This window comes from Chanodichthys erythropterus, chromosome 15 (assembly GCF_024489055.1).
Source record: "Chanodichthys erythropterus isolate Z2021 chromosome 15, ASM2448905v1, whole genome shotgun sequence".
Lineage (NCBI taxonomy): Eukaryota > Metazoa > Chordata > Actinopteri > Cypriniformes > Xenocyprididae > Chanodichthys > Chanodichthys erythropterus.
In genome coordinates, this window is record NC_090235.1 from 15,430,080 (window position 1) to 15,715,437 (window position 285,358).

Consider the following 285,358-nt stretch of genomic DNA (forward strand, 5'->3'; position numbering starts at 1 on the left):
CTGGCCTGGCCTGGCCTGGCCTGAGCCTGGCCCTGGCCCTGGCCTGGCCTGAGCTGTGGCCTGGCCTGGCCCTGGCCCCGCCTGGCCTGGCCTGGCCCTGGCCTGGCCCTGGCCCTGGCCTGGCCTGAGCCCTGGCCTGGCCTGGCCTGGCCTGGCCTGGCCTGGCCCTGGCCTGCACAGCACTGGCCTGCACAGCTCTGCACAGCACTGCACAGCACTGCACAGCCTGGCCCTGGCCCTGCACAGCCCTGCACAGCACAGCACAGCACAGCACAGCACAGCACAGCACAGCACAACACAGCACAGCACAGCACCAGCACAGCACAGCACAGCACAGCACAGCACAGCACAGCACAGCACAGCACAGCACAGCACAGCACAACAGCACAGCCCTGGCCCTGCACAGCCTGGCCTGGCCCTGGCCTGGCACAGCACAGCACAGCACAGCACAGCACAGCACAGCACAGCACAGCACAGCACAGCACAGCACAGCACAGCACAGCACAGCACAGCACAGCACAGCACAGCACCAGCACAGCACAGCACAACTGCTTTGTACAGCACAGCACAGCACAACCTGGCCTGTCAGCCTGGCCTGGCCCTGCACAGCACTGCACAGCACTGCACAGCACTGCACAGCACTGCACAGCACTGCACAGCCTGGCCCGGCCTGGCCCTGGCCTGGCCTGGCCTGGCCCTGCACAGCACTGCACAGCACTGCACAGCACAACCTGGCCTGGCCTGGCACTGCACTGGCCCTGCACTGTACAGGCCTGGCCTGGCCTGGCCTGGCCTGGCCTGGCCCACGGCCTGGCCCTGGCCTGGCCTGGCCCTGGCCCCTGGCCTGGCCTGGCCCTGGCCTGGGAAAGCCCTGCCTGGCCCAGGCACTTGGCACAGCTGGCTGGCAGCACAGCCTGGCTGGCCCTGCACGCCTGGCCTGGCCTGGCCTGGCCTGGCCTGGCCTGGCCTGGCCTGGCCTGGCCCTGGCCTGGCCCTGGCCTGGCCTGGCCCTGGCCTGGCCCTGGCCTGGCCTGGCCTGGCCTGGCCTGGCCTGGCCTGGCCTGGCCCTGGCCCTGGCCTGGCCCTGGCCCTGGCCCTGGCCTGGCCTGGCCTGGCCTGCTGCCCTGGCCTGGCCTGGCCTGGCCTGGCCTGGCCTGGCCTGGCCTGGCTGGCCTGGCCTGGCCTGGCCTGGCCCTGGCCTGGCCTGGCCCCTGGCCCTGGCCTGGCCTGGCCTGGCCTGGCCTGGCCTGGCCTGGCCCTGGCCTGGCCTGGCCTGGCCTGGCCTGGCCTGGCCTGGCCTGGCCTGGCCTGGCCTGGCCTGGCCTGGCCTGGCCTGGCCTGGCCTGGCCTGACGCGGCCTGGCCTGGCCTGGCCTGGCCCTGGCCTGGCCTGGCCTGGCCTGGCCTGGGCCCGGCCCTGTGGCCTGGCCTGGCCCTGGCCTGGGCCCTGGCTGGCCTGGGCCCTGGCCTGGCCTGGCCCTGGCCTGGCCTGGCCCTGGCCTGGCCTGGCCTGGCCTGGCCTGGCCTGGCCCTGGCCTGGCCTGGCCTGGCCTGGCCTGGCCTGGCCTGGCCTGGCCTGGCCTGGCCTGGCCTGGCCCTGGCCTGGCCTGGCCTGGCCTGGCCTGGCCTGGCCTGGCCTGGCCTGGCCCTGGCCTGGCCTGGCCTGGCCCTGGCCTGGCCTGGCCTGGCCTGGCCTGGCCTGGCCTGGCCCTGGCCTGGCCTGGCCTGGCCTGGCCCTGGCCTGGCCTGGCCTGGCCCTGGCCTGGCCTGGCCTGGCCTGGCCTGGCCTGGCCTGGCCTGGCCTGGCCCTGGCCTGGCCTGGCCTGGCCTGGCCTGGCCTGGCCTGGCCTGGCCTGGCCTGGCCTGGCCTGGCCTGGCCTGGCCTGGCCTGGCCCTGGCCTGGCCTGGCCTGGCCTGGCCTGGCCTGGCCTGGCCTGGCCTGGCCTGGCCTGGCCCTGGCCTGGCCTGGCCTGGCCTGGCCTGGCCTGGCCCTGGCCTGGCCTGGCCTGGCCTGGCCTGGCCTGGCCTGGCCTGGCCCTGGCCTGGCCTGGCCTGGCCTGGCCTGGCCTGGCCTGGCCTGGCCTGGCCCTGGCCTGGCCTGGCCTGGCCTGGCCTGGCCTGGCCTGGCCTGGCCTGGCCCTGGCTGGCTGGCCTGGCCTGGCCTGGCCTGGCCCTGGCCTGGCCTGGCCTGGCCTGGCCCTGGCCTGGCCCTGGCCTGGGCCTGGCCTGGCCTGGCCCTGGCCTGGCCTGGCCTGGCCTGGCTGGCCTGGCTGGCCTGGCCTGGCCTGGCCTGGCCTGGCCTGGCACTGGCCTGGCCTGGCCTGGCCTGGCCTGGCCTGGCCCTGGCCTGGCCTCTGGCCTGGCTGCCTGGCCCTGGCCTGGCCTGGCCTGGCCTGGCCTGGCCTGGCCCTGGCCTGGCCTGGCCTGGCCTGGCCTGGCCCTGGCCTGGCCTGGCCTGGCCTGGCCTGGCCTGGCCTGGCCTGGCCTGGCCTGGCCAGCCTGGCCCCACTGGCCTGGCCTGGCCTGGCCTGGCCTGGCTGGCACACAGAGCTGGCTGGCCTGGCCTGGCCTGGCCCTGGCCTGGCCTGGCCTGGCCTGGCCTGGCCTGGCACCTGGCTGGCACTGGCTGGCTGGCCTGGCCTGGCCTGGCCTGGCCTGGCCTGGCCTGGCCTGGCCTGGCCTGGCCTGGCCTGGCCTGGCCTGGCCTGGCCTGGCCTGGCCTGGCCTGGCCTGGCCCTGGCCTGGCCTGGCCTGGCCTGGCCTGGCCTGGCCTGGCCCTGGCCTGGCTGGCCTGGCCCTGGCTGGCCTGGCCTGGCCTGGCCTGGCCTGGCCTGGCCTGGCCTGGCCTGGCCTGGCCTGGCCTGGCCTGGCCCTGGCCTGGCCTGGCCTGGCCTGGCCTGGCTGGCTGGCCTGGCCTGGCCCTGGCCTGGCCTGGCCTGGCCTGGCCTGGCCTGGCCTGGCCTGGCTGGCCTGGCCTGGCCTGGCCTGGCCTGGCCTGGCCTGGCCTGGCCTGGCCTGGCCTGGCCTGGCCTGGCCTGGCCTGGCCTGGCCTGGCCTGGCCTGGCCTGGCCTGGCCTGGCCTGGCCTGGCCTGGCCTGGCCTGGCCTGGCCTGGCCTGGCCTGGCCTGGCCTGGCCTGGCCTGGCCTGGCCTGGCCTGGCCTGGCCTGGCCTGGCCTGGCCTGGGCACAGCACAGCACAGCACAGCACAGCACAGCACAGCACAGCACAGCACAGCACAGCACAGCACAGCACAGCACAGCACAGCACAGCACAGCACAGCACAGCACAGCACAGCACAGCACAGCACAGCACAGCACAGCACAGCACAGCACTGGCACCAGCACAGCACAGCACAGCACAGCACAGCACAGCACAGCACAGCACAGCACAGCACAGCACAGCACAGCACAGCACAGCACAGCACAGCACAGCACAGCACAGCACAGCACAGCACAGCACAGCACAGCACCAGCACAGCACAGCACAGCACAGCACAGCACAGCACAGCACAGGCCTGGCACAGCACAGCACAGCACAGCACAGCACAGCACAGCACAGCACAGCACAGCACAGCACAGCACAGCACAGCACAGCACAGCACAGCACAGCACAGCACTGGCACAGCACTGCACAGCACAGCACAGCACAGCACAGCACAGCACAGCACAGCACAGCACAGCACAGCACAGCACAGCACAGCACAGCACAGCACAGCACTGGCCTGGCACAGCACAGCACAGCACAGCACAGCACAGCACAGCACAGCACAGCACAGCACAGCACAGCACAGCACAGCCTGGCCTGGCACAGCACAGCACAGCACAGCTGTACAGCACAGCACAGCACAGCACTGGCCTGGCACAGCACAGCACAGCACAGCACAGCACAGCACAGCACAGCACAGCACAGCACTGGCCTGGCCTGGCACAGCACAGCACAGCACAGCACAGCACAGCACGGCCCTGGCCTGGCCTGGCCTGGCCTGGCCTGGCCGCACTGTGGCCTGGCTGTGCAGCCCTGGCCTGGCCTGGCACAGGCACTGGCCTGGCCTGGCCTGGCTGGCCTGGCCTGGCCTGGCACAGCCTGGCCTGGCCCTGGCCTGGCCTGGCACAGCACAGCACAGCCTGGCACAGCACAGCACAGCCTGGCCTGGCCTGGCACAGCACAGCCTGGCAGCACAGCACAGCACAGCACAGCCTGGCACAGCACAGCACAGCACAGCACAGCACAGCACAGCACAGCACAGCACAGCTGGCCTGGCCTGGCCTGGCACTGCTGGCCTGGCCTGGCCTGGCCTGGCCTGGCCCAGCACAGCACAACTGGCCTGGCAGCACAGCACTGGCCTGGCCTGGCCTGGCAACACAGCACAGCACAGCACAGCACAGCACAGCACAGCACAGCACAGCACAGCACACGCTGGCCTAGCACAGCCTGGCCTTACAGCACAGCACAGCACAACTGGCCTGGCCTGGCAACCTGGCCTGGCTGGCCTGGCGCAGCCCAGCACAGCACTGGCACAGCCTGCACTGGCCTAGCGCACCAGCTGGCCTGGCGGCCTTCTTCTTCTGGCAGCCTGGCCTGGCCTGTGCCCTGGCCTTCCCTGGCCTGGCGCAGCCTGGCCTGGCCTGGCCTGGCCTGGCTTGGCCTGGCACAGCTGGCCGCCAGCTGGCCTGGCCCTGGCCTGGCTGGCACAGCACAGCACGGCACTGGCACTGGCACAGCTGGCCTGGCTGGCACCTGGCCTGGCACTGGCCTGGCACAGCACTGGCCCTGGCCCTGGCCTGGCCTGGCCTGGCCTGGCACTGGCCTGGCCTGGCCTGGCCTGGCCTGGCCTGAGCCTGGCCCTGGCCTGGCCTGGCACAGCTGGCCTGGCCTGGCCTGGCCTGGCCTGGCCTGGCCTGGCCTGGCCTGGCCTGGCCTGGCCTGGCCTGGCCTGGCCTGGCCTGGCTGGCCTGGCCTGGCCTGGCCTGGCCTGGCCTGGCCTGGCCTGGCCTGGCCTGGCCTGGCCTGGCCTGGCCTGGCCTGGCCTGGCCTGGCCTGGCCTGGCCTGGCCTGGCCTGGCCTGGCCTGGCCTGGCCTGGCCTGGCCCTGGCCTGGCCTGGCCTGGCCTGGCCTGGCCTGGCCTGGCCTGGCCTGGCCTGGCCTGGCCTGGCCTGGCCTGGCCTGGCCTGGCCTGGCCTGGCCTGGCCTGGCCTGGCCTGGCCTGGCCTGGCCTGGCCTGGCCTGGCCTGGCCTGGCCTGGCCTGGCCTGGCCTGGCCTGGCCTGGCCTGGCCTGGCCTGGCCTGGCCTGGCCTGGCCTGGCCTGGCCTGGCCTGGCCTGGCCTGGCCTGGCCTGGCCTGGCCTGGCCCTGGCCTGGCCTGGCCTGGCCTGGCCTGGCCTGGCCTGGCCTGGCCTGGCCTGGCCTGGCCTGGCCTGGCCTGGCCTGGCCTGGCCTGGCCTGGCCTGGCCTGGCCTGGCCTGGCCTGGCCCTGGCCTGGCCTGGCCTGGCCTGGCCTGGCCTGGCCTGGCCTGGCCTGGCCTGGCCTGGCCTGGCCTGGCCTGGCCTGGCCCTGGCCTGGCCTGGCCTGGCCTGGCCTGGCCTGGCCTGGCCTGGCCTGGCCTGGCCTGGCCCTGGCCTGGCCTGGCCTGGCCTGGCCTGGCCTGGCCTGGCCTGGCCTGGCCTGGCCTGGCCTGGCCTGGCCTGGCCTGGCCTGGCCTGGCCTGGCCTGGCCTGGCCCTGGCCTGGCCTGGCCTGGCCTGGCCTGGCCTGGCCTGGCCTGGCCTGGCCTGGCCTGGCCCTGGCCTGGCCTGGCCTGGCCTGGCCTGGCCTGGCCTGGCCTGGCCTGGCCTGGCCTGGCCTGGCCTGGCCTGGCCTGGCCTGGCCTGGCCTGGCCTGGCCTGGCCTGGCCTGGCCTGGCCTGGCCTGGCCTGGCCTGGCCCTGGCCTGGCCTGGCCTGGCCTGGCCTGGCCTGGCCTGGCCTGGCCTGGCCTGGCCTGGCCTGGCCTGGCCTGGCCTGGCCTGGCCTGGCCTGGCCTGGCCTGGCCCTGGCCTGGCCTGGCCTGGCCTGGCCTGGCCTGGCCTGGCCTGGCCCTGGCCTGGCCTGGCCTGGCCTGGCCTGGCCTGGCCTGGCCTGGCCTGGCCTGGCCTGGCCTGGCCTGGCCTGGCCTGGCCCTGGCCTGGCCTGGCCTGGCCTGGCCTGGCCTGGCCTGGCCTGGCCTGGCCTGGCCTGGCCTGGCCTGGCCTGGCCTGGCCTGGCCTGGCCTGGCCTGGCCTGGCCTGGCCTGGCCTGGCCTGGCCCTGGCCTGGCCTGGCCTGGCCTGGCCTGGCCTGGCCTGGCCTGGCCTGGCCTGGCCCTGGCCTGGCCTGGCCTGGCCTGGCCTGGCCCTGGCCTGGCCTGGCCTGGCCTGGCCTGGCCCTGGCCTGGCCTGGCCTGGCCTGGCCTGGCCTGGCCTGGCCCTGGCCTGGCCTGGCCTGGCCCTGGCCTGGCCTGGCCTGGCCTGGCCTGGCCTGGCCTGGCCCTGGCCTGGCCTGGCCTGGCCTGGCCTGGCCTGGCCTGGCCTGGCCTGGCCTGGCCTGGCCTGGCCTGGCCTGGCCTGGCCTGGCCTGGCCTGGCCCTGGCCTGGCCTGGCCTGGCCTGGCCCTGGCCTGGCCTGGCCTGGCCTGGCCTGGCCTGGCCTGGCCTGGCCTGGCCTGGCCTGGCCTGGCCTGGCCTGGCCTGGCCTGGCCTGGCCTGGCCTGGCCTGGCCTGGCCTGGCCTGGCCTGGCCTGGCCTGGCCCTGGCCTGGCCTGGCCTGGCCTGGCCTGGCCTGGCCTGGCCTGGCCTGGCCTGGCCTGGCCTGGCCTGGCCTGGCCTGGCCTGGCCCTGGCCTGGCCTGGCCTGGCCTGGCCTGGCCTGGCCTGGCCTGGCCTGGCCTGGCCTGGCCTGGCCTGGCCTGGCCTGGCCTGGCCTGGCCTGGCCTGGCCTGGCCTGGCCTGGCCTGGCCTGGCCTGGCCTGGCCTGGCCTGGCCTGGCCTGGCCTGGCCTGGCCTGGCCTGGCCTGGCCTGGCCTGGCCCTGGCCCTGGCCTGGCCTGGCCTGGCCTGGCCTGGCCTGGCCTGGCCTGGCCTGGCCTGGCCTGGCCTGGCCTGGCCTGGCCTGGCCTGGCCTGGCCTGGCCTGGCCTGGCCTGGCCTGGCCCTGGCCTGGCCTGGCCTGGCCTGGCCTGGCCTGGCCTGGCCTGGCCTGGCCTGGCCTGGCCTGGCCTGGCCTGGCCTGGCCTGGCCTGGCCTGGCCTGGCCTGGCCTGGCCCTGGCCTGGCCTGGCCTGGCCTGGCCTGGCCTGGCCTGGCCTGGCCTGGCCTGGCCTGGCCTGGCCTGGCCTGGCCTGGCCTGGCCTGGCCTGGCCTGGCCTGGCCTGGCCTGGCCTGGCCTGGCCTGGCCTGGCCTGGCCTGGCCTGGCCTGGCCTGGCCTGGCCTGGCCTGGCCTGGCCTGGCCTGGCCTGGCCTGGCCTGGCCTGGCCTGGCCTGGCCTGGCCTGGCCTGGCCTGGCCTGGCCTGGCCTGGCCTGGCCTGGCCTGGCCTGGCCTGGCCTGGCCTGGCCTGGCCTGGCCTGGCCTGGCCTGGCCTGGCCTGGCCTGGCCTGGCCTGGCCTGGCCTGGCCTGGCCTGGCCTGGCCTGGCCTGGCCTGGCCTGGCCTGGCCTGGCCTGGCCTGGCCTGGCCTGGCCTGGCCTGGCCTGGCCTGGCCCTGGCCTGGCCTGGCCTGGCCCTCTACCCTGGCCTCCGAGTCTATACCCCTCCGACTCTCTACCCCTCCGACTCTCTACCCCTCCGACTCTCTACCCCTCCGACTCTCTACCCCTCCGACTCTCTACCCCTCCGACTCTCTACCCCTCCGACTCTCTACCCCTCCGACTCTCTACCCCTCCGACTCTCTACCCCTCCGACTCTCTACCCCTCCGACTCTCTACCCCTCCGACTCTCTACCCCTCCGACTCTCTACCCCTCCGACTCTCTACCCCTCCGACTCTCTACCCCTCCGACTCTCTACCCCTCCGACTCTCTACCCCTCCGACTCTCTACCCCTCCGACTCTCTACCCCTCCGACTCTCTACCCCTCCGACTCTCTACCCCTCCGACTCTCTACCCCTCCGACTCTCTACCCCTCCGACTCTCTACCCCTCCGACTCTCTACCCCTCCGACTCTCTACCCCTCCGACTCTCTACCCCTCCGACTCTCTACCCCTCCGACTCTCTACCCCTCCGACTCTCTACCCCTCCGACTCTCTACCCCTCCGACTCTCTACCCCTCCGACTCTCTACCCCTCCGACTCTCTACCCCTCCGACTCTCTACCCCTCCGACTCTCTACCCCTCCGACTCTCTACCCCTCCGACTCTCTACCCCTCCGACTCTCTACCCCTCCGACTCTCTACCCCTCCGACTCTCTACCCCTCCGACTCTCTACCCCTCCGACTCTCTACCCCTCCGACTCTCTACCCCTCCGACTCTCTACCCCTCCGACTCTCTACCCCTCCGACTCTCTACCCCTCCGACTCTCTACCCCTCCGACTCTCTACCCCTCCGACTCTCTACCCCTCCGACTCTCTACCCCTCCGACTCTCTACCCCTCCGACTCTCTACCCCTCCGACTCTCTACCCCTCCGACTCTCTACCCCTCCGACTCTCTACCCCTCCGACTCTCTACCCCTCCGACTCTCTACCCCTCCGACTCTCTACCCCTCCGACTCTCTACCCCTCCGACTCTCTACCCCTCCGACTCTCTACCCCTCCGACTCTCTACCCCTCCGACTCTCTACCCCTCCGACTCTCTACCCCTCCGACTCTCTACCCCTCCGACTCTCTACCCCTCCGACTCTCTAGATAAAATAAAGAAGTTGAATCAAAGACAATATTTAAAGATTTTATTTGTTCTCAAAAACAACTCAAACATTTACAAGAGAACAATTACAAATGTTTACATAAACAAAAACATGAACATTCATCCTAAGAGGGAAGAAACCAAAGTGCATTGCATCACAAAAGACACAAAGTTAGATTACAAAAGAACTATGAACAAAAAAGCATGAATCAGGTAGAAAATGGCAGGAAACGATCACAGCAGGCCCACAATGGATTTGGAAGGTGGACAAGTTGTAGGTGAGGACCCATTCTGAGCCAAAATCCCAGGATGACACTGGCTATCAAGGTGGCAACAAATACTTTGCAACCCAAGATGGAGGGAGAAAGGACAACAATAGAGCCAAAGGGGTGAACAGACAAGGCAAGGACAGGAAGTCCATGTCGCAAGCAGGATGATGACTGGTCTCCCTTGTCCCTTTAGGTCTGCCTTGTGAAGCTTGAAGAATGACTGGTCACATTAGAATCGATAGACTCCAACTTAACCTAAGGCTCAAATCAAAGCCAGGGGATTGACACATTGGGCTTCCTGTATGCCAATTTTGCCTCAAAGTAGATCTAAAGTGCAGTTTGTAGCCAATAAAAGGATTAAACAAAGGGCTGAAAAGAGCCAGCTCAGACAATATGGTCTTTAGCAGGATCTAGTTGCAGCAGTAAAACTTAAATCAAAAGTAACAAATACTCAGGGAAAGAACTAAATTAAATAGATGTAAAAACATACAAATAAATAAATGGAGTAAATATATACAGACACAGAGTCAAAAAAGAACAGGTGGATACAATAGGTTGCCATGTTAACAACTTATCAAGATAAACATACAGGAAACTTCTCTTGATAACTAAACTAAGACAGGAAATTTACAGGAACTGGGACCAAAATTAAATAAAAAACAGACAATTACTTAAGTCATTTTGAAAATTTGAATTATTTATAATTTTACATAATATTACATAATACAAAAGGAGCCTATGGGCACAAGAATAAAGTAAATAAATTAAGAGGTTGGATGGGAAAAAAATAAAAAGGTTAATAGACTTTAAAAATTAACACTGCAACAAGACAGGGTTAAACCTTAATCAGTATAAAAGATACTTCAAAATGAAAGCATAAATACAAAAGGCCTAACAAAATACATACAAGTCAGTTCACAAATAGTCACTCTCATAGAAAGCTTTACAAATAGGAAGGAACATACACCGCAGACAAAGAAACAAGTGAAGGGTACATTTAAAAAAAAAAAAAAATGTTTAGTTTTTTTTTTTTTTTTTTTTTTGCTGCCCTTAAGTACAAAAACAATGCAAGGCATTAACACTAAAAAAAACAAAGTACAAAAGGGACAAAAAATTGAAAATGCATTACTAAATTTAACTGACAGACAAAGGCATATAAACAAGGGTATAAAAGAAAAAAAAAGGAATAGGTGCACAGAAGAATACAAAAGTGACAGGTGGATAAAGTCTCATGATTGCAAAAAAAAAAAAATCTGAAATAAAAAAAAAGAACGCAGGAAACTGGCATAAAGTACTAGTGCAAAAAGTCACAACATAATACAAAAACCACAGCTACAAAAGAGCACAGATTTAAAAAAATAAATAATGAATAAATAAAGGGGAAAAGGCATAGACAAACTAAAAGGCACACAAATATAAATTATGCAGACAGGTTTAACAGCATATTAGAGAGCAAATTACACCAACTATAACAGAAGTGATTCAAGACTGATTTGTCTTTTCAAGTGTCAGACACAAACAAGCACCACTGAAATCTAAAGCATTTGTACATACCAAAATATGCTTGGCTGAAAACTTAAAAATCTTGTTAATGTTGACAATGCACCAAAGATCAACTATCCCTGAAGCTTTTTAGTGTACCTTGCTAAAAGCATCTCTGTTGCCTAATTCTTGGAGTTCAGAGCACCTCTGTATATCTGAGCTTAAGTGGCTTTAAATATTAACTGGCAGTCAATTGACTAAAATTCTCAACCAGTAAACTGGTTCCAACAGTTTTATGGTAGAGCATATAAAATGAGCATTTGGGCACAGGTAGAATAAAAATAAAAATAAAGGAACAAATGAAACTGGTGTAAATACATAAAGTGGAAAAAAGGTAATTAAGTCACAGCATAATGCAAAAACCACTGCTACAAAACAGCAGATCTCCATCACAGAGAACAAAAAGCATAGGCTTAACCTAAAACGGCACAAATGCAAGTCATGCAGACAGGTTTAACATCAAATTACAGAGCAAATTATTCAAAACTGATTTTTTTCTTCAACATCTCAGACACAAGCACAGCTAAAATGTAGAGCTTTTGAAAACACAGAAAAATGCTTGACTGAAAACTTAATTATGTTGGTAATGTTAGAGAGAATCATTGAAGCTACAAGAGGATCTGCATACTGTAAGTGTTTTGCTGTCGTTTCTAGTTGATTTTAGTGCTGTATAGTTGCTTTACTGCTAGTTTACTGAGGTCACGTGGCAAATCGCGTTTGGTCTCGTTTGCTCTGAATCAGTAAGGCGTGGCCTGCTGAACTAACGTTGTAATAAGCTGGTATAAGTGCACAGTGTACCGCGGCAGCGGACGCGGCAGCCCTCATGTGAAGCCCTCCTCGTCTGAAGACCAGAGTGTAAAGACCAGCGACTCTACCTGTGCGACTCCACCGAGCAACTACACAGACAAGACACTTGAGTATTGCTCTTTTCTTTTCTTTTTTTATTCTTTCTTTCCTCTTTATACAGTGTGTTCTATTCTGTCTTTTGACTTGTTTTAGATATGTGCTTCCAAATTCCCACGATTACTAACCCTCGTAAATCGCATGCTACACGCTGTAAGCAGCGCAACCATAACAACCTGCGTTCTTTACCCATGTCACCTAGTACATTGTTTTCTATTTCGATTGGCCTCTGGAATTGTCAGTCTGCTGTCAACAAAGCAGACTTCATCACAGCTATTGCTACTTATTCAGATCTCCATCTCATGGCTCTGACTGAGACATGGATCAAACCAGAGGACACTGCCACACCAGCAGCCCTCTCCTCTAATTTCACTTTCTCTCACACCTCACGCCAGACTGGGAGGGGTGGTGGTACTGGTTTGCTTATGTCCAATGAATGGAAGTTCAATCCTTTACCATCTCTCTCTGAAAATGGCTCATTTGAATCCCATGCAATTACCATCACCTACCCTACCAAAATTCATGTTGTAGTTGTTTATCGTCCCCCAGGTCAGCTAGGTAACTTCTTGGAGGAGTTGGATGTGTTACTCTCATCCTTCCCTGAGGATGGCACTCCTCTGCTAGTACTTGGTGATTTCAACATCCATCTAGACAAACCTCAGGCTGCTGACTTCCACACGCTGCTTGCCTCATTTGATCTCAAGCGAGTGGCTACCTCAGCTACCCACAAATCAGGTAACCAATTGGACCTCATCTACACACGCTGTGGCTCCACCGACAATACACTGGTTACTCCACTACACACCTCAGACCACTTTCTCATTACTTTCACACTCAACCTGACCCCCAACTCATCACACACCCCACCACACGTCACTTTTCGGCGAAACCTACGCTCCCTCTCACCATCTCATCTATCCTCTTCGGTCTCATCCACACTTCCTCCCGCTAACCAATTCTCATCAATGGACACTAACACTGCTACTGACACTCTCTGCACCACTCTATCATCTTGCTTAGATGATTTCTGCCCCCTTTTAACCAGAATAGCCCGCGCCACCCCCTCTGCCCCCTGGCTCTCTGATGTTCTCCGTGAGCATCGGTCTAGACTCAGGGCTGCAGAGAAGTGGCACAAATCTAAAAATCCTACTGACCTTAGCTTATATCAGTCACTCCTTTCTTCTTTCTCTACTAATGTCTCCAATGCTAAAACCTCCTACTATCACACTAAAATTAACAACTCAAATGACTCCCGAACACTTTTCAAAACCTTCTCTTCTCTTCTTTGCCCTCCCCTCCCTCCCACATCAGTTCTTACAGCTGATGACTTTGCCACATTCTTCACACATAAAATAACAACCATCAGCGGCCAATTCTCCACACCACACACTGACAAGAACATCTTAATTGAAAACACACAACTCCTTCTCCATGCTTTCTGAGGCAGATGTTTCCAAACTCATTCATTCCAATCACCCTACTACCTGTCCGCTAGACCCTATCCCCACTCCTCTTCTTCAGGCCATCTCCTCCTCAATTCTACCTGCACTCACTCACATTATCAATTCTTCCCTTCACACCGGAACATTTCCCACAGCTTTTAAGCAGGCTAGGATTACCCCACTGCTTAAGAAACCCACTCTGAATCCAGCTCTTTTAGAAAACTACAGACCAGTATCCCTTCTTCCTTTCATTGCTAAGACACTTGAGAGAGTTGTATTCAACCAACTGTCTACTTATCTCACACAGAACAACCTCCTTGACGACCACCAGTCTGGTTTCAAGAGTGGCCACTCTACTGAGACTGCCCTGCTCTCAGTCACTGAAGGCTTGAGACTGGCATGAGCAACTTCAAAATCATCAGTACTCATCTTGCTGGACCTGTCTGCTGCCTTTGACACAGTGAACCACCAGATCCTCCTGTCTACACTCATGTCGAAGGGCATCACGGGAACCGCGCTCCAGTGGTTCGAGTCTTACCTCTCAGGTAGGTCCTTCAGGGTATCTTGGAGAGGTGAGGTGTCCAAGTCACATCATCTTGCTACTGGGGTACCTCAGGGCTCTGTGCTTGGTCCACTTCTCTTCTCCATCTACACGTCATCACTAGGATCGGTCATTCAGGATCATGGTTTCTCCCATCACTGTTATGCTGATGACACACAACGCTACCTCTCATTCCAACCAGATGATCCGACGGTTGCTGGTCGCATCACAGCCTGCCTGACAGCCATTTCTGCCTGGATGAAGGACCACCACCTCCAACTCAACCTTGCAAAAACGGAACTGCTTGTGATCGGTGCAAACCCAACACTTCATCACAACCTTTCAGTTCAACTTGGGTCTTCAACCATCACTCCTTCCAGGACAGCCAGAAACCTTGGAGTGGTGATGGATGATGGTCTAACCTTCACAGATCATGTTGCAGCAACGACCCGGTCCTGCAGATTTGCCTTGTACAACATCAGGAAGATTAGACCCTTCCTATCTGAACATTCCACACAAATTCTTGTCCAAGCTCTTGTTCTATCCAGACTGGACTACTGTAATGCTCTCTTGGCTGGCCTTCCAGCATGCACTATCAAGCCTCTGCAACTGATCCAGAATGCTGCAGCAAGACTGGTCTTCAACAAACCGAAGAGAGCGCACGTCACTCCTCTCTTCATCAGTCTGCACTGGCTGCCAGTAGCTGCTCGCATCCAATTCAAGGCTCTGATGTTTGCTTACAGAACGACAGCTGGCTCTGCACCGCTATACCTTAACTCACTACTTCAGACTTACGCACCCTCCAGAAACCTGCGTTCTGCAAGTGAACGGCGCCTTGTGGTGCCATCACATAGGGGCACAAAATCACTCTCACGGACCTTCTCCGGGACTGTTCCTGGCTGGTGGAATGACCTGCCACGCTCTATCCGAGCTGCTGAGTCTCAAGCCAATCTTCAAAAAAATGCTAAAGACGTATCTTTTTCGTCAGCACTTGACCCAGTAGTAGTAGCACTTACCTTGACTAATATTCTTCTCCTATCTGTGTATTTATTAAAAAAAAAAAAAAAAAAAAAAAAAAAAAAAAAAAAAAACGCTATGAGCACTTTACTGACATAACTGTGACTTCACTCAGCACTTACATACTGTTGTTCTCATGTTGATTTCATGTTTACTCTCATTTGTAAGTCGCTTTGGATAAAAGCGTCTGCTAAATGACTAAATGTAAATGTAAATGTTGACAATGAACCAATGATCAACTATCCTTGATGTCTGAACTTTGCGTACTTGGTATTCTGAAACGCCGAATGTTTGTGTGCAGCAAGCAAAGCTCGTCTTCTTGTGACAGACAGCCTAAAAAGGATACAGATCATGAGAGAGCAAGCTTAGGAGCATGAATATAAGAGGCAAATGCTTAAACTGAACAAATTAACAGATTAACTACAATAAGATACAAAAGAGCTTAAACTGGGCAAAACAGCATAAATACTATAACAGCAAAAAGGGAATACAAAGTGGTAAAAAAAAAAAAATTAAAAAAAAAAAAATTAAAAAAATGATAATGGTCTCCCCTTGATTTAGTTATACTCCGGATACCTCCTTCTATTCCTCCAGTGTTCTGCTAGTAAGAATCTCCTATTACCTATCCGTTTCTCCTCAACCCTTCCCCACCTATACTCACCTGTTCCAACCACCCAAATAGTATGTGCTCTCCAGTCTCCAGTCATAGTCCTTCCCTTTTACCAGGTATCTTGAGAAGAGACTTAGCCATTACTCACCCGTTTCATTCAATTCCATCTCTTCAGTAAATTCCTGTTTGGGTTTGAGGATAATTTGGTCTCTGAGTCTGGTATTCACTTACATTATACAGTGCAATACAAGTTACAATAACAGCTCCAAAATAAAAATAGGAAGGGGCAGAACATCGAGTCTATGGATAAAGGGCCATAAAACGGCATAATAACCAACTATGCAAGGAGTAGAAATAAAAGGGATAAATACAAGAGACATTAAACCATAAAAACAAAACAGGAAAAGTTATGGCTGAAATAAAGGGGATAAAAAACAAAACAAAAAAGGGACAGCCAGATAAAAATGGGAATAAAGAAACTAATGCATTAATGCATAAATAGCAATAGCCATTAAGACAAACACACACAAAACAAAAAAAAGTCTTGAAGGGGAACAAGAGCTGAAGGCATAAAAAAAAAAAAAAAAGTCAAATCAATTTCATGAGTATGGTATTAGGGTTAGTTACTTATACAGCATTTAAGTACAAATAGAAAAAGCAGCATTAAAGTTGTCAATATTTGTAGTTGTCACAACAGAAGAGGATAATGAGATGACATGCAAAAGACAGTCTTTACTTCTAAGCACTTCAAGACAGCTGAGATTCAAGCAGGTGAGTAGGCAATTCATATAACATAGAACTTAACTGAATGAGAAAGTCTTTATGTTTAGCAGGTTCTGGCTGTCGTGACTGAAGGACAGGTTGAAGACAGGCATGGCACAGGTGAGTAGATGGGCAAGTCCTTCTGTATGAAACAAAGTAGGTAAGCAGTTTTTAGCCAAAGCCATAACCCTTCCCTCACTTTTTGGTGTGCCTATTGTTAAATACATCTTTTCTGCCAAATTAGCTTATAACCATGTTTGGGGCAGCCCTCGGATATCTGAGCTTGTGGTTTGGATGTGCCTAACATTGTCTGATCAGAGGATCAGAATAGCCATATTTCTCCAAAGCTGTTCAGGAACATGGATCAACCCAATAAAGAGAGTAGGAACAAATTGAGAACAGGAGTCAATTTCAAAAATGAGGGAAAAAAAAAAAATAAAAAAAAACATTCCCAAAGTTCAAAAAGCAAATGAGGGTAGAAGAGCTTAATTATGTGAGCTTACCTATGTGAGTGCTGAAGTTGCAAATGACTGCAAGGAAGGCCAAAGAAGAGGCGAACAGCAGCACATCCAACTGAAAAGAAACTGTCTTCTAGATGAACTGGACATGGTACATGTGAAGTTTATGACATTCAAAGAAGATGTTGCATAGAGTACATTTACAGGTATTTTTGAAGGAAACCTGCTCAATCTCCCTTCCCAGTTTATGGTGAAGGGCCTGCAAGAAATTGAATTTCTAAGGGTCACTTTGTCCAGTTGTGAAATCAACAAACTCATGATGAATGGGTAACTCAAAACTGGAACTGCAAAATAGCTGTAAAAAAGGTGTAGGAAAAGATTTAAACAAAATGCATAATTTTACACATAAAAAAAAAAAAAAAAAAAAATGCATGTGACAAATGTGCTGGTGCGATTAAGAATAGATTAGATCAGAAAAAAGACGGAAATATGAAATGCCTTCTCTTCAGCCTTGGTCTGTGAACTTGCACAATTCATAAATCGTTCAAAACTAGACCACATAAGAGACTTCAAACAAATAAAATTCCAAATGTTTTGCAGTATAAATGCAGTTAATATAAAAAGGCAACACTACAACCAGGTAATAAAACAAGGAAACCATCTTGCATCAGTCTACAATAGAGACAAGCACAAAAGCTTCCTTTAATAAGAATCAAATAGAAGTGGCAAAAACATAGAAAGGAACAAAAATGAAAGGCATAGAAGCAAAAGTCATTATGCTTCTATTTAAATTCATTGAGGCACAAAGGCTTATATTCAAAAGGATCATAAGTCATAATGCAAAGGCATGAATACTAAGTGATACAAAAAGGAAAGCTTAAAAAGGAAATAAAAAGGTTGAAATAAGGGGCATTAGAAAAATAAAAGTGGTACAAAAGCACAAAAGGCTTAAATGGAAAGGGGCAAATTCTAAAACGAAAAGTGGTACAAAAGAAAAAGCACTAGTATACAATGGACTAAGCTGCTTTGAAACAATTGTGAAAAGTGCTGCTCCAATAAATTTGACTGACAAATACAAATGGGGTAAAAGGCATGAATAAGTGATATACAGCAAAATAAAGAGGTACGTGTATTAAAATGAATAAATGCAAAAGGGAATACAACTAATGTAAAGTCACCAGGCTCCCCGTTAAGCCCACACAGCGATCTCCCTCACCTGAATACTAATCATCTGCACCGGTTTCCAATCTGTCCCTGCAATCAGCTCAGTGTATACAATTTATTAAAAAAATCATGTCATGTTTATGGACTACACTGTTCTACTCACCTTGTCAAGCTCCTTGATACTCCGTGATTCTCCCTGTGTGCTTCAAAGATCTCATGAATCCTTTCAGACAATCCCCATTTAAGACTCCCTTGGAAATTTCTTGTGTCCCCTCCATTGTCCGTCTACCAACCTGGAATACTCACATGCAAAGGACAACGAGGTGTATGCTCAACACCATCTCTAACCTGATGAAGAACAAGAGACTCAGTTGTTCAAATATCCATCTCCTGCAAACTCTAAATAGTCTTCATTAACAAACCGGTCAAATCTGCTGTGATTCACGAACATCTGCCTTCTGAGTCTGGTATCCCTTGGCAGTAAATGGGCACTAATGCTGACAAACTAAATTTAACAGCAAATTAGTCAGACAAACAAACACTGCAGAAATATGGAGACCCTTTGTAAAAAACAGTCTCAAACAATATAACAGCTTCAATGTGTAAAGAGGACGCAGAGTCCGCAGTACAATCCATTCACAGAGGATTTACTGAGCAGCAGCAGAAACAAATACCATTAGACAGGCAATGGGTCAATACCAGAATATCAGTCCAATCCGTGAACATACACAAGGGATAATCCAAGGGCAGAGTGGCAGGCAATAGGTCCAAACACAGAAATCAGAAAGGCAATCATTGATGAACAGGCAGAATCATACACGTGGTTGGCAATCAAGAAAACAAGGAAACTGCTCAGTAAGACATTACAGCTGACAAAACTTCACAAAGCATGGATACAGCTTCTCTGGCTAAATAGTCACCAAACAGGAAGTCAATGTAGAAGCGGCAGAGGGAGCAGATCTCAGTCAGGATTCAGGAGATGGCTCCCTCTGCTGGTGTGGCATTACACAACGTTAATTAAATAAAACACCAATATCAACCACACGTTTTGCTTTTTAGTGTGCACTGTTGAATACACATCTAAAACAACTTCTCTTATCACCAATTTTTATAACCAAGTTTAGGAGCCCCCGTCTGATATCTGAGCGTATGGTTTTGGAAATGCACCTGCATTAAAAATTGGTTGGTCAGAGGATGCATTGAAGGAAGGCAACATTTTCTGATTATCCTCACTTACATAAATGAACTAAAGTGTCGTGCACCCAGTGAAGTGTTACCCACCAATTCCCTATGACAATAAAACATTTGAAAAAGCATAATTATGGATAAAACAAGTATCGGGTTCACTCAGAAATTCAGAATGTTACAATAACAGCAATGAAGACTACAGAAATATAAGAATGAAAAAAAAAACCCATATACATACATATTATTATATGCCAAAACAGTTTTTCTTGATGCAAACACTCACATCCATGTCACTACTCTCACTAAACAGAAACTTCAGAAACTTCTTCAAAAACTTCCAATTAACTGTCAAAGAATCTCCTCTTCCTCATTTATGGCTTGGATCAAATGGATGGAAATGCCATGGATCTGTTTGTGTGTATGGAAACCATCGTCTTGACATCGTGCGTGTACATCCACATCTCCAGAGGGAACAGCAGAGGAGGAATAAGGTAAGCTGGCGTGTTTAAGTGCAAGTGCTCCGTGGACCCACAGAGAGAAGTCATTCAGAAATGTAGATAGAAATTACACCCTCTCAATAAACAGACAAATATTCTAGTCTATTCTAATAGTCAACTCAAACAATCGAAAATCTTGAAAATTAAGATTGTTCTAACAGACATTATTTTCATAAATTAAAAGACATTTTCAAAAAAATGACTTTTTTTTTTTTACCTACTATGGAAGTCAATGGTGCTCCAGAGCAGCCTGGTTACAAACTTTCTTCAAAATATCTTTCTTTGGGTCATGAATGGGGGTCCCTTATTTTGCCACACTGAAGGTGGCAACCCTACCCATAACACCCAATGTAATAGTTACATAATAAAAAGAATGGCATCTATGCAAATATTAGTCCCTCGGTTTATCCCGAGGTGTACCAAAGTCAGCCGGAACAGGGCCATGTCCAGATCAGATGGAGAACCCGCAGATAGACATGACCACAACTCATCCCTGAGATTATCAACTGGACCATCCGCTGTGAAGGCCTCATCGACACAGATCCTCAACTAACCTGTCTCCATATCAGCATGATGAATCCGATCTTCAACCAGATGGAACTGGATTAAATATTTTGACTGTTCTGATCCCAGTCTAATTTTTGAACTGTAATGCTGCCTGAATCATAATCATGCACTGTTCGTTATAAGTACTATATAAAGTAGTTGTATTTTCTGCCAAAATATTTTGAAAAGCAAACTTTATGGCTGTATAATGAGTCCTTAAAACAATCTAGTTTAGATAACGTCAACATTATGGCTGTGACTCTTTACTTTCCTGTAAACAAACAGAATTACACATCAGGATGTGAGCAATAAAGACCACAGGCTAAAAATCATTGCATTGATGGTTTTTTATGGGCTTTATTTTGTTAAGATAAACTTTGCACTATAACCATATTATAGTAAAAACATATGCCAGACAGATACAGCAGTACTTCATCACACAATTGCAATTGATTATTAATACAATGATAATCAAAATATATCAAGTGACCTATTCTATCCTCCACCCAATGTCGTTGTGCACCATTTATTTACTGTATATAAAGAACGTTTAAAGTATTTTTGTAACTATAGAAGGTGCAAAAAACCCTTAATAACTGGCATAATAATGAACATCAATTAACCTTAGTCAGGGCAGATGCCATATTGAATTTAACAGATGAAAACGAGGCTGTGAGAGACTCTTTACAATGGTACATACTGTATAGGTAAAGGTACTACATAAATTGTTGCTTTTGTTCATAGATTCCAGTGTTAAGACCATTCCAGTGATGAATCACTTAGAGAAGTGTTACAAATGTGCAATCCCGTTCCCGCAGCTGCAAAAATCACAACGGACTTATAAGACTGTCAGTCAAAATGGATCCTGTCAGTGAGCATCAGCTGCGTGACCATTAAACCCTCAGATCTTACAAGAAGGTACAGGACCTCAAGCAGAGATTCCAGTGCTGTGGACATCAATAATGAAAAACCACAGAGAATGAAGGGCGGAGCCAGAAGTCTCTCTCTCTGACCTCCATTCAGATGCAAAGCCCAGCCTGAGCTTTCATTGGCTGCTGGTGCAGTGGGCGGAGCTCTGGCCAGCCTCCAGCACATCATCTTTGGGTGTCATCCTTCAAAAAGCAATTACAGTAGGTGTTAAACAGCAGAAGGAAAAATTAAACATCTGTAGAGATCTGACAAATGCAAGGAATATTGCAGGCTCAGCAAGTTCATCTATCGGTCTGGAAAGCTGTAGGAGACAAAAGAAATTCTGAAATGTGAAGCTTGTATTTTTGTTAAAGCACTAATAAAAATTTCTCCATATCCACCATAATCTGCAACGTGGAATTAAGATATTTCATGTGTATGTGTGAGACTTCTAGTTATTTACTTATAGTGGCTAATGAATCAGAAGAATAAAGTGCAGTAAACGGTAAAACTGTTTGAGCTACAAACCAGTGTTTTTATGATTATGACAATACACCAAGTGGCTTTCTGTCTTTTTTGTTGTTGGTGGTTTTTTATTTATTTATTTACTGTTTTCAGTTCAATTCCAGGGGCCTGTACCATGATGGTAGATGAACAAACTCAGGGTTATAGGATTAGTTTCGAGTTGACAAAACCAAACCACTCCAATTCGGCTTTGTTGGTACCATGATGCTGATCATCAACTTTCTCTGTCAACTCAGGCTTTGATCCTGAGTCTGTGAAGTGTGTGCACATGAATCTGTGACATCAGTGGTGAACAGCCAATCACATGCCTTGCAACAGAAATAAACTGTGATTCACTTCTCACGAGAGAGCCAGCGAGATTCAATTAACTGAAAATTAAGAATTTAAACGCATTTACACTAATGGAAAATACTTATCTTTGAAAGAGGACAAATAAAAGAAATGATCTTTCTCTATCAGTCCAAGTGAAGTTAGTTTATATGGTTAATAATATATAGCGATAGAGACTCAAACATACAAGCTCACATGTAGTCATATTTAAATAGTATATTTACACCTTATTTATATTAGCCTACATATGATCAATATTCATTGAAACTAAGTGCTTAATAACAACTGTTAAACTAAACTTGCATGTGTGTAATGGATTAATAAAAATATAGATCATATACAAATCATATATAAATTATATTATCATTAAAACCAGACAATTTCATCATTAAATATTTGTTTTTACTATATAATGACCTTTAATTTGGAGGAAGAGAAACTGGGGGAGTGACTTTATTGCGTTGGGTGTGTCAGTGTCACTTAGCTTACACCTGATTGGTCCAATTTCAGTTTGAGATCTCTAACCCTGAACATAACCTGCCCCGGAGCAGGTTAGCCGTGGAGCGCAAGTTACCATGGCGATGAACACCGCTAAAAGCCAAGTCACTTTCATGGTACCTAAAACCCAGGATTGGTGCAAACTAATCTGAAACTTACCTGGCTAGCCAGCTAATCCAGCTTCATGGTACAGGCCCCAGGAGTCCTTCTAGGTTTCCTCCCTTCACTTCTGGTCAAAAATCATCATCTGGTTGGTCTTCACTCCGTTGCTCTCTGATGGAATGAGCTGCCAAACTCCAACTGATCTGCTGAGGCCATCACATCATTCAATACCTAGCTGAAGACACACCATTTCTGCAAACACCTAAACTAATTCACAACCATAAACAAAGGCACTTACTATGACTCCTATGTATTTGTTTTAAAAAAGCTTTTGTAATAAAATCCATCTTAAACCTGGCATTGTGTACTATTGTTACGGTAGCTGGTACATAAAGCACACGACGAGGAGACAGAGTTAGAATAAGTCTTTTTTTTTTGGAGAGAAACAGGAATCAACAGGAACCTATACCAACGTTAACATGAACAATACCAGACAACACAAGACTGGGAACACAGGGCTTTTATACAAGGGATAACAAGGAGGGTGATTAGAAACAGCTGGGTGTGATGATGATGGTGATCAGTTGCCATGGTGACTAAGTCCAATACAGAGTGCACATTTAACAACTATGACTATTGTCGAATTTTATGACACATCACTTGTGATGTTTCACATTTGTGAGTTGCTTTGGATAGAAGCATATGCTCAATTAATAAATGTAATTAGTTCTAAATTAAACGTTTTACCTTAAGATTTTGCACTAGACACAATTTAGTTTTAGAATCAAATAATCTAAACCTTGATGACTTTCTTTCTTGAGTGCAACACAGTTACAGTTACAGAGAACAGTGAAGTGATCTTTAAAAAATAAAAATTTTCATTTGAGTGAATGACTGTGGAGACTTTTAGAGCAGACTTTTAGAGAATTAAAAAAATTCTTTAAAACCGTGTTAATGAGAATATGTAAAGAATATTGAAATTCTGTGATTAGTTTGATAAATTACTATTTAAATTTTGAAAGTTATATGTTGCAACCTGAAATGCTAAGATTTTCCCATAGAGGAAAACCCAAGTGTACGCTAAAACAAGTTTGTCTTATGATTTAGTCGTCTACATTAGGGAAGTGTGTAATGTAAATGTGTAAATTGTTTGAGCTGCTAATAAACATTCATGCAAAGAGAAACTTGGAGTTAGGTTTAGTAATTCACAGCTTCTTCAAGGTTGAAGTTGATCTGAGCTCTGCTCTGAGCAGGAAAAAAAAATTGGAGGTCACCTAAGCACCTTAAGACATATTTTTATATACAAATTTTTGCAACACGATCTATTTAAGAACAATGATATTCAAAAGTAATGGATTATTGTTGCTAAAACAATAAAATGATACAAATATATATACATTAAAATGAATATAGCACTTTTTTGCCTCTTTTTTTGTCTTTCATTAAATAATCAACTCAAAAATATTCTTTCACTTTTTTATTTACATGAGTGATTTCTTTATAAAGGTACAAACAACTAGCTTAATCATCTAACAATCAGCTCTATCATACATTTCATATCAAAACTATAAAAAAGACATTTTACAGATATATCTAAGACCTAATTTCACAAAATGGATAAGGATTTAAAAACTTTAAAAATGATTTATGTAATGACATATGCAATACACCAAAAATCTACCACTGTAGGTTGCTCATTTTATGCATTAAAATCATTTCAATACATTTAAAAAAGATTTAACAAAATTTGATAAACATTTAATAAAATTTGGAATTTGAACTGCTGTGGTTTGTATTTTGTTATTTGCTGAATTCTTAAAGTAATTTCTCTGCAGCTGCACATTAGCTGGTCTTCAGTCAGTGATAAAGTGCTGATATTTATTGATAAAACAGCAATATGTTAGTGTTTTTGTAATATGCATATGCTTCAGTAACAGTTTTCAGTAATGTCACAGTGTCGATGGTTCATCTGATGTCGGCGGGTCGGAGCTGTCGTTCTCCTTCAGCTAAGAAGATCTGCATCGCCCGATAAAGCAGGTGGACGCCTAACTCCCGTTTTCTCCGCACAGACCAAGTTGACACAACACCATAGTAGTCTCCTCTTTTCTGGTTTGTGAGCATCTTCAGCCCTAATAAAAGATAAACGTGAACAATTAACAATTAAGACATTAAAGATGCAAATTTGTTCTGCAAAAAACATTTAAAACTATCCAAACAGCCAAGTTCAGATCTCTTTACCAATGGCATCCACCATACAAGCCTCGCGTGTGTACGCTTCCACAGCAATGACGTTTTGGAAACAGTGCAGAGATATTACTCCATGCCCGGCGTTCCAGACCTGCAGGATGTGCTGCACTTTTGAGCAGAGTTTCTGGAGACACCAAGAGAAAAATACCATCATAGCATTTATTATTAACATTAAGAAGCATGAGCAAGAGCGGTACTAAGATGTGAAGGGAGATTTGCAGTTTTTTTGTTTTGTTTTTTATTCAATTTCAGAAAAATATGCAGTTCCTTATTATTTATAAGTGAAGAAAGAGCTGACAGCAATAACGATCAAATCAATCATTTGAGTAGATTATTTTCAGTGCACCAGTTCAAAAACTCCACTGAATGATTCTTTTGCAAATAGACTGATCTATTTTCAGCAGGTATCCAGTAAACCACTCTCTGAATTAATCAAGAAGTCAGGAAATAAGGGCTGCCCCCTAAAAGTTGACTGACACTTTAGTCGACCAAAATTTTTTTTAGTGGCAGGTAAAAAAAAATCCACAGGAAGTGGCGAAGCCATGCAGTCTGTGACGGACAGATCATTAACAGTTGGTCTATGTGGTAATTACAGTATGTCGGGCAGGACATCCAGAACGCTCGCCTAAAATATGGCTTATTATCTGAAAAATGTAGCCTAAGTAGTAGCAACTTTACATGGCCGCTCGCTTTAATGTTAATCTAGAAAAATGTGGGCTATTCAAGTGTATGTGAGGAGTATGAAAGCTGAATAGTAGCACGCTTACTGCATGACAGCTAACATGGAGGCACCGGTACGATCAATTGTACTTAAAATACTCTCATTTTTGGCCATACAGATAAGAGTAAGGCCGGGTTCACACCGCAAGCGGCAGCAGAGCGGAAGCAGCGCGGAAGCAGCGCGTTAGCAGCGCGTGAGCGTGAACTGCAGCTGCAGAGACGCGCGAGTGTTCACACTGGAAGCGTTTGTACAGCATCACAGCAGCGGCTCCAACCTACATATAAAGTGAGCATTTCATTACAAAGACAGCAATTTGTTTTTATAATTGGTCATTGTTAAACTTGATAGTCTTGAAAGTTTGTGAACATGCAAGGTGTAAAACATATAAACATAAAATAAATATAAAAATAAATGAATAAAAGCCTCGTGTCATCCATTGCTGCACAAAAATGAGGTAAGCTTTGTGTTTTACCTCATCTGACGCATGAACATGTTTACAAGACTGCAAACTCGGCGAAAAAGACAGCAAACTCGGGCTTGTTTTGGGTATGCAAGAGCCTATACTGCTGTCTGTGTAATAATTAAAATAATGTTTATATATCATATTTTCTGGCTAGTTTAGTTTTCTATAATATACCATACTTTAGCCCAAACTGAATAATTAAAAACAAGTTTAAATGAGTAAATCTTCTATAAATATTTTTTAATATTGATTTTCTTTCATGACATACTTCAGTTCTTGTTAAAAGACACTAGATATGCTTATTCTGTGCATTTTGAGCACTTTTTGTGTGAAATCATATTTATTTTGTCCATCAAAGGTGTACTTTCCCTTTAATTGAGCATTAGCAGTACAGCAAAAATAGACCCAGCGCCGAAACGATCGCAGCTCTGCTGCCGCGCAGCCTCTGCGTGTGGTGTGAACGCTCTCATCTGTTAACATGGGTGGTGAAGAAAAAATACGCGCTGCTTCCGCTCTGCTGCTGCTTGCGGTGTGAACCCGGCCTAATACATCTTTTGAATCTGCACACTCAGAACAACAACAAAACTTTGTGCTTTTGTAAGATAATGAAAGCAAACAGGGTTCAGGGTTCTCTCTCTGTGAACTTGAGTGTGCCAAAAAGAACCGAAACTCCATGTAAGCTTGCCTCACAGACATGAAAGAGAAATGTCTACTTTACAATTAACCAATTCAAATGGAAAACAACTATTCTCAGGTTATGTAATTCACATGAAACATGCATAGGCGCGTCCACTACTGCTGAGATTTCTGCCGAAAATACAGAAAAGAGTAGTTTATCAATTAATTATTAAAATGTTAAAGCAATTTCCTTGCCGTTTTTCCCCAACACATTCATAATCATTTCTTCTGCCGGTGCACTGTGGCAAGCATTATGTGTGCGCTTGAACACTGATTAGGTTATGTAAGCATTAAAGGCTCTTTATTATAATTTATATGGTTGTATTAATAAATGTGCGATTAGTCGACTAATCGCTTAAAATGAACGACTAATAGTTGACCAGAAAAATCTTTAGTCGAGAGCAGCCCTAGACTAAATATCTCACACAAAAATATCACATGTAATCAAATAAGGACACATCTGACCTTTGAGGTCTTGTCTCCTTTGAAATATTCCAGAGCTTCATAGAGGTGACTGTAAGGTCTAGAGCGCTTTCCCTTCCCCACATAGAAAACTGCATTGATGAACGTCTGAAAACATTCTTTAGGAATCATGGATTGACTTCGATATGGTAGATTCTTTGTCACTCTATAAAACAGCAGTGGGAGAAAATGTTAGTAAACAATAAAATAATTCATTGTCCAAATAAAGGCAACAAAATGTGAGGGAAATACATACCGTGGGTCAAGCAGCAGGTAGTTAAAGCTGGACTTAATGAAACCCTCACGCCATCTCTTATTCTGATCCGGCTTATCAAACTGCTCACACAGGGCGAGCTCATCTGCTTGACAATTAGGGAGCAGAAATCTGTGAAGCGCATTTTCGAGTTCTGGGCTGTAACCTGCAGCTGAGAAAGAAATAATTAATAAGGCATGACATGTATATGATTATCTACTCTTTATTTTTTGACGCCCAATTTACTTTTCAACTATTTATCATCAATTAAGTAACAAAATATTAAGCCAGATTCATTTTTATATGTATCTTTCATGCTGTCAATCAGAATGACAACTAGCCAATTAGCGTATTTTATGAGACACTAAATTAAAGTACGCTGCCTGATTAAATGTCAATTAAGGCCAATTATTAAAACAAAAACAAAAAAACACATAAAATCTCATGAGCCAGATGAACCTGTTGAGTACCTGGGCGTCATGTCGTTCATTTATTTTTGTGTACTTACCACTGTAATCAGTGGGGCTCAGAGGCACTGACTTCTGGCGGTGTGACATATTCTGAAGGGATCTTTTCAACTTGCGCACATACAGTGGGCGGGTTTGACTGTTTATGGGTCCTGGATCTTCTCCCATTTCAATTAACTTGTTTCTGAGTTCCCTGTCAGTTAGGCCACTTACTCTAACATCATCATCCTGTTTGGGACGACAGCTTTCTGCACTACAGTCTGGACTTGTAGACCCGAGCTGAAGGGAGCGCCAATCATAAAGAAGTGTGTCTTCAGAGATATTGGTGCTTATGCTAGAGCTGAAGGAGGTACTGGCCGTTGGGGGAACATGAGTCTCGATGAGCTTATGGCCCTCTTCAGTGTCAGTATAAAGGTATTCCACAGGTTCATCCGTATCAGTACTTACGGGCTGTCCCCCAGGTGTGCAAGAAAGGTTTGCCAATGTCTGTCGCGACGAATGGCCTGACAGTCGACTCATGCTATACCGAGGTGTACATCCAGAGCGCCCTGGATTCTTCTGTGCTTTTGGGGATTCGTACATCAAACTGGAAGGAGATTCTGAGTTATTTACCTGAAATGGCAAAGACCCTTGAGAAGTAACACAGGACTCTTTGTCTCCTACAGCAGTAGGGATGATCTGTGGTGTTCCTGTTGTGGTATTCTTCACTTCTGTCATATCAGTCAAATGTTCCACTGGATCTTTGTAACAAACAGAAGCAATTACCTTATTACCAGCCTCGCTGGCACTCGTTTCCAACTGTGATTCAACACTCCTTTCAGAAATTAAGACCGTGTCAGCCATGCTCTCGGATAACATTTGCGTGTCAGCTTGGCTTTGGCCATCTGAGCTCACAGATAACTTCAAACAGCTCAACTGCGAGTCAACATCCTCTATTTTGCTTTCTCTGTGGATTCCGTCTTCATCAAGACTGTGCTTTGACATTCCATATGGTGACTTAACCGTGTTGCGTCGCAAACGGGTAGCGGTGGGTAGTGTCTGTTCAAAGAGGCAAGAGCTGGTTTGTAAGGAGGGCAGTTTTTGGCTCATTCTCTCTGAATGACGACTCAGTCTGGACCTTGTTCTCCCAGTGACAAATGGACTTGGAATATCAGTTTCAGTATTGGCCACCTCGAACTTACCAGCATCTCGGCAAATTGCGGATAAACTCATTTGTTCAATATGACTCCTGACTCCTTCTGGCAGTTGTCTGTTTCCATCTCCAACAAAGGAAAGGTGTTCATTTCTAACACTGAAAACACTCTGCCCTACAGTCGATTCGGATTTGTGGGCACATGGTTTGGTCAAAGATGGATTTCCACTGTCTTTAGTACTAGGCAACCCATTTTCCACTGAACCTTCATCAGTTGGGCTCTGGTACGGGTCACTGCCACAGCTATTGTACTCACTAGATCCACTACTGATGAGGGGCTGAATGATGCTCTTAAATTCTTCATCATCATCATCATCATCAAGTTGCACAGGCCCCACAACAGTCTTATCAAATTCATCGTCCAATGTGTTGACTTCTTTGGAAAAAATGAATACATCGTCGGGATATGTGACATCGATTCCCTGATTCTGTAATACAGTAGCCATACGTTTAGTATCTAGGAAATCAGGGTACTGAGAAAGATCTAATGTAAGATCACTAGACTGATCGAGAGAGAACTGCTGATGATCATCTTGTCCAATAACAGGCAAATAATCAATAGTTCCTCTGAAGGTGACACTTTTCCGGTTATCCTGTTGAGAACGAACAGGGATATTCTGAGACAGCAAAACATCACAATCACTATCTGCGGCTTGATGCTGATGTTCAAATATTACCCCTGGATTGTTTTTATTGTCCACAGCAGAAAGACAAGTACTAGACAATATGGGTAACTCTTTACAAATTTCACCATTATTCCAAATATGAGAATCATGTGACTCAAGATCTGACATGTCTGAGAGCCAGAAAGCCTGACTTTCTCTGTTCAAAGGTTTTCCACTGTGCCTGCTGGAAAAAGAGGATAGACGTGTGCTGCTCAGTGGTTCTGCTCCAGGAGGAATCAGCATTGACGCTTCTGGACTAAATGAACTGTCACTCATGGACTGGCCAGAAAGGATAGCTGGAAAAAAAAAAGGACGATAGAATATTATGATAGTATAATTTTTTTCTCCATACACAAACAAAAGATAAAACCGTTCCAATTCTGGTCCTGACACACACCCTTACCATATTTTGTAAGGGTGCTCTGATCAGGATTTTGGGGCTAATCACCGATCATCACTGATAGCAGTATCGACCGATACCAATCACCAAAACTGATCACCTGAATAAAAACTAACTACTAAATGATTAGAAGACTTCAAAACAGACCCAAGGGGATTATTTATATATTCTTAATAATGCAGAACTATGTAAAGAATTAAAATGAAGAGATAAAGAATCATTAACTCATTATTTATAGGCAACATGTGTGACATATTCCGTTCACTCTCTTAGAGCTCATTAGGAACAGCTTAGAGGTTACATATAGCTTTCCTGTGAAATAAACAATAATAATAAAAAAACAAATGTGAAACAACTCCATAGTCTTCACTGTATAAACTAAAGAGTAATCCTACTAAATCTACTAAAGAGCAGAAACTTTCTTTGTCTTGTTGTTTGATTAACATTAATGACACACACTGCAGCAGGATTCTTGGGCTACTTTTATTAAATAAAAGTATGGTCGTTTTTCGTCTGTGTGACGTTACAGGTGTTCTGAACGAATGCATTTTGTCAAGTGAAGTGAACGTGCTCAGGAAACAGGGAGCAGTGAACACTGTGTAGGGACCTGTCAATCAGAACGCAGCTCAGTTCATGAATGTCTCTCCTGATGATCTGAATCAGGTGTGATACAGAGGCACTTACAGAGCGGAGGCCTTAATATAACAGTGTTACAACAAGGCCTGACGAATAACATAAATGATAACAACAAAAAATCTTACAATATTGAAATTTGGGTACATCGTGTTCCTCTTTGGATGTGTGTGATTCATACTCTTGAAGAAGACTAGCACATTTACTGTTCTCCTCCTGTTCAGCCAGATCAGATGGTCTATTCCCATCCTAGAAATAGAGCAGTAAACACTTTTTTTTAATTTTAGCTTCCACTTGATTTAAAATACAGGGTTAAATGTCTAGATCCATACAGCAGGCCTACATCTATGCAGGTCAATACTGGAGATGTTAATGCACTGAATGCTTTACTTGATCTTTGAGGTTTGGGTTTCCACCGTTCCTTAATAGTAATCTGAGATTCTGAAAACACCCCCAGGACGCAGCAATATGTAATGGAGTCAGATCATCACTAGTCCTGAAACAAACCAAAAAAACAACTTCATCTTCAACACAGCTATGTAGGAAAAACTGGTGTACCAGATGAATGTTCAGTTGTACTCCTTTGCCATGGGAATAATACTCTTATTACACTGAATGGCGTGAATGACCAATCATAGCCAAGCATTCCTAGAAAGCTGGCGTGTAACTGATATGATTACAGCTGTGGCAGCGAACCACTCGTGTCTAACGGTGTAACTGACCTGAGGTTTGGGTCGGCTCCATGCTGAAGGATGAGTTTAAGGCAACGCAGTCCTTTCTCAGACTCTTTTCCTGCAGCTAAATGAACCGCTGCCACACCATCCCGGACAATCCCATTCGGGTTTGCACCCCGACACAGCAGAGACTCTACACACCTTTATAACAATTACAAGATTATACTCATGTCTGCATGTGACAACATGCAACAGTCCAGTTGTGTTAAAGGTGATAAAGAGGATCTTTTTGTCGACTGAGAAAAAGTTTTTTTTTTTAAGTCAGCTGACTCTAACCAGTTTTTTTTTATTTCAAAAAAAAAAAAAAAGATAGTAAGATAAAGTTAGTGTTATAAATATATAAATTGCATGCTTAAATAACATAACGGTTAAAGCCCCGCCTATTTCAAGACAAGCCCCGCCTACTTCCGGGTTAGGCCCTACCCACTCCGAGTACAGATACAGATAATTCATATGATTAACAGATACAGATAATGCTGTACTCGTTCATCCCTATTAATATTATTCCTTTCAGTGCACCTAATAAATAGTCTTTTATCAGTTAGTAAAGTAATATTGCAAAAATGTATAAAACAAGACATCCTCTTTAGCACCTTTAATGATTTTGTTGAAGGTAATTAAATCAACAGATTTAACTAAAGAATATGTAAAAGGTATTTGGGTCTGAAACCACAATAATTCACATGATGATAAACAGCTGGCTGACTTTTACAATTGTTGACATGGTTGGATTCAGATGGTTATTATAATTAAGTTGGGTGTCCACTTTAGAGATAATCACCATGTTTATAATGCTTCATTTTTTGGCATTAATCATATAATACAATTAGTGTATAAAATAATTATGCTTACGATTATTATTTTAAGGTTACTTCTATGATTAATCCTTTCAAACATATTATTCTTAAATGTTAGCAAAGTTCCTCCATAGTTTTGCGTCCCACTCGTATCAAGAAGACACTTCTTCTGTCGTGGCAAGATTGTTTTACACAGAGATTCTTGTTACTTTGTTAATTACTATTAAAGGCTGATTAATACTTACAAATTCATTTAACCATTCATAGATTCATGGTTTTTATTATTAATTAACTTTATTTATTAATATTATTTTTATCTATCACTTCTTCATCTGACTAGATCTCACTGCATCAGTAATCATATCATATAATAGCTATCATGTTATTGTTAAATTAGATTATTTCTATTTAAAAATTAAAATACTTTAATGGGGTGTTTATTGAATAAAAATAAATGAATCTTATTTATGAAAATAAACAGAAAAGAGTACAAACTTTGATAAAATACTTGTTTTGACCAAGCATTAAGTTAGATATTACACAAAACATATTACTTTAGCTAAAGTATTTATGTCAATAATTTCAACAGGATCTCATTTCCTTCACCGCCTCATACACTTCTTTTCCCAAAATGTGTTTCTCCAGTGTTCAATAAAAGACATGTTCTGCAATCACACACTATTTTGGTAGTAAAGAAGCTTTCAGCCTATTTCTAATGTACGAACATCTATATCATGACTTAACGTAAATATTTAAGTTATTCATGAAACCTCGGAAACCGATTTCTGTTGTTTTGGCCATCAGAAATTGCAATTAATAATTTGTGTTCAGGTGGCAGCTTGATCCCAACATGTGATCATTGTGACAAACAGATTAACTCTATAAATCTATAAATAAATCTATATTTAAAGCTCATGTGAAGTTAGTGTTTACCTGGCGTCTGTTTGACTGACTGCATCGATCAGAAGAGCCTCCAGCCGCGCGCTGCGTCTCTCAGCCATCATCACTGAACGAGTCTCACTGCAGGAGAGTGAACCATGATTCCCAGGATAAACTCTCAGCGCCTTAAAAGGGTTCTTAGAAATGTGTTCTGCCTTTGTTTTGATGAAGTTTCATTCTGAGTAAGAACGTTTATCCCGACATCGCTGTCATCCACTACAAAATTCCCTCCATTCACAGTCTTTCCGCTTCTGCCAAACGACACGGCGCCACCTACCGTCACGGAGGCGCAGCGACTCACTGCGGCTCGATGTTTGGATGTTTCGGCCAACCTCAAAGATGTCCACGCGGTGGCGCAGTGGTGCAGCACAGCAAGAAGGCCCCGGTTTGAGTCCGGTGTTATGAAATATTCGGTGACACTGGGCGGAGCTTACATGAATATTCACGAGTTTCCTGTTTTGAGTTAAAGCGCCACTGAAAATGTTAGTGCACGCTCTTCGGCTTACATTAAACGTAATTAGCATATGTTTCAGCGTTAAACGAAGTCAAGCTTGTATTCTAAGTGTTACTGATGCACAAGATTTTATATATAAGCTGTATTGTTTTATGTCGTGTCATGTGTTAGCTATGTTTGATATGAACACAGCCAATGATTCACGGTGGATTCGCTAAACGAGCCAATAGCGTTTTAAGTATCCTATTTTTGTTGTTTCTGTATTACCTTGAGTCTTTTAAGCATGTAGTTTTGAAAGTTTGCAAAATGTATGCTAGCATAATAATATTAATTGTAAACTCCTGTGGTGAAGGCAGCAGTAAACTTTCCTAGTTTGCAGAACTTGAAGCACTTCTAATCTGGGTATTGAATTTCTATATGTAATATGTTTCAAAAATTGCACACATGCAAGAAAACATGTTAATGTACTTTATATTTAGTTTATTTATTATCCAAATAGGCCATGGTGAATTATGCATGTGATAACTAATATAATATCTATAGCCAATATTCTTTCATTCCCAAATATGACTTTTGCCAGTAAATATCCCTGTACACCAGACAAAGCAGACACTTTTATTTTTCACTTTATTTTGAACATGACAGTGTATTAAAAATTTTAATAATACATGTTTGTTGTATGTCATTTTATTATATATTTCAGATTGAATGTGTCAGTAGCAAAGGCTGGGATCACTGGGATCACAAGAGCAGACCCAACTTTCATTTGTCTGGGATCCCAAGTCCCTGTGTAAAGTGTGTTAATCTGCTTGCTATGAATAGAAACATGAGACAGTGATATTTGCTTCCCTGCAGCACGTTCACTATATGGAGAAGACAATTGGCAAAAGTATGAGGAATATTATTGTTATGTGGATAATCAGACATATATACATACTACTGTGATTGTTCTGTCATTTCTTAATTGCTTGCTCAGTTGGTAAATATTTTTAAAGAGACTTTATTAAATCCTAAAGTTGAGTTATTTTTTATATATTATTAGGAAACATTCTCAATGTTTTTTCCCACAAAATGATGCATTTCATTGACAAAAAAAAAAAAAAAAAAAAATGTGGAAAAAACATGAAGCACTGTGAATCAGGATTCAGTTTAACACATGGTGATATGAAACTATATGGAACTAAATTATCAAACCTGCAGTATATTCACAATGAAATATATTAGTTCTATTCTACAAGCTATCCATAACAATTACAATTTTATTTATGTTAAATAAGCTGCTAAAATAATAGACCATGTAGTAATTTGCATATCTGTAATATCAAAGATAAACGTAAATAATGAGAGTAGTTTCACTTTGAATAAAAAGAGCAACTGATTCTGTGTTGGAATTTTATTCACAACTGAGAAGAAGTCACGACATATGACATATTTAATTAGCAAAAACACTTGCATTTAAACACACTTTACACAGGGACTTGGGATCCCAGACAAATTAAAGTTTGGTCTGCTCTTGTGATCCCAGTGATACCAGCCTTTGCTACTGACACATTCAATCTGAAATATATAATAAAATGACATTACAACAAACATGTATTATTAAAATTTTTAATACACTGTCATGTTCAAAACAAAGTGAAAAATAAAAGTGTCTGCTTTGTCTGGTGTACAGGGATATTTACTGGCAAAAGTCATATTTGGGAATGAAAGAATATTGGATAGATATTATATTAGTTATCACATGTATAATTCACCATGGCCTATTTGGATAATAAATAAACTATATTTAAAGTACATTAACATGTTTTCTTGCATGTGTGCAATTTATTTTTGAAACATATTACATATAGAAATTCAAGTCGACCCAGATTAGAAGTGCTTCTGCAAACTAGGAAAGTTTACTGCTGCCTTCACCACAGGAGTTTACAATTAATATTATTATGCTAGCATACATTTTGGCAAACTTTCAAAATTATATGCTTAAGACTCAATAAAAATAGTCAACTTATCTATTGGCTCGTTTAGCGAATCCTAACGACACCCGTGAATCATTGGCTGTGTTCATATCAAACAGCTAACACATGACACGACATAAAACAATATAGCTTATAAAATCTTGTGCATCAGTAACAGTTAGAATATAAGCTTGACTTCGTTTAACGCTGAAACATATGCTAATTACGTTTAATGTAAGCCGAAGAGCGTGCACTAACATTTTCAGTGGCGCTTTAACTCAAAACAGGAAACTCGTGAATATTCATGTAAGCTCCGCCCAGTGTCACCGAATATTTCAGAACACCTGTTAAGGAAAACGGCTGGACGTTCACTGTTGTTTATTGATACTTGACATGACAGGTTTATTTTTCCATATAAAACTAAAGAGGATCTCATTGGTCGATGCAGAGAAGAGCAGAAATCTGAGTTAAATCTCTTCCAGCATCCAGCGAATGACACATGACAAACAAATGCTCATAAAATGCTCATTAAAGTTATGATAAAGCTATGAGTCAGCAGAGAGAAGTGAGGACATCGTGTAATTAATTTAATAACAAAGTCAAAATATTTTAATTTAAAAAAACCAAACAAACATAAAGGCATGAATGAATCGCAGTGAAACCAGTAACATGCATTACTGAAGTAAATAATGATTTAATGTGCACACACAGTTCGATTAGGAAGTTTTTGTTCAAGTAGTTACTGTTTATCATTTATGTAATCTTTGGGATTTATGAATAGTTCAATATACAGTTTAATGTTTACAGACAGTGCGTGCGTTGTGTCAGCAGGTGGCAGCACTTCATTTCGCGCTCGTCAGATCGACACGGAAATACAAACGAGAAAGAACACAAGCGCCCCATAATCCATTGCAACCCGTGAGAATTGCCAGTCATCTTCAGTGTTGGTGAATTCAAGCCTGCTTCTGATTTACACGCGTTACGAGATCAGACTGAGCGTCAAGATGAAAGAAGCGACGGCAAAGAGACGCGAGAAGCCCCGCGCGGATAAAGATGTGGAGGATGTGGAGATGAAGGAGGACGAGCAGCGCGCGCCCCGAGAGCAGGACCAGCTGACACTGGACGGTCAGAACCTTATTTACCATTAATGCCATGAGGATAAACGATTTTAGCAGTCAAAACAACACCGGCAGCTTCTGTAACCCTCTGTAATCTGTCGCTGTGGCGAGATTTCTTATGATTAAGGCGTGCAGAGCCAAAGATGAACACTCAGTTAGTTAGTAAACATGATCTCTGGTGTGACATCAGCAATGCACTAGAAAACAAGCAGGGCTGTGTGAGGACAAGAGTATAAAACTGAATGAGAAACAATATTAAAACGATGATCGCTCACAGTACAGTGGATCATATAAAACTAAAGGATCATGTCGAGTTCATCATGACTGCTGTGTCATACTAACCCTAACTAACCCATACTAACCCTAACTAACCCATACTAACCCTAACTAACCCATACTAACCCTAACTAACCCATACTAACCCTAACTAACCATACTAACATGCAGCGACTGACTGAACCTCCACTGACTTCATTACACAGTTAACAATAATTACAATGAAAATGTTGTTAAAATAAAAAACTAAAATATTTTTTAAAATGGCTATGCTTCAGCACGTTTTACACTTATTTTTCAAACTACTATGTGCTTACATCAAAATAATAATAATAATAGCTGTTAGGTTGAGTGTTCATATTGTGTTGATGTTGTATTGCGAAACACTGTCATTGAGGTGGACACTAAAGTTAGGGTAGGTTAAAGGGTGGGTGAAGGTGTAAAGGTCAACATTGTAATCAAGTTTACTTGAAATTAAAGCTGTAATTACATGCCTCTCCAACAGAAATGATTGTAATATATCGCCACAGTGATGAACCCTGATAAAACTTTCTACTAATCCTGAAGACACTGATTATCTGGTTCAGGTGTGTTTGATTAGTTCTCCAGGACTGAAACTGCCCATCACTGTGACACATTATGTGCAAAGATGTAAAAAAAAAAAAAAAAAAAAGCCTTATATTATATAAACAGCTTATTTTGAATTGAATTGAAAAGCAGTTGAAGTCAATTTAAGTCAGTATATTTATTTTAAAAAAAGAGTTTAGTGTTATATTTGACTAAAAATGTATTGCAGAAACGCACACATTAACTTCTCTGATCAAAGTAACTTGTTTTTGTTACCTGTAAATGCAAGAAACTAATTCAGTTCACATTTATTTGTATAGCGCTTTTCACAATTCGTGTAGTTTCAAGAGATTACTGTCCAGTGCCATAATTAAAGGCAGTTGACCACTAATCACTACAGTCTGCATGATGAAGGTACGGATGCTCTGTAGACATCTCTAATGTGTTTGATCACGGATGCAGATATCAAGGAGCACGTGAAGCAGATCGAGAAGGCTGTTCTGGGGAAGGAGCCGCGCTTCGTCCTCCGTGCGCTGAGAGCTCTGCCCTCCACCAGCCGTCGCCTCAATCCCAATGTCCTGCACAAGGCCGTGACGGGATTCTTCACCTCCAACGCCGCCAGCAAAGAGTTCCTGCTCAGCTTCCTGGAGCAGGTACCAAAACACTCGCATCTTTACCAGATGCTCAGGTGTCAAACTTGGGGAACTGCTTTTTGATTTCAGGGTTTGAACAGGCTTAACAATGAAAGTTGACATTTTTAGAACAAAGAAAACTTTTGAATGACTGTTCTTATTTTAAGCATCAGGTTTGGCTGTATCTAGTTCTGTGATGCATCCCTTTCCTTATGTTTAAAGGGTTAGCTCACCCAAAAATGCTAGTCATGTCATCATTTACTCACCCTCGTGTCATTCCTAACCCTTCTGTGGAACACAAAAGTATAAATTTTGATTGTTGGCAAAACAAACAGTGTTAGATCGTGCAGATATTCAAAATGTTAGATTGGATGGATCTCCACTTCAGAAAAATCAAATACATTAAATCCAACCTGGACGGCGAATCACAGATATGTCTTCTATCAGCCTGAGAGTTTGAATGAGAAACTTTATTGCATCGGATGTGTCGGTGTCACTTTGCTCACATCTGATTGGTCCCATTTTGGTTCGAGATCTCTTACCCAGAACAAAACCTGCCATGGAGCTTAAGTTACTATGGCGATGAACACTGCTAAAAGCCACTTTCATGGTACCTAAAACCCAGGATTGGCGCAAACTAATCTGAAATTTACCTGGCTAGCCAGCTAATCCGGCTTCACTGTACAGGCCTCGGGAGACGAAGGGAGTTCATTGAATAATCTTAGTTGTGTATGTGTTATTGCTCATACTTCGTCTGACCAGTACAAATCTAACCAGTGTTATTATAAAACTACAAAAACAATGAAAAATTACTGCTTCACAACATCGTCTTGTGACGATAAAAACATCCTCTTATCTCTAACTCTAAAACAAACATCCCTTGAAACCAATGGTCCCTCTAAGCTGCAGAGAACAGACATAAAAATTATTGTAGTAGTTTAAATGAGAAATAATTGCAGTGCCCTGGACAACCGCTGTAGAGTTGGAACCGGTGAATGCGGTTTACAGGTTTCGCAGAAAGAGAACGATTGAGCGCGTGTGAGCTGGCCTGAGCGGTAAGAATACTGTCATGTTTGCGGACTAAATACATCAATACGAGAGGCAACGCGAAACAAAAAGAAATGTGAAATAAAACCTCATGTTTTAATGAAAAGTTGTGGAATTACACTTGCAAACTCAAAATACCTCAGTACCTCACTTTAAATAGATTTTTGTGTGTGGTGGTTTCAGGGGTGTTTAGATAACTATAAACGAGTTAATGTTCACTTTTCTTAAAAATATTTAGCTATCAGTTTAAATGCTTCAGTTTGTTTTCACTATATAATAAAACAAATGGGAGCATTTAATCTGATATAATACTGTATATCAGTTTAAATACTTAAATATTATATTTTATTATATTATAATGTAAACCTAATAAAAAATTGATCTCACAAGGGGTTTAGGGCTCCTTGCCACGAAAAATCTTAACCTCCTGGTATATAAAATCTGGGAAATTCATAAGCAATAAACATGTAATTTTGATGGTTTAACACTGTCTGTTGCTAATAATTGACTGTACAAAAACACATTATGGTTGTCCCAAACCATCATTGTAACTGTAACATTTGTAACTCATATTATATTATTATAAAGAATTGAACTGCAGGAGGACAGAAAATATTTAATAGAATGTCTTGGTAAAGACTGGTACAGTTAATACAGCAATGTGAAAAAAGGTAACCTAAAATGTGCTTAATTTAGTGACTGAACTGCTTGTTTTCAAACATATTATTTAATAAATCACTGTTACATCAAGAGTCAAATAAAATAGAAACAGCACATTAAAGTTAAATGTTAGTTACATGATAAAACCATTTTTGTGTGTGTGTGTGTCTGTGTTTACGTTCATTGTACAGGTCTGATATAAAGTATTTTTTTGCTCAGGTGGCCAAAATGTGCGCTCAACAGAGAAAAGTTTTGCTCAGCGAGAAAAAAAATTAGAGGGAACATTGCTTGAAACCACACAATCATAGGATTGGAAACCACAGAAAGGAAATAAGTAATATAAAATATATAAAAACAAAAGAAAATGATAAATCAAATGACTGCATTAAAGACTAATATTTTTAAATGATTATTAAATTATATTAAAAAGAAAATAACACAACACATGTATGGTTGCTCTCTTAAGGTAACACACATTGAGAATCTATGGACAATTGCCTACTAGTAACCACACACTAATAAATCCATACGCTAGTAACATACACTCATCATTTTAGTGTTTTTGATACTCTGCAAACACTAAAATCTGAACATTCAAGTTACTATTAGGGATAAGATGCCAATTTTGTCCATTTTTTCCATCACCCATACATGCAAGAGCATGAGTTGAATATTTTTCTGCAGCATAAGCCTGCAGGCTGTTTTAGACAGCTAAATGGTTCTTTGAACAAACACAAATGACACACCCGAAGTAAAATATCTGCAGCTTAACAGGAACAATCCTGGACTCTTCAGTACTTCCTTGACACTTTTCTACTGCAAGGAACTGAATGTGGGCACTTCATCCCATTTTTCAAATAATGTCCAGTGGTTTAACTTGTCAAAAATGATCTGGAAATGCTTAACTTTGAACTCTGAAGTTTTTGCAGCCCTAAAATGAGACACAAGTTGCTGTGTTGATTTGTTACTGAAGTCTTTCTCCCTCAGCCGGTGGAGAATGAAGGGGACGTGCAGTTCAGGCCTCGCACGGGAAAAGCTGCTGCCACGCCGCTCCTCCCGGAGGTGGAGGCGTATCTTCAGCTGCTGATGGTGGTCTACCTCACCAACAATCAGCGCTACACTGAGGTGAACCATACGTCCGGTTATCAGTCATCTGTGGGAAATGTGAATGAAAATTCACAGGGTTTTATTGTGAATTATGTATATAAAACAGGAATGTCAACGTTAAAGCTATAAAAATCTGAAACATTTATCAAACAAAAATCTGCTGACAGAGCTATTCGATTTCACTGAAGTCCAGCACATTGGGTTTCATGTTGACACTTCAGCTAAACACAGAAAACAACATTGGGAGCTTTTTAAATTAAATCTGATCAATCAAAGAAATTGAAAGATTAATCAATTATCAAGATGTCCAAATGATCAGTAGTCGCAGGCCTAAAATCCTCTGATTTCATCTATAAACCCTGTCCTGCACAGGCTCAGAAAGTCTCGGATGACCTGCTACAGAAGATCGGCTCTCAGAACCGTCGTGCTTTGGATTTAGTGGCTGCCAAGTGTTACTACTACCATTCCCGTGTGTACGAGTTCCTGAACCAGCTCGACGTGGTCCGCAGGTGAGCCGTTTTTCCAAGGTTCAGCTTGGGAAGTTTCATGCAGTTGTGTTGAGATGGTCACTTCTGTTCTTTAATGACCCAGTTTCCTGCACACGCGCTTGAGGACAGCTACGTTACGCCGGGACGCTGATGGTCAGGCCACGCTGCTAAACCTGCTTCTGCGCAACTACTTGCAGTACAATTTATATGACCAGGCTGAGAAACTTGTGTCCAAATCGGTGTTCCCTGAGCTGGCCAATAACAATGAGTGGGCTCGCTATCTGTACTACACAGGTGAGTGAAGGAGTTATGAATTTATGGTCTGAATTCAATTTGACTAGAGCTTTTCACACTGCGTTTAACACCTGGTCATCGTCGTTCTAAACACCGCTTACACGCGCTCTTCTTATTGGCTGTGATTTGTGATTGATTTGTGATAACATCTGGTTAGAACACACATTTTTGGAGTACAATTGGTCATTTCTTTATTATGAAGCTTGGCTGTTTTTTTTTTTGTTGTTGTTGTTTTTTTGCATGTGTATTCAGACATCATGTTTAGGTTAGTTACTCTCAAATTATCATTTTAATGAGACAAAATATGTAATATTATTAGTAAATGGCAAAGTAATATTGTGACATTGTTATTATTATTAAATTGTTGGCTGGTTTCAGGACGGATCAAGGCCATCCAGCTGGAGTATTCAGAAGCGAGGAGGACTCTAACAAACGCCCTGCGTAAAGCGCCTCAGCACACCGCCGTGGGCTTCAAGCAGACGGTGAGTGTTCGCCTGTGTCTGTGCTCTCCGCTCTCCTCCTGCTGTTGCGAATCATGACTGTGTGTCCGTCAGGTTCATAAGCTGCTGATCGTGGTGGAGTTGCTGCTGGGTGAGATTCCAGACCGTCTGCAGTTCCGTCAGCCGTCTCTCAAGAGGTCTCTCATGCCCTACTTCCTGCTCACACAGGGTAACTCACCTCAGCCGCTCTCCTCCTGCTTAACATCGGCAGGCAAAGATTGTGTTATGATCGATATGAATCACCTGAACCGCATATAGAATTTAAATCACCATATCACAATCGTAGTTTTAATGAAGTCAGTTGTGCCTCCTTCATATCGACGTCTCAGAGGCCGAAGCGCTTTAGATGTAGTTCAAGAAAGGAGCGAATGCTGAATAAAGTGTATTAATTGTTAAATCTAAAATACCATACCTGACTTTTTTTTCAAAGTGTGTAATCAGTAACACTACTACTTTAAAATTATGATAATTGTATGTAATCAGTGTAGTTGTGTTTAGCAATCTCCTTCCTAAGATCGGTATCTCAGAATAACAGTGTGCCGTTTCTAAACTTCTGGCCCGTCTAGCGGTGAGAACAGGAAATCTTGCCAAATTTAACCAGGCGTTGGATCAGTTTGGAGAGAAGTTCCAGGCAGACGGCACCTACACGCTGATCATCCGTCTGAGACACAACGTCATCAAAACCGGTGAGTCGTGGAGCTCAGAGTTCTGCTTCTCTCTTTACTTTCCTCCTTTTATAATGAACTAGCGGCTCATTCAGCCTTCCTGCAGTACTGAGCACTGACACCATTCTCTACCGCAGCTTTCAGACACTGACCAATCTTTAATATTTCTTAATGACAAGGATTTTTAGTAATGCTAGAGAATCAATAAATGTGAATGAGAACGGATTCTGTGGAATAAATTTAGAATATGAATGGCTTCGTTTCATTGGTGTCTGTAAGAAGATACCCAAATACTAAATTCAGTCAAACTGACTCGACTGAAAATGCTCCAAGGATAATTCTGTGAAATATTTACTTTTTCAGATTTGTCACTTTTTCATATCAGTTAAAGGCTTCATTTAAAGGGGTTCAGTACTGTGGTATCAAAAATCGACAATCAGGAAACGTGTTATTTATTTCTAAATTAGCGAATGACATCAGCTCTTCTAATCAAGATGCAAGAAAGCGGAGCTTGTCTTTCACTGCAGGGCAAAAACAATCCCTCTGGCCGGGTGAGCAGTTCAGATCTGAGGTGATTTCCAGCTTCAGTCCAGCGTGGGTCAGGATGTTGCTTCCAGTGCGACTCTCAGGATAGATGTCAGTCTCTCACCGTGCTCGGCAGGGTCGTGTTTTCCTCAGACGAGGCCCGTGGGATTCAGTTGTGATCTGAAGGGAATATTTGAAGCCTCTCTCCTTGTGTTTGATGGGTCGTCCCTCTCGCAAAAGTCTTCCAGGCAATTTGTTGTTTGATTCTGGTTTGTTAGTGTGCAGCCCTACAGTCCCTCTGAGATATTCAGTACTATACACCTGTAAAGCTCACGTGTGCATGTCTCTCCACAGTGAAAGTGCTTCGGTTTCATTCTATACCGAAGCGTGCATTTAAACCTTCGCAGGAAAGCGTATCTAACCCTGCTCAGTTTGAGCGTGTGTTCGTTGGCACATTTGGCTGAATGCTAGCCTGTATTTAGGCGGCTGGACGCTTGACGCAGGTGTTTGATGTGTTTCCCGTGTAGGAGTGAGAATGATCAGTTTGTCGTACTCTCGGATCTCTCTGGCGGACATCGCTCAGAAGCTGCAGCTGGACAGTCCTGAAGATGCCGAGTTCATTGTGGCCAAGGTCAGTGTCCAGGTCATCTGACAGCATCACGTCCACACATACAGTGCCACGATCACACTAACTGACACTCTGTATCTCCAGGCGATCCGTGATGGTGTCATTGAGGCCAGCATAAACCACGAGAAAGGTTACGTTCAGTCTAAGGAGACCATGGACATTTACAGCACTCGAGAGCCTCAGCTCGCTTTCCACCAGCGCATCTCCTTCTGTCTGGATATCCACAACATGTCTGTCAAGGTAGGAGAAATGTTATCGTACGGATTGTTTTAAATAGTTGTGTATAAGTTTGTGAAGCCATTCGATTGAATTGCAGTAGTAGTCAAATGTGCGTGTGATCCGCTACGGTTCACTTGAGTGACGTTAACGTAATCCACCCCTTTCTGTGCAGGCCATGAGATTCCCGCCCAAGGCGTACAACAAGGATCTGGAGTCGGCTGAGGTGAGACGGACACACGGTCACTGTGCACAGAAGCTCCGCTGAAACAGCTTGTTGACAGATTGTCTGCATGTGTTGACAGGAGAGAAGAGAACGGGAGCAGCAGGATCTGGAGTTTGCCAAAGAGATGGCAGAAGATGATGATGATAGTTTCCCATGAGTCTGCAGAGCCTCACGTCCTTTTTTCCTCCAATCTTATTCTTTTTTGGTCCCTCATCTTTGCTAACTGCCCGTCTGTTCCTCACAAGAGCTTCAGCTGTGCTCTGATTATAATCCATGAACGTACTGTGTGATGTAACATTATAAACGCATCAGTTCTCCGGTTTTGTAAACTCATGGATGCTTTTTTTTTTTTCTTTTTTTTTTTCATCATTACATGCATCAGTTTTATACATGTGGTTTGCAGCAATAAATCTCAAGTAAACAATCGTGTCTTGTTAGAAAGTGTTGAAATGAAACGCATCCTCTTGTTTTACCAAGTGAACAAAATAGACATTCATTTCACTGGCTGAATATGAAGAGGTAGATGGCTGTTAACAGATTATTACAGGAGGAGGAAGCTTGTCTGTTACTGATATACATTTAATCCGGTTTTTTCTTCTGTTTAAATCAAAGGCTTCAGTTAAAAGTGAAATGAGCATTTAACAGATGTATGTTTAGAATGTCAGACAGTGATTTTTCCCATTGGGAAATGCATGTTTTCCACTGGCAAAGAACTATGAATTGTCCAAGGATTTGCGCTTATGTTGAGCGATTTTATTTATATAATTAATTAATGTCCTCCTGACTACCAGCTAATGAGTTTTGTCCTCTGTAGAGGACATTATATTTTTTATATATTTTTTTAAATGGGTCTGTCACGTGATTAAGGAACGACTCAACCCGAAAGACTCATGAAAAGAACTAATCAGTTCTCTTTCCGGCTCAGACTGCATTGACTGAGACGGGCACGTTCAAGTTCAAACCGGTGCGCAATATTTTGCTACGGTTGGGTTAGGGTTAGAGATAGGTTTTCTCTTGTTTTGTGGGTGTGTCAAAAATCTCAGCCCAATCAGCATCAACATGCATATAAACCACGTGGTATTAAAGAGACATCCTGCACACAATGGGTAGGACTGTAACATAAAAGTACTATACATATGTATATATATTGCTATTGTATTTTGGAGTTAAACTTTAATAAACCTTTCTATTCTCCTCTGATTATATAATGGTAAATATTACAATATCATAGCACAACAACAGTGATCAGAAATAATGATAAGCCTAATACTCACAATAAAAATAATGTCATATAGATCATTAGTCTCGGGCGTAAGAAGTGGGTTATCCTACACCTGAAATTCGTCTTTTCAGCCTGAAATGCGAGGCAAATGTTGGTTCACAATAATTAGAAGTTTCCACAAATCCCTTCCCTCCATTGGGATATTCTCTTTTATTCAGGACTGACGGACATGGCAGTGACTAACTAACATCGAGTGTATTTTGCAGTATTAAACACGCATTTATACCGATTTCATCAGGCTCCGAAAATTCTTCAAAAAGAACACAAAGAATGGCCTTCTCAGCTGCCATAGTTGCAACTCCTGCGTCATCAGAACGGGGTGTTCAACGCGCCACAGTTTCCGTTTAAAAAACGTTTTGCAACGTTTTGTCGGGGCTGAACGCAGCCCAGGTGAACTAACCCTAACCCTAACCCTTCTTTTACTGTCTATGACTACTACTAGCAGTACAGAACCTATAGAATATTGCGCATGCGCGACTGAACGAATCACCCACCCACCCCTTCTCGAGTCACAATAAAGATTCGTTCAAAATGAACGAATCGTTCAAGAACGACACATCAAATACGCACACTTGTGGTCTTTGCACTTGACCACTTGTCTACTTACATGACGTATTTCCTGTATTTGACTCGGGTGGGTTTGAAGACTTGCAAGTGTGTGTAGAACGTTTGATTACCCGGTTAGGCACACTTGTAGTCTTGCAAAAAATGCAAGCATTTACAGAGCTTTTTAAAAAAATATTATTTTCAATACTTTGCTATTGTAAAATAAACTTCTGAATGTCTGCTCAGTGGTCGCTATGTAAATAACAGAAGACACAAATTTAAAATTGTGGTGCTTCTTTAAGTCATAAAAGCAGTTGCAAATGATGTACAAAATACACGCACCCTACACATTTTTGCATCAATAAAATGTGTAACACTTTATATTTTACTACCAAATTATTTGTAATATATAATTAATTTAACAGTCAAATGTTTTCCTTGACATCTCGCAATTTCGGGGCATTCCCGAACATAATGCATGATGGGATACGCTTAGCCTCGAAATTGCGCTCAGAAGCGGTATTCAAGATATTGTGGGTTTAGTGTGCGTTCAGGGGACTTGGGCATTGTTACGACATGGGACAGTCTTGCGCACTTCCTGTCGCGATGATACACACACACACACACACACACACACACACACACACACACACACTTCATTATTAGTTTATTCACTATAGTTTAAAAAGGGTAATAGAACATGACAAGGTCTCAGAGTTAAACTGTCAGAAAAAAATAATCTTTATTATGTCAGATAACACTTAAGCAAAACAAACATGATCAGGTCAAAGTGTGAATAATTGTTGGTCCCTAATTTATGATCAATTTTACTGGTAGTCCACTGTATAAAGAATTTTGGGGTATAATATGTCACAGTTTACTTTATTTTGGGATCCTCACTTACATAAATGAACTATAGTGTCCTAAACCCACTAGTAAAAAAATAAAAAATTATATCTAGTGTCTGAATAATTTTTGGTTTGAATGTATATACTTTACACAGTGCTAGGTAGATTTTAGGTAATATAATATGACTTTTTTTGTTTACTTTTGACCAAAATTGTCACATAGATTTTAATAAGATTTTTGTATAATATTGATCTAAAAATACAAAAAGAAATAAAATAGCCTAGGCTATATTTAATTCTCTACACACAACATAAAGTGCATTAAACATTATTACATCAAGTTTAAACTGGGGTTAGTGAGTAAATGAAAAGCTAACAGTGAACTGGATCAAATACGGTGTTTGTTCACCGTAAACCTGATCTCTTTATTAACTATTAATTATTCAGTTCTTATTAACTATAAGAATTTAAGAAAGGTGAATCAATGACAAAAGCAACTGAATCAGAACACCAGATTTCTCTCATTATGAATAGAACTGAGGATTTATTATCATTATTGTTATTATTATTAAACAAAAGTCAAGTACAAACATTTAAGGCATATTTTAACAATCATAGATCTGTTTTTTTGTGTGTTGATACAGCATTTAAAGAAAGACAAAACATCAGGAGAACACAAAAAAGGGGGAGGGGGGGGGGGGGGGTCTTTTAATATTTAAACAAGTCCAAAAGCAGAAACATATTTTCATGTTGGTAATACTGTTTAGATAAAACATTTCTTATAAACTTATTCTTAAACTATTTGCTATTTAAACTAATACGTTCAATCCAGAGAGATTTCATTTCTGATGGAGAGATGGAGTTCATTACGAACTGTTGAATCATTGTTTTCAGGGGTGTTGGGATGGACTTTATCACGCTGTTGAATTCTCTAACTGGGCACTGGAAACTAAATGTATCACAGAAGTCTCTGTAGAACAACAAATTACCAAAATTATCCATCAAATGACTTACTGCCCATATACCCTAAAAAACAATTATTTCATATTCCTCAGAATATATGTCTGTTGCTCCACAGAAGTCGAGTCACCTTTATTTATATAGAGCGTTTTACAATGCAGATTGTGTCAAAGCAGCTTTACATTGATAACTGGTAATTTTGGCTGCACAGCAGCTCTTAAATAATAGTGTCAATGCAGGCAGATCAAAGCACTGTTGAATAAATGTCAAGAATACTGTTGAATATCAAATGTCCTGTGTCCCCAACTAAAGCAAGCCGAAGGCGACAGCGGCAAGGAACCCAAACTCCATCAGGTGGCAAACAAGTGGCAAATAGGTGTTAAAATGGAGAAGAAAAAAACCTTGGGAGAAACCAGGCTTAGTTCTCCTCTGGCGAACAGTGCTTTGTTACGATTCACTTTGCTATCATAAGTCTGATAGGATCACAACAATCAAAGTATTTATTTCAGTTCCATCCAGTTGAGGATCGTATTCATCACGCCGGTATGGACGGTCTGTTGAGGAACTGTGGCACTGGCTGTCGTGTCGATGAAGTGTGGAATTATGTTTAAACATCAGGTTCCAGAAGAACTTGCTGGTGGAAATCAGATCATTTTACAGTTTGTGTAAATCCATAGAACCGAGGATGAGTTTCAATAAACTGAGGGAGTAATGTAGAAAATGTTGATATATATATATATACAAAGTTATCCATTTTTGTTTGTTATTGTTTTGACACATTTATGAGAAATATTTCTGATCATTTGAGAAAAATGTATTCTACATGGTAATAAACAGGCACAATTAACCTCATCATAATAATTCAATTATGTTTTATAATTAAACGTGTGCTAAAAGTATTCCTCTGTTGTGTCACTGTTGAATTCCTCTCAGATTCATTCATTCATTCATTCATTCATTTCAAATTCAGTAGGGCAGAACGGGGCTAAAGGCGCCTTTGATTTTATTTTCCTCTTAACCACTAGATGGCACAAAAACTTGCCGCAGCACTTTCCAAAATGCATGTGAAAATTTGTCTGATCCATGACGCGATCTCGGGCAGCAACACAAAGTTGATTCTGAGGTAGTTTAAGTAGCAAATGAGAAACTATTAAATTAATGTTTGTATTTTCAGACAAAGGTCTTCTTAATGATTTTCAGTTTTGTTCAAGGTAATTCAAGCAACAGTTTTTCAATAACAAAAGAATATGTAGAGGTGTGGTATTTGGGGTAAAGAGCGCCCCTGCTGTTGGGGCAAAAGGCTCACTAACCCTAACCCTGACTGTTCCACATAGATTCAGATGGCAAATATTATATCAAATTGGGTTTCCATCTTAGAGATAATACCCATATTTAATGAAACAATCATATATATTTTTTTTTTAATTATCATTTCATAATAAAATATAATTTATTTTTACTACTGTAAATCTATATGGAATATTATGGGATCTCCTTCAATACTTTCAGAATCTTAACTTTTTTTTAAAAGTATTTCTTTATTTTTAAAATATATTTTTATATTAAAATAGGCCTATTTTAATGACAGTATAATTAGTGAATACAAATGAATTTTTATTTATCAGAATAAACAGAAAATAGTACAAACTTTGCTAAAGTGATTCTTTTGAACAAGTATTGACCTAGACATTATTAAAAAAAAACATTATTTGTATTAACACAGTGTGCCTTTTACCCCCTCACCACCTCATACATTTATAAGATTTTATACAAAATTAACCACTTTTATGATTTATTTTCACACAAAATCTATTGCTCCATCAATGTTCAATTTTTTCCCCCCTGCAATCATACACTTGTGAGAAGCACATTTTTTCTTAAGGTGGGCCTTTAGCCCTATTGTACCCTAACTTCCTGAGCAATTATTCTGATTATCTCATGCGACTTCCTGTTGAGCTGACAGAGATCAGAGTCATTAAAAAATGGCGTTTCCAAACCGAATGGGAAATAATGGATTGAGCAACTATCACTCTCGTCAGTCAAACAGTGACGCTCGAGAGGAGTGGTTTAGCTATGCTTGTGGTTTCTTTCTTCCTGCAGTGACAAAACTGAAAAATTCCCAGGAGCTGCTCGAGTAAATATCCGCGTAATTGATCCGTATTAGTGCGCTATTAAATGAGTGTGTCATATTCTACAGTACAACTGTACTCATATAATTAAATGTGCCTCAAACATAAAGGACATTTTTGCTGACGAACACTTACTTTGATTCACACGAGCAGAAATAAGTGCAAGAAAAAGAAATAAATCACTATCATCTTGTTCCCCCTTTCACTTTTCCTGCGTGACAGATGTAAATCCAAAGAACCGGAAACCTTTTCCCTTCTTTTCTGGTTTTCGCAACGCATCTCATACGGCAGGACACGCAATAATCCAGGATAACTCATGAAAGTTTCCCTAGTTGGACAATCTCAATGGGTTTAAATAGCCTAGAAATCTGCAGTAAAATATTATATACACCTTGAACCACAATGAAGTTCTACCTCAGTAAGTAGATCTTAACCATTTTTAAAAATATATATATACTTAAGTATGAATAATGATAAAAACCAAACAAAAATCAAATATTACAACTTCATCTGCCCTGTTTGCTGTGCACTGAATGTCTATAGCTTGTGTTTGCTTCAGTCATTGTTTGTGATAAAGACTGTTTTCCTCACTGATGCATTAAACACTGTTTTCCCCACGCAGCTCTTGCAGTGCACTGCTGTTTAGCGCTGGTTTATTCCGCGCCGCTCCGCGATCCAAAGATGACGCACGCGGTGGAGAGCGCCATGAGTTTAGCCCAGAAGATTCTGCGCGACATTCCCGGAGCGCACGAGGCGTGCGTCAAAACGACGGTGAGCATTTTTACCTCTTTACTTTCGACATATAAACAATTAAATTATATCAGATGTTACATTTTATGAACAAACGTCATACTAGCGCAAGTATTAATATATTGTACTTAATGTATTATACTAATAACTAATACATTCTTGTCAAATTGATCTTATTTGGTCTTCCACCTGATTACACGATCCATTTCAGTGGACAACAGTGACACAGAAGGGCATTATATTCTGCTAGAACTTAATGGAGACGGTGTTTGTTTGCAGGGTTTGACACTCTCCAGTGAAGCTAAAGACTTGGAGTATTTATTGAATGACATCGGCATCCCTGCGCCTCCAGTGCTCAAGTCAGAGGAGCTCACCATGGTAAATACTCTCTAACGTGGCAAACTGTGTGTAAGCATGGTAAATTAATCATTGTTAAAAGCAGACAATAGTGTTGAGGAAAATGATTGAGATGCATGTTGCTATTGATGATTTGAGAGCCAGAGCATTTTGAAACAGATGAAGCCGTGTCTGTCCTGCAGGATAGAAGCTCTTCTAATTTATGGATCTATTTATGAATCAAACCTGCACATGTTAGAAGTTTTGATCACTGCCATCAAATGTTTTGAATGAATGATTTAGTTTTTTATGATACTGAAGCTTGCATGTAAAAACATTTTCAAAGAGGTGTTTAACGACTCTTGACTGTTTGTTTTGTCCAGGAAATGAGTTTAAGCCGGATTGTGGAGGGTCTGGAGCTACACCACAAACTTCTGCAGGAAATCGGATCCGTCTTGAGCTCCACAGAAGAACTGAACCTCCTTCTTGCAGATGTCACAGATCTGTCTGCTCAGCTGCATGAGGTATTTGGCACGTTTCAGCCTCTTTAACATTACTTAAAGTCACCCTCAATTCAAAATGGACAGTTCCTGTTCTTTAATGGAATATTGCAGTGTTTATTCGAAATGATTTATCGTGCACATCAACATCATTTTAAATTCATGTTCCTTGTAATCTTGATTCAGAATAACTTCCCGACATCTTCTCTTCTCTGATGACGTTTACTGACCCGACTTCTGTTTCATGCTAACTTTAAAAACAAATAATGTTAGAGTAATTCAATTACATTTAAATAATGTTGCTTTATTATTATGTTTTGAATGAAAAAAGGTAGAAAACTTAGTTTAGGTCGGAAGATTATAGTCAAGCATCTGAAATTCACCGGTCTTTCACATTTTCTACAGTATGCAGTATTGCACACACACTTCCAGGTCAACACAGATGTGTCCCAATTCACTGAGCAACACTCAGCATTGTCTTTCTAAAATGACCTGATACAGATATTAGTTTAGATTATTAACGCTGCTCTCTCTTCTTGCTCAGATGCAGCGGCTGGCCCAGATTCCCAGTACAGAATCCAAGAAAGCGTTTACACTGCAGCTCAACGGCGATTATCAGGTGCGAGTGGCGGCTCATCTTTCCCTCAAGCAGCTGCGCAGCTTCACGCAGGATGTGTTTCGCAGTCTACGACACATCGCTCTGTCTAACTAGGCTGGCCCACAGTGACCTAACCAGGCCCACGACACAGTCCACTTGAACAAACTCTGTATTTTCTGTGTGAAACTATTTTTGTAATGCAAAAATTATAATGGGTCTCCTTGCTACAGTTGGATTCAACTTTGGAATAACCCTATTGTTTTAAATGGAAATATTATTATGTGACTTTTATATATTTATTTATTATAATTAGTATTATTTTTATGATGTTATTTATATTGACAGAAGTTGTACCCTATGGGTGCGCTGTAGGTTTCTATTTAACCAGATTTTTATTTATTACTGATTAAATATTATGTTTTACCAACATGTGAATAACTATTAAAATTTTTCTGAAAAAAAAAAAGCTTTTTTTAGATTTTGTCTCAGTCAAATATCCAAATTTTGACATATATATGCTATATGCTAGCCTGACGTGGTCATACTCAATTCTAGTTGGAATATGAGTCTGATACTGCTCCATTGGGCTTTGATTATGGGGGCGTATTTCAACCGATCCTGGATAGACCTACAACCAATCAGAGCTACAGAGTAAGTGACGTATGTTGAGCGACGCATAGTTGTCAACAGAACTCAACTGCACACATGCTGGAACTAGTAGAAGATGAGCGGAAACAATCTTTGCCGGTGTTGTAAAAAGAATAAGTACACACGGAGTACTTGCCAATGAATGCGCTGTCGATATCTTCTATAACGGATGCGATGGCGGAATCTACACATCTCAGTTCTTCAACAGCCATCATTGTTGTAAACTAATTCAACAAGCGCTCTTTGATGACGTGGCTGATTACGTTTCTGGTGATAATCTGTCAATCATCGCCCTGACAAATGTGATTGGTCCGAACAGTTTCTGTTCGGGCATAATTACTCCTCTACGGATCGAGTCCAGACCGAACTCCCCGACCTCAAAATGTTGTGGGCGGGGCTAAGTTCGGCTGGCATCCAGGCTAGCTATATGCCATCTTAGTGTGAATACCATACGTCAGAATGTTATGTCTATATTAATCTTAACTCTAGAGTCAGTAAATTCTGTGAACTGTTCCCTCATTTGAACCCTGTCTAAAGAAAGAGAATGACCACAATTTGAAATTTTAATGTTTGAAGTATGTTGGATCAGCATTGAAAGTTTTATGAAAACCAACAGCACACATGGATGTGATAGTAACATTGATCTAACAGTGATTTATAATTGAAGGTCAGACAATTTTATATCTCTGAAAAAAAAAAAAGTTAGTGGCTGCTCCACAATCAGTGCGACGTTTTCAATATGACTTGCTCAAATCCAATGCTGTAATCTTGAACACTGGTCAATTATACCCTCCATGTGAATTCTTCTCAAAAATGCGGCAAGTTGAAATGATTAGCTTTCAAGCCACGTCTGAACCCTATCTGACCTGCACTGAATTCTACATAGACTCAAATGGACATGGTTAGTGGCACTTGAAGACTAGATTGAGAGGCATAACTCCAACATTTGACAAGTAATTACATAGTGCAATAAAGAAAAAGAAAAAAAAGTCTGGACCCCACAATGAAGGTAGTGGATGCCCATCTGAAGGGGGTATTTCACAGAGTCTAGAACAGCTTTAAATCAATCATCACGAAGTGCAAGGAGAGAGATTTTCTGGGCGAGGTCAAGCTGGACGTGAGTCTCTGGCCCCGTTTATCTGGAAGACGCATTTTGGTCGATTGAATCAAGTGGACGACACTGAATACAGGTGCAAACGGGGTCTAAAATGTTTTGAGCTTTCCCACTTTCGACCACTTACAGAGGTAGTTGAAAACACATTGGACCGGACTGCAAATGAGCTCTAACTGAGACCACCAACTGACCTCATGCGTAAACATTATAAGAAGTTCTCTAACCAGACAGAGTTTAAACTTTGTCAGTGTAACACCCAGATCCTACTCTCCCCGCTCTGCGCAGGCCTCGAACCTGGATCTCCGGCATGGGAGTCGGACGCTCTAACGAGGAGGCTAAAGGCTGCACCCTCCAGCATCAGTCGCTACAGCATCTCTTGAGATCAGAGGAGGGAGGTTTACTCGCACAGCGACTATAGCTGGAGTCCCAAGTTTGGTTTGAAAATCTGTCAATTAATCTACCTATTATCACTGTGAAGCTGCTTTGAAACAATCTGTATTGTGGAAAGCGCTGTATAAATGAAGATGACTTGATGAGTTGAAGTCGAAAAACGTACCAAGAACAATGTTCTCTCACAGTTCACCAAAAACACACACACACACACACACACACGCAACTGCTCTCGGCAAAGCGTCACAAGAGACGGCGTTAAACTATCTCATGTCTCAAAGTACATAACATTACAACAATAATAAACGTGAACAGCTAAGAGAGCTTGTACCTGACCGTTGCAGATTAATTTCAGTGTTGACACTGTTCACACTGGATACCCATAATTCCGAGTCCGGCTGAATCGATACGAACAGCTCCGGTTAGAGAGCGTCACGGGTTGCCATCTCGTAGTTCGGTAGTTATGGCGTGAACGCAGCATAAGCTCGTTGTTTTGATTCGGTAGGAAGCGGTTTGCTCGCGACTGAGGTCTCCTATAAACTCTGCGTAGCGTAAAACGCGCTGATGACGTATGATGTCTGCGCGAGCGAGGGTTTGTAAAAACACGCTGAACGGCAGGTAGGACATCATTATTTCATTCGTACCGAATATAAAGATTGGATGAACATTTTATGGTCCTACGCCTTCCACAGACGATATATACTTATAAAAATACTACTACTTCATGTAGTTGAGAATTAACTTGACTATTACAAAACTTTATTGTAGCATCACAGATTTTCTGATAATGTTTAGTCACGATTATGCGTGCCAGATTTCATGCAAATCAGACCGACAGCCTATAGGTGACCAGAGAAACGTGTTGAGAAAACTGTGTATGTCCAATTTCACTTCTGTCTGCAATTTTCCCACAAGCAGTGACCTCACATTTAAAGCCGTTCTAAAGCTCATGTTTACAGTCCATTAACTGGCCTTAAGTTTTGCAAAGCCAATTCCATAATGTCAAGGTAATGATGCTCACCATGACACGGTAACACTTTCATATGGACACATCCAGCAGTCAATAAAGAAAGAAAACTACGCAGGAAAGCACCAGCATGAAACACCAAACTTTTAAGTGGCTCATTTATTTGCTTCAAAACGACTGATAAAAGCACCAGGTGGATTGAGGGTTCATGTGTATTTTGTGAACATTGCAAATGTGACATCCATCAACAAGTACACCGTTTCAAATCAGGTTCTTTATGAATCACAATGTTTCCAGTAAAGGCAGATCCTCCAGTTGAGTTGGCGAACAGCTCTTCAGCATCTACTAGTTTTTGGAAAGCTTCTCATTACACCCTCATTAGTTAAGTCTATAAAACTTAATGAAGCACATTTCAGAACAATGCTGAACATCAACATGACCCACATACGTGTGGAAAAAGGGGAAAGAGACATCCAGCAGGTTAACCCACAATACTGTCAGGTCATCTGATCCAGTGAAGATGGGAAATTAAGGCATTCTGTATAACGGTGCCACCTTGATGGAAATTTATCAGAAGTACAAACAGAAAGGTTTAATTTAACTTTATTTTCATATCAATGGAAAAATATAACCTCATACAAATGTCTGATTCTGTCCATTGTCTCTTTTTAAAAGCTTGGTGAATGACTCCAATTAAGTGCCGCAAGAAACTTAAAAAAAAAAAAAAACAATTACAACCAAAGCACATCAATGCAAATAAATTTGTGACATCGTTGACATGTTTATTTTGCATCTTCTACATGTTAACATATTAAGCTCAAGTCCATTGGTATCCGCATGGATTTGGCACTCATTTTCCTGCAAAACAAATGAAGGAGAATAAAGTAGGATGTGGAAGTGTCTAATTCCCGTACCCCTCGAACACGGAGCGCTCCGCTAGATCTCTCACCTCGAGTGGCAAAAGTCTTCCCTTTCTAGGGCAGGCGAAAGCTCTGCATGTCTGCACAATCCATACTAATAAGAGAACCATTTATTTTTATTTTATTTTATTTTTTTAAAAAAGGGAAGGGGAAAAAAAAAAAATATATACTGCAGCAATTGACTTCCAGAAAAGCAGGACGAACGCTCAGCGCCAGTTCACCCGAGTGCTGCCCGTCCCTGACTACCTGCCGCTCGCCTATGTTTACATAAGTGCTTCTCACTGAATTTGCAAACAAGATTTATCATGTTTATTTATTATTGGTTGAAATAGTAAGAGGGGATGTGGAAACAGCGCCCCCTCCGTTCATTCACACACTCACACTCCAGTCACGCCATTATAAACCCCAGCAGCAGCATTTCCTTCTTGTTTGCATCTTCTGACAAATGAATTGTGTAATAGGGAACAATCTGCAGTCGCAACACCTTAAACGTGCTTAAAGATGAATTCTGCAGATGCACAATGAACAAATCGGTCCTTTCTTTAGCCGGCAAGTTTGCACTAATATGATGCACTAGCTTTTCAAACACAAGTGTGTACAGAATGTAGATCATTTTTAATATTTTTTTTTGGGGTCAGAGACACATGTTCTGCACATGGAGAAGAGGTGAAGGTTGTGGGCCACTGAGTTTTTCTGCTGGCAACTGCTGGAATTGAACTCTGAAGGTGGTGTGATGTCTCTCGCACTCTTTCTCACTCGCTCACATTCTCAGACACTCATCTCAGCGCACACGTCACTTCTGCTTCGACTTCTATGTGTAAAAGACAGAAGAAACCTCAGTGGGTTTGATTTCCATTATTCTTGGTAGAATTTCCACAGCCAGTAATCTGAAAAACAACAAGAAAACAATGAAGTAAAACTGTGGCAAACGTTAGATGAACTTCACACGAACATGGCACATCTCTCTGCTGTTTTAAGCATCTAATTCTTAGGACCAACACAGGCCTGTTCAGACAGACAAATATTTGCATACTGTAACAGAACAGCTCTGTTTGGGCAGGGAAAAAAAAAAAAAAAACACTGAAGAAAACTGGCCAACCAATACATGCCCAGAGAAAGAAAAGGAAATGAGAAATATCAGAATTTAAGAGAATTAAACTTTTTCATCCAGGACATCTGATGTTTTTTCTGCATTGGTCTGAACAGAAAACATGTGAGGGGAAGAAGAAAAAAAAAACCTGACTTTTGTTGCTGGACATTCATGTTTGTGTGAACAGGCCTGAGGACTTCTGCATTGTGACATTCTCAGCTGTCATTAAATCAGATGAAATTCATCCAGAGCCACCTTCATTTGTGTACAGCTGAATTAAATCTGATTAGTGAGGGTCAGTCACGTACCAAGCTTGGCTCTTCAGCTTGCGTAGCTCCTTCGTGGCCCATGTGGCTAAAGTCTTGGTCTTCGTGATCTTGGACCTCCGGCCTTCAGTCAGCAGATCGTTGATCTGAGGTCGAACCTCCACCAGTTTCATCACATCTTTCCCAAAAGTTGTACACAGGTCACTTTGGGGGGGGAGAAAGTGTTAACTTAATTTACTAGTGCAACAGAAGAAACATGTAAGACCAATAAACAAGCTGCAGGTTTAAAAACAATTACCCAAAAAGAAAACTGCAATGTAATCGCCCATGTCCTTCTAAACCCAATGACTCACGAGAGGAGCGGAAAAAGGAGGAATTCAGTGTCTAACCTACACTAGATCCACATCAAGAACCTCCTGCTGGAGCTCAACACTGATCCATAAATGAGCCCAAAAGGCTGAAGACTGTAATAACGAACAAAAGACTGGCCAATACACAGATTACACCTAGTACTGTTTTAGTAGCTGAAATGAGTGGAACCGGTCCAGAGCTCAACAACACGGCTGACGGGACGGTCACTTTTTCAATTTCTCACCTCAATATCACTACTGTTAGACCGACCTGAAACTCTTAAACACACGGTCTATAGTTAATGAATGGGAAACACTGGCTTGTCATGCTTTGTGTTCTTATTTTATTACAGTTTATGAGTCACACGTTTGAACTTCATATTCGGATAGTACTTTTTGCTCTGGTATTAAAATTGGAATCGAAAACTGTGAAACTTCACGAGAACACAAGGTTATATTGGTCAACCTTGTATTTTTTGCGGGGCCAGTGAAAATCTGAAGCACTGGCCCGTCTGAGCCAGTAGAAAAAACCCTCTGGTTAAGCAACACTAAAACAGGACGTTCTTACCCTATGAGGCCTACGGCGTTGGCAACAACTCCGTCGGAACGGTCTTCATCCTCAGCAATGTGTTGAATGAAAGACAAGATAAACTCGACACGAGGTTGTACCAGCATTACATCGGCTGCACAGATTGAGGGGGAAACATGGTTTAAACATCAATCTATTTGACCGGCATCTTCAGTTACGAGAGGTCAAGGTAAACTTACGGTGTACATTCTCCTGGTCTCCTTTCAAGCCCTGGATGATCCCAGTGTAAGCTTCCAGACAGCCTTCTCTCAGCTCATTCAAATAGTCCACCATATCATAGTCTGTCTGTAACGACAGAAGCAGCTACTAGTTAATCTCCCAGTTAGCTTGGTTTAGCTTCAGTTTAAACTCGGTAAAAAAAAAAAAAAAAAAAAATTCATTTCTGCATTTCAGACACTGATAACACCTGTGTGATTTGATTTATAATTCTAACATGACCCCAGTGGATGAATCAATGTCCTCTGAAGCAAAATGAAAAACTTTACAAATTTAACTAGAAAGCACATATGGCCAGCTGTTGTACATGAGAAGGACACTGAACACGTGGAAGCCCAGAATCTTCACTTCTAACACGAGCGTCACAACAGTTAGCAAGTATCTTTTTCCACACACACCCCAAATGTTTCTCTTCAGTGCATATTGATTCATCTACAGGGGTTTTCCTGGGTCAGAAACATATATTGATTAATTTGTTGTGACAGTTCCTGTGTGAGAAAGGGCCGTTTGCAGGTGTTTTGGGCTGTGGCGGTACCTTGTCCACCTGTGCCTGCGAGGCCTGCTGCAGCGTGTCCAGCACAATGTCCAGGTACTTCTTGAATTCCCCTCCAATGGCAAGAGCAATATCGCCAAAGACAGACAGGATCTGGGGTTTCACAGACCTGTGCACATTCTCGTTCTGCAAGCACACGTTACAGCATTATTACACTGTAAGAGCAGTGGAAATTCTGCTCAATATTCTGCTTGAGGCGCAAATGAAACTCTACCGGGCTTTAGAAACTAAATAAAATTAAATTCAACTTCAGAATGAACCCTTTTTTGTTTTTCTTATTGCATGACACTGGCTTCAATTAAGTTTTAGTTTGTTCAAATTAACTACAATAACCTTGTCACACCACAGCTGTTATTTTTAAGGACATCTTTAATCTGGCCAATGGAATGAGAAAAAAAAAAAAAAAAAAAAAAGCAGGCCTACACAGTTGTCTGGGTTTCAGAAAACATGAATACTATAGTGATTAGGACAGTTTAATTACATTTCTTAATTACCATGTTTTCTGGAATATAAATTAAATTCTCATCTGAAACATCTGCAATTAACATCAAGCGGACGAAACACATTCAGCACGAGTGCTAATCTGTGCACGAGCTCAAGTTTATTTGTACATCATTTCCCACACACAAGTAGTTCAGTTTAGTTATAAATTTAGGCTTCGTGTTGTTTATAAATGTTTATAATGAATGCTGCTATAATTTGGTTTTATATTGATATTTATTTCTGTTCTGAATTCAATTAAATTTAAAGTATATTTTGTAAGTGAGGTCAGCTAAAATGTGTGACAATCTTTTCTCCCCCTCAATACAGCTGACTTCCACAGACAATATGGTGTCACATAGTATTATAGCAAGTGGTAGCGCTAACATTGTACAGACGTTTGATGTCATGGGATTAGGCATGTGACGGTATCAAATTTTCATGTTGCGATTAATTGATGGAGCTTTTATCACAGTATACGGTATTATCACGATATTAAAATAAGTTGCAAAACCATTTTTTGTCATAGTTTAACAGGTTTAAGAACTCTTTTTGTAATAAAACAAAAACAACTCTGACTGAAATTTTCAAACAGATTAAAATGCAAAAGAATTAGGCTATAAAGAACAACAGATAACACTTTATTTAATGCATTAACTAAGATTGAGCAACAGCTACATTTGTTACAGAACGTATTATTTTTTGTTAATGTTAGTTTAGAAACAACTGATAATTGATAGATTTATCTCAGGTCCATTAAATAAGTTATTTTGATTTTAGTAATGTTATTAAATAGTAACTAAGAAATTAACATTAATTAATAATAATTAATACTTGAAAAGTATTTTTATTGTCAGTTTAGTGATAATGAATTAACATGTTAACTAATGAAGCTGTATGTTTTCAAAGTTTTACTGAACAATAACAAATAATCAGAACATTTCTAATCATTAGGGCATGTTGTAGTCCAGATTAAAATATTAAAATGTTTAGGTTTGAAAATTAATATCCTTTTAAGTCTTTTTTAAGTATTCAGTATTTGGTGCTGTGATGAACAACACTGAGATTACAAAAAAATGAATGGCTGTTTGAAGCATTTTAAAAACTTCACTAGAGCAGTTACTTTGTTTGCACGGTTTCCGTGGTAACCGCTGCACGCTGCTGTTCCATCAGCGCCCTCTGCTGTCGGAGAGTGAACGCGCACTTTCATTCAGCTCGTCTCCTTCACTGGTTCCGTCATGTGCTTCTCGTGCACGTTGGGATTGTTTACATCTGAGCGCGTGTCTTTTTGACGCAGAATACAGCGGTGTTGTGCATTTTATACGATTGATGGGTAAAGTATTTTTAATTGCCTTACAAAAAATTAATAATTGGTGATAAATTATTATTTACGGTATTCTGAAGTGCCGACGATTACAATATCGTGCATATTCATTATCGCATTACCGAATATCGGCACAAGTCTACATGGGATGTTCTGTTGCAAAGACACACGCTCGCACAAAGGTGTTTAATGAAATGGCTATTACTTACACCCAGGTTTTCCAGCAGCAGCTGCATGATTTCATCACAGTAAGGCAGGATATTGGCCATCAGCGCTCGACACAGATCACACACCAGCCCCACCGCAGCCAGACACACCTGCATGGACAAAGGACAAGCAATGCATCACACACTTGAGCCCTGCATCTGTTAACTTAATGATTTTAACACCCTACCGTACCATATACAAAATGGAGCTATTTACATAATTAGCTGCTGGTGATTATGAAGCTCAAGGTTATATTTTAAAACAGATTGTTTGGGTTGTGTTTAATCCACAAAAGAGCCTCTCAGTGGAAGCAACTATATTGCCTTTAGATGAGCGTATGAGCTGTAGAGTCCTGCAATGTCCAGCGTGGCCACGAGAGACCGCTGGGTCGGCACACGCTGGGTGAAGTGAACTCGCTTTCTCTGTGATGATGCAAAATCCTGAGCTGCCTGAGCTCAGAGCAGCAGGAGGAACAATCATCAGCAAACTGTGGTGCTTCGACACAAGCAGTACCTGATATTCAGCGTAATTCTTCAGCCCGATGACCAGGAACGGCTTGAAGGCTTCCATGTATTTCAAGAAATCACTGCCCAAAACTGGAGTGGGAAGTAAAAGGGGAAAAAGTTCAGTATCATTCACTGCTATAACGAGAAACTGAATAAAGCCTGTCAACTGAACTACTTCATATCAAGGTTATTTCAGTCCTGAAGGATTCTCAAATGAGTTTCCCCATGACCACTTGTAGTCAGATTTTGGCTTATTTAATTACATCCTACATCACCTTATTGACACAAATATGAACAAACAGAAGAAGCCATGTTATATTCAGCTCAAGCGAACGGGAAAGAGCCAAACAAAAAGGATAAGAAAAGAATGGCAACTGCAATTATGGAGATGTTTGAATCCACCGTTCAGATGTACTTCCTTATAACAGATCAGATCAAAACCACCAGGTGGAAACAACGGCAGAGTTTATGCCGGTATTTAGCAGTGCGTTCACTTGTGATGGTTTCACCCATAATGCACCTTAATTCCAGCTGTAAACAGAGGCAATAGCTCCATGCAGGGATCGGGAATGTGAAGGCCCTCACCTTCCACCAAAGTGCTGACGGCCATGAGCGCGTCCTCCTGAACGCCTCCAGAGCCGGCGGTGCTCTGAAACATGCGCAGCAGAGACGCCATCACCACGTCTGAGATCTGCAGCGCATCCTGATGCTGCACCTTCCGCAAGACGTTCTGTTGAAGGACAAGAGAGCTGAGAACAAAAACATAACACAAAAAAACTCTAGGTCAGAAGTTCTGTGAGGGTCTGACCTGCAGGGTGGCGCACAGGAGCGACTGCAGGTCATTGAACTGGATCCTGTCTGACGTGCTCTGGATGTGAGACTGGACAAAACACAGATGCACTCGATTACATCAACTCAAAACAAGCACCATCCTCACACACAGCTTGATTTGTTCTTAAAATAAAGCAGCAGCATCTAGAAATCACACACACACACACAAAACAATTGGACTGGCTTGACAATACTGATTTCTTGATTTTAATTATTCTCAATATGGATTCTTAAATCCCAATAATCAACCTTTCAGCCTGTGCTGTTTTCAAACATCACATTTACCTCAGTAAAGCCATTCAATGACCATAAACTCGACAGCTGGCTAGAAAAATAACTCTAGTGAGGAGCATTTTGATATATGCACCATATTACATTCATTATATTATATTATATTAACCTGTTATTAGTCACCTTTAAATGTTCATATTTCAGAGACAAACTGGGGTAGAAACAATTGTAACAAATTAAATGTAATATATTTTTATCATATCTTTTGTGCAATTTAAGTGTTTGTATACAAATCAGTTGTTAATTAACATTTAATATTGTAGTAATGTAGCATTGTGTCATTTCTTCACCTCCATTTGCAGGACCTGCTGCAGTCGCTCCATAATGACCAGTGTGGTCTTCTGCACCGCTGGGTAACAGTCCTTTGCACTGTTCTTCACGATCTCCATCAAAGCCTCATACGCTGCACTGCGCAGGTTATTCTGATGCCCATCTGGCCTACCAACAAAGAAACAACACACTGAATCACTGAACTCTGTGTGGAGCGTCAGAACTGGACCTTAGTGAGCAGATAACAGAAGCAGAGCTCAGCTCATGTTCACCTGCCCTGGGTTTATGACTGTGGGTCATCTGGGACTAAAACTTAAAAGCCAAAAATAAGGAAACACTTTGGTGGAACATTACTTATGTAGAGAATATTAGTATAAATAGTATTAGTATGTAGACTATTTTATCTTAATTACGACACCAAGTAATAACATTACTGGGCTTTTTTACACCAGGCATTACGATGCGTTTTTGGTGATCAGATCACAAGAGGTCAGCGGGAAGCGAGGTCTGAAAAGTTTTATGATCAGATCTCTCAATCCACAAACAGAGGTATTTAAAGATACAGGTGAGCACATGTGTCCTGGACAGCAGTGACATGCAACCTACAGCAGCAAGTATTATTTAGACATTTTTAGAAAACAAGGTATAAGATTGTGTCTGAAGCTTGTGCACTTCCTTTCACTAATCATTTACTGAAAGAAAACGGACTTGACTATTTTGCACACTACATGCAGCAAGTTAATGAAAATGAAACATTTGGCAGCTGTTTGATACAATCATGGTTTACCTGTCTGTGGTCTCCAGCAGTTTCTGGACAATGAGCTCAAAGGAAGAGGACAGGCAGTATGTGCTGGGCTCTTCCTGATCGTCGGCAGCGTCTGTGGCCTCGTATGCAGCTTCAGCCAAACTAGAGAAAGCCTGAAAAAAAGCATCCATTAGCCTCAATTTACAGCACGACCAACACACTGATTAATCCCATGAGCACCTGCTATGGGTCAGAGGGCTTCGAACACACTATTGGGTGTCTTTAAAGGGTTAGTTCACCCAAAAATTAAAATTATGTCATTAATGACTCGCCCTCATGTCGTTCCACACCCGTAAGACCTTTGTTCATCTTCGGAACACAGTTTAAGATATTTTAGATTTAGTCCGAGAGCTTTCTGTCCCTCCATTGAAAGTGTATGTACGGTGCACTGTCCATGTCAAGAAAGGTAATAAAAACATCAAAGTAGTCCATGTGACATCAGTGGGTTAGTTAAATGTATTTTAGATCCTTCAAAAACTTCTTGGTCCAAAAATAACAAAAACTACGACTTCATTCAGCATTGTCTTCTCTTCCGGGTCTGTGTATATCCAGTGACGCTGCTTCTACGGCGGTTGGCATCCAGCTTATTGGTGCATTACCGCCCCCTTCTGCTCCGGACAGTGACGCTGATGACGTGTTATATAGTGCGCCGAGCTTCGTTTACAGTCTGAGGGAGACGCACGCTATTTTGGTATTGCTATATTTTTTTAAAACGGTGCGTAGGTGTGCATGTCGCAGATGTCCTAATCGCGTCACTCTCCGGAGCAGAAGGGGACGGTAATGCACCAATAAGCTGGATGCCAACCGCAATAGAAGAAGCAGTGTCACTGTGGATATACACAGACCCGGAAGAGAAGACAATGCTGAATAAAGTCGTATTTTTTTTGTTATTTTTGGACCAAAATGTATTTTAGATGCTTCAAAAACTTCTAACTGATGTCACATGGACTACTTTGATGTTTTTATTACCTTTCTGGACATGGACAGTGCACCGTACCTACACTTTCAATGGAGGGACAGAAAGCTCTGACTAAATCTAAAACATCTTAAACTGTGTTCTGAAGATGAACTGAGGTCTTACAGGTTTGGAACGACATGAGGATGAGTCATTAATGACAATTTTTGGGTGAACTAACCCTTTAATGACTACACACCAGTTAGAAAATAAAGCATTTGATTCTAAGGTACAGACTGTGTACAAGTTTTGCAAATCTGAGTGACTTTTGCTGCTATTGAGGATGTATACAGACAGGGTTCAGGCTCAGTTTAAGGTTAGCTTTAGCACAGACAGTCAACAGCATAATTATTACATATGCAACTACATGCAGATACTTTTCAATGCAAGTACACTGCAACATTTATAGTGTACCAATATTCATGCAAATACATAAAGGTTGTGTCAAAATATTTGTTGCGTTATATTCAGTGCCAAGCCATTTCAACTATTCAAACACCCCAAAACAATGAACACATTTACATGCACACTGATACACTAATAACTAGGGTTGGGAATCGTGAGAAATTTTCCAGTTCCGGTTCCGATTCTGCCTAACGATTCCGGTTCCATTAAAATAATTAAACAACTATTAAAAAATAGTAGTAGGGGAAAAATGCACAATACTCGACTCCTTTGTGTGTAAAATTAATTTAACAAACTGTTAAATCACAACAAATTCGCTAACACTTTACAGTAAGGTTCATTAACATTAGTTAACTACATTAACATGAACTAATAATGAACTGCATTTCTACAGCTTTTCTAATCTTTGTTAATGTTAATTTCAACATTTACATTATTAAAATCAAGAGTTGTATCGGTTAACATTAGTTAATGCACTGAAGTAACATGAACAAACTCTGAACGGCTGTATTTTTATTAACGTTAAAGATTTAAAAAATACAGTAACAAAAGGCATTACTGATGGTTAGTTCATAAATGAACCTTATAAAGTGTTACCACAAATTAGATAAGATGCTTGAACAAATTTGTAAGATTCAGACAGGTGAAACAATTTTTTTTTTAAGTTGGATTCATAAAGACTTGTTTCTGACAGAATGATTCATTGATAGACATTTTTAACAGTACATTTGTTGCCACCTAGTGGCATAATGCAATCGATAGTCGTCACTTTCAGAACAGAAGGTAATTTATTATACATAAACATCAGCGTTTCTATCTGAATAATAAACGTTTGTACACTTCTGTTATAATTGGAATAGGCCTATTTGTCACACAGAAATAATGATACTGTGCGTTTGAAAAGATTGTTTGTGAAGCTGTTTATATATACACACACATTACAACTCTCTTCAGATCAACGGCAGCGCGAACGCAGGTTTGAATGTCGCGATTTTACTTTTGTCAAAGGTTTAATATACAGGGGCGATCATGTGGGTGATGAAATCGAGAACGCGATCTTTTAAAGATTAATCGTGCAGGTTTGGGCACGTCTCTTTCTCTCTCTCTATTGAAATCTTGCGTTTATGAGTAGCGCCGCGCGAGGGCTTTCAGTGTATTCATTGCTATAATATTCATGATGTGAGACATCTCTATGAAAGGATACGCTCCCCACACTTCGACCACCCATCACACCAGAACCGTTTTCGGAACCGAAACTTAGAAATCTTGCACGGTTTCGGTTCTTTTCAAAAAACACTACCGGTTCCGAATGAGAACTGGTTCTCGGTTCCTAACCCTACGGATAACTCAAAAACCAGCTTTTTGAATTAATATGTCCCAGTTCACATGCCAACCAATAATTCGGCAAATAAATCCGGTTATTCCTTGGTGTGACGTCAAACCTAATCATTGGTGTATCTGACTGAGAATGCCTGTTCAACATCACATCTCGTGTGAAAAATGAATTGCTCTGAGTGAACTGCTTCTATTTCAGCTGCATGAGATCAGAACACATTTTATTATTTATTGGGTAAAGAAAGAGTCATAGTTTCCAATACATTTCCTACTGCCAAATGCTTGCTCTGTCTGCATGCACTTCAATCTGCCGTAAGGATGCTTTCTTGCCACACACACACACTCCAATAAGCCACAGAACACTGGTTAATGCGTTTATATGCCAGGAGAAATCTAGCTGTGTTGATTGGTCTATCAAATGTCAAACAGTTTTACCATGAAGGAAAACCTAGTAATGCATTTACATGCTCACATACATTGTCAGCATATTATGCATAATCAGGTTAAAGAATGTGCATGTAAAAGTGCTCACTTATCAATTTTGTCATCATGAAAGCAGCCATGTGACAGGACTTGCTCAGAAAGTAGAAGGCGTTGTGAACGGTCCTGTCTTACCCAGCAGACGTTGGAGGCCACGCGAGGTTCAGCCCCGAGACCCTCGATCAGGCACTGGAGCAGAGGGGCCAGATACACCTCATTGATGGCGGCCTCAGGGAGCAGATCACAGATGCGTCCCAACGTCCAGGCCGTCGTGTCTCTCACCACCACACTGGGGTCCTTCATCAGCTCAATGAGGGTGGGCATGGCCTGACAACACACCCGTGAGCGTCACATACATTTCCCATCACACGTCAATGGCTGCATCAGTCTGGCATCTGAGTGTAAACCGTTACCTGAATGACGAGTGGTTTGAGCTGGTTGAGTTCAGGACCCTCCAGAATGGAGCCGAAGGCCATGACGGAGGCGTCACGGTAGCGCCAGTCGGGGTGTTTGATGTGCTCTTTGATGAAGGGCAGCACGTGTGGCACCACATCGTCCTCACAACACGTTGCCAAAAGCATCAGACACACGCCAGCAGCCTTACACGGGTTCCAGTCGTCATCGTCGTCATTCTCATCCTTCAAAAGGCACATATGGACTCCTCAGTAACATTCCCAAAGTGTTCAGTAGCTTACTTCAGTTCAAATAGTTCATTTTGAAAAGTAATCTGAGATCAATAGACAGTATTCAAAGAAAAGCTGCTGCTGCTTAAAGCAGAAACACCCATCTGAGCTCAGTTCATACAATCAACTCAGACACTATAGCAGCCAAAACTTTCATTTCAAAGCAGCTCTTTGAGAAAAACGCTTCAGTGCATATGGCTGAAAGCTCCCAATTAGCCGTATGAGGACAGAGCTGGTCTTCTGTATATGAGCTGCTGCGCCAACAGGAAGCCATTACATGAGTGATATAAGTGATAATTTAGCACAATTAATTTTATTACAGGCTGCATTTTGACATGCCATTTTTATTTGATTTCTTACTCAGAAATAACTGATAGGCTGCGGTTATAGTCATGCTGTTAGAAATGGAATAACTTGGAAGGGGAAAAAAAAAAAAAAAACACTAATGACACCAGCTTTACCTGTTTGGTGAGCGTCTGTGTTAGGATCGGCACCAGGTACTGCAGAGCTCCTTTTGCGTAAAACTTGCTCGTGTGCTCTGGAGGACGACCCTGTTCAGAGGCCTGAGGACAAATATTAACATGAGCACATCAAAAACTGTCAAGCGTTTATTTGACAAGCAGATTGCGGAAGTAACGCCAGCATCATGCATCACCTCAGTGGCTTCAATGGCCAGATCCATTTCCTCGTCGCAGACGTTGGACCAGAACTCAATCCCCTGTAAGGCCACTTCATCAATGTCGCTCTTCATGGCCTCTATTGTGATCTGAACACAGAGCAGCTGGTGAGACACTGACAACATCGCTGGCATTCAACCATCACTGCAGCGCTGATGCACATCCTGCACTTTGAGTTCTGCCATCATTCGAGTTCAATTAATGATTTCAGCACTGTATGGTTTAATATTTTAAATCAACATTTAACCTATATTTATGTCATGTTTCAAACTACAACGGCTTCCTACAAAGGTTACATGTTTTTGTGCTGTTTTTCTAGTCTGATTTGGTTATAGATGTGCCTCTTTTCCATCTGTGGTGCAAGAAAAAGTCATTTGCACAAGACAAGTCTGTCTCTCTTTAGTCCTGCAGTGCACCTCCCAGAATGCTTTAGAAGTTTCCCCATTCAACACCCTAAGAAGCCGATGAGTTGAACCTGATGTTTTAATTAGAGGGACATCTAAATCATTCTGGGAAGTGAGTTTTATATAATATACATTACAGCGTTGCCAGATCCTTTTTTCTTTAAAAGAAATTGGTCTGATGAAACAAGGCCAAAATGAACCTAGAAATATATATGATATTCTAGAAATATTAAAATATCACAACATGTTATAATTTTATAATCCACTTTGCCAACTGAGGAGGAGGGAAGAAAAAAAAAAGTTTATAAGACGTGGAAACGGCAGCAGCTTTACACACATTACCAAAGATATGAAGCCACTGTCAACTTTGGTTTTGTTAAAATGGCTGCCGTAATAAACTGACCAAACTTTAACTATAGTTATCAATGCAAACATCACAATTTTGGGACCGTTTCATCTTTCATTCTCACATTGAGGTTGTCGAGATGGTCCTCACAGCAGAACATGAGATCCAGGGGGCAAGGTTTTCATCCAACCCGGCCCACTTCCAACTGTGACGTCAGAAGCCAGGCCAATACTGCCCTGCCGCCGATTCTTTATTGGTCATGTCAATCACAGTACTGATCCCTTAACCTACCCATCTGGATCTGGATCCAATCTCGCCCCCTGGATCTCGTGTACTGCAGTGAGGAGCCAAGTGAATCTTTGAAGTGTGTACATGACCTTTGTGTCATAATGAACCTTGTCTGTTGTTCTACATGGTATCAGAGCATGAATATCAGTTTTATTCAACGCCCTCATCTGCAAACTTACAGCAAACAACGCAGGGCCCATGTACGTCTCCATGTACTGATAATACAAGGACATGATCTTCACCAGGTTCTGTAACGCAGCCACTCTCACCTACAGCAACACAAAATTAGACACTTATAATGCTTCTAAAACATCTTATATCATGAAACATACTCTTTATGTACGCTTAAGTGTCAATCTCAATGTCTGTAGAGGAGATTTTTTGCTTGATGGACATGTTCTGCATGTTAAAACGAGAGGAACGCACCCTGGTGTCCGGACACTGTGTGGCTTCACAGACAACCTGCATGATGAAGTGTCTCTCAGTCTAGAGAAAGAGAAAGCATGAGATTTAATGCCCATCCACTGCTGAAGCCTTCTGAAAGCATCGTAACTGAAGTGGCAGTACCTCCTTATCAAAGTTGGCTTTTGTGAACTCCAGCGAGTTGAGGAGCGCATTAGTGGCAGCCAGTTTGACGTTGTTGCTGGGCTCCTCCTTCCTCATGCCCTGGATGATGGCCGTCAGGATCTGGTTGGCGTTGTCCTGAAGGTGCTCTGGGTCCTGACAAAGGGTTTGCAAGATAAATTAAACCGGCACCATGAGAAACAGCGCAGTAACCAAGCGTTTGGACTGAGGACTCACGATGTCCTGGCAAATGTATCCGATGGCCTCCAGCGTGGACTCCTTCATGTGCTCTGTGCTGCTGGGGTCTGTCACATTGGCCACCAGCTGAGGGATGAGCTCAGGCCACTGATTGACAGGGATCTCTGCGCACGCGATACCAGCCACACACTGAGACGCTGAGCTCGGCCGATAGGTCTCTGTGCCCAGAGTCTGCAACACCTACAGCAGACAGAACGAAAAACTGAGCAGCACTCGCAAAAACAGATTTAGACCGTACCGGTCATTAATGTCAGGTCAAGTCACCTTCATTCATATAGCGTTTTTTACAATGCAGATCGTGTCAAAGCAGCTTTACAGTGACAACTGGTAAATAACTTTGGCTGCACAGAAAATGTTGTCATTGTCCAGCTTAAGTAAATATTAAGGATTGATAAAGTATAAGTATAACTAAAACAAAAGTTATTAATGTTGTTCGCATACAATGGTGTTAATGCAGGCAGATCAAAAACCGTGTTGAATATCAAGTGTCAAGTAACGTGGAGACTAGTGCTGGGCGGTATACCGGTTCATAGCGAATACCGGTATTTTGTTTTTGTTATGATATGAATTTTGATGATACCGCAATACCGGTATGTGTCGCTTAACCAACGTTCTGAACGCGGCGCAGCGTCACTGTTTGAGGGGGGGCCTGTTTCACTGTAGTGAGAGCACAGCTGAGAACGCATCACAGTAAGTCCGAAATCACCCCCTAAAGCCTCATTCACTATTCCCTACGTTATCCACTTATATTGTTCACTTGAGTGAATGAAAACGAGTGAGTGAATTCGGACAGCCGTTGTGTGTGCATCGGCTGTACACTCGTTATTGCAGTGCATTGTGGGATTGAACAAGTGCACTCAATAATGTCCACTATGGTGTCGGGCACCACTACAAATGGCTGTCGCCTCAAATAATGCCCTATTTGAGGTTATAGGGGGCGATTTCGGATTCAGCCCTTGATTACACCGGAGAATTCTAGCTACACGCGGCGCACGAGAGAGAGCGGTTTCTGCGCGGAGCGCCGTGATGAGATGAACAACTTTCTCCACATGGATCATATGATATAGACCGGAGCGAGTGTGTTTATGGACCCATTTCATATACTCTAGTGCTCTAAAATGTACTGAAAATATCCTTAGTTTAAATGTTCTTCCGAGTTTCTCCCTCGTTTTGGCAATTTGTTGTTATACAGGGTTAGATTTTTAAAATGCTTAAGGTGCCCTTAACTTTTTTTTCCTATCTCCATGGTCATATTTTAATATTCATGTGTCTGTAATGAGTGTGTTTTATTAATTGTCTCCCCACAGCATCATTTTGTGGGGTTCTGTAAACATGTATTAACTCTAGTGTGGAATTTTTCTACAATATTCACTCATCATGACAGTAAAACAGGGCATTCTAGTCAATCTACTGCAGTATTTCCTCTCTCAATCAGTAGAAAATGTGGTTAACGCCCGGTCATGCATAGGGGAAAAAAATACCGTCATTTACCGTGAAACCGATATAATTTTGAAAAATACTGTGATATACATTTTTGGTCATACCGCCCAGCACTAGTGGAGACATGCTCAAAGTTCAGCTCCAACAAGTGCCTCATCAGGGCTGGAGCTCAACTGAGATTGCGCTGACCTTAACATTTCAACAAGACCAGCATTTTGACCAAGAAGCGCATCTGACACGGTTCTGCTCAGCAGCATGGACAGAGACACAAATGCTTTGATGGCACAACAGTTTTCAGTAGGGACATTGGTTAGCCTGTGGCTAATGTTATTTGGACAGCACTCTGTCCCGGCTCCATGAAGCAAGAGAAAGGATGACAGCCCACGATCAGAAGCACGTCTGATGCTAACGCTTGATCCTGCCAGCAACGCACCTCATCAAATCAAACCACGTAGGTGTAAATACGCATATAAAAGTAGGGACGCTTGAAATACTGATGTTGTATCAAGAGGCCTGAACGTCAAATAAAAATACTGATTTAATTTTGCCATATATTTAGCATGACAATTAATGTGCAAAATAATCTTTGAAGTCAAAGAGTAACGTCAGCTGTCATTCAAACATGCAGAGAGAAGAGCATTTCACACTAAATAAAGCCACATAGCGACATTTCTGATTATGTAATTAATGTAATTCATTAATTACATCATATAACGGTTAATAAGTGGCAAGTAAAAACAGTACATATTTAAAACGTTCTTAATTATTTTGCACAATTCAATGAATCCCTTCAGTCGGTAAGTACTTGCTCAATGACAAGTTTACAGTAAAAGCAGCTAGATTGTATTGATATAATGGTACATTTACCAGTTTTAATATATTTATGGTTAAAACTCTTTGCTCAGATCTTGAGGATGATTACTTTAGATTTCTGAACTGCAGAAACCTTGATATTTTGTATGCGTCACTGTACACCGAATTATTTACACTATGAATTTACCCACCAGATGAACTTCAACATCAACGCGACACAGAGCGAGCAGACGTGTACCAACCACACTGATGGAGGGGTGTCCTTACGTAGTTCTTGATCTCTCTGCGGGCGCTGGCGTCGATGGCCAGCCATCTCTGCTGGTACTGCGTCTTCACATCCGGATCCTTCGACGTCAGAGAGTTCTTCACCTGCAGACCGGCAGCGACTCGTGCCACCTGTGTGTTCCCGGGATTGGCCAACACCTTGGACAGCTCCACCAGGAAGGTCGGCTGAAACAAACCGAGACGGCGGATTTAGATGAGCCAAGAGCAACGGCAGAGACCGGCCCCCATAACTGGAGATAAAAGCTTGAAACGTCAGATGATCAAGAACAAACACTTAATTGAAGATTGAGGCGATCTCACGCTGACAAACAAATAGGTGCAGCGTGCAAAAAGGGCAGAAGATGCTTGACTTGCATTCAAATATGGCACTACTTGAGCTGATCAAACTCAGTACAGCGTCAAGCTCGAGCTCATTACTGTCACTGTAAAGGACACTGGGGTTAGTATTCTTTACCAGTTTCTGGCTGTGTTAAAGCAGAGGCACATTTATACAGAAACCGACTACACTCTTAAAACAAAGGGGACCCAAAATGGTTCTATGACCCCAAAATTTCTGTATTTCTGTAGTGCAGTGAGCTACAGCCAGGAAATAAAAGTGAAAGGTCGGGTTACACAGCATTAGGGCAGATGTAGTGTAATGTAGTGCTGATCATCACCAGGTTCTCGATGGCCGCCTGCTCCAGAAACTTCTGCGCCGCTTCCAGCTCATTCCGATCTGAAAATCAACCACAATCACGAAGAAACTCATGATCAATCACGAATGACATGCGTGAAGCATCACAGCTTTCCTCTCCCGCCAAACCCTCCGCAAACTCACGCATCCCCCGCTGCAGCGGCTAAACATGAAACTAAACATGCTGCGATCGGCTTCATTCCGCCTCACGCTGAACAGAACAGCCATTCGCTCGCTCGCCTCGCGCCGCTGCTATTAAAGAGCGAGAGAAATGGCGGACACTAAAACGAGCTTAAACTTAGAAACTTTTTGAAGCAGATGACTGAGTGCTAGCCGTGCTAACACCTAGCCACTTCCTGACTAGCATGCTAACCTGCTAATAACTTTACCAAGACTAGCCTGCGCGCGCGACAAACCTCACGACATCAGCACATGTGCGGGAATATGAGCAGGAGCTTTTCCTCATTACATTTACTCAAATAGTCAAATTATCTGCCCGCGTGCGCGTGAGAGACTCGAGTCGCCGCACAGGCCGGCAAACGCTCGTTTTCAAACGCAACGCGCGCGAGCTTTGACGGCTGACGCGCGCGTTTGCTGTTCGCGTCGACAGTCTTTAGATTAATGTGCAGCTTTGTGTGTTTCAACAGCTGTTCACACAACATGGACCAGCGTCGTGAGGCCTCCGCTGAATTAGCCGCCCGCTAACACACACACACACAAACCCTTCAATCTGTGATCGCACGCGTGAAAACTACACACATGTGTGAATCAAATGCGTGCGGGCGAGGCTCGTGTACCTGGAGACACGGTTTTCTCGAGGATTGTGATCAGCTCCATCCTGACGCGCGCAAACGCGACGAGATCTGCAGTGACGGGAACGAGTGGAATCGGTAGGGTAAAGTCAGAATCGCGTCCACGCCTAAAAACGAGGACGAGCAGTTCTCGCGGCTAACCGCTTCTTCTCGTCAGCCGCTGTCGCGAGGAAAAGGCCGCGCGGAACTCCCGCCTGCGGAACGATATCAGGCGCTGACGTCACAGTCTCCGCCCATGCGCAGCATCAGAACAGTTTCTCACAGTCTTCCTCTAAAACACCATCTTCTGGGCCATTTGTGGAATAAATCACTCTTTCTTCAAAACCTTAAACAGGTTCAGGCACTTAGAGACCGTCTGCAACTCTCACACATTCTCACTCACTAAAACACATTTGTCACGCTTGCAAAACAGTTAAACACAAGCAACAGAAGTTAAAGACCGTAGTCATGGTTTACACACAACTGTTCACACTTGTTTCTAATGATGTGATCAAACCAACTGTATGAAACATAAGCCAGTTCAGAGAGCACAGACGAACAATCTGAGAGGAAGAGCAGGGAGTGGAGGATGTTGTCAGGGTGGATCGGCACACCAAAGGGTTTTTCCCATCATTCCCTGTGATGTGGACCCAACATGAATCCCATTGACTGTAACATGCTTTTCATTTAGAGTTTTCTTTGACCTTTTGCACTTGGACTACTGTATTTTTACAGTATGCTGAATATACAGACATTCAATACTTTACAATATTCTATACTTGCGGTACGTACAGTACAATATACAATATTTTCACCTAAACGAATAGAGCTTAAAGTCTGGCTCGACTATGGCTCTGTCCTAAAGGGCCGTTCACACTGAATGTGCTTTTAAAAATACAAGATGCTGGGAAGAGGGATAGAAGAAAATAGTTCAAGGTCTTGAGCTGAGCTTCTTTGAACTTGACACGGCGTTCTGAAACGCGGCGCTCGTGTGCGAGACACAAAGAGCAGGGTTAAAGACGTCCATCCAATGCCACATAGAAAAATAATGGAAGAAGTGCACAGTGGAACACAAAAACATAATCTGTGTGAAACCTCCAGGACCACGAGAGTGTGGAGTGTGTGATTTAGCACAGGGCCCATGAATTATTAGGAGCACACTCGAGCTCCCGGGATCACGTTACTCCCAATTTCTGACTCGGACAAGAACTTCAGGGGTTCGACTCGATCCGTCTGGAATCGGATTAGTCAAAATCACAAATAAATAAATACAATTTGTGAACCGGTTTATTGTAAAGCAGCAGCACAAAATAATAATTCTTCATGAATCGACATCTGTCAGGTCTGGTGGCGGGTCATGATTTTTGCACTTAAAAAGAGTAAAAGGTTAGGTATTAAAAAGTAATTATTTCTCAAAGTGAAAAAACAAAAAAAAAGAAAACAACAGGCCAAGACACAATTATTTCGGCTGAAACATGAACCCAGAAAAGTGTGTCTTTCGATGTGATTTCTTCAAAACAACACTGATCAACCTTCCCTAAAGTACAATATGATGACCTTAAGAAATAAACATTTCATGAATCATTCAAATCAAACCAATGCATCAACAAACATGTTCTTTTTTAAATGTTAGGCTGTTTGTACATTAGCCTAAACAGATATCTACATAATTTATCTGTTTATCAGCCCGTGGAAGTGGAAACGGCATCAGTTTGTGTACAAATGTAGGTCTTTGAATAAATTCAACTTTTGGCTATATATTTTGTAGATTACTGGACTGAAATCAGTCTGAGAGTCATCGCCATCATCCTCCACCGCTCGAGTGACCCGGTCCTTCTCATCAACAGAGTTTGGTTTGATTTGTGTTCAGCATCTCAACCGTTCGACCTTGTAGTATCAGGCCTGATCTTTCATATTATATCGATGACAGCAGGAAGATTTCTAAAATGACGTGACAGGAGAGTCAGAAATCTTCTAGAAGTTTCCAGAAAATGACCCGGATATTGAAGAATTTGTTCAGTGTAGAGGAAATAGTTTTCTTAAATCTGATTTTGTTCCAAATGTAATCAAGGTAATTATTATTAATGTGTAAAACTGTTTGAGTTTAATAGGCCAAAGAAATCTTTCAACTGATGCTGACACAGCAAAACGAAGCTTTCAATTATCACATGTACATGTGTCCGAATTCATCCCATGTGAAAGTTAATAATCAGCACACCTGATGAGAATCCATAAAATTCATCTTGTTCTGACGATGCAACTGTCCTGATGCAGAGGCACTTTGGTCAGATAAAACATTTTATTGTCGCCGTTCTTGACGTTTTCTTTGAAAGACAATCTGCTGTTGTAGTTTACACTAATCTTAAAATGTAGGCATTCAAGTCAATATTTTATTTAACATAATTCATATTGCAGTCATCGTGAACAACTGGGATTTCAATATACACAACAGAATTGTAACATTTTACGCAACCATTCCTAACCCTACGTCATATCCCTCCTCAAGAAAATCCAATCCCACCCATTCCCAACCAGGAAAACTATAGCAAAACATCTTAAGGTCTCCCAAGCTCACAACAGCCCAATTTGCAGACGGATCCTGTCAATCTCGAGTTAACCAGTCTCTAGGTTCAACGGGTTATCAATTTGTCAATGCTATCAGAATTGGTCAGATGCGATGCTATACACGTCTTTTTTTTTCTTTTTTTTTTTTGCAAACATAAAAATTAGTGACTACTAAACACAGTTGAATATGTGCGACACAAGGCAGGTTCCCCGTTGCTGAAGCCCAAACGAAATCAGTCCTCAAGCCTTCATAATGGAATACGAGAGAGGTGAAATGATCTGAATATGTCTCTGTGGCGTCTGCCTGTCTCGCTCTCGGTTCATGTCTGTGAGTGGGAGGATAAGTTAGCATGTGAATCTCAGCAAAAATAAACAGTGGGTACCAGCATAGTGGCAAAATACGACTGAATTCTCTGAGCAACAATCACTGACCAGCCTTTCCCAGCCTATTCCTTAATAACCCACCCGCGCTGACCCGTCCCCCCCCGCTGCTCTCCGGTCAGTGTGTCGGTCAGTACATCTCAGCGCATGTAAACGATAAATGCATTCTCGGATGTGAGGGCCGCGGGCGCGGGACTATTTCAGACAGCGCTCGAAGTAGGTGGCGCCCACGTATCCGCCCCGCAGCGACCGCTGGACGTTCTGCTCGAAGAGCCGCCGGTTCGTCTGCAGGACCTCTGCTGCTTCTTTGTTCAGCGGATCTTCGGGATTTGGCTCCTGGAAGTGGGAAACACACGGGAACAATGAACACTTCTTCATAAACGGCCCAATGGCTCATTTAATGACATCCACGAATGAGCGGCACACAAGTTGTGGATTTTCATGTCTGTAAATGCACTGTTCACCAATTAAAGGTGGCATGAAACTGTAAGAAAATATAAGAATAAAAAATCATTTTATCTATGGTAAACTGACAGCTAGAATTAAACTATGACAGATATCATAACTGTAAAAAACAACAAAAAACAGTCAAAACCACAATAATTTACAGCTAAAGAGTAATTAATCACCGTGAACCTCACACGTCACGATGTTCGATCGCATCAAATGCGGTTTCGAGGTTCATGTCACTATATTTGATGTCGTCAGTACCATCTAATCAAAACGCTGATCAACACAACACAACAGCTGAACTTACGAGGAACAGATACTGTAGTCCGTATATGATGGAGTTAATCGTCAATACTGGCTTCCAGTCTTCTCTGAAATAGAAAGAGTCATTTGAATTTCAGGATTACTCTCTCATAATTCATGACTGAAGGAATATTTCAACACATTTCCAACCAACTTTCTACCATTTATACCCGTAATATCTGTACAGGATCATCAACAAAAAGCACTGCTCAATCCGAGGCCAATTTAAAAACATTTTTGAAATCGAAAAGAAAATGTTTGAGAAAATTATTAAAAGGAATCATCATGTCATTCCTGACCCATAAGACGTTATTCTTCAGTAAAACACAAAAGCAGATCAAGCAGCAGGAACATTCGTCAAAACCTCTCCGTTTGTGTAATGTAGAAGAAAATACGATTTTACAATATTTAGTTATTACATTTTAACAACCTAATGCTAAGATCTAATCAAAAGATGTTAGCGGTGCACACAATACCTCAAAATATTTAGACAGACGTTGCCTTCGAGGTCAATGTTGGGGTGATAAACCATCGTTTCACATTTGACCTTTGGCGGGTCATGAGGGTAACCCTGTCCTACCTGAAAGAGAGAAAACACCTGACCTTTAGTTACTGTTAAATCATCATTTAACAAGCTTTTAGAATTGACTTTAAAAGATCATTTGCAAGGACTAGTACTAGTTAGTTTCCAAATAAAGCCATAAAAACACTGAAGTGACTAAACATGTCATCTCATTTTAAATACACTTGTAAATGGCAAATTAAGAAATAAAGAAACTTACAAAACAAACTGTAAAGGATTAATAAGCTAGTTAAAGAAAAGACAGGAAAAGAAAATTTATACCGCTTGGATAAGTCATGGGTGAAAAATGATTACATTGATGACGGATCATTTAAGCTATGATAGCGTAACAGATTTATCTTTTAATGTGTCGCATCACGAGGATCAAACTGTCCGTGAGCTTTAGAAAGAGTTTCTGGAAACACTAATGATCAGAAAAGTTGCAAAAACAAACATTTATTGAAACTAAGCTGCAGAAATGGCTTGTTCCAAACTTTACAACTTTACATGTGTTTGCTCATGTTTTACTGTGTTTTCCAGCTGTTCTAGTGCTGATCTCTGACATCCGTTCAGATTTACCGTATTAAAACACAGTAGGCCTCACTGCAGCACCTCTCAGTACGGACACATTTTCCAAGATCTTCCTCAGCATGTTGGACAAACGTTTGTTAAATATGAAAGTAAATCCCTTTTTGCTGTGCTCTGTCTATCCTGCTTTTATGTCACGCTCTTTAATGAATTAGAATAGAACTACTGATCTGTAAAGTTTGGCAAAGTTATTATAAAGTTAATAAACAATTAGTTGGCACCAAGTGTCTAGTGTCACCAGTGGCGTGTTTTAATTACTCAAGTTGCTGTTTACCTTAAAACTGAAGACAAATTTCCCACCTTTATAGAAACCCTAAAAAAAAAAAGCAAAGAAAGTGAGAAATGTTCATGAAATTGATCAGGACAGTCAACAGAACAAAGACATGTGAAAAATGCTGTTATAATGAGTGTTTTTTGTTGGAAAGGGTTATAAACGCATTGCCATGGAGCGGTGCTTTGACAGCAGCGTTTGGTGCTCAGTTAATTAAATCACAGTTCATTGTTTGTGCTGCTCATGTTTTTACGAGCTTTGCTAGGCATTAGAACTTCACAAGCTGACAAACATCTGCCCATCATTTGAATCTCTTGAATATAATATGCATAAATCATTCTTGATATCACATGAGAGAGAGAATGAACGCAAACCTCGTCCGGCGAGATGATGAGTTTGAAGTTGAGCAGATCGTCTTGATCAGGGAAAACGATCTCACACGTCTTTGGGAGGTTCAGCTCATTGATGTCTGACACAGAAAGAGAAGAGCGTGACCTTCACATTCACACACACGTACTTACACAGTTAATGAGGGGTTCGAGTGTGAAGCGCCACAATCCCTGATGGCTCTGCTTTTTCTTCTTCTTTAAATGTGATCATAGAGACCGAACCTTCAGACTCGAGACACGAATCTGCTGAAACTCCTGAGGCGCGTGTCTGAAAGCGTATCTCCCAATAAACCTCATTAATGTTCATCAAACAAGAAAATACAGAGAAAATCACTTGACTGAATCCCTTCAGTAGCTTTAATAAGAACCAATGTATAGTTAATTAGTAATTTAATTATCACATATATATAGAGAAAATCATAATATTACAACTTTCATCTGTAAATGATGCGAAAGCACAAGTGAAGAGAGATCTTCACGGGACTCGAGTGAATGAAGCTCTGGCGGTGACAGTAAACTCAAATCACGCATCAGAACAACTGAATTATGAAGCGACACTGTCGATCAGCCATGAAAACCATTAAAGATTGGATCTGATGTTCAGCCAATCACAGCCGGTCACTGGTGTCCAGATCAGCTGCACTTTCATCACGGCACCTTTACATTTCATTCCCATATAAACTTTGATCAGCACACAAACATGAGCTCATCAAGAACAGAAGCTCAAACACCAGTGTGTGTGTGTGTGTGTGTGTGCTTTATATGTGAATTAAAGTCTAAATTATTCTGTTCAATCATATAAAACGATTGAGTCTTGGATTAAAACGCTTCATTATTTTCACAACATCTTTATGAACTTTTTGAAGTTTTGGAGGCATGAACCTTCCCTGGAGCGACGGAAATCTCTTAGGATTCATTAAGAATATCTTCATTTGTGTTTTGAAGATGAAGGAAAGGGTAAATGATGGCAACTTTCATTTTAGGTGTTTTATCCTTATAACCTTTAGTAATGTGATTGTTTGAGAGGTTTATGACCCTGTTCCAGAGCATCTCTTCGTGTGAGGGTCAGAGCTGAAGGTTCTGGTGTCCAGCAGCTGATCTGACCATCACACAACTCAGAGGTCAGAGCAGACCTGCTCTTCTTCATCACTCTGAGGGTAAATTCACATGTTCATGCATTCATTATCAGCCTTCAAGCAAAGGTTGGTACGAGAGAGACGAGAACTGTGTTTGTAGGCCTCAATATTATGAGTGAGATGGAAACTTATTAGTTTCCTCTCGCAGAAAACGCGTGTTTCTGTCATGAATCGTGACTTCAGACACGAGCTTCATTCCTGTGGCAGTCTGAACTTTAAAAACATCGAGTCTGTCGTAATAAACACAGTAAATAATGCGCGAGCTGTTAGCGCGGCGGCTAATGCTAGTTTCGCTCTTGACTTCATGATCAGAACAAAAACACTGGATTCAGAGCTCGACTGAGCGACACTGTGTGTGTGACGGAGTGTGTGATGATTCGTGCAGGGTTATTGTGGTAGTGCTGGTGTTGTTATGGTCCTCGTACCCTTCTGTATCCGCAGCTGGGCCGCGCTCGCCTTCTTTCCGCCGGCTCCGGCTCTCGTTCCTCCGGCGGACTCCTCGTCCTTCTTCTGCTGCTTCAGCGAGAAAAGCTTGATCATCTTCGCTCTGTTCTGCGCTAAAAACACGCCGGGGCGGATCTGACCCGATATCGCGGCGCTGGTGTGTGTTTGACGGGACTGTGCTCGAGTGCGACGCGTTTCACAGCAGCTGTAGAGGAGCCGGTGTGTGTGTGAGTGTGAGTGAGTGTGTGTGTGTGTGTGTTAGCTGCTAATGTTAGCCGCACATTGACTCAGACTTCTGACTCTATTCACACTTATTCAAAGTCGACTTCTGCTTCGAGACCAGCCTAAACCAGTCAAGACCAGCAAACCAGCTTAGTCTGGCTTAGTTTTTATTCTTAATATTATTAGTGTCAACATGGATTTTAAAACAGATATTCAGTGTTCATCTCAAGCATTGCGATATAAACCTGCTGCAGTAAATAACGCGGCTGTTTTTGGGCAGGGCGCTAATGGACTTCATTTCCCATGATGCCGCTCGGTTGTGACGAATAGACCTGGGAGGGGCTTTTGCATTTTTTTTTTTACTCTCCATATTTTTTATTTACCATATTTATTTATTTATTTGATTTTCGGGAGCAGGAACAGAATGTGATGGCGTCGGGATCATGTAAGAGCTGATCTGCTGCACATTAGATGCATCGCAATATTGATAAACACACACATATATAACTGCAGCAGAGGAACACAATAGGAAAGAGCGAACAAAAGACACGTTTATCCGTTTATGCTGTTTTCTCTTTCAGTTCCGCAGATCGTTCGGGAATTATAAGCGCCTGGAATATCGGCCATCGGGATCACAGAGGAGGATATTTATGGACACATCAGTGATCTGAAGAGCTCGTGAAATTTTAGTGTTTGGAGAGAGAAGAGCAGAAATCTGTCGCTCATAATAACTGATCATGATGGTGTCGGTGATTGGTGTTTAAAGCAGTCACTCATGTGAACCTGTGAAAGAGACTGAGAACAAACAGCAGAGAGTCGAGCGGAGGAACAAGGAAGCGATCTCTCTCTCTCTCTCTCTCTCTCTCTCTCTCTCTCTCTCTCTCTCTCTCTCTCTCATTGTGTCTGTCCATCTATCGCAAGAAAACATCAATCTGATGCTCGATCTGGGAGAATGCGACTCCACGCGAGCAGGTGAGTTCCGCTGCCGAGAGCTCGTGCTCGAGTATTGTGTGTGTCTGTGATCTGAGCGCGTGCGAGAGTCTGTGCGATTCAAACAAGATCATCGTGGCGAAATTCCTCCCAGATCGACATGTTCGTGAAGCCCATCTCAGTTCCTGGAGTCGAGCTTTAGCTGCTCGGGTCTGAGGACTGCTAACCCATGCTAGCCTCGACACAGTCGATCTGGACTGGTTCTGCTCGCTCATCTCGGCGTGTTTCTCTCTCTGTGGGTCAGCGAGCAGAAGCTGAGCTGCTTTTCTGTCAAGGCACGAGTGAATGTGTGTCTGAGGCCAGTATCGAGCTGTTAGCCGCTCGTGTTAGCTGTCGTGTGTCTCCAACGCGCCCAGTGAATCAGGAAAGTGTTTCTGTACACTGTCCTTCACCACAGTAATCATGGTAAATCCTGCAGCTTCTGCTCGTGTGTCATTTCTGAACGTCATTATTTCCTTCAGTCTGATTGTAGGCCCACATTTCACCTGACAGCATGTAGGATAGTGTAACTGAGGAAATACTATGATATACCATGGACTTTCCATCTAGTGATTGTCACTAACCCACTGTAATGAAAATCGACTCAATTACAAAATACTGTGAAATACCACACTGCTGGGAATACCATGATTTTGCTCTGGAAACTGATTTCAGTGGTGTGTTACCACAGTAAATGCTGCTGTTTTTCTACAGTAATTGTGCTGTCACTCAAGATGAACTAGTGTTGTTGTTTTCACTCTAATCATGGGCTGTGTGACGTTTAATGTGATTATTATTATCACATATTTGATTCTCGTGGCATTCAGTGGTTAAATATTTACCAAATGTATCAAAACTCAAATATACCATATCTAAACTTCAGAAGTTACAGATTACTAATTACTTTTACTTTACCTTCTAAAACTTCCTTTCTTTATTTTGTTCTCACGCCTGCCTAATAATAATTCTGTCTAGAAATAGGTTTGTCACCACACCAAAATGTTATAAAGTGAAACCAGAACCATACAGGTTTTATAATCCACAATATCACTTTTACCAGCTTACATTCTCTCACAATCTGAACCCGTACATCAGTGGTTCCTGGTCCATAACTGCCGGACGCTGCTGTCCTTTTACATCTCGAGTGATTTTTTCTAGAACCGTATAGTTATCGTCTGTGGTGTGAACGGGCCTTTAGTCAGGATAGACAGCATATTTAGTGTCTGACAGGGATGGAGACGATCAGTGCGATCGATAGAAGAAGCAGTTTTTTCCTGAACATCGGTTGAATCATAAACTCTCATATGATGCTATTTTTAAACGTTCATTATTTCGTGTATTGGGTTCAATAGAACATGCTTTAATGTTCAAAAACACAATATTTTTCACATACTGTACATTATTGCAGTGCCTCGTTACCCAGTCTGTCTGATTTCTGCAAAGCACAGTGCTCTGATTGGCCAGCTGAAGCAGTGCGTTGTGATTGGCCAAAAACCTTATGCGCGTGTCGTGAATGTAACGCCGTGGAAATGACCTTTGTCCAGTGTGTGTCAGTCTGTCGCTCGCAGCCTCGTTTTCTATCAGAAACATCTACAGTATGAACAGAGTTACTTTAGAAATGTTTTACAAATTACTTCTTAAAGAACGTATTCCAAAGTAACGTAATCCATCACCACAATATGAAAGTAATGTAATCTGATTACTAGGGCTGTAACGGGACGCTAACCTGACGGTTCGGGCCGTGCCGCGGTACTGAAGTCACGGTTCGGTACAGCAGGGGGAGAAAACTAAACAAAATTGCTTCTTTTTTTTCTTTTTCTTTATATTAAACAGCGGTTTATTGAACAAATCGTGTCTATGTTTCAATAAATTCAATTATAATTAACATTTTCTTAAGGATAAAAGAAATAATCTCTGCTAATGCTGTAAACTATATACAGGGAGATCTCCTGTGACTGACTGTATTCGCCGTCTAACTGCATGAACCGTACCGTGACGTCCGTACCGTACGGTTCGGGAGGAGTACGTGTACCGTTACACCCCTACTGATGACTTTTGGACGGTAAATACAGTCAAGTAAAACGCATTATTGAGAAGGATGATTGCGCATGTGATCCACGCATCACCACTGTCAATCATGTTAAAATAATAATTTTAGTTTTACGTGAAACCATTATATTCCTGATAGTATTACTGTTACGTTTATTCCGTTACTCCCCAAACCAAACAAAAGTATGAATGTCTGTAAAGCTGCTTTAAAACTGTGTGAAAAGTGCTGTACAAGTTGAGCTGACTTGACTTAAAGGGTTAGTTCACCCCAAAATGAAAATTGTCATCATTTACTCTCCCTCATGTTCTTCCAAACCTGTGAATCTCTCTGTTCTGCTGAACAGAAAAGATGTTTTGAATGATGGTAACCAGTTGATGGACCCCGCTGACATCCACAGTATTTTTTCCCGTGCTATAGAAGTGAATGGGGTCCATCAGCTGTCTTCAAAATATCTTCTTTTCTGTTCCTCTTAAAGGGTTAGTTCACCCATCTTTGCTCGCCCTCGTGTTCGTCTGAAGGCAGAAAGTCATGTTCATCTGGGAGTAAATGAGGAGAGCATTGTCATTTTGGGTGGACTGTCCCTTTAACTGAAGCACACGATATCAAGTCACATTACAGGAAGAGCAAGTTATGACATTTTTGTTAAGGACTACACGGTCCAAAAAATGCATGAATGAGTCGTTCATAATAAGATTGGTAACATGCATTATGAAAATAAATGCAGACAATTTTAATTTCATTCCGACTTTAATGTTAAGACTTTCATTGAAGTTTTGAATTCATTTCTAACAGCTAGGTCCTTACACTTTTGTTTATATTCATTATATCTGAACTTTGAATTAGCATTTTAAACCTCCAAAGTCATGCTGACAGTAATCTGATGATATTTCATGAGCCACTGTAATGCAGTAGTTTAATGTAAGTAAGGCACACACCTGCGAACCTTCAGCTGAGTCACTGTTCACTTTCACTGAACGGACGAAAGTCGTGGAAAGTGGATGATGACTGAGATTGAAATTTGTAGCATCTCATTTTGTTCCACAGAAGAGGGAAAGTCACACTAGTTCAAATTAAAATGATGCACCCTTACATATTTAACGCACATGAATCTGGCTGAGAAATGTCTGGATTCTTCTGCACTGGCCCGTATGAAAGGGCTTTACTGGCTCGTTGTTTTTGGTTTCTGTCTTTAAATAGAGACTCCTGAATCCTGATGCTCTAGTCCTCGATCAGAAGGGTTATTTCAGTAATGTGAGTCTCAAGATGGCGCCAAAAACCTCTTCAAAAAAGCATTCGTGATAAAGAGCGGAGGGGATGAGCAGAGTGACCCGCAGGGCGCCGGTCATTTTTATCATTCTAGAATAAAGATGATCAACTCCGGCGTAACTTCCTTCCGTTCCGCACCCGTCTGTATGGAATAAAGCAGTTTCACTCCAGCAAGAGTGTGTTTTATTCAATAGTCCAATTATTACCTGCTGACCTTTGATTCAGTTTTTCTGAGCAAAGTTTATTTTAGTGTTGAACTATTTTATTCATGCTGTTTTATTAAGCTGCTGAACTGAGCAGATCAGGATGTGACCAGCAGAATGAACCATTCCTTTCATGATTTGTTGTGCTTTTCCACATGGTGTTTGGTGTAAAATGACCTTAACGCATGAACAGACACACATCTGTACAGAATTACTGTTTGATTGATTAGGGTTAGGTTAGGGTGACACACTCATTGTTTTTGCCTGTTTATTAATTGGTTCAAAAACATAAAATGCCATTCATACATACAGTGATTTAAATGTCTCTTTTATGATGAGCATGTTTCTGATTTCTGAATCAAAATGTAATTGTATTTTTTGCTGAGCATTGATTGTCTTTACAGCAGAATTGAATTCTGTTGTTGTTTATTGCTGTGAAGCTGCTTCGAGACCGTCCGTGTTGAACACGGTAGAGTCAGAATCTCAGGCTGAAACGGTCCTGATATTGTATTGGACCAAAACAAGTTTTTAAAGCAGATTCTGGAAGAAAACCTCATGAGGCAGATTCTTTTATCATTGTTTAAGTATTTTTAAATAAAAACAGAATAGTTAACACTACATGATATTTTCCTTAAATTGACAACTTATTAAATGCCCAATTTCCTCTGATTAATCACATCACACACATTTAACTAAATTGAAATTCAGCTGTGGAAATGAATGTTATTTTTCCAGCCCTATTAATTCAAGTAAACCATCAGTGTTGAGAACATTATTGTCGAGAGACGCCTGGCATTCTGGGTAGTTGATTGGCAGCAGTTTGACTGCGGTGTCTGTGTTTCAGTTGAATGCAGAGGGGATGTCTGGCAGTAAGGCGCTGGGAGGCGCGCGGCGGCGGCGGACACGGTGCCGGCGCTGTCAGGCGTGTATGCGGACCGAGTGCGGCGAGTGCCACTTCTGCAAGGACATGAAGAAGTTTGGTGGACCAGGACGCATGAAGCAGTCGTGTCTGCTCAGGCAATGCACTGCAGTAAGTCAAGCCTGACCCACGTTTGGCTTCACAAGAAGCAGTTCCTTCCTGAGGGTCATATGATGCCATTTTAAAGTTCATTGTTTTGTTTATGGGGTGTAATAGAATATGTTAACATGCTTTAATGGTCACTCTTACCATAATCTCGAGGTTCAGCTGCTAAGCAGTCGTAAACACACAGTTAATCATTGTGTTTACCTGCATTCAGCATTGACCACTTTCAATCAGATCGAGCAAAATGCATCTCAGCACCAGGAGCAAACCGTCACACATCCGGGTTTGCGTGTATTTGTGTCTGTCTGCATGCGTTTGTTTTTACCCGTCTGTGTCTTCTCCAGCCGGTGTTGCCCCACACAGCCGTGTGTTTCGCGTGTGGTGAAGCGGGAAAGGAAGACACGGTGGAGTCGGAGGAGGAGAAGTTCAGCCTCTCTCTCATGGAGTGCACCATCTGCAACGAGATCATCCACCCCAGCTGCCTCAAGGTTTGAGCTGATGCTGCGCCAAACCGACCCAAACTCATTTTTTTCTCTTTAATGGCTGCCGATAACATGATAAACTGTCTCTCGCAGATGGGAAAATCTGAAGGCATCATTAATGATGAGATCCCAAATTGTTGGGAATGTCCAAAGTGCCACAAGGAAGGAAAAACCAGTAAGGTAAGATTCCACATGAAATATTCCACTGCTGAGATGAATAAGAATGAAGCGTCGCTCCGGCGAGTTTCGGGCCAGTCGACGCTACAGGACTTTTGATTCTTGATATAGTCTCAAGATGTAAGTGTATTATCATCCAGATCAAATCTGATAAATGCAGTTATAAGGCATGAAGATATTAAGATAAACATTGACATCATGATTTTCTGCAAAGCTGCTTTGAAATAGTGTATTGTGAAAAAGAGCTATAAAAATAAATATGGCTTACTTTGGCTACGTATTCTACATTTTTGTTGTAAATTCTGCTTTTATGTTTCAATTTTTTTTTTATGTTTAATAATGTTTTTGATGTTCCAGCAAAAGTGCATTTATGAATTTATGGAAATACATTATAGCTGTACAGTTTCCACCTTGTTGCATATTTACTTAATAATAATAATAAATTGTGAAGGGAACAACTGAAAAGAAAAATAACATTGGCTGACAGTGAAAGCGACGCAGACGTGTTCAGTCAGGCCTGGTTTTGTGTGATACTTCAGTAATCATACATGGCCCTTTTTCCTAACTTACAGCAGCAAATTATGAGCGTTTAGATTTCATGCCTCTAACAAACACTCGATAACATCTGATTTATAACTTGTGCATAGAGAATTGGTGGCAGAATTATATCACGTTATAATTTCAGAAGATTGATTTTGTTCTGGAGCCAGTCCTGTGTTCATGATGATGATGATGATGATACGAGTCTGTCTGCTCTGTAGGATCAAGGAGATGGGTTAGGAAAGAGACGCATGGACAACGGGGAAGTGAGTCGCTGGAAGCTAACAGATGATCCGCCACCGAGTAAGAAGAAGACCCTGTCTCTAGAAGACACGGCACGTCAAGACGGACCAAAGCGCAAGAAGGAGAAGGATGTGCCGCAGGAGGGCGGTTCAAAAAAGAAGGCAAGTGCAACAGAGCAGTTTACCTTCCAAAGAGATCCATGGATTGATGCAATCTAGCTTTAGATTCAACTCGCACTCCTTCCCATGATTCTACAAGAAACAACGACTGACGTAATATCAAACCAGGAGAGAGAAACCATTTTTATATATATAAAAATTATTAGTGATTATTATATATAGTGATTATAATATAAATTGTTATATAGTGATTATATATATTTAGTTACCGAAAAGGTCTCCAGTATTTCATAAAAGCCTACATTTAAAATGGGCAAAGAAATGTGTGGTGAAGGAGTGTGGTCGATCACACATAAGAGAGCCGAGGCGTGTCCGATGCACTCGTCAAAGTTTGGCCCTTGGGGTTTCAGATCAAAGTGGACCCGGGAAGACCAGTATTTGGTAGCCAAACCTGTCTTTCTGAACACTGTGTGTCTTTCTGTTTTTACCTGACAGATCAAAGGTGCCCGTGAGAAACATCTGAAAAAGGTACGACCGTTGAAATCTTTAGTCTCATTGTTGGAATGAAATGAAGTCAGTGTCCCTCATAAAAGGGCTACTCTTTCTTTAACATCTTCTGCAGAAAGCAAAACCCAACTCCTCAGACTCTTCTGAAGCGAACGGGCCGAACTCGTCCACGGCCGGCGGACACGGCTCCGGCGGCGGCTCCGCTGCGGCACCGCCCTCGTCTCTGACGGCCAGCCAGGATCAGCGCTCTCATCACCGCGAGAAACTGGAGCGCTTCAAGCGCATGTGTCTGCTGGAGCGAGTGCGGGACTCCAGTTCCTCGTCTTCATCCAGCTCTGAAACGGACTCCGAGTCAGATTCTGATTCCCCGTCTCCGATCGGCGCCTCAGAACCGTCCTCTCCAGCCGCCGTGTACGGCAACAGCAGCATGCGCGAGCGAGACCGGAACCGGCGTCTGGCCGAACTCGGCTTCAGCGCCAGTGAGGATTCTGAGGGAGAAAGCGTGGCGGCGGATCACGAGCAGGACGGCGTGGACGAGCCGCAGCCGCAGCGGCGCAGAGGAGACGCCAATTCCAGGGTACGAAAGGCAGTTATGGACACTGAAGCGGATGACGATGAAGACGGGTCAGCGGATCGGGGTCACAAGGCCACTGCGGTGGCCCCGCCGTCGCCACTGTCAGCTACGCAACCGCCAACCTTCGGACACGGACATTTACCGGAAGGCCTCTCCTCGTCCAAGCGCACGAACGGACAGGACGCGCGCAACGGCCGCACGCGGGTGGGCGGCAGAGAGGCGCAGGAGAAGGAGAACTCCAACAGCAGTACTGTAGCCAATCACCGGCACGGAAAGGCAGTTCGTGGTAGCAAAATTCGTGGCGGAAGCCGGCAAGGCCAGAACGCTGCCTCAAATAAGAGCGCAGGTTCAGCAGCGGTCAGTTCTGCTACTGCGAACGGCAACACTGCCACATCTAACCTGTCTAACCCCGCCGGCGTCTCGCTGGCGTCGCATCGCTCCCAGCAGTCCCGCCCGGTGCCGGCGCGCTCGCAGCTGGTGAAGAGGAGCGCTGTGGCCGTGCCCTCGCCGCCCCGGCCTCTGCAGATGGAGCGGCACCTGGTGCGTCCGCCGCCGGCCTGCCCCGAGCCTCACTGCCTGCCGCTGGACAGCGGCGCGTCGCACGTCTTGCCCAGAGAGGTCTGGCTCCGCGTCTTCCATCATCTCAACCAGCGGCAGCTCTGTGTCTGCATGCGAGTGTGTCGCACCTGGAGCCGGTGGTGAGATCACGCAATCACAGCTAGGCCACGTCACTATCACACTAACGCCAATGGCAGAAGCGCACGAATAAAACGTATCGATCAAATTAGATATACTATGAAAACATTCTGTAACTCCAGCCTTCCTGTTCAGTCCAAAAACTGCATTTATTGACGCCAAATTAAAAACTAGCGATTAAAAGCAGTGCAGCAGAAACGGTAATCGTCACAGATGGACGACAGTCAGCTTCACAGGCCACAGTAAAGAAATTCCACAATTCAGATGAAACTGTTTTATATTTATTAGATGCCCAGCACTGACGAGCGTAAGCTCCTGTTTTATCCATCAGTGTTGTTCTTATCGTTATCCTCCTCATTTCTTCTGCTCCTGTATGTAGAACCGTTATGAAGTTATAGATGGAACTCAGTCTGAACATTTACCATAGAATCTCGAACCCTCTAGCGCCACCAACAGCTCAAATTTGCATTTGTTTATACTAATATCTTTTGATCTGAAAGGCCTAGAAGCAAAATGGCTTTGGTCTGAGGCGGTTCATCAGATCGTCACCGAATGTTTCTCAGATCACCATAAAATCATGCTGCAAAAAAGTTAATAAGAGCTTTTTGATTGACCGAAACATTCTCGTATAACATTTCAACTAATGAGCCTGACAAACACCTGACGTATGGAGACGCAGCAGGGAATATGGCCGTCATTCTCTCAGGGTTCCTGTTCAGGACAGCGCCTCCTACTGATCAAGAGAAAGGAAAATTGTCAAGATTTGATTATAACGCTATAACAACAGCAGTTTGCTCAGAAAGCATTAGGCTGGTCTTTAACTTTTTTATCTTTTTTATGAAGTCAGATGATAAAACCAGTTTTCCCATGGTGTCATTGTAATGATCTCTGATAATGAACATATTCTGCTGATGAAATTAATGTGACGAACAACTATTTTTCCTTCAGCATGCTTGGCCCGTAAGTGGACTGAATGTTTTTGAAGGCACTAGGAGTTTTTTATACTTTGAATGATGAATTAACATTAGCTTTAACAAAACATTGAGCTGTGAAATACGTCTTGTGTGTTTCACCTCCACGATGATCTTTGTTCTCCAAACGAACGGCCGAATGATGTCATTTGAGTGCTTTTGAAATGTTCATGCTGTAAATAATCAGGGTTGATAAGGAATATCAGGACCATTACCAGTAATTCATTCCTTGTGTCCAAAACCGATATTGATGACCAATAACTTTATTTGTATTTGTGGTTATCCAGATAAATATAATGCTAAACCGTAGAATAACAAACTTCAAACATATCCATTTTCCAAAGCGCTTTTCCTCTGCTGGAGCCGATCACAGCTTCTCCTCATCCTTCAGAGTCACGATGGGAAATTTGTTCGCATTAGATGTAGGACTGAATACATTACAGATGTACAAATCAGCCGTATTGTTTGTCTGTCATATTCAGTTGCTTGTCGGTCTGTTTACTGCTCACTCATGTACCAGTACCAACACATGTACAGGTGCTGGTCATATAATTTGAATATCATCAAAAAGTTGATTTATTTCACTAATTCCATTCAGAAAGTGAAACTTTATTATTATATTCATTCATTACACATAGACTGATATATTTCAAATGTTTATTTCTTTTAATTTTGATGATTATAACTGACAACTAAGGAAAATCCCAAATTCAGTATCTCAGAAAATTATCTCTGGCTGTTCAGAGCTCTGTGTCCAATCACATTAATAGAGAGGTGAAGGGAAGGAAAAGATGTGGTAGAAAAAAAAGTGTTCAAGCAATAGGGATAACCGCACCCTGGAGAGGATTGTGAAACAAAACCCATTCAAAAATGTGGGGGAGATTCACAAAGAGTGGACTGCAGCTGGAGTCAGTGCTTCAAGAACCACCACGCACAGACGTATGCAAGACATGGGTTTCAGCTGTCGCATTCCTTGTGTCAAGCCACTCTTGAACAACAGACAGCGTCAGAAGCGGCTAAAGACAAAAAGGACTGGACTGCTGCTGAGTGGTCCAAAGTTATGTTCTCTGATGAAAGTAAATTTTGCAGGGTCCCAGAGTCTGGAGGAAGAGAGGAGAGGCACACAATCCACGTTGCTTGAGGTCCAGTGTAAAGTTTCCACAGTCAGTGATGGTTTGGGGTGCCATGTCATCTACTGGTGTTGGGCCATTGTGTTTTCTGAGGTCCAAGGTCAATGCAGCCGTACACCAGGAAGTTTTAGAGCACTTCATGCTTCCTGCTGCTGACCAACTTTATGGAGATGCAGATTTTATTTTCCAACAGGACTTGGCACCTGCACACAGTGCCTAATCTACCAGTACCTGGTTCAAGGACCATGGTATCCCTGTTCTTAATTGTCCAGCAAACTCACCTGACCTTAAGCCCATAGAGTTTGCTGTGAAGAGGAAGATGCGATATGCCAGACCCAACAATGCAGAAGAGCTGAAGGCCACTATCAGAGCAACCTGGGCTCTCATAACACCTGAGCAGTGCCACAGACTGATCGACTCCATGCCACGCCGCATTGCTGCAGTAATTCAGGCAAAAGTACTGAGTGCTGTACATGCTCATACTTTTCATGTTCATACTTTCAGTTGGCCAAGATTTCAAAAATCCTTTCTTTGTTTTGGTCTTAAGTAATATTCTAATTTTCTGAGATACTGAATTGGGGATTTTCCTTAGTTGTCAGTTATAATCATCAAAATGAAAAGAAATAAACATTTGAAATATATCAGTCTGTGTGTAATGAATGAATATAATATACAAGTTTCACTTTTTGAATGGAATCAGTGAAATAAATCAACTTTTTGATGATATTCTAATCATATGATCAGCACCTGTATGTTGATGGCATGACAGTCGTCACGTGTGCAGCCCGGCCCGTTCTTTAGGCTGATTTACTTCAGCAGAGAGTAAACAAGGTTGAAGACGACTCATTTATCTGTGAAAATGAGCTTCTCTGTCAGTCATGTGACACGTGTGCTGGTTTGCAGGTGCTGTGATAAGAGGTTATGGACTCAGATCGATTTGAGCCGGCAGCGCTCCATCACTCCTCCGATGCTGAGCAGTATAATCCGCCGACAGCCCGTGTCTCTCAACCTGGGCTACACCAACATCTCCAAGAAACAGCTCATGTGGCTGATCAACCGCTTGCAAGGTACGTCATCGTCTGGCCGGCGTTGCGGTGTCATGATGAGCTCGTCTGAGTCTGGAAACGTGTACAGGGACAGTAAGAACTGCAAGTGTGTTCATATAGGAAGTGTAGAAGTGTGTAAAACAGCAGGGAAGCGCCACAGATCAGTGTGGTTTCACACCGGTCACAGTTGGAAAGATCACGAGTCTACAGCGAGGAAGAATCGGTCCACGATATGGATATGGGCCGTTCAAACGACGACTACATCAAGTATAGTTTAACTGAGTTACACCAGACAGTGCCTGCAGAGAACATGAGGTCATGTCAAACAAACTCAAGCTTCCAAAATCAGAACCAAAATATGCAGGCAAATCCACAAAAGAAAAGATGAGAAGGGAAAAAGGGAGGATTTTGAAAAGTCCTGATGTATAAACTTTTTTTTGTCCCACACACATATCAGGATTTATGAAAAATAAATTTGTCTTAAATATATACATTCTTACTGGTCTGACTGAAATAATGAAGGAGACGATGATTTTAAACTCTTTTGATGGATGCACATATTTAGATGTAGAAGCTAGCAACTCCAAGGTCATTTTCCATGCTTGTTTTTATCACAATGGATGAAAACTCAAACTCAGTTCCCGAGGGTCACTGACCCTAACCCTTTCCAGTAAAAATACACCAAATGATGAATTGTGTAATGAATCCGAAACTATGCAAAAATCTGTGTTTTGTGCACTTAAATCTGGCTCCAGATCTCAGTCTAGTTGAAATGAGAGGATCTTCCAATATCCCACTGGAGCGGGAGTTTGCCGTTTGTCATGTCTCCGTCTCTCCCTCAGGTCTGCTGGAGCTGAACGTCGCCGGCTGCCCGTGGTCCTCCGTCTCGGCGCTCTGTCAGTCCGTGTGTCCGTGTCTGCGGCTCCTGGATCTCAGTCGCGTCGAGGATCTGAAAGACTCTCATCTGAAAGAGCTGCTGGCTCCGCCGTCCAATGACACGCGCTCAGGTCTCCAGCCGTCCCCTCGTATCCATCATCTGTTGATTTCACTGGGACTCTATTCTGAGAATATTTTAAAGGTTAAAAGGTTAAGGTGACAGATGACACAGTTTAATGATAGTTAAATTCATATTTGCATGGGTTAACAAAGTTGTCTGAAATAGTTTTCACGAGGGTCACACATAAAGTCCGGTCTGATGTCCGTTTATCTGTTAAAGGGATAGTTCACCCAAAAATGAAAATGTGATGTTTATCTGCTAACCCCCCAGCGCATTCAATATGTAGGTGACTTTGTTTCTTCAGTAGAACACAAATGATGATTTTCAACTCCAACCGTTGCCGTCTGTCAGTCAAATAATGCTAGTGGATGGGAACTTCTACTATAAGAGAATAGTAATTGCGTTCATCACTCGATTAGTTCGGTCTGACAGCGACAGTGATGTCTCGCGCATATACTTCAATGGGAGCGAGACATCACTGCCGCTGTCAGAGCGCGATCAGACCAAACGAATCGAGTGATGATTGCAGTTGGACATAGTGGTGTATTAGAGTTAAAAAATGATATAAATACTGTTCGGTTTCTCGCACAAACCGATCGTTTCGTGTCTTAGGACATCAATGTGTCGTCACGAGCCGCACGAGTTTAATTCGGATTTGTCTATGCAAGTTTTATTTACTCTTATAGTAGAAGTTCCCATCCACTAGCATTATTAGACTGACAGACTGCAACGGTTAGAGTTGAAAATCATCATTTGTGTTCTACTGAAGAAACAAAGTCACCAACATATTGGATGCGCTGGGGGTTAGCAGATAAACATCACATTTTCATTTTTGGGTGAACTATCCCTTTAAAGGCCCCGTTTATGAACCCAGCTTCAGTGTTTCGCCCGTCCATCGCTGGGTTTACTCGGGACGTTCGACTGAGGCCACGTTCACACTGCAGATGAATTCATTTTCAGTTCAGCTTTTAGTGCCTAACCCTGTTCTGTTCACACAGAGTTCAGTCATTCGCTGCATTTACAAAAACATGTACGCAGTGTGAACGAAACCAATCTGAACTAGTCGTTGTTTTTGGAAATGCTGCTTGGAGTCTCTACATGTGAAATCAAGTCAGAGCAATATTGAGAAAACTGAATGTTCATTAAATCAGGTTCTGACACTAGAGCTCTAGTAGCTCAGCGCTAACCGAGTGTTTTCCGCTACAGCTCACGGAGAGAACCGAGGCGGACGTTTCCAGAACGTGACAGAGCTCCGATTGGCTGGCCTGGAAGTGACTGACGCCGTGTCACGCCTGTTAGTGCGCTACCTTCCTCACCTGACCAAGCTGGACCTCAGTCAGTGCTGCCATATCACAGACCAGACCATCCACACGCTGACCTCGCCCATATCGCCGCTCCGCGAGAGCCTCACGCACGTCAACCTGGCAGGTAAAACCGCCACGCTTCAACTGAATAATGTTTTAAAGAGCAATAGCGCCTGTAAACCTGACGACTGTCACATGATACACAAGAGAGGCCACATTTACCTGCATAAAGAAACACCCACAAGAATTATGTTTGTAATGTATAACTAAGAATCCCTATTAGCAGAAGTCAACACCAGTCATGTTCTGTGTGATCCAGGCTGCGTGAAGGTGACGGATCAGTGTCTGCCGCTGCTGCGCCGCTGTGCCTCGCTGCAGACGGTGGATCTGCGCTCCTGCGGCCTGATCAACCCCGACGCCTGCCAGCTGCACTGCTTCCCCTGCGCAGACGACAGACTGCTGCTCAAGAACAGCTGAACTCACACTACAGCTACAGACTCGCAACGTCACACACTTGCTCGCTCTTTCTTTTGTGTTTTATTTCTGGATCCGCCGTTTGTGAATGGAGAAATCGCGTAGATATTCCGTACTTTGGTGAGCGTGTGAGCGGTTCGCCGTAAACGAGCCCGGCGTCTCCACCTCCTGCTGGCTTCATCCATGAATGTATGGCTTCAGACACGTGTGGGTGAACCTCAGGAGAAACCAGCAGGTTTACCCCAAAATCAAAAGAATGTTTATTTGCTTTTTGCATAAACAAAATAAAACCCATTTTGGGACCATGAAGATTTTTTTTTTTTTGGCGCTGACAGTATTTCATTACAAGTTGTCTTATAATCACACAAATGACTTTACTGCATCCAGTATTTGACTTTTACATCAACGGTTCCTGTCATTAGTTTCAGACGCTGTGATCTGAGAATCTGGAGGAAAAGTGAAATCTTCATGGTCCTGAAACTGGGCTTGATTTTGGGTTGACGTGTTTCTTGTGGTTCACTAATTGTGATGATCAGTTTCAGGAGGTGTGTGTGTGTGTGAGATCAGTGAACAGTGTTAATGTCTTCAGCGGTGGATCAGTGACGTTCTCTTCTCTTCATTGTATTCGTGCCACGCGTACAGAGCCCTTCCACTCTTTATTTCTCTCTTCCTTTCGTTATGACTGATCAGTGTTTTTACCGAAGCACGGCGCTGAAGGACACGGATCCCACGACCAACGGCAGGCTTCTGTAAGCCTTAAAGACTTCCCCATAGGCTTCAGTCGCTGCTCTGAGCTGCTGTACGCACCCGTGTTTCACGCTGTATCTTATATAATGTCGCACACTTCCACACAGGCCGAATGTTGCTGTAGATTCCTGCTAATCGGGAAAGGTTTTCACAGAACGAGGTTCAGCAAACACTGACGGACTGCCTTTAGTTCGTCCACGTCACATATGGATCGGTTCGGTCGGGTTCTGCTCCAGAATGATCCGAACTAAATTTTGCCTCCCATTAGCATTGGAGAAAAGTCTCTCTGTTAGTGCAAAAAAGCTTTGTGGCCAATCAACGACGTGGAATAACCTGCAAAATGCATTTGAGAATGAAACGTTTGGTGTTTCCAGCCTCATTGAGTGTTATCCACTCGCTCCCAGAAGAGCACGAGAAGGTCCTTTAGCTGCACACATCCATCCTGCCCGGTCCGAGCGGCTCTCTGAACGCGTGGCGAGCTGGTTTCAGCAGTCGGGTCTCGCTGGGCTCCTCGTGTGGACTAAACGACTCTGGTGATGTTTCCATCTGAACTGTTGGACACGCGGGGCTCTTCCCGGCGCTCCTTCTATCTATCGTGAGCTCTGCAACTACTTCCTTCCAGAATACGATGCATGTCGACACCGTTCACGGACTGTATTCCTTGCACACTTCTATTCAGTATTGGGTCCAATACATGGCAGTTTAATGTGTTTGATGGCAGTAGACAAACAGCATCCCTTAAAAGTGACCTCGACAATGTAGTTGCAATGTTTTTTGTTGTTGTTGTTTTTAGATTTCATGTTCAGTGCAGTTCGCGTTTAAAAGGCGTTCTTGCACATTCGGAGATACCTGTGTGCGGTTTATAGTGACATATCAAACACTGAGTTCTTTAGCATCAGGTTGTAGTTTTTCTGAAATCGGAATGAAGAATTCAAGTCGAATGAGTCGGATAGGTTTGGAATACGGTTCCTCTTTCATCCGAACGTGTTTTTTGCCCTCTAAACTCAATTGCCATGTTTGAACCAAACATTCGCCCTGTTAAAGACACAGGGCCTGAATCATATTCTTGTAATATCTTGCCAAAATTTCCTGTTTTAGGCATTCATATATATATATATATATATATATAAATATATATATATGTATATTCTTCCTTTGCATTGATCCAAGTGATAGAATATGTGAAACAATGAGGAAAAAGAAAAACAAGGCAGCTACTATAAAAGTGACTACTGTAAAATGTCTAACTAAATAAAGACAATGGGGTTGTTTTTATTTGCTTTGCTTTTCTTTCCTCGATGTGCAGCATACACTACTGAAACACTGAGTCCTGAACTCAAACAATCATGTGCTTTTCAGGGTTCGTCACTGAACTCAGTATATCCGTCTGAATAAAAACTCCCTAATGCCAATCATGATTGTAGTTTGAATATGTATAGACACAGACGAGTCGATCAGTGATCATCTGACCCGCACTGAGGCTCAGAGCTACTGTAACAACCGTACATGCGCTGATGAAGCTTTTATCATTTATTGATGTAATGTATTTTAAGTTAAAATTTGGGGAGAAATGTGCATTTTCATTAAATGTCATGACAATTTCCCTTGTGCCACTTCCACAAATATTCATATGTAATATTCATTTTTCACCAAGAATGCATTAAATTGAATCAAGACAAGTACAGCACAGGACATTGATAATATTACAGATGTGTGTATTGGGAATGAATGTGTGTTCAAGAGGACCGGATTATGATCCGTCTCTCCTGCTTTAGTGCACTTCTCATGGAAACTTACAATCAGACTGTTCCCATGAGACCTCAGACTCATCCGTCCATCATAATAATAGTTTACCATGAAATCTTTTCATTTTTGGCCCGTTCTGTCCTCCTCATGTGTCTGTGAATGATCTTCACTGTAAAGCTGCTGTTCAGTGACTGTGAAGAACATCTTCCTCTGGAGGAATCTAGTGCATCATGATCTCTCTCTCTCTCTCTCTCTCTGTAGACACACAGAATTACAGTTTTCTTGTCCAGAAAAACTTTTGCTAATCATATAAAGACTGGTTGTATATGATCAGTTCAAACATACATTATTGAAAGAGGCATCAAACTTTCAAACATGTTTTATTGATTCCAAACTTGTGAACAGTGTTTATGATTTCAGCATCTGTAACATCTGTGAGAGAGAGAGTAATTTATCTGCACTTAATTTAAACTTTGAGCTACAAATAATAAATCATAAAGTCTTTGTTTCCTATATTATTAAATTCTCGTAAAACACAAAGACGATCTGTCCAGGATCCGCTCGTTCTCACTCCGGGACGCTGAGGAACGGAGACATCAACACCAGCGGGATTTCCTTGTCGCCGGTGCCGAAGAGTGGGAACATCTTCTCTGAGATCTCTGCCGCGAACGAGTACAGCTCCGATCCGGTCTTGGCGTTGTAGAAGATCACCTGACCCTCCTCACAGTCCAGATAGACGCCTATGCGCCGTAAGTGACCGGTGACTTTGACCTTGGCCAGCGGCGGCGCGGTCAGAGCGCGCAAGTGGTTCCCGCTCCACCAGAGCGCGTAGTATCCGGCAGCGGGCGTCATGTCGAACAGACCCTTCCTCTGCGCAGATTCACGCACCACTCCCAACTTCCAGTCCTTATTTTCTCCAACCTTCACCTGGGAGTGAATGTGGCATTTAAAGCTTCAGTGCTAAAAATGTGAGTCAAATGTAGTGTTTTTCTGTGTGCTCTACATCATCTCACCTCCCAGTAGTGGCGTCCAGACTCGTAGCCCTCTTTGGCGAGCGCGCAGGACCACACGTCGAAGCGCTGCGGGCTGTTCCGGTAGAACTGCAGCTTCTCGCCGCGCTTCAGCTGCTTGCGGTCGTCAGAGAGGATGAGGAACGGGTAAGCTGAGGTTGGGTTCAGTGTCACGTCCTCTGAAACCAGACGGGGGTATTTCATCAGGCCTTGCCTTTCACAACTCATACAAATTTTTAAAAGAATTTAAAAAACAAATCATTGACAATATGAATGAATGTTTGTTTTGCACGAACAGAAAAAGAAGCCATGAAGGATATATAAAGAAAAGCAACTGGAGTCACTCACCAAGATAACCTTTAACCTTCTTGTGTCCTAAAAGACAAAATATTAAACCTCTGATCAAAACAGTATTTTATGCAAAACCTGCATATTTTAAACTCAACATATGTGAGCTTATCAAGACTGGAACTTATGAGGGAAGTGATAAATATTGATATATAAATCTTTTCCTGAAGAAAAACATAAATTGTCTTCTGTAGGGATATTTTTATGATTGTTTGACGTAAAGCAATCTAGCATGAGAATGTGAATTGTTGAGAGGATACGATCATATCTTGCATAAAAACACAAACTAGGTACATTTCATGAAGACAGAATGTGCAGATTTGTATGTTATATACCCAGAGGTTTGCTGTTCGTCGCAGGATTATACTTTTGGACAGGCTGTTTAATCACTGCAAATATAAATAAATATAAAGGGGGGTTTCTATCGAGGGCATCAGGGCTTCAGCTCATACATTCATCGAGTTAGTGTGGGTCATCTATCTGTAATCCAGTCCTCCGCTGCCCGGCACGGTTAATCTGTTAACTGTTTGTGTTACACTCCACCGGAGGGAAGAGAATAGAGATGACATTATCATCTCTGCAGAAACTGACTCTATCAGCATGCGGGTGAGATACAGAGACACACGGACATTTCTTTAACCTGTGAATGTACTGCAGAGTGTAAAAAGACGGAAAGTTTTACATTCTTTAAGACAAATAATATAATGAATGTTACTTAATATCTGCTGCTCTAACCTCTTTTGAGAAACAAACAAATGAATGGATGTCTTAAAACGCACGTGTACATACCCAATTTTAATTTCCGTAGATCTGTAGAAATGAAAGAATTTGCAAAAAGATCATTAGTATTTCTAGCAGAAGTGGTGCAGGTGTGTTTTCTGAGAGAGTTGTTCTTCACGTACCCTTCAGTGACCACTCCTTCCTCCTGAGAGACCGGACGCTCGTCATACTCTCACTCTCTGCTAACGAAGACACTGAAACACAGAAATCACTCTGCATGAGTCTCGTTCTGTTCCTAACACTGGGTTTGATGAGATGGCAGTTTCTCACCAGGGTGTCGGTAGTGCACTTCTCCGGCGCGGATGTCGTCCAGTCGCTCTCGGATCTCTCCTAAAGCCGCTTTCACGTCCCCGAGCGAGAAGCGTAGCGTCATTTCCTCCACCTCACGCAGATCCATGTCCGAGTCCTGCAAGGGGCTGTTGGCTTCCTCAAAACTCTGTCGTCATAAAAACATCATCATTATTCAGAAGAGTGGAAATGAGGTTGGCACGTGATCTCGGGCGTTAATGAGACTCTGTACCTGAAGGAAGCCGATGTGATCATCTGAAACCGCCTGCGCCTCCAGTCGACCCCTGCGCTCCTGCAGCTGCGCTAACTTTGACTCCAGCTGGGAGACGATGCCTTGTCCTCGGCCAATCACAGACTCTCTCCTCTCCTCGATCCCGCCCACCAGCTCGGCGCGGATGCGGTGGACGGAGTGCGTGACGTCAGACAGCAGCTGCTCCACCTCGGACAGCTCGGCCTGAGAGTAGCTCTGCCAAACACCACAAACAAAAAATACACACACTACAGATGAGATCTTTACAGGCGACTTCCTGTTCAACAGACATCAAATGAAAAAAGTAAGAGTGTGAAGCTTGACTGGAGTTTCAAACTGACCTGCAGGGCGTGTAGTTTGCTCTTTATCTCAGTCAGCTGAGCGTTTCTGTTGTCAATACATGTCTGAAGGTCCAGTTCTGTTCTTCCCAGGAGTCTCTAGAGGGGAGAAAAACATTGCATCTCTTAGATATAATATCCGTCACTCCATCATGATGCGGTGAAGCAGGATCTGTACCTGTTTGCTGGCGCGTTCGGTCTGCACCGAGACGGTGGTGTGTGTGCGATGCTCCTCCAGCACACAGATGGCACAGATGCACTTCTGATCCGTGCGACAGTAAACCTCCAGCAGTCGGCCGTGTTCCTGGCAGGTTCGGCCTCGCAGGGCCTCGTGCGGATCCAGCAGCCGATGGGACGCGTAGAACGACGTCTGCCGGTGCGGCAGAACGTGAATCTCGCAGTACGACGCGGTGCAGGTGAGGCAGGAGCTGACGGCCTTCCTCTTCGTGCCGCTGCAGACGTCACATAAGATCTGCTCGTCCTCAGAGAGCGACGCTCCGGTCATAGCGGCTTTCTGCCGCGGCTTGGCTTGAGGAGGCCCGCCGTACTGCATCTCCTTATACTTCTGGGCAATGTGTGCGAACACACGGTTTATGCTGAGCTCGGGACGCTCTTCAAACACTCGTTTACACAAAGGGCAGCTGCAGACGGAGCTGGACGCCCAGTAGCCGCCGATGCAGCCCTGGCAGAAGTTGTGGCCGCATGGCGTGGAAACCGGCTGGCTGAAGAGATCCAGACAGATGGAGCAGGTGAGCTCCTGCTCGGAGAAAAGATCGCTGTCCATCTGATGCTCCTGCAGCCTACAAGACATCAAACACAGATAGTTCGAGTGGGACCGGGCCTCACAGCAAAGCTGTTGTATATAATTCCTTACGTTTATAGCTTTTCTGGGCACTGAAAGCGCTTTACATATGGAGAGGGGAATCTCCTCAACCACCACCAATGTGCAGCACCTGCATGATGCGACGGCAGCCGTATTGCGCCAGTACGGCCACCACACAGAGTGATGAAGCCAATCAGTGTATGGGGATGATTAGGAGGCCATGATGGTCAGAGGCCGGTCGGCAAATTTGGCCAGGATGTTGCGGTCACACCCCTACTCTCTCGGAAGGACATCCTGAGTTTTTTAATGACCACAGAGAGTCAGGACCTCAGTTTAACGTCTCATCCGAAGGACTGTGCTTTTTGACAGTACAGTGTCCCCATCAATATACCGGGGCATCAGGACCCACACAGACCACACGGTGAGCGCCCCCTGCTGGCCTCACTAACACCTCTTCCAGCAGCAACCTAGTTTTCCCAGGAGGTCTCCCATCCAGGTACTGACCAGGCTAGCGTTTCCCAAAAGCACCTTAAGTTGCCACCAATGGAGCTACGATCAACTTAAGCTTACGATGCTTTTGGGAAACGCTGCCAGGCTCAGCCCTGCTTATCTTCAGAGGGCAACCGGTCTTGGGCTACAGGGTGATATGGTGCTGGCTTTAGGGAAGGGACAACACTTTTATTTATCCACCATCATCAGTTCAGTTTCTAACCCAATCAGCAAGAAACTTCCCATTGTGAACATACCATTTGAATGAACTCATTTGGACTGAGTTTATAGAATCTATATGTACACCAATGGCATGAATTAAAACAAGAACAAAAATCTGTCAATCTGTCTTGTTTTCTCTTTAAATTAAGCTTATTTTTCTGACTCCACTGACAGATATTTCTTCTTGCTTTAAAGGGTTAGTTCACACAAAAATGAAAATAATGTCATTAATTACTCTCCCTCGTGTCGTTCCACACCCGTAAGACCTTCGTTCATCTTCAGAACACAAATTAAGATATTTTTGATGAAATCTGAGAGATTTCTGGCCCTCCATTGACAGCAATGCAACTACCAATTTGACACTTCAAAGCGTTCATGAAGTGATTGTAAAACTATTACATACGAATCGAGCGGTTTATATGATGCACAGATTGAATTTAGGCTTTTATTCACACATTGATCAGCATATAAAAACAGAAGCTCGACTGAACCGGCTTGACGCACAAGATCAAACCTCTTGCTGAAGCTCAAACGTGACGCGTAACACGAGAATGAACCTCACTGCTTCAAGCAAACATGCTTTCTGTTTACCAGCACTGATGTGTGAGTGGATGAATGTTTATATGTGAATAAAAGCCTAAATCTGTTCATCATATAAAGCGATCGAGTGTCTTCAGAAAATTTGGACTAAACCACGTGATTCATATGGATTAGTTTTACGATCTCTTTATGAACTTTTTTGGGGGGGACAGAAATCTCTCGGATTTCATCAAAAATATCTTCCTTTGTGTTCTGAAGATGAACGAAGGTCTTACGCGTGTGGAACGACACGAGGGAGAGTAATTAATGACAGAAAGATACTAACTCATACACGTAATTTGCATCTTGTTTTTAGTGTTTGCTATGATCATAATATCAAGATGATGCTGAGTTCAGTCAGAAAAATGAAGGGCAGAGGTTTAAGGGCTGCAGGATAACTTACAAGTACTTAAATTAACAAATTATTTATAATATAGTAATATAATCTAACTCTAATCTAAATTAAAATGCTAAAAAGCACTAAAAAAATCTGATGTAAGCCTAAACTGAAATCTTTTCCCCTTCAGTAAGTACACCCTAAAAAATGCTGGGTTAAAAACAACCCAAGTTGGGTGGAAAATGGACAAACCCAGTGGTTGGGTTAAATGTTTGCCCAACCTGCTGGGTAGTTTTATTTAAACCAACTATTGTTTAAAAATTGCTATAAAATGAACCCAAAATAGTTGGGAAATTAAAAACCAGATGCAATTAGAGGCAACAATAATAGACAGAAGGTGAATGTTTATTAATAAGCTTTAATATTTTATTAATCTACATTTAATAGTTTATTAATATAAATTTATTAATAAGCAATTTAATAAATGTTTATTGTTTAATAATTATTAATTGAACATTAATAAATGTTCATTTCCAACATACTTTGGGTTAATTTTAATTAAGCAATACAGTAATTTTTATACAATAGTTGAGTTAAATAAAACTACCCAGCAGGTTGGGCAAACATTTAACCCAACCACTGGGTTAAAACAACCCAATCGCTGGGTTTGTCCATTTTCAACCCAACTTGGGTTGTTTTTAACCCAGCATTTTTTAGAGTGTATTGTTTTTATTTTATTGAAGAACTTTATTGCTGTCGCTCTGAGCAAGATGATGCATGATTTTTGACTCAATTTCTCCTAATTATCCCACACATATATATATATATATATATATGCTCCTGTTTAACATTTACTGTTGTGGTTGAGAAAACTGCTCGAACACTTTGGGTGGCTTCAGCTCCTGCTATAGTAGTTTGTAACTCCATGTGTAGATATCACAGTTTAAATACCCATAATTCACTCTGCGGCCCTGAACCACTGCCACGATTTTCTGACTAAACTCAGCATCATGAACCAGCAGGGAAACGTGTAAGCTGGTCTTTTCAGCGGGAGGCGTCTGCTTGTGAATGCACAGTCACAATGCATTAGATCTGCATATCTCAGAACAAAGGTCATGTGCACAAACATTTTGTAAAATGCTGAAAATCAGGTTTAACAACGTCTGGTCGAGTTCCTTTAATGAGGTTGCATAATTAATGTTTCAACATACAGCACAAAAACTGCATTTATTGTTATTTTATATACAATAGTTTGCAACCTCAAAGGTCCAGTTTGTTAAAGCATAAAGTCATTATATTTAGTATGCAGTGTCAGTTAGCAGGTGTTTTTTGTTTTAAAGACTCTTATGGTTACAGTCAGTGTCTCACATATATAAGTACAAAATGCTGGTAGTTCATGGATCAGATGAAATGAGATTAATCTTCAGTTTCAGCACGTCATACTCCAAACCAAACTGTGACCGCATGTTAGACTGACAGCAGACGGTCATTACAGTACAGCTGTATATCACATGCTTTATGAACTGATGCTTTAACAATGAAATGGATTTTGTTGAGAACTGTGATGATTTGATAAACTCTTGTAAGTAAAACACAACATTAATTTCTTCCTTCCTGTACTGAAGGCAATGCAATCTTCATGAATATGAGAATATTCACAGTCAAACATCTCTCACCTCTGCTGTATCTGATGTTCTGTTGAATGTGAAATGCCTCTTCTGCTGCTGCTGTCCAGTCAGTGTTGTTGTCAGGTGTCTCTGATCATGGTGTGTTGTGAGTCTGTCCCGTTGAGCGTGTTTCACACAGAGGGATTGGCCGAAAGCAGTCGAGTAAGTCTGACAGGCTGGACTAGTGTGTGTCAGAGACAGAGAAAACACACGAGAGAAAGAAGAGTGTGGAAAGATGTTTGAGCGCCTTCCAGCAGAGGCGGAGATTAACCCTTTCTACAAAAACAAGTGACATGAAGACACTAACTGGATGAAATATTCTGAATGATGTCAATCCACAATCTGATCCGTGATTCAGCCTGGAATTAAACCATGTTTGTTTGTTTGTTGGCCGGAGGAGAACTGAGCGACTGACCATGTTTTTTTCTCCATTCTGTCACCTGATGGAGTTTGGTTTCCTGCACGTCTTAGATGGGGTCACTGAATATCCAACAATATCACTGATCTGCTGCATTGACACTTTTGTTTGAGAACTGACCTGAGCTGGACGATGACATCACTGTTTAGCGGATAGAGAGTCAGATGGGTTTGATTCTCAATACCGGCAGGAAATGACTGAGGCACCGAACCCCCAATCGCTCCCGGGGGCTGTGTGTGTGTGTGTGTGTTCACTACTTCTAATGTGTGTATATGGATGGGTTAAATGTAGACAAAGAATATACACTAACAAGAAGCGAGACTCAACAGAAGGATCCACTGCAGCAGCTCTGTGTTTCTGACATTATGGGGTGAAAGTGAGTCGCAGTCCACTAGTTTCTATGGCAATATCAGCTGCTTTGTTAAAACAAACAAAAAAGTACATTAAAGCTAAAAAATCCAACCTGAATGATGACAACACAGAATAATAGTGATCATCAAATCCTTTTAACAGTTCATTTTACACACTTTGTGTTTAAGTCTTCCACTTTTTCCACAAAACCTTTGCTCTCTAGAAACCCAGTCAGTTTGGGTTACAATTCTTTAAATTTAAAAATTCACACTGAATTAATACCAACATATGAAATTAAATTAAGGACATGCATCATCAAAATTGGGAATGTTTGGACAATAATGAATATAAGAGATTGATTTTGCAGTGTTGTCTAATGTCCGTTAAAGCAAAAGTGTCCAAAAGTGGGTATTATGGGATAGCGGACACAGCAATGCATCATGTGTTATAAGATCTTTATGTTTGTGATCCATTAAAACGTACATATTTCAATTCAGATGGAGTGATACTATTATTACATTAGTGATCTATATGGTTCGCTGCAAACATGATGATCTTAAATGTATTAATTATTCATTTACTATTAATAAATGTGTAAAGTTGCAAAAAATGGAAATACTCAATAAAGTAGGCTAACTACGTTACCTCAGATGGTTGAATGGTTGGATTCCACAACTGGCAAAATAAAACATATTTAAGACAACAAAACATTTACTGTAGGATCATACAATTTACTGCTGACTTAATGTAAAAACTGTTCTATTGCGCTTCTGATTTGGCAGTGAAATTCACAGATTTTGGGTGTGTAAGATGTGAAGGATTCAGTGGTCCAGTTAGTATCTTCACCCCATAATGGCGGCCGCGCTACCGGAGCGCCATCTAGTGGCTGTTACCCAAAACACGTCAGAGTTTCGCCTCTTGGGTTCTGAGCTCTAGAGGACAAATTCCGAGTACAGGTTACCACGTGTCACTTTCACTTTCTCTATAGATGAACTGAACTCACCTTAAAACAAACTGAATCTACACTGATTTCAACTGAATAATGTCAAAGTTCACGATTGTATTTTCAGAGCTGCTTTACAGCTGAAGTGAATTCTGTTTGCATCGATTATTATTTTCCCGTTTATCACTGTGAAGCTGTTCTGAAACAATCTGTAATGAATAAAGCGATTCATAAATAAAACTGACTTCATGTCACCAACTCCAGTAAGTAAAAGTCTAAAAGCATCCGATTTTAACAGTACTTTAACAGGATTTAGCTCATGCTGAGCGTCGGCTAAGAGAAATGTTTATTTTCTCAAATAATATTGAACCCCTCAATATCGCAACAAACCGAGTCTCAGTAAAACTCTAAAACGGGCATTGGAAACCCAAGATCTTTAAAAAATAAATTATATCAGCTTCTTGTGAATGATGCAGCATGGTTTCAGAAAAATGAGAAGTTTTATTGAGTTCCAACAAAAGTTCTTGGCATTCACTGATCATTGAAAATGAGGCAGCAGATGGAGATAATCTTCACATCAAACACTCTTAAAGATCCAGAAGGGGTTTCACAGCGACCCGTACAGAAACACTCAGAAAGTGTGTTGTGACAGACGCAAATCTAAATGTAAGTGTCGTCATGGTTTGAGCGCAGAGGCTTACAGATAAAATAAAGCCAGTTTAATGTGGACTTTAAAGTTCACATGAGGGATTCATTCATACAACTAAAGCGGAGATCAGCTGAACATTAGCCCAAACGTAGCAAACGAACACTGGTTTGGAGATTCACTGCTCTTCAGAATATTAAAGTGACTCTTACAGCAAAAGAGATTCCATGTTTTATTCAAACAAGTGCTTCAGAAATGACAAACACTCTCCAGTCCACGACAGAAACTGCTCCAGCGAGAGGGTTAGAGATGGCGTGATGTTTATTCGTAGATCCAGTCCAGCGCGCAGCTCTTGAAGCACACCAGCTCCTCCGGCTTGAACCACAGGCTGATCTCTTTATTGGCGCTGTCCACGGAGTCGCTGCCGTGGATGATGTTCCTGAAACACAAAAACTCGTCTCATCTTCAGACACACGATTTAACAGATTCAACACTCGTGATCAGAAGCTCGCACGCACCTGCCCACTTCGATGCAGAAATCGCCCCGGATGGTTCCGGGTTTGGAGTCGGCGGGATTGGTCTCTCCGAGCATCACCCTTCCGGTCTTCACCACATTCAGACCCTCCCATACCTGAGAGGACAACATCTGTACGGTCAAACATCAGCCCGCATCAGAGCGGCACGTGAACCAGCGGACGGATCAGAACTCACCATGGCCAGAACCGGGCCGGAGCTCATGTACTTGACCAGTCCGGGGTAGAAGGGCCGGTCCTTCAGGTCGATGTAATGCTGCTTCAGCAGATCCTCAGACGCCTGTGGACCAGAACCACCAGAACCATCAGAACCACGTTAACATCTGCACAGATTCTCCTGTAGGGTCCAGATCAACAAACCTGAAGGAACTTCATGGCCACCAGTCTGAAGCCCTTCTGCTCGAAGCGCTTGATGATTTCTCCCATCAGGCCGCGCTGCACACCGTCGGGTTTGACGGCGATGAAGGTGCGCTCGGTTTTGGCAGCCATGACTCTGAGGAACGAGAGAACAGACGCTCGTGAGATGGATTAAACCAGCAGATGAGCAGCGGAGAGACGTCTGAAGAGGAGGTGATGAAAACATCCTTTGAATTGTCAAGAGTGATTAACATTAATATCTATTGCATTTAAAGTATGATGTAATCGTTCTACAAGTATCAAATCTAATCAGTGATATTTAGCAGCAGTTCATTACGGTCTTCAAGATGTCTGAAGATGCTGTCCTGAGCAGCTGCTCATAGTGAAAGCTAATATTTAGTGTATGTGGTCACGTGTGCCGAGAAGAGTTTTCTGCTGTCAAAGCAAATCACGTGACACACCCGGTCTTAACTTTAGACGCTTTGCATAGATGGCGAGCTCCAGATGTCGCGCATGCGCACAGCAGATGCCACTGAACGGAGGAATGGAAATGTTCAAACTTACAGTTTCTATTCAGACGTCATACAGTCGCGTGTGCGGAGAATATCCTACAGCTTTATAAAGACACGATCAAGTTCAAGCACAGATTGAAGCAGTCAGAAACAATGAGTCGCGCGGCCTGCTGTCTTCACACGCATGCGCAGTACCGCTCGTGCACGAGTGCTTCAGGCAGATAAAGCGCTTCTTGTCGCGATATTATTCATAAACCGTGTCCATTTCGACAACTAAACAGGATTATGTCGCACTGTTATGATCTAGGCCTGTGATATATGTGTGTGTGTGTGTGTGGATCACACAAACGGAGAATAACGACAGTACTAAAGCGACACACACGAAGAAAATAAATGTTCACTTATTAACAAACACAAGAGACACAAGAGAAAGATCACACACCTGACGGAGGACTGGAGACACTGACGCGATCCGGAGGACGGAAGGAGACAGACGGGCGCGAGCGGCTCATATATAAAGGGTGGGCGTGGGGGCGTGGCTGATGACGACCGCTGAAACATTATATATTCATCATATATCACACAATATATTTTAAGGCGCTTGATGACGTGTTAGCCCAGCTTCAGTTTCTGATCTCAAAGATAAATCATCACGCTTTTTCTTCATTCGAGATGGAAAGTTGACAGACATGAGCTGCAGTTTGTGGGTGTTTTTGAAAACTATGGGTTAGATAACAACAAATATGGACAAAATCAAGTTTCACTTGGATATATCTGACCTCAGTTTGATTAATGTGACTTAAATATCTTAAATGTAGTAGAGATGTGTCTTCAAGAGGACGATCACGAGGCATGAATTAAAAAAAATGATGTGCATGAATAAATCATTTATAAGAAATACTGAAATATTCCTTAATAAAACAAGAACTGATTTTGATTTTCGATTTTGATTTCATGGTGACTTTAACAGACTTCCGTCTTCCGGTCTGCGCTCCGCACTCCAGTCCAGCGGGGGCGCTAATGCGGTCATTCTCCAGCAGCGGAAGCAGAGCCACATGTACTGGAGATCATCTCAGAGCAGAATCTGGATTGTTTAATAACTGAAGCAGTGATTATCAGCGTTCGGTCGTGATGGAGTCGTCAGATGCTCCAGCAGATCCGCAGCAGAAGAAGAAACCATCAGCGTCTTTCTCTAGAAAAACAAAGAAACCGCAGAAGGCGAAGACGCTGACCGCGTCAGAGCAGTGCAGTAAACAGAAGAAGCACGCGGGGCTGTGCGCGACGCTCGGCAGGGAGAACGCGTCCGTCAGGCTGCTGGAGGAGCTGGTGTTCGGCGCGGAGGAGCGGCTGACCGAGCGACTGACGGAGGTGCATTATAAACATTATTATTGTCATGAGACAAAGAAAAGATATAATGACACTTCAAACACGTGACCGCTAAAAATTACATTCAGATACATTTTAAACCAAAATATTACTGTGCATGTGACTCTTCTGGAGCTCAAACAAGGTCATGGGTTCGATTCCCAGGGCATGAACTGATGTGTGTGTGTGTGTGTGTGTGTGTGTGTGTGTGTGTGTGTGTGTGTGTGTGTGTGACACATCAGGACACGAATGTGTATAATGACATGGGCATTACAAGAAGAAGGTGACTTATGAGGACATTACTCAATGTCTCCACTTTTCAAAAGTGTTATAAATCACACAGAATGAGTTTTTGTGAGAAAGTAAAAGTTTCCTATGATGGGTTAGTGTAGGGGAGAGAGAGAAAATATGGTTTGTACAGTATAAAAACCATTACGCCTATGGAATGACCCCACAATTCACAAAAACATTTGTGAATTGTGTGTGTGTGAGTGTGTGTGTGTGTGTGTGTGTGAACTGACCTTCATGTGTTGTGAATGAACAGGACAGCAGCACTTTGCTGGACGATGATGAGGTCTGCAGTGATTCTTCAGAGGACGGCGAGGCGCGTCCGATCCGCAGAAGAGCCGCATGGGAGGATGAGGATGATGAGCAGGAGGAAGAGTAAGGCCAGCATGTGCAGAAACATCTCCCAGCCTTCTAGTCGTGCTTGTGTGTCATTTTCAGGTGTAAATATCTGTGTGTTTTTGTAGGGTCGACATGACGCATCGGTTTCGCAGAGACTTTAAGAAGAGCGAAGCGGAAACTACGATGACGAAACAGAAGCTGCAGCAGCGCTTAAAAGAGCAGTAAGTCACGGCAAACCGAGGCGATGTCTGTGTGAACGACTCTTCTGAGCGTGGAAGAAAAATGCGTCTGGTTTGTTTCCCAGGTTTCAGAAGGCCATGGGCGGCACTCCCAGCTGGGCAGAAGAGACGGCGGCCAAACGACAGAAGAAAGGTGAAGTTTAACATGCAATATTTCAAGCCATCTATAACCTGTAGGTGTGTGTGCAGATCATTTACTGCAGTTATAAACGCTTGACCCTTTATTCAAAGCAGAAGTTGAGAGTGAAGATGAGGATGAGAGCGAAGATCTGCTGCGAAGGACGGGGAACTTCATCGGCTCGTCGGACAGTCTGCCCAAAGGAACTATTAAGGTAGAGGTTCATTACGTCTGCTGCACGATATCACAAACACACGCTGTCATCGCTTCTTAGAGCAACAATGGATAAAACATTTGTGGTCAGTTCAAGGTCTCCCACTGCAGCTCTGTAGAATAATAATTATCTTTAGAGTACGGTGGACTCTCGTTGTACGGGTCACAGGTCAAACCATCATGTGACACTGAAGCGGTCAGTTGTTCTGTAAATCCTTTTCTTTTGCTGTCAGATAAAGAGGTGCTTGAATGTGAACAGTGAGTGTCCAGGAGAAAGTCGGCTGACCACAGTCCAGTTCCATCCGTCGGCTCAGATCGTGATGACCGCCGGTCTGGATCACTCCATATCGCTCTTTCAGGTGACCCGTTTATAACCTGATCCTAACGGAGTAAGAATGACCTCCGCTACATAAAATAACCTTGAAATTCGTTCTTCTCAACAGGTTGATGGCAAGAGCAACCCGAAGATCCAGACCATCCATCTGGAGAAGTTCCCAGTGAAGAAGGCTTCGTTTAGCGCTGATGGGGAACACATTGTGGCGACTGGATTGAGGAACAAACTCTTCTACATCTACGATATGATGGAAGGCAAAATTATCCCCGTCACTAGCGTCCGAGGTGAGCTCGATGTGATTCCTTCATGTGTAACTTACTTTTTGTTGAATATGTTGCGCATCATATTACCGTAAGCGTGTTGACACGGAGGACTGCGATCTTGTTTTTCATCAGGTCTGAATGAGCAGAAGGTCTCAGACTTTCAGGTTTCTCCAGATGGAAAGCATCTGCTCCTCTCTGGTTCCTCAGGGTATCTCCATCTCATGACCACAAAGGTTCACATCACAGACGTCATTCAGTGACCCTCAATCAGGCATATTCTCATCTTAGCTGTGTTGATGTTCTGGCCTCAGATCATGAGCGTACGGCGATCTGTGTTTCAGTACTGATGCTGGTGTGTGTGTGTGTTTCTTCAGACCAGAGAAGTGATTCGCAGCATGAAGATGAACGGGAACGTGTGCGCGGCCGCTTTCACCGCAGACGGCAGCAAGATCTTCTCAAACTCCGGTGAGTCGCAGGAACCCTCTTCTCATGCGGTTTCATAAAGAATCGATCCAAACATTTCTTACTGACATCATTACTGTGATTGTGTTTCACTGCAAAATATGATGCTCTCCTCAGTGTTTCTGTCGTGTTTTCCAGCACAAATATCTTAAACATTTACTGGAGAAGAGAAATGAAGAGATTAACTGTTTACTGAAAAAATAATGATCAAGTTTGTGCTTAAAACAAGAACATATCTGTCAGTGATCAGATTTAACCAATGTTTAAGCAGTTCGACACTAACCCAAGATCAGCTCTATATTAGCAGTAAAAAGCTCTGAACAAACGGCTAGAAGACGCGCTCGGTTCTCCTCAGGTCGCACCGCTTTATTAAATCAAACACCTCTGATAATCTCCATTCAGGATGAGTATTGATGGCCGTGTGTTTCAGAGGAAGGCGAGGTGTTCGTCTGGGATGTTCGGAGCAGTAAATGTCTGAAGAGGTTTGAAGACGAGGGCTGCGTCAGAGGAACGTCACTGGCGCTGTCAGGAGACGGCTCGTATCTGGCCTGTGGGTGAGTTTGACCAACATCAGGAAAGAACTTCAACGAGTGTTTGTTCATAACTGTGGTGCAGAAGATTTCATGTCTCAGAAGGGCGTCTGAATCCTGTGGTTTGGTTTGCAGCTCTCAGTCTGGAGTCGTGAACATCTACTCACAGAAGGACTGTCTGCTCGAGGGCGAACCCAAACCTCTGAAGGCCGTCATGAACCTGCTGACGGCGGCGACGTCTCTGTGCTTCAACAACACCGCAGAGATCCTGGCCATCGCATCACGCGCCGACAACGAGGCGAACCGACTGGTGCGTTTGTGGATTATGATTACAAATCCATGATCTTATTGTGAAGTCGCAGTGATGTGGTCATAATCTCGTGACCAAACGAGCAGAGTAATATATTCACTCTATATTTAACACTTTGTTCCTGTAGCTCAAACGGTAGATTGCGGCGCTTGCGACACAGGGTCATGGGTTCGATTCCCAGTGAATGCCTGAACCGATGAAATGTTTACCTTCAATGCAACATTGGATAAAAGCAAGTCAAAGGTCAAACTAAAACATTATTACTTCTGTCATTCCCAAAATGACTCCAGAGCCGTTGACTTCTGTAGAATATTCTGAATAAAGTTTTTGTCCGCGCAATTAAAGTCACTGCGACTAACCCAGAACTGAACCCCATTCAGTTTCACAGGCATTTCTCAAAAAGCTCTTCTTTTCCATTGTTTGTGTGAGTAAAAGTGCGTGAGATTGTGACGTGAAGTCAAGGGAATCACATGGTCAGAAACGGTGCTTAAACACACCGTCGTTCAAGCGATGGTTGATCCGTTCTAACCGTCTGTCAGGAAGTTTCGTCACACCGTTAAACCGTCACCGGTCTGCAAACTGACCAATCAAAATCACTGAGATTCTGATGAACTGAAGCTGTAATCTTATGTGATGTATGATCATCACATGCGTAAGATTGTGTTCAGTTCATACTTTACCTGTTCATGAGCTGCAAGGATTATGTTTCAGCAGTTCTTGTTGTAATCTGGGATTGTTTTTGTCTATTTCCACATCATTCTCAGTAATGCATTGCTGGAGAAAAGAGGGTCGATGGTCTTTTGGGGCATTTTTAGTTGAAAATAATTTTGATGTTTTGCTCTTTTTTAGGTCCATCTTCCAAGTTTCACAGTGTTCTCCAATTTCCCCCAATTCAATAAGAAGGGTATCTGTCAAACCTGGAGTCTGGATTTCTCCCCGAGGAGCGGCTTCTACTCGGTGGCCAATAATTTAGGCAACGCGCTGCTCTTCAGGTCAGTGTGTGTGTGTGTGTGTGTGTGTGTGTGTGTGTGTGTCAGGGCGACTGAATCTGAGCTGTCTCTTGTTTTATATATTAACTCTCTATTCTCTGGTTCCGGTTCAGAAGCAATCGTTCCAAATTCAGAACAACTTCAGTGTAATTTAAGATGCATTTAGAGATTCTTTAAATGTTAGACAAGAAACGAAGACAAATTACTTCAGAATTAAAAGGAAACACATTGTGTACATGAAGACACAGGCTTCCTGTGATTCGCCAGACTGACGTTTGATCATGTGATCAGATGAGGGAAGATTGCTTCAGAAATGTAAAGCTGAATCAGTTTGTTGTCTTTTGGCAACAATATCAGCCACTATTTAAAAGACTTCTCTAGGTTTTTATTGAAGACATCTAAAGTGAGTTTTACTGTTTTTGTTGTCCAGATGTTTTGTAAGCATTTGTGTTGTCTCTTCTCTAGGCTTCTGCATTATAATGACTTCTAAAGATGGACCCCAGTGATCTGAATGCTGTCAGACTGAATACGTGACAATTTTTGCAATTTGTTTAATAAACTTTGACCATGAGAACCATTATACAGCTGTTCCAGTGTCCGTTTGTTCCGCGTCTCACAGTCCGTCTTCAGAAGTGAAGCTGCGGTAAAGCTTTTAAAGTGAACGTTCAGTTTTTATTCAGTTTAACTGAATACTTTTCATAATATTCTTCCATAGCAGCTTTATCAAAAACAAGATCTTTTTAAATCATTACAATGAACACTTGAAGATCACATGTTCACAACTGACCAGCAGCGCTGCGATTAAACCATCCTGTGACCGTCACTGTTTCTGAAAGTCTCTTCTGCTCACTAAAGCCGCATTTATTTGATCAAAAATACAGTAAAACAGTAAATATTATTCCAGTGTAAATCAGCAGTTTTCTATCTGAATATATAGTAAAGTGTAATTTATTCCTGTGATTTTCAGCATCATTACTCCAGCCTTCAGTGTCACATGATCCTTCAGAAATCATTCTAATATGATGATTTGATTATAATCAATGCTGAAAATAGTGAAATCACTTTTTTCAGGATTCTGTTCAAAAGAACAGTTTATTAGAGAGAATCTTTGGTAACATTATAAACGTCTTTACTGTCACTTCTTCATCCTCACTGACCACAAACTCTTGAACGGTAGTGAAAATATTCCTTGCAGTCTTTCATTAATACTAATGCAATAATTATGAAATCCTAATAGGTGAATTCTGTCTTTCCTGAAAGAAAAGAGAAGGGACAAAAAAAGTTTATTTTTTATTTTGTATAAAAATCTTTACAGAAAAAATACCAGCCTGATTCTTTTTTAGATGATTCTTCAGGCACACACACACACACACACACACACACACACACACACACACACACACAACCTGAGGAGCAAGAGTGTGAAACATCAGTTATTAATCAGAGTAAATGAGGCAGGAAGAGCTGCCGAGTCTGATCTCATTCGTCAACAAAAGTCCGTGTCAGAAGATGGTCAGATGTTAGGAAGCGTACCGCGGTCATTTCCGCATGGTGAGCATGGCATTGACGTCCCACAGGAGGTTCCTCATCTGGTCCATCAGCACCTTCATCTCCTGGTTCTTCTGCCTCACTTTCTGTTAAAAAAAAGAAATCAATACTTTTATTCATCAAGGACACATTAAACTGATCAAAAGTCACAAGTTGAGCAGCAAATCATCATATCAGAATGATTTCTGAAGGATCATGTGACACTGAAGACTGGAGTAATGATGCTGAAAATTCAGCTTTGATCACAGGAATAATTTACACTTTACTATATATTCACATAGAAATAGATATATATATATATATATATATATTCAGCATGATGTATTTCAGAGCATTCGTATGTTCAGAGACGGTGATGATCGTCTATGAAACAAACCTCTAGAACTTCCTGTCTCTCCTGGATCACCGCTGGGCTGCACGGCTCGACCCGCACCGCTGCCGTCTCCTCCGACACGTACGGAACCAGCTGGACGGAAGGAAGCACACGCATTATTGAAATATCATCTGTGATCATATCTGCGTTTCCAAACAGAGTTTGATTTAACTTGAGCGCAAAATAAGAATATGACACAAAACATCTGAGAATAAAGCAGTTTCCATCCCATGTGTTCAAGAGAACAAAATCATCACTTCCTGTGAAACTAACCCAAAATATCAGTAATAAAAATGGAAGCTGCTCTTTGTCCTCCATCATAAATGAGTTTGTACACAATAAACGCTGTCATGTGATCCGGCGTTCGGATGCTGGTGTTCGGGAACACAATCGTGTGAGACGCTCCTGGAGGAATTAAACCAAATCATCCTGATGACAGACTTTGACTTTCAGAACCACCAAACCAACATTTGAGATGCCGCGATGCCATTGGTCCGCTGGTTAGTGCAGTTATCCAATCACAGCCTTCAATTAAAATAAAATGTATTAAATGAATTCTGAGTCTAATCAGAACAAGTGCAACACACGTTTAAAGGGTTAGTTCACCCAAAAATGAAATTGAAAATCAGAACTCTGCTTCATGAATCTTTAGTTTCGAATCAGTGGTTCAGAGTGTGTATCAAACTACCAAAGTCACATGATTTCAGCAAATGAGGCTTCGTTACATCATAATAGTTTCAAAATTTCAATGGTTCACCACTGGGGGGCGCTCTGAACCACTGATTCAAAACTGGAGATTCGTAAAGCTTCGAAGCTTCATGAGCACTAGAGATTGTTGAATAAAGTGGTTATTTTTGTTTTGTTTTTGCGCACAAAAGTATTCTGGTCTCTTCATCACATTAAGGTTGATCCACTGCAGTCACATGACTGTTTTTAACGATGTCTTTAGTTCCTTTCTGGACCTTGAAAGTGTTGATTATATTGCTGTCTATGGACGAGTCTCTCAGATTTCATCAAAAATATCTTAATCTGTGTTGTGAAGATGAATGAAGGTCTGACGGGTGTGGAACGACATGAGGGAGAGTAATTAATGACAGAAATGATCATTTGTGGGTGAACTAACCCTTACAGCTAAGAACAAGTGTAGCAGACGTGTCTGTGTTGTGCATCAATCATCATCATCATCAGCCTGACCTCAGCCGGAGACTCCTGGAGGTCAGGGGTCATCTCCACACAGCGCTCATACAGCAGACGCAGCTTACGGAAGAGCAGGGTCAGCTGACGCAGGTGTTCCTGCAGCTTCCCGAAGCGGTCCTGATAGGCCGCCTGACTCTGCGTCACGCCGTTGGGAAGCTGGAGAGAGAGAACGCTCTTCATCAAACTCATGTCAACATAGAAAACAATATTAAAATATAGATTTTATTCCAAATGTTTGGCATCTTTTATTTTTAATGTTTGATCATTTTCATACATCTTTAACTGTCAATATAAAGTGAGAGATGTTCTCCTCATGATACGGTCATGTGACGTCTAACCTGACGTGATCGATCGATTATTGAGGAATTATATTCTGCAGAGCTGAAAGATCTCGATAACGACAGCAGTGCTTCTGAACTGATATAATAACAATATATTATTCCTTCAAACACACGTTTATTATTTTAGTTATTATGTTAGTTTGTGCTTTCAGACACTGCTCTGATTTTGGGGAATATTGATATTAAGACATTTCTATGACAAGAAAAACTTGCTTTGGTAAATCATAATTATGACAAATTTTGACATAAGTCTTAATTAAACTTAAAAAAAGAAAATTATGAATTTCTATCAATGACTTTTTAAATCAATTTCAATGTAGTTTGTCATAATTGTGACTTTTCTAAGTCAATTTTCACCTTTTTAATGTTATAATTACTATGTATGTCATAATTTTGCTTTTTTAATATCATCGACTTTTTGTCAGAATTTTTACTTTAAGTCATTTTGATTTCATAGGCTTGTCATAATTTCAACTTTTTGCCAATTTTGACGTTTTATCATTTTCGACATTCATTTTACAACTTTCGACTTGTTATAATGACTTTTAATATAATATTGTCATAATTTAGACTGTCATAATGTCGATTTAGTATGTCAATTCCGAGTTTGTCATAATTTAGACTTTTTAATGTTATATAACATTTTAATATATTATTTTTGTCACAATAAATTATAATAGTAATTTAGATTAAATGTCTTTTTTATTTTAATGTCATAATTATTACATTCAAAGTCATAATTTCGACTTTCTATATCAATTATGAAAGCATGATATTTTTTATGTGCCATTAAAGGGTTAGTTCAACCAAAAATGAATATCCTGTCATTAATCACTCTCCCTCATGCCGTTCCACACCCGTAAGACCTTCATTCATCTTCAGAACACAAATTAAGTGTTTTGAAATCGGCCATCACTATAAGTCGTTATTTTGTTTTTTTGGCGCACCAAAAATATTCTCGTGGCTTTATAATATTAATATTGAACCACTGTACTCACATGACCTGATTTAAATATGTTTTTAGTACATTAATGGATCTTGAGAGAGGAAATGTCATTGCTCAGGCCTCACTGAGCCATCGGATTTCATCAAAAATATCTCAATCTGTGTTCTGAAGATGAACAAAGGTCTTACGGGTGTGGAACGACATGAGGGAGAGTAATTAATGACATTATTTTCGTTCATGGATGAACTAACCCTTTAATAGTCTTGATATGATCAAAGTCAAATAAGGTACATGGATCATCATCATCATCATCATTTCACAATGAAGCAACTCTGAGTAAGTGTCGTGTGTGTGTGTGTGTGTGTATGAGTGAGTGTGTGTGTTCTGGAGCACAGGTGTGTGTGTGTGTGTGTGTGTGTGTGTGTGTGTGTGTGTATGAGTGAGTGTATGAGTGAGTGTGTTCTGGAGCACAGGTGTGTGTGTGTGTGTGTGTGTGTGTGTGTATGAGTGAGTGTGTGTGTGTGTGTGTGTGTGTGTGTGTATGAGTGAGTGTGTTCTGGAGCACAGGTGTGTGTCTCTCACCTGAGTGGCGCGCGTGATCTGGAAGATCTCCATGGTGCGCGTGACGATGTCCTGGACGGTCTCCTGCCCGATGCGGCACAGGTAGACGGGCGAGATTTCCCGCAGAGCGCCCTGTGGAGGCATCCCGGGCTGCTGCTGCTGCTGCTGCTGAGGGGCCATGACCGGCAGCCCCGGGCCCAGGCCCTTCTGAGGGAGCGAAGCAGACATCTGCACAGAGCACTACTGAGGGCACTAGCGCGCGCACCTCCTTATTTATGAATGGACGGAGCACAGAATTAATTCAGCGCTTCAGATTCGAAAAACGAACTTTGTGTAGAAACTCACTGATGTTTCGCGTGATCCTTCAGCTGTGTAATCTTTGAGGATAACAACAATACCTCCTAAAAATTAATGCAGGACTTCTTCACTAGATCGCACTCCGTTTCAAACAGACGAGCGTTAGCTATCGCTTACCGCGTCACTTCCTGTTTCATGTGTCACATGGAGAAAATCATATCTGTTTATTTTATTTTTAAGTCATTAATTTAATTTAATGTTTTATATTATGTGTACTATTACTATTATTATTTATAGTATATTAATGTTAATATTTGTATTATAAAATAACATAATAGTAATATTTGTTCTATAATTATGTGACTAATGTGCCTTGCTTTATTACTTTGCCATTATACAAGTAGGCTTTACATTATCAGTAAAATAAAAAAGTCTCTTATTTTCACAGTTTCGTATTTCATTTCAATGATACTGAGATTTTTCATTTTTAATGTTATTTGCAAAATCACGTGCACACTTTTTCGTTAACCATACTCTTATTTTGAAATCGAGCACACTCGTTGTGTCTCGCGAGGTTTTCCGTCTCCACGTAGCGTCGGCGCGTGTCCGATAATCTGCTGCTCCAGGTTTGTTCTGTTTGTGTTATAAATGTGACTTTTTGATTTGTTTTGCTCTAGTATGTATAATTTACTTCATATATGTTGAGATAATTTTGAAAAATGTTTAGTTTTGTGTTTTCTCGCTACTCAGTCAACTCCTAACGTATTAATTCTTTATAATACAATAATAAAAACATTAAGCAACCGTCACTGACCTTTACAGCTCTCTGATTTAACCTTTAACCTCTCACCGTGCTGATTTAGCCTTAAATAGAAATTATTATATGAGATAAAAGTCCAAAGTCAGACACACTAAGTGGTTGAGATAAAAGTCGAAATGAAGCGATAAAGTCGAAATTAAAATCTATTTACTAGATTAAAATATCGAAATTATGACTTTCCATCATAATGACATTTTTTAGTCATAATTTCCACTTTTTAATGTGATGATTATGACTTTTTCGGTCGTAATTTCAATTTAGTATGTCATATTTTTGAGCTCTCTGTCATAATTTCGACTTTTTGACGTCTTAGCCTGACCTGAACTCTTGACCTGTTAACCTTTTAACAGGTCAAGTCCTTTTTTCAGTCCTGAAGCATCATGGGACTGAAGTCGTCACTAACAGCGTATCTCCTGGTGGTGTTTACAGGTTGGTCCAGAGGATGGCAGAGAACGGGTGTCATCTCTCCCCCCCGCAGTGTCCGTCCGGCACGGATCCGGATGCAGCCGAAGGGTCCGGTGGCCTGTCTCCGTCTCAGAGAGAGGTTCTGGAGCGCTGTCTCCACGCTCTCACTCACGCCAAGAACGACAGCCACGTTTTAGCAGCGCTGCTCCTGGTAAACACCAGCTCATCCTCTTCATCCTCATCTTCATTAGTGATCGACGACATGTTTGATCTGAGAGAGCAGTGACCAGCGGCTGATTGTGACGTCACAGTATTTGATTTAAAGTCCCATGATTTCATTTATTTCACTGTTTATTCTACATGATTTATTACATCATCACTGTGTTAAATTCACGCTCATAATCTTGAGTCAGAATATCTGCAGCATCTCTTCTCTTCTCTGATGATGAGGGCGGGGCAACCTGTCACTCACATGAGATCCACCAATAGCAAACCACAACCATCCAATCAATTCCCCACAGACAAAATCAAGCCTTTGTTCTTGTTTCACTCTGATATACGACACAGTAATGCTGTAAGACGTGTTCATTCACTGCTCAATATTCTTCAGTTCTCAGTTCTTTAGACAAAACTGTTAAAGACGGTAATGAAGGCTCTCGCTCTGCGTTCTCAAATGAAAGGCAAAATAAAAGTCCACTTCTGACACGTATTGGCCAAACAGAGAAACTCGGCTGATGGCGATAATTCAAAAATACCAAATATCAGTCGTGCGCTAGAAAACATGAGTGCGTAACTGTGTTTCCATCCACATATTTTTATGTGCATTTAGGGATATCACATGAAAAACGGATGGAAATGCCAAGATGTGCATAAAACACATGTGACCACCTCAGCAGAGGCTGTGATTGGATAACTGCACTAACCAGCGGACCAATGGCATCGCGGCATCTCAAATGTTGGTTTGGTGGTTCTGAAAGTCAAAGTCTGTCATCAGGATGATTTGGTTTAATTCCTCCAGGAGCGTCTCACACGATTGTGTTCCCGAACACCAGCATCCGAACGCAAGATCACATGACAGCGTTTATTGTGTACAAACTCATTTATGATGGAGGACAAAGAGCAGCTTCCATTTTTATTACTGATATTTTGGGTTAGTTTCACAGGAAGTGATGATTTTGTTCTCTTGAACACATGGGATGGAAACTGCTTTATTCTCAGATGTTTTGTGTCATATTCTTATTTTGTGCTCAAGTTATTAAACACAGCTGTTGTTTCTCTTGCGTTTAGATCACGAGGTTGTGTCCAGCAGGACAGCTGGATTCCGGGACTCTCCATCGGATCTTTGAAGCGGTGGGCTTGAATCTGCCCGCACGCCTCCTGGTCACAGCGTTCCGGGGCGACGACAGCTCCGGTCTGCCGCCGGAGGACTTGATCTCTCTGGGCGCGGCTCTCCTGGCTGCTCTCAGCACGGACGCAGGCATGGTCGCTCATCCGCAGCTCCTCAGCACCGTCCCTCTGATCCTGAGCGTCCTGGAGAACGGCCCGACCCGGACACAGAAACGCACACAAGCGACGCATGAATCCGAGAGCATCTCTGGATCCCAAACTGGAAGTGCTGCGGATTCTCCGACCGCCCTGGACGAGGCTTTGGCCTGCGACTGCTACCAGGTGCTGAACGCTGTCTGCGCTTTACCGCACGGCCCCGAGCAGCTGCTGACCCGCGGGGCGGTTCTGGCTCTCAGCAGAGCCGTTCTCAAGAATCAGACTCTCAGCCGTGAGAAAGGGCTGCCGCTCCTGGGACACCTGTTGTCTTCCGGCGTAAGACTGCGGGCTTGGGAGAGACACTTGTCTGATCTTCTCTCGCTGTTGGGGACCGTCTCGCAGAACTTCTGCCAAGCTTCGGATCAGGCCCGACTGGAGATGTGCTCAAATATGCCACTGTTTCTCCCTCCGCCCGGGGTCGAGTCGGAAAGCCCGGTGCTGAAGGAGATTGTGGGTAATCTGTGGGCTTCGCTGCGGCCGTTGGTTCAGGGCAGAATCAGCCCAGAGCATTTAGGCCCGGTGTTGGTGCTGTCTGCGTGCCTCCTGGATCTGTGCGGATGGGAGTCCACGGGACCTCCTAAATTCTGTTGCTTGCTGGTGAACCGGGCGTGTGTGGAGGTGAGGATGGGTCTGGAAGAGCCGCCGGGCACGGAAATCTCCCCGCAGCTGCAGCACACGCTCACCGCCTGCTATCGCATCATGGAGGCGGCTATGGAGCAAGCCTGCAGCCAGGGGGCGCCGTCGAGCCCGGCCCTGCCACAGACTGCCATCGCCGGCCTGAGTCTGCAGCAGAGCCGACAGGTGCTGGGAGTCCTGGAGGAGGCCTTCTCCGCGGAGATATACCATCTGAAACAGGTGCGGAGGAAAGAAACACACGCGTCACTGTTCAGACGTTTGGCTTTATAATGTTTTTGAGTCATGAACCGTCAACCAAAGCTGCGTTTATCTGATCAAAAATACAGTAAAACTGTGAAATATTATTCCAGTGTAAAACAGCTGTTTTCTATGTGAATATATAGTAAAGTGTAATTTATTCCTGTGATCAAAGCTGAATTTTCAGCATCATTACTCCAGTCTCCAGTGTCACATGATCCTTCAGATTGTGCTGCTTCATTATATATTTGTTTTCAGGATTCTTTGATGAATTCATTTCAAAAGAACAGCATCAGAAATCTTTTGCAACATTATAAATCTTTACTGTCACTTTTGATCAATATAATGCATTTTTGCTGAATAAAATGATTAATTCCTTTCCAAAAAACTCAAACCTTTGGTCGGTTCTGTATATGATATTAGAATTCTCTTCAGTTTAACTGAATGTAAACTGAAATTATGCTTTCATGTTATAAAATGATAAACTTTTTCTCCATCAGGTGGAACAGACGGCCTACGACGACCCGTTTCTGTTCGCCACTTTCCGCTCGCTCTGCGCTTGGCTTGCTGAAGAAACCTCGTGTCTGAAGGATGATGTCATCGACCTCCTGCCTTTCCTCATTGGCTATGCTAAGAGTCACTTTAAGGGAGGGGCAGAAGGCAAGGGGCTTGCTGATTGGATGTCAAAGATGTCCCTCAGCAGTAGTTCACATGACGGGACGTGGAGCAGAGAAGCGGCGCTTAGGTAAGACGTGCCTTTTCTGAAAGAGGAGTCATGATGCTTTATTTCTTCAGTGTGTGACGTTTGAGCAGGAAAACGTTCCTCCAGCGGCAGTTCTTCTCTATATCTGTTCCTGAAACGCCTCCATCTTGAGTTTCTTCACAATATTCCTCATTTAAATAATTAATGCGCAGAATAAAGGGGCGGGGCCTGGTTGAGTTAGTTAGTAGTGTGTTGAAACTGGCGGTTATGGTAAGGGGCGGGACATTTCCCTAATGACCAATCACAACACACTGATCCAGCCGACCAATCAGAGCACATTGTGCTTTTCAGAAGGAGGGGCTTCATAGAGACAGGAACTAAACAGAGCGTTACTGACAGACTGGGAAGAGAGGAGCTGAACAATGGAGAATATGAGGAGAATAATCATCTGTTCTAGTAGAGACAAAAACAACATCAAGACTTTGAAAGACTATGTTCTGTTTCTTAGATATCTTCTGCCAGCTCTGTGTCATCTCTCCGCTGAAGACGGGCCGCGGCGGGTTCTTCTCTCTCTGGACACTCCAGCATTGCTTGTGGATTTTCTGAGCAAAGGTTGGGCGTCTTTGAGAGGTCAGAGCGGGAAGACGGTGACCCGAGACCCCAGTCTAGAAACGGCGTGTTCAGCTTTACTCAACTTCACCGTCACCGAGCCGGAGCGGGTCAGGTACACAGCAGAACTTCCTCACAGCAGAGGTTCATCCTGTGACCTCGACTTGATGCACTGTTTCCTTTCTCTCTCAGGACTGATCCTTGTTTCGTCGCTCTGGAGGACATGCTGAGCGAGGCACTTCCTGTTCTTCTGCATAAGCCACGCCTCTTGGTCTTCGCAGCAAACTGTTGCACTTTGGGTCTGATGATTGGCAGACTGAAGTCCGCCTCCACAGGTACTGTTGGTTCATCTGAACGGTTATGAATTTCATAAAGAGGTTTTAGTGAAAAGGTAAATAAGTGCTTGGCAGGATTACTAAAACCATTAAATGATAATAATTATTATTTGATTTTATTTCAGCCAAAGCAACATTTCTTATTTTTGTTTAGTTTAAGTATTAAAATAAGTAAAACTAAAAGTTTATAAAAATGATATAAACACATTTTAAAAAAATAATAATAAAAATTTCAAAACTGCACTACACAATTGTTAAAATATAAAAATATAATCTAATTCGAAATCTAGAATATATCCAAAATATAGGAAAAAAGGTTTTTTTTAGAGGGAGAGCAAGTTATTGCATTATGATGAAATGTTTTGAATATGATTGAAAAATATCTTAATAATGTCCACTGATGAAATATTTACAATACAAAAATGTGTAAGTTAATAAAGGAATTTTAAATGTTAATGAATGCATAAAAATATGAATTTGTAAAATATTACATATACATACTTATTAAATAATAATCATATTTTAAAAATGTATTTAGATTTTTCTTTTAAATGCTACAAAAAACCTTATTTTGTAGCATTTAAAAGAAAAATCTAAATACATTTAGATTTTTAAATGTAAATGTAAATACATTTACATTTATTTAATTTTTTGTTATATATTATATCTTAAATCTGCGTAATGTTTTGGCTTGTTGTTGCTGGTTAATAACTGTTTCTTGAATCCCTGCAGAACTTGGTCAGCGCCGTTTCTTCTCCTCGGCTCTGTCTTTCCTCCTGAGCGCTGTGGACAGGTCCGGACAGGCTTCGGAAGCGGCCCGGATCAGTGTCCCGTGGGAGGAGTGCTGGGAGGAGGCCGGAGAGCTCTGGAGGCTCGGTCTGCAGGCTCTGGCCGGCTGTGTTCGAGTCCAGCCCTGGATAACCGGCCTGATCCGGGAGGACGGATGGCTGAAGAACATCTTCGCTCTGCTGGGATCCAGCGGGCGTCTGCCGGACCGACCCTCGCAGGAGGCTCTAGAGGAGGTCCTGTGCGCCGTCGCCAAACAGTGTCCGGTGTGTCGCGCGGACATTAGAGAACTGGTCAAGAGCTCAAGCTGTGGATCTCTTCAGGAAATGCCGCAGCTGAGCAGAATCCTGCCGGAGTAAATGTGCGAATAAATACATTAAATAAGACTGTATAAGCACTTACTGTAATGCCATATTTGTCTGTTTATCATATTAAATACAAAAGGATTTGTAATACAAACACTCTGCGGCCAAAGCATATCCAGAATGTTGAATAAAAATATTTTTTCTTTTGGAGCTATTTATGTTATGTTGATCCAGTAGGTCAGCTTGTCGAGTACAGCGAGAGTTTGATTCCCAAGAAAGGAAATCCTGGTAGAAATGTGCCTGGAATTCACTGCAGGTCACTTCGACATTCATCACCTGACCGTGTTTCAGTGCTGTGTGTCGGTGTGTCCTGTAGGTGGCGTCATTACTGCAATCAAACAGACCAGGAATGATTTTAGTAACTGTCAATCAAAATTGCACAGCATTTTTATTATTATTTATCATGAATATTTTAGGGTAAAATCACCATTACGTTTATAATATATGTATACATTTTATTTATTTTTGCAGTTTTTTGGTCCTGTGGTGTGAAAGAATCCTGAAAAATAAAATGAATCATGTTTTCCACAAGAGTATTATGCAACAACATTGATAATAATCATAAATGTTTCTTGAGCAGCAAATCATCTCCTGGTTCTTCTGCCTCACTTTCTGTAAAAAAAAAAAAAAAAAGAAATCAATACTTTTATTCATCAAGGACACCTTAAATTGATCAAAAGTCACAAGTTGATCATCAAATCATCATATTAGAATGATTTCTGAAGGATCATGTGACACTGAAGACTGGAGTAATGATGCTGAAAATTCAGCTTTTGATCACAGGAATAAATTACACTTTACTATATATTCACATAGAAAACAGCTGATTTACATTGGAATAATATTTCACTGTTTTTACTGTATTTTTGATCAAATAAATGCAGCTTTGATGAGCAGAAGAGGTCTTAACTGCATCTGCAATAATTACACCAGATTTATGTTTCCAGTGTCACTGCTTTAAAAATCAATCACATGTCAATGTCACGTCATTTCAGCAAAACTGTGGTCACGTGATTTTGTTTTGGCTCTTCTTAACCACATAATGCTTAATGAATTAAAGGTAATAGACAAAAAAAAAAAACAGATAAATGAAGATCAACAGAGATCTGAATTAAGTGTCTCAAACACTGACCTGCCTAGAGAGCATTTTTGGGGAAAATGATCATTTGTATTTTATGAACTTGTTTGTATAATCGTAAATGTAGTTAAGAGAGAATGTGAAACATAACAGTTCATGAAACATGTGACCTAACGCTGACATACAAAGAAATATAATAATTAAATAATTTAATTGTCCAGAAAACATTTCAATCTTTCAGCTAAAATCATGGACTTTTGCTTAATTGTGTTCATTTGTTTATTCAACATTTAAAGAGCAAAATATGATGATGCTCCATTTTTACATTTGAAGGGTAAAATTAACAACAAAAAACAATCTAAAACTTTAGTTCAGTTGCTGTAAGTGTGTAATAAATGAATTAGCTGGTCATTTTTTTTTTAAATCTGATAGTATAAATTTAAAAATGAAGTTGAAATTGGTTAAATTTGATGAGTTAAATGGAAAACATGTTCGACTTATTGATCATATCATTTTACAGTATTTTGTCCTTCATCAAAAAATGCTAAAATGAAGAAATGCAGCCATTTTCTGCTCTTAAACCTTCAAACATCATGACTTTTGTCTCTCTGAAGTTTATCCTCCGCCCATCAGCCCCTCTCTCTCTCTCTCTCTCTCTCTCTCTCTCTTTTGTCAATAAAGCTCGTGTCTGTCGGAGTCTCTCGGTTCAGACTCTCTTCTCTCCGTCTTCAGTTCAACTTTATCCAGAATCATGTTGTGGAAATCCCGGACCAAGACAGAGCCGTACTGCTTACAGGTAGGCTGTTATTAGCCTCTCAGATTTACTACAGAAACCCGAAGATTTATTTATTTATTTTTTAACTGTGAAAACAAAGTTTTGATGGCTATATAGTAAACCTATTACTTTAGATAGTCACGTGATAAAATCACGTTTAGAAACAATATTCTCCGTTCAGAACCGGTTTATAAAAATCATATATATATATATATATATATTTAAAATCGAATAATAATCAGTAAAGTTTTGATGAAGCAACAAACCAGTAAAAAGCTTTTTTTCGAATCAGAATGAATTAATTTAGGGAATTAATTAATGTCCCTTTAAGGTGCCCCCCCTCCCCCTCAGTGTAGCGCTATAAGAGCTCGTGATGATGATGATGAACACAGTCTGATATAGAGCTTCATACATCACTGGGCTCGTGCATGGAGTGCGCGTGTCCGCCTGTGATCGCGCGCTGTTACTGATTTTACGCGTAAAATATATTTCTGATCTCGAGTGTGTCCAGATGTTAGTCCACACCTACTCCAGCATGGTGAGTGAAACTCTGACCTGATGGACTGAGTGTGTGTGTGTGTGTGTGTGTGTGTGTGTGTGTGTGTGTGTGTGTGTGTGTGTGTGTGATATGGCAGAAAAGTGTTGGATTGGAGATGTGTCACATGCTGCCACTGACTGAACCAAGATAACAAACTGTCTTTATCTGACTTGATCTTCAACAAAGACAATCATTAAACTCGTTTATTCTCATGATGAAAAACAACAATTAAGATTTCTTTCGCTCCGAAAAATCGAATAGACAGAAATAATACAGAAACAAATAAAAAGTAAAATAATAATATAATAATCATTAAAAAAAAAAAAAAAATAGATAAATGTGAACAGAAATAAAATGATTCTCTGTAAAATGACAGGGTTTCAATCGTAATATCCGAGAAACTGGAGAAATGAAAATGAACTGCGTGTTTTTCTGCGCCTCTAATCCTGTAAAGCGGTAAAGATATTAATTATTATTCTGTCAATCCTAATTGTTTAAAACAGACACTCTTATTTCTGGAGCATTTGTTAAGCCATCAGAATTTTTAATTAGTATGTTTATAATTAATAATAGGCTAGTATGATTAACGACCACTAATTTAATACACTGAAATACAGAATATATAATTCAAACAAATCAAATGAATATAGTTATCTTTCCAGGAACACCTGACATGAAAATGTAATAAATTATGCTAATTACAATAACTATTTACAAACAGCTCATAATTAACAAAGAGGCCTAATTAGGCTTCATATGTACTGTGTATAAAAATCAACTCATTTTCGAAACTTAAAAATAATCTGGTCAAACCGAACTGAATTTAATTACTGATTTAAACACTTTCCTTGACAACGTGATCTTCCTCTCAGCAGTTTATTAATTAGTCACTTTAATTATCAGTATGCTGCAGACCGTCAGTGTTGTGTTCTGACCCACAGGACCGCGCGGACGGACTGTCCAGCTCCTCTCCCAGCGGCCGGCTCTCGCAGCTCTCCTCGCTGAACCAGGCGGCCTATTCCTCGGCTCCGCCTCTCTGCCACACTCCGGCGTCCGACTTCCAGCCGCCCTACTTCCCACCTCCATACCCCCAGTCCTCGCTGTCTTATTCCCAGAGTCAAGACACCGGATACCCGCATTTACCGGACCCCTATCCGTCCATCAACTCCCTCCACCAGCACCAGCAGGCGGCGTGGCACTCCCAGCGCTCGCGCTCCGAGGACGCGGGGCTTCTGTCGCAGTCACACCGCGCTCTGAGCTTAGATCCGCGGCGGGAGTATCCGGGCGTCCCGCGGCTGCTCCATCATGGACTGGGAGAAGGAGCCGCGGCGCTGGGAGAAGGTCCTCTGGGGATGCACGCGATGGCTCACCACGGACTGGACGACATTCAGGTGAGTTTAAGCACTTTATCTTTAGTTTTTCTGTTTGAATTATGATCAATACAACAACAACAACAAAAAAAAAAAACAAAAAAATTATGAAATTTGTTGCCATTAAAAGGCCAAGAATGTTTTAAGAAATATTAATTATTTTACACATTTCCATAAAATGATGAAATAAACATTTCAGGCATAATTCTAGACATATTTGTCTATTTATTGGTTATTTGTTTTAGAATAGGAGACATTTTAGCGTGTTGAAAATTAATAATACAAATGTTTGTTTTCTTTTTTTGTTTTTTTACATGAAACGGAAATATAAATATCTCCTATATAACGATTTATTTTATAATGTTATTTGATGCATGAGTGCTTTAGTGTTTTTCTGCCGTGATGACTCTCGTTTGAAAATTCATTTTGTACTTTAAAATATTTAATAAAACATTGTTAACAGCTCCTCTATATTTAATAGTGTATGTCCTTGTCTAAAACGGATGAATATATTTACACATGTATAATTTAAAAAAGCTATTAAAAGGAAAACAGATTTACAGCTCCTGAAATACTCTTCGATTCCTGAAATCTTAAAAATAAGAATTTTAAATGTAAAATGTGCTGCAAAAGTGGATATAGCGACTGATGTTTTATATTTTAGATGTTTATGACATTTTTCATCTTTTGATAACAGTCAATTATATTTGCACGTAAAAATGAAATGATTCTCAATTAAAAGTTTCCGTACTGAATGATTTATGGCGCATAATAAAACAAATCATGATGCAAAAGTCTTACAATTAATTTCACTTCAGACTACTAATTCAAGAAGGGAAATTCTCTAAAAAATAGATATTAGTCATAAGAGATACAGTACAGTTTAAAGCCATCAGAATTTATTTATTTTAAAAGTAAAGTATTTTTTAAATTCCCTGTGAATTGTCAGTAACAGATTCAGTTCTTCAGAATCTGGTTTTGTTCTGTCAGTCTTTCATTAGTTGCAGGTGCAGAATGAGTTCAGTGTGTCCGTCTCTGACTCTCACAGCGAGTCCAATCGGTTTCTCGGTCAATTATCCAACAAACAACTGGACTGATGATGGCGCGTGTCCGAGAGCCGAGTCTGACGGGAACGAGCCTGATAGTTTAATTTACCATAAAGCGACAAATAAGCGTAAATGTTGTTTTGTTTTTTTTACTTAGTCCTGCGACAAATTGGTAAATATCAGAACGATCTATATCGTTTTATTCATGCATCGCTTTCAAATCACATACAATAGTTTAACGTGAGTAGCCTACAAATAAATAAAAATGTTTCCACTTTATTTCTTATTGATGCTGCACGTGACATCACGAGGCCTAAAAACATTTTTATTAATTTCTATGAATAAAGAGTATCTACTGAGTTTAAATAAAGGAACATAATGTAATAAAATAATTGTAAATCTTAGCAGCAGCATTTTTAGAATAATTAATTTCCAAATAAAAAATTTTTATGCACAACAGTGTGATCTAATCATAATTAGCATATTTTACAGATAAACATGTTTATAGTCAATGTTTTATCAGGAATATTGATAATGATAATAAGCTCTTGTCCCTGATCTAAAATAAATGTCAGGTGTAGTTTGGGGAGATTAAATTAAGTGCACTCAGTAGTGCTCTTGTGTTTCAGCAGGGTATGGAGGAGGCGTCAGCGCTGGGGATCCTGGACCATTCAGTCATCAAGAAAGGTGAGAGTCTGACACACACACACACACACACACACACACACAATAATTCAGCTCTGCAATTTCATTTGAAGTCAAGAAATCCTGTATTTCTGCCTCCTTCACCCTTCAGGCAGTGTCTGTTAATGAACTGTTCATGGTCATGTGAGAGAAAGAGGGGGATTAGAAACCGGCGAATGGAGGAAGAGAGCAGATAATAAAGTTGTGAAGAATTCAGAGCATCACTGTTCTCTTCCACTTACGAGACCGGAGAGTTAATAAGAATAGCTTCTGAACACTTTCACTCCAGCGTGTTTTCATTTGCATTTATTTCAGATTTATTGCATATGTTTCGTGTTTTATGAGATCTCGCATATTTACCGAGCAGCAGAATGGATGAATGGATGGATGTAGGGAGATTTGTGTGTGGAGAAGAAACCGAAGCCTACACGAATAAACGGATCTGCTCTCACGGCTCGGCCGCGCGCTCAGAGCTGGAGCGGAGACGCGCACACCGCCCACAGGAGCAGAAACCAACACTACAGTAGGGGATAGAGATCATATAACTGAAGCGTGAGTGTTTGTGCCAATCCACGGAGAGGAGGAGAGTGTCGCGTAGCAACTACTTCACAAACATTTGCATTCGGCTTGACTTTCTGCAAGAGAATCATTACTTTTGAATAGTGAGTGAATTATACAACGACTTTCAGCACAGTCAATATTAAAATAATTTCCGTCTGTCGTTTTCTAACAGTTTTAAACAAAATAGCCTACTAATTTTGTGTAGGCCTGGTCTACTTATATTTGTGCTAAATCTAGCCTATAATAAAGTCAAAATGACTGCATTTTTGATGACATCGCTAATGTAAAACGTGCAGTTATTTCCTCAGGCGTTTTTGGCCATTTTTAGCGCATGTTGAATTTTGTTGCTGAAATGTTTAAAAACGCTGTTTAAACGTATACATTTATGTCCTGTAGGGCCTAAAAATGCATACTTTTAATGTCTTTTAACACATTCTTCCTTCATTTTGTGCGTGTTCCTTTCCGTGCTATCGGAATTATCGTAAAAACGAGTTTCCTAGTTGGAATTTGGACATGAATGCCCTCTCAAGTCGTATTTATTCTGGGAAACCCAAAGATGATTTTGATACCCGAGTTTGTGATTTGGGTGGGACACTGTAAACATGGCGGAGGCGAGAACGAGTGCTGCTGTAACTGGTATTTTCCACAACAGCGACATCAGCTTGTGTTTTCATCGAGTATTTAGACTATATATGATTAATCATTTGAGGAATACTGTATGTTGTTTTATTCATAGCATATTGACCGAAATGACAGAATCTAGCGTAAAACAAATGCGAAATATCAAAATTAAATATATTCAATAGGTACATTTTGGCTTTAATAAGATTTTCTCAAGAAATAGCCAAGAATAAACCTGGTGTCCTCCATGATTCCTGTTCTTTCCAACAACAGAGCATTTCACGACTTCTAAAGTGGGAAGTAGGAAATTTCCGACATCAGGTGAAGGCCGAATCACTCCCATCTCAACAGAGCTGATGCTTGACCTGCTAAAGTGTCCAAAACCTCTCTAAATCCAGCCGTCAGACCAGTAAACCACCTTGGGCTGGTTTTCCTCATCCGGGTCGTGTCTCCCTCCACCTCTCCAGTTTCTGAATCATTCACAGACCAGCGGATTTTCCTAATACATGCGTTCTCTGCACCTTCTCCTATTGAAGCCACCCACACAGATGGAAACGCTCCATAAGCGTCCGCGAGGATAATCTAAACAAATGAAGGTTTTTAGGAATGATTTTACAAAGACTCAAATTAAAAACCAACAGAAGTCCGTTCTTCCCCGAACACTGATCATTATTAGAGTCTGAATGGAGGTTCATGTCTTCATTAGAGTACATAACAGCCTGTTTTTATTTTTGCCATTTGATTCAATGGTGTTATTTTCAACAGTATAATTGTTGGGTTAATTTTAAAGTCAGATGTGAAGGAGCCAGAAAACTTTAATTACACGTGTGTGCACAACAGATGGAGTAAGGTTTTCCCCCAATGGAGATGCAACACCCACTAGAAAATAAGAGTGAGAAACAGAAATTAAACACAGTGACACTGAGACAACAGATGCCAACCTGTGGGAGAGCGTCTTAAAAAGGGTTTCTTAACAGAAGGCCAAATCCAAAAGCACAAATTATCACATTTTGATACATCACTTACAGAAAAATAAGACTTGACTCTCCTGTGGTTTGGGATATTACTGGCACTAAACCTCTTTGTGTTTCCGTCTGCAGTGCCGGTCCCATCGAAGCTCAACGGATCGGCGGTCTCGGCCTTGTCCCTCACTAAAGAAGGCCTGGGTCTGGGCGGCGTGTCCAACCCCGCAGAGGTGTTCTGCTCCGTCCCGGGCCGGCTGTCCCTCCTCAGCTCCACCTCCAAGTACAAGGTGACGGTCGGAGAGGTTCAGAGACGCCTGGCCCCGCCGGAGTGCCTCAACGCCTCGCTGCTCGGAGGAGTCCTGCGCAGGTACGAGCAGGAGAAGACAGGCGATCCGCAGATGTGTAGGAAGAGTCTGTGAGGTGCTCATCCTTTCTGTCTGTTGTCCCTCAGAGCCAAGTCAAAAAACGGAGGCCGCTGTCTGCGAGAACGTCTGGAGAAGATCGGCCTCAACCTGCCGGCCGGCCGGAGAAAGGCGGCCAACGTCACGCTCCTCACAGCGCTGGTGGAAGGTACTGAAACATTTGATACAACCCAGACGCACACACACGATCACATCTACTGCACCGCCTCGTACTCGCTGCGGTAATTGTCTCCAACACAGCACACACACACGACATTATCAGTCACTTAGGTAAGCGAGCTTATGGCGAGAACGTAGATGTTAATGTCAACCTTCCAGGGAGTGTTAACTTAAAACTATAAGTGCCTAAGAAGTCATTTTTAAACGAGCCCATTATCACCTCCAGCTCTCAGTCAGCATGTTCCATTTTTCCATCTTCTCGCTCTCTCTCCTCAGGTGAGGCGGTTCACCTCGCACGGGACTTCGGGTACGTCTGCGAGACCGAGTTTCCCGCCCGGGCCACAGCGGAGTATCTGTGCCGACAGTCCGACCCGGATCAGCTGCCCACGCGACGCAGCATGCTGCTGGCCACCAAGTGAGTGGAGATGGTTTCATTTGATTTGATTTTGCTTATTATTATATTTATTTATATATGTAAATAAAGAAAAGTGATGAATAAAAAATACAAACATTATATAAAAAATAAAATATTTTACTAAAATATTTACTTAATATTCTTAAATAATTGAACTTAAACCAAAATCCACCATTAGATTATTGTTAGACAAATTAACTTGAAGAGAAACATAAACAGGATAAACAAAAGAATTGCAATTTTTCATGATTTCTGTCCAGTATTTAGAAAGAAATGGAAATAATGTCACATTTTTATCTTTTTTTTTTTCCACACACCCCCTAACCCCCTGATATGGATTTTTAATAAAATAACTACTTTCAGTTTTATTCATGAACACATTTTTTCCCCTCAGTCTGTTCTTGCTGTAACTATCATTAAACCACACATTTAATCACACGGCGTACTCTCACTCACGTCTTCAGGGAGATCTGCAAGGAGTTCGTGGACCTGATGTCGCAGGACAGGTCGCCGTTGGGTGGCAGTCGCCCCACGCCCTGCCTGGAGCCCGGGGTGCAGAGCAGCCTGACCCACTTCAGCCTCCTCACCCACGGCTTCGGCACGCCCGCCATCTGCGCCGCCCTGTCCGCCTTCCAGAGTTACTTGCTGGAGGCCCTAAAACTGCTGGATAAAGGGGAGGGAGGAGGAAAGGGCCACCATGACAAGGAGCTGAAGCACCGCAAATGAACATTCGGGCGAGAGACACTACCTCCCTCTCTTTTAGGAGCGTACGAGTGTATTTATGTGTACGAATGTGTGCGTTCACCCCGTTTCACGCCCGTACGGACCGGTTGCATTCGTTGGGTCTCCGGAGAAAACAAAAATGCCACGCGCTGCATGCGGACCACAAACTCCCTCTGGACTCACGGGAGATCGGGACCCTGAACCAGTCGAAAGACGGCACGGACAATAAGGGTTGGGGTGTAAAAAGTAATTAGGTATTGACAAATGAATTTGAAAATGTCATTTTGTACTTCATGTTGTATGTTTATTATCAATGTTACTGTTCTTCTTATTGCTGTATCGCAATGTAAATGTAATATATTATTAAACCAACAACTGAAATCAACCGTTTGACAGGGTTATCATCACTAAGACTATGAAATAATGCTGAATATAAAATATTAGCTGAAAAACAAAAACTAGAAATGTTGCATTGGCAATAAAAAGTTAAAGTTAAGTTGAAATTAAACCTAAATAGCAGTATTTAAAATAATAATTGAAAAAATGGCTAAAGCACATAACGAAATGACATGAAAACCATCAAAATAAAAGGAGTTTCCAGCAGGTTTTTGCCTGGCGTAAACGGACTTGTTGGTGTGGTTCAAATCTGCCATGATTACGAAATTAGCGTGATACAAATTGAACACCCACAGGGGATGTTTGAAATTTCGAGCCCCATTTGCTAAAGGCAGGGTGACATTAACCCAAGCCGAAACCTCAATGTGACACAGTGGCAAATCCTGCAGAATTACCTCTGAGATAAAACAGTCCTGACCGCGAGCCCCGAGGGGCCGGCGATCACCGCGGCCGCTGAACGCAGCTAAACAGTTGCTCGGCTCTTCTGCTGCTCTCACCCCATCTGTCACTCTACCTTTCTTCGTCTGCTCAGGGGCCCTCCGTCTCCATACCTGCCCCCCTGCCGGCTCTCACACACACACACACACACCCATCCCGAGTGTCAATCCCCCGCGCCGTGACCCCTCCCTCCTGCCTCTCGTCTCTCTGACACTCAGCAGGGCTGCTCTGCATTTCTCTCTGCCTGCAGGCGAACATATGCTGCTCGTCCCTTCAGATTCCGGTGTGTTCAGGAGAGAGGGATTGTTTAATGTTTATTAATCACCTGTCTGTGGAGGAGAGAGAGACGCGCAGACGAGTGCAAAAACACTTGTGTACAAAGCAGTGAGGAAACAAGCACACATCCAAAGGTGCACGCCGTTCCTCTTCTCCTCTGAAACAGAAACAGAGTTTGTGTGCGAGAAGATTTCGGTTTTACTCAACATCAGAACACAAGACCACATCGTTAACAGGCGGTCAATGTTTTATTAGAGCACAGAGGGTTACATTTGCAGTACAAAAGAGTGACTAGAGGGAATAACAGAAGCTGCTCATTTGGCGCCAACGGGAAGCTTCTCCATGTCGTGGATGCCGTCTTTGTCGATCAAACGGACGGTGAAAGAAGGCAGGTTCAGGATGAAGCGTTTGTTGAGCTGTTGGTGAAACCAAAACAGTTAGAAAAGCTCGCAAACGTGATCAAAATAGCTCAGAAGTGGTTAGCGTAACCCACCGAAGCAGAAGGGAAGGATTTATACGCTTTCTGAAGAACATGTGAGCGCTGCTCGACTACTGTACCAAATATCGGGGTCATAAATTAATACTTTTAGTGAGCAAGAATGCATTAAATTGATCAAAGGTGACTGAAGATATTTACAAAAGATTTATACTTCAAATAAATGCTGTTCTTTTGAACTTTTCTGCAGAAATGTGAAGCAGCACAACTGATTTCAGCACTGATAATAATCATGAATGTTTCTTGAGCATCAAATCATCATATCAGAATGATTTCTGAAGGATCATGTGACACTGAAGACTGGAGTAATGATGCTGAAAATTCAGCTTTGATCACAGGAATAAATTACTTTGTAAAATATATTCAAATAGAAAACAGTTATTTTAAATTGTAATAATTTTTCACAATATTACAGTTTTGACTGCATTTTTAATTAAATAAATTAAGTGATTTAATTAATTGGTGAACAGACAAAACTTCTTTTAAAAACATTAAAAATCTTACCGATCCCAAACTTTTGAGCGTTAGTGTATATTCACATAGAAAACTGATTTACACTGGAATAATATTTCACTGTTTTACTGTATTTTTGAGCAGAAGAGACTTTCAAAAAAACAAAAATACTGACCCTTAAAATTTTGAATGGTAGTTTAAGTAAATTTTCATGGGATAAATCAGTAATGATGAAATGACATGGATGAACAACGTACCTCCTCTAAACACTTCTTCAGCAGATCCACAGCCTCCTCACGAGTCAGATCTGGAGCGAGAAGAATAGAAAAACTGGTTTAGAGTTCGATAAATAAACTAATGATGATTACACAGCCATTAATAACAGTACAATCACCTGGTCTGTAGTATCGGTCCAGGATGGAGAGGGTGAGGAAGGCACCGTATCCGTGTGCGGCGAAGGGAGCTTTGGCGAGAGCTGACAGGTGATCCATATAATAAAGTCCTGGACCGTCGGCTTCATCGTATCCTGCCAGGAGCAGGTTCACATGGTACGGAGTCTAAGAGAGAGAGAGAATTTATTTTTATCACTATTGCAAAAATCCTAAATGCGGAACAAGAGTCAGTGAGGTGACGGGTCTTGTGACGTCCTGAAGGGGTTTATTTGTGATAAAGAGTGACTGTACATGAACCAGCTTATCACACGTCCAAACCAGACGCGACATTTTGGATCGATTCAGTTGCGCTGGAGAGAGACTCCGCCCACACACTTCTGATTGGCTGTGATTTTGGATTAGTTGCGAGTGCAGTGCGCTGGAGAGAGACTCCGCCCACACGCTCTTCTGATTGGCTGTGATTTGGGATCAGCTGCGAGTGCAGTGCGCTGGAGAGAGACTCCGCCCACACGCTCTTCTGATTGGCTGTGATTTGGGATTAGCTGCGAGTGCAGTGCGCTTGAGAGACTCCGCCCACACGCTCTTCTGATTGGCTGTGATTTGGGATCAGCTGCGAGTGCAGTGCGCTGGAGAGAGACTCCGCCCACACGCTCTTCTGATTGGCTGTGATTTGGGATCAGCTGCGAGTGCAGTGCGCTTGAGAGAGACTCCGCCCACACGCTCTTCTGATTGGCTGTGATTTGGGATCAGCTGCGAGTGCAGTGCGCTTGAGAGAGACTCCGCCCACACGCTCTTCTGATTGGCTGTGATTTGGGATCAGCTGCGAGTGCAGTGCGCTTGAGAGAGACTCCGCCCACACGCTCTTCTGATTGGCTGTGATTTGGGATCAGCTGCGAGTGCAGTGCGCTGGAGAGAGACTCCGCCCACACGCTCTTCTGATTGGCTGTGATTTGGGATCAGCTGCGAGTGCAGTGCGCTGGAGAGACTCCGCCCACACGCTCTTCTGATTGGCTGTGATTTGGGATCAGCTGCGAGTGCAGTGCGCTTGAGAGACTCCGCCCACACGCTCTTCTGATTGGCTGTGATTTGGGATCAGCTGCGAGTGCAGTGCGCTTGAGAGACTCCGCCCACACGCTCTTCTGATTGGCTGTGATTTGGGATCAGCTGCGAGTGCAGTGCGCTGGAGAGAGACTCCGCCCACACGCTCTTCTGATTGGCTGTGATTTGGGATTAGCTGCGAGTGCAGTGCGCTTGAGAGACTCCGCCCACACGCTCTTCTGATTGGCTGTGATTTGGGATCAGCTGCGAGTGCAGTGCGCTGGAGAGAGACTCCGCCCACACGCTCTTCTGATTGGCTGTGATTTGGGATCAGCTGCGAGTGCAGTGCGCTTGAGAGACTCCGCCCACACGCTCTTCTGATTGGCTGTGATTTGGGATCAGCTGCGAGTGCAGTGCGCTGGAGAGAGACTCCGCCCACACGCTCTTCTGATTGGCTGTGATTTGGGATCAGCTGCGAGTGCAGTGCGCTGGAGAGAGACTCCGCCCACACGCTCTTCTGATTGGCTGTGATTTGGGATCAGCTGCGAGTGCAGTGCGCTTGAGAGAGACTCCGCCCACACGCTCTTCTGATTGGCTGTGATTTGGGATCAGCTGCGAGTGCAGTGCGCTGGAGAGAGACTCCGCCCACACGCTCTTCTGATTGGCTGTGATTTGGGATCAGCTGCGAGTGCAGTGCGCTTGAGAGAGACTCCGCCCACACGCTCTTCTGATTGGCTGTGATTTGGGATCAGCTGCGAGTGCAGTGCGCTGGAGAGGTTGGGGTCGTTCACACAGAATGCGTTTCTCTTCCAAAGCGTTACTTTTCCATTGTTTTTCTATGTAAACACACACTAGACGGACGTACATGACTGTTGCGCTCACGTCTCGTGTCTCGTGTAGCGTCTCACACGAACGCCGCGTTTTTAAGAGGGTGTGTCAAGTTAAAAGAATTTCAACTTTTACACACAGCGCCGCTCATCAATGTCAGTTCCAAAACAGTGGACCAATCAGAAGAAGTCAGAGGCGGGGCAAGCGTTGTGTTTACAGTAGCAAGTTGGCATGGCAAATGTTTTATTTGTTCGTTATTGAATCACATCTCAAAAGCGCGTTCCTGAGCGCTGCGTCTCGTGTTTTTAGATGCAAAGACATGTTCTGTGTGAACGAGCCCAGACTCCGCCCACACGCTCTTCTGATTGGCTGAGATTTCGGATTGATTTGGTTGTGACTCACATCTCATGCCTGGTGTGGACGGACAAATAGTCGCTGGAATCTGATCGCGTCTGGTTAGGACAGTGTAATAATACTGATCTGAGTCTATTTTATTATGAGAGAAAAACAGACCAGCACAGATTTGTAGGGAATCGACTGGCTGGGAAATACTTGAAACCATTTGAAAATAAAATGAAACAAATCGAGCACAGAATCAAAGAATCTGATCGAAAACCCCAACAACAGCCAAACTTTAACTCCAACAGGAGAAGACGGAGGGAGAGAGAGAGCAGAGGGAGGGGTGTGAAACAGCCGAGAAAGGGGAGTGAAGTGGAGGGGGTGTGGAGCGGAGCGGAGCGGTCTGGGGGGGTCGTGGTGTCACCAGCAGTGTGACATCTGCAGGAAGACGGCACCCCTGCTGCCGCGAGCACTACCCACCTCCTCTCTCCGCCCTGGAGCAGTGCCAGCTCTCATTAAACTTCTCTTAGTCCTCTATCGCGCTCACGCTCGCTCCATCTCAAACCACATTCACTTTCCCCCGCGTTTCTCAGACAGGCAGATTTCAATCCACATTCGGCCAAAATTAGTGCCACCGGGTGGATTTAAAGGTGAAGCGTGTCATTTTTACAATGATAAGATTCATTTCATGTTAAAGCCCAAGAGATTCGTTCTCAAAGGCCTGACATGTCAACTTCACGCTCAACTAGTGACCGAAGTACACTTCAGTTTTGACAAGCACGCTTAAAGTCGGCAAGAAACGGAAGCGGCGATAGTGTTTTCTTCCCTACTGAGACACACATGAACGGATTCTGGAATAAGAACACATCAGGGATCTGGGTTATTATGATAACTAAAACCATAAAATAATATTTAACATTTAATAAAATAAATGTGATCTGAAATGAAAGCAACATTTCTCATTTTCTTTTGTGTAACTAAAATAAACTGAAATTTAAAAAAAATTATAAAAACTATATAGACATATAAAACTATTAAAACTGACAAAACAATTTCTTTAAATAAAATTAAAATAAAAGCAAAAAAAACTGATTCAAATTATTAATAAACATTAATTTAAAAAAACTATCACTGTTTCTGAAGAAAATGTATTTGTTGTTTTCGCAATTCTGTTTGGCGTAGCAAAAACGAAACACTAATCGATTTAATTCCAAGATTTTCATTTGTGTTCAGAACACGAAAAATAATCTACAGTACTAACATGAAGAACCTTTAATATCCACGGAAACCTTTACATTTCTTTACAGTAGAAAAGGCTCATTAAATCATTAAAATGTTCTTCACACACTCAAAAAACAGCCGGATCACTGAAAGGTTCTTCAGGGAACCCAAAATGGCTCTTCACGGGCATCGCTGTGAAAAACCCCTTTATTTATAAGAGTGTAGAAGTGATTCACAGCGTCCAGCTCCTCTCGGCGGGGATGAGACTACAGCAGCTCACCGGAGAGGCTTTAATCTGATCTGGGCCGTCCCCTGCTCTCGGCGGGCCGTTTGCGTAAGTAAACACCCCCTAGAGAAGCTCACCTGTGCAATATGCTTCACTCCCAGCAGGGAGGGTTTGGAGGAGCAAGACAAGATTTGAGTTGAAATTCCCCCGAGTGTCACCCACCCCTCCGCTCCAACTCAACACCTGTCTGCGCTCCAAACGCCACCGAGTCCCAAACAATCCGAGCGACACTGAACAAAAGCTCGGATCATTCGCTCGTCCCGGCTTCCGCTTTCATCTTCTGTGCGGTTCGCTCCCGCCGCCCCAGGACACGTTCTCCTCTTTGGCATCTCTGCCCAATCTGCCGTATTAATTGTTCATCTGTAGCGGAACAGGGGAATGCCTCGCAATATGGCACCAGTAATTATTTGTGCCAGTGTGTCGGGCGGCCAACAGTGTTTCATGTGTGCCAGCGATGGAAAACTGTTGCTGGACGAGTCTGCGGAGAGCTTGAGGGGATGCTGGACACATAAAATAAAAAGCTCAACACATAAAACGCGTTCAGAGTTCAGAACCGTACGCCGGACTCGATCTGAGCATCTGCCGCCTCTCTCTCTCCGTGAAGATCCGTCTGCGGAGCCACTCCAGGGAAGCCCCAAAGGCCCAGTTGTTTTTTTAGAAACCTGGTCCTTGACATCGCTCTCATTTAAACATCCCCAAGGGTTTGAGCATGGGTTAAATAATACACAAGGTTGTACTACTACCCATAATGCTTATTTTAAAGAAGAATCTGCGGAAGCAAAACCCTTGAGTGTTTTACACATGGAGGATTAAGGCAGTTTGTGAAGAACGTGCGTTAGTCAAACTCTCGTTCGAGGAACAATACTGAACCGGACTCGCTCTGGCGTTCGGATTTAGATTTATGAACTTGTAGCACTTCTTCACCCCTGAGACGCCCCCCTCACCCCCCTTTTGGCTCGCTCTAATTGTTTTTTGTAATCATTTTCTCCACTCTGTTATTGTGACAGGAGGCAGTTACACTCTTCCTAACAAATTAACACACACACTAGCAGACAAAAGAGGCAGGATGGCGACAAGCCCATTTTTACACAGATGGGTGCACTCTATGTTGCCCTGAGTTTAACACACACACACACACACACACACATTTGGGGAATGTATCTTATAAGCAGGATCACATTACAGAGGAGGCGCAGGTGTCGACGACCTCTGTCACCTTGATATCACATCCACACATTCAAAACACACTGGCATCTGTTTCTGAGCACACTTTACACCGGTTGCGTTCAGATCTACTCTCTCTGCTCTCTACAAAAGGACAGAGATGTGTGTGTATATTATATATATATATATATATATATATATATGATATATCAGGAGGATTTTAGTATAAAAACAAACATGCAGATTTTAGTTTTTCAAAGAAAGTGTATGTTTTACTTTATTTTTATGCAGATTTTCTGCTCACATATTAATAGTGATTTTTATAGTGACTTTTTTCAGGATTCTTTTATGAATAGAAAGTTCAAGATTTCATGCTGAATAAAATTATTTGCATGATTAAATTTAAATTGTAACAATTAAATCATTTAAATTTGAGTGGTAGTGAAGCAGCACAACTGTTTTCAACACTGATAATAATCATAAAAGTTTCTTGAGCATCAAATCATCATATCAGAATGATTTCTGAAGGATCATGTGACACTGAAGACTGGAGTAATGATGCTGAAAATTCAGCTTTGATCACAGGAATAAATGACATATTAATATAGTAACTTATTAATATAGTGTACTCTTAAACTGCAAAAGTTGCAGTAAATACATTTATAATGTTACAAAACATTTATATTTCAAATAAATGATGTTCGACTCATTAAAGAATCCGAAAAAAATGTAGTTTTTTTGTAGTAAAAAAAGTGTTTTCAGCATGATAAATGTTTCCTGAGCACCAAATCATCATATTGGAATGATTTCTGAAGGATCATGACTGGAATAAATGACTTTTTAAAATATATTAAATTAGAAAACAGTTACTGTAATAATATTTTACAATTCCTTTTTTCTTGACTAACGCTCCGATTAATGCATTTGTACGTTTGCACACGGCGGCTTTAAATACGGTGCTTCTGTGATGTTTGATCGTTTTACAAGTAACTGGAGGATTGATCCGTTCTTGACGTATCCCAGATTGGGAGTCGCTGATCTACATTATGTGCATCTACTGAAAGATCATGTATTGTTGTCCAATTGGAGCGGTTCTGTACGCACCCGACTCCGCAGGTAATCTGCGAGGTTCTTCCTGGTGAAGTTGGCAGCAGCAGCTGGACTGAGCTCATATCCTGAGGAAAGAGGAAGAACCACCAGGATTAATCCAGAAAACAACAGAAACACTATCAGAGATCTGAGACAAACAACATTAAGTGTTTGTTAAAAGAGAAAAACATGCCCAAGAAATCTTCAGAACTGGAGACTGAAATTAACTTTATTCCAGAAGTTCATGTCAATAACGTTCAGAAACTTCAAAATACTTTCCATCACAAAAATTAGAAAAATGAACGTTTACCATTTCTCATTTTGTAAAGCTGGACGTTCTTCTGGATGTATTCTGCGAACTGTACGGTGTCTCCGGCTTCTCCCACACACAGCAGCAGGATCTTCTCGCTCAGCTTGAACATCTTGTCATAATCTGGTCAGAAAACATCACAGGGAATCTTAATCTGGAGCGTGTTACTGGATCTCAGGTGCTGCTCTTCTCTTAAAGTCTCCTGTATCGACATATTATCATAATCCTGATGCGGCAGAATCAGCCAATAGCCTTTAGTTTACGATAAACATTATTTGATACTGCAGATGTTTGTCGGAAGTTGGTGACATTAGAGGGAGAGAAACGCTGTTCTTGGACAATAAACAAGCAGAAACAAGCTTTCGTAATATATGTGTGTGTGTGTGTGTGTGTGTGTGTGTGTGTTTGAGTGTGTGTTCGTGTAAGTGTGTGAGTGTGTGTGTTTGAGTGAGTGTGTGAGTGAGTGTGTATCTGTAAGTGTGTGTGTGTGTGTGTGTGTGTGTGTGTGTGTGTGTGTGTGTGTGTGTGTGTGTGTGTGTGTGTGTGTGTAAGTGTGTGTGTGTGTGTGTGTGTGTGTGTGTGTGTGTGTGTGTGTGTGTGTGTGTGTGTGTGTGTGTGTGTGTGTGTGTGTGTGTGTGTGTGTGTGTGTGTGTGTGTGTAAGTGTGTGTGTGTGTGTGTGTGTGTGTGTGTGTAAGTGTGTGTGTGTAAGTGTGTGTGTGTGTGTGTGTGTGTGTGTGTGTGTGTGTGTGTGTGTGTGTGTGTGTGTGTGTGTGTGTGTGTGTGTGTGTGTGTGTGTGTGTGTGTGTGTGTGTGTGTGTGTGTGTGTGTGTGTGTGTGTGTGTGTGTGTGTGTGTGTGTGTGTGTGTGTGTGTGTGTGTGTGTGTGTGTGTAAGTGTGTGTGTGTGTGTGTGTGTGTGTGTGTGTGTGTGTGTGTGTGTGTGTGTAAGTGTGTGTGTGTGTGTGTGTGTGTGTGTGTAAGTGTGTGTGTGAGTGTGTAAGTGTGTGTGTGAGTGTGAGTGTGTGTGTGTAAGTGTGTGTGAGTGTGTGAGTGTAAGTGTGTGTGTGAGTGTGAGTGTGTGTGTGTAAGTGTGTGTGTGAGTGTGTGTGTGTGTGTGTGTGTGTGTGTGTGGGGGTGTGTGTGTGTGTGTGTGTGTGTGTGTGTGTGTGTGTGTGTGTGTGTGAGTGTAAGTGTGTGTGTGTGTGTGAGTGTGTGTGTGTAAGTGTGTGTGTGAGTGTGTAAGTGTGTGTGTGAGTGTGTGTGTGTGTGTGAGTGTGTGAGTGTAAGTGTGTGTGTGAGTGTGAGTGTGTGTGTGTGTGTGTAAGTGTGTGTGTGAGTGTGTGTAAGTGTGTGTGTGAGTGTGTGTAAGTGTGTGTGTGAGTGTGAGTGTGTGTGTGTGTGTAAGTGTGTGTGTGTGTGTGTGTGTGTGTAAGTGTGTGTGTGAGTGTGTGTGTGTGTGTAAGTGTGTGTGTGTGTGTAAGTGTGTGTGTGTGTGTAAGTGTGTGTGTGTGTGTATAAGTGTGTGTGTGTGTGTGTGTGTGTGTAAGTGTGTGTGTGTGTGTGTGTGAACACACTCTTACTTTCACTTTCAGAAGTGAAGCGCAAACTCATCCTGACACTCGAGGACAATCACACAATAACTGAAGTGCTGCTCATGTTAGAGTGTAATAAAGTGTAATAAAGTTAGTAAAGTGTAGTAAAGTGAGTCTAAAGGAAGTGTAACACTCTGAGAACTCTGTTATATTTGAATATATTAATATGTAAATCAGTTCAGTGTTAGCACAGAAGCTACATCAGCTAAAGCTTCTAATCATTATTCAGAGGTGAAGAACATTCAGAGGAAATTAAAACAGAGATGATTAATCAGTGAAATGTGGTTATGGCTGTGTTCTGCAGCATCTGGCCGGTGAATAACTCTCGGTTGTGTCGGTCAGTGAGAAGCTAACTCGCTACTTCAGCTCAAACTCACCGTGTTTCATCTGGATGATGCTGCTCGCCGCCACATTATCCGCCGCCACCAGCACAAAGTCCGGCCCCTGGATCCCGATCAAGTACTCCATATTCAGACTGAGTCTATCAAACACTCTCCGTTCAGCAGCACTAGCACAGCAGCTCTGTCAGATATTACACAGCAAAAGCTCAATGGAGATCCTCAGCGGCGCGCTGTTCACACGTCATCAGAGAGCGCGAGCGTGCGCCCCCGTCACGTGTCGTCAACCTGTTCGTGGACAGTGACAGAAATTATCTGACAATATTACAGGATCACAAATATAAGGGAGTAATATAAGGAAATTAGTCAAATCTTAAATTATAAAGCTCTAAAATATGTAATCAAATTGCAATATATATATATATATATATTTAAATATCAAGATAGTTTATTATTAACTATTTTCATTAGAATCATTGCGTAGAATCAGCATAAATCTGTTCATTCTGAAAACAATTAAATTTATTCAGGTAAAAAATGAACTTTTTCTCTTGTTGTCAGGCAGAACTCCTTGAATGGCCAATCAGAGGAGCTATTTTAATTAAAGGTGCTAAAGAGGATGTTTTGTTTTATACATTTTTGTAAAATTACTTGAAACTGTCTTTACTAACTGATAAAAGACTATTTATTAGGTGCACTGAAAGTAATACTATTAATATACATAATATATGCACGAGGTAGGGCCTTAAAAACATCAGCCAATCGCGTAAACGATTGGCCCTCTGGCTTGTCAATCACTGCCGTGACGTTCCTTGTGAGAGACGTGCGCGCTCCAGTAACTTTCCACACTCCACAGGCGCAGCATGCAGTGTTTTTGTCAGGAGACAGGAGTAACAACTGCAGATTATGAGTTACCTGCGGCGAGTCCGACATAATGAATCCATGAACACGACACAGCGAATGCCGGCGGTAAACACTCGTGTTCCGATACTCGATACTGCACGAGTTTTGGGAGGCGTTCCCTCGAAATGAGCTGTGGGGGTGTTCTTACGCATGCGCTCATTTCAAAAACTCAGTAACAGTCTTTGGATTCTCAGTCGACGAAAAGATCCTCTTTATCACCTTTAATTCTGATTTTGAGTTCATAACACTTGAAATATTAAGTTTATGTATTTTGTAGGTAAATAAGTTAATAGCTTTTATTTTTGAGTTACTGGTCCCAAATGCAAATCTAATGTTTAGTCAAGATTACTTGATTATTTAAAGACAACATTAGGGTTTACAGAGCATATGTCCTACACACACACACACACACACACACACACACACACACACACACACACACACACACACACACACACACACACACTCAGTGAGAAAAATAATATCTTCTTTTGTCTGAGAGTGTGACACTATTCTAGGGTTCTTGAGATAACAAAAAGCTCATATAAGGAGAAATGTCTTTCATAACGTTCATGTCAGTTTTTCTACGGATAAAGTGTTACAATCTGCTTGATTCATAAAATTAAACTACTTGATCAAAACTAAATCCATATAACGAGCCGCTGATGGACTCACGGAACCCTTACGAGTTTTACTGTAACGTTTGACTTTTTTGGGCTGGAAAACTGTGAATCGCTCCATGTGATGAAAGTATTTCTCTCTTTCAGTAGTTGTCACTGGTTCAGCCTGACTGCTTCGTTAGGACTCATCATTTGCATTCAGATTAATTATCTAATTACCGACAAATGTCCGGCGGCCACCCCGCACTCCGGCTCGTCAGCTCTGCGCCTGTAATTATTTTAATCATTTACTTTCATCTGGAGTGTTCCTGCCATACTTCTGTGTTTAGAGGCCATTCTTAATTACCCTGCCAAGACACTCTTCCCCTCTTTTCATGTGAGGAAAAGGGGCAGAAAGAGAGAGAGAGAGAGAGAGAGAGAGAGAGAGAGAGAGAGAGAGAGAGAGAGAGAGAGAGAGAACCCGATGGGGACAAAATCCAGGAATCTTGACAGCATCATGAAGCTCGGAGCTCTGCTGGTTGTTCACTCTGTTTTCCCCCTTCAACTTCTCTCTGTCTCTGACTCCCCCCCCCCACCCCTCAGCCATCCTTCAGTTCATCTCTCTCTCTCTCTCTCTCTCGCTCCCCCACCCTCCCTCACTTCCTCCAGTTCCCCCTTTATCGCAGGCACACACAGGAATCGCCTCCGGGCCCCAGCGCTCTGACTAATACTCTCTCTCACACTGTGACATACATCATGCGCACGTTCCCGCATCTATTATCTGTTCTGTAAATCTGTACACCTCTCTGTCTTTATTTAGGCACCAGCAGCCCGGCTCTCGTCTGCATCTGGTTTGTGTCTGGTTGTTGTTGGCTCAATTCTCTGCCCTCTCAGCGACTGTGAGACACACGCTGCGCACTGCTGCACATATATAAGCTGTAATTGGGGCCCCCGGCTGTTTAAAGGATTATTCCGACTTTGGAATATCTGCCATTTCATTTTCATTTAGTTTGAACTCATTAACAAGTATCGAAAAATTTGTTTCCCATCATTTGAACATAAACTTGAGCACTGTAATACACATGGCATTTGGCAGGATTTCTGCTGCGTCCAGATAAAAGGATGGTTCACTTGCTCTCTTGTCCTAATTTGAGATCAATTCTTCAGCCGGAGAGTCGAGCGTTACCGGCTCCGGAGGGACTCGTCTGAGTTCGGGGATTATGGACTCGTAGCCCAAGGCTGGTTTGTTAAGAGCAGGACATGTTTTGAACTCAGATTAAGAATATATGTGCTGCATAAGGGAAGCAGAGCAAATTAATAGTATTCATGCTTTTTGTTCAATCGGTGCAGGAGAAATGTCAATCTACTGTGAGATAAAAGGTTCAGAACACTGTGTGTGTGTGTGTGTGTGTGTGTGTGTGTGTGTGTGTGTGTGTGATGGTTAAAAAGATGTTTTAACAGCTATACCTACAAAAAAACTTTGTACCTATTTTTATTTTACTATATTTTTAACCCCAACCAAGACTGGTATCTTTCTTCAATTTCACTACATCATTTTAAACTCTTTCCCCTCACTAAAGTGACAAGTTATCAAATTATGGCTTGAACTCTTTGATTTAGACAGACTTCTTTATATTTTTAGTTATTAAATCGATACTAATCTATTCAAGTTTTGTAGAAAACTCGGAAAGACCCATTTAGTGTGTATTCAAATTGTTACTACAATCTAAAACATGCTGGGTTAAAAACAACCCAAGTTGGGTTGAAAATGAACAAACCCAGCGATTGAGTTAAATGTTTGCTGGACAGTTTTATTGAACTCAAATAACGTTTAAAAATGACTATATGTCTGGCTTAAAATGAACCCAACATAGGTTGAAAAATAAAAATAAGACACATAATTACTAGAGGAAACAATAATAATGAGAAGGTGAACATTTATTAATAAGCAATTTGATATATGTTTATTGTTTAATTATTATTCTTTAAACTTATTAATAAATGTTCATTTCCAACATACTTTGGGTTCATTTTAAGCAAGAAATAGTCCCTTTTTTAAACATTTTTAAAGTTGAGTTAATAAAACTACCCAGCAGGTTGGATAAACATTTAACCCAACCGCTGGGTTAAAACAACCCACTGACAGGGCTTTTAAATAACCCAACTATTTTCTGGGGGTAGTAACATTCTTAGTAAGATTTTTATCAGCCATTCTGACTTTCATGACAAGTAAAAAAGCAATGCAATGTAAACTGAAATAATATTGTAACTGTCCCAAATATACTGTGTATTTCAGTTTAGTAAAAATGTTAAAACGACTTGCCACACTCACTGAAATATATTCATGTCTTCACGCTTTATCTAGTCAAAACTTTGATTCTGAACAAAGGTTGCATGAGGGAATATGGTCAGAGCGTGTTCAACATTGCAATTCCCACATTTGCATTCTTGAAGAAACTCAACGCCGGTGTCACCGGCACCGCTTTCTCGGTTTAATCTGCAATTTCACGGTGCTGAGAGCGGGCCAGGTTGAATTCATTGTTCGGTCCTGTCGTCGTTTAGCGGCGCTTTGCTTTTGTTAAGTGGCAGAGGGCGTCCACAGGACCTGGTCACGAGAGGGACCACTTCATCTGAAGGGGTGAAAAAGAGCAAGCTAAATGGAAGTGACAGCCTCTGAAAAAATTCCTACCGGCAGCTGGGAGGATTTGACATGGCGAGCTCCCCCACCACCGGCCGCCCTGTGACCCCCGTGCCAGGCACACGCACCTGCCGCTCTGAGGCGCGCCTTCCCCGGCAGAGAGATTATCGCGGGGCGTGGTGTGGTCGCGCCGCCCTCAATGAAGTCCTGTGAAAACCCCCTTATGCGTGAAAGAGCCCCCATTCAAGAGCCTTTGTTCAGCACATTTTTATGGGACAACATTGGCCATTATGAGGTGTCGAGATTTACATGGGACTCCATAGAGGGGTATAATCCTTTCAAGCAGCAAACGAATAAAAGTTTAAACCCTCTGTTTTCATATTTATTAGCTGGTTAATGCGGACGAGGCAGCTGATCCCAAACCAACAGGCTTCAGCTCTACAGCCTACTGTTAAACAACCAAAACTGAATAAAGTTGTGATGTTCAACAAACCATCTATCTATCTATCTATCTATCTATCTATCTATCTATCTATCTATCTATCTATCTATCTATCTATCTATCTATCTATCTATCTATCTATCTATCTATCTATCTATCATCTATCTATCTATCTATCATGCATGGAGCCCGAGGCGGTCAGCATCCCCCCGACTCTCTGTCCGAGCGGATTGTTTCCACGCCAGTTGAGAGCTGTGGGCATCTTCACTGTCACACTGCATCATGAGGAGGGAAGGGTGAGAGGAGAGAGGTAAGAAAGAGAGTTGAAAATCTTTCAGGGCACACATGAGAAGGGACATGGTCACACATGATTGTGACTGATATTGCCCCCTCGTGTTGAGGAATGTTTAATGCATCCATACAGATTTAACCTGATGTCATTTTAAACACCTTGAATAGATTTCTTGAGAATTTTATAGTTGCAAATAATTTTATTCTGGAATTGTGCTACAAAAGCAACTTCAAAAGCCTTAAACTGTTGCAGCAGCCTATTAAAACACACTAAAAAATGCTGGGTTAAAAACAACCCAAGTTGGGTTGAGAATGGATAAACCCAGCAGTTGGGTTAAATGTTTGCTGGGCAGTTTTATTTATTGATTAAGCATTACTGTATGTCTGGCTTAAAATGAACCCAAAATAGGTTGGAAATTAAAAATAATAGACACATAGGCTACTAGAGGCAACAAATCAAAAGGTGAACATTTAAGCAATTTAATAAATGTTTATTGTTTAATATTATTCATTAAACATTTTTAAAACACATTAATAAATGTTAATTTCCAACATACTTTGGGTTTATTTTAAGCAAGAAATACAGCAATTTTTAAACAATAGTTGAGTTAAATAAAACTACCCAGCAGGTTGAGTTAAAACAACCCAATCACTGGTTTCTCCATTTTCAACCCAGCATTTTTTTTTTTTTTTGAGTAAAATACCCTGCTTTCAAACAATTAGAAAGTTCGCGTTTCAACAAAATTGCCTACGTTTATGAAATATGTCACAATTACACAAATAAAAATTGAATTTCATTACTAGCCCAGTAGAATCTGGAATGAACAATAGAATAATAAAAGGCTAGTTGATATATATAAGTTGGTCCTTTAAAACAGTAGCTGTCGAAATGTTTGAATCTATCTCATGAGAGAAGCGCTGATGCATATATAAATACAGTTTTGTGTTTGTTGTCACAACGGTGGTAGTTTCTCACTAACTCAAGTTCGGCGTCATATTGCCCTTTATTTTGGGCGCACAGCAGCTCCGCACCGGGAGAAATGCGGCGTTTCATCCTGCAGCACACCCGCGCCTCACTTCATCTCCTCGGGTGGAGAATCTCACCGATGCCGTTATTCGCGCCCAGCGGGATCTTCTCACTCAGCAGTCTGTCCCGCTGCCTACATTATACAGTGTGGCTTTTGACTTGTTCTTATTTTTTTGGATGTTTTCTGGGTGAAGACACACCGAGTCACATCAAAAAACACTGCTATCAGGATCAACAACCAACCCATATTTTCACTCTCAGGCTCGTCCCTAAAATCAGGACAGTTTTAGTACCGCAACGATAAAGGACAGATGAGTTTAATGTTTTCTTCTTGAGTCTGTCCTCATTAAACCCCCAAATTAAAGTCAAAGCAAGAACATGGGGTCTTTAAGTATGTATAATTTTAAAATAGTTTCAATAGATTAAACTTGGATGAACAGACGCTACGAACAGCAAATGTTCACATGAAGAGGTTAATATGGCAATATGCCTCTCAAACGCTTCGTTATACCTGACAGTTAACCGATAAAACATAGCCAAGTACTGCAATTTTTCACTTTATTATAGATTTAAACAGCACAAAACATGTAGTGTTGTTTAAAACATTTAAAACGGTTGACGGTTGCGATTGGCGCCAAAAATTCCGTTGCGCGCGAATTACCTCAACAGACTTCGGCCGGAGAATCACTAAATGATATTCGCTTAAAACGTTAATGTATGATTAAACAATATCCTAAACTGGCATATTATTCCTCTACTTCTTCCACTGTGCTGAGATGAGCTGTAGTTAGCCTGTTTGTTAAACCAGAAATGTTATCCCTTGTAAAACACACGTTTTCTTTAGCATTTTGTGTCTGGTTAATTCTCGCAGAAGTGCTTCGAGACAAAAACGCTTCCAAAGACGTGTAATTCTCTTAGCTCGCACTTTTGCTGGTGTGACAAAGCCAAAGACGACAAACCAAATCATTAAACATGTTAATTCTTCAGTAAAGGGTGTGATAAGCGCACAAGGTTAGTCGCATCAGCTCCCGCATTGGGTGAGAAGAAACCCTCGGATTATCCCTCATTTCGCCCCGGGCTTTTGGCTGCCGAGTCGGACTGGACCTGCCGGGCCGGATTGGACCAGGTGCCCCGAGGCGCGCGATGTCCAAATCCCTCAGGGACACGAACCCGCGCAACTCTCGCCCTGCAGCTCTGCTTAGACTGTGGATTATGGGACAAACACTGGTATCTCCATAAACACTCAGGCACATGCATACACACAGAAGGCCAGACGCTCACAGCCCGGGGCAGCAGAGACTGAGCCGCTGTTCAGATCGACGCAGGACACTTCGATATAAAACTCTCACCAACACTTCTTCTGTGTGATAAGGAGGAACAATCGAACACTGTGTGGTTCTTAAAGAAAGCACTGTGATTAAAGGTCAAGCTGAGGGTCTTGAACACAACAATATCCAGCCTCAGAGCGCAAGAATCGCGTTATATTTTTACTGTCGGAGCTGAATTTGTCGTGCTGTTCTTACCTAATGAACCATTTCAACCTGACTGACTCTTAAACTTATTAACTGGTGCAACCCAATAAAGTCATTGATTTAGTCTCAACATAAATTATTTCATTTTAATTTAATAATGTAGATGTTACCATACACAACAAACAACCCAAGTTGGGTTAAAAATGGACAAAACCAGCGGTTGGGTTAAATGTTTGCTGGGTAGTTTTATTTAACTCAACTATTGTTAAACAATTTGTGCAATTCTTGCTTAAAATGAACCCAAATATATTGGAAATTAACATTTATTAATATGTTTAGTAAATGAAAATATATGAATGAATAATTAAACAATAAACATTTATAAACAAACAATAGTTGGGTTAAATAAAATTGTCCAGCAAACCTTTAACCCAACCGCTGGGTTTGTCCATTTTCAACCCAACTTAATAATCCATGCATTTTTAGGGTTATTTAACAAAGGTGCATTTCACAAAATAACACAATGTGCATTAATTGTTAAATATAATTTATTTTATAGCACACAAAAACATTATATATATATATATATATATATATATATATATATATAGGAGGAGACATCAGGAACCATGCGGACACAGCTGAAGGTGATGTTTCGGAGGATTTTAACCACATTTATGATAGTGATAATGAGGAACATTAGGGCAAAATAGTTCAGACACCCAGGAGGAAATTTGATTGTAAAGGAGGAGATGCACAAAGATCAGTTTTCACATGATAAGAGTCATCAGTTGGTCTCATGACTTTTCTTCGTTTGTCTCTGTTATTGGGCGGCGGCGGCAGCGCCCATGCGCAGAAGCTCTTTCCTGTGTGTGAGGATGATGTCGAAACTGGACTGGAGGCGGTTCTGCTGCTCCTGGACTCGGTTTTGTAAGGTGCGAACCCAGCGGATGAGAGCCAGGCGGCGGTACATGGTCAGCTGGACCTGATGCTTCTCCATCTCCTGTGCCTTAAACCTCTCCCGGTCCTGTAGTGTCCAAACAGCCTCCATAAGGTCCGGAAGCTCGGAACAGGGGTCGGTGTCCGAGTCCGACGAGCCGTCTTCAACTGCGTCAATGCCCTCCAGGCTCTCTCGCCGCCGCTCTGCCTTCTTATCCGCACGGTTCTGGTTCTTCAGGGCGTCTGCGGTCCCATTGTCCGCTGTCGGACGTTCACGGCAGATTTGGTCCCAGATGGAGTTGTGTGCTCCCGTGTCGCCACTCTCCATGCTAAATAGGGAAGAGCTTTCGGACCTGTAGCTGAATTCAAACTCTTCGTCACTAGCCCACTCTAACCCTCCATCCTCCTCTTCGTCATCATCATCCAGTAGTTCCTCTACTTTCTCTCTCTCTCCCAATGCCTGCTCCTTTTCATCATCCGTCACTCTCCTCATCTCTTCATCCATCTTGCCTTCCTCGGCTCCATCCGGAGGGACTCTGCCGCCCATATCGTCTCCGCTCTCAATCTCGGGCAGAGGCTCCAGAGGGCTCCAGCACGGCAGGCGGGACAAGGGCGAGAGCGGTCCAGATCCGTAGTGGTTGGCAGAAAAAGTCGGATCGCGACCCAAAGCTCTTGGACGCACCTGGTTGCGATTTTCATCTCCCGTCATGGGGTCATCATCCTGCCCCAGGAAGTTAAAGTTTCCATCTTTCTCACATTTCTTCTGACCGCTGTGCACCGGTCCGACCGGCGCTTGACCTCCAAAGACGGGGTTCACGGCCCGATCCTGCTGAAGCATTTTCAGTTTTGTTTGAGATTCACTTGCTCTTAGAAAAGGGGAGACAAAAAAGAGTTAGTGATATAGTCTTTATAGGATCCAAAAGCAAAGTGATGCATTAATATACATTTTGGACATGAATATAGTTTCAGACACACAGTAAATATTATCTGTGGCTAAAACCCCTCGCTAATAACAGTTAAAATAATGCATAAAATATTCAGTGGTGCAATTCCACGGCTTGTTCTCCATTTCGGTGACATGAAATATTCAGATGTCCTCTCACAGATATAGTCCACGTAATAACTTCAGGGGCCTGTCAATCACTCGGCGTGACAGCGCTGCGCGGCCATGTGGTGCTGAAGAACAGCATCAGGGTCGCGCGCCTCGGGCGCAAATAATAAAATGATTGAAGACATAAAATCTGCAAGTAGTCCAATTCCGCCCCAAGATCAGGAGCGAAAACGTGTGCTAACCTGAGCGGCTCGGTGCATTTCTGTGTTTAATACTCCAGCTGTAATTATTCACGCGATTCGGCTGGAATATCTCGAAGCGCCGCGTTCAAATAGGAAATTAATGGACATTAAACCTCCGATCAAACGCAGCCTAACGAGGGAAAACGATATCAAATTAAATGTCATCGCGGATTTAGATAATCAGCAACAGTCAATAGCAAAAGCCGAGAAAAACTATCGATAGATTGAGATGAATAAGGTTGGATTACATAAGAGGAGTCTCACCCCATCACGGCTCGACGGATCCACAGAGAGCTCGAACCGCGAAGCTGCGATTTTATTGCGCCGTTACATAAACCGCTGATTGTCAATAACATTCGAGAATCAATTATCAGAAGGATTGTCTTACGGTTAGTTGTCCGTGTTTCGTCCGCGAATAAGATACAGATCCTCCCTGTTTTCCCCTCCTCCGACGAGCCTCTCTGGCGATGCTTCTCTTCCTCCTCTCCCTCCTCCCATCCGCTCTCCTCCCGTGTACCGGACACTGGGCAGTGACTCACTTCCGAAACTGGGAAGGAACCGGTGAAATGAGTGGAAAACAGTGTGGGAAAACCATTTCAAGCGAGGCTTATATGAGTGAGGGAGGGGGCTGGTAAATTAAAGGGTTAGTTCACCCAAAAATGAAAATAATGTCATTAATTACTCACCCTCATGTCGTTCCACACCTGTAAGACCTTCGTTCATCTGTAGAACACAATTTGAGATATTTTTGATGAAATCCGATGGCTCAGTGAGGCCTGAGCAATGACATTTCCTCTCTCATGATCCATTAATGTACTAAAAACATATTTAAATCATGTGAGTACAGTGGTTCAATATTAATATTATAAAGCCACGAGAATATTTTTGGTGCGCCAAAAAAACAAAATAACGACTTATTTAGTGATGGCCGATTTCAAAACACTGCTTCAGGAAGCTTCGGAGTGTTATGAATCTTTTGTGTCGAATCATGATTCGGATCGCGTGTCAAACTGCTGTAATCATGTGACTTTGGCGCTCCGAACCGCTGATTCGACACAAAAGATTCATAACGCTCCAAAGCTTCCTGAAGCAGTGTTTTGAAATCAATCATCACTATAAGTCGTTATTTAGTTTTTTTGGCGCACCAAAAATATTCTCGTGGCTTTATAATATTAATATTGAACCACTGTACTCACATGATTTAAATATGTTTTTAGTACATTAATGGATCTTGAGAGAGGAAATGTCATTGCTCAGGCCTCACTGAGCCATCGGATTTCATCAAAAATATCTGAAGATGAATGAAGGTCTTACGGGTGTGGAACGACATGAGTAATAAATGACAGAATTTTTGGGTGAACTAACCCTTTAAGGTTTTATACCCCCAAAAGATGTCAAAACAAACAATGGAGGGTATTTTAAGCATAATTATATATATTAAAATTTTTTTATATTTATATTTATATATATATATATATATATATATATATATATATTGAAAACCAGGTTTCAAAGTGCACTAAACAAGCAAAATTCGTGATCACGAATTAATTACAATTAATACATCGACAAATCTATCATTATTTATCATTTTATTATGGAATTTAATCACAAATCTCTCACAGAAAAATTGTGTTTTATTTGAAACAACAGTTGACTGTTAGCCAACTGTGAGAGCCTGAGAGGGTCAACAAGCATAGGGTTGCCAGGTCTGCGCCACAAAACTATCCCAATGGCCCCAAACTAGACCCTACCCCAAACATTAAAACTCATGTCACTATTCCTCAAATATATATTTTACAGTCGCTAAAATCACTATAAAAGGAGCTTCCAGTGCCCTTTCTCACAAAACCCATCATCTAGAACAGTTAGTAAAATTTCAATAAGAATTTCAGTCAAATAACATTAGCTTTAACGGTTTAAAATCTGCCCAATTCTGCGGAAAAACCTCAGACTTGGCAACCCAGAGTTGCTTGAGATTGCAGATTTTGCCAGAAAAGTTAAGACACTTAGTTTTTAAAAACATTATATAATATCTCTTTCAGGAGATGTAGGCTAAATAAACCCTCGTCATCAGACAAGAGAAGAGCAACCATTTTACAAACAGGTTTATCTCCCTTAAAGGGATAGTTCACCCAAAAAGTTAAAATTCTGTTCATCTTTTGCTCACCCTGCTGGACACAAAATATGATATTTAGAAGAATATGGGTAACCAAAAAGTTGACGGACCACACTGACTTCCATATTATGGAAAAAAAAAAATTACTATGGAAGTCATCAACTGTTTGATTACCAACCTTCAAAATATATTTTGTGTGTTCAGCATCAAGAAATAAATTCCTACAGGTTTGGAACAACATGAGGGCGAGTAAATGATGATGTTCATTTTTGGGTTACACAGTAGCTATCCCTATAATGGGCCAGCAGTTGTTGTTGTAGGTCTGTGATGGCTCATCATGAGGCACTGTGTGACTGTTTTGGTTCTTGCACATCAGACAGACTCAGTAAGTACATTCCCTCCCTATCCCATGACAAGCAATTGCTGGAGACAGAAACGAGCTCTCGTCTCCCCCTCCTCGCTCCGTCCAACAACATCCCCATTCAAGTGTCGCACCTTCAGGCTGTCTCTAGTCTCACCCCCCTTCCATCTCTCAATAATAGCCTTAACACATGAAAAATACATCAAATAAAAAGCCTGCCTGCGGCTTCGTCACATGGAAAATCATCTACATCAAGCAAACAATCCGGGGAAGGAACGGGAATGAAGATGAGAGCAGGAGAAGCTTGAAGTCGCCTCAGAAAATCAAGAGCTTTAACACTTGCTGTACGAGTTCAAACGTTACAGGTCCGGAGCAAGAAAATACCACTAAATAACGAGAAGCCACACACATGATCACTTGCAGTAAAAGCACGCCGTTGCCAGAAAACAAGCAGTTGTTTGGATGCGAGCAGCCTGCAGTTATGACCCATTTCCCTCAGTTCAGCTGCACGTCTCCAGTCCCAGCGGTTTGAGCAGTGACAGAACCCTGAGGGACTCGCTCCGGCACTGCTGTCACACGCCAGCTCGCAGATCCAGTGTGGCAGCTACTGCACATTCAACCAGCTGCCCAGGAGCCACACACACACACACACACAGAATTAGTTTTCTAGTTTGACAAGGTCAATTATCTTCAAAAGAGCATGTTTTAGAGATCATGGGTTAAAATAAAATGGAGGCTCAACATGTTGCAGGAAGCAAAGCTTAGTTTAAATGCACGTCACAGATGAACACACAATTCTCCAGCAGATCTTAGTATTCTCTAGACAACAGCAGTGGATCTCAACCCCTCAGTGTCCGCAACAATATTACAATCTCAACCTCATATGTAGAGCTTGGCATGACTAGAAAGATGTACATCCATTATAAAATAACCAAATAAGTGGTCAAGTCATCTTGAATGTCTCTTAGAAGTGCGTTGAGGCCCTCTAGTGGGCCCCGGACCCCTGCGAGACAGCCTGAAGAAAGGTTGGAGAGAAAAAAAAAAGAAAGAACCCTTTGCTCCAAACCTAGAGGCTCGGAAATAGCTGATTAGAATCACTCACAAAACCCAGTCAGAATCACTGATAACACGACATTCGTCTGGTTAAACTTCATTTAAAGCAGGTTAAAGGAGAAATTCACAGCCTGAGGGAAAAAGCATGAAATGCAGTAAAAATGCATATAGCAGCGATGACTTAAAATTCACTTTAATTTACAATTTTATAAAAACAAATAAAATTCCATCACAAGAAATCACATTATGTACATGATACAAAGAGCCTAAAAGAAAGCAAGCTATAAACGTTTCCGGATCATCAGGGCATTTAGTATGGACAATGGGACAAATATAACTGTACTAATTGTTAGTAATACTGGGAAGGTTGGAAGAATCTTCAGTTCTCCAGAAAGCTGAAAATACTCCGTGGAGGTCCTGAAGGTTTGAGGGCGTTTGTGAGACACGGGCGTTTAGCAGCAGGTGCAGGAGAGTCCGTCTGTCCTCTCTTCTTCATCTGTGAAGACATGATTCACCATTATACAATAAAGCTTCATCTTTAGTGTTGAGACACCTTGAGTTTAGTGTCTTAAATGATCAACAATCATTCTAAGACTACAGCGCCATCCAGTGGCACAACTATTAACTACATTCAAGAATTACGCATTAAAGAAAACTCTCAAGATTTCCTTTTGCTAAAACAATAAATAAATAAATCCTGGCTCTGGTTTGTTTCCACAAATGTAAAATATTCTTGTAAAGTGTAAATGACATGTTCAAACGAGTCGTACCGGTTTCCTGGGTCCCTCTGATGCAGGGGGCTGTTTTTCCGGCGACAGGGTTTGGAAGAGGAAACCTCGAGAGTTACGAGGGGCCAGAGGGTTACTGTCAGAGATGGACGCCAACTTCTGCAACACGGCGCGAGGCTGACTGAGTAATGAGCCTCTCTTGACCTGGAGACAAGAAAAACACGCAATCAAGCATTGCTATAAGAAATACTTTAAAACGGCACTCAAATAGAGTGCAACAGTTTTCAGCGGCGCCGATTCCGGAAGTGGTTTTTCCATTCATTTCTCCCATTTGGATTTAAAAAAAATAAAAAATAAAAAATAAAGGGTAATAGTTTGTAGATGGTTGCCTTGATTCAAGGCCTGAGTATTTGAAAATCAGGACGAAAGACAAAAACAATACTGAAGTGAACAGCTTTAGTGACGGAACTACAACCCCATGAAGCATTGCACACAGATCAATCAAATTAAAAATGATGAAGATATATAAAACTACTTATTTAAAAATGTTCATTGTATACAGCTATATTTAAAGTTAAGTTCATATATATACAGTATATATACATATATAGCGGATGAACGATTGAACAGCCAATCAGAATCCATCCTGCTTTAAAGAGCTCAAGCATTTAAAGCGACAGAACAAAACTGCAGCGCTTATGATAAACAGTCCGCTGGTGTGAACGCTGATATAGTCATTGTTCTTGGTGTGAAATGGCATTTAAACATGACTTTAAAAAATAAGTTGAAATAAATCAGACTAACGACTTCAACAGAAGCAAATAATATTGATTTATAACCTCATGTCTTTAACTGTTAATAATTCATTATATAATTTCACTCATTTCCATATGGAGAAAATGAACAGAAGTTTTACTTCTGGACCCCGACTGTTGCACTCTATAAACTAAATTTACACAGGAAGTAGAGAACAGGAGAGTGCTGTGGTTACTGACCGCAGTGGGCTGAAACGGCTTTCTGAACTGGTTGGTATTGGGAGCCGCTTTCTCCTGCAGAGGAACAGCTGGAGCGTCTGTAACCCGGTGAAAAACAACAATTCAGTTTAAATATCTGACTTTTATTTGTCCAGCAGAATGTCCAAACAAATAAACCAGCTCTACAGTGGGTCAAACACGCCACAGAAAACCTGAAATAAGTGAATATTGATCCTGAAATGCAAGTTTCGCTAGTTCTTGTTAAGAGAAATGTCGGTGCATGTGGGCACCTCTCTTCTGAAGGGTCTTAGCCGTTAGCTTCTTGGCGAGCTTCATAAATTGACTGTCCTCTTCTCCGATCTTTTCTTCGTCGTCTGCATCCTCTCCCTTTTTGGCCTGAGCTTCAGTCTACAGGACAGAATCAGAGTCAGACCAGATCGACACGATCATGAACACAAAACAGATTTGCTTCAAACACACCTGTTCTCTCAACCACTGTTCCCTCTCCAGCCGCTCTTTACGTCTTTGTATTTCCATTTGATCTATTTGTTCATCTTCCTCTTCCTCATCTCCATCAGGACCCATTCCACCGAACTCAAAGTTATCATCTGGTCAAAACAGAAAACCTGAATGAAAGCAGCTGACTGGAGTAGACTGACGTGTTTAAGCGCTGTACACACAAGCTGAACTCACCGATGTTTTTCCAGCGGAAACGACGAGCTCGTCCAGGTCCGTCAGAATGCAGATCTCCATCAGCGAGGTAACGCTCCTGATAAAGCCGCAGTTTTCGCTTATCATCATCCAAGATCTGCTTCCTGTAGGGAGAACATAATGAGCCTCAAGCTCAGTACCTCTTTCACTAGGAACATGACTCCCCCATGTGGCACATTGATGTAACAACAATTTCTAGCAGCAGCACTTCATTCAACTGTACAAGGCTCGCCTGTTCCAGCACATACTCAAGAGCAACTCCAAGTCAGTGGAGGGTTAAGATCATTTCTTACATGTGAATTTTGTTAACTTGGTCCATCAGTTCCTCATCAGATGGCAACTCTTCCTGTATCTCCTCCTCCTCGTATTCATCACCACCATCATCATCCTCATCCTCACTGCCCACATCACTGCCGGACAGCTCTGCCTCGGATTCCACAAACTGTGCCATATGGCTGTTGGGACACAAATATACACATAAAATGTGTTTGTTAGCAATAATTCCCTCTAAAATGCGTTCAAATATTGCTTACATTATTCAGAAATCTCTCTGAAATCCAAAATAGACCTACATTTTCTTCTTGCCAGGGCGTCGCCCAAAAACTGCTTCCCGTTCCTCATCCTCTTCATTCTCAGTTTCCTCCTCTTCAGTATCTGATTTATTCTCATTTTCCTCCTTAAAATAAAAACAAATTGTTAACAGCACAAACTGATAGACATTCACACGTTTAGCTGCAGTATGTAGTAATAATAATAATAAAAAAAAAAAAGACCTAGACACGTTTTCTGCACAAACAGGAAGTCCCAGCACAACCTCACACCACAGGTTGAACTAATGTCGCCACACTGGGCAAAGAAAACTGAGTACTTTATATTTATGGAGCACCTTTTCACTGAGGCTGTCCACATCTGACAGGAGCCGGAACTCACAGTCGGCTTCCTCCTCCTCTTGTTCTTCAATTATGTTCTTGTTCCTGTCCATATGAGCGCAGTTATTAGCATTAGAAAGAACAAAACACAAATCTGAGGCTGAACCAGAATCCCAATTATAGCTTGGTACCTGTTTGTTTCAGAGGGCTTTTCAAAGGTAGGACTGGAGACCGATCGCAGTGAAGAAGCAGCTAAAGAGGTCATATAATATAGTTTGTTACCTACAAAACTTGAACATGTCTCCATTCACCTTCAGAATACACAACAAAGCAAGACTTACACGGGCTTCCAGTGAACTTGCCAGAGCAGAGAGCCAGCAGCTGGTCCATGTCTGCCTCAGAGCTGCCGTGACTCTCTCCTCTTTGCTCTTCTGGCTCCAAGGTCTTGCTCTTCTCCCTGGGCTTCTCGACTGTTTCCTCAGGCTGTGTGGTAAAAGCTCCAGAGCACAGTCCCAGCAGCTCGTCCTCTGCTCCAGGCTGGGTCCGCCCTGATCCGAAGGCCCCTGAGCACAGCCCCAGGAGCTCTCCCATGTTAGCGTCCATGGCGTTTTCATCGAGGCTGTCTAGTATAAGCTGCCGTTTGTGGGAACGGCTGGGCACACCGCGAGGGCCGACGTTTAGAAAGCCATCGGCATCCAGTAGCTGGGAGTGCGTGTCCTCCTCCAGTGAGAAACGACCCTGGGAATCTCCGGCCGGAGGGACGGCAGACTCGCTCGGGGAAGAGGGAGCATAAAGGTCTTGAGAATCCTCCACAGGGAGCGAGAGGGAAGGTTCGGACATCTTACCCGAGCTCTGAAGAAGAAGATTAGACATTAACACTCTGAGGTCTAAAAACGCACCGGCGCGTTTTGCAGGTTTTTTTTCACATTGCAGCAAAACAGACTTAAAATACTCCATCATTTTTTGTCATAGAGACATAAGTAATATATCAATTGAAACTATAAAATATCTTCTTTTATTTGTGTACACTCAGAGTAAAAACACAATGTTGTGCTTTTTGTAAAATAAAGAAAACTAACATGATGCGTGATCTCTCCTCTCCCTCTGAACGAACTCCAATCTGATAGTTCTCAGAAAATGAACTGTAACTTAGTGAATACTAATCACAGAAAAATTACACTTATGTCTAAAAAAACGTTAAGATGTCAGGTTTTAAATCATGGAAGTCAAATCGAAAACAAACCTTCTGTGTTTATGTAATCTGTATGAAAAGAGACACATGTCAGAAATCCGTGATTCAGCTCATTATCCGCTAATGCGGCCACGCCCACGGAGCCAGCGCTATTCAGACGCAAATTCAGTCAATACATGCATTCATGATCTCAATCGTGTATTTATTGTCTTGAAAAGTGTTTATCTGGATGTAAAAGTCATGGTTAGCGATCTCTAGAAGACATGCAGTTACTTCCTGTTTACTTTTCTTCTACAGATGAATTTTAAAAGAGTTTTTGTTTTTTTAGCGCCCTCCGGCTGCTGTATGTATTGGAAACTCCATTCATGGAATATCCTCTTCTTCTTTTAGATGAATTTGTGGACTAAAAATACACAGAGCGCCCTCCGACTTCAAGGATGAATTGAAAACACCAGCGCTCATAGTAATGACAGTGAATATTAAATAAAAATAACTCCTCTGTATAGAAAATTGACATAAGCATATGAGAATCCATTATTTCTCCAAATGTGCATGCTTTTAAACTAAAAGCCTATATTCAGACTCTTTGCATCACAGAAATACATTGTATTTTAAAGTATAATCTAAAACCATTACTTTATATTGTAATAATATTTTTCTGTATGTTTCATATATCATAATGAGCTTGAGACATCACAGAAGGAAATGCCTCATTAATATGCAAGTCATTTCAGCTCATTACTATCCAATTCTTTTGTCTTCTCAGGTGAGAATGGCCCATTTTCAGTGGTGATTCACGCCTCCTCGCATACTGTGTTTCTTGGCAAAAAGTGTCTTACAAAAACTAAATCAATATATTGTTTTATATGAAGGAGTAGGCAGCATAATTTTTACATAATTTTGAAGCAAAAACTCTAGTCTACAACCTCCAATACCCTAAAGTCTTGTGGACACAGATTTACTATATTTTTTTTGGCCTTATTTCAGTGACTGAAGTTTTGTTTTTTCAATAACCACGCATAAATGTTATTCCTTCAAAAACACAAACATGTACATACATGTTCCTCACATATTATTGTAGCCTAGTTTGTGCTGAATACAGTGTAATGACACTTTTGTCACTTATATGTTTATGAACAAATGAAAAAAGCACAAATATCAGGGCATGTCAAAACTTCTCCAAGCCCAAAATCAGCCTCAGACTCCAGAGGGTTAAGAACCTGTTAAATTATTCTGATTCAAGATTACAAGAAATGTGACTGCACCTTAATAAGTATTCACAATCATCCTAAAGATTGTGCAAATGAATTCAGAGAGAGTTTTCCTGATAAATTTCTCTCCTCCATGTCATCCAAGATGTTCATGTCTTTCTTTCTTCAGTCGAAAAGAAATTAAGGTTTTTGGGGAAAACATTTCAGGATTATTCTCCTTATAGTGGACTTCAATGGCCTCCAAACGGTTAAAGGTCATTGACGATCAAACGATTGGTCATTTTCGAAAAAATACATCTGTATATGCTTTATAAACACACATGATCGCCTTCTAAGTGCTTCCCCCAAAACCATATTTCCGTATTCCCCAAAAGGTTTACGCAGTATGTCCCTATTCTACTTACGGAACGAACGCAGCGCCAGTTACATTTTTTCCCGCAAGTAGAATAGGGAAGGTGTAGGACATACAGTGTAAACTTTTTGGGGAATACGAAAATGTGGTTTTGGCGGAAGCACTTAGAAGGCGATCATGTGTGTTTATAAAGCATGTACAGATGTATTTTTTCAAAAATGACCAATAGTTTAGCTAGATAAGACTCTTATTCCTCGTCTGGTATCATTTAAAGCCCTTTGAAGCTGCACTGAAACTAAACTGAAAACCTTCAACCCATTGAACCCCAGTGAAGTCCACTATATGGAGAAAAATCCTGGAATGTTTTCATCAAAAACCTTCATGACATGGGGGTGAGTAAATTATCAGGAAAATTGTATTTGAAAGTGAACTAATCCTTTAAGTCAAGTAAGAGCTCCTCACCTTCGAGGCAGAGCCGAGGAAGCTGGGTCTGAAGAGGCAGGGAGAGGGAGAGCGGAACACGCTGTTGGACAGGCCTCTTCCTGCAGCTCTGTTGACCGGCTGATACGATGGGATCATCGAGCCCATCAGCTCAAAACTACTGTTATGACTGCTGTCCTTCGCCAAAGAAAGGGTGTCATCTTCCTCTGTGAAGAGAACTGAATCTCAGTCTGATGACATATTTGATACTACAGGTGTGACCAGAACAAGTAAAATAATACTATAATTAATAAGAAATACTGATAATAATAAAAAATAGGGTTGGACATTGAAAATTTCATGATTCGATTCCATTGCAAGACTAGAGTTTACAGTACGTCGGGCGTTTAATATCATACACACTCACCCATTTTATTGTCTGCTTCATTGGCAGCAGCTTCTGACCTTCTTACACCATCCCTGGACAGAACAACACATTCAGTTAGTATGGACTACAGAGAGCGTGTTGCAGCCGGATTATGAAACGAAGACGTACCCGGTGCGGGAACAGGAGTTGCCAGCAAACAGCATCAATGTTCCATCAGTGTCTGCTGGAGATGGAGAGGGACTCTTGAATCCTGGGGAGGGGCATGTTTTCACCGAAACTTCATCTTCACCTTCCTCCTTGTCCAATGCCTCCTCTCCATCCTCCTCCTCTTCATCATCACCACCATCCCCTAACAATTCATCAACACCCTGAAAAGGAATGAAACAAACTTTAATATATATGTGACTATGAATTAAGAGAAGTCACAACCAGTAATGCCCATTTCTAGTACCTCTTCATCCTCTGACTCCGTCATCTCTGCTTCCTCTTCCTCGTCACAATCCTCATTGTCAAGGCGATGCAGAGCAGCTCTGCGCTCCCTCTCCTCCTTCCTGCGGATGGCCATGGCTTGTTGCAAGCGAGACTTCAACAACACCAGTTTCTCACCAAAAAAAAAAAAAAAAAAAAAAAAAAAAAGTAAAGAAAGAAGACATTACAAAAGCGTCTATACCTGCAAATCAAAGCATTCTGGCAAGTTGAAAAATTTAGGAGTGCATAAAATAACTTTTAGGGAAGCAATGAAAAGCCCTGTGTGGAAAACGTAGTGATTGTACCTGGTTTGACTTTTGCAGGCTCGTCCTCTCCCTCGTTGACAGTGATCGTGATTGATTCAGAGAGTAGCTCTTCCTGTCCTGAGGGGGCGCTGTCTTTCCTCACCACATTCAGCTGCAATGTGCGCTCCCGTTTAGGGCGAGGAGCAGGCAGGATGTGCTTCATGAAGCGTTCCTGTAGTGCTTTCAGAGCTGCATCACACACACACACACACACACACACATTAAATCGTCAAATGAAAGGGTGAAGCAAATTAAAACAATCATCATATCCAAAATCTCACCTGGGTTCTCTTGAGGCGGCTCCAACTGGACAAAAGCACCATCATCTGCACACAACTTTGCCACAGGAGGAGGATCTAGACCAAGCTCTCTTAGTCGGGCTAGTTTATCCTTTCGAGGTTTGATCACATGAGGGGAAGTCTGAGCCTGATCGACTGAGACCTGTTGCTTTTCTTGTTCCTTGTCTGAATGTTTAGCTCCCTCGGATTCTTGCTCGACGGGAGCATCTTTCTCTTGACCCACAGGTTTGGGTTCGTCAGTGCTCATTTCATGTTCTACTTGTGCTTCGTTGGAGGTCTGTGGTTTGCCATCGTTACCAGGATCATCCTGGCGAGTGCTGGTGTCCGTGTCTTCTGGAGGCAGTGATGTGGCGGACGACTGGTTATCCAGAGATGACTCTGCTGGAGGGCTGAAGTCCTGCTGAGGTGTTGTGGGTTGGTCTGGAGGTAGATGTGCAGTAGTCTCTAAAATACAAGCCTGGTACTTGGCAGACCTTGAGGACGGGTGAGAAAGTGATTATATTGGTTATTTATACTGTAATAATGTATTCGAGATAAACGAGTTCAGAACTGATAAGACTTTAAATCTCATACTTGAGCAAAGCCATGGCAGGACCCTCTGGACGAGGTCTTCTCTTGAAGAACTGGTCGATACTTTTGGGCTCAGGCATGTGATACGGCAGATTGAGCATGGACTCTGCAAATGTGTAAGAGAATCTCAGAAATTAATTATTTTATTATTATTATGATGAGGTGATATTTGGCCCATCTACACCTCCATTTAAGTTTGGAGTAAGATTTGTTTGTTTGTTTTTTGGAAGAAGCGTCTCAGAAGGCTGCATTTATTTGATAAAAAAAAAAAAAAAAAAAAAAAAAAAAAGGTAAAATACTATTACAATGTAAAATATTTGTTTCTTATGTGAACATATAGTAAAGTGTAAATTATTCCTGTGATCAAAGCTGAATGATGATTTGCTGCTCAAGAAACATTTATGATTATTATCAATGTTGTAAACATTCAGCTCCATATTTGTTTTCATGATTCTTTGATTAATAGAAAATTCAAAACAACAGCATTTAATTGAAAAAAGAAATTATATATTTATATATATTTGTGGTGGGCATAGATTAATTTTTTTAATCTAGATTAAAATGGCTTATTTGAATTCTGCCGAAGACATTCAGAATATGTGAGATACCCAAATTGTCCCTGTGTCCCAATGTCCGTACTATCCATCCTAAATACTATGTGAGATTAAAATAAGTGTGTCCCAAAGCATAGTATGTTGAAAAGTCCCCAGATGGTCTACTATTTCCGGTAGATTTTTCAAAGTGTGGATCCGTGCACACCATAATGGCTAATATTGCCCACAACCCATTGCGTGTTGTATGAGGATTCAGTTCAGAACTACAAACACGAGTAAAAAGTGTTAAAAAATACAAAACATGGCGAATTTGCACGATCGACGTTGAGAGGTTGTTTGAGTGACTAATAATCAGTTCAAACTGATAGAAAATATTTATTTAATGTTATATGTGTTATTTTTCATCTGCAAATGTGGACTTTTATAAAGATCTGATTGGCCATTAAGTTTTAAATGCATCATTATGCATTAATATGAGGAGAGTTCTCCACATGAAAGACTCGCGACTGCAGATCAACGTGCTGCATTTCTCTCCGACACGGCAGGAAATGAGCTAAATGAAATGTGGAGGATGTAAGATGATTGACAGGCCAGTTTACGGTGACAGGATGCGACAGAGAGCAAAGACGCAATTGTATGACATGATAGTATGTCCCAAAGCTTGTCTACTCTTTTGCTACACACTCAAAAGTACGTACTTTTTGTTCACAGAAAGAGTATTGAGCTGAGGCGCTACAGCAATCTGTCACGACACATTAAAGAGCCACAAAACAGTTTTTATCGTTTGAATTTCTTAAACTACAGTTTTAAAGCTGGGACTTTGTTTAATATCATAAGTAACCTGCTCTTGTCTGTCGACGTGTTGTCAGTGTCCTCTTTGCTCCGTGATGCATTTATCACTGTGTGTGGCGTGACAGCGCCGGGGCTTATCGGACAAAGCAACAGTAACTAAGGGGGCGGGTCTTTGCGAAGGGTCAATTCGGCTAGGTATACATCCGCACTAAACTATCAAGGTGAACGTCATCATAGCTTGCGTAGAATAGACCCAGCTCCCAACCCAACTTTGAGAATAGATTAACGGCGATATTTTTTTTAATCGCCCGATAAGAGTCTCACGTTAACGTCGATAACGGCCCACCACTAATATATATACACACCCCCCCCATAGACCAGGAGTGTATGTCTGTTAGTTTGACATTCGGACTAAAGCGTGACTGTAACTGCACTTATTAAACACTGAGCAGGTGTGGCGTCTGACTGACCTCGCACCAGTCTCTGACTCTCACTGTGAAGCTGCTTGATTGCCTCCTTGCTGGCTTTTGCTGCTTTCCTCTCCTGAAAACACAATTTGTTCAGTAAAAACACAAGTTAACACAATCACCGAGAGCGTGTGACATTGAGCACTCCCACCTTTCGCTGTGGCTTGTTCTCTTGCTCCTCGTCTCCACTGAACTCAGACAGATGAGGCTATAGATAAATAATAAATAACCATTAGTAACACATTCAGATTTGTGTAGTCCGTCTCAACATGGAAAACTGATTTCTGCACTCACTTTGTGATTGGCCTTCTTTCTCACAGCTGATCGGATGGCATCTAGAGACTCTTCCTCTTCACCTTCCAACTGATGGTCAGAGTCTTCCTCTAACTGGGCATCAAACAGATCCGAGTCTCCCAGCAGACAGCCGCTGTCATTAAGTGCTTTGGTCGGAAGGGCCTCCTTAAAACGGGGAAAAAAATAAATGGAAGTGAATAAAATAAAAATTGCTGTGAAACGGTCACGGTTGTTAAATGATCTAAACACCCACCTCGGTTTTCTCTTTCAGTCGTTTTATAAGTGCAACATTACGTTTCTCTTTTTCTTTGCGTCGTTGTGACTTCTCCCGCTTTTTCTTTGCTTCTTTTGGTTTGACTTGAACTTCTGCTTTCTCAGGCTCACTCTCATCACTATCCATTGAGATACGAGACACTCGTTTCCCTCGCTTCTTTTTGAGGTTCTCCATCTCCTCCGTCTTCGTCTCCTCATCGCTGGACTCGGACAGAACCAGAGCATTCTCCATTCCGGCCTCTTCCTGCTCCCCGTCGCTGTCACTGTCCTGCAGTGCTTTCCGAGAGCGTCCCTTCCGACTGACGGCGATATCTTCATCTGAATCTGGAACACAATGGTTGGATAAAGATCTATTATACACAATATATTTTAGGCATTACTAATGAAAATTAAATTTTGCTCATTTATCAAGGCAGTGGGGATGCGTCAAATCCTCAAACAGTTCTCTACTAAAGGCGTTTCACACCTGGCTCGTTTGGAGCGTTTGTTTCAGAACCTGGTGCATTTTCTCCCTCAGTTTGGTTCATTTAGGCATATACGAACAAGGGAATCGCGGATCCGCACCAAAATAATCGGTCTGTAATCCCCTGAACGAGGTTCGCTTGTGGTGAGAAAGCCAACTGAAACTTGGTTGGATGAACATATTTCAGAACGGTCCACAAAAATACAGATGAAGTGACCGATGACCACTAGGAGCTGAATCCTGGAACATAAACAGGTGCACACACGCTGACCAATGAGAGGAGAGTTTACTCGCACTTGATACATATTAACTCGTTTTGGTCCATTTAGAAATGTTGCCTTGTGAACCGAAGCAAGAAGAACATTGCAACAATTTTAATCCTCATTTCAGAACAAAGCAAATGATCTAAAGGTGTTGAAACGCCACGTTATCTTAAAGTCGACATGAAACGGAAGTTGCGATTGTGTTTTCTTCCATAGTGTGATGTATACTCAATTGAAACGGCTACTACAATATTCCATAAAATAAGTGTCAATTTATATTTGATGATGACTTTAGTCAGGGTTAGTTCACCCAAAAATGAAAATAATGTCATTAATTACTCACCCTCATGTCGTTCCACACCCGTAAGACCTTCGTTCATCTTCAGAACACAAATTGAGATATTTTTGATGAAATCCGATGGCTCAGTGAGGCCTGCATAGCCAGCAATGACATTTCCTCTCTCAAGATCCATTAATGTACTAAAAACATATTTAAATCAGGTCATGTGAGTACAGTGGTTCAATATTAATATTATAAAGTGATGAGAATATTTTTGGTGCGCCAAAAAACCCCAAAATAACGACTTCTATAGTGATGGCCGATTTCAAAACACTGCTTCAGGAAGCTTCAGAGCGTTATGAATCTTTTGTGTCGAATCAGCGGTTCGGAGCGCCAAAGTCTCGTGACTTCAGCAGTTTGACACACGATACGAATCATGATTCGACACGCTGATTCATAACGCTCCGAAGCTTCCTGAAGCAGTGTTTTGAAATCGGCCATCACTATAAAAGTCGTTATTTTGGGGTTTTTTGGCGCACCAAAAATATTCTCATCACTTTATAATATTAATATTGAAGCACTGTACTCACATGAACTGATTTAAATATGTTTTTAGTACATTAATGGATCTTGAGAGAGGAAATGTCATTGCTGGCTATGCAGGCCTCACTGAGCCATCGGATTTCATCATAAATATCTCAATTTGTGTTCTGAAGATGACGAAGGTCTTAAGGGTGTGGAACGACATGAGGGTGAGTAATTAATGACATTATTTTCATTTTTGGGTGAACTAACCCTTTAACCCTCTTACCCTGTTGGTCCTCAGTGATCATGTTGGTGTCAATCACAGCGTCCTCCAGCGGTGAACCCATGCCACTGTCTGAATCACTCTCAGCTGTTCGTCTTTCATTCAGATCTACAGGCTACAAAATATAACATTTGAAAAGCACGTTTATATTATTTTGACAGACTAACGGTGCAAAATAAAACCAATAAAGTTCAATTTGATCGCTTTTGAAAACACAAGAGAATGTAAATATCGTTGGTGACTACATAAATATCACAAGTAGAAAGTTACCAACACTGTGTTTAGTGCTCCTTCAGTCTGCTGTAAACACTACATAGAATATAATACTAATAAATTAAATAACGAGCAGAATCCCTCTGGCCTCAGAGAACAGGGTGAACAGCTAAGCTGGCTAGCTAAACACAGATAACCTGATGAACTCATTCAAACTTTCAATCACCTGTTGGGTGAACTAGTTTTCAACATGTACTTGTTCGCCGAATATAGTCATTTATGTGTATTTTGTTAGCATTTCGCGGTTATTCGGCTCGGATACGTTACCCGCTCAGAGAGAAGAGAGCTCATCTTCAGGTCGAGTCTCGAGCTTCACGCGGTACAAACTACATCAATCGCACGAGGCAGTCTCTCCAAAGACGTATAAACATAGAAAGCGCAATCTTTATATTCAGAGCTTCATCAAGTCAAAAGGTAAACGTTATTTTTACAGCGCGAACACATACACAACCATCTCCCGCCCGATGAACGACTGAACTTCAGCCTTCGCGCGCTGAGCTCGAGCGCTTTTCTTTAACTGTCTCCGTCATTCTTTTCGAGCCTTGCTATTGGATGAGCGGTTGTTGGGCACTCTTTGGGCTGTGCTGATTGGACAGGATTGTCAGCACTGAAACACCAATAACGCGCAGGATTGGTCAAAGCTGACTGTAAATGGACAACAACAGAGTTCCAGCAAAAAAGGCGTTATTTCCCTCAGAAAACATTAAATGCGCTTAATGTGCTTAATGTTAATATATCAAATAAACAAAAGTGAAAAATAAAAGTTGAGTGTTTATCAGTTATTAGGGCTTTTTAAAATTCACAATATTCGATATTATTAATCAATACACGTACCAAATGTGACTTACAACAGAAATTAGAGAAGATTTTCCCTGGATTTAGATGCTCAACTGAACCATGTGGCGTTCCTAAAATTAAATTACGTATTAAAACATCACAATTTGTGGATTAATGAACCTCACCGACCAAACCTTTATCATTTTCCCTTCGCGTGTCAGTGTGCGCGTCCACCAACCGAATTTCGCGTCCCCGCGCATGCGCACTTACAAATCCCATGGATCTGCTTTAAATCACTCAGAAGACAACGCAAGCACAGCGCTACACATCTACGCATCCTTCCATTTCTTAAATTAGCCACCTTAAGCTTCGAGATACCGCCCCCAATTTCAGTGTCGGTACGGAGCCGCCAGGCCGGGACAGAGACGGAGAGAGATCCCTCGGCCATGGAAGCGCTCGGACCCGGTAAGTGCTGGAAATGAAGCCGTGTGACAGCGTAGTGCGGGCCGTTGCGCTGCCTCACCAGGGCCCGCGGCGGCGCGCTCGTTTAGGCCTCAACGGAAAAACGAAAACAATCCCTCTTTCACGGCGCGCCCGCTTGTCAAAACCGTCCTAACGACAACAAGCGGTTGATAATCGCTCTCCACCGCGGAGAATGAGTGTTTGTGAAGCCAACAAGTGTGTGTTTATTAGTGAATGAGCGTTAAATGGCTCGAGCCAGTGCGGAAGACGGCATTGTGTGGGGGGGGGGTTTAACCACACGCTTCTTCCTTCCGCGTCTGCCGCGAACGAGCCTGTACAATAAACAACACGAACTCCGTTTTAAAAACGACTGAACGCTGTTTTATTCTCGACTGTTTGTTAGTCAGAAGTTCACTGATGTCGTTATGGATGTGTTGCGCGAGCTCGAGGACGCGCGCGTGCGGTGTAGCTGAAGCGCGCGCGGGTCTGTGTTTTTTTTATTGTTGGCGCTTTGTTTGATCCCCATGTGCGTTTGTTTATGCCTAAATGTTGACCATGCCAGAGGATAACGACTGACAGGACTTTAAGCGCCTCTGACACGGACTGGACTCGTTGTCACTGCACGAGTGAACTCGCTGACCTCTGAGAAACGGGCTTAATTATCGTGACATGCATGATAATTATCGATGTTTGTGCAGTATTAAAAGAGCTTTTTATCAAATTGCCACGTTTTTGAGCACGAGCTGTATTTGTTTTCATGTTGTTTGTTTACGATGTTAATGCATTTGTGCTTTTGAAAACATCAAGTGTTGCTTTTCATGAACTCTGCAGATCTTCTGGCTCATTAACTTCAGTTTTATCCAATCAGTGATGTGTGTGTTCGTGTTTGTTTGTTTATTGGACAGCCTTGTGATTGACTCTTGTTAGAGAGCACACTCCTTAAGGAAATTAATGGTGTGTCTGCACTGTTTAAACATTATATTAAACAGAATAAAATCAATTGTGTTTTTGGGAATGTTTTCTCTGTAAATCTGACTTCCATTCTCCAGATGTGAGGTCAGGACAAAGATCTGCCGTCAAAGTGCAAGAATGACAGTGTACGTTGCATAATTCTGATCTGCGGCACAATAAAGTGTGTTTGTTGTCGTTCTGCGGCTCTGCTGACCAACACCAGCGTTGTTTTTCCTGTTACTACAGATCAAGGTTGTAAAAATCATCATGAAGTCAAAATTACCATAATTGATCCACTGTTGTTATTTTGAATAATGTGCTGAAAAATTGGCCTGTCACTATACCTACTTTTTGTTCTATATATTGTCCCATAAATAATTGCGATAAACAATATTATTGTCATTTTAAGACCATTTTATGCCACTCAATATATAATCATAATATAACAGCATCATAAAGCAAGTAGGCCTACATACCTTCAAATGGCAGTAACCTTTTAATTCTTAAATTTAAACCATAGAATTTAAATATCCTAACTATAAAAAAAAAATAAATAGTAAATAAACATAAAAAGTATCAAGTGGAAAAAAGCACACTTGCAAATGGACAAAAGGCACTTATGGAGACTTTCCATTTTACTGATCTTTTTCCCCTGTACTTCTTTTCTCTGTAAAGTTAGGGTGCACACAATTGCTGAAAAACAAACCTTAGTACTTAGCAGTCAGGTTTCCATATGAACAAATGCACAGATGCCTCAACGGGCCATATCTGTGACTCAAACTATTTTAGTGGCGCCAATTTGCGCTGTGACGTTTATATTTGAACTGGAACAATGCGTAGTGGCTTCGACATAATGGGCGATATATTGCATCACCAAAAATTGAGGTCATGTACATAAATTGTGCGATATGTCAATATATTGATTATTGCGACAGGCCTACTGAAAAACTGCAATCTTTAATCAAAATGTAGTCATTTGTTAAAAAAAACGCCAAACATTGCATTGTTTTAGCAAACTCTGCATTTCACTTTTCACTAATGGAAAATTAAATGCAGTAAACGGTGTTGGAAACAACTATTAATGTTGATATTTTTGCAATCTTGCATTATGATTTTAGTAAGTACTGTTTAATTACTGAAAATCAATAGGAAACGTATGAACGATCAGCAGTTATCTGTGGCAGATCTGATGGTGTTGATCATGTGATTCATATCTTTGTCATGTCTAGCGTCCACTGTGTAATCCAGGTGATCTGCCCGAGTCTTTACTGAGTCATCTTGAGTCCAGCTGCCCCTCAGTTTAAGTCTATTATTGCGTTAGCTCACAGCAAAAGCCTGTTGCCATCAGACACTGTTCGTCCTTCTGCATTGATGGCCAAATTAACCTGCAGGATCTAGCTGATGTTTCTAATGCTGTAAAAAGTGGCACATCTTTTTAACTTCCTCTTGGTTTTTGTATAATTTGCCAGTTATTGCACAGTATTCAGATTTTCTGTATGCATGAAAACAGTGTAGAAAATGCAATACATTAATATATTTCACTTCTGCTGTGATGAAAGTAATTGAAGCTTATATTTTTTAACTTCTCTTTTTGATGGAATGTTTACTTGGAATCACCCAATGTTATGACATTTTACACAAAATTGAGTTTAAAGTGTTAAGATTATAACTACACATGCAACGTCACGTGACTACAGTGTTGTGTACACAAGCCTTTGTTGTGGAATAGTGCCTTGATTCGCTTAATGATTTTAAAGAAAAGTACGCACTATAGAGTATACACTTCACAGTCTTCAGTAAATGCCCTTACCCTTCAAGTCATTTCTAGACCACAAGGCCGTTGTTTGATGTTCTGGATCAAATAAGCAATCCAGTGCCTTTTTGTTCATGGGTTACTTTACCCATAATGCAAGCATTAGGATAGCACAGAAAGCCCAGGCTCGATAATGATTTCAGTCGGAAGGCAGTAGCTGGTGTCTGACGCCCGTCATGGTGTGAAGAGTAACAGCTGAGTGGCCTATATATAGAGTCCTCTTGGTTTTTGATGAATGCTGGTTTTCCCCCGTCTCCACCCGGCCGTGTTCGTGCTGTAGACCGGAGCGCTTTGTTGGCGTTGAGAGGAGGGGGAGCCATAGGCGGACAGTATGTGGAAGAGCGGTTTAGAGGCTCCCGATTGTTCTTCCCAGCGCTTGTCTTGCTAACTGGAGCGTGTAGGTCTGAGAGGGGCTTCGACCCCTGCAAAACACAGCGGTTTGACAAAGAGGAGCATCATATCACTCTGACGGGCCAGTCGCCGTCCTTCCCCCAAAAACACTGAAATAAGGAAGTGAAGCTCCTAAAAGGACTCTTGGATCATTTGAGGCCTTTCCTGCGGATCAGTGTCCGATGGGTCCAGCCCTGTGAAATCCGTTTGATTTATTTATTTTCCCAAATTCTGTTTTATTAGTCCAAAATTCTCTATTTTCCAGTTGAATTTTTCTGGTCTCTGATTTAATGGTTAAATTAAATGCAAGTAATCAAATTTCTTTAATTCCTTTAATTTTTTTTTTTTTTTGATTCCATTTTAATGGTTTAATTAAATTTAAATCCCAAATTCTCTTTTCCATTTTTATTTTCTCCAATTTAATTTAACAATTAAATGTTAGGAATCAAAGCATGTATAATAAATTGTTAAATTGTTACAATTGTTACCATTAATTAATAGTTTAACAAAGAACAATTTTAAGGCCCTATAAAATACATTTTTATTTTTTTTTCTGGATTCCATTTAACTGTTTAGTCATATTTTTTGATTATTAAAGTTTAATTAATCATAAAGTCATGCATTAACAATTTAATAATTTTATTTTATATTATTATTATTATTATTATTATTATTATTATTATTATTATTATTATAATAATAAAATTATTATTTATTTATTATTATAATTGGTCCCTATGAAATGTTTTCGGAATTTTATTTATTTTTTATTTAATGCAAATCTATTATCAAAAATGGTGGTAATTAAATGAAGGCATACATTTAATCTTTTAAATATTAAATAAATTAATTGAAAATTAAACAAGTCCTGCACAAAGATGAGGTTTATTGTTAAAATTAAACTGTAGAAGAAATATTGTGATTTGTTCCTTTTTAATAATTTCGTGTACAGCCCTACTTTTGATTTATTCATCCAAAAAAAAAAAGTTCTGTAAAATTCCACATTATGCAGTAAATTCCACATTTGCAACTGGATTCTGTGTTTCTTTGTTTTCCGCATTGTGAAAATCATTGGGCCCTAAATAATATTGAATTTAATTTCAATTGTGCATCATGTATTAAATCCCCCTGTGGTGAAAATCAAGTTTTAATGTTTTTATGTCTATGTGGTGTTTTTAAATATGAATTTGCACATGGTTTGTCTTAAAGCATAAGTCAACACCATCAAGACGTGTTCTCAAAGACATGGTTTGAAATCGCTGGTGTTTCTGACGTCACAAACTACCTTGTAACTAATCACGTCAACGCGTGGATCTCTGGTGCGAGTGAGTGGAGGCGGGGCTAATTTGCATATTTATTGATCAGTGTATTCTAAATGAAGTGTGTAGAGTTACATTCAAGCAAAAAAACTATTTTTCAAGGAAAAAAAGTGTTTAAATGTCATTTTGGTGATCAAAGATGAGTTTTAAGGGATACAATGATTGACTACAGGGCATAGGTTTAATTTATGAGATAGTGTTTTAGCAGACAAGTGTTTCTTCATCGCAGCCCCCCCCATGTGACCCTGCTGCCGTCTGTCTGCGGCGGACACACACTCTTTTGTCCGACGGATCGTGTGGGGCTGTCTGGAGGCGGGACATTAATGATTGGCTGTTATTGTTCCTTATTTTGTTGGTGGGTTTTTGTACTCCATTGGTGGGTTAAAGGTCAAGGTGGATGTCTTGTCGCTTTAGGTTGTAATTGTCTGTTGTTTCCAGTTGATCAATCTGAAAGCCGGACATGCTGTTTTTTCATGAAGGAAAGGGCATGTCGGTGTGTCACAGATCTCAGTGGAGGATGTTAAAGAAGGTTCAGACTCGTCTTCAGGCTTCATCTGATCCGAATGATTGTGTTTTTCTTCCAGGCCCGCCTGCCCCTCCCTCCCTCTTCCAGCCACCGCGCCGGCCCGGATTGGGTACGGTGGGGAAGCCGATTCGCCTGCTGGCCAATCACTTCCAGGTGCAGATCCCCAAGATCGACGTCTACCATTACGACATCGACATCAAGCCTGAAAAGCGACCCCGCAGGGTCAACAGGTGCATAATATTATAATTTATATACTTTTTTAAAACAAAATCCTACAAGTTTTACTGACCCCAAATGTTTGAATAATAGTGTTTATTTAGGGTGTGTATATGTGGAATCTGACATTACTAATTCAGCTATATTCAGCTATAGTGTGTTGAAGTTTCAAGGTCGGGTTCTGTTTTGATCCACAGAGAGGTGGTGGACACGATGGTGAGACACTTTAAGATGCAGATCTTCGGGGACAGACAGCCTGGGTATGATGGCAAGAGGAACATGTATACGGCGCATCCGCTACCCATCGGCCGGGACCGGGTAATGAAAGCGTGAACAAATGTCTAATAATGCACCTGCTTTTCATTGTGTTAAACTCCTTTTAACTCGAGCATTCTTGGCGTGTGCTGCAGGTGGATCTGGAGGTGACGTTGCCAGGCGAGGGCAAGGATCAGACCTTCAAGGTGTCTCTGCAGTGGGTGTCGGTGGTGAGTCTGCAGATGCTCCTGGAAGCTCTGTCCGGTCACCTGAACGAGGTCCCGGAGGACTCTGTTCAGGCTCTGGATGTCATCACTCGTCACCTGCCCTCCATGCGGTAAGCACTTGGCAGGTTTGGTGCGATTGATCTGTTAGTGCGGGTCAAGTGTGAAACATGTTTAGGGGTCTCAGTCCGCTTCCAATGAAATCTGTTGCAGTTTGTCTGAAATATGAACCCAACATGGAGCAAAGACATCTAAATGAACCAAAAACAGGACGTGATGATGTCACAAGATGTAGTGATGTGGGAGAAAGGAAACTTTGAATCAACTGAACTGTTTCATAATGATTCACTGTTTCGAACCGCTGGTGAGAACAGTGTAAAACACGTTTTATTGAAAGTGTAATCTATTTAACACTAGCACTACCGGAATTCTATAACTACTAGAACTGCCAATAGCGGTCATTTTGACTGTTCATACCAGACAGCAGTGAATGTCATTTTTGTCATGTTATATTTACTTCAAAGCTTCTATGGTCATGTTTTATGAAAAATGTGGGGTAATTTAAGCATACATAATATAATATGTTCGTGATATTATTGTGTAAGAGCTACTAGACCTCCCACAAAAGTGCATACCGCAATTTGCTTTCCGCAATTTGCATTGGGCAAGCTGGAGATCAAAGTTTTTCACCGCAGTTAAAATGTTGTTTTTGAAAGTCAAAATGTCAACAAATATAAAATGAAGCAGAATATTTCGTTAGATAAAAAACATATTGTGAATTTTGGAAATGATTACATCTGTCTTTATTCAATACATTTTGACTTTTGGAGTTTACAATGCTTTAGCATTATTGGAAATGTTTGGACCACACGAATCGGAAACAATTTTATGCAGCCTCTAATGAAATCTAGAATGAATAAATAGTTCTGTTATATTAGGACAGATAATAAACATCATAACACAAAATTGAAATTTAAATAAGTGTCAGACGAACTGTCAAGAGACCAAGAGACATCGCTCTCTGCTCCTCCATCAGACTCTGCATCATCAATGTTCTCAAGCAAGGATAAAACCTCAGTGACAGTCATTTTCTTTATTGTTGCCATTTTGACGGTAAAGCTAAGTTTTAGCTTAGCAAAAGCATACAAAACTGCCAGAGAAAGGTTGCTAGGCAACAGCTACGCACATCTTTAACGGCGGGAAAAAGCGCTGAGGAGATACAACGCCTGTAATATGTGCGGTCAAATTGACCGCTATGGCCATTCAAGGTAGAAATACTCAGAACTCTTTTGTGTTTTGTAATTTTAATAAAATAACAATGTTAAAATAAAATTTACATTAATTTAAGAAAAGTCATGGAACTGTAGTTATATGGGTTTTATTTCAACAAAGTTATTACATTGCAAATCTTTAAAACGGTCAAAATGACTGCCTTGGTAGTTCTAGTGTTAATGATATTAACAAAGCAACCTTTAAATATAACGTTGTTTTATTAAATCGAAGGGTTTGTTTTATGTAGAGCTTGAATATAATCATGCCAATAAAAGACACCTCTTCCTTTTTTTTATTATACAAATGTGTCATTAAATATCTACAGTTTTATAAAATTGATCCGAGGTCTGGTAAAAATACAATGTCGAAACAATACGACAAGTGCATGTAGCTCAGATGTTCAAGTTCTGTCACAAAATACACAACATAAAAGCTGTACATCTTTATTTTAATTGTAATGTTGACATGCATTCTCAAATTTTGCCTGACCTGACATCTTTGGCACCCTCTGACACAGGTACACTCCAGTCGGTCGTTCTTTCTTCTCACCACCAGAGGGATACTATCACCCGCTGGGAGGAGGGAGGGAGGTTTGGTTCGGTTTCCATCAGTCGGTCCGTCCAGCGATGTGGAACATGATGCTCAACATAGATGGTATGTTTTGTCTTCCAAAGTTTTCTGTGTGTTACTATGCATCTATTGGGCATTTTTAATTTTGTTCCCCTCACACACACTCCAGTGTCAGCCACAGCCTTCTACCGAGCCCAGCCTGTCATCGAGTTCATGTGTGAGGTTCTGGACATCCAGAACATCAATGAGCAGACCAAACCCCTCACAGATTCACAACGTGTCAAGTTCACCAAGGAGATCCGAGGTGAGGATTGAAGCAGGTTCATGATGTCATTTATTGCTGGGAAGTACACTTCTGTTCAAAAGTTTAAGGGTATGTAAGATATTTTTTAAAAATGTTTTTGAAGAGGCTCTTCTGCTCACCAAGGCTGCATTTATTTGATCAAAAATACAGTAAAAACAGTAATATTATGAAGTTATAATAATTTATTAAAGTATTGTAATATATTGTAGAGCTGCACAATTACCAATTTGTCTATTAAACCTTTAACAAGTACGATCACAGCGAACACTGGGATCTGAGTTGGCGCTGCCGCTGACCCAGAGAGAGCAGGTGTCATATATAGGTATGAAACCGCTTCACAAACAACCACACAGTAACATTATTTCTGTCTTATAATAATTCAGATTATCACAGGGATAAACGTTTATAGTTCAGATATAGACACAGATGTCTACAGTAGAGATCAAAATTGATAGTCTTCATTTGAAGTTGCTTCAAAAGGTGATTTTTTTTTTTTTTTTTTTCCCTATTACATCGTTACACCAGTAGGTGGCGACAAGAGACTTGAATGTATTTGACATTGAATCATTCATTCAAGAGATTCGTACAAAAACACGGATTCATCTCGTAATGAAACGAGTGAAGTCTTTAGGCTTTTTCTAGATGCATCAGCTCCGGTCAGATGATCGGCGTTTGACATCAAAGTACCGATTCAAAATCATAAGGAGTCGTATGCTCTCCAGACGCGCTTGCGGTACCGTGATGTCATACGCCAATCAGTGTGCGCAGCGCCAATGCATCACGAACAAGCCTCTTATGAGTGAGTCATTGAATCATTCATTCAACAGATTCATTCAAAAACACTGATTCATCCAGTAATGAAACAAGTAAAGGCTTTATGAGTGAGTCATTGAATCATTCACTCAAACCGAGTTAAAAAAGAATAATGAATTCTAATTCATTAATTTTTTTTAAAATAGACTGCAGCAATTATAACATTTTGTCAGAATCTCTAGTAAATTACATGTTATTTTGTTTAGCTGTCTGTTCAGAATCGTAGGAGAATCGCAATCTATTGAAGAAGAAAAAAAAAAAAAAAATCATAATTCTCAATTAATCCAGAATTGTGCAGCTCTAATGTGTTGTAAAATGTATTTTATTCCTGTGGTGCAAAGCAGATGTTGAAAACAGTTGTGCTGCTTCATACTGTTTTTGTGGAAACTGATACACTTTATTTTTCAGGATTCTTTGATGAATAGAAAGTTCTGTTTATTTGAAATAGAATCTTTTGTATGAATGTCTGTACTGTCACTTTTGATCAATTTAATGCATCCTTGCTGATTAAAAGTATTAATTATTTTGCACTACATCAAGGGCCAAAACTGCTTCAGTTCTTCTTGTGTACTTAATCGCTGAGTTAATGTCATTGTGTGTTTAGGACTGAAAGTGGAGGTCACACACTGCGGCCAGATGAAGAGGAAGTACCGTGTGTGTAACGTCACGCGCCGCCCTGCCAGCCATCAGACGTTAGTGTCTTCAACGTTTTATCAGTGTTTGCAAAAAATGTGATATTTATGCATTATTATATACCCACCAGTTACATTTCCTCTTCTTTTCTGCAGATTTCCTTTGCAGCTTGAGAACGGACAAGCTATGGAGTGCACCGTCGCCCAGTATTTCAAACAAAAGTACAGCCTGCAGCTCAAATACCCCCATCTGCCCTGCCTCCAGGTGGGGCAGGAACAAAAGCACACCTACCTGCCCCTTGAGGTAAGAGTCATGCCCATCATATGAGGCGTTTTTTCCCAGCATTCACATGTACAGAAGTGAATGTGATTGATTGACTCTTGTCTGGTATCCTCCGTGAAGGTTTGTAACATAGTGGCGGGACAGCGCTGTATAAAGAAGCTAACCGATAACCAGACCTCGACCATGATCAAAGCTACGGCCCGCTCCGCCCCAGACAGACAGGAAGAGATCAGCAGACTGGTGAGTGAATCAACAATGAACAGTGGTCGATAATGAGAAGTCTAGCTAAGTTAAAGGAGCCAATCACTTTAAAACAAACAAACAAACAAAAAAAGTTATTATTATTATTATTATTAAAAAAATAAAAAAATATGTATTTGTAACTTGACTACTTTCACCACTAAAGCTCCTGTAAATCCTTCCAGGTCAAAAGCAACAGCATGGTGGGCGGGCCCGACCCGTACCTGAAAGAGTTCGGTATCGTGGTGCACAATGACATGACCGAGGTGACTGGGCGGGTCCTCCCAGCGCCCATGCTTCAGTATGGGGGCCGGGTGAGTACAGACACTGGGAGGGACTGTAGCAGGGTGAGTACTGGGGCTCGGGTGCCGGTGAGTGCGGGTGGGTCGGGAGCGGTGTGTGTGTGTGTGTGTGTGTGTGTGTGCTGTCGTGGGATGAATGGACTAACCAAAGGAAAAATGATCAGACTCCACTGGTGTGTTTTGGTTAATGCTGTTCAGCAGCTTGAAACAAATCTGTTTTAACATCTCAGATGATGCTGAGACTCGATCGTCGTGATGAATACTACTACAGTCCTCCTATCGTGGACTCTTTGCTATCGCTTGAGACTAAAACTGTACATCAACATCTCGTTTCAACTTCCACTAATGGATGTGAGATGTTACTCATCACTAGAGAAGCAGCATCATTGATCATCTGAATATTGGGAATATTTTTAACCTCTCAGTAGAGTCTTATCTTCGTTCCTGTGAAATGACCTCTTGAGTGATTGCTCTCTCTTTGCTAACAGAACCAGTTGTTTTGGTTGAGTAGAAACACTTGCATGTAAAGAGATCTGCAACATCACGTTTTATTTAATCACTGACACTAACTTATACTGTGCACTAAATGTGTGGGCAGTCAAGATTGTCACTAATTAATTTAATAAGCTCAATTAAAAATTGAGTTACTGTTATCACTAACATCTTGCTTGTGTGTTTGTTATGAGTGCTTTTGAATGAAACGTTTAACTTAATGTATGTTTTGATGCTTCAGTCTTCAGGGCTTTTCCTGTTATTTATTTTATTTTCATTATTTTATTTCATAGTGCAATATAATCAAATAATTTGAGATTTTATATTGTATTATATAATGTATATTTTATTATATTTTATTACATTATATATTTGATTATATTGTAATATAATTTATATTGTAATTTAATTTTTAAATAAAATATAATAGATTAGATTATTTTTTATTATATTTGATTTTTTTTGTAATAATATATTTGATAATATTATTAAAATATAATAAAATACATTCCATTATATTTAAACAATATTTAGAACATCTGTTACTGTTGACCTTTAAACCCTGAACATTGGAGCAGTTCTTTACTGTATTAAATTCAAATAACTCCTGTATTGACATTCAGATGCATTTCCTAAATACATAAATGATGTATTATTGCATTAATTACTTGCTTCACGCTTGACCTTTACAGCTGATTTGTACTGCATTTCTAGACTAATTTCTTTCTGTAACTCTATTACATTATTAAAACATCTGTGTTTAACCAATAAGGAGGTTGGGAGTGGGTCTTTCTGTGTACGCTACTGTTTGCTGTTAGTCCAGGTGGAGTTGGGTTTGATGGGTTGGCAGTGGAGGATGTTGGGTAGAGTGTGTATCAGGTGACGAGCCGAGGGGTTCACTAAGAGTGTAGGGACTCTCTCCTCAGAACAAGACGGTGGCCACACCCAACCAGGGTGTCTGGGACATGAGAGGAAAGCAGTTTTATGCGGGTATTGAGATCAAGGTGTGGGCCGTCGCCTGCTTCGCCCCGCAGAAACAGTGCAGAGAGGATCTGCTCAAGTAAGGACCTTTTTTTTTAATAATTTGCTACACGTTTCTCGTGTTTTCACCTTTTGTTAAAGATTCTTCTGTGTTTTAGGAGCTTCACCGACCAGCTGCGCAAGATCTCCAAAGATGCCGGGATGCCGATTCAAGGCCAGCCCTGCTTCTGCAAGTACGCCCAGGGCGCAGACAGCGTGGAGCCCATGTTCAAGCATCTCAAGATGTCTTACGTGGGACTACAGCTCATTGTGGTCATTCTGCCGGGGAAAACGCCCGTCTATGGTAAAGGGACTGAAAGCCAAGGAATATCCGAGAATTTGACGCTGTAATGCTGAAGTGTTTGTGTTTCTCCAGCGGAGGTGAAGCGTGTGGGAGACACTCTGCTGGGAATGGCCACTCAGTGCGTGCAGGTGAAAAACGTGGTGAAGACGTCCCCTCAGACGCTGTCCAACCTCTGTCTGAAGATCAACGCCAAACTAGGGGGCATCAACAATGTGCTGGTGCCACATCAGAGGTGGGTTGTTTATAATGCTATAAAAGCCGTCTATAGTACTTCACAGTGAAGTATACAAAAGAAAAGAAATTGATCAAGTCATTTTTTTTCTATTGTGATTCAGATTGAAAAATCAGATGTAAATGATGAGAGTGTGGCCCAAACAATGCTTGCAATAAAACTAAAAAATAACCATGTCACCTAGCAGCAGGATTGACTACTCTTTCTCTTTCTGTCCGTCAGGCCCTCTGTGTTCCAGCAGCCGGTCATCTTCTTGGGCGCAGATGTCACTCACCCCCCCGCGGGCGACGGGAAGAAGCCGTCCATTGCGGCGGTGGTGGGGAGCATGGACGGACACCCCAGCCGCTACTGTGCCACCGTGCGGGTGCAGACTTCACGCCAGGATCTGTCCCAGGAGCAGCTCTTCAGTCAGGAGGTCATCCAGGATCTCACCAACATGGTGCGAGAGCTCCTCATTCAGTTCTACAAGTCGACCCGGTTTAAGCCCACGCGCATCATCTACTACCGCGGAGGAGTTTCTGAGGGCCAGATGAAGCAGGTGAGTCGTCAGAGAGGTGGTTCACACTGTCATTTACTCGCCCTCATGTTGTTCCTAACCTGCATGTCTTGTGTTTGTCTTCGGATCACGAATGAAGATATTTTTAATGAAAACTGAGAGATTTCTGTCCCTCTATATTGACCTCTATTCACCCAAAACCCACTTCAAAATGTTCATAAAGAGATAAATCCATATGAATGGAGTGTTCTGAAGAGGCACGATCACTTCATATGATGAACAGATTTATTTTAGGCTTTTTCACTTTGATCAATGAACATAAAATGAAGCGAACCTCATTGGCTCTCACGCTTGAGCTTTCGTTTACCATATTTGAATGCTGTAAAAATCGCTCGGGTTTCATTAAAAAATCCATAAGACTTTCGTTCATCTTCAGAACCCAAATGAAGTTATTTTGAATGAAATGAGGGCGAGTAAATGCTGACAGAAGTTTAATGTTTGGGTGAACCGTGCCTATTCAAACTTAAACTGCATTGATGAAATTTGAAAGCTGGTTTTATTTGAATGTAATTTATCCAAAATCATAATTTCATGTTTTGTTGTTATTCCTCAGTTAATCTTGTTTATCGTCTTGTGCAGGTCGCCTGGCCGGAGCTGATCGCCATCAGGAAAGCTTGCATCAGTCTCGAAGAGGATTACAGACCGGGAATCACCTACATCGTAGTGCAGAAACGTCACCACACTCGCCTCTTTTGCTCTGATAAAGCCGAGAGGGTGAGTTTCACTGTTGTCCGTGATGAACACTGTTAAGTGTGCGCTACCATTCAAAAGTCTGGGGTCGCTAACATACTTTTGAAAGTCTTCTGCTCACCAAAGCTGCATTTATTTGATCAAAAATACAGTAAAAACAGTGAAATATTATTCCAGTGTAAATCAGCTGTTTTCTATGTGAATATCTAGTAAAGTGTAATTTATTCCTGTGATCAAAGCTGGATTTTCAGCATCATTACTGCAGTCTTCAGTGTCACATGATCCTTCTTACTGCCCCAAACCTTTGAACAGTTGCGTATCGATCTTGCATACAAGTTTCTTTGCATTGACTCAGGTCGGGAAGAGTGGCAATGTCCCAGCAGGCACTACAGTGGACAGCACCATCACACACCCCTCAGAGTTTGACTTCTACCTGTGCAGCCATGCTGGAATCCAGGTGAGTCGCAGAACGGTTGCTTTAACCATTTGTCCGTTCGTAGTTTTTCATGCATTTGCATTTCCTCTTCCTCCCATAGGGCACTAGCCGTCCCTCTCACTATCACGTCTTGTGGGATGACAACTGTTTCACCGCCGACGAACTGCAGCTCTTGACTTACCAGCTCTGCCACACCTACGTGCGCTGCACCCGCTCCGTCTCCATCCCAGCGCCAGCCTACTACGCCCGGCTCGTGGCGTTCCGTGCCCGTTACCACTTGGTGGACAAAGACCATGACAGGTATATCAGCACTAAAATAGGAAGTTCTTGTGAGGTTAACCAATGGATGTTTTTGGGCTCTTCTAGAACAGGTTTTCAATCTTGAATGTTCAAAAAACACATTATTTTTCCCATATTTGACATAGTTGCAGCTCCTCTCTTCCCAGTCTGTCAGAAACGCTCTGGTGAGTTTCCCGTACAACAGCGTAACGCACTGCTTAACCAGCTAGATGATGTATCGTTGTAGAAACTAACTAGTCACGACTGTTTCCTGAAACTGGATGTCACGTGCAGGTGGACGAGTAATGACTTCTGCTGATTAATTGGCTCAAGATCTGCAATTAATGTATTTAACAGGGTTTCTGCGGGTCTTGGGAACGTCTTTATTCACCCTTCCACAAATTAAAAAGGTCTTGAATCAAAGCAGAAATTCATGGTCATGGCATTAAATGTTGCTTTGGTCTTAAAAAGGTCTTAAATTTACCTTCATAATACCTGCAGAAACCCTGATTTAATATTATTATAGTTAATTTACATGTACAACAGAAAGTCTCTCATGATTAGTGTACTTTACTCTCTTATACAGCACATGTGGTTCATTCAGTCAGCAGCTGCTGTTGGGAACCGAAGACTACGTCACGGTTTTTGTCCGCTGTTGTTTTGCTTTATTTTATGAGTTTCCCTCATGTGTCATTCTCTGGGGTTCCCATGCTAAAATATATAGATTAAATGTGTGTATATGTATCTATATGTATTTAAATTGGATATAGATATAGAATGTGCTGAATGTTAGCTTGCTTATTGTGCCCAAGAGCATGATCTGTTTAATTCCACGTCATTTTAACAAGAAACTGCTGTAGTTCCACCTGTTAGTGCCGGATCGTATGTTGGTAATGACGGAACTTGATCAAAGTTGGTTAACGATGCTTTTTGGGAAACGCACCTGTTTAGTTCCTGTCTCTATGAAGCCCCTCCTTCTGAAAAGCACAGTGTGCTCTGATTGGCCAGCTGGAGCAGTGTGTTTTGATTGGTGTTTGGGAAATGCCCCGCCCCTTACCATAACCACCAGTTTTAACACACTATTAACGAACTCAACCAGGCCCCGCCCCTTTATTCTGCGCATAAATTATTTAAATGAGGAATATTGTGAAGTTCAGAAACGCTGATATAGAGAAGAACTCCCGCTGGAGGGAAATCTCTTTCCTGCTCAAACGGCACCATTACACACTAAAGACAGATGTGAAAAAGCAGAATGGGTGTTCTTTAATGCTTCCTGTGTCCTCTTCTCTCCGCAGCGCTGAAGGAAGTCACGTATCAGGACAGAGTAACGGCCGAGACCCTCAGGCCCTGGCGAAGGCGGTCCAGATTCACTATGATACCCAGCACACTATGTACTTCGCCTGACGTCAGCCAGCAGGAGACGCACTTCTACACTCCCTCTTCGATCTGTCTCTCTCTCTCTTCCTCTTCCTGTTTCTCTATCGCGTCGTCGTCTGCAGCCAAGCAGTTCTGAACCCAGGGGGCCATCTGTCAATCCAGTCGAAATCGGTCGGCCTCGGAAGAACCAACCTCTACCAGCAGTCCTGCACTGAGAGGCTTCCTGCCTCCAATGCACAGAGAAAAAAATCAATTTGAGCCATTTTTAACACTTTCTTTTCTTGTTTTGATTTTGAATGTTTTTAATTTGTAATATACACTGAGTGTGAGCAAACCTGCGCCATTGGTCAGGGCAGCTCTGGCTCTCTTAGCTAAGCTGGACTCTGTCTACTTTTACCTCAAGCCGCAATTGGCTGAATCTTGTCACATGTCTTTTGGGGTGGGGTGGGGCGGGGGCGGGGCTTGCATGTCCGGGTGGGGGTGGGGGGGTTGACTTGTTTTGTCTCCTTTTTATGGTCGTATTTGGACTCTCCTCTCAGTCTTTTACAAACGAGGTGACCTGGGTATACATGCCCATTACCCGCTACCGTTTTGTGCGCTTGTGTGTGTGTGTGTGTGTGTGAGTTCATGTCTCATGGCAAGCCACTGAATTGTAAAGGGAAATCTAGGAGCGAACTGCTGTAAATGCCTCGTTTTTTTATATTAACACACACATAGATGTATAAAAAAAAATATATAAATATTTACAACTCTATAAGCATATTCCACTTGATCTCACAGGCTTTCATAAGCTGATGGTTTTGTGTAGCAGTAGCATTACCCATGGGCAAACGGGGCTTGGTACAGGTGCCATTCTGCCCGTGGCGAGACCGGAAACGCATGCGTCTCGTTCGGATGTTTATTTTACAGGGTTAAAGGTATGGCCATTGCACAGTTACGGACGCGCCGTCTGATAGGCTAGGCTTGCAACATACAGCACTCTCCCTTCTTTTATGCATTTATACATAAGATTCAAATCAGATTTGTAAGAGTTTAATATAAATGTTTTTGTGGTAAACTTTAACAGTTTGTTAGAGTAGATAATCGTCGTTCTTGTCGTTTTAATGTCGATATTGATCAGTTGTCTGCAAATCAGTCGCGTAACTAATTAGGAGGCATTGTGGGTTTTTTATACGGCTTAATTTCTTGTGGCAATGGTAACGAGGGCCCAAATTGCTTTGGTTTGTCCTTTTTCATGTTCGAAATGATCAGTTTGAGTTTCAACTCCATACCAAGTTAATGGAAAGAAAGTGACAAATCTGAAGTTTTTAGGGAGGAGTTAGCAATGTTCGGCAGTTATATGAATTTTACACTTAAAGTGTGTTTTATTACTTCTGTGTGTATATGAACTTGAATCTGAATGAACTTTCTCTTGCGTATTAAAGATAGGACACCGTACATGAAGACACGCGAGCCTGCGGTTTGAAGGGTCTCCGGCGCGCACGCCTCGTCAGGGGGACGCTCTCCAAAAACCCTTTTGTAATAAACCATCCGTAAAGCAGCAGGTTTGCTATGAATGAGTTTGAGCACCAGCCTGTCGTTGGCGTGGACGCTGGCCCCGTGAAAGAAGAGGAACCGGGCAAGGGCATCACATGCAATAAATTGGATTTAGGTGTGGAATGGGTTACTGGCTTCCAGTTCGAATCGTGCGTGTCCTTTTTAGGCGGTTCGCTAAATTGTTACATGACAGTTTCTATCATGATATCATTGCAAAGCAATATAACCCAAAATCTAGAACAATTTAAAAGCTGTAATCGTCGATGTGGCTGTTGGTTGGAATCTTATTGCCGTTTGTTTATGTACTTATTTTGCTTGTATCAATCAGTGGGAATGTGCATATGGTGGACTAGCTCTTTAGGCTATGTGGAAAAATGTTCAAATTTAAACTGTGCTCGCCTGCATGCCAGAGTATTGTTATGAAATATTTATTATGGCGCGGAATTTTTTTTTTTTTTTTAATGCGTAAATCAATACAGTGAGACTGTTTCGAGTAGCGATGTTGTCCGGGATTTTAAAGGTTTTCTCCATACATGTCAGTAGCTGTGAGGGACGGATGTAGGGCTGAAGGGTTGAGGACGTCGGCCTTTGGGAGCTCCAACCCAAACGAGGTACTTTCTTCAATCACTGGGCCGCTAAGACTGACCTCCTCGCCCTTTCTTTCCAATTAGGAGTCCTGTCTGGTCCCTCTCTGCTCTCCAGTGCTGTGGCGCCGCCCTGGTGGCTCCTCCACACGTGCGCCTCCTCTCTGCATGTGGTGGGCCTCGAGGGTCCACTGCACAAGGATTACCTCTTTTAACCTCTTGTTTTGTTTTTAAGCCATTCTCTGCCCCGATTTAAAGAGAGCATGATTTTTTTTTTAAATTCCTATTTGATATATATGGCTTTGTTATTTGAAAAATGTGTATTGTAATTTAATTTTTTGTTTCTCTTACTGGTGTGTAGCTTTTTTGTGCTGTTCTATTCTCGTGTTCTGAGCTGTGTGATTTTGTCCAATAGCAATAGTGGGCACTTTTTCTTTGACCTGCTGGGGAACGCCTGTAGCTTCTCCCATCCAGTGCCCCGTCAGTTGCTGTATTGCTTTGTGACATTTTTTAAAAAAATCTCCCCTCCTTTTTTTTTTTTTTTTTCTTTTTTTTTTTTTTTTTTTTTTAGCCTGCAGGGAATATTTGTGTTATTGTGCAAAGTAATAAATTGGTATTTTATGCCTATAACACACCTCTGTGTCATGTCATTATTCACTTATCCTACTTTAAAAAATAAAAATAAAATTGTTAGTATGTATTGTACAGTTGATTTTAAATCATGTATTTTGTACTTAAATTATTTATTTTATGGGACATTTTACAAAGATGAATTTAATTCAGAGCCACTAGATGGCATTGTCTACTAATATCTAGAAGGTAAACAACTTACTGTTGTGATGCAGCACTATCCAGCTTAAATGGTTTTCTTTGCTTTATCTTCAAATTACAAAATCATTTGTACTTAATGTATAAATGAAACCGACCAGAATTTTAAATTCAGTGTCACTTTATTTTATAGTGTACTTGTTACATATGTTACATGTACTGTAGTAATAACAGTAAACTTGTTAATTTGTTACATATACTGTAGTAATAACAGTAAACCAGTTACATGTTACATTTACTGTAGTAATAACATTAACCTGGTTACATGTACTGTAGTAATATTAATTGTGTTAAATGTTACACGTACTGTAGTAATAACATTAAATGTGCTACATTTGTTAAATGTACTGTTGTAACAGTAAACTAGTTACATGTTACATACTGTAGTAATAACAATAAACTTGTTACATTTGTTACATGTACTTGTAATAACAGAAAACTTGTTACATATACTGTAGCAATAATAAACTTGTTACATGTACTGTAGCAATAACATTTAACGTGCTACATTTGATAACAGTAATAACAGTAAATTTGTTTCATGAACTGTAGTAATATTAAATGTGCTAAATTAGTTACACGTACTGTAATAATAACAGTAATAGTCACATTTGTTACATGTACTGTAATTATAACATTAAACGCTACATTTGTTAAACGTACATAACAGTAAACTAGTTACATATACTGTAGTAATTACAATAAACTTGTTACATTTGTTACATGTACTTTAGTAACGGCAAACTAGTTACATATGTTACATATACTGTAGTAATAATAAACTTGTTACATGTACTGTAGCAATAACATTTAACGTGCTACATTTGATAACAGTAAATTTGTTTCATGAACTGTAGTAATATTAAATGTGCTAAATTTGTTACACGCACTGTAGTAATAACAGTAATAGTTACATTTGTTACATGTACTGTAGTTATAACATTAAATGCTACATTTGTTATATATAACAGTAAACTAGTTGTTACATATACTGTAGTAATTACAATAAACTTGTTACATTTGTTACGTGTACTTGTAATAACAGAAAACTTGTTACATGTACTGTAGTAATAACATTAAACTAGTTACTTGTTACATGTACTGTAGTAATAACATTAAACTTATTACATTTGTTACATGTAATAACAGTAAATCCTAAATTCAAGCCTATAGTAAGTACACATTAATGATATTAATCAAATGTATAATTACACTGTATTAAGGACACCTTAAGATAAAGTGTAACCTTAAATTCTTCTGAAAATCAGCATTTATTTTCACTGTGGTAAAGAGCAGCTTGGGTGTTTTGATTTAAACTATTTTTGTGTTACAAGAAAGTAGGTCATAAAGCTTTGAAAAGAAGATTTTTGTTGTTTTTTTCAATGTCACTAGAGAATTGCGTTCTGTTAGTGGATGCCGATCATCACAGATCAGCTGTTGATATTACTGCGCTCACATTTCTTCAGTGCACAGCTTGCCTGTTCAAAAGCTGCATCCTTGTATGATTGTTAAACCACACTAGAGCTTCTCTGTGGGCCGACACTCTTTCGTCTGCTCTTTGTTTTGTGTCCCGCTCTCTCATTTCCTGTGTCCTGCGCTGTTGTCATGACCACTGTTGCCAAGGAGAGGCAGAGAACGGAAACTTAAACCAGGGATCTTGTACCCATAATATTTAATTCATCACCACAGACACTAATGTCTGCACACGGAGCAGGACGAAACAAAGGAAAAGGGCAAAATGATCCAGTTTGAAATCATTTATTAGTCTCTTTAGAAAATAATTCTTTTAAAATGCAAGTCCCCCCCCCACCTTGCGAGGTAACCTTATACTGCTGCAATTGGATCATTTGTACCTTTGTAATATATCTCCACTACTTCACAGCCATGTAAATTCACACTTCAGCCTGAAATGCTGTTATACTGAGCATTTATGAGAGATAGTGGTCCATTACAACAACAAAATGAATTGGCGTACTGTTGCAAAGTGTGAGGATTTTGCTGTCAGCCATCAGAAATGCCCACAGAACCAAACACCCTCACAAGCCTCGCACTTCTTTGTCAAAACAGTCTCATAAATGAAGGTAAGCACTCTTTAGCAGCGGGCCTTCAAGAGGCTTGAGCGTATTGTTGGCGGCCCATAGATTGTCTTTGTGTTAATTGATTCGCTCGCCCTCCCTCCTCTGTCTCGCTCCATCTGCCTTTATATGCCTCCATCAGCTGCTTTCCTTTCAGGATGAGAGTGGCTTTGCTTAGCTGTGTTTCAAAACTGGCACACTTGAAACACCTGTAAGGGTGATCGGGCCGCCCAATAGGCGATCGCCACTCTGAACGCAACCAACCAACCTGTGAAGGTCTTGCTGCAGGGAGGGATTGCTTTCGTCTTTGCCTAAGTGGCCTGAAGCACAGCAGCCTTTTTGTTTCTGCTCTTGAAAAGAGCATCTAACGTAAAGGTCTTGAAACAGGACAGCGTCTTCACTATCCTCACAGGTGTAACATCCTTTCTGTTGGATAATTTACGGAGGACTTTGCCGTCGTTCGTGCTTGACGTTTGTTGGGTCCTTGGAAGTAATGCATCTTTGACAGCCACTGCATCCACGTCACGGTATCAAATTCAATCGCCGTGACCCATTTGGGTAAGGCAACACCGGACTGGGTGGCAACAGAGACACACGTCCCTGCGATAAGAGTAGATCTTTCTTTACCGAGAAGACTTTACAGCGGTGCCAGACCAACTTCTACCCTCCGGACGCAGCCTCTCATTGAAGTTCAATCAATCCCATGAATGTGAGTTGAGACAAGTGGCAGCAGTGCCCTGAGTTCTTCAATTATTCATCACCTCAAAGAAAGACCAGGCGAAAGTGAACACAACTGTCTGAGAGAACAAAGACGGACCAGAATGAAGCAGAATAAAACTTTGCTCTGAGAAATTTGAAAGACAAAACTGGCAAGGAACTTTCAAGAAGGACTGGCCGAGACGGATTGACAAACGTGACCATCGAACAAAATTTTGCTCTGAGAAATTTGAAAGACAAAACCAAGAGGTCTGGCATAGGAACTTTCTAGAAGAACTAATTGCTGAGGATTGGCAAACGTGACCAAAAGACGGACTAGAATGCAGTTGGAGAAAATTTTGCTCTGAGAAATTTGAGACAAAATTGGCAAGGAGCTTTGAAGGAGGACCGAGCGACGCTTCTCGCTGAGGATTGGCAAACGTGACGAGACCAATAAAATTGACAAGAATGCAGCTAAACAAAATTCTGGTCTGAGAAATTTGAGACAAAACTGGCAAGGAACCTTCTATAAGGACTGATCGACGCTTCTCGCTGAGGATTGGCAAACGTGACCCAAAGACGGACTAGAATGCAGCTGAACAAAACTTTGCTCTGAGAAATTTGCGACAAAACTGGAAAGGAGCTTTGAAGGAGGACCGAGCGACGCTTCTCGCTGAGGATTGGCAAACGTGCCGACCTCTGTGGGCAAGGAGGGCCGAGGCAATTATCCATAGTCGGACCACCTGCAAGCGGAAAGGTGTCGTCGAGGTTGTGGCCCGAGGAGGCGTGGTACTCAGAGGGTGGTGAGATGGTGAACACGGGTATGCAGCTGATCAGCTTCACCTGCGCTGTGACGGGTTGGGTGATGGCTATAGCAGTGACCGCGCTTCCCCAGTGGAAGGTCACGGCCTTCATAGGCAGCAACATCCTGACCTCTGAGATTGTTTGGCAGGGGATCTGGATGAACTGCATCTATCAGACCACCGGCCACATGCAGTGCAAGACCTACGACTCCATGCTGGCTCTGCCGCCCGACATCCAGGCGGCGCGGGCGCTGATGTGCATCGCCATCTTCTTGGGCTGGTTGTCCTGCACCGTCTCTTGCTGTGGAATGAAGTGCACCACCTGCGCCGGAGACGATCGCCATGCCAAGGCTGGCATAGCGCTGTCCGGTGGGGTGCTCTTCATCCTGACGGGCCTGTGCGTCCTAGTGCCGGTTTCCTGGACAGCAAACACTGTGGTGCAGGACTTCTACAACCCCAACGTTCCCCTCCAGCACAAGCGAGAGCTGGGTCAGGCTATTTACCTGGGATGGGCGGCAGCTGTGATTCTTATGATCAGCGGGGCGGTGTTGAGCAGCACCTGCCCGCACATGGAGAGAGGAGCGTACAGACGTGGGTACATGGGCCGTAGCTTTGCAAACTCGAGGCCTTCCGCTCCCGATCCGCCCAAGCCGATCACCACCAGCACCCTTCCTCTTAAGGAGTATGTATGATCGAGAAAAGTGAACAGGGACGATAATTAAAGGTGCACTCAGTATTTTTTTGTTTCAATGGATGGATGCATTTTGTGGCATTTGAAGTCCTATCGTTTATTTCTTTGATGACATGTTGATGCTGTTGACTCTTTCGCTATGTTGTCTTTAATATGCATATTGTTGGGTTTGCTTTTGTTTAGATGCACTTTATGTTTAGGTTTGTAGAGCTTTATATTAAAAGTGTAATTTCTGTATCACTATTGGCACAAAAATGCAATTGAAATCCACTTTTTTTGTTCTTCAATGCACCCTCGATCAACCCATGCTGTTTGTCTGAGCAATGGTAAACGAGTGTGTTTGAAAATAATCTTTGCAACTCTGTTTGGTGACACTTTCACCTTTAAAGCTGTAGCTTTAAAATGTCATTTCTGCACCACTAGCAAAAACGGAATTGAAAAATTAATGATTGCCAATTACCATTGAAAAACAGATTCACGCTTTAAGTAATTTTTTTTCTCATGGGGCGTGAGTCTGCATCATTTTTCATGTCAAAAGCATTATTTCTTTAGGGTAAAACGTTTTAATGTGGAAAAATGTACTGAGTGCACCTTTAATTAAAGACGGTCTAGTGTCACAGTGTTTGAGTGGTCAGTTTGCAGTGGGTCCGAGAAACATTGTCTTTCCATTATTGTGTGTCTTTCTCCATATCACTGTATATTCTCATATGAGGTGTTTATTCAGGTACTGTACTATTTATGAGTACTTTATTTAGATTTTACGTCTTAATTTGATTTTGTTCACACTTCAGTTTGGGGAACACATTCACTATTAACTACAATGAACTCCTAATTTACTGCTTATTAATAGTTAGTAAGGTAGTTGTTAAGTTTAGGTATTGATTAAGGGATGTAGAATATGATCATGCACTAATATGTGCTTTATAAGTACTAATAAACAGCCAATATGCAACTAGTTAATAGTGAGAATTGGACCCTAAACTAAAGTGTTCATTTGTTTTTTTTGCCTAATAGTATTAACTATAGGACTCTTAGGCCCATTTTGCAGTGTTTTTTTGTAAATCATAATTTATTTATCATGTGTTTTGTAGACTCATGACAACTCAACGCTGTTGTTCTTACGTTTGCTGTGTTCACTGTGACTTCATTATTTATTGAAAATGTGTGTATTTGAACCATTTTAGGAATAAAAAGGATGTGTGATGTGACATTCAATAACAACAGTGCAATCATTTTTTCAATGTAAAGAATAAAAAGCATAAATTAAATAACCACATTTATTAAAATAGAGCACTGCTCTTACACTGATGCTGATGCAAAGCATGTATTTAGCAAAATAAAATTAATTCAGGAGTCAGACCCATCAAACTGCATGTGTATAGAGGTAATAAAAGATCCTTCGTTGTGATACTGAGAAAACCCGAATCTGGACATGATCTTGATAATCACAGCAGACATTCATTCAGTCTCCATGAAGAACGATACTTGACACAATGCATCTAAAACACAAAAATACACCATGAAAATATACAAATGTGTCTCTTATGACCAAAAACATTTGGACCTGTTTACACCTGTATTTAGAGCTAACCATGTGTAATCAGATCGCCCAAGACGGACGTTAATACCAGGTGAAAATGGGGCCAAAGAGTGTAACCTTATCTGATCGTGAATACAAGACAAATACCTGCGATTCTCTCCTCTCCGCTGGCTGAATGTAGAGATTCCCATCTCTTTGGCGCCGTTTCCATTAACGTAAGGTCACTGGGAGTCAGCGACTGCAGGAGGTTCCTTCTCTGCACTAATCTGACCAGATGAATTGAGGAGTTCATCGCATGTTTCTAATTCACAGAGAGGTGAGCTATCACATATAAACACACAAAACGACAGTGGACTTCGTCGGCATAAAAACTAGGGTTGGGTATTGACACAATTTTCACAATTCGATTACCATTCACATGTTTTCGATTCGATTCGATTATTTTTGGATGCAGTATTTCAGTTTCAGCACATGGCAAATTTTCTAGAGGAAAAAATCTCAACTAATGCTGTAAACTACACATGAGAGTCAGCTGGTGCTACTGTAATAATACTGAAGGTTAAATTAACTTATTTATATGCAAACACTTAAATTACACTCAATTATGTTTTTATTATAAATAAAGTTTAGAATTACATAATCATATTTCCACTCCAATTCGTTTTTTTGAAATATAAACATTTAAATCGCGGCTGATTTATTCAAACATGCATTAAATATTGAAGAACATTATAATGAATATGTAACGGTGCATAGCTATATTTATCTTTCTAGAGTTCACTTTTCTATCTGACTAATGAGTTTATGGTCACTGAATATGTTTTTCTGAGGTAAATGTGACGTCACGTGACATTGAAGCTGTTTTATTGAGGTTGAAGCACTGATTGAACGATTACACGAGACATGATACAGATTTCAGTAAGTTGTACTGTATATTTTAACATACCTTCAGATGTTCATGTTTATTTCGCACTGTAACTGGTATTAAAGCGGAGGAGAGGATGATCACATGCTTCTCTTTAACTGAGGCGCTAAAGCGATCCATCACGCCACATTAAACAGCGCCAAAACGGCATTTCTTTTCTGAATCTCATAATAAGATGGACGTCATTTGAAATCTGAGACTTTGCTTTTCATATCAAAAGTAACAAAGATTATTGCGATTTATTGGATGGGAGGCGCTACATATTCTGCTCATTCATCAACTGAAAACAGACTAATCGATTCTTAAATCCCAAGAATCGATTAGTCTAGTCTGTTTTGAGCAGAATATATCGGTTTGTAAAAATGAGTATTGATTAAAATTGAGAAATTTATATTTTTTACCCAGCGCTAATAAAAACAGAAGTTGCATCTTTTCTTCCCTACTGTGAGGAGTGCAACAGCTTTGCAAACAAGAACAAATGTAAAAAGGATAAAGGATACTGCAGTATAAAGGATACTGCAGGCGGTAGTAGCGTTCTGCATCCTGAAGCCACTCTAACATATCTGAGACGGAGGGACAGACGGCTGATCTGGAGACGCAAACAGCGATGTCAAGAGTTTCTGCGTTTTTCTCATAGAACTGGAAGGCCGCAGACACCTGTTGACCGACGGCGTCTCGCACACGCTGGAGAACATCCCTGAAAACAAACACACCGTTAAACGATGCATTTTTATGTGCATTAACATGAAAGTCAAACAGGACTCACATCTTCTCAGCGAGCTTCATCAGAACCGCATCCACCGCCAGAGACAGTTTGTAGTGAAGCCGTTCGTGTAAACTGGGGAAACTGGAAAGAGGCGTGTTTGAAATCTGGACGCTTTTCAGCGCCTTCAACTGCACTGCAAGATTTCCAAGAGAGCTCAAGAGAGGCTTACATTCATCTATTCCACTGTCCCAAACCAGTTTATTCGCTCTCAACACCTCAAAGCATGTTTTGAGCTCTTGGTTCATTGATAATAAAGCTGAACTGGACATTTTCAGTGTTTGAGAAACATCCAAACACAAATGCATCTATTTAAAGCTATAATAATAATCACACTCCTCCAGATATCTGATAAAACATAAATAATGTCATTGAGTGAGCGTATAAAATCATCGCATCTTAAAAGTACACGTGAGATCAGCTCCTTCCGGGAACATGCATCATCATCCACCAATCCGCTTTCTTCTTTCTTTAGCCTTGACAGTAAAACACTCAACCATTGGGCAGATTCTTTATTTAAAAAAAGCGATGTCTTATTGGTCAGAACGCGGAGCATTTTTACCTAGCGACAGTCAACGCTGCATTCTGATTGGCTTAGCGCCGTAGCAGCGTTAAATTTGAAAAGACTCTTCCGTTACCGCTGCTTTTCTCTGAGAGACTCTCCGTGAAAACATAAACACGGTCATCAGGGTAGGACACACATAAAGACGCTTTAATTAACTGGATATATATAATACATACTACAATATATGAGTGTTTGTGTTTCAGGATCATCATGGCTCCCAGAAAACGCACTCAGAACGCGAAAACCAAGAAGAATCCCAAAACGCCCAAACTGGAAGCGTTTCTGCTTGATTTTGACGATGAAGGTAACTCACATTTGTCACATAAAGTCTATATAATGTTCAGGCTGGAAAGGTTTATGTTTGTTCTTTGTTTGCAGTTCACACCATTGTGGAAAGACTGAAGGAGAAGACGAACAATCTGCTGAAGGACGCGGATAATCTGTATAAGACGGCTCTGATCAAGCTGCCCATGGCGGTGAGGAAGATGAACTGGATCCAGTACTGCAGTAAGAGTGTGATCTTTTATATAATCAGTGTAGTCTTTAGGTTATGGTCTGTATGCATATCATAGCAAGGAGAATATGGCATAACTACACTTTGGTATTCTGACTCACAATTCTCATTTTCACCTTCAGATATAGAGAAGCCAAAGTCACCAGTGGATGATTCAAAGGTACTTTCATTAAACAAGTTAAAGGGTTAGTTCATCCAAAAATGAATATTCTGTCATTTATTACTCACCCTCATGTCGTCCCACACCCATAAGACCTTCGTTCATCTTCAGAACACAAATTACGATATTTTTGATAATATCCGATGGCCCTGCATAGCCAGCAATGACATTTCCTCTCTCAAGATCCATTAATGTACTAAAAACATGTTTAAATCAGTTCATGTGAGTACAGTGGTTCAATATTAATATTATAAAGTGATGAGAATATTTTTGGTGCGCCAAAAAAACAAAATAACGACTTATTTAGTGATGGCCGATTTCAAAACACTGCTTCAGAGCTTTACGAATCGAATCAGTGATTCGGATCTCCTATCAAACGGCTAAACTGCTGAAATCATGTGACTTTGGGTTAGTGTTTTGAAAATCGGCCATCACTAAATAAGTCGTTATTTAGTTTTTTTGGCGCACCAAAAATATTCTCGTGGCTTTACAATATTAATATTGAACCACTGTACTCACATGAACTGATTTAAATATGTTTTTAGTACATTAATGGATCTTGAGAGAGGAAATGTCATTGCTGTGAATGCATCGGATTTCATCAAAAATATCTTAATTTGTGGTCTGAAGATGAATGAAGGTCTTGTGGGTGTGGAACGACATGAGGGTGAGTAATTAATGACAGTTTTTTTCATTTGTGGGTGAACTAACCCTTTAAAGTCATGTTTTTGAATGTTTTCAAATCAATCACTGTTATCTTAACGTCTCTCTCTCTTCAGGTGAGGGAAGAAGCTGCTCAGGTTGAACTTGCTATTGCTGAGAATCATGCGATTCACAAGCTTGCTGGAAAAGGTACATTTTGATTCCTCTGTTAACATGTATAAATGTACCTGTTTTCAAAGCTGATTTTCTCGTTTTCACCTCATTTACAGAAGCTAAGAACGGTGCAAACTCGGAGGATGAAAACATGGCACCCCTGAAGTCTGCAGTGAAGAAGGTTTGTATTAGTATGGGCTTCGTTATCTACCTAAAGAGCGTTCAAATCATGTCTAGGTTATTGCATTCACATGAAAAGCATAGATTTGTCATCATAAAACTGTATGCCAACAGTGAATAAATGTGCGCGTCACATCTTACGCATCTGAGTAGGAAATCTGAGGCAACGCATCCAAGCTTATATTTATGCATTTAACAGACGCTTTTATCCAAATCAACTTGCGTTGCATTCAAGCTATACACTTGATCAGTTCATGCATTCCCTAGGAATCAAACAAACGTCATGCTTTACCAGTCAGTTGTGTTAAAGTAAGTGCTTTATAATACTGTAAGGACCCCATTTCATGTGTTTCTCTCTTTAATGTGTCTAATGTAGAAGAAAGCATCAAAGAAAGCACCTTCAACCTCCAAGAAGGCCAGAGCGCTCTCCATCAGCAAACAGAACAACACCATCCAGAGGTAAAGAAAACACCCCATATGATCAGCTGCCTCCCAGAAGTCCAGAGGTTTGCTCTTCTGGAGATCCATGTTTGTGTTTTGTTTGTAGGTCCACAAGAAAGCCTTTGATCACTCCTGCTAGAAGTCTCCTCGAGTCGTCGGTCATCGGCTCCACGCCGCTCATCACGCCACGCTTCGACCCCAGGTGAACACTTACACGCCTCAGTGCGGCTTTGATTATATTTGTGTTTTTTTTTGTGTATTAATTTAATACACAAGTCAATCAGATCACATGAGTGTTTGAATCCAGTTCAACATCTTTTAACGTTTAATCGTTCAGCTCCAGTGTGTTAATGTCTTTCGTCCGTCAGATTGCCCAAGACTCCAGGACTGAGACTAGCGCGTCACAGGGAGAAGGTGTACAGCATGTCCGTCAACGGCTCGCCTATTGCAGGCGGAGGAGAGGACGTCGTCATCAGCGTCCCGCTCGGAAACGGAGAGGTGTGTGATCATCGCTGCTACTCGTGGAGTAAAGCGCCTTGTGTCTGTACGTCTGCATGACATGATTTCTTCATGATTTCAGTGCATTCAGCTGCTGGCCAGTGAGATGGACTCTGTAGATCTGAGTCAGCTGGACGAGAAGGCCCTGCGCAGCATCAGACACCTGCAGGTGCGTCTTTGTGTTCCGACTGGAACTGACAGGAAACCATGGCACTTCTTTACTGAATTCAATTTAAATTCAATCAGGGTTTCTGCAGGTCTTAAAATGTCTTTCATTTCATTCGCCGTTATACAAATTAAGGCATTAAATCAGAGTAGAAATCTTAAATTCATAAAGTCATGGAATTAAATGTTTCATCCTGCAAAAAAAAAAAAAAATGTATATCTTCCTCAGTATTTTTGTCCTGTTTTCCAAAACCAGTATCTAAACATCTTTAAATAAAGACAAATTTACTGGAGATGTAAAGTGAAGTCTGTGAAAATTGAGCAAAATGAAGTGAGTTTGTGCTTAAAACAAGACAGATATTTGTTCTTACTTTAATTATAAACTTATTACATATTGTCATTTTGCTTCTCCAGTATGTATCTTGATTTAAGAATGTTTGGATATTTGTGCTGGAAAACGAGACTGAAACACTGAAGAAGATCATGATTTTATTGCTTTGTGATCAGAAGTTATGGCAGAGCAATTCATGCTCTTTCTGTCTTTCTTTCTTTCTTTCTTTTTCTTTTTTTTTCGTGGTAAGATGAATTAAACAGTAATGGATATCTGTTGTTAGGCGTGTTTCCAAACCATACATTTACGTTTAGAGAATATATCGTGTTCATTCAATATATTCCTTAAATTTTCTTTACTTGGTCTTAAATTTATCTTCATAACCTGCAGAAACTGTCAATTTCCACTATTAAACTGAGTTTAATCATGAGCACCTTCTGTAATTAAAACCTGTTCTTTTGTTCTAACGCAGAATCGTCTCACGACTCTTTGTGGACCGTCGAAGTGATCTCCGTTTCTCTCTCGTTGGGTTTTCCAGCACTGTGTTCTTGTCTTCATTCAGATTTTATTCTTGTATTATAACCATGTGTGGCTTTTATTCATTTTTCCTTCATCTTCTCAGTCTGTGCTGTAGTTTCGCTGCAGTGAGCTTTTAAAGGTAAATGTAAATAAGATTAGAAGTAGTGCTCATAATCTGTGATGTAACACCTTTTTGTAAATATAAAAAAAGCCCTTGATTCCACATCCCTGCTGTCTCGTGCTTCTTTCCTTAAGTTTCTTTTGAGATGTTTGTAGACATCACTGTACGAGCTGAGTCCACCTCGACAAACAGGATAGTTCACCACAAATCAAAGTATTCTCACCTTGCCTTAAACAATTTAACGAATGTGAGTAAATGGAAACCGGAGTCTGTCAAGCTCCAAGAGGAATTAAATCCAACATAAATCTGATGATAACAGACAAATTTAAGCTGTAAATATTCCTGTCCTTCACTGTCCCGTTTTATATTTGTTTATAAACATCTAATTTTGAATGTCTATTGAAGCTTAATATATCTTGTATTATTTAATTTTAATTTTATTATTTTCTCTTTATATTTTATTGTAATATATTTCTATGTGCGTGTCAGTGTGTCACTAGAGGGCAGTGTGCGCATGTCCTTAAACACTATCCTCTACTCCTTCAAACACTCAGGATTGTCCAAGGACGGGCAGAACAGCTGACTAAGATCCTGGTCAGTTTAGTCATTATTCAAGTTCAAACTTATAAAATTAATATTCTGGTATTAATGAGAAAGAATGAGAAATCTCTCTCTCTCTTTGGCCTCTGCATCACAGTCTCCTCTCTTCCTTGACCTCTGACCTTCAGGGTTGGGAAGAGCCGGGAAATGCATCCAATTAGTGCTTGTTAATGCGAAGTCCTGATTACAGGAGCGCCGGAGGTGAGGTCAGCATCCGCTCCACACTGCAAGACGCTCGCTGCCGCTAAAGATCAGGGATGAAGAGCTCTGTGGCTTCATGGGATTGAACAGATGTTGTGCTCACTGAGGCGTTGAGTTCAGATCCCCTGTTAGCAGACGACGCCAGCGCACCTGCTTTATCAAACACATCCACTGCGCTGTTGAGCTGGAAAATACTCTTCTCCCTGCAGATACAGGCCTTGATTTACAGAATAATGATGCACCGGAGAGACGGCCCGTCTCCAAGAGCACAACTGTCATTTCAGCACTTTCTCTTAGTGTATATGGGGCAAAACTGTAAATCTAACCTTATAATAGTAAAATACTGCACTGTTTTAGGAAGTAAAAAAAGAGAAATCATCTCATAATTCACAGTGAAAAGCTTAATTTATGGTTTTCTTAATCTAATGGTAGTCAGTTAATCATGTCTGGTCCTCCATGCTTTTCGTCCCTAATCTAAATTTGTGTCTCATTACGCAGTCGCGTGTGCCGCATCAGAGCCGTGATTTCCACACGTGCATCATCACCTTTAAAATCCAGAGGAGACGCCGCCTAATGTGCAGAGAATGGAGGAAATTGGCACATTTGTGGAGAGATGGATTGCCTTGGCATCGCTCTCCCCGGCCAAATGAATCCCTCCGTCTGCTCCTCACGAGAGCATCCGTCCCTCTTCCTCTCTCGGTGCAGCGTGAACACGGACAGACACCGGCTTCGGCTCTTGAGAGGCAAAGTCATATTTTTATATGCCGTTGAAGTTATTGTAATTGATTCTGCTCATTACTCAAGCTTCATTAAGGGATGAGCACAACACGCTGCAAAAGTGTTTTCCTTAAGAAAAAAATATTTCTAATTTATTTTTCTGCTAAAAAACAGAAAATAGTCTTGTTTTTCCCTTTGAATGAAGTTTATTTTTCTGACCCCACTGATGGATGTTTGTTCTTCTTTTAAAGGCACAATATGTAAGATTTCTGGGATTAAAGTATCCAAACACCACTAGAACAATGAACATTTGGGATAATGTAAGTAAATGTATTTTTGTTGACTTGTGTACTTGCATTATCCCAGATGTTTCCAAGAATGTTTAAATCTAGAGAAATAAGCAATTTTAACCATGAAATCATCCCCGCGTTTTCCTCGGTTTCTGGTTTTATTTTGTAGAAACGATGGAAACACCAAAGACGCTTTAATATATGATATGATCAGACAGGTGAGCAACCGTTCATTCATCGACAGAAAACGAATCATGCTGTACAGCTCAACAGTCTTATTGTTTAAATCTTGTTTTCTTGATTTACCGCGAGTACCGTGTTTTACCACGACTAATATCGAACTGCTTATTTCCCCGCACACGCCTGACCAGAAGAGGCAGAAGCAGCGCCTGCGGCATAATAAAAGTCCCGCTGCTCTCGATCCGCGTGTCACACTCGTCTCTCCTCAGCAATCGCTCCCGCGCCTCGTTCCTCTCTCTCTCTCATCGCTCACTCCTCTCTCTCATCACTCGCATCACAGGACCTTTTCCATCGGTTGAAGACAACATCTCCCATGATTCCACGCTCAATCTCGGCATCATACGCCTTCATTTTGAATAAGCGACCTCTAGTGGTGAAAACTTACATATTGTGCCTTTAAGCACAAACATTTTAATGATTTCTTCCCATCATTTTGCTTCTCCAGTAAATGTATCTTGATTTAAGAATGTTTTGTGCTGGAAAACAAGACAGAAGAACATCATGTTTTATTACAAAAATAATAAAAATGACAGAATACTATTACATCATTTGAAATATGCTGGAAATGGGAATTTTATTTATTTTTTTATCGTTTTATAACTCGTGAGAGTGAGAATGTGTTCAAGAGAGTTTCTCTGACCTCTAGATGACTGACGGATCCCTGAAGCTGTTCTGGACGCGACCGGACACTTTGTCCGTTTGAGGAGCAGTTAATGAGATGATAGAGACGGGTGTGATGATGATTCTGCACCTGATCTGAGCTTCACAGTGCTCTGATGGGCATCGCACACCTTTACAGCTGAATGTGACGGAGCCGTCCGACTCTCAGGACGTGTTCAGTGTTGTTTCAGCGGTCAGGAACACTGAATGAACATCACAGACAGGAAGCCTCAGAGGTCCGATACAGTACAGCAGCTCATGCTAATGCCTCTGTTACTGTGCTGCAGCGACAAACACAACATACTGACCTACTGCTTCATCTGCTGCTGATTAATGCGGCCCAAACCGCTCTAGCTACGACCATTATCTAACAACATGCTAGCAGTGTGCTAATTCATGCTAACAACATGATAAACCATGCAACATGTTAAAACAAGTTAACAATGCCAACCATGCTTGCAACATGTTAAAACATGTTAGCAACATATCAAATCATGTTAGCAAAATGTTAAAATATGTTAACAACATGTTAAACATGCTAGAAACGTGTCAAATCATGCTACCAACATGTTAAACATGTTAGCTATGTGGTAAATCATGGTAGAAACATGTTGGTAACATGCTACGTCATGCTAGCAACGTATTACAACATGTTAACAATCTGTTAAATCTTACTAGAAACATGCTAAGATGTTAAAAAAATGCTAGCAATGTGCCAATCATGGTAGAAACGCTAACGTTGCACTAAGTCATGTTCATGACATGTTAAAACATGCTGGTAACATGTTAAATAATGCTAGCAACATGTTAAGACATGCTAGCAATGCGTTAAATGATGCTAGCTATGTGCTATGTCATGCTAGCAATATGGTAAAACATGTTACCAATGTTACATAATGTTAAAACATGCTAGCAGTATGATAAATTGTTAACAACATGTTAAAACATTTAGCAATATGTTAAATTGTGTTAGATACATGCTAAAAATGTAAGCAATGTGCCAATCCTGCTAGGAACATGCTAAAGCTGTATTAAATCTTGTTAGCAATGTGTTAAATCATGCTAGAAACATGTTGTTAAGATTTATTGACTTCTTTGAGTAAAATCTTTGAACTTTAAGCTTTTGAAAGTTATTTCAAATTTGTTTGTCAAGCCAAATTTTGTCATCAAACTTTACTCATCTATTTTGAGAAATGTTGCATGTAGGCAAATTAGCATTGGTTTTATTTTCATGTCTCATATTTATATTTTGCTGGGTTTGGGGTTTCTTGAACTGAGAATGCAATTAGCTTTAAAGAAGAGAAGCAGTCTCTGAAAAAGCAGAGTCTCTTTAGCGCTTTGGTTCAGAGCTCTCTTTCCCTAAAGTGCCTCAATAAAGTCTATCACCTTATTTGTGAAAGTAATATGGCCCAGTGCGATCCCAAATTACACATAAATGACACAGCAAATTGGAAAATTAGGAGAGGAGGGAAGGGTAATTTGCAAGCAAACAGAGTAAAACCAATTTATTAGGAGAGAGGGAGAAAAATAGCCACAGAAAAACATCAGACTGATTCAGACGCGCAGCTTTATCTCTGAAATCCTCCGCAGGTCAAACATCTGCCTGAATGAAGGTCTGAAACGCTGAAGAATGAAACAGAATGATACCTTTATGATCAGTTTGATCATTACCAGATAAAATGAAGCCTGAGCTGCTTTTTCAGTGTTTCTGCTCATAATTTATATACAAAAATCACATATTTTTGTGTCATTTCCAGCTGAACTGTAATTTTGGTACAGCTTTGATTTTGTGTAATAAATTTTGTATACACTTTATTGCAAAAATGTTTAAAGGGTTAGTTCACCCAAAAATTAAAATAATGTCATTAATTACTCTCCCTCATGTCGTTCCACACCCGTAAGACCTCCGTTCATCTTCAGATATTTTTGATGAAATCCGATGGCTCAGTGAGGCCTGAGCAATGACATTTCCTCTCTCAAGATCCATTAATGTACTAAAAACATATTTAAATCAGTTCATGTGAGTACAGTGGTTCAGTATTAATATTATAAAGTGATGAGAATATTTTTGGTGCGCCAAGAAAAACCAAAATAACGACTTATTTAGTGATGATCGATTTTAAAACACTGCTTCAGGAAGCTTCGGAGCGTTATGAATCAGCGTGTCGAATCATGATTCGGATCACGTGTCAAACTGCTGAAGTCACGTGACTTTGGCGCTCCGAACAGCTGAGAGAAGTGTGTTACACATGTTTATTTTTCCAGTCTAATCCACAGGCCATATTGCAGTTGTATCAGTTCACAGTAGTCACACACAGATAAATGCAGGTTTTTTGTTGTTTATAGCTCTTTGCGTTCGGCTGAAATGCCGACCTTACTCTTGGCTCAGCCTTCACGCTTCTGTGAACCTTCATGTCCTGAACAAGCCTGCTTTACATAGTACAGGTCAGTCCAGAAACACTCCAGATGCAGTCTTCCTCAGATCTGTGGAGTGCTTCAGTAATGAAGCCCAGAGCATATATAACAGCTGAGACATTTGACTTTGTGGGTTTTCTGTGATGAAAACAGCAAGCGGAAGCGCAATGTGAATAAAGACCTGCCTTCAATGAAACCTTTCGATCAAAGCAAAGCAATTTTAGCCGCACACCTGCGGTCAGAGAGACACAAATGAGCATGTTGATTTATTTTTCCAGTGTTAGTGCCTCAAACCAAAGCATCGGAAACTCGGTCAAAGCAAGATCACTGTACTGACGCAACACAAGTTATTATAAGTGCCAAAATATAAATAAAGTTAATGATTGTTTTTTATTATTATTATTATAGTAAAAGCAACGATCCTTGGTTTAAATTCCAAGAACAATCTTTGCAGTTTCGTATGTGCCGCTTTACACACGGCTGAAGCCGACATATAAAGCACAAAATCCTCCTATTATTCTCTCCTTCACACCTCTGAAGTGAACTATAGTCTCTGTGAAGGGTTCACAGGCTGCAGACGGACGGCCGGTGTGAGTCCAGAGAGTTTCAGGTCCCTGGTCTGAGGTTTCTGACCATCAAATGGGCCCCGTGGGTTTCGCTGGAGAACGGCTCCTCTCGCACCATCTGTCAGCCCGTTCCTGATCCATAACCCCGGGAAACCTGTCCAATCAGCACGTAAAGGGCAGCCATGTTGGATCACAGCCATTGTAGCAACATATTGAACCCAACCTGTTTTTTTTTGTTTTGTTTAATTTGTACAAATAATGGATCAATATGTCGATCTGTTTCTAGTTCAAGATTTCTCTTTGTGGGTTCATTAGAAAGTCTGTATGGAGGACGTCTAGCTGCTTTTCAATCTGAATTCAAACTATTGAGAAACCAAATCATCTTTACAAGTATCAAAATGGAAGCACACTTAAAGGGTTAGTTCAGCCACGAATGAAAATTCTCTCCCTCATGTCGTTCCACACCCGTAAGACCTTCGTTCATCTTCAGAACACAAATTAAGATATTTTTGATGAAATCCGAGAGGTTTATGACTCGTCCAATATAATCAACACTTTCAAGGTCCAGAAAGGTACTAAAGACATCGTTAAAACAGTCATGTGACTGCAGTGCTTCAACCTCAATGTTATGAAGAGATGAGAATACTTTTTGTGCGCAAAAACAAAACAAAAATAACCACTTTATTCAACAATCTCTAGTGATGGCCGATTTCAAAACACTGCTTCAGGAAGCTTCGGAGCGTTATGAATCTTTTGTGTCGAATCATGATTCGGATCGCGTGTCAAACTGCTGAAATCACGTGACTTTGGCGCTCCGAACCGCTGATTCGACACAAAAGATTCATAACGCTCCGAAGCTCCCTGAAGCAGTGTTTTGAAATCGGCCATCACTATACAAGTCGTTATTTTGTTTTTTTGGCGCACCAAAAATATTCTCGTGGCTTTATAATATTAATATTGAACCACTGTACTCACATGAACTGATTTAAATATGTTTTTAGTACATTAATGGATCTTGAGAGAGGAAATGTCATTGCTTAGGCCTCACTGAGCCATCGGATTTCATCAAAAATATCTTAATTTACGGGTGTGGAATGACATGAGGGTGAGTAATTAATGACATTATTTTAATCTGTGGGTGAACTAACCCTTTAAGGATGGATGTTCGTCTTTCTCAGATCTGTTTCTCGGTGTGTTCTCACAGTATAAGTCAATAAGAAGGTACAGTGTCAGGTTTATCTTTCTCTGAAGTATCTCTCGCTCAAACTGAGCAGGGCATTTGTACTTCCCAGCATGCTTCTGCTTCACTAACATGGAAGAGTGTTAAAGGTCTGTCGCCTGAAATTTCCCGCGATGGCCTTATGTTGCTCGGCTATCTGTGATCAAAGCAATAAAGTGTCTTTACTGCGGCGGCTCTCAGACATCAGTCGTTTTACTGCAAACACACACCAGCGTCCGCTCGCTCAGCAGACGCGCTGGAAGACAGAAGCACTACAGTAACACGAGGCTGCAGATGAGAAATGAATCATTTCAATTACAGCGAACGATTCTGCAACAAAGTTCAGCACTGATTAGACGGAACTGCGATGCATATCACGTGTTTGTGATGTTTGAGAGCGCTGTTTAACTCACAATCACACAATATAAGAGGGTTATTTTGTGAAACGGACCCATTTAAATCAGTCAGGACAGACTGTTGCTCTGCTGCTCGACTCCTGGGGCTTTAAAGACAGGGCTGGTTGGGTTTATGGATAGGCCGGGATCTCAAAATTAAGAGACCTGAAAACGACCTAAGCAGTTACGAATATTAAATCACGCAGTGAGAAATGCACAAAGCTCACCGTTCCGACATGCGTACGGAGACTCGGAATTGGAAATCTTGGCAAATTGGGGTGACGCGGGGTGACTTTGTTTATTTTGGCAAGGATGCAGTTCTCAGAAAGATAAATAAATTAGGATGAGGCATGGATGGGGTTCCAGCTTCACGCCTCAGCACGTGTTTTCCGGGATGGTGTGATGGATGGATGGGGTGCTGCGCCGCGAGACGCCCGACATGCAGCGAGCAGATTAAGAACGCGACATACGAGGATGAAGGTCACCGCTATCTCTGAGCGAAGTGCTCAATCTCAAGTGTGAAACGGAAAATACTTCTGTCGGAGCGCATGATGAAGAGAAATTATGCAAACTTGTGTCCTGTTGTGTGGCTCGCCTGTCGAGCGCCAGACGTTTGGACAACAGTTTATTCAGTCTTTGGAATGGTTAAGGGTACAAAACATACACAAATAATTTGATGGTGGCTTGATATTAAATATTAAAACCTTTACAGTTAGACTTCATAAGCCCCGATATTTTTAAAACAACAGATATATGCATTTAAAAGGCTTTTTCTGCCCAGGAAAATGTTCCAGAAATATTGATGAGTCATCCTGCACTGCATATATGCCTGTCCAATCAGATGCTGCCTAGAATAAGACTCCTCCCACTGAACTGCGTTTGGAGGGATGAGCTTTTATTTCAGATAATACGGCACAGGAAACAACTTTTCTTGTTGTCATTTTTAAAGTAAAAGTTTTTGATATGTCCTGAAATATTTTGAATGAATGCTTTACTTCAGTTTGTTTTAATTACACTCCATGTCTATATGTGACTTTGATTTACATTAAGCCTAATCAAAGTACAATTTTTAAACCAATTATAAATAGCCTACACACCAAAAATTTATTTTATTGTTTTTACATATGTGCTTTTGTTTTGGAGGTTTTATTTTAATTCATACAGCTGATTTGAGGAAATTTCATTATGGAGGATCAGTAAAATTACTCTGAATCTTACTGATAAAACCTTTTACGACAAGAGAGATTAATGTATAACATAATTGTCTTCCTGACAATATTTCAACAATAAGTCGTGAGTCGCGTCGGCTGTTTGAATCAGAATCGGCGAATCGCGAATGAATCACTCGGTTCTTTTTCAATTAAATATACATAAAGATGAATTCAGGTTGATTGGGACACTTTTTGTAATTAAGATGACTAGGAAAAAGTGTCCCAATTAAACTGAATTCACTCCTACGTGTTAGCGAAACGGTCCGAATCGGTTCGCGATTCAGTCCAAATGATTCAACTCACTAACTCGTTCTCGTTCTCACTCAGTAAAACCCGCAAGATCATGGATATTTACATACAATCCATCGAAATCAAAACTTAAAATCCATTCTATAGTTTCCCAGCGATGAAGATGGGCTCGTGAAGCTTGTGAACGACTCTGTACTACAGGTAAAGATATTTTCCAAGCGATTCAAATCACTAAAGTACACGAAAGCACTTCAAAAGTAAAAACCATCAGTGAATATATTGCTTAATTTTTTTCATGCTTGCTGCTATAAGGATTTAAAATGCAATTTATAAAAAGAAGCATTGAATTTCATTGTTTTGGGGTTTCTTGGAAGCTTCTTGGGACATGAACACATTTGCCTGCTCAGCAGTTCAGCCTCATTAGAAGACTCCCAGCGTTCATCTCTGTGTTCACCACTTAACCTGGACTAATATTTGCTTGCATGGCAGTCTGAATGCTTACAGTTCTGTGATTGTTTGTTTGCAAGTCACAGTGAATCAATGAGGCACTGGAAACCCATCCTTCACTGCTGTGAAATGTGTGCATCCTGTCAATGTATACATTTCTATAGATGAGCTCTGCATCTGTCTGATGCTCCTGTGGTGTCAGCCGTCTCTCAGCTCAGGAGGTACAGTAATAACACAAACTCGGTGAGATGAAGGAATGGGGCCGGTGTCATTCCTTTAGAGGAGAAACCTCCAAGGCGTCAGCAAAAAAAGGTGCTTGCTTTGTTTCTTTCAGCTATTCAGCAGTTTTTGAGCAGATGTTCTGCGCTCGTATCGGTGTAGTCACAGGTACGCCGGCAGTGTTTGCTGATGGAGTGTGTTTGCTCTGGTCTCAGCGTGGGTGGAGTTTTGAACTGGGCTTCATTAGTGCTGAAGATGAAGTTTAGGGGCTCCAGAGGGTCCAAATCAGATAAACATAAAAAAACCCACTTAGAATCTCTCTCTGGCTTTGCTTTTGTTTCTGCTCCTGTTTCACTCTCTTGTCACATGCATCATCTGCTCAGATCACTAGTTTACAGGTCGAGGGATCACGCATGTTTTTGTTGTGCCATTTCTTTAATAAAGAACTGATTTTTAAAATGTTAGAAATATTGCATACTGTTCAAAAGTTAGGATTAATATCTTTTTAAAAATCTTTTAAAATGCTGCATTTATTTGATCAAAAATACAGTAAAAATAGTGAAATATTATTACAACTTAAAACAGCAGTTTTCTATGTGAATATATAGTAAAGTGTAATTTATTCCTGTGATTTTCAGCATCATTACTCCAGTCTTCAGTGTCACATGATCCTTCAGAAATCATTCTGATATGATGATTTGATGCTCAAGAAACATTCATTATTATCAATGCTGAAAACAGTTCATAATTTTGTGATAAAGTTCAAAAGAACAGCATTCATTGGTTATCTTTTGTAAATGTCTTTACTGTTACTTTTGATCAATTTTAATGCGTCTTTGATCAATTTATGTTAATTTCTTTAAAAAAAATCAAACTTTTGAGTGGTAGTGTATATTATTATTATTATTATTATTATTAATTTATGTTAATTAATGAACTTTATTTATAAGTTGTTTTATGATTAAATAATTGCAAATGTATTTTCATCTTTGTCTTCGTCTGTCTAATTGTTAAGCTATATTTCTTACTTGTGGATGAATGGCTGTTTCAAAAGTGTAAATTTCCAAACAATGCAAGAAAAGTTTTGTGTCATTTATGAGTAGATGCAGTATTAACCTTCTAAACAGGGATGCACCAATAATTCTTTATATTTGAAAGCCAATAACCGATATATTGGCCGATAAATCAAATATAATTTTTGAGCGTAATAATAAAAAACCAAAGTCTCACCATTAAAAAGCAATGTCTCAAGCGCACGATTATAATGTTCTTATTATAATTTAATGCAGCTTATATGACAGACTTGTGCTGCACATGTTGAGCTTTTCTTTTTGAAGTGATTTCAATCATATTTCAAGGAATTCAAACCCATCATGGTGATCAGTGTGTGTCTGAAGTGTCTGAAGGAAAGAATTCATTATTTATCAGCTTTAATATATCGGGCCGATAAAGATAACATTAAAATATCGTGCGATGCCGAAATGGTGGCTTACTCCTGACCTGTCTGATGAGTTTTTGCATGATCTGTTTGTGTTTGTCCGTCTCACTCCAGCATTATTTAGATGTTCTCAGCTCCTCCTGTTGGTTTTTCTCTCTTCCTCCCACTCTTCTCGCTCTAATGATGCACAGTAAATGCTTACTCTGGCGTTTCTCTCCCTCTCACCCCTGCCGGACCCCCCAAGGTTAAACGAGCTGCTTTAATTGCCCGTCATCAATTAGGTGTTGACTCACGAGCTCTGGGGTGTGCGGGACAGATCCAGTTATTCCGCTGAAGAGACCAGTGCTCCTCTTCCAGAGTGTTGCTCAAACAGATCCTGCCGGTTGTTGGAGGAGGTTTGGGTTCTCGCCCCGGGGACGGGATCTTAATGCGTTTTTAATGAGCAACGAGACACTGCGTAAATGGCTGATATGAGTGTGCGCTTGTTCTCAGGTGTTTATCCGCCGCTTCTTCTCTGTTCGTCCTTCTTTGTGATTCAGTAATGACCGCTTCAAACAAAAGCCTCTGTCTGTGTTATTTCCCTATTAATGTCTGCTGCGTGTTTAATATCTCTCGGCTCGGAGGTGCATAATAAGAGAGAGTTATTTTAATAAGATGACGGCGATTAATATTCTCATTTCTCCAACGTGAGGAAGGCGATGCACGGCCTCCGGTGCAGCATATATTACAGTCTGTGCGCTCCATCTAATATTAATACACTCCGGTTGGATATTTTAATATGTCTTGGCTAAACCGATGGGTGGCACGGAAAAGATAGATGGCTGACAAAAGAACGTTTTGCTGCTTCATTATTGAGGCAGTCAGCTGAAAGTAATGGAGTTGGTGGCCATGAAAGAGTGTGTGAAATATGAAGTGCGAGACTCTTTAGCCCTCATCAGGGTCCACACGCCTCACACACACTTCACACACGCCTCACACACGCCTCACACACGCCTCACACACACTTCACACACGCCTCACACACACTTCAGCGGATCATTCAGACGAGTGAAGATCAGCAGTGCTGCTGTTTATGCTGGAAATGTGCCTCTAAACTTGTGTATCATGTGATTTCAAAATGATTATGCATCCTATAATGTACTCAAAGTACATTATAATGTAAAATATATTTTAAAGAAAGCTTTAAAATGAATAAAATAAAACAAATTGAAATACAGTAAACACTAAAAATATAAATAAGCAGGCATCACTATAGCATAGAACTTTTGTTGTTCAATGTCCATATATATATATATATAAAACTACAATGATTTATATGTGCTGATGTTGATCGATAATCTGACTATCAATATACTGACTTAAAAAACTGATTGTTTTCATGAAAATGGATGATATATAAACATTTCTGTACATTTCTAAAAAATTATATTTTAAATGTGCGTGTGTGTGTATATAATATAATATGATATAAATTTATTTTTGTAATTTAATTTTGTAATTAAATTTAATTTTGTAATTTGTTGCCTAAATTTACTCAATTGTTTTTAAGTTTTATTTAAAATATACATTTTAATTTTAGTAATTTTAGTAAACTTTCAAGTATATTTTGAAATATTATTGAAATAATTCATTTATTGTCAATGCATTTTTATAAATAAATAAATCAATCAATAAAACTTAAAGGATTAGTCCACTTTTAAATAAAATTTTCTTGATAATTCACTCTCCTCCATGTCATCCAAGATGTTTGTGTCTTTCTTTCTTCAGTCAAAAAGAAATGAAGTTTTTTGAGAAAAACATTCCAGGATTTTATATATATATATATACATATACAGCTGTTTTAAAGCACATCCGAGAGTCATAATTACAGTCATGATTCTTCTAGCTCTGTAATAAATCAGCAGAACATCCATGTTCATCTCCTTGAATTAATTCTGAAGATGTTTTTATAAAAAGAGAGTCAAGTGTTTCCTTCCTTTGAGTTGATCAAACCGAGGCCGAGCGATGCAACTACAACATTATTCTTGAAGTTTTCTTTCCCCTTCCTCCTGAGCGGAGCAGTTATTGTGTTGAAGGTCCTTCTCATTCACTACAGCATGAAGTAATAGTTGAAGTAGCGATACAGAGTTTCCCCTTTGACCTCTATAAGATTCTGTTTGATGGCGCTCCGATAACAGAATAACTAATAGTGCAGCTGATTTTCGAGGTTGTGGATATATATGGGACTCCAGGTCATGTTTTCAGTTTAATTCCAGCTTCAGAACAGACTGGATCATTCTAAAGGTCAGGGTCTGACCTTTAACCTCAGGAGTGGCTGTTTCTCTTCCTCTTTGCTCTGTTCATCAGAGGGAGGAGATGCAGCAGGTCTTCCTCTGGGATCCACAGGCAGTGATGAATGCAGAGGTCTGCGTGTCATCCATCAGCGTCAGGCGTGTCTGTGAGACTCGGGAGCTCCCGCCGGGAGTGTGGGATGAAGCTCGTTCTCTTCAGATTTGGACTCGGAAGTCCCGAATTTCAGCAATCCCTTCAAACCAGCCAGAAAATAGAGAGTTAACAGTCAGTCAGTTACATAAGATGAGATGGGATAACTTTTGTTTTTATATTATGCATAATTTTTATTTTTTTATTTTTTATAAATACATTTATTAAAGCATAAAAACTAATATTCTAGTGTAATGCATTAGTAAGTCATTAATTTAATTATAGTTCTGATGTAATTGCATTAAATGCCGTATAGACTAACAATTCAATATATAAAACACTAATGTATTTAAAATGAATGTTTTTAATGAAACCTCACCTCATTTTTATAAATCAATTATTTAATATATTACATTTTATATTATTTATCATTTTAAAGTAATTCAATATTTTTTTGAGTAACAACCCAACACTGATCATTATTTTACACAAGCGTTAAAATGTTTTTAAGAGTCTCTTCTGTTCACCAAAGCTGCATTTATTTGATCAAAAATACAGTAAAAACAGTGAAATATTATTCCAATGTAAATCATCTGTTTTCTATGTGAATATATAGTAAAGTGAAATTTAAATCCTGAATTTAAAACAAGTAAAAGCCATGTTTTTTTGTACAAAGGAAGACAGTGAAGCATTCGAAAGATGAGAAAGAGAGGAATGAAATAATAACAGCTGAAGGAGGTGAACCTGTGCCGGGTCACATGACCCTCTCTCTTTACTCCACACCACTGAGAGAGAGAGAGAGAGTTCTGCTTCATGGAGTATGAACTGAAGTAATGTACCTTGATGTCTCTCTCTCCTGCTGTTTTTATGTTCTTCTCAACACCTACATGTCTAACTGCAGCTGTCAGGACACTCGTACCCCTCCGTCATCTGTCCGCTCCCTTTCAATTAGTCCTTATGTGGTCCTCCGCCTTTACTGACGTGAGAAATTACCAGCTAAAATGAAGGTGTGTGTGTGTGTGTGTGTGTGTGTGTGTGTGTGTGTGTTAATGAGGAGCGATAATGTTCTGTCCAGGGAAATAAATCAGCCTCTCTCCTTGACTTTGCTGCAGTGTTCAGGACATGTACAAGACAAGAGAACGACAGAAAGAAAGAAAAATCAGACACTGTGGTGTTTTAAAGTAAATTAAACTGCTGAGGTGTGATCAGATCCAGACTCTGAAGTGTGCTGGCATGAAATATATTGCAGAAAGTACTAATTAAACAACAGGCTGGTTAAAGGACAGCAGAAGCACATGATCAGTTTTCAGTAGTTTTTAAAGTCTGATTTGATGAGTTTTAGGAAGCAGGAACTTCTGGTTCACGCAGGAGTCAGTCCAACACAATTAATAGATAAATTAAGAGAGCATTAAATATGCATGTTTCTGTTGGGCCCGGTCTGTCCTGGAGCTAGTTAACATTTGAAGAAGAATGTGAAAGATTCAGCAAAGAAAACGATCCGTTTGCTGCAGGGAAAGAGAGAGAGAGAGAGAGAGAGAGAGGGAGGAAGAAAAACTTTAGAGAAGAGTTTGAGAATCTGCCTTCTGCTTTAATGAGTAACGAGTTATTTTACTTTCTTAGAAACCAGAAACACACTTCTGCTGATCGTTCTATCTATCCATCCATCCATCTATCTATCTATCTATCTATCTATCTATCTATCTATCTATCTATCTATCTATCTATCTATCTATCTATCTATCTATCTATCTATCTATCTATCTATCTATCGTTCTATCTATCTATCTATCTATCTATCTATCTATCTATCTATCTATCTATCTATCTATCTATCTATCTATCTATCTATCTATCTATCTATCTATCTATCGTTCTGTCTATCTATCTATCTATCTATCGTTCTATCGTTCTATCTATCTATCTATCTATCTATCTATCTATCTATCTATCTATCTATCTATCTATCTATCTATCTATCTATCTATCTATCTATCTATCTATCTATCTATCTATCTATCTATCGTTCTATCGTTCTATCTATCTATCTATCTATCTATCTATCTATCTATCTATCTATCTATCTATCTATCTATCTATCTATCTATCTATCTATCTATCTATCTATCGTTCTATCTATCGTTCTATCTATCTATCTATCTATCTATCTATCTGTCGTTCTATCTATCTATCTATCTATGTATCTATCTATCGTTCTATCATTCTATCTATCGTTCTATCTATCATCCATCCATCCATCCATCCATCCATCCATCCATCCATCCATCCATCCATCCATCCATCCATCCATCCATCCATCCATCCATTGTTCTATTGTTCTATCTATTTATCTAAATCTAAAATGTTTTTCATTTATATTTTATTTGATCATTTATGTAAAATGTTCTCACATGCGTATAAATACTATTCTTTGGGCTGAACAGTATTATGATGTGTAACATCTGTAACATTGTTTTGTCTTTCATCAGCAGATTGAGATTCATTTACCTCATCTCTATGACCATATCCTCTGCTGTTGGGGCATGTTGTCACAGAACATCTTTTGTTTGTGCCTGTACAGAGATATTGCATCTGCATCGGTGTGAAGGATCAGTAACCGCAGGGGACTTTCATTCTCTCTCGAATTAATCTCATTCATTCCTCAGAGACTCAGTTTATCATCCTACACTTTCCGTCGTATCATTATTTCCTTTCCTCCAGCAGTGTATTGTAAATGTCAATAACAGTGTGATGCACCGCTTGATAACACTTGAACTCATATCAGTTTTGGTACAGTTGTTTATGTGTGGATGAATTGGATGAAGAGTGTGTGGTTGTGTCGTGTTCAGCCCGCAGCGCTGCGGTGTCTGTCAGATCCTGCGCTGGCGTTCGGTGTGTGTCGCTGCCCCTCGAGCCTCCAGTGATCTAAACACACTTTCTGCGCTTGATGCTTCTGCTCTCTTCTGTTGAAAGGCCTCCAGTGTTTGCCGGTAATCTCTTTGTCTCTTTCTCTCACTTTCTCAGACTCGTTTTGTAATAGCTCACTAATCATAGACTACAATAAAACACCTTAGAATTGCAATTTGTGAAGCCGTGTGGGAGAGCGGCGTGAGATGATGGTTGACTTTGTGCAAATTAACTGGAGAGGAAGAGAAAAAAGATGAGGATAAAAACACTCCCGTTCCCACAATGCTGCAATTACTAAACTGATTGAGAGATCAAAATCTGATTTTTCATCTCGAGTGCCTGGAGCAAGAAAAACACTGCAAATAATCCTTTGAACAGATTATGAATAAAGAAACCTGATCTGTTTTCTAACATCTACATTAAAGACACTTGTGGAATTTAATCAGGACCATAATTTCAGGAAGACTGTTTCAATTAGTTCAATTATCTTCATCTGTCTTTGGTGTGTAAAGTTCTTCTCTATATCTGTTTTCTTCACAATATTCCTCATTTAAATAATTAATATGCAGAATAAAGGGGCGGGGCCTGGTTGAGTTAGTTAGTAGTGTGTTGAAACTGCCGGTTATGGTAAGGGGCGGGGCATTTCCCAAACACCAATCACAACACACTGCTCCAGCCGGCCAATCAGAGCACATTGTGCTTTTCAGAAGGCGGGGCTTCATAGAGACAGGAACTAAACAGAGCGTTACTGACAGACTGGGAAAAGAGGAGCTGAACAATGGAGAGTATGAGGAGAATAATCAACATTCAAGCAGGAAAACCTGTTGTGTATCGTTGTTAATTATGCGATTAAAGTTACATTGATCGTTTCCCTCCTCCTTCTCTGAGCCTTTAACTTTGTTACACCCCTATTGTGCTTTTTCAGATATGACCTTTCATTCAGTGTGTAATGAAGCTGTTTGTGAATGTAAAAGTTTCAAAGATCAAAGTGCAGATAAACAGTTATTCTCTCCCAAAAGAAAGAAGCGATTCTGAAACGAGTCGTCAGTAATTCCAGCTTCACTTCCTGTTACAGTGTGACAATGTAACTAATTTGCATAATGCCAGCCCATAGCCACGCCCCCCATATCTGTAGTTGTGTCTGAAAATTAAGAGTTTGGTTTGTGTTGTTCATGTCGAGAAGACGCTGTTTTATCCACTTTTATGCACTTTAAAGGGACTCTATGTAGGAATGACACCCAGTGGTCAAAATAGGTACTGCAGTCCAAATTCGAAATATTGTTTGGCCCGCCCCCTCGTTCAAAGACACAGGTTTCCAGCAACAAAAGGGAGCTCAACTGATAATGAAAGCTGAGGAGACTTACACTGTAAGCTGATGAGTTGATTTTAATATGCTGTCGTTTGTAGAGATTCATAGATGGATTCAGAGGCTTCTTAGGTCAGGTAGAATCTGCAATTCTCTGACCCAGTTTGTTTGCTGGTTTCCATGGCTACAATATGTGGTGTTTTCTGCCTGGCAACCTGTGATGTCGAAATACTATTGGATAAGCTGCAGCACATGGTTTCACACAGACCAAAACAAAGACAGACATTCCGACACGGAGCGGACATTTTCACAGCAGAATATCTGGCTGTAGCTTTGCTTTTCTGAGAAACAAGTAGGTGAACTTAGCATGTTTCCTAAATATCTGCAAACATATCGGGGTATTTTTATGCTTTATTAAAGTGAAAATCTTACATAGAGCCCCTTTAAAAGATTGAGGACTCTCGCTAGGATTGATACAGAAAAACTGAAGCCATTGTTCCAACCTTTAAAGGGTTAGTTCACCCACAAATGATAGTTCTGTCATTAATTACTCTCCCTCATGTCGTTCCACACCCGTAAGACCTTCGTTCATCTTCAGAACACAAATGAAGATATTTTTGATGAAATCCGAGAGGTTTATGACTCGTCCAATATAATCAACACTTTCAAGGTCCAGAAAGACCTCCAGAAAGAAACTGCAAATGTCATGTGATTTCAGTAAACGAGGCTTCGTTTCGTCATAAGTGTTTCAAAATGTTTCGAAATTTGGTTCGCGTGACTTTGGCAGTTTGATTCACGCTCCGAACCAAAAACAAAAGATTCACAAAGCTTCATGGGCACCTTGAAAGTGTTGATTATATTGGACGAGTCATAAACCTCTCGGATTTCATCAAAAATATCTTAATTTGTGTTCTGAAGGTGTGGAACGACATGAGGGAGGGTAATTAATGACAGAATCTTCATTTGTGGGTGAACTAACCCTTTAAGATTGCATAATTAGGGCACTTTAAGTGTTTGTTTCTTTACTTGTGGAGTTTTTGGAGGTAAAAATACTTTGTCAAAACTGTTATTTGTAAGAACCTGCATCATTTAGTGAAATTTCCTTTCCAGAAGTCAAACCGTCTCATCCGTCAATCAAAGCGAAGAGTTGAGTTTCTCCATCCTGACGCAGAGAGTCTGTCAGTGTCTGAGTTCAGCACCAATCCGTCGACGTCTCATCATGTCTGCGGGCTGAACTGAACCATGTCAGCAAATATATTCACTTCTTTGTCAAATTCACAACGGGATTCAGATGTTTTTTATAGCTGAGAAACACTGCTCAGTCTCAGACCTGCGTTCTCTATGTTTCCGAGTCTTGAATTACAAGATCGACTCCCAGAACAAACAAACATGCCACTCTTCCTCCTTTGAAGCGCTGATAGATTGGATAGACCTCGTTTCCTGATGACCAAACTCGTTTTGAGCGGCTCCGTGTGCACCATGCTAATTCGCTGCTTGTTTTGCAGCAGAAATCAATGAAGACGTTTTCAAACAAGCGTGTGTTTGTCTCGGTGCTTCAGTGTCTGTTCTGACATGTTTGTCAGCTTTCCTCTTCCTCTCTGCCTCCGTGATCTCATCCTCTCTCTCTCTCGGTGTGCCTGAGCAGATGTGTGTGTAGTTTTAATGGGAGTTTTTGATTTCTCTCAACGCACTAATATCCATAACCATTCATATTCATAGCCCGTGTTAATAAAGAGGAAAATGAGCAAATCCGGGATCTTTCAATGCCAGTTGGCCTATTATCCTTCATTATCTTTTTTAATGGCCTCGGAGTCAGAGACGGCTGCTGTGATTTCACGGAGAACAAGAGATTCGCTGTCAGATTTCTTGTTAGCTGCAGGAACATTAAAAGCCTCAAACAGTCTATGGATGAATGTACCGTGAGGTCCAGTTTACTGTTGTAATGTTTCATTGTGTAAATATAGCAAATGTTGTAATGTTTGTCATCAATATATGATCAAATGATAAAATCGTATTAGTGATTTTTTTTTTTAACCAAAACTGATATTCAAGTTTTCATTTAGCCGAAAGCTGAAACTGAAAATTAAGTTTCAGTAATTACATTTTGGTAAATGAGAAACAAACTCTGTAATGACATTAAAATTCTTGTTTAGTCTGAATATTTTCAGTACGTCGCAACTTTAATGAGACTTTTGTTATATTGCAGGTGAATAATGTGAGGATTTACACACTGTGAAAAAGAATTGTTGGTTTAACTTGGTTGCCTTAAAATGTTGAGTTCCTTGAAATTAAAAAATTGAGTTCATTCAATGAAGCTGATTGGTTTAACTGACAGAAACTGGCAGAAGTGTTATTTGATCAGTCTGGGCTGAATATTACATTAATATTCGCCTCATTATTGAGTGACTAACGATCTTTGAATGGTCAACAGTAGATGTGGAAGCAGTTTCTCGGCCTTCGGTTCGGTGTCTATTTCGCACGTTTAGGTTGATTTCATCATTCGAGCGCTGCAGTGTTTCCGGGTCTCGACCCGTCGGCGTGACGAACTCTCGCTGTGTGTGTGATGGAGGCGGCGGAGGACGAATGTGTGCTGCATGTGAAACACTGGAGACGCTTTTATTTTAATATAGTTTTATCAATGTTTCCAATGGGCTTTTGTTTTTATATCTTTAGTTTTCATGTTCATTTTGTTATGTGCTTCTGCAATTTGATTCACTTTGTCTTTTTAAAATATTGCTATTTAGGTTTAATTTATTTTTATTTGTTTCCTTGTAGTTCATTTTAGTTTTTATTTATTTCCAGTTAATAATTTTAGTGGTTAGGCTTGAAAAACAGAAATTTTATTCAGTTTTAATGCCTGTGAATAATTTCAGTGCTTCAACTTTAACTTATTTCAGTTTATTTCCAATGCAAAATTTTGTTTAGATTGAATTTTTCAACTAATATTTGTTTTATTTTATTTCAGCTTTATTTCAATTAACAGAATTGTGTTTAATACTTTGTTTTAATTTGTATTTTTTTATTTTAAAAAATAATAATTTAGTTGATTTATTAATTTTTGTCCAGTTAATAATTTTAGTGCTTAAACTTTTAAGTTTTTCAGCTAATATTTTTATTTTATTTTATTTAAAACAACTTTATTTCAATTAACAAAAATGTTTTTAATAGTTTATTTATATTATTTAGTTTTATTTCCTGTTTTATTTCAGCTTTATTTCAATTAATAGAAGTATTTTTAATAGTTTTGGTTATAGTTTATTTATTTTTATGTAGTTTTATTTCCAGTTAACAATTTTCGTGTTTCGACTTCAGTTTGTTGCCAAGGCAACATTTCTATGTGTGTTTTTAAATGTTCTTTATATCTATTAAATGTTTTGTATAGTTTCAGTTTCAGTTAATGATCATAACCCAATCATCCTCTGCGCGCGCGCGTGTGTGTGTGTGTGTGTGTGTGTGTGTCAGTTGTTTATGGTCTCGGGTGTTTGGATGACAGCAGCATGTTTGGAGTGTCTTCTTCACACTTCCTGTAAAACAAACACACACACTTTTGTGTTTTACAGAATGTAAGATTGATTTCAGCGCTTTGGCTTTCCTCTTCACATGTGTTTGATCCTCTCTCTCTCTCTCTCTCTCAATCCATCAGCCTGTTTGTCCTTGTAAATTCCTGCATTATGAGTTGATCCGTCTCAGCAGGAGGAGAAACGCCTCAAACTGCTTCATGCAGTGAGTTGAAGAGCCGTTTGATCACAACTGGACAGATTAGAAGGAAAACATGTGGGGTGACAGCTTTAAATGTAGTTTTGCACCGTGTTTACCCGTGAAGAGTGTGTTTACCTCTTATTGTGTGATTCAGAGTGTTTTTGTTCGTCTCTCATGACTGAATGAGGGAGTTTTGTGGACGTTGTGCTTCATAAGTGAGATGATGACTGTTGGCCCTGGACACACTGGGAATAGCTCTTGTCACCTATAGATGGCGCTCTTTCTCTGCACATGCGGCCTAGAATTGTGATTCTGACCTCAGTCATTGAGTTCATGATCATGTACAAACACTCTCAGATACTCTTGAGTGTCATTTCAGTTATTTGAATCCAACATTTTGTGTGTACGAGTCAAAATCAGATCGTTCTGTTTCTTTCTTACTGCACATTCCTGGTCGTATTGTAATAATAACTTTCTCTCCTTCTGTTCCTTCTCGGTTGATGTAACCAGATCCTTGTATATTTTTAGTTTTTTAGTAATTTTATGTGCAAAAAGATGAAAAAGGGTCAAAAGAACAGCATTTATTTGAAATAGAATCTTTTGTAACATTTTTACTGTTACTTTTGCATCTTTGCTGAATAAAAGCATTTGTTTTTTCATTCAAATGTTTTACTGATCATAAACTGTATGCTCTAATTTAAACATTTGTTGGTTTAAATAAATGCTGAAAGAAACATATTTAAACAATTTGAACATGCTGATGAGTGCAACTTTTTATTTTCTTCGTACAGTAATATACTGCAGTGTATTTTCCTCTTCTTTATTTGTTTGTTTTGCTCATGTTTGCTGCTGAATGTGTCGTGTGAACCGGCCCGATCCGTCCTCTGTGGACCGGCACAAATCTTTGCCCATGAAGTCTTCTTTAATATTAATATCTTCTGAATAAACTGCGCAGAAATCGTAATGAACCTGACAGAAAGCGTCACGTTTGTGCAGCTCTTTAGTCTAATGTTAACGCTCTTAAATGTCATAAAACAGCTAAATATAGCGGTTTGACGGGACCTCCAGAAACGAGGCCGGTTCAGTGTCTGCCGGTGAACATTTACTGTGAAGATTAATACAGCTGGAGTAATTCTGGTGTAGCGGGTCACTGAGCTGTGCTGTTATATCTTGTTTTAGCTTCTTTACAGCGGGCTGACGGATCTCACTAATAGAGACATGCTGTAATTTGTAAGCAGTGTAAATCAATGTGAGTGGAGAGAATAAATCAGGTGATCATGGACAAGCACTAATAAGCCATTTTACTCTTAACAAATGACCTGCGTTAGCGTCTGTGTGTCTTTAGGTGTGTACGGAGCCTCAGTGTGTTGAAACTGCCGGTTATGGTAAGGGGCGGGACATTTCCCAAACACCAATCACAACACACTGCTCCAGCCGACCAATCAGAGCACATTGTGCTTCTCAGAAGGAGGGGCTTCATAGAGACAGGAACTAAACAGAGCGTTACTGACAGACTGGGAAGAGAGGAGCTGAACAATGGAGAATATGAGGAGAATAATCAACATTCAATCTAGTAGAGCCCAAAAACAACATCAAGACTTAATATGGACTCTTTAACCATTTTTAATTTCATTTTTTATTCAATTCAATTTAATTTATTTTAATTTATTTTTTATTTTAATAATAGATTTACATTCGGAATACATTATTTTCATGACCGTTATTCTATATGACTAAAAGTAAAGGAGTATAGTGCAAAGACCTTTATGTATGTGTGAATATTTTATTTTATTTTATTTGTTTATTTTTAATTTAATTTTATTCCTAATTTTTATTTTTAAAATTAATTTTAATTTTTTATTTTATTAATTATTTAAAATCTATTTTTTATTTGATATTTATTTTTTTATGATTTTTATTTTAATATGTATTTTTTTATTTTATTTTAGTAGGCTATAATGGTATATTTTATATTAATGGTATATCAGAATTCTCCTTTTGTGTTTCCACATTACAAACATCATGCAGGTTTTGAGTGACATGTTGGGGAGAAAATAATGACAGATTTTCCTTTTTGGATGAACTCTTCCTTTACCTGCAGACCTGAGAGCGGCGGCAGAGTCGAGGACAGTGAAGGTCGTGTTTATGTGTCTGAATACTGACGGCGCATCAGTTCTGAAGGCCGCGCTCGGATATCTCGGAGCCGTGAGCGTGTGCTTCCCCTCCTTCTTCATCCCACATCTCCATTCCCGTTTCATGATTTATTCTGCTGGAAAGGTCATCATAACTGCGCGGGTCCAGACTTCATCTGTTCTCTGAAAAATCACATTTATTTGCGACGCACATGGTCTTTACCGGCTGTTTGGATTCGCCTCGCTCTAATCAGAGCGATCACCTGTGTGTTTGTTATTGTGCTTCTGTTTGCATGAATGTGTGTGCAGACTGGGATTATTTGTGATTCTGTGTGACCCTTAATATGTTTACCTTGACTGCTTACATCGATTCTTTGTTTGTGTTGTTAGTTTGCTTTTGCTTCTAGACCCACATGAGTGTATTTACAGCTCATACTGTATCGGTGTGTGTACATGTGTTTCGTATGTTCTCTCTGAGGGTCACGGAGTCTGTAGTAATCATCAGATCCTTCTCCCACACTAACATCCATAATGCTGGAGGTCCGGACGGTTGTTCAGCTCTCAGGCCTGATGAAAGTCTTGAAACTGGTGGATATGTAATGAAATCTTCCTGACACAAGAGCTCTTTGGAAAAGTGTGTGCATGACTTTGGATGTCCACTTTCACATATTTTTGTCTGTTTTTCTTCTTCTCCGAGGGATACAAGAATGAGGTCTTTTACTCTCCCACCATGCCGTCTGTCGGTACGATACCCTCTCTGTGTGTAAACTCCATTACTGCCGTATGCCCTTCTCTGTCATCATCTCCGTCACACACACACTGTAAATCTGCTCCTGTGGTGTCCATCACAGAGTCTGTGGGTTCCATCACCACCTCAATCAAGCAGAAGAACAGAAAGCCTCCGTGCGAGTCAACACTCCCACAAACTCTCGCACGTCTTCGGTCTCAGCGACTTCATCGTGATCTGATCCAGCAGAAGAATCAAAGAACTCCCACACATCTGGTTTCAACAAACAGCTCGCCGTCCCTCCTCCTCCAGAACATGCTTTGATGTAAAATATCTAAATAGATGCTATCGGAGGAGATGTGAAAACAGAAGTACTAACTATAATTCTAATGTCTCTGTGGAGGCAGAAGATTAGAGAGGATCCTTCTGCGGAAAAAAAAACACTTGGAAGGTGTGAATGTTCACTCGGAACAGCTTCTTGAGTGTGTGTCTTTTTTGGAGTAAATCTGATCCTGGTCCATTATGGATAGTCGTGGTTATATATTCAGTTTTTAACATTTATATATTAACTTCTTGTGTGTTGTAGATGGGACAGACATGATAGGAAACATTAGGAAAGTTACCCAAGCCAATTTCAAATACAAGTGCCACAGCACATATCGGAGCATGTGCGCTTCCCATGAGGCCTTCAACATTAGACATTATTTGTGAAAGTTTTCAGCTACACATAAGTGGCCATTCTTGTGCCAAACTGCTAGATAGAGTGTGACATAAGAAATGTTTTGAGACTTATTGTTAAGCAATGTGATAATTCATAGTAGCAACTGCATAGTAACACTCAGAACAACCTAGCACCTCAACCAGGGTACCTTAGCAACATCCTAGTAACCATGAAGAACACCTTAGAAACTGCATAGCAACACCCTAGCAACCATCCCAGAACAACCTAGCACCCCACTCATGTACCCTAGCAACACCCTAGTAATCATGAAGAACACTTTAGAAACTGATTGCCCTTGCCACCACATAGCAACACCCTTGCAACCATCCAGACTACCCTAGCCACTGCATAGCAACACCCTAGCAACCACCCAGAATACTCTAGGAACTGCATAACACCCTAGCAACCACCCAGAGTACCTTAGCAACTGCACAGCAACACCCTAGCAGCCATCCCAGAACAACTTAGCACCCCACCCAGGGTACCCTAGCAACACCCTAGTAACCATGAAGAACACTTTAGAAACTGAATGCCCTAGCCACCACATAGCAACACCCTAGCAACCACTCAGAATACACTAGCAACCACATTACATCATCCTAGCAACCACACAGAATACCCTAGCCACGACATAACAAAACTCTTGCAACCACCCAGAATACCCTAGCCAACGCATAGCAACATCCTAGCAACTGCTCAGAATACACTAGCATTCTCCTAGCAACACCCTAGCAACCACCCCACGTACCCTAGCCACTGCATAGTAACACCTTAGCAACCCCCTAGAAACCACCCAGAATACCCAATTAACAGCACAGAAACACCCTATCAACCACCCAGAATACCCCTGCACCCTCCTAGCAAACACCCTGCATACCCTAGCAACCACATAGCAACCCCCCCCTTGTACCCTAGCCACTGCATAGCAACACCCTAGCAACCTCCTAGAAACCACCCAGAATACACAATCAACAGCATAGCAGCACCCTATTAACCACCCAGAACACCCTAGAGGCTAGCACGGCACCACCTCACGTACCCTAGCAACCACATAGCAACACCCTAGCAACCATCCAGAATATCCTAGCCACAACATAGCAACACCCTAGAAAACTAGTAACCACCCAGAATATCAGTCTGCTTTTCTAATAGAATGTATGGCCTGCAAAATCTTCAAACTTCAAAAGCTTTCAAACTACTTCAAAGTACGTCTCGTCCCATTTTTGCTTTCTGGCCACTTGAAGTTTGTCACGTCACGCCTGGTTAGGGCACACTGTAAGATTGTAGCGCTTCCATCTTCTTTTAACTTTGAATGACAGTTTTTCCCTCCTAAACAGCAGAGGAAATGATCAGCGAGGAGATCTGTGTGGGCCTGATGAGCAACGGTTTGATTATAGATGATGATGAAGAGGAAAGAAGGAACAAACACTTGCGTCACAGTTTTGTTTTTCACAGTGCTCAGTTCATGTCCCTCTCCCCCCCTTCATTATTTCTGGATGTTTCTGAACTCTGTTTTTAAGATGCTCAATGGAACACAGGCGTTTGAGGGTGGAACAATGTTTTAATCACCACCTTCCGATCATCCAGTATGAGCAGCAGCACCTGCGGAAGGCCCGGGAAGACCCGCTCATGTCGCTCATTTATTCTACAAGGACCATATTGTGTCCGCGGCGGATGAGACAAAGAGCATTCCGCATCCTTCACCCTGCGAGACACTGGCATTCATCAAGCTGACCCGGATGCCTCTCAGTATCCCTGCTCCTCTCCCGGCCTCATCTGTTCATCACACATCCGGTTATTCGTCTCGTCCCCCTCTCTCTCTCGCTTCACTCAGCTCGTATTATTACTAATGATGATGGCGTCGTGAGGCCAGACACTTCATTGTTCTGCACTCTCTCCTCCCGCGTTTATCTTTCTCTGCGCTCGTTTGTTCTTGCTCTCCGTCTCGTTGTGTGTCGGCACTAATGGAGATAAGGAGACTGATTGTCCCGGCCGCGTGTGCGGAGGGCAGAGACGGGCGGATCAACATGGCACTAATTGTTTTCCAGCCTCTCCTGTCGACCGCGTCAGGCGCGCATTCATCATGAAGGTGTGTCAGTGGGGGGGCAGATGACTCCCCGTCGCTTCATCCGTCAGACCGCGGGGGCCGAACACGCCCACGTACCTGAGACAGTCATCAAGCGCCTCGTTCCCGCCCTCCACCCACAGCACCAATCACGGTCTGCCTGGGAGGGCCGTTGCCTTGGCAACTGGCAGTCTGGCCTGACATCCCATCATTTTAACGTTCCCTCAAAAAAGTCTTGACATGAAGCGAAGAGCAGGTTTACTCGGTTGGGGTTTCTGTAAATCCAATCACCCAGTCCTGAGGACCAGGATAGCTTTGGGATAGCTTGGGATCCGGAAGAGCCATCACTGACCCTCTTATTTTCCCTGGATGTTTGTCTGTATGTTAAGGAACCCTTGATGGAGAAATACCCAGCACCAAAATTAATCTCCCAAAGGATCTGAAAGTAAATATAAGAATATATGAGAGAGTCAGAAAGATTTTCTGTTTCTGTGGGAGGGTAGAGTGGGTTATATAAAATTTTAAATAAAGCGTTTGCGTCAGAGGTAGTCAGTCCCAACCATCCTGAATGTTTGTGAATGATGGAGAAGCTCACAGTGGCTCTCAAACAATGATAACACACTGAAAGGTCACGGGGTCATTCCATCTCCTGAAACAAACCAGGGAATGTATCCTGCTCTTTTTTAACCTTTCTATTTTGATCGGTAATATTTTTTAATATTTTTTCAACTATGAAATGTGTATAATATATTTATAAATTTATTTATTCATTTATTTGAGTGTGTGTGATTGGACAGTCTGCTTTGTGAGAGCGGGCTCCACAGTTCCGGGCTATTTCTTGTGTTTGGGTAATTTGTGTCCGGGCTATTTTATGTTGGGATAAATTTGAACCGGGGTAGGTTTGGGAGCTTGGGGTGAAAATGGGTTTGCATCTAAAGGGTAATTTGTCCAGGTAGGTGTGGGTAGGTTTGGAACCAACTAAATATTTTATTATTTTATTTTATTTATTTTTTTATATTTTTATTTTAATTGTTATATATATATATATATATATATATATATATATATATATATATATATATATATATATATATATATATATATATATATATATATATATATATATATTATGTATTTTGTTTATTTTATTTTATTTTATTTATTATTTTATTTTATTTTATTTAAATTTTATTTTGTTTTATTTTCATTTTTTTACATTTTTATTTTATTTTATTTTATTTTATTTTATTTTATTTTATTTTATTTTATTTTATTTTATTTTATTTTATTTTATTTTATTTTATTTTATTTTATTTTATTTTATTTTATTTTATTTTATTTTATTTCACCTGTTAAACATTGCCATTTTCTTATAAACCACTGGTCAAAAAATGTTACAGTGTTTCTGAAAGAAGTCTCTTCTGCTCAACAAAGCTGCATTTATTTGATCAAAAATACAATAAAAATAGTGAAATATTATTCCAATGTAAAACAGCTGTTTTCTATGTGAATATATAGTAAAGTGTAATTTATATCCTAAATTTTCAGCATTACTCCAGTCTTCAGTGTCACATGATCCTTCAGAAATCATTCTAATGATTTGATGCTCAAGAAACATTTATGATTATTATCAATGTTGAAAACAGTTGTGCTGATTTTTTCCGCTGAATATAAAAGAAAAAATATAATGTATAATTAACAAAAATAATTTTACTGTAAGTTTTTATCAGTTTTATGCATCTTTGCTCTCTCTCTCTCTCTCTCTCTCTCTCTCTCTCTCTCTCTCTCTCTCTCTATATATATATATATATATATATATATACATTTATTATATTATGTATATATTTTATTTAGACAAATATATCCTTAATTTAGCCAATATTTCATCACATCATATTCATTCATTTTAGTCAATTTTACTCTGACTAAAATGACTCATTTTCGATCAAATCAACTTTTTTGGTCAAAAACATTTTATATAATGAGAGTGCAAAATTGAAACAAAAATTAATTCATTTTCTATATTAATTTATTATTTATAAATCACAGTTACATAAAATACACTTCATCTCCAGCCCATTCTGATCTTGTGAGTTAAATCTGTATGTTTGTCTAATTTAATTTTCACACGGATCTAAATTAATGAGTGCAGCTTTTTATGGAGCGAACATCCGAGAAATTACATTACATATGATGAAGTACGGCCGAATCCCTGGGGAAGTTTCCCCTGGTTTTCATCCGTAACGAAGGAGATGTATGTTCACATTTAATTAACCACTGCTTTATTTAAATGGACCGATGAGGAAAAATGCAGAAAGCATTGGAGAAACTCAAGGTTTTCTCATGATTAGTAATCGCTGAAACGCCTCTTATATTAACATTCAGATTAGCAAAGACACAATGGTGGATTATTGCACTACTAGTGCAGCTCAGCTCGACTGCATGTGAATCTTTAATAAAATGTAATTTACTTCATTTAAATGCTGCACTACTTCAGCTGTGTTTAGAGAATTCTTTCATTTATCTGTTTCTCTCGTCTCTCTCCACATTACACTCGTCCTTGCTCTGCCCTTGTTTAATTGTGATGAGGCAGATTTATGTCCTGCTCTCAGCGTCAGAGCGCTCGTGTCGTAAATTACCTCCGTATCGATTCAGCTGCAACAACTCGGCGAGGAGACGGAGCTTATTCCTTCACACTCACTTTGATACCTTTATTCATCTGCTCTCTTATTAGCATTTCAGCCACTCCCCCTTCACCCCGAACGCCCTCCTGCACGCCACACCGCCCGCTCGTCCCCGAGCACTCACGGCTGCGTCAGCGTTTGGGGATACGGGAGTGAGACATCAGGGAATTGAACCTGTTATTGGTGCTGCGTTGCATCAGAAACAAAAGGCTGAAGCTAAGGAAGGGTTTAAAGGGATAGTTCAACCGAAAATTACACTTCATGTTCATTAGTTTTGTTCCTGCTGGACACAAAAGGAGAAATTTCATGCTGCTCGTTTCCATTTGACAGTTCAGAGTGATCACATCATTTACACACAGCTCCGTACAACAAGAAAAAATCCCTATTGTTGAGCCGATTCAGAATGTTCCTTGAGTTTGTGAACTGATTCTGTGGACTGAGAGCGTTCGTGACCGGCGCACACGTTCTCTAATAAGATGAGGCTGAAGTGGCGGGTTAAATGAGTGGTCCAGATGCGCTCAGTGCTGCGTTTGTATTAACGTGTGTTAATGCCGACACATATGGGCCTGTGGCTCAATTTGCCAGCTGTAACAGATAATTATGTCCAAACAAACGCTCCCCACGGTGAGCAGATACCATCCATTTGCAATGTTCATTAAAATTCCTCCAACTGTGCCTCTGTCTGCCGGCAGCTCCTGAAACGCTTTCCCGAAGCAGAAGAGGATGCTGAAAGAGACGGACTGCCTTCATGTGCTGGCGCTGGATCTCGCTGGGCAGTGAGGTGACGTATGAAGACACCAGACTGACCTCTCGGACGCCGCGGGGAGAAGTTAGTGTTGTGAAAGTGTGTGTGTGATAGAAGTCGTGAGTTTGGTGTGAGGTGGACGGCATTGTTTGGACCCAGACTGGGTTTTCAGACTGCAAATGAGAGGTTTAACTTACCTGTGGATGAATACAACTGAAAACTGCTTACCAGGACTTTCTGCTTCCAGTGCAATTGGAGCGGTGAAATAAACTAGAGCAAAAAACCTGCCTCAACAAAAATAAAAGTTAAATTAAAGCTGCAAGCAGCATTTACCTTCGTTCAAGCACTTTAAGGCCTTTAAGCAGATAAAAAGGTATTTTATTCTATTTAGCAAGCATGTAAACACTTAGATCATAGATGGAAAAGACCATTTACAACCAATACAGGTAATTTAGTAAGGAAAAATATGTTTTTTAAAGGTTTTTTGACAGTTATAGCATCACATACATACATACAGTATATGTGTTCAATTTGGTGAAAATATCTTATTTCGTTTTGAAGTTATAGACACTTATATACAGTGTATGAGAGCATAAAAACCCAAGAATGTCTTTGATTGGATTCCCATCAAAATTTTGACATTTGAGATTTAACTTTTAGTAAACCAACTTAGGTTCCGTGTTTCCTACGCTGGTTTCATCTCGATCAGACGAACAGTTTCGAAGATATTCATAAAAGTTTTTAAGCGCTAAATCACAACGTAGCACAAACCATAAGCCGAACCTGGTCTGGACTCGGCAAGGTTTCAGGAGTCTAAGCACGTGACTCTCGTGAAAATATGTCTACCATACCCAAAGTTATATACATTTTCAGCCAAAACCATTAAAAATATATGTTTTTTAAAGCTTTTTAACAGTTATAGCGCCACCTATGGTCCGATCCCCATAAAAGTTGGCATGCGTCTTTAGAGTCTTATGCTGCATGTGCTCACCTAATTCTGTGAAGTTCTGAGTTTTCTTTTAGGATTTATAGGCTTTTGGTTATATTTAGCCACACCCATTATGTAAATGACCCTGTTATAGCGACCCAATGGGTAAAGTTCAACTTTTTTTGATAATTATTGATCTCGAGAGTCCAGAGAATCGTCCTGCGCTGGTTTCGTTCCGATCGGGTGAAAAACCTAGGACTAATTCGCAAAAGTAAGTTCTTCAGCTATTCGTGAATAATTAATGAACAATTTGATTGACAGGCAGAGTTGTTCAGCATGAGGAGATCAAATGATATGCATATTGTGTGGATCTGTGAAACACCACGTGATTACTGAGGCGTAAAACTCGTCAGTGCCAACTAGTGGCTGATTTCTTTCAAAATTGTTATAGGACCATGAGTCGAACATGCCGTTAACCTTGTCTAATAGGTGCTCAAACTTCATTGGCCGATGGCGGCCATGTTTTTTGATATACACCAATGTCCTCATAGACCATCATGCCCCCTTGGACCAAGACACTGCATGCCAAATTTCAAGTCGATCGGACTAACATGTGCGTAGTTACAGCTGTTTTCATGTTTTTTTTCAAATTATAGCGCCACCTAGTGTCCAATCGACACAATTGTTTTTATCTTGACCAAAGATTGAGCCCATACACACGTGCAAATATCTCATTTCGTTCTTGAGTTATAGCCATTTTAGTAGTGGCGACCGTGAACCAAACTTTCGATTTTTTTTTTTTTTGAGAGAACATTTCTGCACTGGTTTGGTTCCGATCGGGTCAAAAAACCTAGGACCAGTTCGCAAAAGTAGCTAAAAATTTGGCCAGGAAATTTCCGCCTTGAGCCAAGGATTCGTAGAGCCTGGGCTTAACGGTTCAGGAGTTATCAGCCATTTCGTACTTTTGACCACTGTAGCGCCCCCGTCAGGCCGATCGGGGCGAGCCTTGGTGGCGTTTTAGACGGTGTGAGTACTACCAGCCCTCAGAGTTTCAATTCTCTACGACTCACGGTTTGGTCCGCCTGATCACTTTTAGGGGAGAATGCTGATCCTTGGAAAATTGAACAATTACAGTAGAGTTTCAGCGCTTGAACCCTTGATTAAAGTGCCGGCGACAGGAGGACGGACAGGAGAGAGAAGTTTCCAGAGAGTTAGACGGACACACACATACTAGAAGATGAAAGAGAGGAAAATAAAAACAAAGGCTGTGTTTTTGCGCACAGCTCAATATCATCTCACACACAGACGCTCTTCGCTTCACCGTGAACTGAAGCTCCTTCACTGTTGAGTATGTTGCTAATGGCCTCCATTGCTGCATCCATAAATGGAGATTGTGGGCGTGTATTATGCTAATTAACAACAGCAGACACAAGCTGTTTATTACACTGTTCTGTTCTGTGTAAATTCAGAAAGAATCCGTGAATCCGGCCCGTGTCAGCGTCTCGTGTGAAGGGTTCTGCCGTATTGTCGTCACCATTGTTTGAGGTGGTCTTGCAGCATTAGATACCTACTGTACCTTTTCCATGTTCCTTCCCAGACTCAGGAGAGGAAGTGTCGGGAGAGCCGGAGTCAGTCTCGTGGAATGATCTGGGTAATGTTGCGTGATGAGATTGTTCCATATTCATTGGAAAAGGTTGTAAAGCGAGCGGAGCGCCTCCTTCCCACAGTCAGTGCGTGTCGATCCGCTGCACATCGCTGGCACGTCTTCCTTCTCTTCTCCGCCTCCCTCGCTTTCTTTTTATTGTGGTTATTCTCTGTCAGGTTCAGGTCGTCCCCCGTGGGCACGTGGATGTTTGGATTCTTCTCTTCACTGCAGTTTCACTCTTAAAAATAAAGCTTCCAGACGGGGGTTTTCACAGCAGTGCCATGAAGAACCATTTTTGGGTCCCTAAAGAAACTTTCAGTGATCAGATGCTAAGAGTATTTTAAGAAGCTAAAGAAAATTTTCCCCTGTAAAGAACCTTTTCTACAGCGGAAATATTCTGTGGATGTAAAGATTCTTCATGGAACCTTCGATGCCAATAAAGAACTGTAGAGGAAAAGATCTATATAGAAGCTTAAAGGTTCCGTCAGGCGCTTCATATAGAACCGTTTAGAGGTTCCATCATGAGATCATTATATACATTTGTTTTTAATTAATTAATACATTTTTATTTTTAATGAAATGTTATGAATTTAACAGCTCGTAAACCATTTTTTCACTAGAAAAAAAACGAAATAACCCATTAAACATAAAAGTACTATTTCAAAGTTATTTTAGTTTTATTAAAGGGTTAGTTCATCCAAAAATAAAAATAATGTCATTAATTACTCACCCTCATGTCGTTCCACACCCGTAAGACCTTCGTTCATCTTCAGAACACAAATTAAGATATTTTTGATGAAATCCGATGGCTCAGTGAGGCCTGAGCAATGACATTTCCTCTCTCAAGATCCATTAATGTACTAAAAACATATTTAAATCAGTTCATGTGAGTACAGTGGTTCAATATTAATATTATAAAGCCACGAGAATATTTTTGGAGCACCAAAAAAACTAAATAACGACTTGTATAGTGATGGCCGATTTCAAAACACTGCTTCTGAGCTTTATGAATCAAATCAGTGACTCGTTTCAAAAAAAGGTCACGTGATTCCAACAGTTTAGCCGTTTGATAGGAGATCCGAATCACTGATTCGATTCGTAAAGCTCCGAAGCAGTGTTTTGAAATCAGCCCATCAATATTTAATATTTTGATATTTTTGAGCTTTTATTTTTGTTTTACTTTTATGTTAATTTTAGTTTTATTTTTTGTAATTTCATTATGTCATTTTTTTATTTTATTTTTTATTTTTAGGTTTTTTGTAAGGTTTAATTTAGTTTTCTTTCTGTTTTAGTTTTAGTTATTTTTAGTTTTTATTTCTGGTTAATAATTTAAAGTTTTTTAATTTTTAAATTTTTTTTTAGTAAATTTTGGTTTACTAGAATTTTTTAAAAATAGTTTACACATTTTTAGTTAACGATAATAACCCTGTATTATACAATCATGTAAGGCATTTCTCCTTATTAGTGGTCGACCGATATATCACCAAAGCTGATATATATCGGCCGATATTTGGCATTTTTTAAACATCAGCATCGGCTGACAAGATTTTTTTTGTTTAATTGGCTGATGTGTCAGAAGCAGAACTTTTATTTTGACAGGACTATGAACACAAGTGCCCAAGCACACAGCGCCCCCATGAGGACAGGAGAGTTAGATGCACAATCAACAAACTTTAAACCTGTGATTTCAAACTATAGAGCCTTTCTGGTATAAAGTCGAGTCAAAACCCCTCGTGTTTTACTCTGATAATCGCTGAGCCTGGTGTGTAGAGATGATGTATCTGTGAACAAGCTAACACAAGTTACATGAAGGTGTAATAGAAATCTCAGGAGAAGCTGGCTGTATAAAACTGTGTGGGAGAAATGTGATGGACATGGTTTGATATTAACCCTGGATTGGGGATTAATTTTATTTATAAATATATATATATATATATATATAATATGTGTGTGTATATATTTTAGAAATCAATCAAATCCGACAGCACTGTTATCTTGCAGATGACAGCACCTGTCTCTAACCTCCGCGTCCACATGCAGAGAGGAAGATTGAATGTCTCTATATGCTTGGAAAGAGCTGAGTTTGGTTTATTTGCACTTTCTCCTAATGCGCACTTCTTCTCGAGGCTCTTTATGGGAGACTGTGCTTCGCTCCGCACAAACAGCCCAAAGCTCAAAACACACTGGGATGATTTTACTAGACAAGCGTGGCACTTTATTCGTGCCGTGTTTTACTGTAGAAACCTGCGTTTTATCCACTAACCTCCCACAATCAGTTTAAGCAGGTGCTAAATATGCTAAAAAAGAGCTGCATTTATAATTAAGACGTTATGATTTTGTCAGTTCAGACACGCCTCCTTTCTATGGAAGTATTTATGCCATCATTTAATACATATAGAACCTATTTGGCATCAACGGTTCTTTAAAATTGATTCAAACCCCTAGTGTTCTATATAGAATCCATTGAACCTTCTTTTCCAAGAGATTCAAACCAGTAACATTTATTTTCCAACTTGAAAGAACCAACTCGGAGTCATTTGTTTTAGGAATCGAGCTGCACTGGTCGAGCCGAATGTTTTTGATTCACTAAAAAGAACCTGTGCTCAAGAGTCATTTGTTTGTGAATCAAACTGCACTGGTCATGTTGTACGCTTCTAACCCTGCAAGGAAACTCTAGAAAGACATTTGTCAACGTTATTCGTTAAATGTAGATCAAAGGTAATAATCAACATATTTTTACCCAGCCTTATTCTTTTGTTGAAAATAAATTAACCTTGCGCTGTTTCCAAGTTCTCCAGTCTTGAGGAAAAGACTTTAGATATTCAAAGACGGTGCACTTATATTAATTATGAATAGGAGAAAGTGCAACACACAATATGGCAGAATAAGTCCCGTCTTAAATGAAGCCGGAAAAATAAGCTTTTTAAACCAGCATAAGAAACAAAATTTATGAGACAGTTGTCAGATTTCATTGGTGACTTCAAATATGAAATTTAATCGTAAGCTTGATGAACAGCTTTGGAGAATCTGATGCAGTTGCATGACTGAATATCAAAGATGGCCGCCGAGTGGAATGAGTTGCCTTAAAGGGACTTCGGCTGAGGGCTTTCCAGTCTTCACATGTGATATATATTCATCCCGACACTATGTCCTCTGGAAGTTTCTGATTTAAATTGTACCATCTTTCTTCAGAGTTAAATTCTCTGCTGTCTCAAAAAGACAAGTGTCCTTAAATACCTTTCAAATTATTTCAGATTTAGTTTTCCTCTCGATAATACGCCTGTCCTTGAGATGAGAGGAGGGACAGTATTGAACTGTGACAGCAGAGGACATCGACTTCAAACTTGATTATCGCATTCTCCTAGAAGGAAAGAAACAAAGCCTACCTAATGCTCCCCATCGTATCCCTCTTAAGCAATCAATGAATTTATTAATTAATCTTGCCAGCACCTTCTTGCATCTGTACATTGATCCTCGGTGCTTAGAATGGAGGCATCATTCAATTTCAATTTCGGCTCTGAACTCTTTTGGCGATCGATCGGCCGCACAGCCCCGGCCTGGGGTAAGTCATATTGAGAGAGGATGATACGGAGATGGAAATTGATTTGACAAATGGAGGAGTGGATGGGAAGAGCTCTGGAGCTCATGGCATGTGGCCGTGGGAGTTTAATGCCGCAGAGGTTCAGAAAGGCCACTGCCTGATTGAAAGACGCAGTTCACTCGAAAATGAAAATTGTCATTATTTTCTCCACAGATTCACAGGATCATAGATGCTAGATTTTTCTAGCATGATTTAACACATTGCTAGCATGGTTTTGCATTTTGTTGTTAACATGATTTAGCACGTTTCTAGCATGTTTCTAGCATGATTTAACACATTGCTAGCATGGTTTAGCATGTTTTAACATGTTGCTAGCATGTAGTTACCATGATTTAACACATTGCTAGCATTTTTAAGCATGTTGTTAGCCTAATTTAGAATGTTCCTAGCATATTTATAACATGATTTAGCACATTTCTAGCATGTTTCTAGCATGATTTAACACATTGCTAGCATGGTTTTGCATGTTTTAACATGTTGTTATCATGTACTTACCATGATTTAACACATTGCTAGCATTTTTTAGCATGTTGTTAGCCTAATTTTGAATGTTCCTAGAATGTTTATAACATGATTTAGCACATTTCTAGCATGTTTCTAGCATGATTTAACACATTGCTAACATGGTTTTGCATGTTTTAACATGTTGTTATCATGTACTTACCATGATTTAACACATTGCTAGCATTTTTTAGCATGTTGTTAGCTTAATTTAAAATGTTCCTAGCATGTTTATAACATGATTTAGCACACTTTGCCAACATTTTTTAGCATGATTTAACATATTGCTAGCATGGTTTAGCATGTTTTAACATGTTGTTAGCACGTAGTTACCATGATTTAACACATTGCTAGCATTTTTTAGCATGTTGTTAGCCTAATTTTGAATGTTCCTAGCATGTTTATAACATGATTTAGCACATTTCTAGCATGTTTCTAGCATGATTTAACACATTGCTAGCATGGTTTAGTATTTGTTTTAACATGTTGCTAGCATTTAGTTACCATGATTTAACACATTGCTAGCATTTTTTAGCATGTTGTTAGCCTAATTTAGAATGTTCCTAGCATGTTTATAACATGATTTAGCACATTTCTAGCATGATTTAGCATTTTTTAACATGTTGTTATCATGTACTTACCATGATTTAACACATTGCTAGCATTTTTTAGCATGTTGTTAGCCTAATTTTGAATGTTCCTAGAATGTTTATAACATGATTTAACACACTTTGCCAACATGTTTTAGCATGATTTAACACATTGCTAGCATGGTTTAGCATGTTTTAACATGTTGTTAGCACGTAGTTACCATGATTTAACACATTGCTAGCATTTTTTAGCATGTTGTTAGCCTAATTTTGAATGTTCCTAGAATGTTTATAACATGATTTAACACACTTTGCCAACATGTTTTAGCATGATTTAACACATTGCTAGCATGGTTTACCATGTTTTAACATGTTGTTAGCACATAGTTACCATGATTTAACACATTGCTAGCATTTTTTAGCATGTTGTTAGCCTAATTTAGAATGTTCCTAGCATGTTTATAACATGATTTAACACACTTTGCCAACATGTTTTTGCATGTTGTTAGCATGATTTAGCACATTTCTAGCATGTTTCTTGCACGATTTAACACATTGCTAACACATTTTAGTGTTGTTAGCATATTTCTAGCATGATTTAGAAGTTTGCTAGCATGTTTCTAGCATGACTTACTAACATGTTTTAATATGTTGCTACCATGATTTAATGCATTGCTAGCATGTTTTAACATGTTTTAGAATGTTGTAAGCATGTTGCTACCATGATTTAACGTATTGCTAGCATGATTTAGCACATTTTTAGTATGATTTAACACATTGCTAACATATTTTAATGTGTTGTAGCATGTTTCTAGCATGATTTAACAGGTTTGCTAGCACATTCCTTACATGTTTTAGCATGTTGCTACCATGATTTAACACATTGCTAGCATTTTTTAGCATGTTGTTAGCTTAATTTAAAATGTTCCTTGCATGTTTATAACATGATTTAGCACATTTCTAGCATGTTTCTAGCATGATTTAACACATTGCTAGCATGATTTAGCATGTTTTAACATGTTGTTATCATGTACTTACCATGATTTAACACATTGCTAGCATTTTTTAGCATGTTGCTAGCAATGTGTTAAAATGTTCCTTTGCCAACATGTTTTAGCATGATTTAACACATTGCTAGCATGGTTTAGCATGTTTTAACATGTTGTTAGCACGTAGTTACCATGATTTAACACATTGCTAGCATTTTTTAGCATGTTGTTAGCCTAATTTTGAATGTTCCTAGCATGTTTATAACATGATTTAGCACATTTCTAGCATGTTTCTAGCATGATTTAACTCATTGCTAGCATGGTTTAGTATTTGTTTTAACATGTTACTAGCATTTAGTTACCATGATTTAACACATTGCTAGCATTTTTTAGCATGTTGTTAGCCTAATTTAGAATGTTCCTAGCATGTTTATAACATGATTTAACACACTTTGCCAACATGTTTTTGCATGTTGTTAGCATGATTTAGCACATTTCTAGCATGTTTCTTGCTCGATTTAACACATTGCTAACACATTTTAGTGTTGTTAGCATATTTCTAGCATGATTTAAAAGTTTGCTAGCATGTTTCTAGCATGACTTACTAACATGTTTTAATATGTTGCTACCATGATTTAATGCATTGCTAGCATGATTTAGCACATTTTTAGTATGATTTAACACATTGCTAACATATTTTAGTGTGTTGTAGCATGTTTCTAGCATGATTTAACGTATTGCTAGCATGATTTAGCACATTTTTAGTATGATTTAACACATTGCTAACATATTTTAGTGTGTTGTAGCATGTTTCTAGCATGATTTAACAGGTTTGCTAGCACATTCCTAACATGTTTTAGCATGTTGCTACCATGATTTAACGTATTGCTAGCATGATTTAGCATTTTTCTAGTATGATTTCTTTAACATGTTTTAGCATTAGCATCCACTGGCAGATATCTGCTCTCGTTTTAATCACAAACTCATAATTTTTTTTAGGAAACACTCAATATCTTCTCCAGTAAATGTATCTTGATTTAAGAACGTTCAGATATTTTAATGAAAATCAAGACAAACGTCTTTTATGGTCATTTGATTGATTTTCGCTCATTTTTGGCGCATGATCACTCACGTATGTTTCTTTTATGGTAAAATAACAGCATGAGTCAATAACAACACGACTCGGCTGTTCCTCTCTCAGTGTTGAGGCTGAAGTTATGCACAAATCTCAGCACACGTCTGTAACTCTGAGCTCTGCTCTTGTTCTGTCCTCCTCAATCTTCTGCCCTCTTCTTTGCTCTTTCATTTTCTCCAGCTCTGTATCCATCTCTTTTTCGGCAGGTCAGTGGTTCAGGGCACTCGAGGCAGAGAGATGGATAGAGCTGGGATAGAGGAGGGGAAACCATTACATGATGTGTGGAGTGGGCCGAAGGGTCACGATGATCTTTCCCTCACTGTGCTGAGCCTCAACACTTCAAGGTTGTGTCCTGTGCACCTTCCACTGCTGCTGTTTAACAGATGATGAGTTCCTCCTCATGTTCTAGTGAACACCTGTGAATGCATGTTATAGTGTGCATACTGCATTGTGTATGTAAACCATGTGTCTTCCACTTCCTGTGTAATAGAAGAAGACATAATTACTGCACTCATTCTTTTACTCAAAGGTGGAATAAAATGCATTTTTTTTATTTCCTTCTCCAAATAGAAAGGTTTGATAAAGATTATTGTTATTATATACACAAAATAAGGTTAAGAAAATATTAAGACAAATAATTTACTATTATTATTATATTACTATTTTATTATAAAAAACAAACTAATATTAAATAGAACAACAATCAATAGAACAGTATTATTATGAAATTATATGATTATTAAGAAGATATTAAGACAAATATTTTACTATTATTATTGGTATTGTAAAAAATTATTACATAATTATTATTATTATTATATAAGAAATAAGATAAAGAAAATATTAGGAAATTAATATTTTACTATTATATTACTATTGTATTGTATTCAAATAATAATAGAACAACAATCAATAGAACATTTACTACTACTATTATTATTACTATTATATACTTATGAGTATTAAGAAAATATGAATATAGCAATAAATAGAAGATTTTGTATTATTATTATTATTATTAATATTCTTACTCTTTATATTTGCATCAGGAAATAAAATTATTTCGCATTTATAGGTTGTTTTATGTAAAAATGTTAACATTATTGTATATACTAACATTATTATATGCAAATAATATTGTCTCAATAGTACATTTTTTTCTGTCTTCACTATTTGTGCATTAAATCGTCAAGCTTTTATTTTGTATTTTATTCCGAATGTAAGCTCCGAGCGGAGCTGACGGGATCAGTGATGTCAGTGCAGTTAATCGAATCACGATTTGGACTTTAATGGACCCACGAGTGTCAGTCAAAGTTATGAAAGAAGTGACATGTCGCAGTGTCTTGAATGAGCCGGACATGCTGTTGTCCTTCAGGCGAGTGTCTGGTCTAACCTCATCCGCACTGTGGAAAAGAGACACAATGCAGTCTCCTTCTGCACACGAGGAGGGTTGAAGAGCAGCAGACGCAGCAGCGTTTTGCCTGCCGGCCGTGTGTTTCTCTGCTTATCAACTCTGTTATTGCTCAGACTTGAAGTTTCCATCAAATATTTGTGAATTTGCCTTAATTTTGAGTGATTACGCAGGACCCCCTCCTCCTCAATTGCTCAGCTTTATAAAGTTAAGCCAGGCTCAATTAAGGCCTGTTTGATCTTCGCCGGCGTTCTGCAATATTAATGAGGCTGTTTAGTGTCAGCACCTGTGGAGGGTGGAGCTCTGCCTGGCCAGAGTTACAGACTAATTAGAGATAATCTAGGCTTCCTAACGAGCCAGGTGTGCCAGAGAGCATCGAGAGCGTTTAGGTACTTCATCTCCCCCACAGATAATGACTGCAGAGACGGGGAGGAAAGATGCAGACGCTGCCAACGAACTGGAGGAAGACATGTTTGTGTGTAGCTTACGTTTGTAATTACTTCAACGAGCATCTTTTTCTCTATGTTTTAGTCTTTCGTCCACACTGAGATGTTTTCATCCTGCGTCTTTTTTTAAGGCGCTTTTTCCCAAGTGAATAATGTTTAGTCATGTGATGCATGTACACCGATCACGCATAACATTATGAGCACCTTCCTAATATTGTGTTGGTCCCAAAACAGCCCTGACCCGTCGAGGCATGGACTCCTCTAGACCCCTGAAGGTGTGCTGTGGGATCTGCACCAAGATGTTAGCAGCAGATCCTTTAAGTCCTGTAAGTTGTGAGGTGGATCCTCCATGGATCGGACTTGTTTGTTCAGCACATCCCACAGATGCTCCATTGGTTTGAGATCTGGGGAATCTGGAGGCCAAGTCAACACCTTAAACTCGTTGTTGTGCTGGATTCCTGGATCATTTTCCTGACCCTGTCACCGGTTCACCGCTGTTCCTTCCTTGGAGCACTTTTGATAGACACTGACCACTGCAGACCGGGAACACCCCACAAGAGCTGCAGTTCTGGAGATGCTCTGATCCAGTCGTCGGTCCTTGTCAAACTCGCTCAAATCCTTACTCTTGCCCATTTTTCCTGCTTCTAGCACATCAACTTTGAGGACAAAATGTTCACTTGCTGGCTAATATATCCACACACTGATGAAGAGATGATCAGTGTTATTCACTTCACCTGTCAGTGCTCATAATCATATATTTCAGAGATATTTTGCAAAAAAAAGTTCTAATTTTTAGTACTTTTAGTTAACGATAATAACCCTGCTGTGGACGACGAGCGTTTAGGAATAACGCAGACCTGTGTGTGAGCTTGTGTGTTTGCGTTGAGCGAGAGAACAGCCGCATCCATCAGGGAAATCTGTCGAGCGAGTTCAGGAGTCGAGGGTGTGTGTGGGAGGGCTTGCGTTCCTCATTATCACTACCTGTAGACTCAGCGCTGGGAAAGTGTCGGCTGTAGATCGAGCGGGAAGATTAGCGGTAAGAGGTGAGCAGATGCAGGGATTACAGGAATCCCTCGACCCTCCCAGCAGCCATTAAAGTGAAACTAATTATTGAACGCCGGCCCCGGGGAGCCGCAACTGCGACTTCTGTCAAGGACCCAGCTAGAGAGAAAGAGAAAGAGGGTATTTGTGTAAAATAATAGGAATAGTTTGCAGATTTGTTATCAATAATGGATGCAAAATGGTCATAAGCATAAAGCAGAGGAGGCGACCTATAGGCTTTTCCCCAGATGGACCATCCGTGGAGTCTATAATGCATATTGTACACTTAAAATAGTCTAATTGGCTCGCTAAACTACCTCTGGGAGTCTCGCACACAGGTTTTTATCATTCCATGGGAAAGCAAACTTTTGTTTACAAGTTTCCAGGCTCCGACAGTCACCGTCCTTCCACTGTGTGTTTGTGATGTATGTGGACTCAGAGATGGAGAGATGCTTTGAGGCAGTTAAACTTAAAGATGACCTATGATGCTTTTCCCATGTTTATCTGTCTTTAGTGTGTAATGTTGCTGTTTGAGCATGAAAAAGTTCTGTTCCTGAACTCCTGAAACGCCTCCATCTTGAGTTTTCTTCACAATATTCCTCATTTAAATAATTAATATGCAGAATAAAGGGGCGGGGCCTGGTTGAGTTAGTAGTGTGTTGAAACTGGAGGTTCTGGTAAGGGGCGGGACATTTCCCAAACACCAATCACAACACACTGCTCCAGCCGACCAATCAGTGCACATTGTGCTTTTCAGAAGGAGGGGCTTCATAGAGACAGGAACTAAACAGAGCGTTACTGACAGACTGGGAAGAGAGGAGCTGCAACAATGGAGAATATGAGGAGAATAATCAACATTCAAACTAGTAGAGCACAAAAACAACATCAAGACTTTATAAAAGGGCATAATATGGTATTAGGTGTAACATGAAGCGTCTGTTCTGACATCTACAGAGAAAATATGCATCCAAAAGCCTAATTTCTTTATAAAATTATTGCCTTTTGCATCTGTCGCGTTTGAATAATCCCTTTTGATTTCTGAAATTGAGCTCTCCTTATTTTTTTCCAATTATAATTATTTGCTTCTAATTGATACAGAATTAAATGTCTCATTTTTCATTATCTAATGAGTTGAATTTATTGGATTGAATGTCTCGCTCTGCATGTGGGATTCAAGGTAATTATGTGAGATGTCACAGCCGGCCTTAACAAGCTGTCCATGATGGAGTCGCTGTAAAAATGAACCTCTAGACTAACTGCGCTCTGAACATGTGATTCGTGAAGCAGCTGGAAACGTCAAGCAGTAGACTGACTTTAATTTTGTAGAGATTTTTCAAGACAATATATACATTTGCATTCGCTAAGGAATTTTTATAAAATAGAATAGAATAGAATAGAATAGAACAGAACAGAACAGAACAGAATAGATGCTTCCTTTTGCTTTTTTTCAGCTATGGAATAAACATCAACAACGCACTTGTTTTGATTCCCTGAAAAAACACCAATGATAATGAGCCGATTATAATAAGTTTTTTATAGAATAGAATAGAATAGAATAGAATAGAATAGAATAGAATATATGCTTCTTTTCAGTTTCTTTCAGCTGTGGAATAGATATTAACGCACTTGTTTTGATTCCCTGGAAAAACACCAATGATAATTAGCCGGGGAACACGAGCGAACATGATGTATCTAATTAAAAACTGATGAAGTAAAACAGATCTTAATTTATTCCAGCTTGCTTTTTATTCCAATTTTAAAGCACCGCTATCAAACAATTAAACGTGTGCACGCTCACCATGAGGTCAGTTTCTCCTTCCATTAGAAAGAAACGCTGGAAGATGAACATGAATTAGACGACGCCATCATGATTCGTTTACTGAAAGCTTTGAATAAATAACATCCTCACAATTAGCCATCTTGTGAGAAATCCAGTGCTGTTAAGTGACTCTTGACTGGTTAGAATGGGATCTGAATGGATCTTATTATGTTCAGGAATAATATAAAGGAGATGGATTTTTAAGTATCATCTTTTATATGACAGGATATAGGGATGCACCAATAAGCTGATAATTATTTTTATATTACAAAATATAACACACCATATCTGATATAAAAAATTTATATTTTTTAGTTTATAATATTTTCATTTTATATGTATTTTATAATATATTCAAGCAACAACAAATGGTTTTATTTTTTGTTTCAGTTAACTGTAATAACCCTGATTCAGAGCAATAAGGCTGGAGATTATATTAATACGTGCAAAGAATTTATATACTTACTTACTGTTCCATGTGTGTTACGCAGAAAGAAGTGTGTGTGTGTGTGTGTAATTTTCAGGTTAAGTCATATACTGAAGGTTGCGGTCCTGGGATAGACCGACAGGGTTCTCATTACCTCTGGAGCTCCTGCTCCATTTTCTCATTCCCTGCTCCCCTGATAGAGGGAAAATTAATTAAAACTTGTCTTATTAACTCTGAGCTCCCAGGAGGACTCGGCTCGGCATGAAGCTCCGGCTCGACCTGAACTCACCCCCTCCGGCTCTTCTGTCCGCAGGGACACACCAACACACACACTTACAGATCTGACCGAGCGCTGATGTGATGAGCAGATAAAGAGGAGAGATGAATCAGGACGACACCGCAGAGGAGACTGAGAGAGAGAATGAAGCAGTTTACACAGAGCTCCAGGGTTCTTGACTCAATTTTAAAGAACGCTTAATGCCAAAACTGTTCTATGTGAGGACAAATGTCTTAAATAATTGCATCATGTAATAATGACACTCAACCCTGATATCGATACATGTAATGAACTGTGTATCGTATAGTTGGCGAAACCCTCTGAGAAGAGTCTCACCAGATTCAGTGTGTCCCTGGAGTTTACCTTTAAAGCATGTCAAACACTCACAGGTCTCGTTTCCGTCTTTTTCCCTCCATCATCCCTCGGGTGTCTCTCCTGATGTAACCCAGCGTCAAGAGCCGAACTGACTCTGTAAAGAGCAGCGAACCTCCGTGAGAGCCTCCGGTGTCAGGCCTGATGGGACTGTGAAGTGCAACCCCGTCCTCTCTCGAGTGTGTGAGTGTGTCAGGACGAGACGAGAGAGGCATGTCATAAAAAGCATCTTTTCCATGTTATTCAGAGTTACGTGACGATTCTATTTTAGAAACTGTTTCTATTTCTGCAATTTCACGGCTGGAACAACAGAAAATGTGACAGTGATAATCTCAGGTTCTGATTTATTAATGTTGAAGGAGTTTAATAAGTTTGAATATCACTTATAGCTGCACTAAAAGCAACGGTGGAATATTAACCTCAGATCCTGACGATGACATTCAGACTGTAAACAAACAACCGTATTTTATGACTAAGATTGTTTCAGTGTATTTTAATAATGTACAATGGTGTAATATTTATGAAACTGATTATGGTTGCGAGTGCCATACATTTGCAGAAAGACTCCGCCCACACTCTCTTCGGATTGGCTGTGATTGTGGATTGATTCGGTTGCGAGTGCTGTGCGCTTACAGAAAGACTCCGCCCACACTGTCTTCTGATTGGCTGTGGTTTTGGATTGATTCGGTTGCGAGTGCAGTGTGCTTACAGAAAGACTCCGCCCACACTGTCTTCTGATTGGCTGTGATTGTGGATTGATTCGGTTGCGAGTGCAGTGTGCTTACAGAAAGACTCCGCCCACACTCTCTTCTGATTGGCTGTGGTTTTGGATTGATTCGGTTGCGAGTGCAGTGCGCTTACAGAAAGACTCCGCCCACACTCTCTTCTGATTGGCTGTGATTTTGGATTGATTCGGTTGCGAGTGCAGTGCGCTTACAGAAAGACTCCGCCCACACTGTCTTCTGATTGGCTGTGATTTTGGATTGATTCGGTTGCGAGTGCAGTGCGCTTACAGAAAGACTCCACCCACACGCCCTTCTGATTGGCTGTGATTGTGGATTGATTCGGTTGCGAGTGCAGTGCGCTTACAGAAAGACTCCGCCCACACTGTCTTCTGATTGGCTGTGATTGTGGATTGATTCGGTTGCGAGTGCAGTGTGCTTACAGAAAGACTCCGCCCACACTGTCTTCTGATTGGCTGTGGTTTTGGATTGATTCGGTTGCGAGTGCAGTGCGCTTACAGAAAGACTCCGCCCACACTTTCTTCTGATTGGCTGTGGTTTTGGATTGATTCGGTTGCGAGTGCAGTGCGCTTACAGAAAGACTCCGCCCACACTGTCTTCTGATTGGCTGTGATTGTGGATTGATTCGGTTGCGAGTGCAGTGTGCTTACAGAAAGACTCCGCCCACACTGTCTTCTGATTGGCTGTGATTGTGGATTGATTCGGTTGCGAGTGCAGTGCGCTTACAGAAAGACTCCGCCCACACTTTCTTCTGATTGGCTGTGGTTTTGGATTGATTCGGTTGCGAGTGCAGTGCGCTTACAGAAAGACTCCGCCCACACTCTCTTCTGATTGGCTGTGATTTTGGATTGATTCGGTTGCGAGTGCAGTGCGCTTACAGAAAGACTCCGCCCACACGCTCTTCTGATTGGCTGTGGTTTTGGATTGATTAGTTGCGAGTGCAGTGCGCTTACAGAAAGACTCCGCCCACACTGTCTTCTGATTGGCTGTGATTGTGGATTGATTCGGTTGCGAGTGCAGTGCGCGTACAGAAAGACTCCGCCCACACTGTCTTCTGATTGGCTGTGGTTGTGGATTGATTCGGTTGCGAGTGCAGTGCGCTTACAGAAAGACTCCGCCCACACTGTCTTCTGATTGGCTGTGGTTTTGGATTGATTCGGTTGCGAGTGCAGTGCGCTTACAGAAAGACTCCGCCCACACTCTCTTCTGATTGGCTGTGGTTTTGGATTGATTCGGTTGCGAGTGCAGTGCGCTTACAGAAAGACTCCGCCCACACTCTCTTCGGATTGGCTGTGGTTTTGGATTGATTCGGTTGCGAGTGCAGTGCGCTTACAGAAAGACTCCGCCCACACTCTCTTCTGATTGGCTGTGGTTTTGGATTGATTCGGTTGCGAGTGCCATACATTTGCAGAAAGACTCCGCCCACACTCTCTTCGGATTGGCTGTGATTGTGGATTGATTCGGTTGCGAGTGCAGTGTGCTTACAGAAAGACTCCGCCCACACTCTCTTCTGATTGGCTGTGGTTTTGGATTGATTCGGTTGCGAGTGCAGTGCGCTTACAGAAAGACTCCGCCCACACTCTCTTCTGATTGGCTGTGATTTTGGATTGATTCGGTTGCGAGTGCAGTGCGCTTACAGAAAGACTCCGCCCACACGCTCTTCTGATTGGCTGTGGTTTTGGATTGATTCGGTTGCGAGTGCAGTGCGCTTACAGAAAGACTCCGCCCACGCTGTCTTCTGATTGGCTGTGGTTTTGGATTGATTCGGTTGCGAGTGCAGTGCGCTTACAGAAAGACTCCGCCCACACGCTCTTCTGATTGGCTGTGATTGTGAATTGATTTGGTTGCGAGTGCAGTGCGCTTACAGAAAGACTCCGCCCACACTCTCTTCGGATTGGCTGTGATTGTGGATTGATTCGGTTGCGAGTGCAGTGCGCTTACAGAAAGACTCCGCCCACACTCTCTTCTGATTGGCTGTGGTTTTGGATTGATTCGGTTGCGAGTGCAGTGCGCTTACAGAAAGACTCCGCCCACACTCTCTTCGGATTGGCTGTGATTGTGGATTGATTCGGTTGCGAGTGCAGTGCGCTTACAGAAAGACTCCGCCCACACTCTCTTCTGATTGGCTGTGGTTTTGGATTGATTCGGTTGCGAGTGCAGTGCGCTTACAGAAAGACTCCGCCCACACTGTCTTCTGATTGGCTGTGATTGTGGATTGATTCGGTTGCGAGTGCAGTGCGCTTACAGAAAGACTCCGCCCACACTGTCTTCTGATTGGCTGTGATTGTGGATTGATTCGGTTGCGAGTGCAGTGTGCTTACAGAAAGACTCCGCCCACACTCTCTTCTGATTGGCTGTGGTTTTGGATTGATTCGGTTGCGAGTGCAGTGCGCTTACAGAAAGACTCCGCCCACGCTGTCTTCTGATTGGCTGTGGTTTTGGATTGATTCGGTTGCGAGTGCAGTGCGCTTACAGAAAGACTCCGCCCACACGCTCTTCTGATTGGCTGTGGTTTTGGATTGATTCGGTTGCGAGTGCAGTGCGCTTACAGAAAGACTCCGCCCACGCTGTCTTCTGATTGGCTGTGGTTTTGGATTGATTCGGTTGCGAGTGCAGTGCGCTTACAGAAAGACTCCGCCCACGCTGTCTTCTGATTGGCTGTGGTTTTGGATTGATTCGGTTGCGAGTGCAGTGCGCTTACAGAAAGACTCCGCCCACACGCTCTTCTGATTGGCTGTGGTTTTGGATTGATTCGGTTGCGAGTGCAGTGCGCTTACAGAAAGACTCCGCCCACACGCTCTTCTGATTGGCTGTGGTTTTGGATTGATTCGGTTGCGAGTGCAGTGCGCTTACAGAAAGACTCCGCCCACGCTGTCTTCTGATTGGCTGTGGTTTTGGATTGATTCGGTTGCGAGTGCAGTGCGCTTACAGAAAGACTCCGCCCACGCTGTCTTCTGATTGGCTGTGGTTTTGGATTGATTCGGTTGCGAGTGCAGTGTGCTTACAGAAAGACTCCGCACACGCTGTCTTCAGATAGGATGTGGTTTTGGATTGATTCGGTTGCGAGTGCAGTGTGCTTACAGAAAGACTCCGCCCACACTCTCTTCTGATTGGCTGTGGTTTTGGATTGATTCGGTTGCGAGTGCAGTGTGCTTACAGAAAGACTCCGCCCACGTTGTCTTCTGATTGGCTGTGGTTTTGGATTGATTCGGTTGCGAGTGCAGTGTGCTTACAGAAAGACTCCGCCCACACTCTCTTCTGATTGGCTGTGGTTTTGGATTGATTCGGTTGCGAGTGCAGTGCGCTTACAGAAAGACTCCGCCCACACTCTCTTCTGATTGGCTGTGATTTTGGATTGATTCGGTTGCGAGTGCCGTGCGCTTACAGAGAGACTCCGCCCACACTCTCTTCTGATTGGCTGTGGTTTTGATTGATTCGGTTGTGTCTTGTAGTCTCGTTGCATCTGGTGTGGACGGACACACTGCTTGTCTCTGGAATCTGATCTTGTTAGGACAGTATGAAGTGATTCCTCATGTTCTCTTCAACCGCTTTGAAAGTGTGTGCATTAGTCCTGCAGGAGTCACATGGTGTGTGTCAGGTTCGGATGCTTCTTTATTCCGTGTCTTCTAACATATGTTTGCGGCCGGATTGATACATCACACAGCTGATCTCTGACACGCTGGCAGCTGCTCCGGTATCCGTTCTGCTCGTCTCCCTGCGAGCGCTAAGTGGATCCGACGCAATTAGGCTTCCCTCATCGTTCACGTTCTTCTTTGTTCTTTATAGTTAACAAGCTTGAGAATTTGGCACATAATCTGTTGTTATTTCTTGCTTTCCTTTTTAATTTGTCAGAGATTAAAAACTTGGCGTAAAGCAGCAATCGAGCAAACAGCCTCTTCTGTTCGTTCTGACAATTAGAGCTTTCATTTCATATTCCGTTTCATTCCATCTGTCAAATGCATCCGAGTGTGTGTGTGTGTGTGTGTGTGTGTGAGACTATAAGCTATCTGTTTTGCATCCCGGGACTGTGGAGGTGAACTCAGATACAGCGTTCACAGTCCAACGACTCCAAACTGCCTCCAGAGGCCCGGACAAGGACAAGGAACAACCTGGATGCAGGAGAACAAAAGGAACAAACTAGAGAGGAGGAGGAATGTGAAAGCATCTGATAGAGTTGTTCTCCTAATAGGAAAGATGATTGACGCCACCCTGAATAAGCTGACAGCCCATAAAGGTCATATTAATAATGACAGCTTGGCAGAGAAAAAGAAAGTGTGCAGTCAACAAATCCGTGTGGAGAGTGACAGTGCAGATTTTTCTTTATGCGTGGAGTTTTAATAGACAGTATGTTTGGATTTACAGTATATAGAATGACACTAACTTTCCTCTCAATTAGTGTGTGTGTGTGTGTGTGTGTGTGTGTTTCAACACCCCTGCAGTGTATCATGGTTCTTCTGACTCTTGTTTTTTGACCTCATCCTCTCTCTTCCTCTCCTCCTCTTCTTTCTTTCTAAATGATCTCAATCTCTGTGGGTTTACGTGTGCTTTGGGGAGTTTTGACAGTGATTATTTGCATAAAGCAAGTAAAGATTCATTCCTCCCACTCTCTCATGCTTCTCAACTCTTATATCTCTCACATGTTTCTCTCTCTCTTGCCTTATTTCTTGCAGTTTCCCCTCAAAATTTCCTGATCATTTACTCTCCTCCATGTCATCCAAGATGTTCATGTCTTTCTTTCTTCAGTGAAAAAAAGAAATAAAGGTTTTGGTAACACTTTAGAATAACTCACGCTATGAAGCATTAGTTAAGCATTAGTAAATAGTTAAATCATCATTTATAAAACATTAATAGACATTAGTAAGCATTTATAAATACAGCAATAATGCTTTGTTCTTGATTTATAAGCATATCTATAATGAGTTTAATAATTGTATTTTCATACTTTATTAATGATCAATTTATCATTTCTTAATTATGTATTACATTATTCACAAAGCAGTAATTTAGGAGTTGTCAGTGGTTCATAAGATCATTTAGGAAGTGTAAGTAAATGATTAATAAAATATTTAAATGTACATTTATGCATCTTATTATTTAGACATATAGCATTAGTTACTCAGTGTGTTAATAAATGCTTTATTAACATAATCCTAGTGTCAAAACTACCTCAGTACTAACTTTAAAAATTAGTGAACAGCAGTACAGAAGATCACTGAACCTTTAAATCTCATTTATAAAAGCTTTACAAAGCATAAATAGTCCTCACTTTAGATGAGCTCACAAAAATAGTTAACTGACTATTTCTAAATGTTTTATAACTACCTGAATTAATCATGAAGTGCAGTAGGAATATGAGTTAATAAAACATTTACTAACACAATAAGTAACTATTACTGTGTGTCTAAATAATAAGATGTATAAATGAATGTTTAAATAGTTTATTAATCATTTACTTACACTTACTAAATGAACTACTGACAACTCCTAAATAACTGGTTTGTAAATAATGTAATACTTAATTTAGAAATGATAAATTGATTATTAATAAAGTATGAAAATACAATTATTAAACACATTATATATATGCTTATAAATCAAGAATAAAGCAATTATAGCTGTATTTATAAACTACTTACTAATGTCTATTAATGCTTTATAAGTGATGAAATAACTATTAACTAATGCTTAACTAATGCTTCATAGCGTGCAGTTATTATAAAGTGTTACCAAGGTTTTTGATGAAAACATTCCAGGATTATTCTCCATATAGTGGACTTCAAACGGTGGAAGGTCCAAATGTCAGTTTCAGTGCAGCTTCAAAGAGCTCTACATGATCCCAGACGAGGAATAAGAGTCTCATCTAGAGAAACAATCGGACATTTTCTAAAAATAATAAAAATTATATACATTTTAACCACAAATGCTCGTCTTGAGCTAGCTCTCTTCTTCTTCTCTATTATAATTCCAGCAGTGTAGACACTGCTATGTGTATTACTGCCCTCCACAGGTCAAAGTTTGAACTAATTGTTATATACTTGCACTAGCATGTTGTATATGACAATTTAGTTCAAACTTTGACCTGTGGAGGGCAGTAATACACTTAACAGTGTCTACACTGCTGGAATTATAATAGAGAAGAAGAAGAGAGAGAGCTAGTTCAAGATGAGCAATTATGGTTAAAACATATAAAATGTTTAATTTTTTTTTGAAAATGAGTGATGGTTTCTCTAGATAAGACTCTTATTTCTCGTCTGGGATCGCTGTAAACTGTCATTTTGACCTTCAAATGTTTGGGCTCCAGTGAAGTCCACTATAAGGAGAATAATCCTGGAATATTTTTATCAAAAACCTTAACTTCTTTTCCACTGAAGAAAGAAGGACATGAACATCTTGGATGACATGGAGGAGAGTAAATGATCAGGAAATTTTAATTTGAAAGTGAACTAATCCTTTAACTCATTAGAGTTTGGGTAGAGCGCAGTTGGACGTTTTTATATTTTATATGTTCAGTTTTGGGTTTGAACAGGAGATTCTGCAGCTCATATACGTGTCCTCATGCTGCCGTGTGAACGTATCATTGTTTGAGGAAATCCCGTTTCAGCCGATCCCCTTCTGTTGGGATGAAAGCAGTCCTCCACGCGCTGCTGTAGTGACGGTCCGGCTGAAGCAGAATGAGTTTATGTCATGAAGTGCTGTCAGTGTAACGCCGCTGAATCACTGCCTGTAGTGTAGAACGGGCCAGATGGCCCTCAAATCTGCTTCATATTCTCAGAAAACATGACTATGAGATCTGCTTGGATCACCTTCCTGGAATCCGCACGAACGCTTTTGGTAATGTGTGTGTTTGTGTGAGCATATAAAAAGTGTTTATTTTTATTTTTATTTTATACACTATAAGAGAACTAGCAATGTCTGAGTAGGATCTTTTCAGTGAATCACAAGTTACAGAGAATCATTGAATGATTCGTTCACTAAGTAGTGATGTCCAATGTGTGAATAAATTGTTTGATTTAAATCTCTTTAAATAATTGGTTGATGAATGAATCATTATTTTGAGTCCGATCATTTCAATGAATTGTTCATAGTGATTCGTTTAATGATTTGGTCAGCAATTTACGATGCATGAACGAATTTTTCCTTTGAATTGGATGAATCACTTGATTAAATTCACAGTGAATCGCTGAATGATACACTCTAAAAAAAGCAATTGGGTTGTTTTAACCCAGTGGTTGGGTTAAATGTTTGCCCAACATGCTGGGTAGTTTTATTTAACTCAACTGTTGTATAAAAAATACTGTATTGCTTGCTTAAAATGAACCCAAAATATGCTGGAAATTAACATTTATTAATATGTTTAATAAATTAGCTTTTATTAATAAGATAATGAATAATAAACAATAAACATTTATTAAATTGCTTATTAATAAATGTACACCTTTTGATTATTATTGTTGCCTCCAGTAATTATGTGTCTGATTTTTAATTTCTCACCTATTTTGGATTCATTTTAAGCCAGACATATAGTCATTTTTAATCAGTAGTTGGGTTAAATAACACTACCCAGCAGGTTGGGCAAACATTTAACCCAACCACTGGGTTAAAACAACCCAATTGCTGGGTTTGTCCATTTTCAACCCAAGTTGGGTTGTTTTTAACCAAACATTTTTTAGAGTGTACATTCACTTATCAATAATGTCCAGTGGATGGATTATGAATTGGTCAGTGAATTGTTTATCGATTTGTTCATGAAGTATCAATGCCTAATTCATGTATGAATTTTTCTTTTGAGTTGTTTCATTCAGTGAATCAGTTCAATAAGTTAACAATGATTTACTAAATGATTCATTCGTGATTGATCAAATCTTTCCAGTGAATCGGCTGATGAAGTTCACAGTGATTCTTTAGTTCAGATAGCACATGCAAATGAACATCGCTGCCAAATAGATTATTTGATTAAAATATACAGAAGTTCCTTTTTCAGTTTTCTTGCTGACATTCACATGATCATTAGACAGAAGCTCTGGTGCCTGAAGAGTTTCTCACATTGTAGTTCTTTTCACTATCAGTAACTGTGAATCAATTATCTCCTCATCACAGCCTGCAGATGATCCAGAAGTGAGAAGCTGTCTCTCCAGATGAGCTGATCCCTTTAGCATGCAATTAGCGCTCAATCACACACCCAGTCATTAAGACTTTTGCTGATGTATAATTTCATAAAAGAATCAGTCGTATGACTGAACAACAGGACGTGTCAGCAGCTCGTCTCACGCTCATTTCTTACACAGATCTGTGTGTGTGTGTGTGTGTGTGTGTTCGTTTCAGTGTAATTTTGAGCATAATTGCATGCTCACATTATGATTAAGAGATTTATGTAAAATTATCACACCTCATTTAAGGAAGAATTCTTTACTGTGAGCCAAAAATGTTTAAAATCAGGTTTGTATTTGACTCTTTATTGGACTATAGTTTTGTCATGTGACACACACTGCCATTCAAACGTTTAGGGGCGGGAAAGATTTTTTTGTTTTAGAAAAAAGGCTTTTTTTATTTAAAAAAAAGTAATTGGTTTGGATTTGATGTCACACTGTAAAAAAGAATTGTTGGTTTAACTTAAAAAATGAAGTTACATGGTTGCCTTAAAATTTGGAGTTTATTGAAATTAAAAATTTGAGTTAATAAAATGAAGGCGATTGATTTAATCAACAAAAACTGAAAATATTATATTATCTGAACCACATGAATAATTATGGAAGCCTGTTTCCGCCACTAAATAAAAAAAAATAAAAAGAGTAATTGCAACTTTTTATCTGAGAATTCTGACTTTTTATCTTGAAATTGTGAGGTATAAATTTGCAATTGCGAGATAAAAAGTGAGAATTCTCAGATAAAAAGTTGCAATTACTCTTTTTTTTTCTTTTTTTTTTTAGTGGCAGAAATGGCTTCCATAAATAAAAGTTGATTTGACAAAATAAAAAATGTTATGATAACAAATCATGAAAATATTTTTTTTACAGTGCAGTGCTTCTTGGGATATGTAGTCCATTTCCTCATAAATGATACAAAATACAAAAAAAATCTTGAACCTTTTGTTTTTTTCTCAAATTTTCTAATACTTTTTTTGCTGTGAAACAATGTTTATAATGCTGCGATTGGCTTAATACTCTCTATAGAAAAAAATGAATAGTAAAAAACACCATTTTTGTTAATGATACACTCTTGATCTTCATTCCCTATTTACACTGTAACACTTGCCAAACATGACATACAATTATAATGTAGTGCTTTCTCTCTCTCTCTCTCTCTGTGGTGTTTGCCTGTAAGACAGGCGGGCAAATGGCAAGACTAATTGAGAAGGTGGAAATTAAACAGGCTACAGAGAGCTATCAAAGAGCCTTTCAATTAGGCCTGTATTTATCACCGCCGGCAGCAGGAAGACCTTCTCTTGTGTCCGACACACACAGTCTGAAGACAAAAGAGGGAGCAGACAGCTGGGAAAACAAGTGTCATTTCAGGCTGAAGTTACATGAGTCTCTCTCTGTGCTTTTGTTTATATTACATTGTGGGGACCAAATGTCCCCATGATGTAATATAAACCTGAGTTCACCTACATCGTGGGGACCAGCCAGCGGTCCCCACAATGTAAATGGGTTTATAAATCATATAGAATGAGTTTTTGTGAAAAAGTAAAAGTTTGCACAGTTTCCTGTGAGGGTTAGGTTTAGGGGTAGGGGCAGGGTAGGGGGATAGAATGTACAGTTTGTTCAGTGTAAAATGCATTGAAGTCTATGGAAAGTCCCCACAATTCACAAAAACAAACATGTGTGAGTGTGTGTGTGTGTGTGTGTGTGTGTGTGTGTTAGGGTTAGTTAATTAATGCCGTGTCTCTTGTTTTATGCTCTTAATCTCTCTCTAGTCCAGCTCAGATTAACTGAGTATAATTGGCACAATTAGATACAAACTGGAATCTTTGAATTTATTGAAGTAATTATTTCATATAATTAAGTGGATGATAAAGTGTTGTTATCTGTGTGTGTGGAGCTGTGAATATATATTACTTCACTGACATGGGCTGTTCACCTTTTCATGTATATATGAAATATTTTAAAGTGGATCTATAACGCCTCTTTCACAAGATGTAATATAAGTCTCTGGTGTCTCCAGAATGTGTGTGTGAAGTTTCAGCTCAAAATCCCCCACAGATCATGTATTATAGCTTGTCAAATTTGCCTCTATTTGGGTGTGAGCAAAAACACGCCGTTTTTGTGTGTGTCCCTTTAAATGCAAATGAGCTCCGCTTTCCAGAAGAGGGCGGAGCTTTAACAGCTCAACAACAACAAAGCAGGAGAATCTCACGCAGCCAAAATGACGACGGTGTTCAGCCTTACATTGTTCAAACCGGAGTCGACACTGATGGAGAGACTCAGGAAGAAGTTACAACTTTTAGACGTTTCTGAATGGTTAGTGGATAAATTGATGTAGTTGCTGTGGAGTTGATTCAACTCATCCACTAGCATGTGCCGTCATGTTCATCTTTTGTGTTGAATTGACCCTCGTTTGTGGCGTAAAATGAACAACACTCGACTACAACAACTCTACAGCAGCTCAGCGGGGCGGGGTTTATGTAAATGTTAGGGTTTGTGATGTCACTAACCCAGGAAGAAGCTCGTTGTAGTCCCTACCAGCCGTTTGTTGTAGAATTTCTGTAAAAGAAAATATCTCCTTTGCATTGAACTTTGAGAGTCGTAACTCTGCAGATGTTGTTTATGATCAAACAGCAACATTACACGCTAACTAAAGTTAAAAAAGTCAAATCATAATCAACGACCCCTTCAAAGGATTTTTTGATAGATAGATTGATAGATGATAGATAAATATAGATTGATTGATTGAAGTGGGTTCAAATTTGATCCTCTTATTCCTTCTTTTTACATTTGCCATGAAAAGTAGTGAAGCGCCTAATAAGAAAGATGCCTTTCAATATTTATACATCAAAAATAGAGACCCATCTCACACTTTATAGGCTCTAATGCACTCTTTCTTACACACACACACACACACACACACACACACACACACACACACACACACACACACACACACACACACACATGTTTGTTTTTGTGAATTGTGGGGACTTTCCATAGACTTCAATGCATTTTACACTGAACAAACTGTACATTCTATCCCCCTACCCTGCCCCTACCCCTAAACCTAACCCTCACAGGAAACTGTGCAAACTTTTACTTTTTCACAAAAACTCATTCTATATGATTTATAAACCCATTTACATTGTGGGGACCGCTGGCTGGTCCCCACGATGTAGGTGAACTCAGGTTTATATTACATCATGGGGACATTTGGTCCCCACAATGTAATATAAACAAAAGCACACACACACACACACACACACACACACTCCTCTCTCTGACAAGCTCCATTAGTGTGTCTCTCACGGTTCTGCACTCCCCTTTCATAGATGACCTCACACGAATATTAATTTACTATAACATTAACAGCATCTCAGCTCTGTTCCTCTCAGCCCAACCTCCAGATACCCTTCATCCACATCTCTCTCTCTCTCTCTCTGTTTGACAGAGTCACATACAGTACAGACATCCAGAATCTTGTAATAATGTTAATAATGCAACAATACATGTTGATGCATTATATATGATCACAGTTTTTCTATTTGAATGTCCATGAATGTGGGATGTGAGAGCAACACAAGCTTGATGGCTTATGGATTGACATGCAAAGTTTGAACCTTTTATTCACCAGCATATCTTTAACCTCTGGGAGTGGATGAAGGTTGCCAAGACAGGTCTTTTCCGTTTGATTTACCGTACATATGTTGACAGATGTTCTATAATTCATAAGAATGCACATATACAATCATATATTATACACTATAGAAGCTGTCATGTGCTCATGCAGAAATGCTGTTGATCATTTTCGGGCCTCATTAATCCTCGGTCAACACGAGACACACTTCATCTGCTCAACATGGACGAGCGAGAGAGGAGCGATGAAAGAAACCCAGAAACATGAGAACGTGTCTTAATTGTGTTGCATTACCTGAAATTACACTCTGTTCAAAAGTTTGGTGTTAAAGAAATTAATACATTATGCATTAAATTGATCTAAAGTGACATTTATAATGTTACAAAAGATTCTATTTCAAATAAATGCTGTTCTTTTGAACTTTCTATTCATCAAAGAATCCTGGAAAAAATGTTCAACACTGATAATCATAAATGTTTATTGAGCAGTAATGTAATGTTTTCAGCACCATTTATTTAATCAAAAATACAGTAAAACAGTGAAATATTATTCCAGTGTAAATCATCTGTTTTCTATGTGAATATATAGTAAAGTGTAATTTATTCCAGTGATCAAAGCTGGATTTTCAGCATCATTACTCCAGTCTTCAGTGTCACATGATCCTTCAGAAATCATTCTGATATGATGATTTGATGATCAAGAAACATTTATGATTATTATCAATGTTGAACACAGTCATATTTTCTGGTGGAAACTGTGATACATTTTATTTTTCAGGATTCTTTGATGAATAGAAAGTTCAAAAGAACAGCATTTATTTGAAATAGAATCTTTTGTAACATTATAAATGTCTTTACTGTCACTTTTGTTCAATTTAATGTGTCCTGAAGAATAAAAGTATAAATTTCTTGGAAAAAAACTCTACTGACCACAAACTTGTGTCTCTGTAAGTGTCTCGGTGTGTTTGGGGTCACGGTTCTTCACATCACTGCAGGAGAAGGTTCAGGACCTCCAGCAGAGACTCTGACAGAGAACCACGAAATCTACAGGAAGAAAAATGAACGGATCCGCTCCGACAGACAGAGGCGGACCGAGTCATTCTACGCGCTTCATTCACCTGTTCCCACAGTGTGAGTCTGAATTAATGAGTGAACAATCGCTCCATGAGTGAAATGAGGTGTGGTGAGGGACGAGATGAGGAACGTGGGCTTGCTTATCAAATATGCACAGGATTATTAGAGTATCGCAGTCCTGCAGAGGAGAAGTCATCGTAATACAGTGTGGCATTCATTCTGCCGTACATTTGTGGGAAACGTGCAAACAAGATGTTTTCTGCACTAATGCGCCTCATCATCGCCACAGCCAATCACAGGAGGACGTTCCTGAGCAAACCCTAAGAGAGAAACCATGCTTGAAGATGCCAGACTCATCTGTGGCATGAGAGAGAAAGAGGGAGGAAGAAAGAGGGATGTTGGTTTTCCTGTGGGACGCAGCTGGTGTGATGTTTGTGAAAATTCTGTCATCATCTCCTCACCCTCATGTTGCTCCAAACCTGTATGACTGTCTGTCTGCTAGAAGACAAAAGCAGATGCTTTGAAGAATGTTATTGTTCATACAGTAAAGGTCATTTGGGTCCACAACAATATTGGACCTCACTGACTTCTATTATACAGGTGCTGGTCATATAATTAGAATATCGTGAAAAAGTTCTTTTTTTTTATTGTAAATTATTTTTAAAAATGAAACTTTCATATATTCTAGATTCCCTACATGTAAAGTAAAACATTTCAAAAGTTTTTTTTTTAATTTGTTGATTAGAGCGTACAGCTCATGAAAGTCCAAAATCCAGTATCTCAAAATATTAGAATATTTACATTTGAGTTTCATTAAATGACCATCCCTACAGTATAAATTCCGGGTATCTCTTGTTCTTTGAAACCACACTAATGGGGAAGACTGCTGACTTGGCAATGGTCCAGGAGACAATCATTGACAGCCTCCACAAAGAGAGTAAGTCACAGAAGGTCATTACTGAATGTGGTGGCTGTTTACAGAGTGATGTATCAAAGCATATTAAATGCAAAGTTGACTAGAAGGAAGAAATTGGGTAGGCAAAGGAGCACAAGCAACAGGGATGACCACAAGCTTGAGAATACTGTCAAGTAAAGCCGATTCAAACACTTGGGAGAGCTTCACAATGAGTCAAATGAACCCGGAGTCAGAGCATCAAGAGCCACCACACTCAGACATCTTCAGGAAAAGGACTACCAAGCCACTTCTGAAACAGAAACAACGTCAGAAGCATCTTACCTGGGCTAAGGAGAAAAAGAACTGGACAGTGAACAGTGGTTGAAAGTCCTCTTTTCAGATAAAAGTACATTTTGCATTTCATGTTGAAATCATGGTCCTAGAGTCTGAAGGAAGACTGGAGAGGCACAGAATCCAAGCTGCTTGAAGTCTAGTGTGAAGTTTCTGGAGTCAGTAATGATTTGGGGGGCCGTGACGTCTGCTGGTGTTGGTCCATTGTGTTTTATCAAGTGCAAAGTCAATGCAGCCATCTTCCAGGAGATTTTGGAGCACTTTATGCTTCCATCTGCTGACAAGCTTTATGGAGATGCTGATTTCCTTTTCCAGCAGGACTTTAGCACCTGCCCACAGCGCAAAAACCACTTCCAAGTGGTTTGCTGACCGTGATATTACTGTGTTTTATTGGCCAGCCAACATGCCTGACCTCTGAATCTATGGGATATTTTCAAGAGAAAGATGAGAAACAGTCGATCCAACAATATACAGATGATCTGAAGGCTCAGTAGTGTCTAGAATATATGAAAGTTTCATTTTAAAAAATAATTTTCAATAAAAAAATAAACTTTTTCACGATATTCTAATTATATGACCAGCACCTGTATAGGGCTAAAATATTGATTTAATTGATTCTCGCTTTGATGAACTGATATTGACTCTTAAGTCCCAAGTTTGATCTTCTAGTCTGTGCTGTTTTCAGATCATTTAACTTCACTAAACATGATTTGTAGCTCCTGTTGTCCAATAATCACAATACTCTTCAATGCTTTTGATAATAAACAAAGTCTCAGCTTTCAAATTCTGTCAGTTTTATAACGAAATACATGTTTTTGTGTCTTTAATGCCTCAGTTAAAGCGATCATCTCTTCTCTATAGTACTAGTTCCAACATGAATGAACATTAGAAGATTCAGAACAATCCATCAATCCGTCTTTCAACCGCATCAATAAATCAGCTTGAGAACAATGTCAATTTTTACCTCATTTTTCAAAATATCTTCTTTTACTGTATGTTCTACAAAAGAAAGGATGGAAGGACATGAGGGAGAGTATAATCGTCTCTCTCTCTTCACACATTTCTACACGCTGTCGGATTGAGCTTAAACCCAGAGGAACGCTGATATTCCCTCGTGCACACACTCAGAGTGGGTGTCAAAAGAAGCAGCAACCTTGAAACGATTGGATGTAACAAATAGAGAGTGTGTGTGTGTGTGTGTGTGTGTGTGTGTGTGTGTTAGAGAAAGAGAGCAAACGTGAACACGGGGAACTTCAAGTGTAGGTTTTTCACAAGAGCTGCAGGTTAACAGAGCAAAGACAGGAAGTCACATGACTCTTAATAGAAAAGCTTCTGTATAGATTCTGTCCTGATCTTCAGATATAGTACCGTTTTGTAATAATTTAGAAAGAATAGCATTATAGCATTTATTAATATTTTGATTTTGCTTTTATTTTTATATTTTCTGTTTTAATTTTAGGTTCATTTTTAGTTAAGGTTAAGTTTTTATCATTCTTATTATTTTAAATATTTCTGTTTAGTTTTAATTTTTTATTATTTTGTATTAATTTTAGTACCTAAATGTAAACAAATATGAGAAATGTTGCTTTGGAAACTATAACTGAAATAAATAAGTTTAAGTTTTTCATCCAAAATGTATATTTTATTTTATTTTAGCTGTATTACATTTTTTTTTTTTTTAAGTTTTAGTTAACAGAAACAAGAAATAACATTTTACTAAAATTTTATGAAAGCTTAATTAATATAGGCTGTATTTGAAACACAGTCACCAGTTCTGGCATTAAAAAAAAGAGAAGTATTTAAATGTAATTTTATCAATTTTATGTATTTTGCTAGATAACAAGTCGTCCTAAAGGGATATAAAAATATCAAACTATGTATACAATGAATAGAAAATAAAATCCCTCATATAATGTGTAATGCGTAAACCTCCTGAGGTCGATGAATAACAGTTTGTGAATCTTAAATAATTGTGTTTTTATTTCACAGCCTGTTTTGTTCCCAGTTTGTGGAAAGTGCCGAGGGTTTCAGGGTGGCAGAACAAAGACGGGAAATAATATAGATATATCTTGTCCACATCGATTAGTGTTCAAGTAAATGTCCAATTAATCTGCTTTGTGATAACAGTGTGAGCTTTACAGCATGAAATATGCATGAGCGATCCATCAGACTGTGTTTAAATATTCTTTTCATCTCGCGCCCCGAGGAGGAGCCGTGTCAGATGATGAGCCGCTCGGTCTGAAAGCCCTTCCTGTGCCGCTCGCTCTGGGACGCAACATCGGAATTGGCTGTTGGGATCGAAAAACACATGCAACCATTTTCTTCCATTTCATCTCAGCCCTTCATCTGGCAAATGTTTTTCTAACGCAGCCGTGTTCGGTCCTTCAGCAGGTCTGTCGCTGCGTTCCTATGTCACTTCCTGTCCGGCTGTTACAAACCTCTTTGTTTTTTCACAACCTATACAAGTCTACTTATCAATACATATTAAGAATTATGAGAACTTAAAGATTTGGCAAATGATAAACAGATATTAGGTCAAAGGTCAAGATGTGAACTGAGGAAACATTTCTTCAAAGACTCGCAAATGAACATGCATCGACTTAAATATTCATGATCTGGAAGTTGCATTTATCCTTTTCATGTGCAAAAGAGAGAATAAGTCAGAGGAGAAGAAGAAGATGAAGGACGAGGGACGTTCGCCTTGAATACATGCTGATTTCAGACACAATTATGACATGATGAAAGCGGAGACGTGAAAATGAGAGCCCCATCTCTCTCCAGCTCCTCACCTCCTCTTTCTCTCTCTTTCTCTCGAGTGGACAGCAGGTAGTGAAGCTCAGAAGTAAACAAGAATTAAAGCAAGTAAACAAGACTAAGTCGGCCATGTTGACCTGTTGTGAGGACGAACGTTGACTTTGGAAATGCACAAAAAAAGTCTTGTCTATATGTTCACAGTCGGTTTTTTAAATTCAGCAGTGTTTACTGACTCAGCTTTCCCAGTTCACTCACAGATTACAAGAGCAATTCAAGGCTCCATAGAAGCTTTTCTTCTGAGTCTGAAGGAGAAACATCTGAGAAAACATGGTGTTTAAATCACAGCTGATTCTCCTGAACTATAAAATATGGACCGGTGAGAAATCAAACTTTCCTCAGGCTGATTCATTTCATCACTGCTCCTCCTCCTCGACGCTTAGATTACATAAAGACACCTGTGTTTATGACGGCAGGATGAAAACACTGTTATTATTATACAACACGTCCGCAGACAAGAGCCGTGTGTCAGATATACTGTCTGAACGATTCAGGCTGAGATCCCTCAGGTCTTCACTGATGAGATTTGAGGAATAATATTACTGCTATTCTGCCGTATTTCTTCATCTCAGCGACGGATGCGACGAGCTCTTCTGTAATCCCATCACAGTTTAATCTCAGCGCTGTAACAGTAAGGGAGCAGATTAGTGTTTCGTCATATCGCAGTTTCTCTTCGTCACTGTTATTTCAGAAAGGCATGCATTTGTTGTTGTTGTTATTTTATAGATTAGGTGAAAGCACAAGAATTATAATGCATTGTGAAAAATCCAAAATGCTTGACAGGAAGCATACTTTTTAAAAGAGTACTTATTAGGAAAATAGTAGAATTTAAAAGAATATACTAAAGTGCAAACTGAATGTTATGTTTTCAGACACTTAATTGCAATTAAATGAAAATTATGCTTAAAACTTATATTAAAAGCATGAACTTTAGAGTGATTTTTCACCATTTAAGTAAGAATTAAATGCATCTTAATATGTAATTCCATAATTACTTCAGTTGTATTTGAATTATGGTACTGTATTAAATATACCTTAATGTCATTTCTATTTAAACTTGTATATCATGTATTTAATTATATTTGAAATTACACATATAAGTTGCACATTAAGTACATTTAAAAGTTATTATCTTAATAGTTAAAATTTAAAATCGTGCTTTAGTACATTGTCAACACAAAGGATTATGAAAACATAATTTAACACAAAACTTTTAATCTGACATTATAAAATGCAAAGATTTTAAAAGTGTGTTAAGAAACTGTTACACTTTATTTTAAGGTGTCCTTGTTACAGTGTATACATTTAAGCTTTATTAATACGTTTTATTAATTAACAACATGTACCTCACTATATAATTGGGTTAAGGTTAGTTGCATGTAATTATGCATAATTTACAGTAAGTACATGTAACATTTGTAACAAGGGCACTGTGAAATACAGTGTTACAAAACAGTCAGTCTTTAAATACAGTTAAGTGGACTTTTATATCATATAATATATATTATCAGCAAGTACAGGTTTTAAGCACACTTTTTCACAAGAGAAGGCAAGAAAATTGATTATAAATAATGTCATTCAACTAAAAAAAGTGTTGTGTAATTTGATGTTTTTTAGAATATAAGATGACAGGGAATGTTGTGTCAAGGTTCTCTCAAAGTTATGAACGAATGTTCTTGCAGTAACGTTCATTCACAGTTATCTGGTCTTTAATAATTTTCTCAAAATATTAGCACAAAAACATTATTTAATCATCGTTCATGGAACTTTTTTAAACGTTTAGACATATGACGTTTTTAAATGATGCTACTTGTTTCAGAACATCAAGAGAACGTTCAGAAGTAACGTTCCCATTAATAAAATGTTCCTTTAATGTTCACATAACCAAGAAATTTTTTTTTAAAACTGGATGTTCAGGGAACATTCAGAAAATATAGCTGCGAGCAGCAATTATCAGGTTTCGAGAAAAAAGTCGTTAAATCATGAGAACAAATTCGTAATTTAATGAATTTGTTCTCGTAATTTAACGACTTTTTTCTCATAATTTAATGACTTTATTCTCAACATTTTATCTCGGCTTTTTCTCGAAATTTAACGACATTTTTCTCATTATTTAACGAATTTGTTCTCGTAATTTAATGACTTTTTTCTCGTAATTTAATGACTTTATTCTCAACATTTTATCTTGCCTTTTTCTCGAAATTTAACGAGTTTTTTCTCTAAATTTAACAACTTTAATCTCAAGATGGTTTTATTTTTTTATTATTGCTTGGCCCTAATCCTCTTCCGTAAAGTAGTTATAGCCTTTTTCATGTTTTTTTTTCTTGTTATAGTGCCACCAAGCGGCCAGTCGCCAAGTTCTTTTTCACACGACCAAAGAATGAGCTTTTACACAGGTGTACCAAGTTTTGTAAAAATATCTCATTCCGTTGACGAACTATAGCCATTTTAGTAAAAATGGCTCCACCCACTTTGAACGTGTTGGCGTCCCTTAGTGACCGTGAATCAAAAGAACTACCAGCCGTCAAGTTTCAAGTGTCTACGACCCACGGTTTGGTCTGCCCGATCACTCTGAGGGGAGAATGCTGAAAATGTAACAATTACAGTAGAGCTATGCACTGTGTAAAATGTTGTTTATGCAAACATTTGTTCTGAAAAACTGAACATAATTTTTAGCAGTGTAAATGAAACAGAGTCTTCGAGTGTCACAGATGGAAAGGTGAGGAAGGGAACAAGGACATTCAGGGAGAGATCAGTGATGGCTAAATTGGGTCACATCCTGCATAAAGACATCGACATGATTTTCATTACGGCTGACTGAGTTCCAGAGCATCAGATCTCGTGTAGGATCACAGCTCTGAGAGATCACACAGAAGAGCCGCTGATGTAAGGAAACTTAGTCATTGTTATTTCCTCAACAGTGTTATTTTGAGTTTCTTTATCCGTCTGACTCACACTCAGATATACAGTAACGGGCCTACGCTCTCAAAACAGTGAGAAGAACACAAACGTTTAGTGAAACAGTCAGTGAAGTCGTGCTTGAAACAGACTGATTAGCGTGTGTTCATGCTAAAAATAAAGTCTGCTCTTAATGAGCATTACATCTGTAATTAGCCAAACTGTGTTTGACCGAAGCTGCACCTGTGCCTCTCGTGTGTGATGTACTGCGATCTTTCTATCTTCATGACTGACATGGCATGCTGAAAAATGAATATCCATCTGGCACGCAACATTTTATGTTCCTGTTTTTTAATGAGGAGGACGTCTTTTTCCTCCTGTCGTGAAGGAACTTCATATCAGTTATTTATTTAGCGGGTCTCGAGAGGGAGAGGAGGGACAGTAAATGACTTACAGTCTCTTTTGCTCGTTGCATCGACCTTGAATGATTCGCCTCGCTTGTTCGTTCTCACTAATTAGCCGGCGTTAGCGCTAACACCTTCCCTGAGATGCTGGCGAGTGACACCCTAAAGCAGATTAGATTTAGCCTAAGTGTGTTTGTTTTAATTCTCATAATAAGCTTCTGTGTAATCTCAGAGAGGCTAAAATGTGTTCAGAGCAACAGCTAGCCATCCTGAAAGTGATTTTATAAACACTGGGAAACCGAGCCTGTGGCGACATTTCTGTAAAATGATGTTACGTTGCTTTTTTTGCACATTTTGTGACACTTTCAAAGTGAGTGAGTGTTCATTTTTATTCAAAACAGACGAATGTGTATCGTTTTGCTAAACATCCGATCAGTGGCGCTAAAAGGTTAATGCTATATAACATTTCAAAATAATGTACCAAATGGTGTTAAAATAGTATTTTTTAACTTTAGCTAGTGTGTAATGTTGCTGTTTGATCATAAACAACATCTGCTAAGTTACGACACTCAGCGTTCAATGCAGAGGGAGATATTTTCTTTTACAGAAATTGCAACAAACGGCTGGTAGGGACTACAACGAGCTTCTTCCTGGGTTAGTGACATCACAAACCCTACAATTTACATAAACCCCGCCCCTGAGAACACAAAATAAAGGGGGCGGGGCCATGTTGGGCTGCGCCCCCTTTGTATGTTGTAAAGTATGTTCATTTGTGCACTCAATACTTGGTCGGCAGCACATATTACAGCAAATGACTTGCTCCTAGCACAAATCACAGCATCAGCGAAGTGTGGCATGGAAGTGATCAGCCTGTGGCACTGCTGAGCCTTCAGATCATCTGTATATTGTTGGATCGACTGTTTCTCATCTTTCTCTTGAAAATATCCCATAGATTCAGAGGTCAGGCATGTTGGCTGGCCAATAAAACACAGTAATATCACAGTCAGCAAACCACTTGGAAGTGGTTTTTGCACTGTGGGCAGGTGCTAAAGTCCTGCTGGAAAAGGAAATCAGCATCTCCATAAAGCTTGTCAGCAGATGGAAGCATAAAGTGCTCCAAAATCTCCTGGAAGATGGCTGCATTGACTTTGCACTTGATAAAACACAATGGACCAACACCAGCAGACGTCACGGCCCCCCAAATCATTACTGACTCCAGAAACTTCCCACTAGACTTCAAGCAGCTTGGATTCTGTGCATCTCCAGTCTTCCTTCAGACTCTAGGACCATGATTTCAACATGAAATGCAAAATTTACTTTTATCTGAAAGAGGACTTTCGACCACTGTTCACTGTCCAGTTCTTTTTCTCCTTAGCCCAGGTAAGATGCTTCTGACGTTGTTTCTGTTTCAGAAGTGGCTTGGTAGTTCTTTTCCTGAAGATGTCTGAGTGTGGTGGCTCTTGATGCTCTGACTCCGGGTTCATTTGACTCATTGTGAAGCTCTCCCAAGTGTCTGAATCGGCTTTACTTACAGTATTCTCAAGCTTGTGGTCATCCTTGGGCACATTTGCCTACCCAATTTCTTCCTTCTAGTCAACTTTGCATTTAATATGCTTTGATACATCACTCTGTAAACAGCCACCCCATTCAGTAATGACCATCTGTGACTTACTCTCTTTGTGGAGGGTGTGAATGATTGTCTCCTGGACCATTGCCAAGTCAGCAGTCTTCCCCATTAGTGTGGTTTCAAAGAACAAGAGATACCCGGAAATTATACTGTAGGGATGGTCATTTAATGAAACTCAAATGTAAATATTCTAATATTTTGAGATACTGGATTTTGGACTTTCATGAGCTGTACGCTCTAATCAACAAATTAAAAAAAAAAACTTTTGAAATGTTTTACTTTACATGTAGGGAATCTAGAATATATGAAAGTTTCATTTTTAAAAATAATTTACAATAACAAAATGAACTTTTTCATGATATTCTAATTATATGACCAGCACCTGTATCTTCTCCTCCCTCTTGCAGCATCTCTTCTCTTCTCTGATGATGAGGGCGGGGCAACCTGTCACTCACACGAGATCCACCAATAGCAAACCACAACCATCCAATCAATTCCCTACAGACAAACATCAAGCCCCGCCCTACATTTGTTCTTGTTTGAGAAGCATTTCAGTCAGATATACGGAATAATAGTGAAGAAACACTTTACTTTCCATAAAAAGTAACTAATTAACACAATATTGTAATGCATTACTTTTAAAAGTAACTTTCCCAAACACTGGTACCAGCTGAGCTGCTGAGCAAAGATCAGAAATGCTACGCAAATGAAGCTGTTTATGTGACTGTAAATGTATTACTTTACAAATCATGCACTGTGTTAAAAGTGTTTTGAGGTCATAACACAGTATTGTGCAGAAACTCTTTTAAAATAACGTCTCCAAAAACGTGTTTTCGCAGCGATGCAATAGAAGAGCCATTTTAGGTTTCTTAAAGAATCTTTCAGTGATCAGTTCTTAAAAGAACCATCAGTGTGAAGAACATTTAAATTTTCTAAAGAATGTTTTTCATCATAAAGAACCTTTTGTCCATGTTTCATGGATGTTGAACAAGAACAAGGAAAGCTGCTGTACAGGAACACAAGAGATCGTCTTCCAGCTCCTGTGCTGCTGTCCTCCCCGTGAGAATTAATCTGTGATTCTGAAGATGTGGTTTTGTGAGTGACTTTCATGAAATATTCATGAGTTTAGGTAGGTGAGCGTCGTTCAGAGGGAGATCACCAGGTAGAATGAATTACATTAGCATGGTTTCATACATGAGCAGCTGCATCACGGCTGTTTACAGCCATCTCTGTCGTCCGCACACTTCAAGGGCTTCCACTGTCAGCCGCTGTTTATTTATAAATAACATTCATGCTAGCGAGTGTGTGTGGAGGTGTGGAGTGTCACGGACCTCACATCCATGCTAATGAAGTCCGAGCCGGACGGCTGTGTATATCACTGGACGCTGTGGACAGATTTCATCTCGCTTGCTTCAGTTGGGAACACTGCATTATAATATGGACACTATTTTTATAGCACGGATTATACAGGCTTTAACTGCCAGACGTGAGCTTTTCCACCTTGCATGAAACACACACACACACACACACACACACACACACACACACACACACACACACACACACACACACACACAGATTTATCCCAGTTCTGTTGGCTGTCAGTCGTGTGGTCAGTCAGGGATGTGTTTGTCTTCACCCGAGAGTCTTTAATCAGTCCGTTTAGGATAATAGGGAATGATGAGGATGAGGAAATGGCCTGGCGTTTCAAAAAGACTCAATTTGTTAACACAGTTTGGGGTGCAAAAGTAAACACTGGGTTTCTCTGCGGGTTGTTGTTTCCTGTGTAGGCGGTCATTAGCAGGACTGCTTTATTTTGTGCATGTTAAATTTGTGTTGTTTCAGACCATTCAGTAGTTTGGGGTCGGCAAGATTTTCTAATGTTTCTGAAAGAAGTGTCTTCTGCTCACCGAAGCTGCATTTATTTGATCAAAACTACAGTAAAATAGAGAAATATTATTACAATATAAATCTGCTGTTTTCTATGTGAATATATAGTGAAGTGTAATTTATTCCTGTGATCAAAGCTGAATTTTCAGTGTCTTCAGTGTCACATGATCCTTCAGAAATTATTCTAATATGATGATTTGCTGCTCAAGAAACATTTATGATTATTATCAATATTGAAAACCATTATATTTTTGTGGAAACCATGATACATTTTATTTTTCAGAATTTTTTGATAAATAGAAAGTTGAAAAATACAGCATTTATTTGAAAAAGATTTTTTTTGTAACATTGACAGGTCCGTTTTGGTCCATTTAATGTGTTCTTGCTGAATAAAAGTATCAATTATTGTTTTGAGTGAGTAAAAATGGTAATTTTGCCTTTTTGCTCATAATTGTTTGCCTGCAGAGTATTGTTTATCCTCTAGTTTAGTTTATAGGAAGCTTCTTTTTTAATAGCGTTGGCGCCATTATCTTGGCATTTGGCAAAGGAACGTCTTTATGATTTAAAAGTCAATATGAACGTGCAACTTTAAAGTGAACACAATATAAATGCCATCAGATTTTGCTCCTCACTATTGCACTGCAAAGATGTTCTTCTTCAGTATTTCTGTCTTGTTTTGCAGCACAAATATCTAAACATTCATAAATCAAGATAAATTTACTGGAGAAGCAAAATGACTGAAGACATTAAGTCTTGTTTACTGAGAAAATTATCAAAATGAAGTGAGAACAAATAACTGTCTGGAGTCAGAAAAATCATCTTGTTTTCTCTTTGAATGAAGTTTATTTTTCTGACTTCACTGACAGATATTCGTTCTCACTTTTTTTTCAGTAAACAAGACTTAATATATTCAGCCGTTTTGCTTCTCCAGTAAATGTATCTTGATTTAAGAATTTTTAATGAAAAGCAAGACAAAAATACTAAAACTTGAATATGAATACGCAGGATTGGTTGCGTCGTCTGACAGGGCTGAAGCACTTTAGATGTAAAGCATCGCCGCCATAGCAAGCGAGAAGCGGTCATTTTTTCTTCCTCCTGTGACTTATGATCCATCGGCTGCTTCTATCCATATGCCATTCCTAAAACATTTTGTCTCTGCATCAGTCTCGGAGCTACACAAACTAAATGACAGCTTGCCATGAGAGAATCCTCCTGATCCAGATGCTGCTGAATCCCCACAGCCCAGTTCAGTCACTCCCAGAGAGAGAGAGAATACGGATGAGTATCAAACATGCTGCCGTGAGCAACAATAAGCCCTGAATTCCCTGCGGGGAGACTGTGAATTCTCGTTATTGTTGTATATGTCAGACTACACGTGCCTGCCGTTTGTTTCTGCAGGAGAGTAACAGGAAAGAGCCAGTGAAGATCAGTGTGAACGCTCAAAGGAACGAGTGAATGAACGCACTTCCTCAGGCTGGAAAAACTGCAGTCGTGTTTAAATCTGCACGAGTGAACACTAAACAAGACAACAGGGTAACTGCAGTGAATCCTGTCAGGTAAAGAGTCCATGTTATGTGTTTCTGGGCTCTACTAGTTTGAATGTTGATTATTCTCCTCATATTCTCCATTGTTCAGCTCCTCTCTTCCCAGTCTGTCAGTAACGCTCTGTTTAGTTCCTGTCTCTATGAAGCCCCTCCTTCTGAAAAGTTAAAATCCCCAGAGTTGCTCAGAGTACATATGCTCCCTCTCTAAATAGTGTTAAAGTTACAACTGACTCAATACGTCAGTCGTAGTTCTTGTGTTTCTCTTTTCTTCAGTGATTCTGCTTGTTAACAGTAGGCGTTCATCAGTAATGCACAATCATCACTTAATTATCTCATTAACTTTAACTCTACTTCGGTGTTATTTTAACTATTTAGAGAGGGACCATATGTGCTCTGAGCAGAACTGATTTAACTCTGGAGATTTTGCTGTGTGATTGGTCGGCTGGAGCAGTGTGTTGTGATTGGTGTTTGGGAAATGCCCCGCCCCTTACCATTACCGCCAGTTTCAACACACTACTAACTAACTCAACCAGGCCCCGCCCTTTATTCTGCGCATTAATTATTTAAATGAGGAATATTGTGAAGAGAACTCAAGATGGAGGCGTTTCAGGAGTTCACAAGCAGCAACATTTCTTCACTTGTCACCATTTTAGCTGGCCAGAATATTGCTTGTTTCTCTTTATCGCACTTGTTTAGGACATGGATTCAGAGGAGCTGACTCTAAAAATCTGTCAGCCCAGAGATCTTCAGTACAGAATACATAAGTCTGTTTTCTGATTAACATGCTGTAATTTCTGCCCTAAAGTTGCATGGACATGAATCTCCTACAGTGTTGGAGAAAGATGAAATAAATACATCTCTCTTAATAATTCCCAGACTCCATAGGGAATGTGGAGTTATTAGATCTTATTGCATTGGAAAGCACCATCTGATTGGATATGCAGCACACTCTTATCTCAGCGTACGCCCGAAAACAAACTCTCTTCAAACTGAGATGTTCAGGCGAGACGGGGCAAAACTTTCTGCGTGTTTGTTGGTCTCGCTGCCCTCTCTGTGAACCCGAACAGCATCAATGCCTCCTCCGGTGGAAGAACAAGAGGGAGGGATCGTCTGAGAGCCGAGGCGAGAGAAGATGAGAAATAATCTCATATAGCTTGAAATCTCTTTGGATGTGTTGAAGTCTGTGTCTGTGTCTGGTTAAAAATATATTAAAGAGTGATGGTGCGGCTCTGAGCTGTGTCAGAGAGATAGAGCCCGTCGCTCCAGCGCCGTGATTAGCGTGTCATGAGCGTGTGAAGAAACTCGGATGACACCGACACATCTGTTTATGAGTCTTGGGTGGAGATCAAACATGAATCACATGTGCTTACACAGGTCTAACAGCTGCTTGTTCTCATGCACGACACAAAACTAATGCTGACGTTCACTCAAACCCTGATTTTACTCTTCCAGCAGGTGATCAGTGGCTTTATTATGATGTCTTCATTTGTGTTCTGAAGATGAACGAAGGTCTTACGGGTGTGGAACGAGAGCGATTAATGACAGAAATATCATTTTTGGCTGAACTGTTCCTTTAAATTCTGGATGTTGCCCATCTCTGTATGTCGAGGACCCATAATGTTCGCAGCACATGTCAAAATCTTGTCAGTATGATGTTGGAAGTGTCTTCTAGTGTAATGGTGGTTGTTCTGACCTCATGTGAGAAGCGAGTCCTGCTGGAGTGATGGAGAACTGCCGGCCTACTGAGCCAGCTCTAAAAGACTTTCATTAGTCCCACTTTCCCATGAGGAGGGTTTGGGATAATTACCAATTAGAGCAGCCATCAGTGTGTGTGTGTGTGTGAGAGTCTGGTTTCCACTCAGTGCAGACAGCCGTATAGGTCTGTGTGTTAAATATGGAAAAGACTTTAATCTAATGCTTGAGTCACTCTCTGCAATTGCTTGTCAGTTTTGTCAGCTAATTATAAAGTATCCACATTGTGTGCAGATTTGTCTTCTGTTCCTCCACCTCAATCCCCCTCCTGTCCCGTACCTCGACTCTTTTTCTCCGCTCGGCACGTCTTGTCTTTTTGAAGAGTCTGTGTGTGGATCCGGCGCTCGCAGAGGGAGTGTGTTCTCGTGGTCTCGCTCCGTCCCTCGCCGCACGACTCCACGATGCTCTTCTGATGTTAAACGTTCACTTCTCACGCTGCGCTTCAACAGAGGAGACGATTCTTACAGTGTGAAATATCATCCGGACTTCTACAAATGTTAGATGAACCTTCATAAGTGAACATCTCAGCTGAAGTAGTTTTGAATGTGGGAAAATTCCAACTGCATTTTTGTTGCTCAAATCGAGCATCTTCATCCCCTTCATGAAGCCGTTTTACTCACTTTAAGGAAGTAAATGTATGCCTGACTGTAACTGCAAATATTTAAAGCCAATAAAAAGGGAAGTAGATTTGCCGTTTATAATCGCACAGCCCCGGGCCTGTATTCTCCTCTTCATCTCACAGACCTAGAAGTCATTTATTTAAGCATTTAAATATTTCTCTGTTTCTCTCGTACAAGTGCAGCTACTAGTGAAAAATATTTATTATATAAAGATGTATATATTATACAGTTGCAAGAAAACGTATGTGAACCACTTGCAGAAAATGTGAATACTGTTAACAAAATAAGGGAAATAATACAAAATGCATGTTATTTTTATTTAGTACACTCTAAAAAATGTTTGGTTAAAAACAACCCGAGTTGGGTTGAAAATGGACAAACCCAGCAATTGGGTTGTTTTAACCCAGTGGTTGGGTTAAATGTTTGCCCAACCTGCTAGGTAGTTTTATTTAACCCAACTACTGATTAAAAATGACTATATGTCTGGCTTAAAATGAATCCAAGATATGTGAGAAATTAAAAATCAGACACATAATTACTGGAGGCAACAATAATAATCAAAAGGTGAACATTTATTAATAAGCAATTTAATAAATGTTTATTGTTTATTATTCATTATCTTATTAATAAATGCTCATTTATTAAACATATTAATAAATGTTAATTTCCAGCATATTTTGGGTTCATTTTAAGCAAGCAATACAGCAATTTTTAAACAACAGAGTTAAATAAAACTACCCAGCAGGTTGGGCAAACAGTGCTGGGTTTGTCCATTTTCAATTGGGTTGTTTTTAACCTAGCATTTTTTAGAGTGTACTGTCCCGAGTAAGATATTTTACACAAAAGATATGTACACATAAAAAATAGCAGAATTTATTAAAATAACCCCATTCATAAGTATGTAAAGCATTGATTCTCAATACTGTGTGTGGTCACCTGATGATCCACGACTGTTTTTATGTTTTGTGATGGTTGTTCATGAGTCTCTTGTTTGTCCTGAGCAGTTAAACTGAGCTCTGTTCTTCAGAAAAATCCTCCAGCTCCTGCAGATTCATCAGTTTTGCAGCATTTCTGCATATTTGAACCCTTTCCAGCAGTGACTGAATGATTTTGAGATTCATCTTTTCACACTGAGGAAAACTGAGGGACTCAAACTCAACTATTAAAAAAGGTTCAATCATTCACTGATGCTCCAGAAGGAAACAAAATGCACTGAGAGCCGGGGGGTGAAAACTTTTGAACAGGATGAAGATGTCACAATTTTTCTTATTTTGCTTGAATATCATTTTTTTTTCATTTGGTACTTCCCTTCGGAACCAACAGAAGATTCTTGCATGTTTCCCGGAAAACAGATTAAATACAATTTACTTCAAATTCCAAAAGTTTTCACCCCCCGACTCTTAATGTGTCGTGTTTCCTTCTGGAGCATCAGTGAATGATTGAACCTTTTTTAATAGTTGAGTTTGAGTCCCTCAGTTGTCCTCAGTGTGAAAAGATGAATCTCAAAATCATTCAGTCACTGCTGGAAAGGGTTCAAATATGCAGAAATGCTGCAAAACTGATGAATCTGCAGGAGCTGGAGGATTTTTCTGAAGAACAGAGCTCAGTTTAACTGCTCAGGACAAACAAGAGACTCATGAACAACCATCACAAAACACACAAACAGTCGTGGATCATCAGGTAACCACACACAGTATTGAGAATCAATGCTTCACATACTTATGAATGGGGTTATTTTAATAAATTCAGCTATTTTTTATGTATACATATCTTTTGTGTAAAATATCTTACTCAGGACAGTACTAAATAAAAATAACATGCATTTTATATGATCTCTCTTATTTTGTTAGAATTTTGCACATTTTCACAGATTCTGCAAGTGGTCCACATACTTTTTCTTGCAACTGTATAAATACAGTATAGAAACAGGCAGATGTGCGCTTCACACCCTTCAGACTGCCGCTCACTCTGGAACAGACTTCACCACACGAGTCTGTGAAAGATGGGAATGAGGTCGGAGGTGTGGATCGCTGCTGGGAGTGACTGATGGACAGGTGGAGCTCTCTTTTGAATGTTGAATACTGCTCCTCCTGGAAAGAGAGCATCATGCCGCATTGTGAGGAGAGGTTGACGGCTTTGCCTCCACCTCTCGTTTCTCTCTCTCATCTCTCATATGTTGACAAAGATGCCTGAGAAGGGGATGAGGTGTCAGAGATGTTTCTGAGATCAGAGGAGGAGTGTGAGTAGAAGCAGGCTTGAGTAACTCATGTACAGCAGAGGAAAGCAGAAGCCCTGCAGATTTTGTCCATCTCTACACCTCTCACAAATGGAACCCTAAACCCCGGCCATCTTCCTCCGAGTCTGCACTTTAGTGACGTAATGCTGCTTCAGGGAGAAGTCTGTTGCGGCTCGGCAAATGACAAATGGGACGCCACGAGTGCGCTTGAAGTGTGTCGTTTGGGACGGGGCCTGTCTGTCGTTTTGTGTTCTTCACTCCAGGGCAAAATTCAGAGTTTTAGCATCGAACCGTTCCCTCGTGATGTCAATTTGTAGGCCAACGGGGAAGGCTAATTTACCATGGATTCCCTCTGGAATCCCTAATGGATTTTTTGGAATAGCGGTTTTCAATTTATGAGCAGAATGAGGTCTGTGCTGAGCTTTACATGACGAGGCTTTTATATTTAGTCTTAATACACCTCAAACGTGAATCAGCTGAATTAAAATAAGGAATAATTACAGAATAATTAACAGTTTCAGAATTCATGTTTAGGTGTGATTAAAGGGTTAGTTCACCCAAAAATGAAAATAATGTCATTAATTACTCACCCTCATGTCGTTCCACACCCGTAAGACCTTCGTTCATCATCAGAACACAAATGAAGATATTTTTGATGAAATCCGATGGCTCAGTGAGGCCTGAGCAATGACATTTCCTCTCTCAGGATCCATTAATGTACTAAAAACATATTTAAATCAGTTCATGTGAGTACAGTGGTTCAATATTAATATTATAAAGCCATCAGAATATTTTTGGTGCGCCAAAAAAACAAAATAACGACTTATATAGTGATGGCCGATTTCAAAACACTGCTCCAGGAAGCTTCGGAGCGTTATGAATCTTTTGTGTTTTAACTGTAATTTAAGTTGTAGATTCTCTTTAATATAAACCACAAATCTTATTTTACTAAACCAAAAGTCATATGTAAAAATAAATAAATAAATAAAAGTAAATAAATGTATTTCTGGAATGTAAATTAAATAAATTCAACAGTCACAACAGTTTTTAATATTTTTATTAACTTTTGTGGCATAACATAAATAGTTATTTATATTTTTATAGATTTTTAAAATAATATTATTATTTATATTAGTTATTATAATTATTTTTTGATATGTAAGGCTGTGATTTAAATATTTTTTCTTTCTAAATGGCGTGAAATATTATCATTTAATGATTGTGAGAGTGCTGCATATATGATAATCTTGAGTAATTCATCTTTTCACTCTTTAAACTGTACTGCAGGTATATGAATTAATTTGAATTTCATTGTTTCATTCTCATTTTAATTGCAGATATGATCCTCAGTTTATTTCATGTAAAGTCATAAACAGTGTGTTTCTGTGGATCTCGTGCGCTGCTCTCCTCCTCACGCTCCTGCTGTTTCTTTACAGTTTTTCTCTCCCTCAACCTTTACACATCATCATGTCCACATTACTGCTAATAAGTTAATTAGAATATACCGAGAGCAGTGAGTAATTGCAGGTTGCTCTATACGGTTTTAATGACATATTATATAGATGTTGTTTATTACTACAGTAGTAATTAAGTGTGTGGTTGTTGTGTACTTGAACTACTTAGATAATTAACTTAGAGATCCTAATGTGATCCCACATTTTTATTCAGAACATTTAAAATAATTAAAAAAGCTCTAAATTTACCAAAATACACAAGCTTGATTGCTTTAGAACCGGCATCTAACTGTGAATCATTAAGATAACCTGCACATTTCAACCCTCGAGATCATTCATTTCTCAGATTTGTGAAGGACAGTTGTGAGAAAATTAAGAGTAAAGAGCATTTCTGAAGAAGAAAAACACACAAATCACGTGTTAAGAAACGTTAGTTCTCCCAGATGTTGTAAATACTGACTCGTGTGTTTACAGCGCTGTCTGTGTGTGTGAGGATCAGTCGTCTGTCTGCTGTCTGTCATCGTGATGATGATGATGATGATGGAGACACTTTCTTCTGTCATCATCATCATCTCTCTCTCTCCAGATTGAGTGTGACGTCAAACAGCACAGAAAAGGTGGTCTAAATATATGCCACGTTCTCTCTGACATGGCATTGGGGAATTTTTCTCATTACCAGATCAAGACGAGATTACAGAGATTACAGCCGCTTCAGATTAGACTATTCCGGATCATCTCATCCTCCTCTCTGTTTACTTCCAAACTTTACATCTAAACCAAACCCGGTCCGCATTCCGACCCCTTCTTCCTCGGGTCGCTCCTTCTCCCGAGATAATGACGAATTAGCTTTAAGTCTTGCAGACACAAGATTGAATCAGGCTCCCAAAAAGCAGGGCACGGGAAGAAGAGAAAATAATTAGATTTTTGACTTTGTGTTGCTCTGGAGAGTTATACAATTTCTCATTCGATTAATCCCGGATTTAATTCAATCTGGAGTTGCCTGAAATAGCCCTGGTGCCTGACCTGCTGTTTCAGCCTTTAATCACGGCAACACCTGGCATCATCATCGTCATCATCATCATCATCATCCCGCCGGAGCTTCACTGCACACGGACGCGCTTTCATATGCTGAAAGAACTGTAACATTTGTGCAGTAGAGTTGTTAAATATATAAATAAAATATATATATAGAAACATTTACTATTGCCCTGTACACAGATGGACTTTCGTAGCCTGTTGAAAGTGATTTTGAAAAATAAACCAAACTTGAGAAATATTCACTGGAGTTAAAGGGTGTGACAACTAGCCCCGGTGTGAGTTATTAGTTAAAATATTTCTGTATGTAAAATATATCAAATGTTGGATGTCTATACAGCTCCTTCTTGATGCACACATCTGTCATTTGTCACTGCACTCATATCGATCTCATGTTTTAATTTCCCGTAGCATCCGGTTTTCCGTGTGTCCACGCCTCGTTGATTTCAGTCAGAAAGGTGGCTGACAGTTTTTGACAGGAAGCTGTTTTGGCTGTGGGACTGACAGAGCCTGGATCCCCTGCTGGCTCTAATGGTTATTGACGCCTCTAATTGCGGCGGCGGTGACATGGCAACACAATCCGTCTTCCTCTACATTTACTGCAATTAGCCCCAGCATTCATCTGCTGCAGCGGGGGTCCATATGAGCGCGGTCACACACACACACACACACACTTTCTGACAGACGTGTAGGTGGACGAGGTCAGAGTTGAGAAGAGTTTCAGCAGATTGACATAAACTAATGAAGTTCTGCTCATGTTCGCTCCTCTCTTCAGCACTATGATGGATTTATGACTCTTCCAGACTGAAGATCTCTTGAACTCACATTTAAACAAACATTTTTATTTTGGGGGTTTCTGTGTTGATTTAGAGTCCCTAGTCTTCCTCAGTGTTTTTCCAGTACATATAAACGTTCTTAAATCAACATACATTTACTGGAGAAGCAAAATGACAGAAGATATTAACTCTTGTTTACTGAGAAAATCATGTGAAGTGAGTTTCTTTTTAAAACAAGAACAAATATGTGTCAGTGGAGTCAGAGAAATAAATTGTTTTCCCTTTGAATGAAGATGATTTTTCTGACTCCACTGACTGATAACAATAAAGAACCATTTTGAAATTAACGAATGAAAAAGAACCAAATGACTCAGTTCTGTTAGAACAGACTCATTTGAACAGACTTCAGTTAGAACCGGTTCTTTTTGAGTCGGACAGGACCGAAGGCTTATTTTCAACTTTGATTCGTTCATTTGACAGCGGTTCTTTGGTTCAGTAACTCAGTAAATTCTAACTTCAGTAAATCTGGAGAATCTCATTGGCTCGTTCGGTGCGAGGGAGGAGAGTGTGATTTTTGTGTCATTGATTCAGTTTGATTCTATGAATCGGTGAATGATTCATTCAAGAATAAAACATCACTACATTCTCATTACACTAGCTGTTAATCTGAACTGAAATAGATTAGATTAATAAATTCCAGGACCACCACTTAATTATGTTGAAATTAATTGGAAAAATTAAAATGAGTGTTTATGCTAGAAATGATGAACTCGTGTAGTTGAACATGATGTTCTCATATACTCTTAAAAGTAAAGGTTCTTCAGTGGAAGATCTTTTAACATCCATTGAACTTTTCCATTGCATAAAAGGTTCTTTAGATTATTAAAACATTTACAGAAATTCTTTTAATAACTGGTCACTGAAAGGTTCTTTAGGGCACCAGAAATGGTTCTTCTGTGGCATCGTTGTAAAAACCAGCTCTTTGAAGCTTTATTTTTAAGAGTGAAACTCAAAAAGATTGATGCAAATCAAATGGTTCTGGTTCATGAATCTGTTATCACAAGATTTGAACCAGAAACTTTCAGATTACAGTCTCACTACTTCCATCATCCTCGTCGTCTCCAGTTCGCATTCTTATCTTCTCCATCTTAATCTGACGTGCGGTGTTAAAGCCTCTGATCTTCATCATCCTCTCTCTCTTACACTGGCTTCATCTCTGAACATCATCTCTAAAGCTCAGCAGCAACTTTGGACATTATGACATGTATGTCATGAGATTTACAAATGTTTCTTTTAATGATTGTGAAATGTTAGTAAAAAACTGTGTATTTAATAACACCCAGAATTACTTATATTTAAACATCTTTTACAGTGAATTTTTACCCAAATTTCAGACAAACCCAAAATATCCAGTTCAGATTTCTAGAAACCATCAATATCGGGTTAATTATGATAATCAGGTTTATTCTTAACTTTAATGTTTCTGAAAGAATTGT

The 285,358-nt window shown here is 41.1% G+C and overlaps 19 protein-coding genes and 1 non-coding gene across 41 annotated transcripts; 9 read left to right on the top strand and 11 right to left on the bottom strand.

The window, feature by feature from the left end:
* Window positions 1-23,632: 23,632 nt before the first annotated feature.
* Window positions 23,633-33,117, bottom strand: ankle1 (ankyrin repeat and LEM domain containing 1). Of its 2 annotated transcripts, none has more exons than XM_067411291.1 (9): window positions 32,786-33,117; window positions 31,044-31,196; window positions 30,712-30,817; window positions 30,450-30,570; window positions 27,473-29,584; window positions 26,968-27,130; window positions 26,715-26,877; window positions 24,379-24,511; window positions 23,633-24,269 (listed from the first exon to the last, which is right to left on the bottom strand). In XM_067411291.1, the coding sequence occupies exons 1-9, from the start codon at window positions 32,854-32,856 to the stop codon at window positions 24,106-24,108; spliced, it is 3,186 nt and encodes a 1,061-aa protein (XP_067267392.1). In that variant the 5' UTR covers window positions 32,857-33,117; the 3' UTR covers window positions 23,633-24,105. The 2 variants fall into 2 exon arrangements, with proteins under 2 accessions (XP_067267392.1, XP_067267391.1); XM_067411290.1 differs by having other exon boundaries at window positions 26,968-27,136.
* A 2,954-nt stretch (window positions 33,118-36,071) lies between these two features.
* Window positions 36,072-45,425, top strand: psmd3 (proteasome 26S subunit, non-ATPase 3). Its single transcript, XM_067411642.1, has 12 exons — window positions 36,072-36,325; window positions 37,624-37,814; window positions 40,488-40,625; window positions 40,980-41,116; window positions 41,199-41,389; window positions 41,768-41,871; window positions 41,944-42,058; window positions 42,456-42,575; window positions 43,607-43,710; window positions 43,792-43,947; window positions 44,099-44,149; window positions 44,229-45,425. Exons 1-12 carry the CDS (start codon window positions 36,205-36,207, stop codon window positions 44,304-44,306), a joined length of 1,506 nt encoding a protein of 501 aa, XP_067267743.1. The 5' UTR covers window positions 36,072-36,204; the 3' UTR covers window positions 44,307-45,425.
* Window positions 45,426-50,064: 4,639 nt separating this feature from the next.
* On the top strand, window positions 50,065-52,531 carry csf3b (colony stimulating factor 3 (granulocyte) b). Its single transcript, XM_067411644.1, has 5 exons — window positions 50,065-50,332; window positions 50,537-50,685; window positions 50,944-51,042; window positions 51,384-51,524; window positions 52,045-52,531. The coding sequence occupies exons 1-5, from the start codon at window positions 50,317-50,319 to the stop codon at window positions 52,210-52,212; spliced, it is 573 nt and encodes a 190-aa protein (XP_067267745.1). The 5' UTR covers window positions 50,065-50,316; the 3' UTR covers window positions 52,213-52,531.
* Window positions 52,532-56,749: 4,218 nt separating this feature from the next.
* Window positions 56,750-74,507, bottom strand: kpnb1 (karyopherin (importin) beta 1). Its single transcript, XM_067411665.1, has 22 exons — window positions 74,319-74,507; window positions 73,505-73,563; window positions 72,831-73,013; window positions 70,290-70,490; window positions 70,056-70,208; window positions 69,915-69,974; window positions 69,668-69,757; window positions 68,429-68,539; window positions 68,235-68,336; window positions 67,504-67,728; window positions 67,226-67,417; window positions 63,898-64,028; window positions 63,131-63,278; window positions 62,527-62,598; window positions 62,304-62,448; window positions 61,726-61,808; window positions 61,215-61,322; window positions 59,184-59,327; window positions 58,612-58,717; window positions 58,412-58,526; window positions 57,536-57,697; window positions 56,750-57,024 (listed from the first exon to the last, which is right to left on the bottom strand). Coding segments are annotated over exons 1-22 (2,631 nt in total). The 5' UTR covers window positions 74,359-74,507; the 3' UTR covers window positions 56,750-57,023.
* LOC137002302 (small nucleolar RNA SNORA79) lies at window positions 61,553-61,694 on the bottom strand. Its single transcript, XR_010891832.1, has one exon. It is a non-coding gene; the product is annotated as a small nucleolar RNA SNORA79 (small nucleolar RNA).
* Window positions 74,508-76,311: 1,804 nt separating the features above from the next.
* ube2m (ubiquitin conjugating enzyme E2 M) lies at window positions 76,312-81,670 on the bottom strand. The gene is made up of 6 exons (XM_067411902.1): window positions 81,383-81,670; window positions 79,807-79,901; window positions 79,436-79,474; window positions 78,488-78,591; window positions 78,016-78,079; window positions 76,312-77,594 (listed from the first exon to the last, which is right to left on the bottom strand). The coding sequence occupies exons 1-6, from the start codon at window positions 81,495-81,497 to the stop codon at window positions 77,454-77,456; spliced, it is 558 nt and encodes a 185-aa protein (XP_067268003.1). The 5' UTR covers window positions 81,498-81,670; the 3' UTR covers window positions 76,312-77,453.
* On the top strand, window positions 79,920-98,752 carry zgc:158376 (uncharacterized protein LOC100101643 homolog). 3 transcript variants are annotated; one of them, XM_067411896.1, is made up of 12 exons: window positions 79,920-80,978; window positions 82,205-82,595; window positions 86,956-87,141; window positions 87,480-87,623; window positions 87,711-87,797; window positions 88,556-88,738; window positions 89,192-89,224; window positions 89,319-90,475; window positions 93,478-93,641; window positions 94,463-94,627; window positions 95,824-96,045; window positions 96,241-98,747. In XM_067411896.1, exons 3-12 carry the CDS (start codon window positions 86,971-86,973, stop codon window positions 96,396-96,398), a joined length of 2,484 nt encoding a protein of 827 aa, XP_067267997.1. In that variant the 5' UTR covers window positions 79,920-80,978; window positions 82,205-82,595; window positions 86,956-86,970; the 3' UTR covers window positions 96,399-98,747. The 3 variants fall into 3 exon arrangements, with proteins under 3 accessions (XP_067267997.1, XP_067267996.1, XP_067267995.1); XM_067411895.1 differs by lacking the exon at window positions 79,920-80,978 and adding an exon at window positions 81,981-82,068; XM_067411894.1 differs by lacking the exons at window positions 79,920-80,978; window positions 82,205-82,595 and adding an exon at window positions 82,772-83,018 and having other exon boundaries at window positions 96,241-98,752.
* A 160-nt stretch (window positions 98,753-98,912) lies between these two features.
* LOC137037691 (E3 ubiquitin-protein ligase TRIM39) lies at window positions 98,913-108,441 on the bottom strand. Of its 2 annotated transcripts, XM_067411899.1 has the most exons (10): window positions 106,029-108,441; window positions 102,081-102,702; window positions 101,906-102,001; window positions 101,547-101,780; window positions 101,297-101,462; window positions 101,149-101,220; window positions 101,036-101,056; window positions 100,247-100,273; window positions 99,902-100,077; window positions 98,913-99,815 (listed from the first exon to the last, which is right to left on the bottom strand). In XM_067411899.1, exons 2-10 carry the CDS (start codon window positions 102,684-102,686, stop codon window positions 99,456-99,458), a joined length of 1,758 nt encoding a protein of 585 aa, XP_067268000.1. In that variant the 5' UTR covers window positions 102,687-102,702; window positions 106,029-108,441; the 3' UTR covers window positions 98,913-99,455. The 2 variants fall into 2 exon arrangements, with proteins under 2 accessions (XP_067268000.1, XP_067267998.1); XM_067411897.1 differs by lacking the exon at window positions 106,029-108,441 and having other exon boundaries at window positions 102,081-102,927.
* Window positions 108,442-108,596: 155 nt separating this feature from the next.
* LOC137037693 (nucleoside diphosphate kinase B) lies at window positions 108,597-110,325 on the bottom strand. Its single transcript, XM_067411901.1, has 5 exons — window positions 110,222-110,325; window positions 109,271-109,403; window positions 109,089-109,190; window positions 108,896-109,008; window positions 108,597-108,816 (listed from the first exon to the last, which is right to left on the bottom strand). The coding sequence occupies exons 2-5, from the start codon at window positions 109,397-109,399 to the stop codon at window positions 108,699-108,701; spliced, it is 462 nt and encodes a 153-aa protein (XP_067268002.1). The 5' UTR covers window positions 109,400-109,403; window positions 110,222-110,325; the 3' UTR covers window positions 108,597-108,698.
* Window positions 110,326-110,781: 456 nt separating this feature from the next.
* On the top strand, window positions 110,782-115,809 carry utp18 (UTP18 small subunit processome component). The gene is made up of 13 exons (XM_067411900.1): window positions 110,782-111,147; window positions 111,689-111,807; window positions 111,897-111,992; window positions 112,076-112,143; window positions 112,245-112,342; window positions 112,575-112,700; window positions 112,785-112,959; window positions 113,071-113,171; window positions 113,313-113,403; window positions 113,831-113,954; window positions 114,066-114,240; window positions 115,090-115,232; window positions 115,695-115,809. The coding sequence occupies exons 1-13, from the start codon at window positions 110,911-110,913 to the stop codon at window positions 115,717-115,719; spliced, it is 1,578 nt and encodes a 525-aa protein (XP_067268001.1). The 5' UTR covers window positions 110,782-110,910; the 3' UTR covers window positions 115,720-115,809.
* zgc:114119 (Mediator of RNA polymerase II transcription subunit 30-like) lies at window positions 115,803-120,668 on the bottom strand. 2 transcript variants are annotated; one of them, XM_067411903.1, is made up of 5 exons: window positions 120,217-120,665; window positions 118,345-118,503; window positions 117,154-117,243; window positions 116,763-116,863; window positions 115,803-116,482 (listed from the first exon to the last, which is right to left on the bottom strand). In XM_067411903.1, exons 1-4 carry the CDS (start codon window positions 120,421-120,423, stop codon window positions 116,768-116,770), a joined length of 552 nt encoding a protein of 183 aa, XP_067268004.1. In that variant the 5' UTR covers window positions 120,424-120,665; the 3' UTR covers window positions 115,803-116,482; window positions 116,763-116,767. The 2 variants fall into 2 exon arrangements, with proteins under 2 accessions (XP_067268004.1, XP_067268005.1); XM_067411904.1 differs by lacking the exon at window positions 115,803-116,482 and having other exon boundaries at window positions 116,562-116,863; window positions 120,217-120,463; window positions 120,541-120,668.
* A 386-nt stretch (window positions 120,669-121,054) lies between these two features.
* Window positions 121,055-127,678, top strand: ncdn (neurochondrin). The gene is made up of 7 exons (XM_067411611.1): window positions 121,055-121,118; window positions 121,742-121,928; window positions 123,005-124,114; window positions 124,633-124,877; window positions 125,344-125,559; window positions 125,637-125,779; window positions 126,512-127,678. The coding sequence occupies exons 2-7, from the start codon at window positions 121,755-121,757 to the stop codon at window positions 126,922-126,924; spliced, it is 2,301 nt and encodes a 766-aa protein (XP_067267712.1). The 5' UTR covers window positions 121,055-121,118; window positions 121,742-121,754; the 3' UTR covers window positions 126,925-127,678.
* Window positions 127,679-128,759: 1,081 nt separating this feature from the next.
* On the top strand, window positions 128,760-136,290 carry tfap2e (transcription factor AP-2 epsilon). 2 transcript variants are annotated; one of them, XM_067412058.1, is made up of 7 exons: window positions 128,760-128,804; window positions 130,263-130,712; window positions 132,370-132,424; window positions 134,704-134,935; window positions 135,020-135,138; window positions 135,426-135,564; window positions 136,029-136,290. In XM_067412058.1, exons 1-7 carry the CDS (start codon window positions 128,760-128,762, stop codon window positions 136,288-136,290), a joined length of 1,302 nt encoding a protein of 433 aa, XP_067268159.1. The 2 variants fall into 2 exon arrangements, with proteins under 2 accessions (XP_067268159.1, XP_067268158.1); XM_067412057.1 differs by lacking the exon at window positions 128,760-128,804 and adding an exon at window positions 129,206-129,321.
* Window positions 136,291-137,606: 1,316 nt separating this feature from the next.
* Window positions 137,607-147,197, bottom strand: psmb2 (proteasome 20S subunit beta 2). The gene is made up of 6 exons (XM_067361321.1): window positions 146,982-147,197; window positions 145,014-145,136; window positions 144,719-144,789; window positions 138,741-138,903; window positions 138,604-138,653; window positions 137,607-137,813 (listed from the first exon to the last, which is right to left on the bottom strand). Exons 1-6 carry the CDS (start codon window positions 147,070-147,072, stop codon window positions 137,712-137,714), a joined length of 600 nt encoding a protein of 199 aa, XP_067217422.1. The 5' UTR covers window positions 147,073-147,197; the 3' UTR covers window positions 137,607-137,711.
* A 7,652-nt stretch (window positions 147,198-154,849) lies between these two features.
* On the bottom strand, window positions 154,850-157,094 carry LOC137037800 (UPF0500 protein C1orf216 homolog). 3 transcript variants are annotated; one of them, XM_067412099.1, is made up of 2 exons: window positions 156,935-157,094; window positions 154,850-156,119 (listed from the first exon to the last, which is right to left on the bottom strand). In XM_067412099.1, exon 2 carries the CDS (start codon window positions 156,089-156,091, stop codon window positions 155,138-155,140), a length of 954 nt encoding a protein of 317 aa, XP_067268200.1. In that variant the 5' UTR covers window positions 156,092-156,119; window positions 156,935-157,094; the 3' UTR covers window positions 154,850-155,137. The 3 variants fall into 3 exon arrangements, with proteins under 3 accessions (XP_067268200.1, XP_067268199.1, XP_067268201.1); XM_067412098.1 differs by having other exon boundaries at window positions 156,811-156,940; XM_067412100.1 differs by lacking the exon at window positions 156,935-157,094 and adding an exon at window positions 156,795-156,919.
* A 3,097-nt stretch (window positions 157,095-160,191) lies between these two features.
* On the bottom strand, window positions 160,192-173,911 carry LOC137002085 (claspin). Its single transcript, XM_067361573.1, has 24 exons — window positions 173,301-173,911; window positions 172,764-172,875; window positions 170,927-171,270; window positions 170,674-170,838; window positions 170,531-170,587; window positions 170,383-170,455; window positions 168,570-168,672; window positions 167,979-168,469; window positions 167,696-167,886; window positions 167,376-167,528; window positions 167,093-167,292; window positions 166,964-167,016; window positions 166,579-166,763; window positions 163,703-164,213; window positions 163,553-163,613; window positions 163,379-163,466; window positions 163,065-163,168; window positions 162,786-162,947; window positions 162,475-162,596; window positions 162,262-162,389; window positions 162,072-162,189; window positions 161,803-161,879; window positions 160,850-161,011; window positions 160,192-160,575 (listed from the first exon to the last, which is right to left on the bottom strand). Exons 1-24 carry the CDS (start codon window positions 173,322-173,324, stop codon window positions 160,459-160,461), a joined length of 3,801 nt encoding a protein of 1,266 aa, XP_067217674.1. The 5' UTR covers window positions 173,325-173,911; the 3' UTR covers window positions 160,192-160,458.
* Window positions 173,912-174,110: 199 nt separating this feature from the next.
* ago4 (argonaute RISC component 4) lies at window positions 174,111-190,221 on the top strand. Of its 14 annotated transcripts, none has more exons than XM_067361587.1 (20): window positions 174,111-174,275; window positions 179,330-179,501; window positions 179,685-179,805; window positions 179,898-180,079; window positions 181,756-181,892; window positions 181,978-182,112; window positions 182,363-182,434; window positions 183,530-183,617; window positions 183,714-183,861; window positions 183,961-184,080; window positions 184,266-184,427; window positions 185,786-185,934; window positions 186,014-186,198; window positions 186,271-186,430; window positions 186,653-186,968; window positions 187,566-187,700; window positions 188,032-188,133; window positions 188,213-188,412; window positions 188,538-188,576; window positions 189,687-190,221. In XM_067361587.1, exons 1-20 carry the CDS (start codon window positions 174,257-174,259, stop codon window positions 189,793-189,795), a joined length of 2,751 nt encoding a protein of 916 aa, XP_067217688.1. In that variant the 5' UTR covers window positions 174,111-174,256; the 3' UTR covers window positions 189,796-190,221. The 14 variants fall into 14 exon arrangements, with proteins under 14 accessions (XP_067217688.1, XP_067217676.1, XP_067217678.1 ...); XM_067361575.1 differs by having other exon boundaries at window positions 184,266-184,394; XM_067361577.1 differs by having other exon boundaries at window positions 184,266-184,394; window positions 185,801-185,934.
* A 6,074-nt stretch (window positions 190,222-196,295) lies between these two features.
* Window positions 196,296-196,982, top strand: cldn35 (claudin 35). Its single transcript, XM_067412213.1, has one exon. The coding sequence runs from the start codon at window positions 196,296-196,298 to the stop codon at window positions 196,980-196,982; it is 687 nt and encodes a 228-aa protein (XP_067268314.1).
* A 1,279-nt stretch (window positions 196,983-198,261) lies between these two features.
* airim (AFG2 interacting ribosome maturation factor) lies at window positions 198,262-200,636 on the bottom strand. The gene is made up of 4 exons (XM_067412214.1): window positions 200,213-200,636; window positions 199,964-200,143; window positions 198,669-198,787; window positions 198,262-198,480 (listed from the first exon to the last, which is right to left on the bottom strand). The coding sequence occupies exons 1-4, from the start codon at window positions 200,515-200,517 to the stop codon at window positions 198,440-198,442; spliced, it is 645 nt and encodes a 214-aa protein (XP_067268315.1). The 5' UTR covers window positions 200,518-200,636; the 3' UTR covers window positions 198,262-198,439.
* Window positions 200,637-200,808: 172 nt separating this feature from the next.
* Window positions 200,809-204,615, top strand: cdca8 (cell division cycle associated 8). The gene is made up of 11 exons (XM_067412212.1): window positions 200,809-200,899; window positions 200,978-201,078; window positions 201,153-201,281; window positions 201,411-201,448; window positions 202,228-202,300; window positions 202,381-202,445; window positions 202,821-202,903; window positions 202,992-203,087; window positions 203,254-203,383; window positions 203,466-203,552; window positions 204,352-204,615. Exons 2-11 carry the CDS (start codon window positions 200,985-200,987, stop codon window positions 204,385-204,387), a joined length of 831 nt encoding a protein of 276 aa, XP_067268313.1. The 5' UTR covers window positions 200,809-200,899; window positions 200,978-200,984; the 3' UTR covers window positions 204,388-204,615.
* Window positions 204,616-285,358: the final 80,743 nt, after the last annotated feature.

Excerpts from the sequence above, each read along its gene's own strand:
- kpnb1 (XM_067411665.1), bottom strand. The coding sequence starts at position 74,358 with ATGGAGCTGATCACAATCCTCGAGAAAACCGTGTCTCCAG. Across the intron at positions 67,418-67,503 it reads TCAAACCACTCGTCATTCAG|GCCATGCCCACCCTCATTGA; the intron begins GTAACGGTTTAC and ends GTGTGTTGTCAG. Across the intron at positions 61,809-62,303 it reads CGTCAGCACTTTGGTGGAAG|TTTTGGGCAGTGATTTCTTG; the intron begins GTGAGGGCCTTC and ends TTCCCACTCCAG.
- LOC137037691 (XM_067411897.1), bottom strand. The coding sequence starts at position 102,713 with ATGTCTTGTAGGCTGCAGGAGCATCAGATGGACAGCGATCTTTTCTCC. Across the intron at positions 100,078-100,246 it reads GAAGGTTAAAGGTTATCTTG|AGGACGTGACACTGAACCCA; the intron begins GTGAGTGACTCC and ends GTCTGGTTTCAG. Across the intron at positions 99,816-99,901 it reads CTGGACGCCACTACTGGGAG|GTGAAGGTTGGAGAAAATAA; the intron begins GTGAGATGATGT and ends ATTCACTCCCAG.
- cldn35 (XM_067412213.1), top strand. The coding sequence starts at position 196,296 with ATGGTGAACACGGGTATGCAGCTGATCAGCTTCACCTGCGCTGTGACG.
- csf3b (XM_067411644.1), top strand. Across the intron at positions 50,686-50,943 it reads AGGCGTGCGTCAAAACGACG|GGTTTGACACTCTCCAGTGA; the intron begins GTGAGCATTTTT and ends GTTTGTTTGCAG. Across the intron at positions 51,525-52,044 it reads TGTCTGCTCAGCTGCATGAG|ATGCAGCGGCTGGCCCAGAT; the intron begins GTATTTGGCACG and ends CTTCTTGCTCAG.
- ago4 (XM_067361587.1), top strand. Across the intron at positions 181,893-181,977 it reads CATGATGCTCAACATAGATG|TGTCAGCCACAGCCTTCTAC; the intron begins GTATGTTTTGTC and ends CACACACTCCAG. Across the intron at positions 184,081-184,265 it reads AGGAAGAGATCAGCAGACTG|GTCAAAAGCAACAGCATGGT; the intron begins GTGAGTGAATCA and ends AAATCCTTCCAG.
- zgc:158376 (XM_067411894.1), top strand. Across the intron at positions 87,798-88,555 it reads AGGAAGGAAAAACCAGTAAG|GATCAAGGAGATGGGTTAGG; the intron begins GTAAGATTCCAC and ends TCTGCTCTGTAG. Across the intron at positions 94,628-95,823 it reads GTCCAATGACACGCGCTCAG|CTCACGGAGAGAACCGAGGC; the intron begins GTCTCCAGCCGT and ends TTTCCGCTACAG.
- utp18 (XM_067411900.1), top strand. The coding sequence starts at position 110,911 with ATGGAGTCGTCAGATGCTCCAGCAGATCCGCAGCAGAAGAAGAAACCA. Across the intron at positions 111,148-111,688 it reads TGACCGAGCGACTGACGGAG|GACAGCAGCACTTTGCTGGA; the intron begins GTGCATTATAAA and ends GTGAATGAACAG. Across the intron at positions 111,808-111,896 it reads GATGATGAGCAGGAGGAAGA|GGTCGACATGACGCATCGGT; the intron begins GTAAGGCCAGCA and ends GTGTTTTTGTAG.
- tfap2e (XM_067412058.1), top strand. The coding sequence starts at position 128,760 with ATGTTGTGGAAATCCCGGACCAAGACAGAGCCGTACTGCTTACAG. Across the intron at positions 128,805-130,262 it reads CAGAGCCGTACTGCTTACAG|GACCGCGCGGACGGACTGTC; the intron begins GTAGGCTGTTAT and ends TCTGACCCACAG. Across the intron at positions 135,139-135,425 it reads CCTCACAGCGCTGGTGGAAG|GTGAGGCGGTTCACCTCGCA; the intron begins GTACTGAAACAT and ends CTCTCTCCTCAG.
- airim (XM_067412214.1), bottom strand. The coding sequence starts at position 200,517 with ATGCATTTGTGTTTGGATGTTTCTCAAACACTGAAAATGTCCAGTTCA. Across the intron at positions 200,144-200,212 it reads ATGAAGCTCGCTGAGAAGAT|GGATGTTCTCCAGCGTGTGC; the intron begins GTGAGTCCTGTT and ends GTTTGTTTTCAG. Across the intron at positions 198,788-199,963 it reads GAACGCTACTACCGCCTGCA|ATTAGTGCAGAGAAGGAACC; the intron begins GTATCCTTTATA and ends TCATCTGGTCAG.
- ube2m (XM_067411902.1), bottom strand. The coding sequence starts at position 81,497 with ATGATCAAGCTTTTCTCGCTGAAGCAGCAGAAGAAGGACGAGGAGTCC. Across the intron at positions 79,475-79,806 it reads TCATCATCTCGCCGGACGAG|GGTTTCTATAAAGGTGGGAA; the intron begins GTTTGCGTTCAT and ends TTTTTTTTTTAG. Across the intron at positions 77,595-78,015 it reads GACTACAGTATCTGTTCCTC|GAGCCAAATCCCGAAGATCC; the intron begins GTAAGTTCAGCT and ends TCCCACTTCCAG.
- ankle1 (XM_067411290.1), bottom strand. The coding sequence starts at position 32,856 with ATGATGGCTGAGAGACGCAGCGCGCGGCTGGAGGCTCTTCTGATCGAT. Across the intron at positions 26,878-26,967 it reads TACCTGCTGCTTGACCCACG|AGTGACAAAGAATCTACCAT; the intron begins GTATGTATTTCC and ends GCTGTTTTATAG. Across the intron at positions 24,512-26,714 it reads AAGGAGACAAGACCTCAAAG|AAACTCTGCTCAAAAGTGCA; the intron begins GTCAGATGTGTC and ends TGGTGTCTCCAG.
- LOC137037800 (XM_067412098.1), bottom strand. The coding sequence starts at position 156,902 with ATGTTATTGACAATCAGCGGTTTATGTAACGGCGCAATAAAATCGCAG. Across the intron at positions 156,120-156,810 it reads ATCCGTCGAGCCGTGATGGG|AGCAAGTGAATCTCAAACAA; the intron begins GTGAGACTCCTC and ends CCCTTTTCTAAG.
- ncdn (XM_067411611.1), top strand. The coding sequence starts at position 121,755 with ATGGCAGAGAACGGGTGTCATCTCTCCCCCCCGCAGTGTCCGTCCGGC. Across the intron at positions 124,115-124,632 it reads AGATATACCATCTGAAACAG|GTGGAACAGACGGCCTACGA; the intron begins GTGCGGAGGAAA and ends TTTCTCCATCAG. Across the intron at positions 125,560-125,636 it reads ACCGAGCCGGAGCGGGTCAG|GACTGATCCTTGTTTCGTCG; the intron begins GTACACAGCAGA and ends TTTCTCTCTCAG.
- LOC137002085 (XM_067361573.1), bottom strand. The coding sequence starts at position 173,324 with ATGAGCTCTCTTCTCTCTGAGCGG. Across the intron at positions 170,456-170,530 it reads AGAACAAGCCACAGCGAAAG|GAGAGGAAAGCAGCAAAAGC; the intron begins GTGGGAGTGCTC and ends TTGTGTTTTCAG. Across the intron at positions 167,293-167,375 it reads CGGAGTCAGAGGATGAAGAG|GGTGTTGATGAATTGTTAGG; the intron begins GTACTAGAAATG and ends ATTCCTTTTCAG.
- zgc:114119 (XM_067411903.1), bottom strand. The coding sequence starts at position 120,423 with ATGTCTGCTTCGCTCCCTCAGAAGGGCCTGGGCCCGGGGCTGCCGGTC. Across the intron at positions 118,504-120,216 it reads AGATCACGCGCGCCACTCAG|CTTCCCAACGGCGTGACGCA; the intron begins GTGAGAGACACA and ends CTCTCTCTCCAG. Across the intron at positions 116,864-117,153 it reads AGAGACAGGAAGTTCTAGAG|AAAGTGAGGCAGAAGAACCA; the intron begins GTTTGTTTCATA and ends TTTTTTTAACAG.
- psmd3 (XM_067411642.1), top strand. The coding sequence starts at position 36,205 with ATGAAAGAAGCGACGGCAAAGAGACGCGAGAAGCCCCGCGCGGATAAA. Across the intron at positions 41,390-41,767 it reads TCGCTATCTGTACTACACAG|GACGGATCAAGGCCATCCAG; the intron begins GTGAGTGAAGGA and ends GGCTGGTTTCAG. Across the intron at positions 43,948-44,098 it reads TCCACAACATGTCTGTCAAG|GCCATGAGATTCCCGCCCAA; the intron begins GTAGGAGAAATG and ends CTTTCTGTGCAG.
- psmb2 (XM_067361321.1), bottom strand. The coding sequence starts at position 147,072 with ATGGAGTACTTGATCGGGATCCAGGGGCCGGACTTTGTGCTGGTGGCG. Across the intron at positions 138,904-144,718 it reads CAGATTACCTGCGGAGTCGG|ACTCCGTACCATGTGAACCT; the intron begins GTGCGTACAGAA and ends TCTCTCTCTTAG. Across the intron at positions 138,654-138,740 it reads GGACCGATACTACAGACCAG|ATCTGACTCGTGAGGAGGCT; the intron begins GTGATTGTACTG and ends TTCTCGCTCCAG.
- LOC137037693 (XM_067411901.1), bottom strand. The coding sequence starts at position 109,399 with ATGGCTGCCAAAACCGAGCGCACCTTCATCGCCGTCAAACCCGACGGT. Across the intron at positions 109,191-109,270 it reads TGGCCATGAAGTTCCTTCAG|GCGTCTGAGGATCTGCTGAA; the intron begins GTTTGTTGATCT and ends TCTGGTCCACAG. Across the intron at positions 109,009-109,088 it reads CCGGCCCGGTTCTGGCCATG|GTATGGGAGGGTCTGAATGT; the intron begins GTGAGTTCTGAT and ends TTGTCCTCTCAG.
- cdca8 (XM_067412212.1), top strand. The coding sequence starts at position 200,985 with ATGGCTCCCAGAAAACGCACTCAGAACGCGAAAACCAAGAAGAATCCC. Across the intron at positions 201,449-202,227 it reads CACCAGTGGATGATTCAAAG|GTGAGGGAAGAAGCTGCTCA; the intron begins GTACTTTCATTA and ends CTCTCTCTTCAG. Across the intron at positions 202,301-202,380 it reads TCACAAGCTTGCTGGAAAAG|AAGCTAAGAACGGTGCAAAC; the intron begins GTACATTTTGAT and ends CCTCATTTACAG.